The sequence below is a fragment of the Lithobates pipiens genome, unplaced genomic scaffold (genome assembly GCF_037356315.1).
Source record: "Lithobates pipiens isolate NorthernLeopardFrog02 unplaced genomic scaffold, aLitPip1_a1.2 Scaffold_19, whole genome shotgun sequence".
Taxonomy (NCBI): Eukaryota; Metazoa; Chordata; class Amphibia; order Anura; family Ranidae; genus Lithobates; species Lithobates pipiens.
Genome location: NW_027507764.1, coordinates 216,822,448 through 217,110,805, shown reverse-complemented (window position 1 = coordinate 217,110,805; position 288,358 = coordinate 216,822,448). Strand labels below are relative to the sequence as shown.

Genomic DNA, 288,358 nt, shown 5'->3' with positions numbered 1-288,358 from the left:
TCTGGTAAGCCTTCATGTGTGGCAACAGTGATTATCAAAAAACTGGGAATTTATTCACATTGGGTTATGTTCCATTCTGTAAAATTCTTATAGATGAACTCCAGCAAACTATTGCATTTTACTGCCAAATATGTGTAACCCTCCCTTTTACATTCTGAAGGTTCTATGTGTAAAAGCAACAAGGAAAGCAACCAATGAAGTTGCTGGTCATTGATACCAGGTTTAATCTATCATTCTGTGGAATAAAGAAAACAAGTAATCTGATTTCTGATGTCTAAGGATGACCAATTCAGTTTTGCTTCTTATTTTTCCACCAGTTTTAATAAATAGGATCTTGGTCTTCCTGTGCAGAAGATTGCAGTAAGCTCATGTAGCACTGACCCGAAGGAGCTGCTGGTTTTATTGGGCTTACTGTTACCTCCTTGTTTGTTTCTCAGTCTAGGGATTCCCGTGGTAGATGGCCCAAAGAATGTGGATTCTGACACTGAATCTTCTTTTGAGTTATTTATTTGGAACAAAAACTGAGTCTTTCAATAAAGGGTAGAGGGTTAGGAGTAAGTTCAGGTACTTTAGACTGCAAAAATAAAGGAAGTCCTTATAGAAAATCCAGAGAATAAAGACCATTTCACAACTGGATTTTACAACCCCCGGATAGACCTCCTCTCACTAGGCCTAGCAGCCGTTAGGGTGTTTGACAAAGTCTCTGCCACAGACTTGGGATGTACACTTAAACGTTACTGAGGGACGTGGATAAATTTAAAGAGCTCTCGTACGGTACCAGGTTCTCTTAGGCGATCTGGCGATACCGTATGAGTGTGGATCCAGGTTGCGTCCTTCAACTAAGCCTCCAGGCTCCTTCAGAGAAGCCAGCCTTGCGCATGGCCTTCTCCTTAAGAGTCCTCCCCTGGGGTTCTTCAGTTGCTGGGCCTCTCCCTTCAGATGAGACGGCACCGGACCACCCTTGGATCAATAGGCCCCGAAATCCACTCGGACCTGTCCCTGCAGTTGGTAAAGGTAAAATAAAACCTTCAGCTTTTGCAACCACTTTAAATAGCGTTTTCAGCTTGTGGTGCTCAGATACACTTTTGTTCCACTTAAAATGGATAAGACTTCATGAAACAAACAGCTGCCTGGAGTTCAGTTTGAATTGTTTTACATGACATTACCAATTAAGATCAAGCTAAAATATGACTAAAATATTCCCTCTGTATGTTTTACATTCATTTTTTTCTCTCTGGAATCCAATCTATCTACATTTCAATACACCTTTGCAAATACCATTTCTTCTCAGGTATAGCTAGTTTCTACCATATATGTACTAAAGCCAGAATGCCAATCTTCTATATCAAAATAAGGCTTTCCATAAACAATTATACTCATTTGACCCAGAGTAGTAATTGGATAACAGGTTCATCAGGGACAGACTATGATATACTCTAGATGGCTAAACTTGTCTTTTGGGAGGTGGCTGTTGTGTAAGCAAAGATGATTTCTGGTGTGCTATGGCCAAAAAATTGACCACAAAGAACTATGTCACATGACATAAAGCGAAATGGAATTATTTCATGACAGTTCTGTTAGTGTGCGTTGATCACTGGATTACCATATGGAATACCATATGTATTCTGTAAAAACATGGGTTAAGTATTAAAGTGAGATGGCAGCTCTATTTCCCCTGGCACTCCCCAAGGCAGTTCTTAGGAAAACGTAAATATAGAGTAGAGAAAAGAAGTGCCACTCCACTTTAAATTCGGAAATAAGATTTTATGTATTTTCATGAAGAAATGTTCAATGCACTTTGGGGTTACTAAATCCCTTCTTTAGGTCTATAAACAGGTAATAAGGGAGGATAAGCATTCAAGTTATGGTGAGAAAGGACTAAAGGAATCAAAAAGCCCTCAAAACAACTACGTAGCACAGTTAAGCCTACTTGGAACATAAGGTATTCACATATCTCATTTCATAACATCATCCAAAAATAAGAATATTGTTGCTTATTTCTGGACAGTGGGTGGAGCCATGCAAATCATTCCTTTATTGTCACAACAGCCAAATGCACATCTAGAACTGGTGGTATATAGTGCAAATATAGCCTAATATACAGCCAAATATTCCAACCTACACACAGATGTTTCAGGCTTTTCGGACATCAGCACTGGAATAAGGTTTGGGACCTAAAGAGACAATGTGATCATACAGGTGATTGTAAATAGAAACAAAATCAATCAAAAAGCCCTCCAACCAAATCAGTGTAAAGCCATGGTTTCCATACACTGCAATGATAAGGGCCCAAAAGCCTGAAATAGAAGAGAATAAAAAAGAAAAGACTAGAATGGAATAGAAAAGAACACCTTTGTCACTGTACAAAACTATGAGCATTTCAATAAAACTCTTAAAAGATGCCCTAAACTGGTTCTAAAACATTAAGGTTGTGCCACCAGGATATCCACCAGCCCCCCCTAAATACATACCTAAGCCCGATCTCAATCCAGCTTTGTGCATGAGAGCAGCATCTCTCCCCACTCTCTCCTTCCCTCCTCAAAGGGGCAGAAGCTATTGGCTCCCGGTGCTGTCAATCAAACTCTGTGATGAGGGAGCGGGACCTCGTCATGAAGAGGCATCCCCCCTCCCTAAGGTGGGGGGAAGACTTCTGAGGGAAATTCAGGACAGATGGACTTTCTCCACAGTGTCTCTAGGATACAAGCTGGAATTTCGAGAGTTTCCACCGTCTCGTTTTCTGAGATCAAAGTTTAGGAAGCCAGTTTCCAGGGCTATATATTATAAAAGTCAGGAAGGCTTATGTTTCCTGGTGTGAATCCAAGGGTTGGCACCCTTGGAGATATATCATAGGCAGAATTCTTGGCTTTCTACAATTAGGCGTACAGATGAAGTTGGCCCTGAGTAAGGGCCAAGTCTCAGCCTTATAAATTTTATTTCAAAGACCGCTACGCATTCTTTAGTGTGGGGTTTCATGCAAGGAGTGATGCGGATTAATCCGCCAGTTAAATCACCCTTAAGCCCTTGGGACTTGACTTGCCATTTGAACCAATACAGCAGATTCCTTTAGCCCTTTTGACAAGTAATCTGGTATTTTTGGTTGCTATATCCTCATCAAGGTGGGTATCAGAATTGGCTGCTCTTTCTTGTAAAGAGCCATATTTGATTATTCATGAGGACAGAGTGGTGTTACGCCCTCGTCCAGGCTTTTTGCCAAAAGTGGTTTCAGGCTTTCATCCCAATGAAGATATTATCCTGCCATCATTTTTCCCAAAACTATGTTCCAGTGAAGAAAAGTCACTATATTGTCTTGATATAGTGAGAGTAGTGAAAATCTATTTAAAGAAAACTGCTTAGATTCGTAAGACTGATGTCTTATTTATTCTGTCAGAGGGTCCTAAGAAAGGACAGGCAGCATCAAAATTCACTGTCGCTAAGTGGATTCAGAAAGTTATAATTCAAACTTATGATTTAAAGGGAAAGATTCTCCCTTTTCAAGTTAAGGTGCACGCTACCAGAGTGGTCGGTGCTTCTTGGGCAGTGCGTCATCAGGCCTCCATGGCTCAGATCTGCAAGGCCGCGACTTGGTCTTCAGTGCATACATTCACAAAATGTTATCAAGTGGATGTAAGCTGGAATGAGGATATCGCCTTCGAACGCAGTGTGCTGCAGGCAGCAGTATAAGCCCTCAGGTCTGGAGGTTGCCCTAAGGGTTGTGTCTCCCTCCCCTCAAGTAGCATTGCTATGGGACATCCCACTAAGTAAATACTTGAGGCTCTGTGTCCTATGATGTACGATAAAGAAAATAGGATTTTTAAAACAGCTCACCTGTAAAATCCTTTTCTTGGAGTACATCATAGGACACACTTACACTGATTATCCATGTAGTCCTACCAATGCCCACCAATGCTGCCAATAAGTGGCCACCAGTGCTACTAATCAATGCCATCAGTGCCCATCAGTGCCACCTATCAGCGTCACCTACCAGTGCCCATTAATGCCGCCTATCAGTGCCCATCAGTTCCACCCATCAGTGGTGCCCATCAGTGAAGCCTATTAGTGCCCATCAGTGCAGCCTCATCAGCGCACATTAGTGAAGGAGAAAAATTTTGAAAAATTTTACAATAATTTATGAAACAGGTTTTTTTTTCAAATTTGTGGTCTTTTTTTCGTTTTATTATTGAAAAATAAAAATCCCAGTGGTAATTAAATACTACAAAAAAAAGGTCTATTTGTGTGAAAAAAATTGTAAAAATGTCATATGGGTACAGTGTTGCATGACCGTGCAATTGTCATTTAAAATGTGACAGTGCTGAAAGCTGAAAATTGGCCTGGGCAGGAAGGGGGTGAAAGTATCCAGTAGGCAAGTGGTTAAATAAATAAATTTAAAAGCACCCCCTTTCCCATATGGCAAGCAGGCTATTACCAGTACTCAGTTGCCACCAGGTCATGTACACAATGTTGTAGTGCTGGGCTACCACACCGGGGCAGGCACGAACTAGGCACAAGTACTTTCGATTGGCAAACGGGCAGAGCAGTTCAGTGACAGTCTGGGTTCAGAGAAGGCAAAGTTCAAAGAGTAGTCAGAGTCAATGTGTAGTCAAAAAGCAAGCAGAGTTCTGAGCATATTCAAAATCTGATCCGAATTCGTCAACAAAGGAATCCATACAAGCTAGCGGGGCTAAGATTCAGGTTACAAACACTATCACAAGCAAGACACTGCAGGTTTGGCTGGCTTAAAACAGGGTTGGTCTCCACCCAGTGCCTGGCTACATCAATTACCTGGCAGGTAATTGCAGGACCCTGAGGTTTGCCTCTTGAACCTGATGGTGGAGGCCATCGCGACTGCCTGGAGGCCGATGCCTCTGGCACTGGAGAAGAAGCAGGTTTAAAAGAAAAATGCTTAAACTTCTTCTTCACCAGTAAAAGGGAACTTTTCCCATTAGAAATTCTTTGGACATACTTATACAGATTGTCTCCAAACAATCGTTCACCATGAAAAGGGAAACTGACCAAGAGATTTTTGCATGGTGCTTCGGCTGACCAATTTTTCAACCATAGGATGCTGCACACATGTATCAGCCCGAGCATGAGCCGTGAGGCCTGGAGAATAGAATCTTTCATAGCGTCTACTGTAAAACACAAGGCTTCTGATATCCTGGCCAGATCCTGGGCCTGCTGATCAGGAATAACTTTGAGTAACTATAAACTGGTCCTTTAAGGACTGAGATACACCGATTGCTGCCACCGCAGGTTGAACGACTGAACCTACGAGTGAAATATAGCATATGAGCATTGTCTATGGGACAAGTCAGTTTATTTACAGAGGCTATAGCAGCATCAATTGCTGAAACTCCATTTCTTATAAAACTCTTCCTCCATGGGATAAAGTATTGAAAACTTTTTCAGAGATAAAAACTGTTTATCTTGGTGCTCCCACTCAGAATACATTAGCTTCCTTAGTTATGAATGGATAGCAAAATAATGAACAGATTGGGGAGGCTTTAGTGAACCCAAACCAGAAGTGGGCTCATTAACTGACTGCGTTATTGGCAGTAAAAATGTAGAGCTGACCAATTCAGCGAGACACTGTACCAACAATCTTCCCTGTGAACCTGACACTTCCGTATTAGGTTCCTCGGAAGAGGAAAATTTCAGCCTCTTCCTGGTCCTTTGAAAGAAATTTGCCATCTCTCGTTCCTTGTTCCTCAACAAGAGGGTCCTGAGCGATGGGCGGGACCTGCTGTGCTTAGTCCCACTCTGGGATGCAATTAAAGCATCAATTTTTTGCTCCAAGCTTAAAATGGTTGAAGAAAGTAAGTAAAGTAACATACACAGGTGCTGCAGTGTTAAGAGCAGCTGCAGCACTTGCCCCTCCTGATGGCTCACTTTGACTGGCCATATTACTCTCAGGGGAGGATGCCATCTTTTTTTAGATGGTTTTAGGCTTCTGTGTGACTGTAGAAGTCTTTCTATAGCCCTTTTTTTTTAGGTGTTTTTACCCCTCCTTCCCAATGCACAAAGCAGAGGTACTACCAGAAGGAACACATCTGCTGCTTGAGCAATAGTCCAGCCCTGTCGCTGCTATTAATGCTCAGCCTGATGTAGTAGTAAATGTGTCAAAAGGAATGCCTGTGTCACCAAACCTCTTATATGCCACCTTTACTCGTGTCCCTCCAGCAGCACGTAACAGCACAAATGGTGCCTTTTAAAACATACCTTCCCACGCTGGACATTGGAGGACTCCAATGCCACGCTAAGCCCCGCCCCCATCGCCTATAGCCCTTCCCCCTCCTGATGCTACGGGATCCACAGGGAGGAAGGAGGAATAGCGAGAGGAGGTCTGTAAGCTGCCAAGCGGCGTGCCGTCCGCGTCTTTTTTTTTTTTTTATGGAGCTCTTTCCTCGAGAAGAGGGGAAGAAAAAACAGCACAAGGGGGCATCTGGTGGGGAGAGGGTACCCACCCAGACATACCAGAGGTCTGCTGCTTGCCTGGAGAAAGAAGAAATTGCTGCTTTCTAGACACAACATGGACTTTCTAAGAAGCATGAGACGGTAAGTGCTCAATACAGTCCCTAGTGGTGACATATAGGCATGACAACACTTACTAAATTCACAGGAGACAATCGTAAGAAAATGTAAAAAATTTCTTAGAAAAGTCCACTTACCTTTCCCGCTGCAGGGTTTTCTGTGGTAAACCAACAGACCCAGTCTTCACCCTTCACTGTGGGTTCCTTTAAACCTTCAGGAGATGGGGATCCTCGAGGAAACCCACAATCCTGGACCTGTAATAGCACCACCGCCAGTAAACTTTATGACCTTAATATCAAAAAGTACTGGATGCCGGGGTCCAGCTCTCTAAAAAGAGAAGTGTTACAGGTAAGACCTAGTTTTTTCGGATACGAGGCCTGGGTACCATTTAATTGGGCCAAAAAGACACTGAATGGATTCGGCTTGGCATGGCTAGCCCCAGCAAGATTTGCTCCAGTGGAGCTCAGCACAGCACATCTTCACTCGAGACCAACGCCTTAGACACTGGCGAAAAAACTGAGGCACTGCCAGTAGTGGGAGGGGTTATATAGGGAGTGCACTTTTTGTCTTGGGGCCAGTGTCCATCACCTAAAGGTGGCCTAGAACCCACATAGTAACAACTATGGCTCTGTGTCCCGTGATGTGCAATAAGAAACGAAAAGATTTAATTAAGTGCACAAGGGGTTAAAAGAACTTACAAGATCATGGAATGTTAAAAGCATGTAACATGGAGTGGTGCTCTGGTTTTTTGATCCATCCCCTGTCCGCAAATGAGGAGCCAAGAAGAGCCGTCTAGCAGCTATTGGATTTCTTCTATGCATGTGCAGGAGTGAGGAGGCAGTGAGGCGGTCTGTGTTGCGGGTTTCAAGATGGAACGCATGAGGCCGATGGCATCAGTTAGGGTGACTGATTCCATCACGCGACTCCTTCGTCTTAGTCAATAGCTTGAGATCAATGTTTAAAAGCAAAATAGGTCTGTAACTGCCACAGGAGGTTGGATCTTTTCCTTCTTTTGGAATAATGGATATGTGGGCTTTTAAGAAGCCTCGGGGAAGGTTAGTATCAGATCCAAGTGCATTACTCGGTTTCTGACTGGCCGCCGCAGTTATACTGAGGCAGAATGGCTCGCCAGTGGGTGAGCCATCGTATATGTACGTCGGCCCTTTAAGACGCTGCAGGAGTCGCGCGCCTGCAGAGTGTGCCTGTAGCCGATGTGCGATGACTGCTGGGCACCTGCGATCGCTCGTGACAGAGCGAGAACGGGGATGTGTGTGTGTGTGTGTGTGTGTGTGTGAAAACACAAATCCCAGTTCTCTCAAAGAGGAGGAGACAGATTGTGTTGTCATACTAAGTATGAACACCAATCTCTCTCCTTCCCTAGTCAGTCCCACCCCCCCTGCAGTTAGAACATACCTAGGGAACACAGTTAACCCCTTGATCACCCCTAGTGTTAATCCCTTCCCAACCAGTGATAGCACTGATCGCTGTATAGTTGTCAATGATCCCAAAAATGTGTCAAGTGTCCAATTTGTCTGCCGCAATGTCGTAGTCCCACTAAAAATTGGAGATCATCGCCATTACTAGTAAAAAAAATAAAAAATAATAATAAAAATGCCATAAATCTATCCCCCATTTTGTAGATGCTATAACTTTTGCGCAAACCAATCAATATATATACTTTTTACGATTTTTTTTTTACCAAAAATATGTAGAAGAATACATATCGGCCTAAACTGAGGAAAACATTTGTTTTATTTAAAAGAAAATTGGGATATTTATTATAGCAAAAAGTAAAAGATATTGTGTTTTTTTTTTTTTTTTTTTTTCAAAATTGTCGCTCTTTTGTTTATAGCGCAAAAAATTAAAACCACAGAGGTGATCAAATAGCACCAAAAGAAAGCTCTATTTGTGGGAAAAAAAAGGACATAAATTTTATAGCGTCTACAAAATAGGGGATAGATTAATGGCATTTTTATTAATTTTTTTTTTTTTTTACTAGTAATGGCGGCGATCAACGATTTTTATCATGACTGTGACATTATGGCGGAAACAGACAATTTTGACACATTTTTGGGACCATTGTCATTAATACAGTGATCGATGCTATAAAATTACATTGATTACTGTAAAAATGTCACTGGCAGTGAAGGGGTTAACCTCTAGGGGGCGGAGCAGGGATTACGTACTGGGGAGTGATTCTAACTGTCTGGGGGATGGGCTAGCAGTGACAAGACACAGATCGCTGCTCCTGATGATAGGGAGCAGACGATAAGTGTCCTGTCACTAGGCAAAATGGGGAGATGCTGTGTTTACATCGGCATCTCCCCATTCTTCAACTCTGTGACGCGATCGCGGGTATCCCTGTGGACATCGAGTCTGCGGGCACAGTCACGGAGCTTGCAGCAGGCAGGAAATTCAAAGTAACATACTGGTACGTTACTTTGCTCAGCCATGCCATTCTGCCGATGTATATGTGCAGGCCACGGTCGGCAAGTGGATAACTAGATATGAGGAGCTTTAGAAGAATAGTACAATCATGAAATCATAACATAGAACAACAATTATAAGGGAAATTTCCCAAGCCCAGAAGGGGCCTAAAGCCTCAAACACATGATCAGAAATTCTGCCAGCAAAAGTTGGATGTGAGCTTTTGGTCAGAAATTCCGACCGTGTGTATGCGCCATTGGACTTTTGATGGCATAATTCCAGCCAGCAAAATATTGAGAGCAGGTTCTCTATTTTTCGGTCGGAAAAAGTTCAGATCGGAAATTCTGATCGTCTGTACAAATTCCGACACGCAAAATGCCTACGCATGCTTGGAAAATCCGCTCGTGTGTACGGGGCATAAGCTGGAAATGCCAATGTCTGAGGACAACATGCATGGCCAGCATGCAGCCCAAACTAGGCCACATAAACAATAACAGGATCATCCATTGACAAATATGAGAAAATGTCCTATATAACATACGTCTGTATTGCAACCGTCATCAAAGGGCCAAATCCCAGGAGACACTGCCAACAGGGTAACAAGTTACACAGAGTCTCTCATGGCAGGCAGGTCCCCAGAGACACAAAGCAAGAGAAGGGCATCCACAATAGACAAATGACATTCTTAAAGTGGTTGTATGGTCAATTTTTTTACTTTTACCTACAGGAAAGCCGATAATAAGGCTTACCTGTAGGTAAAAAAAATATCTCCTAAATCTGTACGGTTTAGGAGATATTCCCCTCGGTATGCGCCGCTGACTGCAGCGGCGCATGCGCACAAGGGGGTTCTCTCCGTGAAAATCCGGCAGCGCTCGTGCGGCCGAAAAGAAATCTCCCGCGCGCATGCGCGGGAGTGACGATATCGCGGCTCCGGCCACTCACAGCGCCGGAGCCGCGATACCCGGAAGAGACGCAGAGGGAGCATGTCGGCTCCCTCGGCGTGGATCGGGCCAGATGTCGGGGCCTCGTTCTAAGGTAAGTATTTCATAATGAGCTAGTATGCGGTGCATACTAGCTCATTATGCATTTTGCTTTGCAGGTTTAAAAAAAAAAATTGCGGGTTTACTACCGCTTTAAGGGGAAACCCCACATTCTACAATAATATCCATGCACATAAGGAAAGTCATGTCTATGACCAGGAGGCAACAATAGTAAGAAAGAGGTATCTAAGTTACAGTTAACACAATAGTTCCTGTAAATGCATGCTCCAAAAGATAAGGAACAATCAAAGACATTAAGGCACTAAGACCTTCTATTAGTAAACCTGTGAGACCAGACATTGCCAGCAGGAGGGTAATGGAAGCACATAAGCGGTCAGTGAAGGAGTAGAGCAGCAAAGTTAGATAATGTTACATTCAAAAGGTGGCAAGATCATACATCACCTTCCCATCAAGAAACATTAAGGAACCAAACCCTTCCAAATAGTGTATAAGTGCTCCAGCATATCTGAAAACGATATCAGGGAAACTGTCTCAAATCTAAAGGTGAAAAATCATGGAGCATTGTGGCCATAGGTAGACTCTAGAATACTTAGGCAGTTAGGTGGTAAACACATACATTATGTATAGGCAGGACATCGTCTACATTTTACCTAAAATTGGGTATTATATGTGTTTGTGTGCACTAAAATTAGGGATGAGCCGAACACCCCCCGGTTTGGTTTGCGGCAGAACATGCGAACAGACTAAAAATTTGTGCGAACATGAGAACCCCATTAAAGTCTATGGGACTCGAACTTGAAAAATCAAAAGTGCTAATTTTAAAGGCTAATATGCAAGTTATTGTCAAAAAAAGTGTTTGGGTACCTGGGTCCTGCCCCAGGGGACATGAATCAATGCAAAAAAAGTTTTAAAACCGGCAGTTTTTTCGGGAGTAGTGATTTTAATAATGCTTAAAGTGAAACAATAAAAGTGAAATATTCCTTTAAATATGGAGCCAGGGGGGTGTCTACAGTATGCCTGTAAATTGGCACATTTTTCCCGTGTTTAGAACAGTCCCTGCACAAAATGACATTTTTAAAGGGGAAAAAAAAATCATTTAAAACTGCTTGCAGCTGTAATGTAATGTAATGTAGCTCCAGCCAAAAAAAATCTATTTTTATGCTTTTTGGATAACATAGGGAAGCGTTATCACCACTGTAACATTTGTTTCGCTGTCTGTGCCCCTGTTCAGAAGATTTCACCTCACTTTCTGTCCCAATGAGAATTGGATTTTGAAAATTTTGGGTTGTTGTAGAAACAAGGATTGGTGATAAAGCATCAGTGGATGCTTTATTAACTTTTACAGTAGAGAATTTCCCTTCCTAGGGGTAGTGTCATGTATCAGATAAGACCAGAACTGTGTGGACTGCAACAGAGGAAACCCAAACGTGTATAAGTGAAATATGATTTATTAAGGAAAGTGAATAATATAAATACAACCACACAGTGCAATAAATCAACCAATAGAGACCCCCAAACAACAACAGACAGATATGTACAATAAATGGGAAATGATAGGATCGTAAACGATAGGCAGGCCAGGGTCATGCACAGAGGATCAGTAAATAAACAAGGGCAGTCCAGAATCGGAGACACAAGCCAGGCCAAGGTCATACACTGGGAGATCAGCAGATGGGGTAGGGAACATAGGACAGGGAGAGGATGGATGGATAAGACTGCAGGACAGGGATAATGGTAACAGGAGGGACAGGGTAGGGACCAGGACAGGGAAACAGGATCAGAACCACGGGTCACAGGTTCAGGGCACAGGAACAGGTTCAGAATCAGGCTCAGGATCGCAAGCAGCAGGTCAGGGCACAAGGAACAATACAGAGGCAAACATATGAGTGCTTGCCAGCTATTTATAGGCCTGTGATTGGCCTCAAGTGACACCTGATTGCAGGAGGTGCTGCCTGCTCCATACTGCCAGAATCCATCCGCTGGTGGATGCCAGTACTGCAGCCCAAAGATGATATAACATCAGCAGGGAAAAGCTCTCCTGACAGCTCAAAACTGACAGGAGACACCTGCTGGTGGACCACAGTACTGCACGCCAAAAGATGGATATTATCAGCGGATGGAACATTTCCTGACAGGTAGATTTCCTCTCACTTCCTGTTGTCTTCCTTCGTTTGTAAGTAAGAGTCGTTTGTAAGTCGGATGTTTGAAAATAGGGGACCGCATGTATATACTATACGGCCTGCTCTATATACTCAGAGTAAAATTGGGCCTTAGGTGTTGGTGGTATCAGAACACTGTAAGCCCTCAGTTACTCTTGGTGGGCACTGGAACGGGCCCCGCTGTGAAATATTATATCAAGAATTGTAATTATGCGCCTCTGTTAAACAGTGGCATAAAAACTGGGCCTTGGTGGTGGTAGCACAACACTGTAAAACCTTACAGATACTTTTGTTGAGTGCAGGAACAGGCCCTGCTGTGAAATATTAGATCAAAAATTGTAATTATGCGCCCCTGATAAACAGGGGCAGGAATATTGGGTCTTAGGCAGTGGTGGTGGTGCCCTGAACTGAAAATATTCATAGAAGCTATCATCATTAAGATTGAGGAGGAATAGAATAGTCACTCAGCATAATAGGATAGTTACTCAGCATATGCAATCTTCAAGGAATCCCACATCCATAACAAAATCAATCGGTTACATCAGCATCAGGTGCTTGGTAGCTGGTGATCAAAGACTGATTAATTTTTATGATTGTGAGCCGATCAACAGAGTCTGTGGACAGGCGCAATCTAAGATCGTTTACAAAGCCTCTAGCAGCACTGAATGTGCGTTCAGAAAGAACGCTGGATGCAGGACAGGCCAGTAGCTTAATTGCATATTGAGCAAGCTCTGACCAGTGGTCCATCATCAAGACCCAGTAACCCAGTGGATGCTCTGTTGGAAAGGTCTCCAAGTCTGATCTTGCACCTATATATTCCTGCACCATGTAATTCAAACACTGGCAATGGTTGCTGGAACTGATCAGACCTGGGTGCTGAGGACTAAAGAATTGTCTGAAGGCATCGGTCAGCCGTCCACCTTCTGCACCGTTCTTTCTGTGACTGCACGATGCCTCAGCAACACGTTGTCCAGCACCAGGAAATTGTCACCTCCCAGGCTCTGGAAACGCATCGCACAAATCTTTCTGCAAGACCTCCCAAAGATGTTTCTTCTGCTGCTCCCTCTGCGAAGGCTGGATAAGTTCTGCAACCTTACCCTTGTAACGTGGATCAAGAAGGGTTGCCAGCCAGTAATGATCCCTCTCCTTGATACCACGAATCCTAGGGTTCTTTCGCAGGCTTTTCAGTTCATGAAGCATAGGTTTGCAGAGGAATTTGATCCTGAGTCCTCTGGGCCTTGGTGGTGGTAGCACAACACTGTAAAACCTTACAGATACTTTTGTTGAGTGCAGGAACAGGCCCTGCTGTGAAATATTAGATCAAAAATTGGCGTGGCGAAAAAAAACAAACAAGCTCCCCTGGCCCTGTCCCGTGCCATACTCACATAGGTACTCATTGATGGCCCTCTGCTGTGCGTGCAGCCGCTGCAGCATTGCCAATGTTGAGTTCCACCTGGTGGGCATGTCACAAATGAGGCGGTTCTTGGGCAGGTTGCATTCTCTTTGAATGTCAGCCAGCTGAGTACTGGCATTATATGACAGGCGGAAATGACCACAGACTTTCCTGGCCTGCCTCAGGAGATCCTGTAAGCCCAGGTACCTGCTCAAGAACTGTTGCACCTCCAAATTCAGGACGTGAGCCAAACAGGGAACATGGGTCAAGTGTCCCTGTTGGAGGGCGGAGAGGAGGTTGGTGCCATTGTCGCATACAACCATTCCTGGCTAAAGCTGGCATGGAGTCAACCACCTCTGAGCCTGCCCCTGCAGAGCTGACAGAGTCTCTGCCCCAGTGTGGCTCCTGTCCCCTAAGCAGACCAACTCAAGCACCTCACGGCATCTTTTTGTCTGAGTGCTTGCGTAGCCCCTTGAACGCCTATGGAGCACCACTGGTTCAGAGGAGAAATCTGCAGAGGAAGAAGCCATAGAGCAGGGATATGCAATTAACGGACCTCCAGCTGTTGCAGAACTACATTTCCCATGAGGCATAGCGAGACTCTGACAACCACAAGCATGACATCCAGAGGCAGAGGCACGATGGGAGTTTTGCAACAGCTGGAGGTCCGCTAATTGCATATCCCTGCCATAGAGGAAGAAGAAGAGGAGGGGTGGAAGAAAGCTGTGGCAGAATCACCACTACTAGCATTTTGGAGGCGTGGTGGCGGAACAAGCTCCAACAATACTGAACTCTGTCCTGCATCCTTCACAGCTGCCAGCAGAGTTACCCAGTGCGCTGTGGAAGCAAGGTAACGCCCCTGTCCATGCCTGCTGAACCAACAAGGCCAAGACATTGCCTTCCACATGCTGGTAGAGGGCCTTCCAGGAAAAGAAATGGCATTTGGGAACCTGCCACTGAGGTACCGCACATTCCACAAATTCATGATGGGGGCAGAGTCTACCAGCTGAAAATGCAGCAGTTGCAGTTCTAGCAACTTGGCCAAGCTAGCATTCAGACGCTGAGCATTTGGATGGCTGGGACCAAATTTCCTTTGATGGTTTAGCAACTGGGGTAGGAAAATTTGCCTGCTGAAATCCGATGTTGGTGTACCGCTAGCAAGTACTTGGGACACTTATTTCTATACCTTCATTCCTCTCAGTGCAGGTTTCCAAGAGGACTGGAGGTATAGTGGGGTTGGAGATCCCAGCTGATGAGGAGCAAGGAGAGGTCCACCTTGTTCTTTTAGGTGGGTATTTTAAGTGCTGTTGCCAACGGACTGCATGGGAGGTCCTCATATGTCTGGTCAAGCATGTGGTGCCCAACCGGCTGCTGTTTTGGCCACGCTTGCTACGCTTCAGACATATGTTGCAAACCTCAACGGTGCGATCTGCTGCACACATGTCAAAAAAGCCCACTCCAAAGAACTTTTCAAAATATGTGGGAGTCAGCAGCGCTGTCACGATCGTTCCACCATCCCGATCGTACATAGGAGACTTACCCGCAGGTTTCCTGTACAAGAGGATCTTCGGTGCCCTCGGACGCGGGTTGGCGCAAACAAACGCACGCGAGTGCATGTAGTCCCTAACAGGCGCACGCGGGTGCGCGTTGATACGAGCGGGCGCACGCGGGTGCGCGATAAGCCGAACGGGCGTACGCGGGTACGCGGGGTCACGAACGGGAGCACGGTTACCCGCGGGGGTACGCAAACGTACCGTGCGACCGTTCCTGGCGCCCAACAGGCTATTTAAGGGATCAGCTTCTGTTCCACAGTGCTGTCCTGTCTACAGCGTTCCTGTGACTTCTGCTACCAGTTCCTGTGTGTTCCTGATACTGTACCCGGCCAGTTCCTTGACCTTGCCTGTTTGCCGCCTGCCTCCGACCCTTTGCCTGATTGACCACGCTTCTGCCTTCTGCTCTGTACCTCTGCTGCCCGATAGTTGCCGACCCGGCTCGCCTCTGACCACGCCTGCCTGTCCACCTGAATTCCAGCACCAACTACTCCTGTGGTTCCTGCCTGACTACCTGTGCCAGCTGTTTCTGCAGTTCCTGTCCGGCTTCCAGCGCTGGTTGCACCTACCGTTCCAGTCAGCTACCTGTTCCGGCTGTGCCTGCTATCTGCTACCCGGCCTGGCACTTGTGTCCTCCGGACTCTTGAATCCCTGTCTCCCTGCACGTTTGGGCTCTCCAACCAGGTACGTGACAAGCGCCCTGTACCTGCTTAGCTCTGTGGTGTGATGCAATAGGGTGGCTACCCTTAAGCTGCCCCCTGGAGGGCATCTTGCCTCATTGGAGATGTGCCTCCTCCTCCTCCTCTCTTCTATCAGGCACCCAAGTAAAGTCAGTGACCTCATCATCCCCTCCCTCCTCGTCACTGGAGCAAACTTGGCAGTATGCTGCAGCTCAGGGGAACATGACTGCCAGTTTCTTGACCTTCTTGGGCACCCCCTCTCTCTAGGCTCATGTTACTCCCTTGCTCAACCTGGGTACCATCATCGGAGCCTTCAAATCACTGTGCATCCTCCTGCAGCATGTACCTGACACTGGTCTAATAGGTCGGGGGACTCCTCCGTGCATGATGGTGGGGCTACGAAAGAAGTGACTGTTGACATGGAGCCGATGGAATAGGCCACTTTGGCAGCTGCATTTGCAGACAAACTCTGAGCCTGGGTGACAGAGGATGAGGAGGATGAGGAGGGGTTTGTTATCCATTCCACCAACTCTTCTGCATGTTGTGGCTCAATAACACGGCCAGCTGCAGGAAAAAAAAGACAAGTGTGCCCCACTGCCACATGCTGAGGATGCACTGTGTCCACGACCAACACTGTCAACTGTAGACACTGCTGCCTGCTTGCCCTCTTTTAGTGGCCTGTGAGAGTCTGCCTCTCCTTGGTGGCCTTCTGTACATGCTGTAAATTCTGTTTAGCAAAACCACACTACACTGTATTGTGTACTGTGTACACCATCAGAAAAGTAGTAGCAACTGCACTACGGGTGCACGGTACTGTGTACACCAACAGAAGTGTAATAACAACTATGGGTACATTGTATGTATTGTGTACACCACAAAAAAAGTAGTAGCAACTTCACTAGGGGTGCCTGGTACTGTGTACACCAACAGAAGTTTAATAACAACTATGGGTACACTGTATGTATTGTGTACACCACAAGGAAAGTAGTAGTAACTGCACTGTGCTCCCGCAGTGCATTATGGGCTGTTACGTGCCACTCGAATTTAGCGCGAACGGCCCATAATGTTCAGTAAATGTGACTGGCAGTGAAGGGGTTAACCACTAGGTGGCGCTGTAGGGGTTAAGTGTGTCCTAGGGAGTGATTCTAACTGTGTGGGGGAGGGGCTGTTTGTGACATGACACTGATCACCGCTCCCGATCACAGAGAGCTGTGATCAGTGTCATTAGACAGAACGGGGAAATGCTTGTTTACTTTAGAATTTCCCCCATTCTTCCTCTCGGTGAGACGATAGCGGGTATCCCCGCAGACATCGAATCCGCAGGAAACGATGATCATGCTCAGGGAGCTTCCAGCAAATCGCCTCTTAAAGGGCAACATACAGGTACGTTAATCTGCCTGTATGTGCCCTTCTGCCGCAGTATATCTGCGTGAGGCAGTCGGGAAGCGGTTAAGTGTACTTTTCTCTGAAAAATTGTGTTTGATAAATGGCTGTGCAAATATCGTGCAACATTAAAAAATGCAACAGCCACTCTTATTTCTCCAGTATTTTGGCTTTTATAAAATGTATGATCTTCAGCGGTTCTAAGTAATTTACTAGCAAAAAAAATGTCAAAATTACCCCGGATGGCAAGTGGCTAAAACTTTTTATAGATTCATCAGATTTTTTCTCTTACATTCTTTCTTGATGTTTTAATTTTGAATTAGATATTTTATAGATACATACACATATAAAGATATATTCACTATAACAATAAACATTTTTAACTACTTGCTGACAGCCGGCAGTCAAATGACGGCCAGGTGGCACACCTATTGTGGCAGGAGGCCGTCATATGACAGCCTCCCATTTAAACAGGGAATGCGCGCGATTGTGCGCGCGCATCCCTGTTTCTTCGGTGTCGGCGTGTCACGGAGACACCGCTCGCCACCGAAGGGGGTCAACAGCCATTGTGTCACGTACCTTAACCACTTGCTTACTGGGCACTTAAACCCCCCTCAGTCCCAGACCAATTTTCAGTGCTGATGCACTTTGAATGACAATTGCGCGGGCATACAACACTGTACCCAAATGAAATTTTTATCATTTTTTTCCCACAAATAGAGCTTTCTTTTGGTGTTATTTAATTACAGCTGGGAGTTTTATTTTTTGCTAAACAAACAAAAAAAATGCAAAAAAAAAAAATCATGTTTAATAGTTTGTTATAAAATTTTGCAAACAGGTCATTTTTCTCCTTCATTGAAGTGCGCTGATGAGGCGGCACTGGTGGGCACTGATAGGCTGCATTGGTGGGCACTGATAGGCTGCATTGGTGGGCACTGATAGGCTGCATTGGTGGGCATAGTTAAGGCGGCACGGATGGGCACAGATAAGGCAGCACTGATGGGCAAAGATGGGCACAGATAAGATGGCACGGATGGTTGGCACAGATGGGTGGCACGGATGGGTACCACTGATAGATGGGACTGATGGGCACTGATAGGTGGCACTGATAGGTGGCTCTGATAGGTGGCACTGATGGGCACTGGTAGATGACACTGATGGGCACAGATATGTGGCACTGGGGTGCAGCACCTTTGTTGAGGCAGATTGTGGGCACTGCTGGGTGGCACTGTGGGCACTGCTGGGTGGCACTATGGGCACTGCTGGGTGGCACTGACGGGGGACACATTTTTTATTCATGTGGCACTGGCAGGGGGCAGGTGGGCACTGGCAGGGCTGGCCGTGATCGGGACTGATGTCCCGATCACGGCCGCCGGTGATCGGCTCTTTTTTTTGTCTCCTCGCGCTGTCAGCGCGAGGAGGAATAATAGCCGATTACCGGCTCCGTTGTATCACATGATCAGCTGTCATTGGCTGACAGCTGATCACGTGATAAGGGGTCGGGATCGACCCCTTGCTCGGATCGGTGATCAGGTGAGTCTCATAGACTCGCCGATCACAGAGCGCGCCGCGCGCGCCCCTCAGGGGGTGTGCAGGCCGCTCGTGCACGGGACGACGTCAATAGACGTAGTCCCGGCAAAGGAGATCCGCGCTGTAGCCATCATTTGGCTATAGCGCGGGTCTCAAGTGGTTAAGGCAGAGCCCGGAATGCAGGGAGCGGCCTCTTGTAAACCTCTGACTCGGGAGGCCCTGTTAGAGATGACAGGGGCTCGGGAGCACAGAGGAGCACAAGCGCCTGACTGGATGGCCAGTGTAGAAGGCAGAAGACCGTTGGTAATGGGAGGTGTCCTGTAGTCCAGCAGCGGAGTGCAGGTGACAGCAGGATACAGCGGACAGCGGGAAGAGTCCTGTAGTCCAGCAGCAGAATGCAGGTGACAGCAGGATACAGCGGACAGCGGGAGGAGTCCTGTAGTCCAGCAGCGGAATGCAGGTGCCAGCAGGATACAGCGGATAGCGGGAGGAGTCCTGTAGTCCAGCAGCAGGAGGTAAGAGGCAACAGAACACAGCGGAAGGCAACAGCCGGGTACGGTGGAGAATCGGGAGGTGTTCTGTAGTCCAGCAACAGTAAACAGGAGACTGGCAGGTAGCAGAGTAGTACAACAGTTGGGGTCAAGCACAGGCGAGCAGATCAGGTACAGAAACGAAATCCAGAAGAGTAGTCAGGTAGAAAGCCAAAAGTCGGGGGCAGGCAGCAAGCAGAGAAGTCAAAAACAGGCCGGGTTCAATACGGATCAGGTGAGTTCAGATGCAGGGTAGCAGAGCACACAGGAACGCTGTTGATCGGGCAGCAAGACAGCAAGGCAAAGATCCCCTTTAAATAGCGCCATTGGCACCGATTGCGTCAAGACGGCCGCGCGCGCTCCCGCGCGCACCACCGACCTCAATAACGCTCTTCTTGCGCACAGGTGATCTTCTGCATCTTACACCACTCGGATGTCTGTGGGAAGGGTTTTCCTGACACATTGGTTATGGCTGTTTACCACATGATCGGCCGTGATGAAGTCACGGCCGATCACAGATGGTCACACCCCCACTGTGCATGGCGCATGCGTGTGATCTCGCTGCTCATGTACGTCGGTGGCGGCGTGTTCCCCGGGAACACTGCTCGTCACCGACACTGGTTAACAGCCATTGGCCGGCTGTTTACCCACGTGATCGGCTGTGATCCTTTCACAGCCGATCACTAAAATGTAAACAAACCGCGGTAACGAGATGTTACCGGGTTCTTCTCCTCACACACCAATCGTGTGTGAGGAGGAGATTACGGTAACATCTTGTTACTGCCTATAGTGTACACCAATCATACTGATTGCCCCCCCCCAATAAAGAGGACCTGTCACCACCCCTCATAGTACCTGTCAATCACAGTCCATCAGAGTACCCGAGTACCTGTCACGGCCCATCAGGGTACCCGAGTACCTGTCACGGCCCATCAGGGTACCCGAGTACCTGTCACGGCCCATCAGGGTACCCGAGTACCTGTCACGGCCCATCAGGGTACCCGAGTACCTGTCACGGCCCATCAGGGTACCCGAGTAACTGTCACCAGGCCATCAGAGTACCTGAGTACCCGAGTACCTATTTGCAGCCCATGTCTCATAGAATATACGTTGGGGTGTTTGCTTTCCAAAATGGGGTCATTTTGGGTGTAATTTCACTGTCCTGGTGGTCCAGGACCTTCAAAAGTGTGATGGGTAGGAATGAAATGAGATGTGTCATTTATGCTCCTAGAACGCCTGAACGTACTACTTCAATGTTTGGCCTCTCTATGTGACCAGGCTGTGTAAAAGTCCTACACATGTGGTATCGCCATACTCGAGAGGAGTAGCAGAATGTGTTTTGTAATTGTTGCTATATACATGCTATGTGTTAGAAATATCTTATAAATTGACAACTTTGTGTAAAAAAAAAAAATGCGTTTTCATTTTTTTCCACATATTCCAAAAACTTCTGGAAAAAAAATGAACCGTTCAAAAGACTCATTATGCCTCACAGATTATACGTTGGGGTGTTTTCTTTTCAAAATGGGGTCATTTTATGGGAAATTCCATTGTCCTGATACTCCAGGGCCTTCAAAAGTGTAATAGGTGGTTGAGAAATTAGATGCGTCATATTTGCTCGTAGAACGTCTGAAGGTACTACATCAATGTTGGTGCTCTATATGTGGCCAGGCTGTGTAAAAGTCTCACACATGTGATATCGCCGTACTCGGGAAGAGTAGCAGAATGTATTTTGGGGTGTAATTTGTTGTATGCATATGCTGTGTGTGAGAAATAACCTGATAATATGACAATTTTGTAAAAAAATTTATAATAAAAAAAATCTTCATTTCGCAAAGAATTGTGGGAAAAAATGACAACTTAAAAAAACTCACCATGCTACTTACTTAATACATTGGAATGTCTACTTTGTAAAAAGGGGTCATTTGGGGGGTATTTGTACTTTCCTGACTTGTTAGTGTCTCAAGAAATGAGATACACCTGATGTACTGAAGGCCTGATCAGATGTGATCAATTTTCAGTGATTGGCACCATAGTTTGTAGACTCTATAACTTTCACAAAGACCAAATAATATACACTAATGTGGGTTATTTTTACCAAAGATATGTAGGAGTATAAAATTTGGCCAAAATCTATGAAGAAAAATTACTAATTAGCAAAAATCGATGACAGAAACAAAGAGGCATTTTTTTCACAAAATTTATGTTATTTTTTTAATTGATTCTAGATGCATCGACGCTAATCTGTGGCCTGTGTCACTGTGGCAATTGGGAGGAACATACGGACGCCCGAGGACACCTTAGCTCCGATCGGCTAAGTCTTTCCGAGCGAGCTGTCCGATCGCCGGCAGCAATGCCTGCGTATTAGCCTGGTGTCAGGCTAGGTGCAGATAACAAGTAACAGTTCAGGTGTGCTGATTATACAAAGAGTTCAAAGCACATACCATGAGCAGGTCTAAGCAGAGCAGGTCAGCTGAGACTTGTAGTACACCGCTGCAGACGAAGGTAGATGATTGCTGGACCTTGTTGTTCACTGCTGTAGATGAGGATAGATGATTGCTGGACCTTGTGGTTCACTGCTGCAGATGAGGGTACTAGTAGAATCAGGCAAAGCGTAGTCTAGGCAAGCTGGGTCATACACAGGTAGATCAGAATCCAAACGGTACAGAATCAGAAGCAAGTACGGAGGGTCAAACAAGCCGGGTCAAACACGAAAGTCACAGAGCAAATATCAGCTGGATCAAACACGAGTGAACTCTAACACGAGCGCTGACTGAATGCTGATACAGGTGATTTAAACGTGAGCTGGCCAATCACTGTTGTTTCCCAGACACAGGCTGTGTCAGGTGAGTTGTGCTGGGTCCTAAAGGGATTCTAGTACTGACACCTGGGGAGTCTTCCATCAAAGGGTAGTGCAAGCATGATTCGCTTAATGCTACACTCCCCTTGTGTTCGCTGCTCCTTTTCAGCGTAACACTAAATGCCAGTGATCGTACTGCTGCATTTTGGGAAATGTAGTTTCCCGTTCTATCTTCTCCCCTCGCGCATGCGCATTGCTGCCCTAGACGTCCGCATCGAGTCGGTGACGTCAGACGCCGGCTCGATGGATGGCGGCTTTATAGCGGGACACGAGCATACCCGGCTCAGCTGCGGAGGAGCCGTGCTTGGAGGAGGTTACGCTTTTAAACGGTCAGTGGAAATTCCCTTAAGATACACTCCCTGGGATCTTTATCTTTATGCAATAACTAATCTACAATACTTCTCCTTATATTTTAGACACCCTGCGAACAGGCAGTGAAGCCTGTTGGGTGTGCTATCCCCTGTAGCCTAATCTACTTCGAAGGGACTCCTGGATACCCCTAGTGGACCAATGATAAATTGTTGGATTTGAAAAAAGAAATCTTTACTTTTTCATTGATTATGTAAGTGTATGAATTATAATTAATCTTTCCTTCTATTTTATAAGAATTAAAATCATTAAACTAAAATACTGGTTGGATAATATGAATTGTTCTAATATTAAAGTAAATTTTATACTGTTCACTCTATATGCCTATACGGTCAATAAATATAATGGAATTAGGATAGGGTATATGAATACCTTGTAAAATAATTAATAAGTTTGAACCCTTTTTCTTCTTATAAAATAATATCTAGAATTATAAAATATATATTTTTTTTCTGCCCCGATTAGCCGTTGTCTATGCCCTCCTTGCTAGACCATTTGGCCATTGAGCATGCTGCCTTGCATCTTCTATGTCATCTTGACGATTTTCTGGCGGTGAATGGGTTGGTGAAATAAGGGTGAGCATGCCTATCCATCTGGAGCCTTACTCATGCCTTGTGTTAACCATGTATATGTCTTACTATATATACAAAGCTATGTAAAATTGTCTAAAGTATTGGACTTGGCAAAATTAACTTATGTTTTTCTTTTTTATTGTTTGATTTTGTTATTTTGGTAGTTGGCATATCCTCTGATGAAGCAATAAGCGAAACATGTCGGGATAGACCAATCACAACTACCTCAATCATACCTCTTTCTGGATCGCAAGTTGTATAGAAAATATTTTGTATGACTAGAAAGGATGACTTTTGTTTTTATGGGATTGTTATAATAAAATATTTATAAACTTTTTTTTATATATATATTTCTTCTTTGAGTATTGCACCATTAATGTCCCACTTTCCTGGTTTGGTTTTTTCCAAAAAATTCTTTGATAGGTTTTACTTTATTTATAGCACAAAAAATAAAAAAACTCACTAGTGATCAAATACCACTAAAAGAAAGCTCTATTTGTGTGGAAAAAAGGACGCAAGTTTCATAAGGGTACAGTGTTGCATGACTGAGTAATTGTCATTCAAACTGTGAGGGCGCTGAAAGCTGAAAATTGTTCTGGTCAGGAAGGGGGTGTAAGTGCACTGTAATGAGGTGGTTAAACTATTGTTTTAGACAAGATACTGACTATATTTTTAATAAATGCAAATTTACTATATGACATACAGGTGCTTGTTTTCAGATCTAGTTAATTTAGATCTAATCATTTCTAAAGGTGCCTTTGTTGTAATTTTTAGGATAATGGTGAAGTACCTTCTTAACTAGTATGGGTTTTTTTTCCTTATGTTTTTATTTCATTGTGTCTATACAGTATAATCTTTGTCGTGCAAAACATTTAACACATAATGCACTCATTGTACAGGATCCCCAAATAAACAAAACAAAAGCTGTTTGCCTTCAGACTCTCTCTCTCTCTCTCTCTCTCCTATTAATACCTCATATGTCCCTGTTCCAACAAACAGAGAGGTAGAGAGGGTGGTGATATGAATCTCTACTCTGACTTTGTGTGTGGACATTGAAGCTTGAGTTGTGGAGCATCGTAAATAAGCAAGTCTAACATGGCAAACGTGAAAATAAGCCTAATGCTCTACCTACTTACTGGTTTTGAAAATACAACATATTAATATACCTATATTATATAAATACCTGAATAAAAAAATAAAAATGTACATGAAAAATATTAGTCCTTGTCATGATAAAAGAAAGAAAATATATACAAAACCAGGATATAGTTCCTTTTAAATCCAAAGTTAAAGGCTTGTAATATTCTGTACATTCAGATATGCCGCGTACACATGATTGGACTATCCGGCGTACTTAGTCTGGCGGACCAGAGTCCACCGGAAAATTCGACCATGTGTGGGCTCCGGACTCGGCTTTCCAGCGGACAAGCCGCTCGTCTGTGTGCTAGTCCGCCGGACTTTCCAAATGAACAAACTTGCCCACACATGGACTAAAGTCCATTAATTTTGAACGGGACTTCAGGTACGACGGGACTAGAGCAGGAAGTCAATCTCGCCGCCTCCATCGGCGAGATTGACACCTTGCTAGCCCCGTCGCCTGGCATGGCTTTTAAAGGGGAAGCCCCTACACTGAAAAAACAGCGTGGGGGTCCCCCCAAAGTCCATACCAGACCCTTATCCGAGCATGCAGCCCGGCCGGTCAGGAAAGGGGGTGGGGACGAGCAAGCACCCCCCCCTCCTGAGCCGTACCAGGCCACATGTCCTCAACATGGGGGGGGTGGGAGCTTTGGGGAAGGGAGGCTCCCTGTGGGCCCCCACCCCAAAGCACCTTGTCCCCATGTTGATGAGGACAAGGGCCTCTTCCCGACAACCCTGGCCGTTGGTTGTCAGAGTCTGCGGGCGGGGGGCTTATCAGAATCTGGGAGCCCCCTTTAATAAGGGGGCCCCCAGATCCTGGCCCCCCACCCTATGTGAACGAGTATGGGGTACATCATAACCCTACCCATTCACCTGGGGGGAAAAGTGTCAATAAAAATAGGATTTTTAAAACAGCTTACCTGTAAAATCCTTTTCTTGGAGTACATCATAGGACACAGAGTCTCAAGTAATTACTTGGTGAGTTATAGGCCTACCTTCAGGTGTTGACACTGGTATAACCAATACAGGAATTTGACTCCCCTATATAACCCCTCCTCCTTCCAGGTGCACTCAGTTTTTGTAGCCAAGCAATATAAGTAATATACTCTCACCTCATAAAACAGAGGGGCGGGAGCTCTGTGTCCTATGATGTACTCCAAGAAAAGGATTTTACAGGTAAGCTGTTTTAAAAATCCTATTTTCTTTATCGTACATCATAGGACACAGAGTCTCAAGTAATTACTTGGTGGGATGTCCCATAGCAATGCTACTTGAGGGGAGGACTTGTACTACTGCCTGCAGCACACTGCGCCCGAAGGCGATATCCTCATTCCATCTTACATGCACTTGATAACATTTTGCAAATGTATGTACTTAGGGCCAAGTCGCGGCCTTGCAGATTTGAGACCTGGAGGCCTGGTGACGCACTGCCCAAGAAGCACCAAACGCTCTGGTAGAGTGCGCCTTAACTTGAAAAGGGGGAATCTTTCCCTTTAAATAATAAGTTTGAATTATAACTTGCCAAATGCAATTAGCGACAGTGGATTTTGATGCTGCCTGTCCCTTCTTAGGACCCTCTGGCAGAAGAAATAAGACATCAGTCTTACGAATCGGAGCAGTTTTCTTAAATACATTTTCACTGCTCTCGCTACATCAAGACAATGTAGTGACCTTTCTTCCCTGGAACAAGATCTTGGGAAAAACCCTGGCAGGACAATATCTTCATTCAGATGAAAGCCTGAAACCACTTTTGGCAAAAACCTGGACGAGGGCGTAACACCACTCTGCCCTCATGAATAATCAAATATGACTCCTTACAAGAAAGAGCAGCCAATTCTGAAATCCTCCTTGCTGAGGATATAGCAAATGAAAATATCAGCTTCCTAGTCAGAAGGACTAAGGGAACATGCTGCAACGGTTTTAATGGCTGTTTTTGTAACACTGACAAAACTAAATTTAAGTCCCAAGGGCTTAAGAGTGATTTAACTGGCGGATTAATCCGCAGCACTTCCTTGCATGAAACCCTGGACTAAAGAATGCATAGCAAGCAGTCTTTGAACTAAAAATTGATAAGGCTGAGACTTGGCCCTTAATAGTACTCAGGGCCAACTTCATCTCTTCGCTTAATTGTAGAAAGGTAAGAATTCTGCCTATGATATATCTCCGAGGGTACCAACCCTTGGACTCACACCAGGACACATAAGCTTTCCAGGCTCTATAATATATAGCTCTAGAAGCTGGCTTCCTGGCATTAATCAAAGTAGAGATAACTTGGGGGTGTTTTTATTTATTTTTTTCCCCTCCTTTATTTGATACATTTGCTAGCAGGTTTTAAAAGACCTTTTTCTGACACTTTTTAACAGCATTTTTTTTTCTCTTTCTTCCTGCTAATTTAGGGGAGGGGTTAATTGTTCACAGGTGTATAAAGGTAGTTATACAAACTCCTCTAGGAACTTGCTCCATGATGGTGGCTTGCATGTGGATTTTGTGAACACAAGTGGATTTTTGAACTAAAGTGGAGAGTTAATAACCAGGAGTTGAAAACAGGAGTTAAGACAGGAGTCTCTAACCTCTATCCTACCTCCATCCTCCCCTCCATTTTAAAGATCCCACTGCAAGGGGCAACCAGACAGCTCTCCAGAAACGTCAGGCTGACAGCAAGCCAGATTCACCGGAACCAGAGTGTTTAACGGGGACCACCGCAGCCAGGTAAGCTTGCACCTCCACTCCCCCCCCCCAGTGCTTGTTCCAGGGACTCCGTCCGACCGCCTACGGGGGTCAGGAAGGAATTTTTGCCCCACTGGTGCGTTTGGCTGCACTGCCAGGGTTTTTTTTTTTTACCTTCCTCTGGAACAATCAGGAACAACCGTAGGTTAGCATACCCCTACCTCCGGCCTCCATTCCATTTTTCACGCTATCCTAGGACGAATACTCCAGATCACAGCCAGACTTCTTTTCTGAGCGGAGACCTTCACCTCAAGCAAAGGTAGCCGGAACAGCCAGCAACCGAATACAACTCCTTCTGCATCCATATAGGCATCCCCTGATCAACTTGCGCGCTAATAGCCTCAAGCACGGCGGCAAGTCTGATACCTAGCCCCTCCTCAGGATCAATACCCTGATCAGGATCATCATCTTAGGCCCATAGTACCATCAACAGCATCCACAAACCATGTGCTACTTCAAATACTCAGCTGAAGTTCTGCACAGACTAAGGAACATCAACACCACATTGCCATCTTCCATACAAAAAATACTTCAAAGAGAACAACTATTAAAAACCAGATGACAAGCAACTCCCAACCACAGGAAGACATCTACTCGACCACTACAATTAGATTGTGCCTTGATTAACGCCAGGTCTGCAGTCAAACATAGACTGGAAGTACACAACTTCATCATCGAGAACAATGTAGACTGCCTCTTCATCACCGAAAGCTGGTTAACCTCTGACTGCAACACCATCCTCACCGAATTGGTGCCGGAAAACTACAGGATCCTAACCGAACACCGGATAGGGAAAAAAGGAGGAGGCCTAGCAGTGATCTTTAAAGGTCACCTGGATCTCACTAAACCATCATCTCAGAACCCAGTGCCTTTTATGGAAACCCTGATGCTACATCTTCAACCAACACCCCATGACACCACTCATATTCTACTGTGCTACAGACCACCGGGACCAAAGTCCAATCTTCTTTCACCCCTCACGGAATCCTTTGCAATGCACACCCTAAAATTCAAAAATTTCCTGGTACTCGGAGATTTCAACCTTTGGGCAAACGAGCCCAAAGACCCCATCGCGACTGCCTGCATCAATCAACTAGAAGAACTGGGTCTCCAGCAACTGATAAAGACTCCCATGCATGGGTCAGGACACACCCTGGACCTCATTTTCAAACAGAACATTGACGTCAACATACTCAACAACATAACATTGCCATGGATGGATCACCACGCCATCAAATTCAAAATAGCTACCAACATCACCAACGAAAAACGGAATCCTGTAACAACAACGCACTGGACCAGATTGCATAAAAAACTGTACTCCGGATCCTTCAAATCCACTCTGTCCAACAAAAAAATACAATAACCTTAAACCACTCTACGGAGGAAACACTCAACTCCCTGAACAGGGCCTTGCTGCAATCAGCAGACTCTGTAGCACCAAAACGCAGGGCTCTCATCAGGAAGATCAGGATGGTTTAATAGCTCCCTTGCCGTACTAAACCAGGCCAATGCTAGTAAAAGAGCTGGAAGAAGATAGTGGAGGAGCCCGGCAGAAGAACCGGAGAGCGGGAGAAGAGGCTGGAAAGCGCTGAGAAGTTGGAAAACCCCCCGGACGGCGACGAAAGAGAAAGCCGGGCTCCTCTGCTAGCAAAAGAGCAGAAGATATCGGAAGAGCCGGAGAGAAGACCCCCAAATTCGGAAGAAGACCCCGGAGCTGCCTAATAAACTACTTGTGGGGTTTTTTATTCACACTTTTTGCCCCCCAGGTGAATGGGTAGGGGTACAATCTTCACCATACTCATTCAAATAGGGTGGGGGGCTGGGATCTGGGGGCCCCCTTATTAAAGGGAGCTCCCGGATTCTGATTAAGCCCCCCGCCCGCAGACTCCGACAACCAACGGCCAGGGTTGTCAGGAAGAGGCCCTTGTCCCTCATCAACATGGGGACAAGGTGCTTTGGGTTGGGTGGCCCGCAGGGTGCCCCCCTTCCCCAAAGCACCCACCCCCCCATGTTGAGGGCATGCGGCCTGGTGCGGCTCAGGAAGGGGGGGCTCACTCGTCCCCACCCCCTTTCCTGACCGGCTGGGCTGCATGCTCGGATAAGGGTCTGGTATGGACTTCCCCTTAAAATCCATACCAGGCGATGGGGCTAAGGTGTCAATATCGCCGATGGAGGCGGCAAGATTGACTTCCTTCTCTAGTCCCGTCATACCTTAAGTCACGTTCAAAATGAACGGACTTTAGTCCGTGTGTGGGCAAGTCTGTTCATTTGGAAAGTACGGCGGACCTCCGCCAAAAGTCCGATCGTGTGTACGGGGCATTAAAGTAACCTGAATAGACCTTAGGCATCTAATACAGTATATGTGCTATATCACATATGGCAAGCCTGTAAGCCTTTTTTTAATTTAATACATTCAAAATAGCAACATATTGAGGGTCATATAGGATCACATACTATAGTACAAATTTGTTTTTGTTTTTTCAGAATGTTTGATTTATCCACTAGCATAGTTTGACATTTTGATGGCTTGAGGTAAACATCCTATAATCACACATTCCCTTGTGGTCCCTTATTATATACATGTGAAGAAATTAGGGTGTTTGTCAGAGCAAAAAAATTAAAACAAAAAAGTTTCCACATGTTTTATGCCTTTAAAACCCCTGCAAGTGCAGAAAAATAGGCAGAAAACAAATGTCAGATCAAAAAAATGTGACTCACTCCAAATTATCAAATTAAATGCACGTTCTCTTAAATGTAAAATACAAATACAGTAGCTTACTGGTTGGCACCTCTGCCTTGCAGTACTGGGGTTTTCATTTCAAATGCAGACCATGGCGCTATCTTCATTGAATTTGCATGTTCCTCCTGTGCTTGCCTACAATTTCCTCTCACATTCTAAAGGCATGCTGGTAGGATAGTTAGCTTCTGTTTAATATGGCCTTTATACTGTATGTGTGATAAGGATCTTAGATTAACACCTTGGGAGGAATACGTAAAGTGCTGAGTAAATTTTCTTATAATAAATACAATTATAAAAAATACAATTCCAACTGATCAGCTACAAACTATTATGATAAAAATAGTATTTTCATAACAGCTTACCTGTAAATTCCTTTTCTTTTGAGGTACATCACGGGACACAGAGACTCAGTAATTACTGATGGGTTATAGGGTATCACTAGGTGATTGGACACTGACACACCCTAGACAGGAAGTTCAATCCCCCATATAACCCCTCCCCCTACTGGAGGTACCTCAGTTTTGTAGCAAAGCAATATAAGTGTATTAGAAGAGGGGAGGGACCTCTGTGTCCTGTGATGTACCTCAAAAGAAAAGGATTTTACAGGTAAGCTGTTCTAAAAATCCTATTTTATTTCTCGTACATCACAGGACACAGAGACTCAGTAACTACTGATGGGATGTTCCAGAGCAATGCTATCTGAGGAGAGGGGAACCTGATGACCCTGGCACTGGAGAAAGCGCCTGTTTAAAGGAGGGACGTTTACTACTTTTCTTGACTGGTAAAATGGTGCTTTTCCCACTAGAGTTCCGTTACATAGTTACATAGTTACATAGTTAGTATTTAGTTTAGTTATAGTTTAGTATATAGTTATATCCTTTGGATATAATTGTCCAAATCCTCTCCAAACAGGTTTGCACCACGAAAGGAAAATCCCGCCAGGAGTTTCTTACATGGTGATTTGGCTGACCAATTTTTCAGCCATAAGATTTTACGCATGTGTACCAACCCAAGTGGAAGGTGAGAGGTCTGAAGGATAGAATCTCTGATAGCATCAACAGCAAAACATAAAGCCGCTGGTAGGTTAGCTAACTCCCGGGCTTGCTGTTCAGGTAAAACAGTTTTAACATGGTCTCTCAAATATTGACAGACTCCAATTGCTGCCACTGCAGGTTGAGCTACTGAACCTGCCAAGGAGAAAACATTTTTTAATAGGAATTACAATTTTTTATCAGTTGGATCCCTAAGCATCTGAGCATTGTCAACAGGACAAGTCAGGCTTTTGTTTACGGAGGAAATGGCGGCGTCAACTGCCAATATACCCCACATCTTAGTAAATTTTTCCTCTATAGGATAAAGTGTAGAAAACTTTTTAGGAGGAAAAACATGTTTATCTGGGTGATCCCACTCAGAATAGATAAGCTTTTCCAGTAAACCATGAACAGGAAAGGCATTTGCAGTTTGAGGAGGTTTCCGTGAACCCAGAGAAGAAGTGGGTTCTTTAACTGACTCAGGTATGGGTAACTAAAATGTGGAATGGACCAATCCAGCAAGAATTTGCACCAACATCTTCTCATCCTGAGAATAGTGATGGACGAACTTCCGACGGGACGTTTCGCGAACGCGAAACGCGAACGGGCACAAACGTTCGCGAAAACGACCGTTCGCCGCGGGCTCCATTGACTTCAATGGGAGGCGAATTTCGCAAACCTTTAGGTCGAATTTGCGGCCACGGGGTAATTATTAGGGGGTAGCACGTAGTCCCACCACCTGGACAATAGCATAATACATGTATGAGGTGAATTTGGGATCGATAACTACAAGCATTTTTTTTTTATTTGGGAAATTGTTCTGACAATTCAGGACTATGGAGCTAATGAAGGCAATGGAGGAGAGGGAAGGTCAGGGACCAGGGTAGGCAAACAAGAGGGTGCAGGAGATACAGAGCACTGACAGCAGCACCGTAATACAGAGCACTGACATCAGCACCGTGACATACAGCGCTGACAGCAGCTCCGTGACATACAGCGCTGACAGCAGCTCCGTGACATACAGCGCTGACAGCAGCTCCGTGACATACAGCGCTGACAGCAGCTCCGTGACATACAGCGCTGACAGCAGCACCGTGACATACAGCGCTGACAGCAGCTCCGTGACATACAGCGCTGACAGCAGCTCCGTGACATACAGCGCTGACAGCAGCTCCGTGACATACAGCACTGACAGCAGCTCCGTGACATACAGCGCTGACAGCAGCTCCGTGACATACAGCGCTGACAGCAGCACCGTGACATACAGCGCTGACAGCAGCTCCGTGACATACAGCGCTGACAGCAGCTCCGTGACATACAGCGCTGACAGCAGCTCCGTGACATACAGCGCTGACAGCAGCTCCGTGACATACAGCGCTGACAGCAGCTCCGTGACATACAGCGCTGACAGCAGCACCGTGACATACAGCGCTGACAGCAGCTCCGTGACATACAGCGCTGACAGCAGCTCCGTGACATACAGCGCTGACAGCAGCTCCGTGACATACAGCGCTGACAGCAGCTCCGTGACATACAGCGCTGACAGCAGCTCCGTGACATACAGCGCTGACAGCAGCTCCGTGACATACAGCGCTGACAGCAGCTCCGTGACATACAGCGCTGACAGCAGCACCGTAAGCAGCCCCAGGAGGAAGTCAGCACAGCACAGGGATGGTGTGATCCCCTCATAATAAGAACCCCCAGGAGGAAGTCAGCACAGCACAGGGATGGTGGGAGCCCCTCATAATAAGAACCCCCAGGAGGAAGTCAGCACAGCACAGGGATGGTGGGAGCCCCTCATAATAAGAACACCCAGGAGGAAGTCAGCACAGCACAGGGATGGTGGGAACCCCTCATAATAAGCAGCCCCAGTAGAAATATGACACCGCTCAACCTCTTCAAAGAGGAGGGTAGGGGCATATAGTACGGTGTGCTTTTTTGGGTCAGGGAAGTGAGCCAAATGAATTAAGAAGGTCTGTGTGCTTGATTCCAAAAATTGTTTATAGACATATACATGGTCTACTGATCACATGTGTTGAATTCCTCCGAGATCCATGCCTCATTCATTTTTAGAAATGTGAGGTAGTTAACACTGTCGTGAGCTAGGCGAGTACGCTTATCGGTCACAATCCCCCCTGCTGCGCTGAACGTCCTTTCGGACAGGACACTGGATGAGGGGCAAGCCAACAGTTCGATTGCAAATTGGGCAAGCTCTGGCCAGAGGTCAAGCCTGCCCACCCAGTAGTCTAGGGGTTCATCACTCCTCAGAGCGTCCACATCGGCCGTTAACCCAATGTAGTCGGACACCTGACGGTCTAGGCGTTCCCTGATGCTGGATCCGGATGACACCTGTCGATGGGTCGGCTGAAAGAATGACCTCATATCCGAAGTCACCAACACATCTTCAAACCGGCCTCTTCTTGCAGGCGCTGTTGGATTGGTACCCGCAAATCCTTCTCTGGGAGTGGGAATTGCTCCTCTGCCAGCGCACGCAAAAGCAGAATGCAGCATTTCTCGAAGCAAGGCCTGGAAGTGCTGCATTCTGACAGCCCTCTGCGACGGCGGTAACATTTCCGCCATTTTGTGTTTGTACCGGGGATCTAAGTACGTTGCCACCCAGTACTGGTCCTTGACCCTCATGCTTTTTATACGGGGGTCCCTATTAAAACACTGGAGCATGAAGGCCCCCATTTGCACTCAAGCGGAAGGTATGTGGTGGTGGTGGTGTTGTTGGTGGTAGTGTCTTTGGGGGTGCACATAGCAGAGAGTGAAGAAGAGGGTGCAGATCGAGAGGATGAGGAGGGTGCAGAAGAATAAGGCTGAGTGAGCCACTCAACCAAGTCTGGTGCGTCCTTTAAAGTAATTGAACGCACCTTCTGCAACTTCCCACTTTGGCTCAAGGCTGTTGCTCCTGCCCTACCCCTACCACCCCTGCGGAAGGGCCTGCCTCTTCCTCTGCCTGTCATTTTTTAAATCACCCTGTGACAAAACTCTTAGTCCCTATACCGCTGAAGGACTGCTGCAGTATAGGGCAGCGGTCAGCAGTAGTGCACGTCAACCCTATGTATTGTGGACCGATAGCGGTCCTTACAGAACAGCAGACTGTACTGCACTCAGGCCTATGTACCGTAGCACCCTATACCAAGTTACCAGTCCTTATAAAAACTTTTGTGGACCAAGCAGGTTGTGTGTTAGTGATTAGCAGACTGTACGTCAGTCCCTATACCAATGAAGGACTGCTGCAGTATAGGGCAGCGGTCAGCAGTAGTGCACGGCAACCCTATGTATTGTGGACCGATAGCGGTCCTTACAGAACAGCAGACTGTACTGCACTCAGGCCTATGTACCGTAGCACCCTATACCAAGTTACCAGTCCTTATAAGAACTTTTGTGGACCAAGCAGGTTGTGTGTTAGTGATTAGCAGACTGTACGTCAGTCCCTATACCAATGAAGGACTGCTGCAGTATAGGGCAGCGGTCAGCAGTAGTGCACGTCAACCCTATGTATTGTGGACCGATAGCGGTCCTTACAGAACAGCAGACTGTACTGCACTCAGGCCTATGTACCGTAGCACCCTATACCAAGTTACCAGTCCTTATAAAAACTTTTGTGGACCAAGCAGGTTGTGTGTTAGTGATTAGCAGACTGTACGTCAGTCCCTATACCAATGAAGGACTGCTGCAGTATAGGGCAGCGGTCAGCAGTAGTGCACGGCAACCCTATGTATTGTGGACCGATAGCGGTCCTTACAGAACAGCAGACTGTAACGCACTCAGGCCTATGTACCGTAGCACCCTATACCAAGTTACCAGTCCTTATAAGAACTTTTGTGGACCAAGCAGGTTGTGTGTTAGTGTTTAGCAGACTGTGCGTCAGTCCCTATACCGCTGAAGGACTGCTGCAGTATAGGGCAGCGGTCAGCAGTAGTGCACGGCAACCCTATGTATTGTGGACCGATAGCGGTCCTTACAGAACAGCAGACTGTAACGCACTCAGGCCTATGTACCGTAGCACCCTATACCAAGTTACCAGTCCTTATAAGAACTTTTGTGGACCAAGCAGGTTGTGTGTTAGTGATTAGCAGACTGTACGTCAGTCCCTATACCAATGAAGGACTGCTGCAGTATAGGGCAGCGGTCAGCAGTAGTGCACGGCAACCCTATGTATTGTGGACCGATAGCGGTCCTTACAGAACAGCAGACTGTAACGCACTCAGGCCTATGTACCGTAGCACCCTATACCAAGTTACCAGTCCTTATAAGAACTTTTGTGGACCAAGCAGGTTGTGTGTTAGTGATTAGCAGACTGTACGTCAGTCCCTATACCAATGAAGGACTGCTGCAGTATAGGGCAGCGGTCAGCAGTAGTGCACGGCAACCCTATGTATTGTGGACCGATAGCGGTCCTTACAGAACAGCAGACTGTAACGCACTCAGGCCTATGTACCGTAGCACCCTATACCAAGTTACCAGTCCTTATAAGAACTTTTGTGGACCAAGCAGGTTGTGTGTTAGTGATTAGCAGACTGTACGTCAGTCCCTATACCAATGAAGGACTGCTGCAGTATAGGGCAGCGGTCAGCAGTAGTGCACGGCAACCCTATGTATTGTGGACCGATAGCGGTCCTTACAGAACAGCAGACTGTAACGCACTCAGGCCTATGTACCGTAGCACCCTATACCAAGTTACCAGTCCTTATAAGAACTTTTGTGGACCAAGCAGGTTGTGTGTTAGTGTTTAGCAGACTGTGCGTCAGTCCCTATACCGCTGAAGGACTGCTGCAGTATAGGGCAGCGGTCAGCAGTAGTGCACGGCAACCCTATGTATTGTGGACCGATAGCGGTCCTTACAGAACAGCAGACTGTACTGCACTCAGGCCTATGTACCGTAGCACCCTATACCAAGTTACCAGTCCTTATAAGAACTTTTGTGGACCAAGCAGGTTGTGTGTTAGTGATTAGCAGACTGTACGTCAGTCCCTATACCAATGAAGGACTGCTGCAGTATAGGGCAGCGGTCAGCAGTAGTGCACGGCAACCCTATGTATTGTGGACCGATAGCGGTCCTTACAGAACAGCAGACTGTAACGCACTCAGGCCTATGTACCGTAGCACCCTATACCAAGTTACCAGTCCTTATAAGAACTTTTGTGGACCAAGCAGGTTGTGTGTTAGTGATTAGCAGACTGTACGTCAGTCCCTATACCAATGAAGGACTGCTGCAGTATAGGGCAGCGGTCAGCAGTAGTGCACGGCAACCCTATGTATTGTGGACCGATAGCGGTCCTTACAGAACAGCAGACTGTAACGCACTCAGGCCTATGTACCGTAGCACCCTATACCAAGTTACCAGTCCTTATAAGAACTTTTGTGGACCAAGCAGGTTGTGTGTTAGTGATTAGCAGACTGTACGTCAGTCCCTATACCAATGAAGGACTGCTGCAGTATAGGGCAGCGGTCAGCAGTAGTGCACGGCAACCCTATGTATTGTGGACCGATAGCGGTCCTTACAGAACAGCAGACTGTAACGCACTCAGGCCTATGTACCGTAGCACCCTATACCAAGTTACCAGTCCTTATAAGAACTTTTGTGGACCAAGCAGGTTGTGTGTTAGTGTTTAGCAGACTGTGCGTCAGTCCCTATACCGCTGAAGGACTGCTGCAGTATAGGGCAGCGGTCAGCAGTAGTGCACGGCAACCCTATGTATTGTGGACCGATAGCGGTCCTTACAGAACAGCAGACTGTAACGCACTCAGGCCTATGTACCGTAGCACCCTATACCAAGTTACCAGTCCTTATAAGAACTTTTGTGGACCAAGCAGGTTGTGTGTTAGTGATTAGCAGACTGTACGTCAGTCCCTATACCAATGAAGGACTGCTGCAGTATAGGGCAGCGGTCAGCAGTAGTGCACGGCAACCCTATGTATTGTGGACCGATAGCGGTCCTTACAGAACAGCAGACTGTAACGCACTCAGGCCTATGTACCGTAGCACCCTATACCAAGTTACCAGTCCTTATAAGAACTTTTGTGGACCAAGCAGGTTGTGTGTTAGTGATTAGCAGACTGTACGTCAGTCCCTATACCAATGAAGGACTGCTGCAGTATAGGGCAGCGGTCAGCAGTAGTGCACGGCAACCCTATGTATTGTGGACCGATAGCGGTCCTTACAGAACAGCAGACTGTAACGCACTCAGGCCTATGTACCGTAGCACCCTATACCAAGTTACCAGTCCTTATAAGAACTTTTGTGGACCAAGCAGGTTGTGTGTTAGTGATTAGCAGACTGTACGTCAGTCCCTATACCAATGAAGGACTGCTGCAGTATAGGGCAGCGGTCAGCAGTAGTGCACGGCAACCCTATGTATTGTGGACCGATAGCGGTCCTTACAGAACAGCAGACTGTAACGCACTCAGGCCTATGTACCGTAGCACCCTATACCAAGTTACCAGTCCTTATAAGAACTTTTGTGGACCAAGCAGGTTGTGTGTTAGTGTTTAGCAGACTGTGCGTCAGTCCCTATACCGCTGAAGGACTGCTGCAGTATAGGGCAGCGGTCAGCAGTAGTGCACGGCAACCCTATGTATTGTGGACCGATAGCGGTCCTTACAGAACAGCAGACTGTACTGCACTCAGGCCTATGTACCGTAGCACCCTATACCAAGTTACCAGTCCTTATAAGAACTTTTGTGGACCAAGCAGGTTGTGTGTTAGTGATTAGCAGACTGTACGTCAGTCCCTATACCAATGAAGGACTGCTGCAGTATAGGGCAGCGGTCAGCAGTAGTGCACGGCAACCCTATGTATTGTGGACCGATAGCGGTCCTTACAGAACAGCAGACTGTAACGCACTCAGGCCTATGTACCGTAGCACCCTATACCAAGTTACCAGTCCTTATAAGAACTTTTGTGGACCAAGCAGGTTGTGTATTAGTGTTTAGCAGACTGTGCGTCAGTCCCTATACCGCTGAAGGACTGCTGCAGTATAGGGCAGCGGTCAGCAGTAGTGCACGGCAACCCTATGTATTGTGGACCGATAGCAGTCCTTACAGAACAGCAGACTGTACTGCACTCAGGCCTATGTACCGTAGCACCCTATACCAAGTTACCAGTCCTTATAAGAACTTTTGTGGACCAAGCAGGTTGTGTGTTAGTGTTTAGCAGACTGTGCGTCAGTCCCTATACCGCTGAAGGACTGCTGCAGTATAGGGCAGCGGTCAGCAGTAGTGCACGTCAACCCTATGTATTGTGGACCGATAGCGGTCCTTACAGAACAGCAGACTGTAACGCACTCAGGCCTATGTACCGTAGCACCCTATACCAAGTTACCAGTCCTTATAAGAACTTTTGTGGACCAAGCAGGTTGTGTATTAGTGTTTAGCAGACTGTGCGTCAGTCCCTATACCGCTGAAGGACTGCTGCAGTATAGGGCAGCGGTCAGCAGTAGTGCACGGCAACCCTATCTATTGTGGACCGATAGCGGTCCTTACAGAACAGCAGACTGTACCGCACCCAAGCCTATGTACCGTAGCACCCTAGACAGACCAAGTTACCAGTCCTGATAAAGAGCTTTGTGGAACAAGTGAGTTGTGAATGATTAGCAGACTGCAGCAGAAGGGCAGCAGTCAAGTATAATATTCTTTCTATATTTGGAAGAAAGAATATTATACGTGTACAAGCCTATTACCGTACCACTGATACCAGTCCTGAAAAGAACCTTTGTGGAACTAATAGTAACAGCAAGTCTTTAAAATTATCCTCACTGCCTGACACACTGCTTCCTGCCTGTCCCTATACAAATTGGCAAAAAAGAGTAGGCTGGAACGATTAGCTGGAACAGCTCTTTTGTGGACCTGATAGTAACAGCTAATGATGATGATGATGATGATGATGAAGAAAGACTAATCTGGCTGAGCTGTCCCTAAAATAGCAGCATACAGCGCTCTGTCCCTTTATCTAAACTGACAAAAGAAACTCAGGCTGCTGACCTAACACCTATACCAGTCCTGAAAAGAACTTTTGTGTACCAAATAGCTAGCGTTTTCTCTGTCCCTACTCCACACAGGATCCTTTCCCTACAGTGACAGAAGAAAGAATGTAAAATGGCCACCGGATCGGGTGTATTTATAGGTTAGGGGGAATGTCCAAGTGTCCATGAGCTGTCATGTCTCAATTGGTTGTCCTGTAACACATGATAAACGTGTCACGAAAGGTTAAAGTTCTTGTATACATTAAACACGTAAGTCCGCCGGGGCGAACGACGGAAAAAGGCGTTCGAACCCGCGGACGGCGAAAGTCGGAAATTCGCCGCGAAACGACCGCCGGGCGAACCGTTCGGCCATCACTACCTGAGAAGCTGAAGAGGGCCCTTCTCCACTAGATTCCTCAGAAGTGGAATCATCAGTCTCCCCCCGATTCTCTGAGGGGAATTCCTCTCCTTTATCCCAGAGTTCCTCACTCTGAGGGTCCTGGGTGACAGAGGGGGGCCTAGTGCGTTTTCTTCCACTGAGTGAAGACGTGATTAAGGCCACTAATCTTTCCTCTAAACCATTTATGGTTGAGGAAAAAACCTCCTGTGTAATGGATACAGGGGCGGAAGTGCCAGAAGCAGCTGCAGTCCCTGACCCCGACGGCTCTCCCTGGCCAGCCTCCCAGGGTCCTGCATGGGGGGGAAGGTGCTGCAGAGGGGGGTCCTCGGAGCCTGAAGGGGACCCCTTTGAGCCCCTATTCTTCGGGGTACTTGTACCTCTTCTACCCACAGTGCAAAGCAACAAAAGGTAGAGGTACCACAAAAAATGCACTGACTACTGAGCACTGTAGTTCAGCAACTGCCGCTGCTACCAAGACTCAGTCTGGTGTCCTCCACACTCACATGCGCCTGTCAGCTCTGTGTCCCTCCATAGGCTGTGTGCATCTGAAAAAGAGTGCACTTTAAAGCCTGTGTAGCCTAGTGCTCTGCCCTCCCTCCTCCGACCACTTCCGCCTCGCTCGTTTTTTTTTAAAAACAAGCGTTTCCCGCTTGAGCAGAGGCTCTAACCCTGCTAACAAGCATGGAGGGGAGGCTGGGGCAGAGAAGAGGGAAGGGCTGGTGGACGTGAAGCCACTGTAATGGCGGCGGCGAAAGGCGGTGGACGCCGGCGGGTAGTGCGGTATGTTACCACTCTCTGCCCAGGCCTGTCTCAGTCCCCTAATCCGTGGAGGGAGAATCCCAGAAGGAAAAAAAAACCCTTACTTTCATCCTTCCTGGAGCATGGCTGGAGGAGCATAGAGCGTGGACACCAAGCAGGCAGATCAGGCATGAAAGGTATGTGCTCTTGGCAGCCCCCGGTGGCGACTATAGGCGTAGCATACATTTACTTAAAAGGAGAAAAATTCTTGAGTAGTCTCCCTTACCTTATCCAGCTGCAGGGTTTGAATAACCCAATAGACCCAATCTTCACCTCTCACGGTGGGCCCCATTAGGAAAAAAACCTTCAGAGACTGGGGCCCCCTTGAATAGGGGGATCCACAGTTCTGGGCCCGTAAAGCACACTGCGAGGAATATGGCTGAAAATAACAAATACTAGGTCCCAGCTCTCTAAAAAGAGAAGCGTTACAGGTAAAACCTTGTTTCTTCGGACACGAGGCCTGGGTACCATCCAATTCGGTCTGGAAAATACACTTTGAATTGATCCGGTTGCATAGCTGGCCCCAGTAAGGAATATTCCAGCGGAGCTCAGCACAGCACATCTTTACTTGTGACCAACACCTAAGACACTGGCGGAAAAAAAAAAACTGAGGTACCTCCAGTAGGGGAGGGGTTATATGGTGGATTGAACTTCCTGTCTAGGGTGTGCCAGTGTCCAATCACCTAGTGATACCCTATAACCCATCAGTAATTACTGAGTCTCTGTGTCCCGTGATGTACGAGTAAAGCCGCGTACACACGGGCGGACTGTATGGCCTACTTAGTCCGTCGAAACACATTTCAGCGGACAGTCCGCTCGTGTGTGGGCTTCAGAGGACTTTTTCAGCGTGCAGTCTGGCGTACTAAGTATTTCGGATTTTTCGAAATTCTGTCCGTCATACTTTGTTTTCAGCGGACAATCGGCTTGTCAGTAGGCTAGTTCGACGGACTAAGAATGGCGCATGCTCAGAAAGGATTTACACGGCGGAAGGGTGCATTGCTGTGTATTGGACTTCCTATTTCTAGTCCCGTCGTACGTGCTGTACACATCATCGCGCAAGCTTTCGATGGACTGTTTGTGCATCCGTGTGTGGTCAAGTCCGTTCATTCGAAAGTATGACGGACTGTCCGTCGGATTGTATGACGGACTAAGTAGGCCATACAGTCCGCCTGTGTGTACGCGGCTAAAGAAAGTTGGATTTTATCCCAATATAACAAGTTCTCATCAATTGGATTATTGGAAGAACTAAAAGATATCTGTTGACCTTCCAAAAATACACCAGCTCTTGAAGTGGTTATAAACCCTTACAATCTACTTTTTACTACAGGCAAGCCTATAATAAGGCTTACCTGTAGCTACCCTAGATAGCTCCTAAACCTGCACGGTTTAGGAGATATCCCCTGTATCAGTATGTGCCGACGTCATCGGCACATGCGCACTGAAGCAACGACCGTTGCTTCAGCTAGTTTGCAGTTAGTGTGCCGTTGCCGTCATCGCGGCTTCAGCCAATCACGGAGCCCGCGATACCTGGAAGTAACTCTGGGAGCGATGTCGCAGGCCGGAGCTGTATACTGGGACCACTGCGGGGGTTTCAATCTAAGGTGAGTATTTCACAATGAGCTAGTATGCTTTGCATACTAGCTCATTATGCCTTTGTCTTGGAGTTTTTTTTGTGGGTTTACAACCACTTTTAAGTCTGCCCCTGTTTCCATATTGCTAAAACATTCTTGAGCCCGACGATGTTTACCTGTGGCACTAGCAACGTTAAATGACAGATCCCAGCCAGCTATTGTTTGTAAACCTACCAGCCAGGGATTTGGTCAATGATGGCTGGTTTGTTTACATACAACAGCATTGAGAATCTGTCATTTAGTGGGTTTACAACCACTTTAAGTCTGGGCATGTTTCCATATCGCTAAAACATTCTAGAGCCCAACTTTGTTTACCTGTGGCCAGGGGAAGACTGACAACTCATGGGGCCCCCGGGCAATAGGAGATTATTGGGCCCCCGGGCAATAGGAGGTTATGGGGCCCCACAGTATACACAAACACACACACAGTATACAATCACACAGTATACACAGACATGTTTCTATTGGCTGAGAAGGTACTGGAGAGGTGGGGCAGCTATAATCTCTGGATTTTTAGACCAAAAGGATGTCGGTAAGGGACCTTTCAGAGACAGATGTAAAAAACAAAACAAACAAAAAACTGATTTTTACATACTGTCCCTGGTTTTACTAAGGCTGGCAACCCTGATGGGGCCCTCTAGTGGCTCGGGGCCCTCGGGCAGTGCCGAGTTGCCGAATGGTCAGTCCACCCCTGCCTGTGCCACTACCACTGTTAAATGACAGATCCCAGCCAGCTGTTTGTTAACATACCAGCCAGGGATTTGGTCAATGATGGCTGGTTTGTTTACATAGATCATTGGAAATCTGTCATTTAGTGGCAAGGTGCAATGGGTCAGTATCATTGGTTAGTGCAGTGGCAGGACTACCAGGGTCGCAAGGGTGGCACTTGCAACCAGCCCTGATGTTACACCACTGTGGGGGCGCCAAGACAGCAGGAAAGACTTATTTTCCAATGCCTGAGGAAGGAGAGCTCTAGGCACAGCCAGGTCTGATAACTGCCACTCAATAGCCACTGCTTGACCTGCCCCCGCCTCTCCTAGCCCAATGTTACCAGTCTGGCCTTCCAGAGTCTGAGGCACTTGCTCTCAGAGCCTCCTGCACCATTACAGCTCATATTCCTGAGGTCAGTGGTGAGTATATTTGTTCTCCTGACGTGGGTGATCTGTTCGGGGTGCGCTCACTGTGTCCGTCTCATCTTGCATGGAAACCTGATGTAAGCTGGGAGTGCATGTCTTACATGCTGATAAAATTAATAACATTTATGGCAGTAGCACTGTCTGCCCGCCTGCCTATATCTTCTAACAAACTCAAACTATCTGCTAGAAATCCTACTATTTAATAATTAACAGCTTGCATAAAGCTTGATAGTTGGAACTATTAAAGCTACTAAAGCAGAGCGGTGGCTGATGGCAAATATTAAACAGCCAATACTAGCATACATCTCTGGCTATATCTTCTTGACTTGTTTACTGGCAATTTTGTAAATCCAGTGGCGGAACTACCAGGATCGCAAAGGTCCACTTGTGACTGGGCCCTGGCGTTATGTTGCCGTGGGGAGCCCCGCGGCGGCAGGAAGGGAGCAGCTGCGGGACCGTAATAAAGGGTCCTGTGATGGGGATAAAGGGCCCGGGGATCAGTGAGAAGGACTTCGGACCCGGAGGGAAGGTTTTCAGGCAGCTTACTCAAAGTTTATGTGTTGCTTTCTCTGCAGGGTTTTCACTGTATACATAGTTTTCCTTGCTGGAAAAACTGACACCTTAGCCTTGAATCGACTTTAATGCAAAATACAGGCAATCTTAACAAACTCATTATCTGGCTCTGCATTTTCTGTTTCATTATGATAATTACTTTTTTAGAGTGGACCAGCATACGATAAAGGTAAATCAGAGGAAAGCCAAATGTTCATGGTCAATCAACAAAGAGTTATGTCCTATCAGTGCATTTATTTATGAAGATTTTCTTTTTCACTGTCAATGATTTAGGCAACGGGCAGGAGTGTTATTTTCTTTTTTTTTGTTTATTGATAATGATATCATTAAGCAATGTACTATTATCTCAAAAAGTCAGCATGTAAATTTTCTATTGAAATACATTCCAAGTTATTTGATCAGTTTCCAAGCAGGGTACAAATGCTGTCTTTTTTATACCAGCTTTTACATCATATACCTGTCACATACCTTACAGCGGAGTCAGACTGCTGGGGGTGGCCTCTTGCACGGTTCTGGTCTCAACAACCCTGGAAGTGAGGACAGGGAGTGTTGAGGCAGCGAAAGGGTGCAGGTGCCTGCAGATTTGAAGATGAAGGCTTGACCACACTGGATCCTCATGGAGGAAGACGCGGAGACCGGTCACCGGAGGTATTCAGCCAAGCAGGTATAAGGAAAACACTGCACGTCAGGAACAAGCAAGGTTGGCAACTCGCTGGCAACGAGGTACAGGAACGAAAGGCAAGTACGTAGTCAAGGATGAGCAGGGGTCTGGTAACGTGCTGGCAGTGAGGTACAAAATCAGGAAGCCCAAGCCGAGGTCAGTAATAATCCAGGAAATAGTAAGCAGGGATGATCCAAAAGAATAGTCGAGCAATCCAGGTAATCAGGAACAAGGTCACAGGTACAAACAATGATCAGGTATCTCAGAAACAAGCTGAAGACGATCCAGCACTGGTATCAGGTCAGGATCCTGTTTATATAGGGTGAGATGTGCCAGGATTGGTGGACGTGGTCATGCGTGCGTGAGTTCGGTTGGCGCGAGTACGTCCACGTGTTCCTATTGGCGTGTGTCCGTTCGTTCCGGACCTCTTACGCCTCTGACGGGGACACGCATGGCCCTTGGAACGAAAGTAAACCGCTGCTACACGGGGATGGACATTCACATGGTGAGTTCCCTGACAGTGCCCCCCCCCCCCCTTAAGAGCAGCCTCCGGATGCCTCTTCGAACCAAACCTTGAGAGCGATGAAAGGCCCGTATGAGCCTCTGGGCATGGAGGTTCGCTTTGGGTTCTCAGGAATTCTCTTCAGGACCAAAGCCTTTCCATTTGATTAAATATTGGTTTTGTCCTTGTCGTTTCCTGTAATCCAAAATGGCTTTGATTTCGAACTCCTCCTCCCCATCTACCATCACAGCTTCGAGAGGGCCTATCTCACGATCTGGAAAGGAATTGGGTACATCAGGCTTAAGTAAAGAAGCATGGAACACAGGATGGATCCTGAATGAGTCGGGAAGTTCAAGTTCATAGGCCACTGGATTGATTTTCTTCTTAATTGGGAAAGGTCCCAAATAACTGGGTCCCAATTTTTTAGAGGGACATGCCAGTTTCAGGTTCTCGGTTGAAAGCCATGCACGATCACCGACCTTTAAGTCCAATTCCCCCCTTCTCTTCTTGTCGAAGAATCTTTTATTGTCCTCCTGTGCCTTGGAAATGGTTTCCTTAAGTACCTGATTGTTGGTAACTAAGAAATTTAGCCTATCCTGGACAGCTGGTACAGGAGAATCTAGTATAAATGTTGGCAGAAAAGAAGGATGAAAACCATAATTAGAAAAGAATGGAGACTGGTTTGTGGCAGAGTGAGTAGAATTATTGAATGCAAATTCTGCCAAGGGTAGTAATGAGGCCCAATCCTCCTGGGAAAAGGAAGTGAAACGATGTAAATGCTGCTCCAACATTTGAATAGTACGTTCTGTCTGCCCGTTAATTTTGGGATGATAGGCTGAGGAAAAATTTAGTTTAATACCTAGTGCTTCACACAACGACTTGCAGAATTTTGACGTGAATTGAACTCCACGGACAATATCACTGGGAATTCCATGGAGCCTAACAACTTCTTTAATGAAAATTCTGGCTGTCTCAATTGCAGATGGAGTTCCTTTCATGGGAATGAAGTGTGCCATTTTAGAAAAACGATCCACCACCACAAAGATAGAAGAGAACCCTTCAGATGGAGGAGTTCAACAATAAAATCCATTGCGATTTTATCCCATGGTCTTTCAGGAATAGGTAGTGGTCTCAACAGTCCCCATGCTTTATTTTTGTTATTTTTATTTCTGAGGCAGGTTGGACAAGAGTTGACATAGTCCCTACAGTCCTTTGCAAGATTTGGTCACCAGAAGTGTCTTTGAACTAGATTCATAGTCTTGTGACCCCCAAATTTATCTGCCAGAGGATAGTCATGACTGACCTGTAGAACAGAAGTGCGGAGATTTTGAGGGATGAAAAGTTTGTCTCTCTGCCAGAAGAGACCATCCTTCTCTTGGAGGTTTGTATCTGGAGAGACTGATGTTCCTCGGGAGGACTGATGAACCTGTTATAAGAAACTAGGTTGTGTTAGTAAGAAATTCCCAGCTTGCAGGATAGTGTCCGGAGGAGATGAAACTTCAGTCTCTGTGAACATGCGGGATAACGCATCAGGTTTACTATTTTTGGATCCTGATCTGCAAGTTATATGGAAATTAAAACGAGAAAAGAAAAGAGCCCATCTCGCTTGCTGGGGCCTGAGGCGTTTGGGCGTTCTGAGGTACTCCAAATTTTTATGATCTGTGAAGATCAATATTGGGTGTGTTGCCCCTTCCAAGAGGTACCGCCATTTTTCTAAGGCTGATTTTATTGCCAGAAGTTCCCGATCCCCCACATCATAGTTCCTTTCCGATGCACCTAGTTTTTTTGGAAAAGAAATCTACAGGGTGCATTAAGGACTTAGGCCTTGGCGTTGGGACAGAATGGCTCCTACAGCATTTTCTGATGCATCCACTTCCAGGGTATAAGGCAGAGCAGAGTCAGGATGTTTTAGTATTGGGGCAGATGTGAACAATCCTTTTAGTTTATCAAACACAGCTTGAGCTGCAGCAGTCCATTGAAACCAACTTTGTTTTCTTGTGAGTTGTGTGATAGGCACTATAATACTGGAGAAATTCTTGATAAATTTTCTATAGAAATTAGAAAAACCAACAAAACGTTGTACCCCTTTCTTGTAGGTTGGAGGTGACCAGGACAAGATGGCTGAAACCTTCTGAGGATCCATTGCCACACCCTCAATCGATATCACCAGGCCGAGAAAGTGAATGGTCTGACGTTCGAACTCACATTTCTAGGCTTTAGCATAGAGTCCATTTTGCCTTAGTCTGAGAAGAACCTGTTTTACATGGTCACGATGTGCTTCTAGAGAGTTTGAAAATATCAAAATATCATCCAAATAGACGATCACAAACAAATCCAAAAAGTCCCTGAAAATATCATTAACGAAATGCTGGAAGGTAGCTGGTGCTTTGCAGAGTCCAAATGGCATGACCAGGTACTCAAAGTGGCCAAAGCATGTACGGGAAGCCGTTTTCCACTCATCCCCCTCACGGATTCTGATCAAATTATAGGCCCCTTGTAAATCCAGCTTTGTAAATATTCTTGCCGACCGAAGTCTCTGGAATATTTCCAGGATCAATGGAAGGGGATAGCGATTTTTAATCGTTACCTTGTTCAAATCCCTGTAGCCCACACATGGGCGGAGGGAATGATCCTTCTTCTCGACAAAGAATATTCCGGCACCAGCTGGAGAAGAGGAATGTTGGATGAATCCCTTCTTGAGATTCTCGTTGATATATTCTTTGAGGACCAGAAGTTCAGGTTCCGATAAGGGAAATATCCTTCCAAAAGGGATTTCAAGTCCTGGCAATAATTCAATTGGGCAATCATAAACCCGATGAGGAGGAAGAGCCTTTAGATTGTCAAAAACGTCTAGGTAACTATGATATGTAGCTGGGACCAGTCTTTGGGTCTCAGATGTAGGCCCTGAGCAGGCAATGACTTGGACCAAATGGTGGGAGATCTTGAGGCAGTTCTGAAGGCAGTAAGCGGACTGAAAAACCACCTCACCAGTCACCCAGTTTATTTGGGGATTATGGGCTTGTAGCCAGGGCATTCCCAGAATGATTGGGAATAGTGGTGAGGAAATAACGTCCAGGCGGGATAGTTCCTGATGATCGGGTAATATGTTGGCGGATAATGGTTGAGTCTCATGGGTAATGGGGCCAGATCTGATGTTTGACCCATCCGCTAACCGTATGGAAAGTTGACGTTGCTTGGGTATCAATGGTATTTTGTGTTGAAGAACGAGAGCATGATCGATGAAGCAGCTACAGGCGCCAGAATCAACTATAGCTTGGACCTGGAGTGTTCCTTCTGAAAGCTGTAAGGAAATGGGAACAGCGATGTGAATAGATTTTGTCAAAGGCAATGCATTGGGTTCATAAGGGGAAGGATTGAACTTACGGGTCTTGTTTGGGCACATATTTGCATAATGACCAGCTTCTTCACAATAGAAACAGAGATTGTTCTGGCATCGGCGTTGCTTTTCTTCTGTAGATAACGGTGAACGAAGCAAGCCTATTTGCATTGGTTCTGGAGCTTCAGAAGTGGTAGCAGGTGCATGAGACATAGGAATGGGAGGATGATTCGGGACCTTAGGCAACATCCATGTGGGACGAATTTGGCTGATTCTCTCAGATCTCTGTTCCCTTAGACGACGATCAATTTGAATTGATACTTGGGTTAGGTCCTCCAAAGAACTGGGGACTCCGACACGGGCCAACTCATCTTTTAGAGCCTCGGAAAGTCCAATGCGGAACTGGTAACGGAGGGCGGCGTCGTTCCACTGAGTATCAGAACTCCACCGCCTGAAGTCCGTTACGTAGTCCTCTACGGGTCTGCGACCCTGCTGGAGAGCATGGAGACTGGCCTCTGCAGTTGTGGCACGCTGGGGGTCATCATACAACTTAGCCATTTCATTCAAAAAAGAGTCCATAGTATCTAACAGAGGGCTGGCCTGTTCCAATAAGCGGTGAGCCCAGGTTTTGGGTTCCCCCTGAAGTAAGGAAACAATGAATCCCACCTTTGTGCTTTCCAGGGAGAAGGTATGAGGCTGTAGCAAAAAATATAACTGGCAAGCATTCCTGAAGGCACTGAATTTACTGCGATCTCCGGAAAACCTCTCTGGAGTAGGAACTCAAGGTTCTGGGGGTGGCACCACCACTGCAGGTGCAGATGCTGAAGTTGCCAGACCGGAGGACCGGGATGCTGTGGCCCCTTGGGAAGCAGCGGTGCTTGGTGTCAATGACTCCACTCTCTGCTCAAGTTGGTGATACCGAAGCAGTCCAGGGCCTGCAAGATGGTTAAGTGTGGAGATCTGTTGGCACAAGGCTTACAAAGGTGAGGCCCCCGCACACCTGATGAGGGGGAGGAGACTCGGGAGGGTGCGTGTCCACACCTAGACGCACGGGTGAGGTTTGGTTCCCCCATGCGCCTGTGATGCAGCCGCAACGCCTGGCCTGACAGTGGCCTAGGCGTCCTCGCTGTAGCCTCTCCCCACTCTCCCAACGCTGCCTATCCTGCAGAGCCCTCTTACTGTGCCCCTCACTGCTGCTGTTGTTGTCTCCCGGAGCTCCGTGTGGGTGCTGGAGACGCCGCAGTGGAGACGGCCTGACGGAGCGGAGACGAGCAGAGCCGAGTCTCATGCTCTGTCTCGGCTGAGGGGATCCCGAGCGGTGTCTCGAGTGAGTCCGCCAGCCCTTGGATTCCCGGAGGAGAGGAGTAGTGGCTCCGGGCGCCCTCTGGTGGCGAAAGACTGGAACTACGGAGTTTCGCTTTGATAACAGTGTGCTCAGACGGAGACACTAAATCCTCATGAGAAGGTATGAAGCCTATAACTGCAAACAGTTGAAAGATCTTAACAGAGCGAAATTCCAGAGAGAGGATGAGAGAGCGTGAAGATGCGGTATGTGGACTATATTATAAATTATTGAAACACTGGAGAATCTTTTTGGACAGACGTATAAATGGTTGCTAGTAGTCTTAGTTCTTGCAAGGAGAATAAATGCAGAAGCTAATACCGCTAATAATTTGTTCTCATAATCTCGTTGCGATTGAACGGAAAATAATAAAAGCGATATTTGCTTTATGCTAATACAGGAAATAAGAGAGACTCTAAGTGTGAAAAGTGACTATAAATTGGTGTTTTTCAATAGACATTTTTGTTCCGATTCCATCGGACTCTCTCTGCAAGTGTATGAAACAATTTGGTCAACACAAGAACGCTCGCAAACGAAACTAAAGTAATGTAAAGGAGGAGATGATTCGTAAGCTTGGAAAAGTCTAACGAATGCCGGTGCTAAGGGTTGGGTACTTGTCAGCCTAGTCCTTTTATAAGGACCTTGTGTATAGACTTTTATAGTAAAGGGACGTATAGAAACATATGTTATCAACCTATAGTAAGGTCAAACAACAGGAAGTTGGAATACACCCGTATTTTCTATTGTTAGGTAAAAGTGCCCCCTCATGACAAACTGGGAAAGAGTTTGGGTCCGAAATTATATGCAATAAATACAAACTGAAATCCTAATTATAAAAAAAAAAAATAACAGAGACTACACGGTGACAAAATAGTGGTAAAACAGTGATATTCTATTTCTTGGGACTGAGTAAAGATACTGAGACAATGAAAGGAAAGACATCTAAAGCCCCATACACACGATCGGACTTTGTACAAACTTTTCCGTGGACTTTTGTACAAAGGGCGTGGTCCACAAGTTTGTATTGCATACACACGGTCGGACTTTTTGACAACAAACACGAACGTAATGACATCACAACGTACTGACGCCGCTTCAAAAGAGGACGTTCAATGACTCCAGCGCCACCTTTGGTCAACTTCTGTATTGTAGTTCGATCGTTTGCATTGGTGCTGAGCATGCGTGTTTGTACCTTGTACAAAAGTCCGATGCTTTTGCATACACGCGGTCGGACTTTGCTCCATCGGACTTTTGTTGCCAGAAAGTTTGTCCGTTCGCACAGCCAACAAAAGTCCGATGAAAACGGAAAAAGTTTGTCCGATGGAGCGTACACACAGTCGGATGTTGCTCCAAAACAGCTAATTTGCATGTTTGTTGTCAAAAAGTCCGACCGTGTGTACGGGCCTTAAAACAGGAGCAATCCCTAAATCACCCCGGCGGAGCCTGGTCGCAAGTCCCGGCTCCATGAATAAATTTGTTACTCAAACGGGGGGTACAGAGAAACAACAACTAGAGAAGCAATTACAAACAAGAAGTTCCCAAGCAGAAAACAAAGACAAAAAGGAAAAGTAAAAGAGGGAAAAAGAAAAAAAAAAGGCAACAAGTTCAAAACAATTCCCTACAGCACCAAGAGTGTTTGCCGGAGGCCGAGACTGATCAATCGGTTGAATTAGACCATGAAATAGAACATACATTGTCTCATTCGACGCAGCTTGAAAATCCCTCATCATTGCCTACAAAAAAAGAAATAAATAATTTCTATGTTTGCAGCTTTGGAAATTCCATGAAAAAGGAAATGGATAGAGTACATAAGAATCTTGCTCACGTATTGGAACGGGTAGAAGAAATGGAAAAAAAAGCGGAAAAAGAGGCAAACATAATAAAGAAATTAGAAGCTGAAGTAATTTCCTTAAAAAAAGTCCAACAAGAGCAAGAATATAAAGTAGAGGTGTCCCGGATACTATGCAGCAAAAAGACTTAACAGAAATAATAAAAAAGATATGTAACCCATTGATGAATAAAGAAATAATAAATCCAATAAATATTGAAAGGGTTCATCGCTTAAGGAAACCCAAAGAATTGTCGCAGGGCATCCCTCGGGACATAATAGTGGGTCTCCAACAGGAAGAAGATAAAAATCAAATATGGAAAAACATAAGAGTAAAAGCACCAATTGTATATGAAGGAAAAGATATACAGATATTCCAGGACCTTGAGGAGAAGAAGAGCTCTAAAACCGCTATTAGCAGTGCTGATTGAGAATGGGGTGCAGTATAACTGGGGGTTCCCTGCATGCCTAATAGGCAGAAAGAATGGACGGACTGGGAGACTGAGACGTATTGAAGATATAACAGAATTTTGTAAAAAACTTGACATTCCAGTCCCAAGGATTGGGGCGTAGGGTGGGGTTGGGGGGGGGGGGGTACGGGGGGGAGACGGCCGGGGGAAAAGTGTCCCCCCCTCTCCTATATCATGCCCCTGTTGAAGACATTCTTTGTCGAAACGCGTCGGGCTCACATCTAGCACCCCACATTGCTTTTATTATTTCTTTCGTTTTTGTGATCACCTGTCATAATTCATGTCCTTTTTTATGACTTTTTTATTAATTTTTTTTTGACCTGCACCATTTGGAGCTTTCTTTTTTCTTCATTACCATCCTTGTCAAACCCCCTCTACATTCGGGGTCCAAAATTTAAATGGGCCACACCTGATCCGGACACCTTGAGGGACCTCCTGAAAGATGCCCGCCACGGCTGTTCCACCATTTGGAGTCTTCTGGGAATCCGGTTTGACTACTTCCAATCCACCATCTAGTCTCATGTGTAGACCCCAAGCGTTCCTGACTCTACTGTCGTAAGACTGGGGAGTCCACCTCATCTGGTAAGAGTATTCCATCTACTTTCTAGATTACTTCAGACAAGTTGATACACCTTACTACACCTGATCAGTGAAACGTCTATTTCATCTGAAGAATGTCTCTTACCTCACTTCACGTGTATTAGTCACACTATAGAGGACTTTATTCTATGTTTTTTATTCATGATTGTTCCCACCCGGATATCTTATTTCACATGTTTCTTATTTCATGTGTATCAATCACATTATAGAGGATTTCATTTCCTGTTTTTTTTGTATTTATGATTGTTTACACTCGGATATTTTCCCTTGTGAAGATATCATTATTTAAATTAGCGCTACACTATTTTGTTGTTTATATTTTTGTAAAAAGGGAAAACACTGCGCTATAGTTTGTGAAAAAATGGCCACAACGGCCACAACAGCAGCCAACACCAAAAACAAACAAAGTTCAACAGATAAAATAAAAAAATAGTGTAGCGCTTCAATGATAAGTGTAATCAACACAAATTCTGTAAAGATAATAATAGCAAAACAGAGATCGCACAGAACCAAATGCCTAGAAATCAAAGTCCAACATAAAACAATCATTCAACTGTGTTGATGGCGTAGAAGTGACCAAACCGTCACATAGAAGGACAATGGTGTACTGGACGAATGTGTTCATGCGGGTAAACTTGATTGTAAGCATCAAAATGAAAAGTGAATAAATACTTCTTACCGGAACGGTTGGACTCACACAGTCATATGACGGTTGAGTCTAGAAGGCTTGGGGTCACACTCTGGGACCAAAGACTGTAAGGAGAGAGGTCAGTTGGGCTGGTGGAGGAGCTCCAGACGGTTGTAGGCTCAAAGGTGGATCCTTTCAGATGAAACATCAAAGGTCAAGATGATCAAGCCCAGACGCAGCTCGTTGTACCAATAATCCTGCCTCCCCCGAATGGGGAGGGGGGTGTTTGTAAAATTTTACACCAAAGCAATGGAGAGGAGAAAAAAGAAAAAAAGGCTCCACATGGTGCGGGTCAAACAATGTAAAAAAGTTGGTTTATTAAAGTCAAAAAGGTAATAAATGACTTAGTGATCACATAAAAAGCAAAATGAACTAAAAGCAATGTGGGGTGCCAACAGCTCGCCCGACGCGTTTCGACATATGTGTCTTCAACTGGGGCATGAAGACAGTTGAAGACACATATGTCGAAACGCGTCGGGCGAGCTGTTGGCACCCCACATTGCTTTTAGTTCATTTTGCTTTTTATGTGATCACTAAGTCATTTATTACCTTTTTGACTTTAATAAACCAACTTTTTTACATTGTTTGACCCGCACCATGTGGAGCCTTTTTTTCTTTTTTCTCCTCTCCATTGCTTTGGTGTAAAATTTTACAAACACCCCCCTCCCCATTCGGGGGAGGCAGGATTATTGGTACAACGAGCTGCGTCTGGGCTTGATCATCTTGACCTTTGATGTTTCATCTGAAAGGATCCACCTTTGAGCCTACAACCGTCTGGAGCTCCTCCACCAGCCCAACTGACCTCTCTCCTTACAGTCTTTGGTCCCAGAGTGTGACCCCAAGCCTTCTAGACTCAACCGTCATATGACTGTGTGAGTCCAACCGTTCCGGTAAGAAGTATTTATTCACTTTTCATTTTGATGCTTACAATCAAGTTTACCCGCATGAACACATTCGTCCAGTACACCATTGTCCTTCTATGTGACGGTTTGGTCACTTCTACGCCATCAACACAGTTGAATGATTGTTTTATGTTGGACTTTGATTTCTAGGCATTTGGTTCTGTGCGATCTCTGTTTTGCTATTATTATCTTTACAGAATTTGTGTTGATTACACTTATCATTGAAGCGCTACACTATTTTTTTATTTTAGTTTATATTTTTGGGCTTTGTTTGCTTGAAGTGTTAGCAGCTGTTTTTCCCCCTTACTCTAACATAGCGCGGTGTCTTCCCCCCCTATCCATATATCAGGAGAGGGGGGATAAGTAATACCAGCCGATAGGCTGGACTATATATTTATTTTTTAAATCCCCTAGGTTGTCTCCCCTCCCGTGCCCCTCTCTCTCTCTCCCCTCTCCCTCTAAAGGGAGGATGGGAAGGGGATGGGGAGGTAGTGGGGGGGATTGAGATCCTCCGGGCGAGATGGATGGCAGAGCTTAAGATAGTAACATACAATATGAGAGGAATGAATTCTCCAAGGAAAAGGTTTAATATTTTTAAAGAACTGGAGGGTTATCTTGCGGATATTGTTTTTTTTACAGGAGACACATCTAGCCCTGGATTCCAATATTTGGATAGACACAGGAAAATATCCAACTTGGTATTATGCTGATTCCCCGGTCAAGGGATCTAGGGGGGTAGCTATTGGGATCGCAAACGCAGTTGGGTGGAAGTTAGAAGAGATGAAGGTGGATCCGGAGGGGAGGTTTTTACTCAATATTTTACTTAATATATTAGGGCAAAAATACACACTAATTAACATCTACTACCCCAATAAGGCCCCAAAAAAATATCTAAATGGGATATTGAAAACCATAGAGAAATATAAACAAGGCCACGTGATTATAGCAGGGGATTTGAATTTCACCATGAAGCCCGAAATAGACAGTACATCAATGATTCCCCTCAAGAAATTAAACAACATAGAATATTATTGTGGATGCATGGAAAGCATGTAACCCGTTGAAAAGGACTATACATATTATTCTTTGGTTCATGATACTTATGCAAGACTGGACTATATAATCTTAGATCACAAAACACTAGAAAAGCTAGTAAACGTCCAGATAGGTAACATTACGGTATTGGACCATGCCCCAGTGATAGCTAGTATTAGGCAGTGTTAAAAAGAGCCCAGAAAGGGGACTTGGAGACTTAACGAGGCGCTGATCGAGAATGAGGCAGTTGAGAGTAGTATAAAAACAGAGATAGAACAATATTTTCAAATAAATGACAACATAGAAGTCTCTAAAGCTACCTTATGGGAAGCGCATAAAGCCCTAATTCGTGGGAAATTAACCTCCCTGGCGGTGATCCCGAGTCTGGCTCGGGTTAGGAATTTACTAGTAGGAGCGGTAACCCCAAGCCAGACTCGGGATCGCTTCGCTCGATGCAGGGGAGGACACAGTAAGATTTACTTACCTTGTCCCCTGGATCCAGCGATGTCCGCCGCGCTGTGTGATCGAGCTGTCCTCCGCTCGATTCACAGTGCCGAATGCCGCCGACCTCAGTTCCCTGCGACGTTACGGTGCACGGGAGCGGCAAATTCAAAAAAGTAAAAACACACAAAACACACACAGCACTGTAATCTTAAAAAATACACACCCCCTTTGTCCCTAGTGGTCTGTGCAATGCCCTGCATGCACTTTTATATTCTAAATACAGTTTTTTCTGCCTGGAATTTGGAGATTGTCCATAGCAACCAAAATGTGTCCCTTTTTCAGTGTTTTAGGATTGAATTACATTATTGAATAATTTTTATTATTCTTTATTATCCCTTTCATGACTAAGCCTATTTTTGGAATTTGGTGTTTACAAGTTAAAATCCATATTTTCTACTAGAAAATTACTTGGAACCCCCAAACATTATATATATTTTTTTAACAGAGACTCTAGAGAATAAAACGGCGATTGTTGCAATATTTTATGTCACACGGTATTTGCGCAGCGGTGTTTTAAATGCAACTTTTTGGGAAAAGGGACACTTTCATGAATTTAAAAAAAACAAAACAGTAAAATTATCCCATTTTTTTTCAATAATGTGAAAGATAATGTTACGCCGAGTAAATAGATACCAAACATGTCACACTTTATAATTGCGCGCACTTGTGGATTGACGACAAAGTACGGTACCTAAAAATCTCAATAGGCGACGCTTTAAACATTTTTTACGGTTACCAGGTTAGCGTTACAGAGGAGGTCTAGTGCTAGAATTATTGCTCTCGCTCTGACGATCGCGGCGATACCTCACATGTGTGATTTGAACACCGTTTACATACGCGGGCGCGACTTCGGTATGCGTTTTCTTTGCTTTGCGAGCTCGCGGGGACGGCGGGCGCTTTAAAAAATTTTTTTTTATTTTTTTATTTATTTTATTTATTTTAAAATGACTAAATTAAAAAAAAAAAAAAAAAAAAATTTTGATCACTTTTATTGCTGTCACAAGGAATGTAAACATCCCTTGTGACAGTAATAGGCGGTGACAGGTACTCTTTATGGAGGGATCGGGGGTCTAAAAGACCCCCCACCCCTCCTTTACACTTCAGTGTATTCAGATCGCCGAAAACGGCGATTCTGAATACCGGATATTTTTTTAAAACCGGCGCCATTGGCAGCCGAGTAAACGGGAAGTGACGTCATGACGTCGCTTCCGTGTTTACTATGAGGAGACTGGAACGAAGCCGATTACGGCTTCGTTCCAGTTCCTCCCCAGCGGCCGGAGGCAGTGCAAGTTGAATCGGTGCTCCCGATCGAACGGGAGCACCGGTAACAGCGGCGGGAGGCGGCGGGAGGGGGGGACGTCCCCTCCCGCTCCTCCGGCATAACAGCCGAGCGGCTTTTAGCCGCATCGGTTGTTATGGCTGGAAAGCCAATCGCCTGCTGAAGAAAACGGTACCGGGATGATGCCTGCAGGTGCGGGCATCATCCCAGTATACCCCCCGGAAGCCGAGTACGCAGATCTGCGTACGCTCGGCGGGAAGGGGTTATATTATAAACTTTATCATACCCGGGATGTTTGCTAGACTCTGGTTTGAACAGATTTAAGAGCGTTATTCCTAAGAATTACAGGACTACAAAATAAAAGCCAGATTTCCATGCAAAATAATTGTACCGCTTTCAGCACCTTATTCCAGACTGAATCATACCACCAGGGAGGTTAATCTGTATAGCTTCTGGTAAAAAAAAAGAAAGCGAAGTAAGATATGACAATTTAAAAAAAGCACTTTACGTGTTAGAACAAAAACATAAGAGACATCCAGATAAAAAGATATATATAAGGAGACCATCCAAAAACGTACACAATTAAATGATTTGATAGAACAAAAATGTAGAAGTGTGTATAAAAACGTAGCTAAAGAAACATATCTGTGGGCGAATAAGACGGGGAAATATCTGACAAGAATAGCATGGAAAAAAAAGCCTTAAACTATATTGAGAAGATCAAAGATGAACACGGGGAAGTGAAATTTAGAACATCAGAGATAGCAGAGGCCTTTAAAACATACTACAAAACCTTATACTCAATAAGAAGCAATGAGTCAGGGGCACAAAAGGAGAATAGTAACATTTAAATTCAGGAATATTTAAGTGAAACAGAATTACCTAAAATAACAGCAGAAATGACTAAAAGTCTAGAGGAGCCAATTAGGCCAGAAGAAATCTATAAAGCAATAAAAAACACCAAATGGGAAAAGTCCAGGCCCGGATGGCTTCACAATTGGGTATTACAAGAAATTTAAACATCAATTGGTCCCTGAATTATGCAAATATTGGAATAGTCTGGGCGAAGATGAGAGTATGAGGAAAGAGGCTTTACTGGCAAATATAACAGTAATACCAAAACCAGGTAAGGATGAATCTATCTGCTCCAATTACCGGCCTATAGCTTTGTTGAATACTGACACAAAGCTATATGCGAAGGTATTAGCAACAAGAATAAAAAATCTGATGCCGGAATTAATTAACAGGGACCAGGTAGGATTCATCCCAGGAAGGGAGGGACGAGACAACAGCCTGAGGACTCTGCTTCTTATAGGGAAAGAGAGGGAAAATAGACCCCCAATGGTATTGATTTCTATCGATGCCAAAAAGGCAGTAGTTTGGGTTTTATAACAGAAACTCTCCGGAATATAGGCTTAGGCCCAAAGATGCTGAAGTGGATAAATAATCTATATACACAACCAACAGCTAGAGTTGGGATGAATGGGAGTATGTCATCCGCGTTTGAAATGCTAAATGGGACAAGGCAGGGTGGCCCACTTTCGCCCCTGTTATAAGTGATTGCCCTTGAACCTTTTTTGGCAAAGATTCGAAATAACGTAAATATAAGTGGGGTTAAGATGGGAGGAGAAGATCATAAAGTGGCTGCTTACGCGGATGACATACTCCTATATATAACCAAACCGAGACTGTCCTTACCTAGCTTAATAAAAGAAATAAAAGAATACGGCGCTTTTTCACATTTTAAAATAAACCCTATAAAAACAGTTATATTGAACATAGGCTTAGATAAGGAGGAAGAGATGTTATTACAACAAGAATACCCCTTTACATGGGGAAAAAAAAAGAAATAACATACTTAGGCATAAAAATAACAAAGACGGTCCAGGACCTATATCAAGCGAATTATATCCCATTAGTAAACTAAATCAAAACAGTGTTAAGGAACATAAGAAAGGGATCAATCTCATGGTCGGGCAGAATTAATATCTTGAAAATGGTGGTTTTACCAAAAATCACCTATAAACTCCAAATGCTTCCAAATAGCTTCTTTAAAATAATAAAAACACTTTTCTTAAAATGTATATGGCAAAATAAAAAATCGAGGATAAAATATATAAATTAGGAAAAAAAAACGGCGGGATGGCATTGCCAGATATTTATAGATACTATAGCGCAATCACGTTGGCGAGAATGGTGGAATGGGCAAATGTGGACACCGAAAAGAAGTGGGTAAAAATTGAAGAATCACTAATAGGTACACAAATAAAAAAAATTATCTGGATCCCGCCAAAATTTAGAATAGGTAGTAATAAGGCACATGAAATCACGTTAATAACATTAAAAATATGGGAGCCACTACACCGGAGAAATAAATGGGCATATAACTCTCCACTAATTCCACTAGAGGGCACAATTTTTTTTATTCCAGGAAAGGGCACTCAATTAGGAAAACAAATGGAAAATATACAATTAAAAGATATCACTTTAGGCGGTGACTTGATGTTAAAACAAGATATAATCAAGAAGCATTGTTGGCAAAATTTAAAGGAATGGGAGTATTTACAGATTCAACATTTCGTTAATTCAATTCCAAAACCCATAAGAGATGAGAACACTTTAACACCCATAGAAAAGCTATGTAACTCTAAAGTAAAAGTAAAGCACTGTATGTCAAGAGTATATGAATTCTGGTTGGATACTGAGGCACAAGATGGTATACCAGCTATAGTAAAATGGGAATTGGATATGGGTATCAAATTAGATGAGAGGCAGATGATGGAGACAGTATATAGGCAGGTGTCAGACATAACGTCTAGGGAGGATAATTACAAGTGTATGATGAGATGGCACTTGACTCCGGATAGACTGCATAGAATAGATTCCTCTAGATCTAAGTTCTGTTGGAGGGAGTGTAATTCACCTGGAACAGCATTCCACATATGGTGGGAATGCCCAGAAATAAAGCCATATTGGCAGAAGATCTTAGCCTATATAGAAATAATAATAATAGTATTATAGTAATAGTAATAATAATAACAGGGGAAAAAATACCATGCTGCCTGTGGAAATGTTTGTTCTATGGTGTAGAGGAAAAAAGTAGTAATCCACAAATGAAAATCAGGAAAAAAATTAACACGTCGGTACCTTGTTTGCTTAATGCGGCAAAAGCTCTGATACCGGCAAATTGGTTACAAGTTAAAAAAAACCCTATCAGAGAATGGGTACAGAGAATTGAACACACCAACAATATGGAATATTTTAATTAAAATGGAGAACAACCAAATTAACAAATATTGGGCAACATGGAAAAAATGGAGATCATTCAAAAGGACTGAATCCTACATCCAGGCTTTAGTAGAATAATTATGGGAGGAAGGGCCAACAAACATAGGGGAGGTTGGGTGGGGGGTTAGGGCATGTATTGGGATAGTGGAGGGCAGGGAAGATAGGAAGTATGAGGAAAGTAAGCAAGCAAGATAAAGGGCCATGAATTGTATTGTACAGAACACTTGTTTTGTTCTCTTTTTCATCTTTTTTTATTGGTGGTCTTGATATTTTCTTTTTTCTTTGTCCTTTACCTGCCTGTTTTAAAATGTAAAAATGAATAACATTTAAATTATAAAAAACAAAACAAAGGTGAGGCCCCCCTGTCGGACTCCATTATGGCTGGATCGTACTGTCACGTACCTTACAGCGGAGTCAGACTGCTGGGGGTGGCCTCTTGCACGGTTCCGGTCTCAACACCCCTGGAAGTGGGGACAGGGAGTGTTGAGTCAGCGAAAGGGTGCAGGTGCCTGGATTTGAAGATGAAGGCTTGAAGACACTGGATCCTCACGGAGGAAGAGGCGTAGACCGGTCACCGGAGGTATTCAGCGGAAACCAAGCAGGTATGAGGAAAACACTGCACGTCAGGAACAAGCAAGGTTGGCAACTGGCTGGTAACGAGGTTCAGGAACAAAAGGCAGGTACGTAGTCAAGGACGAGCAGGGGTCTGGTAACAAAGTCAGGAAGCAAGCCAAAGTAGGAAGTCCAAGCCGAGGTCAGTAATAATCCAGGAAATAGTAAGCAGGGATGATCCAAAAGAATAGTCGAGCAAGCCGGGTAATCAGGAACAAGGTCACAGGTACAAACAACGATCAGATATCTCAGGGACAAGCTAAAGACGATCCAGCACTGGTATCAGGTCAGGATCCTGTTTATATAGGGTGAGATGTGCCAGGAGTGGTGGACGTGGTTGTGCGTGCATGAGTACACACATACGTTCGGTTGGCGCGAGTGCGTCCACGTGTTCGTATTGGCGTGCGTGCGTTCGTTCCGGAACTCGTAAGCCTCTGATGGGGACACTGCGCATGGCCCTTGGAACGAAAGTAAACCACTGCTACACGGGGATGGACATTCACATGGTGAGTTCCCTGACAATACCATAAATTAGCTGTTATATGATATATATACATTATCTCACAAAAGTGAGTACACCCCTCACATTTTTGTAAATATTTTATTATATCTTTTCATGTGACAACACTGAAGAAATGATACTTTGCTACAAAGTAGTGAGTGTACAGCTTGTATAACCATGTACATTTGCTGTCCCCTCAAAATAAATCAACACACAGCCATTAATGTCTAAACCACTGGCAACAAAAGTCAGTACACCCCATATGTGAAAAATGTCCAAATTGGGCCCAATTAACCATTTTCCCTCCCCGATGTCATGTTACTCGTTAGTGTTACAAGGTCTCCGGTATGGACGGGGAGCAGGTGTGTTAAATTTGATTTTATCGCTCTCACACTTTCATACTGGAAGTTCAACATGGCACCTAATGGCAAATAACTCTCTGAGGATCTGAAAAAAAAGATTTTTTGTTCCACATAAAAATCGCTTGGGCTATAAGAAGATTGCCAAGACCCTGAAACTGAGCTGCAGTATGGTGGACAAGACCATACAGTGGTTTAACAGGACAGGTTCCACTCAGAACAGTCCTCGCCATGGTCAACCAAAGAAGTTGAGTGCACGTGCTCAGCGTCATATCCAGAGGTTGTCTTTCGGAAATAGACATATGAGTGCTGCCAGCATTTCTGCAGAGGTTGAAGGGATGGGAGGTCAGCCTGTCAGTGCTCAGACCATACACCACACACTGCATTAAATTGGTCTTCATGGCTGTTGTGCCAAAAAGAAGCCTCTTCTAAAGATGATGCACAAGAAAGCCTGCAAACATATTGCTGAAGACAAGCAGACTAAGGACATGGATTACTGGAACAATGTCCTGTAGTCTGAGGAGACCAAGATAAACTTATTTGGTTCAGATGGTGTCAAGTGTGTGTGGCAGCAAGCAGGTGAGGAGTACAGAGACAAGTGTCTTGCCTACAGTCAAGCATGGTGGTGGGAGTGTCATGGTTTGGAGCTGCATGAGTGCTGCCGGCACTGTGGAGTTACAGTTCACTGAGGGAACCATGAATGCCAACATGTACTGTGACATAATGAAGCACAGCATGATCCCCTCCTTTCGAAGACTGGGCCGTAGGGCAGTATTTCAACATAATAACCCCAAACAGACCTCCAAGACGACCACTGCCTTGCTAAATAAGCTGAGGATAAAGGTGATGGACTGGTCAAGCATGTCTCTAGACCAAAACTCTATTGAATGTTACACATGTCACCAAAAGGCATTGGTGACATGTGTAACATTGAGCGGTCTAATGTTGGTTTGAATATGTCTGTCAATGATGAACCAAGTAATGTGTTAATGGTACATGATAATGTGGTGTCCAAAGGTACAGGTAAACCTGGTAAACAATTAGTGACTGCTGAGTCAGGTACCAGAAATAAGAGGCGGGTTCCCGTTATAAACACTATAGAAATAGGCCCCCTACAGTCTCAGAACAGTAATGCTGAGAGCTTTTTGGGGAAACCAGGAAACTTGAAGCATGGAGGCAGAAGGGTTGGTAGAAAGACCAGGGGTACCCTGTTTAAATTTCAGGAGAAGAAGTCCTTATGGAAATGCACCCGGAAGAAGAGTCGGAAAGATCTCAAAACCAATTACAGAGTGACAGGAGGGCAAAGAGAGAGGCACCAATGGAACTGGTGGGTTGAGTTCCCCTTTAGGAGAAGTGAGGTTGGACAGGGTTTGACTTCTGTAAGGTGTAGTTGGCACATAGGTGCCAAAAGGAAACAATGTGTTTCGCCCTCTGGTTCGAAACAAGGGGGAGGGATATGTGACAGTACAGTTCTCTGTCCTAGTAATTGTCGCCCAGGTTTCTCAAATAGGCAGGTTGAGGGGCTCCAGGGGTATTTAATGTAGAGGAATCTGTTTTATCAGTTTCCTCCAAAGTTTATAAAATCCACTTGGGGACCTGGAGCCCGGAGATTCCATAGCGTTATGGGTGGGATGGAATCTCCAATCCTGGGACCGGGTTTTTGGAACAGCCAGGAGTCTTGCTGGTTGATTGAGCAGGTGAGTCCTGGGCTAATAGCAAAGTTAGGATTAGGGTTCTGGGCTCCACCCGGAGAGACAGGAGGTCTCCAGGAGTCCAGAGAGTGCAGGTGTGCACTAGAGAAAGCCAGAGACCCAAGTCTGAGGATCAGAGCAGTGAGGGGCTGCTTTCTAGATAGACACTGGGTGTGTTAAAGCTGTGCGCATCTGAGACAAATGAGAGCCTGAAGTGGAAGGCCTGAGCAGCAAGGAAGCTGAAAAGAGGTACAGTAGTTGTGCGGGAACCCTGTTATATGGCCAAGAGGGCTAAATTGTAAAGCCTAGGTGGCAGTGCTGCTGAAGAGAGCCAGGTGGCTTGGCATTTTTCATGTATTGTATATTTTGGCAGAAGAACCCCTGTGTGGGTAACCAAGTGCATGTATGAACTTTGTTCCTTTTTTAATAAAAGTGGGCTACCATGCCCTTAAACGAAAGTTCGCTGTGAACTTACTGAAAAGGCATCTGCTACGAGAGCTAATGGTCCCCCATCTTACAATATATATATATATATATATATATATATATATATATATATATACGGTAAAGATGTCTTTTCTCCCAAAACTTCTGTATCCGTTTAGAGTGCTGCCCATGTCTGTCCCCTGCTATGTGCTCTGCTCGTAACAGCGTCTCCTGCTCAAATTCATTTGGGGCTCCACCAGACCCCAAATGAATAAACAACTGCTCTACTAAAATTAGTGGAGATCAGAAATTTCCAAAGATAGGTCATTACTACCAGTTGCCACTAACCAAATTGATCCACTAGTCCAACTCTGTGCGGTGCAAGACTGCATCTTAGTGGACTTACAGTATATTGATATGATGGATACAGACTCTATACTGCTTTCTTCCATGTTCTGGATCCCCTCTCTACCCCGTCCAAAGGTGCTCAGCCGATTTTGTTAAATGTAGCACTATCCCCCCCACAAGGGCTGTTGGTGACTGGTTCCCCTATTCATGCACAGACAACAAGCATTTTCAACTTTCATCTGTACACAAGAAAACAGTCTCTGAGCTTGGTTTTGTTTTTTTATTAGGTATAATAACTTGGATAAAGTAAAGGGGTTATGGGATGCCCAGCTTGATTGAAACAATGCATGGGGACAACTTACTTTCTTCCTATGTACAAAATCCTGAACTGTCCTCCTTCCTGGACATCGTCATTCTTTAATGATCAAAAGCAAAAGTTCCCTTCAGAAAATAGCACCGTATGTTATAAGCTGCATACAGGAGTATCTCCTATCCGCTAGCAGTGGAAAATGTACAGAAAAAAAAAAGGTGAGCCGGAACGCAAGTTCCTGCTATGCTCAGCTGCAAACCCAGCCTTAATGATTGTAGCCTAACTAACTGGTGACATAATACAGTAGTGGTCAAAAACATAAACATTGTTTGTGTTTTCTAGGGCTTGGTGCCCCCCCTCCAATTTTTATATTGCCTGGAGTTAGGCTTAAAACTGGCTCACCACAGAAGTTCCAACATTTCCACGGGGCATACTAGGAATATCAAAAATAACAAGTTGTACCGGCGCTCAACCTCCCCCTTGCTGTGCTTGAGGGTCCGCTGCAATCCCAGTCTTAGCCCCCCCCCCAGAAAAACCAGGGTAAGTGGATGATGTATATGTATATCTTTAGGGGATTGCGCCTCCCACTCACTATTTATACTACCCCCTTCTCAATAGAATATGCTTAATAATACTTATATTCACTAAATAATCATTGTGCCCCCATATTATCCAAAATATATAATTGCAAAAAATATAGCGTCCTTATTGTGCGATATTTTAATTCGATTGCTCCAATTGTGCCGTCTTAATCACCGATCATCTTCTAATCAAAAGTCCCCTTGTGTCAACTAAAATAACCAAAACTGTGCCACCGTCACCAAGCAAAATGGCCACTCACCAGATGTCCCCAATCAGTAAGCCTTCAGTTCATTCAACGGATAACCAATCCACAACGCATTCCTCCCGTTAGCAATTCCTCAACGTCCATATATTCATACAAAATTAAATGGAACCAATATAGTGTAAAATCGTTTTAACTTTAATGGAAAAAATCAATAAAAAACGTATTGCACTCACATTTCAATGTGTCTATTGACCGACACCAAGCCTTTCCAGCAATGAGAAAACCGCTCTAAAATCGGGCAAGCCACTGATGTTCCGCAGGTGGTGTTAATCTCCCTCCACTGGACCGACCTGTTCCTGGCTTGTATTCAAAGACCGTATGTCTCCCACAACTCCTACGCATTTCGCATTTGAGCGTCGTCAGGAAGCTTAGAGCGGTTTTCTCATTGCTGGAAAGGCTTGGTGTCGGCCAATAGACACATTGAAATGTGAGTGCAATACGTTTTTTATTGATTTTTCCATTAAAGTTAAAACGATTTTACACTATATTGGTTCCATTTAATTTTGTATGAATATATGGACGTTGAGGAATTGCTAATGGGAGGAATGCGCTGTGGATTGGTTATCCGTTGAATGAACTGAAGGCTTACTGATTGGGGACATCTGGTGAGTGGCCATTCTGCTTGGTGACGGTGGCACAGTTTTGGTTATTTTAGTTGACACAAGTGGACTTTTGATTAGAAGATGATCGGTGATTAAGACGGCACAATTGGAGCAATCGAATTAAAATATCGCACAATAAGGACGCTATATTTTTTGCAATTATATATTTTGGATAATATGGGGGCACAATGATTATTTAGTGAATATAAGTATTATTAAGCATATTCTATTGAGAAGGGGGTAGTATAAATAGTGAGTGGGAGGCGCAATCCCCTAAAGATATACATACTAGGAATATGAATATATACAGTATCTCACAAAAGTGAGTACACCCCTCACATTTTAGTAAATATTCAGTGACAACACTGGTGAAATGACACTTTTCTACAATGAGTGAGTGTTCAGATTGTATAACAGTGTAAATTTGCTGTCCCCTCAAAATAACTCAACACACAGCTATTATTTCTAAACCGCTGGCAACAAAAGTGAGTACACCTCTAAGTGAAAATGTCCATATTGGGCCTAAAGTGTCATTTTGTGTGGCTATCATTATTTTCTAGCACTGCCTTAACCTTCTTGGGCATGGAGTTCACCAGAGCTTCAAAGGTTGCCACTGGAGTCCTCTTCCACTCCTCCATGACGACATCACAGAGCTGGTGGAGTTTAGAGACCTTGCACTCCTCCACCTTCCGTATGAGGATGCTCCACAGATGCTCAATAGAGTTTAGGTCTAGAGACATGCTTGACCAGTCCATCACCTTTATCCTCAGCTTATTTAGCAAGGCAGTGGTTGTCTTGGAGTCTGTTTGGGGTTATTATGTTGAAATACTGCCCTACGGCCCAGTCTTCGAAAGGAGGGGATCATGCTGTGCTTCATTATGTCACAGTACATGTTGGCATTCATGGTTCCCTCAGTGAACTGTAACTCCACAGTGCCGGCAGCACTCATGCAGCTCCAAACCATGACACTCCCACCACCATGCTTGACTGTAGGCAAGACACACTTGTCTCTGTACTCCTCACCTGGTTGCTGCCACACACACTTGACACCATCTGAACCAAATAAGTTTATCTTGGTCTCATCAGACTACAGGACATTGTTCCAGTAATCCATGTCCTTAGTCTGCTTGTCTTCAGCAATATGTTTGCAGGCTTTCTTGTGCATCATCTTTAGAAAGGCTTCTTTTTGGCACAACAGCCATGAAGACCAATTTAATGCAGTGTGTGGTGTATGGTCTGAGCACTGACAGGCTGACCTCCCACCCCTTCAACCTCTGCAGAAATGCTGGCAGCACTCATATGTCTATTTCCAAAAGAAAACCTCTGGATATGACGCTGAGCACGTGCACTCAACTTCTTTGGTCGACCATGGCGAGCCCTGTTCTGAGTGGAACCTGTCCTGTTAAACCACTGTATGGTCTTGTCCACCATGCTGCAGCTCAGTTTCAGGGTCTTGGCAATCTTCTTATAGCCTAAGTGATTTTTATGTGGAGCAAAAAATCTTTTTTTTCAGATCCTCAGAGAGTTATTTGCCATTAGGTGCCATGTTGAACTTCCAGTATGAAAGCGTGAGAGCGATAAAATCAAATTTAACACACCTGTTCCGCATCCATACCTGAGACCTTGTAACACTAACGAGTCACATGACATCGGGGAGGGAAAATGGTTAATTGGGCCCAATTTGGACATTTTTCACATATGGGGTGTACTGACTTTTGTTGCCAGTGGTTTAGACATTAATGGCTGTGTGTTGATTTATTTTGAGGGGACAGCAAATGTACATGGTTATACAAGCTGTACACTCACTACTTTGTAGCAAAGTATCATTTCTTCAGTGTTGTCACATGAAAAGATATAATAAAATATTTACAAAAATGTGAGGGGTGTACTCACTTTTGTGAGATAATGTATATATATCATATAACAGCTAATTTATGGTATTGTCAGGGAACTCGCCATGTGAATGTCCATCCCCGTGTAGCAGTGGTTTACTTTTGTTCCAAGGGCCATGCGCGGTGTCCCCGTCAGAGGCATACGAGTTCCGGAAGGAACGGACGCACGCCAATACGAACACGTGGACGCACTCACACCAACCGAACATATGTGCGTACTCACGCACGCACAACCACGTCCACCACTCCTGGCACATCTCGCCCTATATAAACAGGATCCTGACCTGATACCAGTGCTGGATTGTCTTCAGCTTGTCCCTGAGATACCTGATCGTTGTTTGTACCTGTGACCTTGTTCCTGATTACCCGGCTTGCACGACTATTCTTTTGGATCATCCCTGCTTACTATTTCCTGGATTATTACTGACCTCGGCTTGGACTTCCTACTTCGGCTTGCTTCCTGACTTTGTACCTCACTGCCAGCATGTTACCAGACCCCTGCTCGTCCTTGACTACGTACCTGCCTTTTCGTTCCTGTACCTCGTTGCCAGCCAGTTGCCAACCTTGCTTGTTCCTGACGTGCAGTGTTTTCCTCATACCTGCTTGGCTTCCGCTGAATACCTCCGGTGACCGATCTACGCCTCTTCCTCCGTGAGGATCCAGTGTCTTCAAGCCTTCATCTTCAAATCCACAGGCACCTGCACCCTTTCGCTGCCTTAACACTCTCTGTCCCCACTTCCAGGGGTGTTGAGACCGGAACCGTGCAAGAGGCCACCCCCAGCAGTCTGACTCCACTGTAAGGTACATGACTGTACGATCCAGCCATAATGGAGTCCGACAGGGGGGCCTCACCTTTGTAAGCCTTGTGCCAACAGATCTCCACACTTACCCAAGCAATCCAGGGCCTGTAAGATGGTTATCACCAGCTTGAGCAGAGAGTGGATTCATTGACACCAAGCACCGCTGCTTCCCAAGGAGCCACAGCATCCCGGTCCTCCGGTCTGGCAACTTCAGCATCTGCACCTGCAGTGGTGGTGCCACCCCCAGAACCTTGAGTTCCTACTCCAGAGAGGTTTTCCGGAGATTGCAGTAAATTCCGTGCCTTCAGGAATGCTTGCCAGTTATATTTTTTGCTACAACCTCGTACCTTCTCCCTGGAAAGCACAAAGGTGGGATTCATTGTTTCCTTACTTCAGGGGGAACCCCAAACCTGGGCTCACCGCTTATTGGAACAGGCCAGCCCTCTGTTAGATACTATGGACTCTTTTTTGAATGAAATGGCTAAGTTGTATGATGACCCTCAGCGTGCCACAACTGCAGAGGCCAGTCTCCATGCTCTCCAGCAGGGTCGCAGACCCGTAGAGGACTACGTAACAGACTTCAGGCGGTGGAGTTCTGATACTCAGTGGAACGACGCCGCCCTCCGTTACCAGCTCCGCATTGGACTTTCCGAGGCTCTAAAAGATGAGTTGGCCCGTGTCGGAGTCCCCAGTTCTTTGGAGAACCTAATCCAAGTATCAATTCAAATTGATCGTCGTCTAAGGGAACGGAGATCTGAGAGAATCGGCCAAATTCGTCCCACATGGATGTTGCCTAAGGTCCCGAATCATCCTCCCATTCCTACGTCTCATGCACCTGCTACCACTTCTGAAGCTCCAGAGCCAATGCAAATAGGCTTGCTTCGTTCACCATTATCTACGGAAGAAAAGCAGCGCCGATGCCAGAACAATCTCTGTCTCTATTGTGAAGAAGCGGGTCATTATGCAACTATGTGCCCAAACAAGACCCGTAAGTTCAATCCTTCACCTCATGAACCCAATGCATTGCCTTTGACAAAATCTATTCACATTGCTGTTCCCATTTCCTTACAGCTTCCAGAAGGAACACTCCAGGTCCAAGCTATAGTTGATTCTGGCGCTTGTAGCTGCTTCATCGATCATGCTCTCGTTCTTCAACACAATATACCATTGATACCCAAGCAACGTCAACTTTCCATACGGTTAGCGGATGGGTCAAACATCAGATCTGGCCCCATTACCCATGAGACTCAACCATTATCCGCCAACATATTACCCAATCATCAGGAACTACCCCGCCTGGACGTTATTTCCTCATCACTATTCCCAATCATTCTGGGAATGCCCTGGCTACAAGCCCATAATCCCCAAATAAACTGGGTGACTGGTGAGGTGGTTTTTCAGTCCGCTTACTGCCTTCAGAACTGCCTCAAGATCTCCCACCATTTGGTCCAAGTCATTGCCTGCTCAGGGCCTACATCTGAGACCCAAAGACTGGTCCCAGCTACATATCATAGTTTCTTAGATGTTTTTGACAAACAAAAGGCTCTTCCTCCTCATCGGGTTTATGATTGCCCAATTGAATTATTGCCAGGAGTTGAAATCTCTTTCGGAAGGATATTTCCCTTATTGGAACCTGAACTTCTGGTCCTCAAAGAATAAAAGAATATATCAACGAGAATCTCAAGAAGGGATTCATCCGACATTCCTCTTCTCCAGCTGGTGCCGGAATATTCTTTGTCGAGAAGAAGGATCATTCCCTCCGCCCATGTGTGGACTACAGGGATTTGAACAAGGTAACGATTAAAAATCGCTATCCCCTTCCATTGATCCTGGAATTATTCCAGAGACTTCGGTCGGCAAGAATATTTACAAAGCTGGATTTATGAGGGGCCTATAATATGATCAGAATCCGTGAGGAATGATGAGTGGAAAACGGCTTCCCGGACACGCTTTGGCCACTTTGAGTACCTGGTCATGCCATTCGGACTCTGCAATGCACCAGCTACCTTCCAGCATTTTGTTAATGATATTTTCAGGGACTTTTTGGATTTGTTTGTGATCATCGTCTACAGTGGTGTGAAAAAGTGTTTGCCCCCTTCCTCATTTCCTGTTCCTTTGCATGTTTGTCACACTTAAGTGTTTCGGAACATCAAACCAATTTAAACAATAGTCAAGGACAACACAAGTAAACCCAAAATGCAATTTGTAAATGAAGGTGTTTATTATTAAAGGTGAAAAAAAATCCAAACCATCATGGCCCTGTGTGAAAAAGTGATTGCCCCCTAAACCTAATAACTAGTTGGGCCACCCTTAGCAGCAACAACTGCAACCAAGTGTTTGCGATAATGTGCAATGAGGCTTTTACAGCGTCCTGGAGGAATTTTGGCCCACTCATCTTTGCAGAATTGTCCTAATTCAGTTACATTAGAGGGTTTTCGAGCATGAACGGCCTTTTTAAGGTCATACCACAACATCTCAATAGGATTCAGGTCAGGACTTTGGCTAGGCCACTCCAAAGTCTTCATTTTGTTTTTCTTCAGCCATTCGGTGGTGGACTTGCTGGTGTGTTTAGGATCATTGTCCTGCTGCAGAACCCAAGTTCGTTTCAGCTTGAGTACACAAACAGATGGTCGGACATTCTCCTTCAGGATCTCTTGGTAGACAGCAGAATTCATAGTTCCTTTTATCACGGCAAGTCTTCCAGGTCCTGAAGCAGCAAAACAGCCCCAGACCATCACACTACCACCACCATATTTTACTGTTGGTATAATGTTCTTTTTATGAAATGCAGTGTTCCTTCTACGCCAGATATACTTGGACACACACCTTCCAAAGAGTTCCACTTTTGTCTCATCGGTCCACAGAATGTTGTCCCAAAAGTCTTGGGGATCATCAAGATGTGTTGTGGAGAAATTGAGATGAGCTTTGATGTTCTTTTTGCTCAGCAGTGGTTTTCTCCTTGGAACTCTGCCATGCAGGCCATTTTTGCCCAGTCTTTTCCTGATGGTGGAGGCATGAACGCTGACCTTAACTGAGGCAAGTGAGGCCTGCAGTTCCTTGGACGTTGTTGTGGGGTCTTTTGTGACCTCTTGGATGAGTCGTCGCTGCGCTCTTGGGGTAATTTTGGGTGGCCGGCCACTCCTGGGAAGGTTCACCACTGTTCCATGTCTTCGCCATTTGTGGATAATGGCTCTCACTGTGGTTCGCTGGATTCCCAAAGCTTTGGAAATGGCTTTATAACCCTTTCCAGACTGATAGATCTCAATTACTTTCTTTCTCAATTGTTCCTGAATTTCTTTGGGTCTCGGCATGATGTGTAGCTTTTAAGGATCTTCTGGTGGACCTTACTGTGTCAAGCAGCTCTTATTTAAGTGATGCCTTGATTGTGAACAGGTGTGGCAATAATCAGGCCTGGGTGTGGCTAGAGAAATTGAACTCAGGTGTGGACAACCACAGTTATAGTATGTTTTAACAAGGGGGGGCAATCACTTTTTCACACAGGGCCATGATGGTTTGGATTTTTTTTCACCTTTAATAATAAACACCTTCATTTACAAATTGCATTTTGTGTTTACTTGTGTTGTCCTTGACTATTGTTTAAATTGGTTTGATGTTCCGAAACACTTAAGTGTGACAAACATGCAAAGGAACAGGAAATGAGGAAGGGGGCAAACAGTTTTTCACACAACTGTATTTTGATGATATTTTGATATTTTCAAACTCTCTAGAAGCACATCGTGACCATGTAAAACAGGTTCTTCTCAGACTAAGGCAAAATGGACTCTATGCTAAAGCCGAGAAATGTGAGTTCGAACGTCAGACCATTCACTTTCTCGGCCTTGTGATATCGATTGAGGGTGTGGCAATGGATCCTCAGAAGGTTTCAGCCATCTTGTCCTGGTCACCTCCAACCGACAAGAAAGGGGTACAACGTTTTGTTGGTTTTTCTAATTTCTATAGAAAATTTATCAAGAATTTCTCCAGTATTATAGCGCCTATCACACAACTCACAAGAAAACAAAGTCGGTTTCAATGGACTGCTGCAGCTCAAGCTGCGTTTGATAAACTAAAAGGATTGTTCACATCTGCCCCAATACTAAAACATCCTGACCCTGCTCTGCCTTATACCCTGGAAGTGGATGCATCAGAAAATGCTGTAGGAGCCATTCTGTCCCAACGCCAAGGGCCTAAGTCCTTAATGCACCCTGTAGCTTTCTTTTCCAAAAAAACTAGGTGCATCGGAAAGGAACTATGATGTGGGGGATTGGGAACTTCTGGCAATAAAATCAGCCTTATAAAAATGGCGGTACCTCCTGGAAGGGGCAACACACCCAATATTGATCTTCACAGATCATAAAAATTTGGAGTACCTCAGAACGCCCAAACGCCTCAGGCCCCGGCAAGCGAGATGGGCTCTTTTCTTTTCTCGTTTTAATTTCCATATAGCTTGCAGATCAGGATCCAAAAACAGTAAACCTGATGCGTTATCCCGCATGTTCACAGAGACTGAAGTTTCATCTCCTCCGGACACTATCCTGCAAGCTGGGAATTTCTTACTAACACAACCTAGTTTCTTATAACAGGTTCATCAGTCCTCCCGAGGAACATCAGTCTCTCCAGATACAAACCTCCAAGAGAAGGATGGTCTCTTCTGGCAGAGAGACAAACTTTTCATCCCTCAAAATCTCCGCACTTCTGTTCTACAGGTCAGTCATGACTATCCGCTGGCAGGTCAATTTGGGGGTCACAAGACTATGAATCTAGTTCAAAGACACTTCTGGTGGCCAAATCTTGCAAAGGACTGTAGGGACTATGTCATCTCTTGTACAACCTGCCTCAGAAATAAAAATAACAAAAATAAAGCATGGGGACTGTTGAGACCACTACCTATTCCTGAAAGACCATGGGATAAAATCACAATGGATTTTATTGTTGAACTCCCTCCATCTGAAGGGTTCTCTTCTATCTTTGTGGTGGTGGATCGTTTTTCTAAAATGGCACACTTCATTCCCATGAAAGGAACTCCATCTGCAATTGAGACAGACAGAATTTTCATTAAAGAAGTTGTTGGGCTCCATGGAATTCCCAGTGATATTGTCTCTGACCGTGGAGTTCAATTCACGTCAAAATTCTGGAAGTCGTTGTGTGAAGCACTAGGTATTAAACTAAATTTTTCCTCAGCCTATCATCCCCAAACTAACGGGCAGACAGAATGTACGAATCAAACGTTGGCGCAGTATTTACGTTGTTTCACTTCCTTTTCCCAGGAGGATTGGGCCTCATTACTACCCTTGGCAGAATTTGCATTCAATAATTCTACTCACTCTGCCACAAACCAGTCTCCATTCTTTTCTAATTATGGTTTTCATCCTTTTTTTCTGCCAACATTTATACTGGATTCTCCTGTACCAGCTGTCCAGGATAGGCTAAATTTCTTTGTTACCAACAATCAGGTACTTAAGGAAACCATTTCCAAGGCACAGGAGGACAATAAAAGATTCTTCGACAAGAAGAGAAGGGGGGAATTGGACTTAAAGGTCGGTGATCGTGCATGGCTTTCAACCGAGAACCTGAAACTGGCATGTCCCTCTAAAAAATTGGGACCCAGTTATTTGGGACCTTTCCCAATTAAGAAGAAAATCAATCCAGTGGCCTATGAACTTGAACTTCCCGACTCATTCAGGATCCATCCTGTGTTCCATGCTTCTTTACTTAAGCCTGATGTACCCAATTCCTTTCCAGATCGTGAGATAGGCCCTCCAGAAGCTGTGATGGTAGATGGGGAGGAGGAGTTCGAAATCAAAGCCATTTTGGATTGCAGGAAACGACAAGGACAAAACCAATATTTAATCAAATGGAAATGCTTTGGTCCTGAAGAGAATTCCTGGGAACCCAAAGCGAACCTCCATGCCCAGAGGCTCATACGGGCCTTTCATCGCTCTCAAGGTTTGGTTCGAAGAGGCATTCGGAGGCTGCTCTTAAGGGGGGGGGGGCACTGTCAGGGAACTCACCTTGTGAATGTCCGTCCCCGTGTAGCAGCGGTTTACTTTCGTTCCAAGGGCCATGCGCGGTGTCCCCATCAGCTTAGGGTAAAGGATTGGCCTAGCATGTCTCCAGACCTAAACCCTATTGAGCATCTGTGGGGCATCCTCAAACTGAAGGTGAAGGAGTGCAAGGTCTCTAACATCCACCAGCTCCGTGATGTCCTCATGGAGGAGTGGAAGAGAACTCCAGTGGCAACCTGTGAAGCTCTAGTGACCTCCATGCCCAAGAGGGTTAAGGCAGTGCTGGAAAATAATGTGAAATGTGCAACGATGCAGGAATCGGATTGCATAGGTTTGAAAACGCATGCGATCCCATTCCAGTGCGGGCCACAAAAAAGGTCCTGCGCCATTTTGATGCGATTGTAGCCATACAGTTTTTATGGCTGATATCGCATCAAATGTGATCTGAACAGCAATGTGGTGCGAATACCGGGCCTTAATCGTATAGTAGCTTTAACATGTTAACCACTTCAATACTGAGCACTATCACCCCTTTCCTGCCCAGGCCAATTTTCAGATGAGCAGTCATGCAACACTGCACCCAAATAAAAAATAAAATAAAATTGTTATTTTTTTGAGGCAAATAGACCTTTATTTTGGTGGTATTTAATCACTGCTGGGTTTTTTATTTTTTGCTAAACAAATGAAAAAAAGACCAAAATGTTTGAAAAAAAAAATGTTTCTCCTTCACTAATGGGCGCTGATGAGGCTGCACTGATGAGGCACTAATATGCAACACTGATGTGTTGTTTGGCAAGAAACGTAATGTAATGCCCTGTACACACGATAGGATTTTCCGACAACAAAATCCAGGTTTTTTTTTCCCGACTGATGTTGCCACAAACTTGTCTTGCATACACATGGTCGCACAAATGTCAGAAATTCCGAACGTCAAGAACGCGGTGACGTACAACACGTATGACAAGCCGAGAAAAAGTTCAATAGCCAGTGTGGCTCTTCTGCTTGATTCCAAGCATGCATGGAACTTTGTGCATCAGAATTGTGTACACACGATCTGAATTTACGGCAATGGATTTTGTTGTCGGGAAAATTTGACATCCAGATTTCAAATTTTGTTTGGCGGAAATTCAGACGGAAAATGTCCGATGGAGCCTACACACGGTCGGAATTTCCGACAACAAGCCCCCATCGAACATTTTCCGCCGGAAAATCCTATCATGTGTAGAGCATAATAGTTCTACTATAGTGATCTCCACCAGGTCCTTTTCTGAGTGGGTGCTGCTTACTGGACACAGGAGGTCACTCGCTTGGCAAAGGCACCATTCAGAGAATACTTCGCATTTTCTCACTGAAAGCAAAGAGTTCTAAAAAGCAGAATACCATCCAATCAGAAAATGCCTTCTATTCATTAACAAAATGCTAATTGTTCTCCGAAGGGTGCTCATGCTAAGTGAAAAACTCCCCAGAAGGGCCAGGACCTGCAAGCTATCAGCGATAACTGGAGTAGCATTGACTACTACAGTGATTTCCAGCTTCCATAGGGACAGTCATTCATACTTGCATACATGGATCAATGTAACTATGCAAGAAAAGGTATCCCTAATATTCAGCTTTAACCATGACTATTATTTTTAAAAATGCACTGCCACTGTACTAATGACACTGACAGGGAAAGGGTTAACATCAGGGGGCAATCAAAGAGTTAAATGTGTCCCTAGGGCAGTGGTGGTGAACCTGGGCACCCCAGATATTTTGGAACTATATTTCCCATGATGCTCAGCTACACTCAAGCATGCATGAGCATCATGGGAAATGTAGTTCCAAAACATCTGGGGTGCCAAGGTTCACCCCCACTGCCCTATGGGTTGCTTGTGTTGCTTAGCAGAAACAGAAGATCTCCATTTTCCCCTCTGGCAGAATGGTGATCTGCCTTGTTTACATAGGCAGACCGCCGTTCTGCCTCTCTCTGAACGATCACCAGGTTCCCGGACTCACTGATTGGCTCCCGCTGTGTCCAATCACATCGAGAGTGGGTCTCCAGCAGCGTGTGCGCACACCCCAGACCAGGAAGAAGAAATCATGCACAGGTACGTGATTTTGTCCTTAGGGGCTGCCCTGCCGCAGTATATGTACGCAGGGGCGGACTGAGAACTCATGGGCCCCCTGAGAAATAGAAGTTTATGGGGCCCCCAGACTTACAGGTGGCTGCCATGCCAGGAGCAAGTAACATACAAAACAACATATAGAGTACAGTCAGGATGAGTGCCACGCTCACATCAGCCCTACCTTACACCAAAGTCCTAATATTCTCCCTATACATCACATTTCACAGAGCCCTACCTTATGGCAGAGCCCCCCCCAGTGTGTCACCTTCTATCAGTGACCCCTTACACACACCTTTGCACCTTAATTTAAAGGCCTTTAAATTAGAAAAAAAAATCCACTGTTGCAGGCTCTGAACTGCGCAAGTGAGTCTTAGCCCTTGTACACACGGTCGGATATTCCGATGGACAATGTCCGATAGGACCGTGTTGTCGGATAATCCGACCGTGTGTGGGCTCCATCGGACTGTTTCTGTCGGAGTATCCTACGGACCAAGTTTTCCAGCTGGGCTATAAAATTTTCCGACAACATGATCCGATCGGTGTAGGCAATTGTGTGTAGATAATTCCGATCGGACAAAGTGGCACGCATGCTCAGATCAAATGCCTAGACAAAAGCTATTGGCTACTAGCCTGAACGTAGTCCCATCGTAACGAAATTACGTCATCACGTTCTGAACGATTGGATTTTCCGTCAACTTTGTCGGACCGTGTGTATGCAACAGTTTCAGACAAAATCTGTCGGACAAAATCCGTCAGACAAAATCCAACGGATTTGGTTGTCAGAATGTCCGACCGTGTGTACAAGGGCTTAGAGCCAGCAAAATAATGAACTTCTGTGGTTGGCCTCAGATCTGGCAGTGGGGCGTGTGAATAAAAGCCATACTTGATGTGTGGCAAATCACGGCACAGGCACACACCCAGACCTGCCCTGCTGCCTGATCCGAGGCCGGGCTCAGCAGTTCACCATTCAGCTGCCTCCGAATGGCTGTGGATTTTTCAGGGGCATAGGATTGTTAGATCGACTTCTGTTTAGCAGCAGTAGGCACAAATGAAACATACAGTATACACACACACATTAAACATATATACACATAGACAGCAGTGGCGGCTGGTGCGCAACATTTTTTTGGGGAGGGGGGTGCAAACAAACTGAAAAAAACAAATACACATCAATTGGCAGCCACTGTGCCCATCAAGCGCAGCCACTGTACCCTATAAATTGCCGCCACTGTACCCATCAAGTGCAGCCAATGCGGCCATCAAACGCAGTCACTGCACCCATCACATCCTCCCCTTCCTCCTTCTCACCAGATTAAGCCACTGACACTCAGTTCATCTCAGCAAGCTTACCTTCCAGCAGGTTGCAGCCCTTCCCACACTACACGCTGTGTCCCCTCCGCTGTGTCCCCTCCTCCAGTTGTTGGCAATCTCTGCTCTGAAATCAAATGAGCCGTGGAGAGGAAGGGGGTGTGTACACTGTTTTCAGCTGAGGAGGCAGTAGCTGTGGCTGAGGAGGCAGTACAGAGGCAGTGAATCTATAGCTTCGTTTTTTTTTTTTTTACAGCAAAATTATGTCGGCGTGGGACATTTCAGGGACAGATGTAAAAAAAACAGATTTTTACATACTGTCCCTGGTTTTACTGAGGCTGGCCAGTCTGATGGGGCCCCCTAGTGGCATGAGGCACCTCGGTCCGTGACCGAGTGGCAGAATGGTCAGTCCGCCCCTGTATGTACGTAGTCTCTAACCACTTACGGACCGCCGCACGCCGATATACGTCCTAACTTTGAAGAGTAATATAGTTATTATAAAAGTGGTCAGCCTTCGCGCCGCTAAGTGGTAATAAGTGACTAAAGTGGAACAAAATCCAAAATCAGATATAATGAAACACAGATGCTGTGAAAAAGAGCCTGAGTGATATAAAGTGCAAATGCTAACTAAAAAATGCAGCAGGACAAAATAGTGAGCACAAACTATCAAATAATGAATATAAAGGGGTGGGTCCTGCGCAAATCGTGCCACTCAAATAAAATACACAAATTCAAAATAATATAAATATGTGCATACATACAATGCCGTGAAAAAAAATATAGTCCAAAAAAACAGCACGCATAAAAATATATAAAAAATGGAAAAAAGGTTTAATGATAGAACAATAATAAAATGTCCGCTACTCAAGGCTCCCAGAACTCTCACCTTTAAACGAAGTGAATAAGCAAATCAAACAAACTCCAGGATTCTCTTATTTCATTCATAAATAATAAATAATAGCCATCAGGAAATCCAAAGGAGGGATGCAATGATACAATTCCGCCACTAGAGGGCCAGTCCCAGCTTCCAGAATAGGTGAAATGGATCTTCACTTCTATTTCACAGTGTATGGCTCAAAATAAGAGAGAGGAGGGGGAGAGAGAGAAACAGGAGACTTCCATAGTGTAGTAGTTTAAAAAACGGCAGGTAGATTTATTAAAAAGCAGTAAAGACTCTCACATTTTAATTGCAAAAACAAGCACAATCAGGAAGAGGGTATAATGACAACTTCCTCCCGCCTTACTCTACTTCCGGTTCGTCCTCTGGCCAATCCCTACGCGTTACGTCATGTGACTTCTTCATGGGGATGCTGATAGGACCTTGCTGGCCTCCATAAGTGTAATGAGAACAGGAACCGGAAATGCCAGTTCGGCCATTTTGGAAAAGGGCAAGGATAGAGGTAAACAAGCGAAAACAGGAAGTGCTGTCTCCGCCATCTTGCTACTCCAACATTGCTAGACGGAAGTGTAGAAAACCACCATCTTGGAGTAGAAGAAAAACACAGAATCACCAATATAGACAAAAACAGCGCTAATAAAATATTCAAAAAAATATAAATTACTTTAATGATAAAATTAACATACATATCATATCCCAAATGCATCTAAAAAGCAAAACGCTAAATCTGAGATTAAGAAAAGCATGACATCATTTTGACTGAATGATCAAGCTTGCTAAAGAGGGATAATAGGGAGATAGGATAAAAATATAAATATAGATTGCAAAATGGCAAACCCGCTGCAAAAACTGGGACTACTATATAAAAAATCAGTATATCAATGTATAATAATAATCATACTAATACAAGAAAAAAAAAATTTTGTTTAAAAATTAAAATTAAATTATTAATAATTAATAATTTAATAAATATGAATACGTGAGATAAATAAAGTCACATACCGGAAATAGAGTAGGACTTTACAAAAATTATTATATAATAATCTATCCACAATTTCATCAATAAATAATCACAGAAAAAAAAAAACATAAAAATTAAAAAGATAAAAATATTAATAATTAATACCATCAATATTAAAAATTACTTAAAAAACAATTCAGATCAAAATCTACATTAAGACCATCAGGATAAAAAGACCTCATAGTAAAAATCCATCTAGATTCCTTTTGACTAATAGTTCGGATTTTGTGGCTACCCCTCCAGGTGGGGTTATATCTTTCGATGCCCCAAAACTGCAAGTGGGAGGGGTCTCGATTATGTACCTGATCAAAATGTTTAGACACACTATGATTGGGAAACCCCTTAAGGATGTTCTGTATATGCTCTTTTAGCCTAACTTTCAACGCTCTTTTTGTTCTCCCAATGTATTGCAACTTGCAACTACATTGGAGGCAATATACTACACCCTCCGTATGGCATCCTATAAAGTCACGTATATCATGTGTTTGTCCAGTTATAGTACTAACAAAATTAATTTTTTTATTTTGAAATTTTTTGGCATGTCTACATGCAAAGCAGTTTTTACATGGATAAAAACCTTTCCCTGTAAAAAAAGAAAAATCCCTTTTGGGGGGTGGTTCGACAACAGATTTGGCAATAATATCTCTCAGGGTGGGAGCCCTTTTATAAATAACATTCGGTCTTTCTGGTAGGACTAATTAATCTGGTAGACTAATAAGGTATTTAAATGGCAAGGGAAATTAGAACCAGCCATTCCTGAGTCTGCACAATCCACTCTGGAAAGGGAGGTTAGGATACAGGATCCCACATCCTCCCATGTCATACATATGGGGGGAATCACACACAACAAACCCCCAAAAAAGGTTGGAAAAAGCCCTTCAAGAAGTTTAAGAAATCGCACAACAACAACTGGCAACAAAGAGATAATAGAAGACCTAGTTATCAGTATGATAACCAAGGAAGGAGAGACAGAAGTCCCATACCTACATCTAACAGATATGAACCTATCAGAAATTACTCCGAACAGAACTATTATGAGCATCCCTACCATCATTATTCACGGGACACACAAGATCATTTTTTAGACCGGGACAGGAGAGATCATTCTCCGAGAAGACCTCAAGAGACTTATTGGAGGAGAGAATCCCCCCCAAGAAGACCACTACAGGAACCATATCACTCTCCTACAAGAAGGATCGAGAACGACAGAACTCGAAACAGCCCCGAAAGAAGAGAGGCTGCAGAGCGGGAACGAGAGTCCAAGCGCAAAAGAGAGTGATTGGGGAAGGTGTTGTGAATTTAAGTAACACCCCCTTGTCCCCAGAAGAGTTAGCTGTCTTGGATAAGGGTCTCAAGTATGCCCCTGTTAAAAATCTGAATAAGTTTGATACTTATATAGGCATCCAAAAATATATTAGGAAGATAAATATTAAGAAGTATATCATGAACAACCCCATCAAATCCACTACTAGAACATTGAATGAACAAAATCCTGCACAATTTAGTACATTACGTAACAACTCAGTATTTAACCCTCAGATGGCCAACAATCAACATGTCGAGGTTTTTAAAAAAATTGGTGCTTAATGATCTGGAAGCTTTGCAAATCAAGAAAGTGTGCGATCCTGGTCATATTAGAAAGGGCATCAAATCCTTAACGCAAAGAAAAGACATTGTTATCCGGCCGGCGGACAAGGGAGGGGCTGTCGTTGTACTAGCTAAAGAAGCATATTTGAGTGAACTTGATCGACAACTTCAAGATGGCAATACTTATGTTAAACTTTTAAGTAATCCTACTACAAAATATAAGAAGGAATTGGAGCAATTAATACATCTAGGGAATAAGAAAGCAATTCTAAATAAGAAAGAAAGCAGATATCTTATCCCAGAATTATGTAGGACACCAATCATTTATATTATTCCGAAGATCCATAAGAATAAAAATAACCCACCTGGTAGGCCGATCGTCAACAGCATTAAATCACTTACATCGGGACTGGGAGAATACCTAGATTTCTTCATCCAACCGGCAGTACAAAAAACCAGTGCTTATTTAAAAGATACGAAGCATACTCTACAGCTATTGGAAACAGTGACAGTGGTGGAAGGAAGAACACTTCTTGCCACTGCGGATGTATCATCTTTATACACGATTGTGGCACACCATGAAGCATGTTCTGCTATTAAATGGCTTCTAAGATCCTTTACCACACTGAGGTGTCAACATAGGAAATTCCTGATGAAATGTCTTGAGTTTTGCTTGAAACACAACTTTTTTTGGCATAACCAAACCTATTACAGACAAGCAGTTGGGATAGCCATGGGCGCTAAATTTGCGCCCAGTGTGGCCAATGCCTTTATGGCCCACTGGGAAGAGAAGGCTGTATATCAAGACATCCCAGCAGAGTTGACGCTCTATAAAAGATTTATTGACGATATTGTTATTGTCTGGAACGGTAGCCGTGAAGCATTGGAAAAATTCCTTACCAAATTGAATAATAATGATAAAAATATCCATTTGGAATGGATAATAGATGAAAAAAGTATTAATTTTTTAGATTTAAACATCTCCCTGGATAAGAACACAGTAATTACAAAAACGCATTTTAAAAGTGTCGATGCGAATAGCGATATCTCCATTAACAGCTGTCATTTTAAGCCATGGTTGTACAACATACCTAAAGGACAGTTGGTCCGAATAAGAAGGAATTGTACTAAAACCGATGACTTTTTAGAACAGGCTAACTTAATTGCCACCAGATTCAAAGAAAAGGGCTATGAAGATTTACAACTAAAAAGGGAAATTGAACATGTTAAATGCATGGATAGATGTACCATGCTCCAAGATAACGTTAACAAGAGACTCAAATACAATTATGAGGTTCCTTCTATTATTCTTGATTATAACGTACAGTACAAAGAGATTTCCAGAGTATTAAGTCGGCATTGGCATGTCCTTAAAAATGATTGGGACTTGGGCAAAATCCTACCAGAAAGACCGAATGTTATTTATAAAAGGGCTCCCACCCTGAGAGATATTATTGCCAAATCTGTTGTCGAACCACCCCCCAAAAGGGATTTTTCTTTTTTTACAGGGAAAGGTTTTTATCCATGTAAAAACTGCTTTGCATGTAGACATGCCAAAAAATTTCAAAATAAAAAAATTTATTTTGTTAGTACTATCACTGGACAAACACACGATATACGTGACTTTATAGGATGCCATACGGAGGGTGTAGTATATTGCCTCCAATGTAGTTGCAAGTTGCAATACATTGGGAGAACAAAAAGAGCGTTGAAAGTTAGGCTAAAAGAGCATATACAGAACATCCTTAAGGGGTTTCCCAATCATAGTGTGTCTAAACATTTTGATCAGGTACATAATCGAGACCCCTCCCACTTGCAGTTTTGGGGCATCGAAAGATATAACCCCACCTGGAGGGGTAGCCACGAAATCCGAACTATTAGTCAAAAGGAATCTAGATGGATTTTTACTATGAGGTCTTTTTATCCTGATGGTCTTAATGTAGATTTTGATCTGAATTGTTTTTTAAGTAATTTTTAATATTGATGGTATTAATTATTAATATTTTTATCTTTTTAATTTTTATGTTTTTTTTTTTTTTCTGTGATTATTTATTGATGAAATTGTGGATAGATTATTATATAATAATTTTTGTAAAGTCCTACTCTATTTCCGGTATGTGACTTTATTTATCTCACGTATTCATATTTATTAAATTATTAATTATTAATAATTTAATTTTAATTTTTAAACAAAAAATTATTTTTCTTGTATTAGTATGATTATTATTATACATTGATATACTGATTTTTTATATAGTAGTCCCAGTTTTTGCAGCGGGTTTGCCATTTTGCAATCTATATTTATATTTTTATCCTATCTCCCTATTATCCCTCTTTAGCAAGCTTGATCATTCAGTCAAAATGATGTCATGCTTTTCTTAATCTCAGATTTAGCGTTTTGCTTTTTAGATGCATTTGGGATATAATATGTATGTTAATTTTATCATTAAAGTAATTTATATTTTTTTGAATATTTTATTAGCGCTGTTTTTGTCTATATTGGCGATTCTGTGTTTTTCTTCTACTCCAAGATGGTGGTTTTCTACACTTCCGTCTAGCAATGTTGGAGTAGCAAGATGGTGGAGACAGCACTTCCTGTTTTCGCTTGTTTACCTCTATCCTTGCCCTTTTCCAAAATGGCCGAACTGGCATTTCCGGTTCCTGTTCTCATTACACTTATGGAGGCCAGCAAGGTCCTATCAGCATCCCCATGAAGAAGTCACATGACATAACGCGTAGGGATTGGCCAGAGGACGAACCGGAAGTAGAGTAAGGCGGGAGGAAGTTGTCATTATACCCTCTTCCTGATTGTGCTTGTTTTTGCAATTAAAATGTGAGAGTCTTTACTGCTTTTTAATAAATCTACCTGCCGTTTTTTAAACTACTACACTATGGAAGTCTCCTGTTTCTCTCTCTCCCCCTCCTCTCTCTTATTTTGAGCCATACACTGTGAAATAGAAGTGAAGATCCATTTCACCTATTCTGGAAGCTGGGACTGGCCCTCTAGTGGCGGAATTGTATCATTGCATCCCTCCTTTGGATTTCCTGATGGCTATTATTTATTATTTATGAATGAAATAAGAGAATCCTGGAGTTTGTTTGATTTGCTTATTCACTTCGTTTAAAGGTGAGAGTTCTGGGAGCCTTGAGTAGCGGACATTTTATTATTCTATCATTAAACCTTTTTTCCATTTTTTATATATTTTTATGCGTGCTGTTTTTTGGACTATATTTTTTTCACGGCATTGTATGTATGCACATATTTATATTATTTTGAATTTGTGTATTTTATTTGAGTGGCACGATTTGCGCAGGACCCACCCCTTTATATTCAATATAGTTATTATGGCAGCAGCTCTCTGCCATAATACCGGTATCCTCTTCTTTGGCCAGCGGTCTGTCTTTCCGATAAGAGTAGTCTCTGCGGTGCATTCGCCGCAAGATCACTTTTATTGGCGGCAGAAGAGGGCCCCACTCCGGTGCCCTCTGCCGCTTACCGGATCCATCGGCAGCGGCGGAGGTGATCGAATGTTGTCCCTTGCTGGGTATGGAGACGAGTGAGGGGAAGATGGCCCCACTATCTCCATATCATTGCAGGGAGGAAGCTACGTCAAAACGTCACTTCTACCCATAGCACTTAAAGGGCCATTTTTTTTTTAATGACAACATTTTATTTATTTTTTTATTGCATTTTAGCGTACATATGACATCTGAGGTCTTTTTGACCCCAGATGTCATATTAAGAGGTCCTGTCATGCTTTTTTTCTATTACAAAGGATGTTTACATTCCTTGTAATAGGAATAAAAGTGACACAATTTTTTTTAATCACTTGACCACTGGGCACTTAAACCCCCTTGATAACCAGACCAATTTTCAGCTTTCGGTGCTCTCACATTTTGAATGACAATTACTCAGTCATGAATTACAAAAAAGAACCGCGCTGTCCTAAGTGTGAACTTAGGTCGTGTATAGTCCCAATAAAAGAATAAATCAGATATTTTATTACCTCAATTCGTGAAATTGTATCCGTAACTAATACCACAGAAAATAAAATCTAATGATAAAAGGATTAATAAGTATATATAGAGTACCGTCTGTAACCACAACCTAATAGGTGTAAATGAATACCCCATAAGTTTTAGCTGACAGATAATAGTGAACAAAATAGTACATATAAAAGAAACATATTAAGTATTGTTAACAAATTAATAATAATCACATAAATTGTCCAATTGGTTAAATCAGTCCATGAAAAGAACACCACCACGTGTCGAAAGTATAATTATAACTTATTCGGAAATTCCAGTAGTTCAACAACTGTGAGCGTGCACCACCACCATAGATAAAGATGGCTCCTTACCAGATGTTCTAAGATTATATGCTCTAAAAGTCAGACCAGGCTGTATATATTCCTCAGACATCCATAGGCTCCACCCATAGGTCAAATGGTTAAACAGTCAGGTTCCAATGTTTGACAATAACCGGTCGGCCATAAAGAGGAGGAAAAAGCTCCAAATAGTGTAAAAACGTTTTATTAAAATATTAAAAACAAGAAATGCACTTACAAAAAGTCAAGCACAATGGGGCATGTCACAGTAGGTAGCGCCGGCCGGACGCGAATCCTCCACTCCAATACCCTTTCACCAGTTCGTTCGTTCAGAGGCAATGAATAGCGTGTCACACACAATTACTCAGTCATGCAACACTGTACCCATATGAAATTTTTGTCCTTTTTTTCACACAAATGAAGCTTTCTTTTGGTGGTATTTAATCACCGCTGGGTTTTTTATTTTTTGTGCTATAAAAGAAAAAAGACCGAAAATTCTGTAAAAAAATGATTTTTGCTTTGTTTTTTGTTAAAAAATTTAGCAAATTCATAATTTTTCTTCATAAATTTTGGCCAAAATTTATACTACTACATATCTTTGGTAAAAATAAGTACAAATTGGTGGATATTATTTGGTCTGTGTGAAAGTTAGAGTCCACAAGCTATGGTGCCAATATCTGACAATTGATCACACCTGAAGTACTGACGGCCTATCTCATTTCTTGAGACCCTAACATGTCAGAAAAGTACAAATACCCCCCAAATGACCTTTTTTTGGAAAGAAGACATTCCAAGGTATTTAGTAAGAGGCATAGAGTTTTTTGAAGTTGTAATTTTTCCCCACAATTCTTTGCAAAATCAAATTTTGTTTTTTTTCTCACAAAATTGTCATATTATCAGGTTATTTCTCACACACAGCATATGCATTCCACAAATTACACCCCAAAACACATTCTGCTATTACTCCTGAGTATGGAGATAAAACATGTGTGAGACTTTTACACAGCGTGGCCACATACAGAGACCCAACATGCAGGGAGCACCATCAGGCGTTCTGGAGCACCCAGGCCAATTCTGACATTTCTCTCCTACATAAAAAAAATCATAATTTATTTGCTAGAAAATTACATAGAACCCCAGAACATTATATATATGTTTTTTTTAGCAAAGACCCTAGAGAATACAATGACAGTCATTGCAAATTTTTATCTCACGCGGTATTTGCGCAGAAATTTTTCGAATGTGTTTTTTTTAGAAAAAAAAACAGTTTTGTATCACCGAGTATGGCTGGGTATTGCAGGGTATCACCGAGTATGTCTGAGCATGGCCAAGTATGGCTGGGTATTACAGGGTATCGCCGAGTATGGCTGTTTATGGCTGGGTATTGCAGAGTGTGGCTGGGTATTGCAGGGTATGGCTGGGTATTGCAGGGTATCACAGAGTATGGCTGGGTATTGCAGAGTATGGCTGGCTATTGCTGGGTATGGCCGTTTATGGGAGAGTATTGGCAGGGTATTGCTGGCTATTGCAGAGTATTGGCAGTGCATTGCTGGGTATTGCAGAGTATTTCTGGGTATTGCAGAGTATTGGCAGGGCATTGCTGGTTATTAGCAGGGCATCGCAGAGTATTGGCAGAGTATTGCTGGGTACTGCAGAGCATTTTCAGGGCATTGCTGAGTATTGGTAGGGCATTGCTGGGTATTGCAGGGTGTTGGCAGGGAATTGCAGGGTTAATTGTCGGTGAGCAGCGTTGTGGGCACTACAGATCCCGCCAACAGCGCTGCTGACACCGATCTCTCCCCTCCACTGTACCGATCGGTACAGAGAGGGGAGAGAGGAACCGGTGTCATGACATGACGCCGGTTTGTTTACAAGTGATCACTCCGTCATCTGACGGAGCGATCACGTGGTAAACGGGCACGATGAGCGGCCGTTTACCACGATCCGCCAGGTCCTGTGGGGGGGGAGGGGGGGCGCGCAAAAGCAGAATTCTGGGAGGACGTCAGTGTATGTCCTCCCAGAGTTAAGCAACCGCCCGTAGCCATCATTTGGCTATGGGCCAGTTGTTAAGAACGGTATAAAAATAAAAATAAAAAATAAAATAAATAAGGAAAAAATTAATAATTTTTTAAACGCGCTCTGTCCCTCCGAGCTCACGTGTAGAAGCGAACGCATACGTGAGTAGTGCCCGCGCATGAAAACTTGAAAAAACTGTGTTCAAACCACACATGTGGGGTATCACCGCACTCGGTAGAGTGAGAGCAATAATTCTAGCCCTAGACCTCCTCTGTATCTCAAAACATGCAACCTGTAGAATTTTTTAAACATGGCCTATGGAGATTTTTAAGGGTAAAAGTTTGTCGTCATTCCACGAGCAGGCGCAATTTTGAAGAGTGACATGTTGGGTATCAATTTACTTGGCGTAACGTTGTTTTTCACACCATAAAAAAAAAATTGGGATAATTTCACTGTTTTTTAATTCAAAGAAAAGTGTATTTTTTCCATAAAAAAAGTGTGCTTGTAAGACTACTGTGCAAATACGATTTAACAGAAAGTATTGCAACAACCGCCATTTTATTCTCTAGGGTGTTAGAAAAAAAATGTATAATGTTTGGGGTGTTCTAAATAATTTTCTAGCAAAAAAATAATAATTTTTTAACTTGTAAACAACAAATCTCAAAAAGAGGCCCGGTCCTTACGTGGTTAAGCAGTTAAAGTGTAAGTTCACTTTCACCACTAATAAATCAAATCATTCCTAACAGAGGACAATCTTCATGTACTGAATTATTTCTCTCTTTTCTAAACATTTCTCACCCAATGTTCTGGATCTCTTCTGAGTTCTACAAAATACACTAAGAGCTTCTCTTCTACTTCCTGTTTCCTCCTGGTAATATCATCTGGGAGTTGTAGTTCCCTGAGATAAGAAGACACTTACCATGAATCATTGCATTCTCTGTGTGCTGATTGGAGGGGCTGGTCAGACATGAGGAGATTTTTCCTCCTCCCCCTCCTGTCATCTCCACATTGCTGTGACTGGAGGTGGGGAGGGGAGAGCTGGAGGAGACGCAGACATTCTGTCTCACTAATCTGTCATAATAATAATAATAATAATAAGAAGAAGAACGGGGAGTTTTAAGAGAAAGAGATAAAACATTGCAAAGTCCCAGTATATACATTGGTCTATATACACTATATTGTCAAAAGTATTGTGACGCCTTTACACACACACTTTAGTCAACCGCTGGTGGTTAAAAAAAAAAAAAAAAATCCTGCAACGCAATGTCATAATGTGTTTGTATGCATTGCATACTAGCACATTATGAGAAACTTACCTTAGAACGAAGCCCTCCCACGCCGCAATGTCACTGCTGAGACAGCTGGGGCCGGGGACGCGATGACATCACTCCGGGGGATGCGAGTGGCAGCTGCCTGTTTCAGAAACTTGCTCGGAAGTTCCGGCTCTGTAAGCCGAACCTTCAGAGTGCACGCTGGAAATTGTAGGTACTGCGATACTTGCAGTACCTACAGGTAAGCCTTATTATAGGCTTACCTGTAGGTACAAGTAGTACAGAGTTTACTACCACTTTAATGGCATCCCAGTCTTAGTCCGTAGGGTTCAATATTGAGTTGGTCCACCCTTCGCAGCTATAACAGCTTCAACTCTTCTGGGAAGGCTGTCCACAAGGTTTAGGAGTGTGTCTACGGGAATGTTTGACCTTTCTTCCAGAAGCGCATTTGTGAGGTCAGGCACTGATGTTGGACGGGAAGGCCTGGCTTGCACTCTCCTCTCTAATTCATCCCAAAGGTGTTCTATTGGGTTGAGGGCGGTGACCTGACTGGGCCAGGTCCTGGTAAAGAACTTGAAATGTGAAAGAGGCAGCAAGCTGAAGCCCAAGTGGGAATGCACCCCAATTCTGTGGACAAACAGCCTTCTCCACCAACCCCTGTGTACAATGTGGTCTCAGAAGGCCGAGAACTAAGTGCTACCGTATGTCCACTTGGATGGTAGGGCTTGGGGCAGAAGGTACTAGCAAGTCCACAGGTGCCGTTCTTCTTCGGAGACTTTGGGAGTCTCCTTGTCCTCCATACTGCGCAAACGCTGCCCCTGCGCAGTGCGGGCAGACACTATCTGATGGGGGGACAGTTTTTGGCAGAACACCATATCAAATCTACATAGTATGCATATGAAGGTCCTCCACCCCTCCTCAGCATGGTAGTCACAAAAGGCAGGTGTGAAGAAATGCTCTAAAGTAAGAATGTGTTCAAAAATATATATTTTAATTGTTTATTTTTATAATAAGTAAAATAATTTTCTCTGTAATTCACCGACCAACACAGCTCCTCTCATAACCATTGGGTTGTTTTGTCCTATTACTAGGAGATACTAGGCATTAGTTGTAATACAACACTCAGAACTCTTAGTTCCGCCCAGAGGGTGGTCCCTTGGTCAACAACCCTCCAGCCTGCCATGCAGCCATCAGTACGTCAACAAGCAGCATAACATGAAGATAAAATAGGAGGGGCGGGTGCTGTGTCGGTCGGTGAATTACAGAGAAAAGGATTTTACGGTGAGTACAAAAAATCCTATTTTCACTTATATTCACCGACCGACACAGCTCTTCTCATAACCATTGGGACATCCCCAAGCAGTGCCAAACAAGGGGTGGGAAAAACAGCATAAAAACTTCATCCACCGTGGCAAGTGGGATCTAGTGAAACTTTACCCACAAAAAACAACAGTCCACCACAAAACCAGGGTACCCTCAACAGGAGTGACTACCCACAACCGCACAAAAAACTGCGCAATGTAATGCAACAGTGCATTAACTTAACGGTACTGTGTTTTTATCGAAAAACCAGGATTTTTTTTTTTTTAATATTGCATATTCAATTGCAACTATACAGCCGCCTGCAAAACTTTGTGGCCAAAACAGGCATCAGCCGATGTACTGACATCTACCTTGTAGAACTTGGTAAACGCGTGGACAGAAGACCATGTCACCGCCTTACACACCTGAGCGACAGACGCTTGGTGTCGGAAGGCCCAAGACATTCCGATTGCCCTTGTGGAGTGGGCCGTGAACAGAAAGGGGGGCACCTGCCCCTTTAAGCTTTTAGGCTTGTACTACAATCCATCTGATCCACCTGGAAATGGTGGCTGACAAGACCGCCATGCCTTTCTTGGGACCAGCTACCGAAACAAACAGCGAGTTTGACTTCCGAAAGGGAGCAGTGGTAGACAAATACACTTTCAGAGCCCGAACCACGTCCAGAGTGTGAAGGGCCACCTCCTTAGGGTGTTTCGGCCTAGGACAGAGAAAGATGGTAATGCAATGTCCTCATTAATGTGAAAAGCCGAGACGACCTTCGGTAGAAAAGACGGTTGCGGACGCAACACCACCTTATCCTTGTGGCTAACCAGATAGGGTGACTTGCAAGACAAGGCCGCCAGTTCCAAAACCCTCCTGGCCGATGTGATGGCCACTAGAAAGACAACTTTCTGGGAGAGAGTCAACAGGGGAATCTCCCTGATATTTTCAAATGGCGATTTTTGAAGCGCCGATAACACCAGGTTCAAATCCCATGGGTGTAACGGTGGGGCTACATGACGTACCCCCTGAACAAAAGTACTCACAAATGAGTGAGACACCAGGGGTCCCAGAAAAAAGACAGCCAAAGCTGAAATTTGCCCCTAAATGGTGCTTAACGCCAATTTCATGTCTACTTCTTGCTGAAGAAACAGCAGGATCCTGGATATAGAAGAGGAGCGCGGATGCCATCCTTTCTCCTCACACATGGAGATGTAGGCCTTCCAGGTACGATGGTATATCTTCAGAGAAGAAGATTTTCGTGCTGTCAACGTAGTTTGGATCACCGAGTCTGACAGACCCCGGTTCCTCAACACCTGGCTCTCAATAGCCATGCTGTTAAAGCCAGCGATGGTAAAGCAGGATGGAGAATCGGACCTTGAGACAGAAGGTCCTCTCGCAATGGTAGTCGCCAGGGAGCGTCTGCCACCAGACACACCAGGTCTGGGTACCAAGGACACTGAGGCCAATCTGAGGCAACCAGCATTACTGGGATCCCCTCGGCTTCCTCTCTGCACAGCAGGCGTGGCAACAGTTTCAGTGTAGGAAAGGCGTAGATCAGCTGGTACTGATCCCACGGAGCCACCAGCGCATCTGACGCTTCTGCCCATGGATCTCTTGACCTGGACACGAATCTTGGCACCTTCTACTTGAGACAGGAGGCCAGAAGATCCACGTCTGGTGTGCCCCACCTCAGGCACAGTGACCTGAATATCTCCGGATGCAACGCCCATTCTCCTGGGTCCAGCATCTGGCGACTGAGATAGTCCACCTGCCATTTCTCCACTCCCATGATGTAAATGGCCCACAGGGCCGGTACGTGTCGCTCTGCCCACCGAAGTATGTGAGCGACCTTCCGTGCAGTGGCTGAGCTTCTTGTTCCCCCTTGGTGATTGACGTATGCCACCGCAGTGGCGTTGTCTGACTGGATCTTGATTGGATGCCCTTGCAGTCTCATCGACCATGTGGAGAGGCACAGCCTGATCGCTCTCAATTCGAGTAGATTGATCGGCAACTTGGATTCTTCCATCGCCCAGAGGCCCTGAGCCGACTGAACCCCCATCACTCCACCCCAGCCGGATAGGCTGACGTCCGTTGTGATCACTGTCCACTTCAGAGGTAGGAACGATTTCCCGTACTGAATCACCGGGGACCTCAGCCACCAAATCAGTGAGTCTCTGACTGACTGGCTCACCTAGATCTGTCGATCCAGGGAAAACTGAGATTTGTCCCATTTTGTCAAAATCTCCTTCTGCAGGACTCTGGTGTGGAACTGGGCATAAGGTACTGCCTCGAAGGAGGCTACCATGAGTCCCAGGACTCGCATGCAAAAGCGGAGCGACGACCACTTGCGGTTCATAAGCAGTTTTACTGCGGCCCTGAGAGTCTGCAGCTTGTCTGATGAGAGAAACACTCTCGCTTCCATGGCGTCCAAGAGCAAGCCTAGGTACTCCAGATGCTGGGTCGGTACAATCACCGACTTCTTTAGGTTGAACAGCCACCCAAATTTTTGCAGGGTCTGCATGGTGATTGCCACATCCTCCTCTAAATCTGAGGCGGAAGATGCCCTCAGGAAGAGATCATGTTGCCGCAGCAACGCCAAAACTGGAGCCAATACCTTGGTAAAGACTCGGGGGGCTGATGCAAGACCAAAAGGAAGAGCCACAAACTGGTAGTGGGCTTCCCTGACTGCAAACCACAGAAATGTTTGATGCCGAAGGCATATGGATGTCCAAAGATGCCAGGGAGTCTCCTTGATGGAGTGCAGCGACTACTGAGCGAACTGATTCCATTCTGAACCTCTGCAATTTTACAAAGTGAATGAGTGCTTTTAAGTCCAAGATTGGACGTACCCCTTCCTTCTTGGGAACTACAAACAGATTTGAGTAGAATCCCTGGAAACGTTCCGATTCTGGAACCGGTACAACCACCCCGCGACTCAGCAGGTCCCTTACTGCCCCCAAGAGGGCCGGCCGGTGAGCCGGGGATACGGGTATGCTGGAGGGGAAAAATGTGTTTGGCGGCCAAGAGAGAAACTCTATCTTGCAGCCTGAGGAAATCAGATCGCAGACCCATTGGTTGTATAACTGAGAGGACCACCGGGCTGCAAACTCCCGAAGGTGACCCCCCCACCCAAGACATGGGTGGGGCAAACCTTCATGCAGTAGCACTTTTATTCATAGGCTTGTGGTTCCAGGGATGTTTTTGTCCGTCCGTGGTTGTCCTGTTGGGCTGGGGATGTTTTGTCAAAGCTCCGGGCGTACGAAAAAGAGGACCCTTGCCTACGGCGTGGCTCCTTAGCCTTCCTGGCCTGTGGGAGTAGTGTTCTCTTACAACCGGTGGCAATTTTTAATAATGTCATCCAAAGAGGCTCCAAATAGCCGGTGGCCAAGGAAGGGAAGATCCGTCAGGGCTTTTTTGGATGCCTGGCTAGACCAGCATTTTAGCCAAATGCTGGTCTAGCCAATTTTAGCCAAAGGCGTCTAAGCACACAACTGACACTGAAGCCCTAGATAACAGAGGGAGGGTATCCAGGGCCACGTCACAGATGTACTTAAGGACTTGCACTAGTTTGTCTGCTAGTTCCACGCAGACAGGAGAGGCCTGTTGCTCTCCCAATTCGTGGTGCAAAAGTTTTGCCCACTCAGTTAGTGTCTGCGACACAAGTGCGGATGCCAGTACTGGTCGCACGGCTGACCCCACAACCGTAAACAAGGAACGAGCCACCGCCTCGGCCTTCCTGTCCGTGAGATCCTTGAATGCAGGAGTCCCCTCTACCGGGATCGTTGTTACTTTGTTTAACCTGGATCCTGGGGGGTCCATGACTGGAGGAGCCGACCACTTCTTGAGAAAGCTTTCCTCAAAGGGGTAATACACTGCCATGGATTTGGGGATCGAAAAGGTCCGTTGCGTGTGACCCCATTCCTTGTAAACAAACTTGTCAAAATAAGTCAGATACGGGAACACCTTCGGTGAACGTGCTGGCTTGCGGGACCCAAAGGGGACCAGTACATCAGCAGAAGGATCTGCTGGTTCCTGAATCTTCAGGATATCACGCACAGCTGTGATAAGCTGTGATAAGTGCTCCAACAAGCGATTTGTCGCGCACGGACCTGGACGGGGACTCATCCTCCCTGTCCGAACGGTCCTGGTCAGTGTCATCTGACAAGACAGAGCAGGGGTCACCAGCCTCAGCAGGACCTGAGTCAGAGCTCTCCCCAGAGGACGGGGGTGGGGGGCAGGGGCTGCTTTATTGCACCTTTCTTCCTGCCTCCATCTTGGCAACGAACGAATTGAGGACCGCCATCAGGGTGTCCATGGGCACTGAGCAGTCTGCAGGTCACCCGGTTGCAATTGCCTGGTTTTCGGGGGAAGAAACACCAGTTTCTGAAGCCATGCTGACCCTACCCTCTCTGCCACCCTAAGGGGACTTAGGACAGTGACAGTCCCACCCTCCTTACTGCCGCTCGCTGAGGGCCTCTTTCCCTCCGGACTCACCACCCTGAGGAGTTCTGCGCTATCCAGCAAGCAGTGCCTGTAGTCCCTGTGGGCTCCCAGGTGCACAGGAAACAAAAGCTGTGTCGGTGGCAGTAGCTGCAAATAGCGGCAAACCGCTCTGAAGTATGCTCAGGCTTCAATAAAATGGCCGCCCAGTGTCCAGTACAAAGACATAAAACACAGGGAAAATAGCTGTGAGAGCACATGAGCACATGCTGCCGCTAAAGAACACTGAAAAACGTGTTTAGGCTTCAAGAATATGGCCACCAGTGTCCTGTATAGGAGATCACTAGGAAAATGGCCGCGAAAGTCCAGGAAAGCATGCTGTCCTTGCCCACACCTAAAATGGCAGCTCCGTGAGGTACAGGGAGAAAACTATGGCAGTGAACACAGCGCTGTACAAGACATCAGCAAAACCTCACAGACACCTTCCGGGGGCATGAAGACCCAGGACACCGCTAGCCAGTGCAGCCCCCCCCCCCCAGGTGAGAGCCCCCTGGAGAGCCTCCACATAGGCACACACACACCGCTCAGCAGCAACATGCAGCCTTCCCCCCCAGGGAGGGAGGGAAGATAGGGACAGGGAGAGAAGAGAGGGAGGTAAGGGACCCCCGAATCGACCTCCTAGGGAATGCCCAGCTGCTCAACCCCACCGAGGCCGGGAGAGCTGTACTTACCAGTCCTGAAGAGCTGGGAGACATTCCATTACAGACCCACTCTGAGCAGTACAGGGTGGCTTCTGGCATACTGTGACGCAGACATCAGTAGCCTGGTCATATGTATGCATAAAAGCTCACCGACCACTGGAGCTGAGGTTTCATCGTGGCCTGCCGAGGGCGTAGCTGCGGCCTGCATACGCTCGATGGCCGGACTGGGGAGACTACAAGGATAAAGATATCCAGCCAGCTGGCTGTTGATAGTAGATCACAGGATCAATCACCTTGCGCAAAAAGTCACGCTTCTGCAGAAAAAAGCACGGACCGATGGGCCTGCAGGGTTCCTACGTCCTTCTCCTTCACTAGGCACACTAAAACTGTTGGCTGCATGGCAGGCTGGAGGGTTGTTGCCAAAGGGACCGCCCCCTGGGCGGAACTAAGAGTTCTGAGTGTTGTATTACAACTAATGCCTAGTATCTCCTAGTAATAGGGCAGAACAACCCAATGGTTATGAGAGGAGCTGTGTCGGTCAGTGAATATAAGAGAAATAAACAATGAGAGACGCGTGGAGGCTCTCATTGTTGAGCTCCTGAAATATCTGGTTACGGTTTGCGTTCAGTACCTTGGTAGTGTCAGGTCCCATCGACCTGGAATAAAAAGCAGCTTTTATCTGCCTACTGATTCTAGGCCAGTGACTTAAAGCAGTTGTTCTCAACCCTTTTCTCAAGCACTCTCAACAGGCCAAGTTTTGGGAATTTCTCTTATGCCGTGTACACACGATCAGACTATCCGGCGGACTTAGTCTGGTGGACAAACCACCGGAAAGTCCACCGGACTTTCTGAACGAGCGGACCTGCCCACACACAACCGGACTTTTCCGGCGGACTAGGTCCACCAGACTATGGCGGGAGCCCTCCGTACTTTTGAAATGAATGGACTGGAGGAAAGTCTGTTCATTTTGAACGCGGCTCCAGGTAGCCAGGACTAGCGAAGGAAGTCAATGTCGCCGCCTTCGGTGGCGAGATTGACAAGTCACTGGCCCCGTCACCTGGTATGGACATAAAGGGGAAGCCCTACGCCAAAAAAACGGCATGGGGGTCCCCCCCAAGGTCCATATAAGACCCTTATTAGAGCATGCAACCCAGCTGGTCAGGAAAGGGGGTGGGGACAAGCGCCCCCCTCCTGAGCCTTACCAGGCTGCGTGCTCTCAACATGGGGGGGTGCATTGGGGAAGGGAGGGCCCTGCGGCGTTGGTTGTCAGGGTCTGCGGGTGGGGGGCTTATTGGAATCCGGGAGCCCCCTTTAATAAGGGGCCCCCAGTTACCAGCCCCCCACCCTATGTCAATTAGTATGGGGTACAATGTGAAAAAAATCATTACCCGGTGACCCCGCCCATTGTCCCTATAGAAGTCACCGCGCAACAAGTCCCTGTCAATGCGGCCAGAGACAGCGTCGAGCCAACATCTCAAGGAAGAAGAAGAGAAGGCGGCAGCGACAGAAGACCGAGCCACCGCTAGTAAAAGAGCTGGAAGAAGAAAGCGGAGGCCCGGCAGGAAGAACCGAAGAAGGGGACAAGACCCCCGAAGTCAGAAGAAGAGGTGGCGGCACCAGAAGTCCTCCCTCTTCTATTTCTCATAGAGCGCAGAAGCCCATAGATAAATATATACCAGAAGACCGGGCCACCGCTAGTAAAAGAGCTATAGGAAGAAAGCGGAGGCCCGGCAAGAAGAACCAAAGAGGGGGACAAGACCCATGAAGAGGGGGACAAGACCGCCGAAGTTGGAAGAAGACCCCCAGGCGGAGACAAAGAAGAAAGCCGGGCTCCTCCGCTAGTAAAAGAGCTAGCAAAAGATGCAGAAGATAGCGGAGGAGTCCGGCGAGAAGACCCCCCCAAGACGGAAGACCCCCGGAGCTGTGCAATAAATTATTTTAAACCCTTGTGTTATGTTTTATTTACATTTTTTCACCCGGTGAATGGGTAGGTGTACATTGTACCCCATACTCATTCACATAGGGTGGGGGGCCAGTATCTGGGGCCCCCTTATCAAAGGCGGCCCCCTGGATTCCGATAAGCCCCCTGCCCGCAGACCCCGACAACCAATGGCCAGGGTTGTCGGGAAGAGGCCCTTGTTCTCAACAAGGTGCTTAGGAGGTCCCCCTCAGAAACCAGTCCATCAAATTAAGCCGATCCATCTCCGGATGGTTCAGTGCCCCCTGCATGAACAGGTCCTTCCTGGGGGGCTTACTGACTAGATTCAGAAGTGTCACAAACCATGACCTTTTCAGCCAAAAAGGGGTGATCAAGATCAAATCTGTGGCCTCTTCCCTAAACTTCCTGAGAACCAGAGGGATTAGATGGAAGGGGGGAAAGCATAGCACAAAGGGTAGTCCGATGGATGGGCAAAGGTGTCTAGCCCCCTGGCCTGATCTTTCCTGTGGAGTGAAATTAATATTGTAACTTTCGCATTTTGTTGAATTGCAAATAAGTCGATTTGAGGATAACCCCAGACCTCAGTGACCATCAGGAAGAAATCTGGGTTTAGGCTCTATTCCATCTCCCCTACCTTCCTTCTGCTTAGGAGATCCACCAGGAGATTTTGAGACCCTTTCAGGTGGATTGCTGTAAGAGAAGCCACATTGCGCTCTGCCCAGGTGACTGCATGGCGAAAACCAAGAGGCCCTTGCTCCTGCTCCACCTTGCTTTGGCATGTAGGCAACCGCCGTCCTATTGTCTGACAGGACTTATACATGCTGCCCCTTGATTGCTTGCTTGAAGTAAAGGAGACCTAGAAAAATGTCCCTAAGCTTCTGCCAGTTGAACGATTTCCAAGCCTCTGCTTTGGACCATGACCCCTGTGCAGTCTGGCCATCTAGGTGGGCTCCCCAGCCCCAAGCGCTTGCATCTTGTTGTCAAACATTTGTTTAGAGGAAAAGCCCAGTAGAGGCCATCTGTTAGATTGCCCAGGTTTTGCCACCACCCAAGGGCCCTCTTCACACTCGTGGCAATTTTGATTTGCTTTTGTAAAGGGTAAGAGCATTTCTGCAGAATGTCAATCTGGAGAGGGCAAAAATGTAGTCTGGCCCACTGGATGGTCGGTATGGATGCAGCGAGTAGCCCCAACACTGTTGAAGCCTTCCGAGCTGTCACCAAGAGGTTGGTCTGCATCTGACGTATGGTGGACTGGACCTCCTCTACTTTTTCCTGTGGGAGAGAAATCTTCTGAATTACTAAACTTATTGTGTACCCAAGAAAATGTACTTCCTGTGCTGGAAACAAATTGGATTTCTCCAGATTTAGCAGCCACCCTAAGCTTTTGAGGTGAGCCTGGGTCTCCTGAAGGTTTGATAGCACCTGATCCCTGGAGTCTGCAAAGAGTAACATGTCATCCAGGTAAGGCACAATAGATATCCTCCTCAGCCTCAGCAGTTCCAGTGCTTCTGGTTAATACTCTGGGGGAGGACAGCCCAAAGGGTAGAGCCCTGAATTGAAGATGCTACACTGATTTTCCCAAGATGACAGCGAGCCGGAAAAATTTCTAAGAAGACTAGGCTATTAGGACATGTAGATAAGCATCCCTCAAATCCAAAAAGACGCCATGAAGCACACCCTGGGGACAGAAGTTTTGTTACCGAATGAATTGTGTCCATCCAAAAGTGCTTGTACTGTATTGATTTTCTTCAAAATCTTTAGTTTCAGACGATATTTTCTAGAGGGCTTCCTCACTAAAAAGACGGGCGAATAGAACTCCCGGTCTTCCTGATCCCTGGGGACTATGACTTCCTGCTGTATCAGATCCTGTAAGAGGGTCGTCATTGCGGAAGCTTTTTCTTTGTAACTTGGAAGACTGGTGACGTAAAATCTGCTTGGAGGGGTTTCTGAGAACCCCAGGCTGTAACCATGGGTGACAATGTTTTTGTTGAACAGGTTCGAGGTTGTTTTCTCCCATTGTGGGAGGAAAGACGATACCTCTCCTCCCACTGGGAGGAGGCTGTCATTTGCTTTTGGCAGACTGGTCCGGGGGGTATGAAAAATTCCCCACCTCTATGCCTGCCCCTCTGGGAGGGCCACATGTTCTTCTGGTCCTGCTCCCTAACTCTTTGGGACTGTGGAACAGCACGAACATTTTTCTTTGAGGGGAAGGCTTTCTTTCTATCGGCAGTTCTATCCAACACAGACTCCAGATCTGGGCCAAAAAGTAAGGCACCCGAAAACGGTATCCCGCACAACTTTATCTGAAAAGCCGAAGCGCCCAACCACGTCTTAAGCCAGATGGCACGTCTGGTCAAATTAACCAACGCAGAGGATCTTGCAGACATTCTGAAGAAGCATCCTCAATATACTTTACTGCCTTCAACAGGAGTGGGAAAGACTTTAGTAAGTCTTTCCTAGATGTTCCGGACTCCACATGCTTTTAGCTGCTTCAACCAGCATTTTAAATTTCTGGCAACCTCCGTTGATGCCATAGTGGGCTTGAGGCTAGAATCCCACACTTTTTTAAGAAGGGAATCTGCCCTCTTGTCCATTGAATCTTTTAATATGCCCATATCCTTGAACACCAGATCTGTGCGACGAGAAACTTGAGAAAGCCATGTCCACCCTGGGCTTTTTTTCCACACCTGAGTCTCATTCTCTTCGAAAGGGAACCTTCTAAGGGTTTTAAAGAAAGGAACCCTCTCCGGGTCTCTCCATTCTTTAACCGCTTCAGAAAGACCCCTGTGGACTGGGAATACCTTGCGTTTGGAATAATCCAGGCCTTAATACATTGTCATGTATGAAGAGTTGAACCTTCTCCTCTTGTATGTCGAGGGTCATATAGATTGCTTTAAGCAGATCATCTACTTCCCTCACTGTTCTACTGACATCCTCTTCTTCCTCATCTGAATCCTTGAGGGAAAGTAGGGTACTTGCCCCCTCTTGCTCTCAGTCATTAACCTCCCCCGACTTTGAGGTGGATGCCAGGGAACTGGACAGTGTGTTTTGCTGAGAGTCTGTCTGGGTTGTTGGACTTTTGACTAACAGGGAGTGGACAGAACTTAAGGTTTCCATTAGCACTTTTACCAAAGAAAACAGAACTTTACATTGTTATGAAGAAACCTCTTTAACAAGGTCTGCAGTGCAGGTTCTGTACAGGGGCTTTGGCCATGAGTCTCCGAGGGGATTTTTGCAGGAAGGGCATTTCCTTCGGACTGAAGGAGGACCTTTAGATTTAACTGAGGCTTTGACCTAATAGTAAACACAAAAAACAAGACCAAACTAGTCACCTAACTGAAGGGAGACTATATACCCCTATGTGAGATACACGATCACCACCCTGGAGGAACAAGGGAAACCCCCAAGAGTGCAATGAACCAACAACCCCCTAGACAGAGCCCCTGCCCAGACTGTAAGGCCTGAGAGCAGTTACCTTATCCCTTACAGTAGCAGGCTCCCCCCCGGGAAGGGCAACATAAACCAAATAAGAAAAGCTCAAATGGAGGCGATAGGGGCACCACTGCAACCCTCTTACCTTGGGCCTGGCCAATGTTTGAATCCCGCCTACACTGGTGACAGTGTAGGCAGCCATAATCACTGCCACCATCACCTTGCCGGAAGTCCCACCTACTGGAACTAGGGGTGCAATGGATCGTCAGCGATCCGTGATCCAAACGGGTCACCCCGTTTGGATCAGCACACACTGCGATCCGCGGTCTCGGACTTTGGAACTAGGCCGAAGCCGCGGCCTTTCCTAAGTGGCAGCCATCTTGGTGCACCCGTCGGCGTTTACAATGTGATCACTCCGTCAAATGATGGAGCATTTACTTGTAAACAAACCAACGTCATGATGACTCAGGTTCCTCTCTCCCCTTGGTGTACTGATCTGTACAGTGGAGGGGAGAGATCGGATGGCAGCAGCTATGTCGGCTGCATCTGTAGAGCCCACAGTGCTACTCTGTGACAAGTGCAATCACAGCCATCCCTCTATACTCTTCCAATACTCTGCAATAAACTGCAATACTCTGCGATACCCTGCTATACTCTGCGATACCCTGCCAATACTCTGCCATACCCTGCTAATACTCTGCAATATCTTGCCAATACTCTGGCTATACCCTGCCAATACTCTGGCCATACCCTTCAATACTCGGTAATACCCAGCCATACTCGGCAATACCCAGACGTACCCAGCCATACTCGGCAATATCCAGCCGTACCCAGCCATGCCCAGCCAATATTACAATGAGGGAGATGTATATTACAGTGGGGACTATATGGTGGTGGAATTTTCACAGGTTTTTGCAAATTCAATTATTATTTGCTGATCCGAAAAATGATCCGATCCATGACTCTGATCCGAGGAACGATCCAATCCGTGAGTTTTTTGATCCGTTGCACCCCTAACTGGAGCCGGCTCTCGCCAGCTGGGTCCCAGGGCCAACATGCGAAGGCTGGGAGAGCTGAAATAGTCAGAAGGTAGGGAACACCCCCCACCATACTAAAGGGTAGGGGGTGCTGGGATGGTCACACACAGAAAACAGTAACCATAGAGGTAAGCTCTCCACCTGGACAGCGCAGCCCCCCTAACTGGTTCTCTGCAGAGCTTCCAATATGGCAGGGGAAACACAATAACTGAAGGCACAGTGGAAGAGGAGGGATCTTAAAGGCTGCAAGTGTTTCCTGGGAAAGTAGACGGAGCTGTGCTCTCTCCAGGTGCACTCCTGAAAGGCGATTTGGGAAAAATTTGTGTTAGTGGGAAAAATGATCCCCAATCATTGGTGTCAGTAAGAGGAATCGTGCCCGATCTTTGGTGTTAGTGGGAGGGATAGTGCCCCATAATTAGTGTCAATGAGAGAATTAGTTCCCAAACTTTTTTTATTATTGGGAGTAATAATGCACCATAATTGGTGTCAGTGGGAGTATTAGTTCCCCATCTCTGGTGTCACCGAGAGCAATAGTGCCCTGTCTTTGGGGTCAGTGAAAGGAATAGTGCTAAAAGAGCTGCATGAAGGCAAGCAAATGGCAACATTTGACCCCCGGGCCTCAGTTTGGAGACCCCTGTTTTAATCTGAGACTCTTTTATTGAAGCCATCATGGATACATGACAGCCAGGGAACCAGCATGTTAAGTGAAACAAGCCTCCATATTCTCCATATTCTCCAAACACTGGCTTGCATGGAGCTGAATCCAGCTGCTGTGGTTACCAGTGATTTTTATAATAAGACCCCAGGTTAACGCTCACAAAATGAGAATGTTAGTGTAGGTTTTTTTTCCTTTCTTATAACAAGATTCATGAGATGAATACTGAGGCCGGGTGCTGTGATGTTTTCCAGGAGCCATGTACAGCACCCTGCCGGCCCCTCCCACTAGGCGTGATCTAGCTGCCTTGCACAGAGAAGCATAGGGACCCAGCACTAACATCAATGGGTCCAAACTACAGTATGTAATGAAAATGAAAGATTTTATTTATTTAAAAATGTCATTAGCAAGTTCATGGGGGGGGGGGGACCAAAAATGAAGCAAATTAAATGTCGGCTTTAAAGGAGGAAAAAGAAACACCCTTGTGGTAATTCAATCAATCAGCTGCCCTCAGAATGAAAGGATTTGTGCTGCAGAACACTGTGAAAGACAATCGCTCAATTCCCTTTTTAACCAATAATTTAACTGTACCTCCACTGGAACAAGAGTGGGAACCTGATAACCGCCCACCTTCTATCCCCCCCACCAAAGAGAAGAGGCCAGCAGCTCGTTCATTTATAGTCAGCAGTCCATGCACAAGGGAAATAATAATAATGATACATAAAAAACATAGTCCTCCGATGTCAGTTTGCTCTCAATGTTCCATATCTATTCTTTTGTCTCCCTCCCTTCCACCCAGTGCTGGTACACAGACAATGGAGATGCCAATGTACCTTGACAGCAACGGGCAGTTTCTCCTATTGGCACACAGGCAATACACTCCTCTATTTTTATTTTTATTATTATTGGGATTTTAGAGGCAGATTTGGCAATGAACATTATTAATACCTGGTAAGACTGAGTGCTAAAAAAATGTGTTATGTGCTTTCAATGCTGGTTAAAAATGGATGAGATTGCTTGTGGGTTTCATTTTTTGTTTTCAGAAATCAGTAGGCACCAATAAGAGATCTACAGATACTCCTCAAAAAGCAAGTTCCTCCCCTGAATAGATAATGCTGGGGGGGTTAGTTCACCTTTTCAGAGAAATCAAAAAGGTGAACAAACATTGTACACCCTCTTCACTCCCATCTCCGGTTCCCACTGTACTTACCTTACGCTCTATGGGTGCTGAGCTGGCAGCTAATGTGTGAGGATCTGCTCTTCTCTCTGCAGGGCTTCCGGGATAGATCAGGGTGATGCTCTGTGCTGGTGCTGTCCAATCGGGATCACCCTGATCTGTCCTGGAAGCCCTGCAGAGAGAAGAGCAGGGGATTTCAAATCACTGGACTGCTGCCCAGGCTGTGTGAGCACTGACAGTTCACCACCTATGGAGGTAAGGCAAGAATAGTGGGGACTAGGGTTGCAAGTGTTGGTTTACCACCCATGGAGGAAAGTACAGCAGGACTGTGGGCTGGAAGGGAGGGCTGTTAATCCATGTTTCCATTTTTTTTATCTGGAAAGGTGAACCAACTTATTAACTTCCATGTCCCAGTGTTGGTACCCTCTTGACATTAGTGTGTGGTTTCCCCCTCTTTTTATGTATTAGGCCTCTGTTGTGTATCCTCATAGTGAACTTTCCCTCTCCCCATGCACTGTTGCTGGCTATAAATCAATGAGCTCTTAATCAGGTTTTCACTTTGCAATGACCAGCAAGTACCAATATAGTCTACAGCTGCATTTAGCGAGTAAGCTCCTCCCCTCAGGAACTAGTGCTGGGTCTGTCTTGCTTTCCATTTTGTTTGTTTGATGTTCCATGGTTTGTTTGGTATGTGGCTTTATGGCCCCATTCACACCTGAGCATATTAGAATCACGGGCAGAATTGTGTTTCTTCCTGCGATTCTTGAATTGCAACATAACGTGCAATGCGCTTGCGGTGCTATTATTTCTTAATGGCATCCCCAAACACAGTACCATCTTTTATCACATGTGACAGAGGGGTCCTGAGCAGCTCTGAAACGTTACACTTGTACCTTTGTGATATGATCGCTCTACAATAAAAGTTTTGGACAACAATTGATGATCCAAGGTGTGCTAGCAAACATGAGTACTGATTGTGCTGCGACTGTCGCGTGACAAAAAAAAAAACGCACAAAAACAAGCAAGGTTAAAAAGTCCAGGCTCAGTGCCAAGATTTGGTACATGAGTTTCTACTGGAGAGGATTCTGGTCCATTCAAAATGAATGGCATCACGCCAAAAACACACCACAAAATGTGCAAATATACACGATGAGGCAGCATCGCTCAGGTGTAAAACGGGGCCTAAAGCAGAGCTAGAGGCAAAGCTTTTTTTTTTCTTTCCTTTAATGGAGGTTTATAACCCATTTTTGTTTTGTCATCTGTGTGCCATTGGTGAGCTCCCCCTTCACTTCCTGTCCCATAACCAAAACAGGAAATGGGAGGAAATCCCTGGAAAGTGGAGGAATCCTTGACTGTCTCCAAATCTAGTGTCCCCATTGGAAGATATACCCTCTATTAGTGTTCTGATGTCGAGCCAAAATTTGGGATTTCTCTTTATTTTTACTTTTAAATGATATAGGTAAAAAAGGAAGTAGAGAGGGTGAATCTCCCCAATGGCAATAAAAACCTGACAGGGGGTCTAATCTCTCCATCCAAAATGACAAGCTCTACCTTTAGTTCTACTTTACACTATTGTTTGTGAATGAGGCCTTTGCCGTTTTTTTAAGTGGAGAATCAAGTGCTGACATGCCGGTATACCATTATATGCAATAACTTACCTATGGCTTGCAGTCTATCACATATATAAAAAAAAAAAACACACACAAAATATTTGGGGGGCACACCCTAAAAAAATGCATTAAAGATGGTTCTGCAATAAGACCATACAACAGAACAAAAATATTACAGCACACACATGCAAAATAGACATTTACCTCCAGCAAGGCTGGATAATGTTTTTTGAAAATGTCTAGGTGTTTTAAAAAAGTAAATGTCTGTTTTGCATGTGTGCGCTGTAATATTTTTGTTCTATCACATATATAAAAAAACACATCGAAAAACAAACTCTGTCCCATTTCACATCTCCTTGTTGCCATTTGCTGCAGTGTTTGCATGGCCTTCAAGGACCTGCGCCCTCCAGTGACGTTTTTATATTACAAGGAATTACTGTGCAAAAATGCCGGTCTTTTAAGAATAAAAAAAAAAAAGATGAATTATAAAATCTGAATAACATATCCCATTTGTATTGTATTGCCTAAAGAAAAAATAAGTCAAAATAAATATTTTGAAAAAACTAATTTCTGGAAGGTGAAGATGGTAAAAAGTCACAAAGATGGAGGCTTGGCCACCTTTCAAGTCATGTACAATTTCACATTCTTCCGACTATATATATATATACATACATACATACATACACGCACACATAGTGATACCTCGGGTTTGCGAGTAACACGGTATACGAGCGATTCGCAAGATGAGCTATCTTAAAAAAAATTTGAAAAAAAATCTTAATTTGCAAGCATTGTTTCGCAAGACGCTGGTGTATGTATTACCGTATGTGGCCAGAAGTCCGGGGGCACTGAAGAACTCCGAGATGCTCACAGCTGGGTAGGGCAGGCGTAACGTGCGTCGGAGCACCCGGAAACGTCAACAGTTCCCGAGTATCACCAGTACCCCGCACCTCTGGCCACATACAGTACTGCATACACCAGCAGTGGTTGTGGAATGAGTTTCCATTACTTCTTATTGGAAAACTCGCTTTGAGATACGAGTGCTTTGGATTACAAGCATGCTTCTGCAACAAATCATGCTTGTAATCCACTGTATTACTGTGTGTGTGTGTATATACACGATTTATATAGCGCCAACAGTTTATGCAGCGCTTTACAATGTATAGGGCCCCATTGACAACGTCAGGTATGACGAAATGCGTCTGGGAAGGCACGCAGTGACGCCACCACGTTGTAGGAGAGGAGGACGGGCTCCTGTTTGCCGGCCGGCTTTTTACTCTGTTCTTATATGCTGTAATTTATCTACATACCTGTAAGTGCATTACTTTTTATTTTATTAAACTGTTCCTACGTTATTACGCTATGTCAGTCCCTCTCTTTTCTGTGGGTCTTTGAGTGCCTTATATCGAGACCACTGAACAGATCATTATCCTGAAAGATCGCTAAGGGATGGAGTATTGACCCAGCTGAGGAAGGCTGACCTGGATGTTGTCCACTGATCATTTATATATGCTTCATTTCATATATTTTCTGGTAAGCGCATTCAACATTTGGTGACGGGCACTTCACGCGCTTTGGAAAGTGTTGAACCACTGGGGTGTTGTCATCTGAGGACATCTACGTCCGTTATTTGGATTCACCTATGAACTTTTCTTAGATTGGACTCTTTTTCTTTTTGTCACTTTACACAGCTTTTGAGGTTTTATTGCTCAATTGTATTATTGTTTATATATTTAATTTTATTTAGTATTTCATCTTATGCTAGAGGGATTGGCGCAGCCTTACATAAATTTTGTTGCTGTTGGGTGCTATATCGCATTTATTGCTGCTGCCTATTTTGTTAGTTTGTTAATTTCACATTGTTTCTCCTAGCGCGGTCTATATTTTTTCTATAATGTAAAGGGGGGACAACACAATTACAGTACAGTTCAATACAAAAAGGTTCAGGGGGGCCCTGTTCATAGAGCTTACATTCTAAAGGGAGGGGGTGGTACAAAAAGGTAATAACTGAAGAAAATGATTTGATGAAGGTGGCTTGGGGACAGTTAGGTGGGTGCGGGATAGGCTTCCCTGAATAAATGAGTTTTCAGGGATCTTCTAATGATGGACAGGGAGTTACAGAGGATGGGAGAGGCTCGGGAAAAGTCTTGAAGGTGAGCATGGGAGGAAGTAAAAAGGGAACTAGAAAGCAGGAGGTCCTGGGATGAGTGGAGGGGACGATTTGGGTGATATCTGCAGATGAGGTTGGTGATGTAGATGGGGGTGAGGTTGTGAATGGCCTTGTATGTTATGGTTAGCATTTTGAATTTTACACGGTGGGGTAGGGGGAGTCAGCGAAGGGATTGGCAGAGAGGAGCAGCAGTCATGGATTGGTTAGTGAGGTGTATTAGACTAGCAGCAGAATTCATAATAGACTGCCATATCCGCCTCCAGGACTTCTCCCGAGCCTCGCTCATCCTCTGGAATTCGCTACCCCAATCTGTCAGACTGTCTCCAAATTTATCCACTTTTAGGTGACACTTTTAGGTGATCCCTGAAAACTTTCCTCTTCAGAGAAGCCTATCCTGCCTCATTCTAACAACTGCACTATTTTCTCCATTAGCTCATCCCCCACAGCTATTACCCATTTGTGTAACTTGACGCTCCCTCCTAGATTGTAAGCTCTAAAGGAGCAGGGCCCTCTGATTTCCCCCTGTATTGAATTGTATTGTAATTGTACTGTCTGCCCTAATGTTGTAAAGCGCTGTGTAAACTGTTGACGCTATATAAATCCTGAATAATAATAATAAAAAAAAAAAATGTATATATATATATATATATATATATATATATATATATATACATACACATACATACACACACACACACACATATGCACACACACACATACACATACACACACTGCAGAGGTGATCAAATACCGCCATAATGTCGCAGTCACAATAAAAGTTGCTCGCCGCCATTACTAGTACAAAGCTATCCCCTATTTTGTAGAAAAACCAATAAACGCTTATTGCTATTTTTTTTTTACCAAAAATATGTAGAAAAATACGTATCGGCCTAAACTGAGGAAAAAATTTTTTTTTTATATATTTTTGGGGATATTTATTATAGCAAAAAGTAAAAAAAATTTGCGTTTTTTTGTTTATAGCGCAAAAAATAAAAACCGCAGAGGTGATCAAATACCACCAAAAGAAAGCTCTATATTAGGGGGAAAAAAAGGACGTCAACTTTGTTTGGGTACAGCATCGCACAACCGCACAATTGTCAGTTAAAGCGACGCAGTGCCGTATCACAAAAAATGCTCTGGTCATTAAGGGGCTGAAGTGGTTAAAGTCCCCTAAGTCATGCCCCAGCACCCTGCTCTACCTCTCCCTACCGTGCACTCTTCCTGGTTTACATTTGAGATTAGAAAGGTGTCAAATCAGTGCTTGGAAGAGGGGTTGGGGGGGCATGGAAAGCTGAGCTGCTGAGTCACAATTGAGGGGGCAGCTGTGGAGTTACTCCTGGTGCAGGGCGAGCTAGGCTACTGTTTCACTGCTATAAGGGGCAAGCTGAGCTGCTAAAATTAAAGTGAAAGTGCTTCTGCCGTAAATTTTGAGGATGAATAGCTTCACAGTATCTACAGCTACAGAAGTAAATGAGGTCTTGTTTCAAAGCCCATTTACTCCTTGTTATAAATATGTAGACCTTTCATTGTCCATAGCTTGGTCAGAGTGTTACTTTAAAGTGGAAGTCCAGGCTAAAACCTAAATCCCTGCATCTATAGGCACCCATGATCTAACATTAACCTATCTAGCCCTGTAAAGAATAAAAAAAAAAAAAAAAAACACAGTATACATAACTTTTTTTAAGCTGATTGAACCCGATCTCCAGCGGCAGAAGCTCTAATCCCACACCGAGCTGTCAGTCGTGGCTTTGCAGAGGACACCTCCGACAAAGAAGGCCCATAGTGACTCTACGGGTGATGTCACTTACCATTAATTTCACAGTCGTTGTCGGACGTGTCCTCTGCAAAGCTTCCGCCGCTGGAGAACGGGTCGGATCGCTTTCAAAAAAGGTATATATACGGATTTCTTCTTTACAGGGCTAGATTAGTTAGTCTTAGGTCATTAATGTCTACAGATGTAGGAATTTTAGTTTTAGCATGGACTTCCACTTTAAAGCAAAAAATAAACATTGCATTGAGAACAACGGTTAAAGTCATGTGACCATCACTCACCAGTAAGATATCAGCGACAATGGCCCAGTTCAGTGACAGAAGAGTTTCTCCAATGAATATAAATAAAGCTGCGGGAGGGAGAGGAACAGTCAGAGAAACAGCTAGAAATAAAGCAAGGATAGTATGTGTCAGAGCAGAAGAGTCAGCAGCATTAGAAGGAGAACCCTTTGCCGTTATAAATATACTATGATGCAATCTCCTATAAGAATCCGAAGGCCAACTAGTTCCTGGCCAAAAAGCTTCCAATAATTTTTGCACATTGTAGAGTTACTTACATAGGTGACCACAAGGCTGGAGTCTGCAAACACCAGGGAAAGATACAGGAAAGGGGCGGAGCCAAGAAGACCCCAGGCACAGACTATAGGATCACCGCAAGGGTTTATTTTACGGTAACGTTTACCAATTTCCACTCCGGATGCGACACCCAACAGCCCGGTCACCACTGTGATGCCCCCGAAGAGAAAGCTGTGAAGACCGTGAAAAGGTGACTGTTAGTAAAAAAAAGGAAATACGTTGGTTCTACAAATCTTCTGTACATGATTTAGAAGGAGGATGTCTTTATAGTTACATACAGGTTGGTCACACTGCTGATACATACAGTACAGCTCGAGCCCACACCAGGTAGGTGGGGCCCCAGGGAGCCAGGGCACCAGTGACAAACGCCACAGTGGTGAATCCAAACGTGGACAGCACAAAGCTCCGCCTGAACGGGATATGAGTGAAGGATGAAACGAGATTGGCAGGGGGGAAACATATTCAGTTACATAGATCAAATCTCTGTCCTCTAAACCATTGTTTTCCCTTTGTACCATTTACGTTTTACCCTTTCTACCTCCCACCTGTTGGGTCGTAAAGCCAGTTTCCCCTCCAGCAGTGTGCCCTCCATGTTGTCAGGCAGAGCAGTGGGCACCTTGTGCTGGAAAGGGGAGTGTTACATCAAATCAATGCCTCCCTCATCGAAGACAACTAGTGCCCCCCCAAATCTCCCACAGTGGCCTATAAGGCTTCCTAACCTCCCACAGGGCTTCCTAGCCCTGTTTAGTGTCCCCCAACCTGCCACAGTGCTCCCTCAGCCTGATGCAGAGCCTCCAGCTCCCATAGTGCAAGTGCCCTCAGCAGTGGCGGCCCGTCCATTAGGGGCGCCGCCATTCCCATACCATCCATACGTCCAGCACCCTGATCTACATACAGGGCGCCCAACTATGGATTCTAGGGGTGCAACGCATCAAAAAAACTCAGGTATCGGATCGTTCCTCGGATCAAAGTCACAGATCGGATAATTTTTCGGATCAGCAAATAATAATTGAATTTGCAAAAGCCTGTGAAAATTCCACCACCATATAGTCCCCGCTGTAATATCCACAATCTCCCCACAGTAATATACATCTCCCCCGCTGTAATATCCACGTCATCTCCCCCACTGTAATATTGGCTGAGCATGGCTGGGTATCGCTGAGTATGGCTGGGTATTACCGGGTATTGCAGGGTATGGCTGGGTATGGCAGGGTATTGCAGAGTATTGACAGGGTATGGCAGAGTATTGGCGGAGTATTGGCAGGGAATTGGCAGAGCATTGGTAGGGTATTGGCAGAGCATTGGCAGGGTATTGGCAGAGCATTTGCAGGGTATGGCAGAGTATTGGCAGGGTATGGCAGAGTATTGGCAGGGTATGGAGGGATGGCTGTGACTGCAATTGTCATAGAGCAGCGCTGTGGGCACTACAGATCCAGCCCACAGCGCTGCTGCCATCCGATCTCTCCCCTCCACTGTACAGATCTGTACACAGAGGGGAAAGAGGAAGTTTACAAGTCTTGTTTACAAGTGATTGCTCCATCATTTGACGGATCGATCACATTGTAAATGGGTGCACCAAGATGGCCGCCGCTCCGAAGCTAGGCCGAAGCCGCGACCTTTCCTAAGGCCGCGGAGCACTCTGTGGAGCGTGGCATGTGCCGACCCGAACGGGGTGACCCGTTCTGATCATGGATCGGTGACGATCCATTACACCCCTAATGGATTCCAACTGGGGAGGGGGGGGTGTTTTTTTTTTTGAAGCATGTGATTAGAGCCAGGGGCTCTAATAGGCTTCAAAAAAGGGTGGGCTTGGGGCACAGGAGCACTGCGCCCCGAGCCCAACTAACTGTGTGAAAGCAGCAAATGAATATTCTCTATCCTCCCGGCAAATCAGAAAGTGCGGGGGGGGCGCAAAGAGTGTTTTTTGGAAGCACGCGATTAGAGCAAGGGGCCCATCGCCCAACTGACTGAAAGGACAGGCAATCCTATTGGATGCCAAGGAGGAAGAAACACCGTGATGGAGAGAAGACACCGGAGACGCTGCCCACCACCTAGATGGGGTAAGTGCCGGACCAACCGGCAGACAGCGGGGGTGGGGGTGGTGTGAAGTGCCGCAGGCCTCCCGTGAGGGGGTGGTTGTTTGGCCACAAAAAAAAAAAACACCGGCGGCCATTGGCCCTCAGTCTCCAACGGTGACCCCACCATGCCCCCCAACCAACTTACATATACTATCCACCCAGAACCACTTGAAAGCCAAATGCCATCCAATGCTTTTTTATACGTCTGGGTTAGCTAACCTCCGAGCTCCTTTGCTCAGGGGTTAGCTTTAATAATAGTGGGAGTTTTTTCAACTGCACCGCAGGGGTTATCAAACATAATAATAGGATTTTTCGTACTCACCGTGAAATCCTTTTCTCTGTAGTTCACCAACTGACACAGCTCCTTTCTTAGACCATCGGGTTGTTACGCCACCTTCAGGAAAGGACTAGGCAGAACATGTTAAAATGTTATAATAAAACAAGAACTTTCTAGTTCCGTCCAAGGCTACCAACCCCTCAGCCTACTGCAGCCTCAGTACATCAACAAGCAGTATAACGTTAAAAAAAATTAGGAGGGGAGGGTGCTGTGTCAGTCGGTGAACTACAGAGAAAAGGATTTTACGGTGAGTAAAAAAAATCCTATTTTGTCTTACGTTCACCGACTGACACAGCTCCTTTCTTAGACCATTGGGACGTCCCCAAGCAGTGCCAAAACAAGGGGTGGGAAAACAGCATAAAAACTTCACCCACAATGGCATGTGGGAACTAGTATAAAAACTTTACTCACAAAAACAACAGTGTGTGGGAATAACCAAGAACCTTTTTACCCACAAAAAAAAAAAGAGTGCTCCTCATCTGGGAGTCACTACCTCCAAACCGCCTCAGAACTTGCGGTAACAAATGTAACAGTGCATTTATTTAAAGGTACTGTGTTTTTACCAAAAACCAGGAAAAAAAAAATGTAAGTAAAATTGCAATTACACGGCCACCTGCAAAACTCTGCGGCCAAAACAGGCATCAGCCGATGCACCGACATCTACCTTGTAGAATTTTGTAAAGGTGTGAACAGACGGCCAAGTCGGCACTTTACACACTTGAGCGACAGACGCTTGATGTCGGAAAGGCCCAAGACGTTCCAATTGTCCTGGTGGAGTGGGCCGTAACCGGAAAGGGGGCACCTGCCCCTTCAAGGCGTAGGCTTGTACTACAATCTGTCTGATCCACCTGGAAATGGTGGCCGACGAGACCACCATGCCTTTTTTCAGACCAGCCACCAAAACAAACGAAGGAGTCTGACTTCCGAAAAGGGAGCCGACAAAAACACCCTCAGAGCCCGAACCACGTCCAGGGAATGGAGGGGCACCTCTTTGGGATGTGACGTTTTAGGACACAGAGATGGTAACACAATGCCTTCATCAATGTGGAACGCTGAAACCACCTTTCGGCAGAAAAGAAGGTTGCGGATGCAACACCATCTTATCCTTGTGGATAACCAGATAGGGTGACTTGCAAGACAAAGCCGCCAGTACCGAAACCCTCCTGGCCAAAGTAATGGCTACTAGAAAGACCACTTTCTGGGAAAGGGTCAACAGAGGGATCTCTCTGATATTTTCAAATGGCGGTGTCTGAAGCGATAACACCAGGTTCAGATCCCACAGGGGTAACGGTGGACGCACTGGAGGAACTACATGTCGGACCCCTTGAACAAAAGTGCTCACTAGAGAGCGAGCCGCCAGGGGTCGCTGAAAAAAGACAGCCAAAGCTGAAATTTGTCCTTTAATGGTGCTTGACACCAATTTCTGGTCTACTCCTTGCTGTAGAAACAGCAGGATCCTGGATATAGAAAAGAAGCGCGGACGCCACCCTTTCTCCTCACACATGGAGATGTAGCCTTCCAGGTACGATGATATATCTTCCGAGAAGATTTCCGTGCTCTCAGCATAGTTGGAATCACTGAGTCCTAAAGACCCCGGTTCCTCAACACCTGGCTCTCAATAGCCATGGCGTTAAAACCAGCGATGGTGGGAGATCGCGTCAGGGACGGGATGACGTGAACGCTAGCCAGGGGGGAGGAGCCAGCATGTGTCTGCCAGTATGTAAGCGTAGCTGCGGGAGACAGGCAACGCCGGAGAGTGAGAGGCTCCGGGTCGCTGCTGAAGGCTCCCAAGCCAGGCCCGGGCTGTGAGCCCCCTGCGTGCTTGGAGGTGACCGCCAACCGAAGGAAAGTTTAGCAGCGCGGGGACCCGCGGTAAGGGGAGTGGAAGCCGGCACCCCCCCGCCGGCCGCTATTTCTCGCCCCCTGTCTCCCTTCCTGTATCTCCGCCTAGATGGTTGATCAGTTTATACAGTTCCTGGGGGGAGCATTCTATGTTTAAGATGGACAGGAGGACCCGAAGAGGGCGCTAGGACCGTGTTGAAGGGCAGAATCAAGAGGTACTATTTACTCTGGTGGTCAAGAGAGTTACCCGACATGAGAAGTGGGGGAGACATTTGGAATAGGTATACCTGAAGAACTGGTAAGAATTCCTGCGTATGAACATCTTTAAAGTGGACTATGCTAAGCTGGGAGTACTCCTACCTTTAAAAGAGAATAGCCGTGGACATAGGCCCTCTCTTTGTGTTTTCATATGCACCCAGGGGTTGTGAATACAACTAATTTCATATGAAAAGGGAGAAGAAAACCCCGGGCATTGGTAACCCTATTATAGCCACTGGGCCGGTATTTTCAGCAGTATTAATTCATCCCCAAGATTAACGGCAATATATATACAATACACCACAGGGCTGTTTGCTCGTGGAGGGGTAGTACGTGGATGGGAGTACAGGGGATTGTGGCCTATGAGTATCTTTAAAAGTGGATCATGCTAAGTTGGGTGTATTCCTATCCTTAAAGGAGAAGACCTGCGGACATTAGTGTTTTTTCTTAATTTATTTTTTTATCGTTTTTGCATGTATTCAGCGACCATAAATATAAATAATTCTGCATGATAAGGAAGGAACGACCCAGGGAGTCTATGACCATACTATAGATACCGGGCTGGAATCTCAGTAGCATTGATATACCTCTAAGCCCTTGTACACACGGTCGGACCGTTTTGTCGGATATTCCGACTGTCTGTGGTATGCATCGGACTGTTTCCGTCAGAATATCCGTCGGACCAAATTTTCCAACTTGCTGGAAATATTTTCCGACAAACTGCTCCGATCGGACATACTCCGATCATGTGTAGAGAATTCCGATCGGACAAAGTGCCACGCATGCTCAGATCAAATTCCTACATCAAAGCTATTGGCTACCAGCCTGAACGTAGTCCCATCGTAACGAAATTACGTCATCACATTCTGAAAGATCGGATTTTTCAACAACTTTGTCCGACCGTGTGTATGCAACAGTTTCGGACAAGATCCGTCTGACAAACTCCGACGGATTTGGTTGTCGGAATCTCCGACCGTGTGTACAAGGGCTCAGAGGAACGGCAATACTTATATAGTACAGCATAAGGCCTTTCTCCTAGGTGGGGGTAGTACGTGTTCGGGGCTAAAAAGGCCTGCGGATATACTATCCCAAATCAGGGTTGAAACTAGTGGGAAAGGTACCCACTGAAGGCTGTGGAGGGAAGGCGGGTCTTGGGGAGGAAAGGACTTTGAGAAAGACTCAGAGACGGAACCCCACAAATTGTTGGTACGCATATTTGAGATTCTTACAGGACATTGGGAGGACCGGGTACTTTAATTCTGGGAGGCGGGAAAGGCGTAAAGCAGCCCCTATCTTTGGGGTAAAGATACTCCCCAGCAGTGTGCCCGAGAACCAAAAGATCAAAGTCCATAGCAAAAGGAAAAGGGGACGGAGCCCACCTACTAAGAAGTGATATAAAAAGGAAAACTGGGGAAATGAGTAAGAAGGGCAAAGGAAGTCACCATGAGTAAATCTACCAGTAAAGCAACAAAGGGGGGCCCCCCAAAAACCCCGAAGGATAAAACTAACGATAGTTCAATAAAGCAGTATATGACCCAAGGTCCAAGCCCAAAAAATCAGGAAGGAGCTAGACAACAACACCCCAAAATAGATAGGAAAAAAGGGACGGAGAAAAAAATCTGGGGAGACCCCTGATCAGTCCAGAGAGGAATCAATAAATGATAGCGAATCAGAAACAAGTAAAACGGACGAACAAAGAGTAGAGGACCAATTACCAACAAAAGGCGACTTGATGGAAATGCTACTGGAACTGGAAAACGCTATCAAAGCAGATATCAACTTGCTGCGTGTTGACTTGGGGCATCTGCTAACAAGAGTAGAGGCGACGGAGGAAAGAATAGATAAACAGGCCTAGGAGGTTGCTAAACTGAAGGAAATGTTTAAACTATCCCAGCAAAATCACAGGAGATTATTTTACAGGTTAGAAGATCAAGAAAATCGCAGCAGAAGACAAAATATGAGAATTCGATTTGTACCAGAAGTAAGAGGAGAAGATTTAAAAAAATTATTAAAATAATATTTAACCCACTCCTTATCAAAGGCGATGACGAGTTCCCCAGGATTGAACGAGTACATCGGGTGGGTAAACCCAGAAACCTAGGATCAGACAGACCCCAGGATATAATCGTAAGATTCAGGTTTTACGAAGATAGGGCAGATATCTGGGCGAAGCTAAGAAGAAGGGCTGTAGCCCGGTATGAGGGCACAGAGCTGCAAATATATACGGACTTTGCCCCAGAGACATTGGCAAGAAGACGTCTCTTAAAACCTTTATTGGAGATGATGAAGAAACAAAATATCAGATATAACTGGGGGTTTCCAACATGCTTGATAGGTTCTAAGGAAGGGATATCGGCAAGGCTGAGATTCCCAGAAGAATTAGTAGACTTCTGCAAAAAGCTGGATTTGAAGGTGCCTGAGCTACCGGGCTGGATGGATGAAGAGTCAGCGATTTTTTAGGAAGCGGGGGGATGGTGGGGGGGGAGCACGGGGGGGAGCAGGGAGCGGGTGACACATGTATGAGCCTACCCTGGAGAGGCGATTCATAGATGGTTAAGTTATATAGAACCATCGGCGCGTCGAAGGCCGAGTATGGCCCGGGGGGGAAGGGGGGGAGGAGAGGGGAAGGGGAGGTTGGGGGGAGGGAGGGGAAATTATTAAGAGGGTAGAAAATAAACCTCAGTTTAGACGCGAGAATGTGAATCTGCATAGCAAAATAAGAGACCCACGATGACAGCTATAAATTTTATGACGTATAACGTCAAAGGATTAAACACGCCAAGTAAGAGGCACAAGATCTTAAAGGAGCTTAAATATTATGAAGCGGAGGTGATCTTCTTACAAGAAACCCACTTTTCACATGACTCAAATATTAAGTTATACTCTAAAGATTTTCCAATATGGTCCTATGGTGATGCCATAACAAACAGAGGAAAAGGGGTGGCAATAGGGTTCGCCAAGAAGACACGGTTCAATTTGGAAGATAGGTTAACAGACCCTGAGGGAAGATATCTTTTTTAAAGGGTAAACTGGGGGAAATGGAGTGCACCTTGGCTAATATATATATGCTCCCAATCATAACTCTATAAAATACCTAATTGACATACTGGGTAAACTGATGGACTTCAAGAGAAGATCAGTGATTTTGATGGGGGATTTGAACTTTTGTATAGAACCAGGAATAGATAGTACGTCCAGTGTGCAGGGGATAAGTAAGGTGCAATTAAAAAGGGCTAAACAAAAATTGCACGCAGTCCAATTGGTGGACGCGTGGAGAACCCAGCACCCGAAGGAGAAAGATTTTACTTTTTATTCCCCTGTACACTGGACGTACTTTAGGATTGACTATATTTTCGTAGACCACAGAGCTTTGGAAAGAGTAGTTGAAACTAGTATTGAAACAATTACACTCTCTGACCATTCCCTGACCAGGAAACCTTTTATGTGGAATATAAATGAGGAATTAATTTGAGAAGCAGAAGGGGAAGAAAGGATAGGCAAAGAACTAGAACAATACTTTGCGATAAATGACACAGGGGATATCTCAGGACAAACCCTATGGGAGGCCCATAAGGTCTACATTAGGGGGATTTTGATAGCAATGGGAGCCAGAAAAAAAAACTGAGATCTGAAAAAATTTAAATATTACTGGAGGAAATATATAGAGTAGAAGAACAGCATAAAAAACAATTGAAGCAAGATAGAACGCTCCTTCAAAAATTAATAACAAAACGGGATGAACTAAAAGCTCTAATGGAACAGGAAACCCAAAAAACATTTAATCAAATAGCCAAGGACAGGTACTATGGGGGGAACAAACCTACCAAATATTTAGCAAGAAGACTCCAAAAGAAAAAATCTATACATTTTATAATGGAAATCCAGACTGGTAAGGGGGATACGGTCTATACAACAACAGAGATAGCGAAAATATTTAAAAACTATGAGAAACTATATTCAGTCGATCAGTCCGAGGGGCTGAATGTGGAGGAAAAGGAAATGAGAACTAAAGATTTCTTGAATAAGGCCCAACTAACAAAAATCACTGAGATTGAAAAGGAACTCTTAGAAAGATCCATATCTGAAGAGGAAATAAATAAGGCCCTTACGGAATCAGCCCCGGGGAAAAGTCCAGGCCCAGACGGGTTTACATTATATTATTTTAAGAAATATAAAAAAATATTAATCCCGAAGTTATGTGGATACATGAATGGGCTTGGTATAGAGTATGAAATGAGTAAGGAGGCCGTGTCCGCCTCAATAACGGTAATTCGGAAGGAGGGGAAAGACGGGACGATGTGTTCTAACTAGGGATGAGCCGAACACCCCCCGGTTCGGTTCGCACCAGAACTTTCGAACGGACCCCAAATTCGAACGAACTTTAGAACCCCATTGAGGTCTATGGGACTCGAACGTTCAAAATTAAAGGTGCTAATTTTAACGGCTAATATGCAAGATACTGTCCTAAAAAGGGTTTGGGGACCTGGCTCCTGCCCCAGGGGACATGGGTCAATGCCTAAAATGTTTTTAAAAATGGCCGTTTTGGCGGGAGCACTGATTTTAATGACGATTAAAGTGAAAAAAAAAGTTAAATATTCCTTTAAATATGGTGCCTGGGGGGTGTCTGCAGTATGCCTGTGAAGTGCCACGTGTTTCCCGTGTTTAGAACAGTCCCTGCACAAAATGACATTAAACGGAAATAACACCATTTAAAACTGCTTGCGGTTTTAATGTTATATCTGGTTCCTGCAATATGGTTGAAAATCATTGAGAAAAGTGGCATGGGTAGCCCTCCCTGCCCATTACCAGCCTATTTGGGTCTTGTACGCATATTAAGGGGAACCCTGTACCCATATTAAAAAAAGGAAATGCGTGTGGCCCCCAGGCCCTATATACTCAGAACAGCAGTATACAGGCGGTGCAAACAAGACAGGGACTGTATAGGTTTGTTGTGTTAAGTTGAATCTGTTTGTAATTTTCAACTGGTACATTTTTAAAGTGTAGCTCCAGTCAAAAAAACTATTTTTAAGCTTTTTGGAAAACATAGGGAAGGGTTATCACCCCTCTATAATTTGTTTTGTCGTCCATCTTTTTTCATCTCACTTGCTGTTGTCTCCTTCTGTTTGCAAGTAGGAGATGTTTGTAAATTGGATGTTTGAAAGTAGGGGCCTGCCCTATATGCTTTGCAGAAATGGCAGAACAAGGTGTTGGTTTTGCCACAACATTGTAAGCCCTCAAAGTGACTCTTGGTGGGCGCTGGAGCGCCCTGCTGTGAACGATTATATCAAGAATTGTAATTACATGCCATTGTTGAACAGTGGTAGAAAAATTGACCTTTGGTGGTTGTGGTGCTGGTGCCACAACACTATAAGTCCTCACCGTTACTCTGGGTGGGCACAGGAAGGGGCCCTCCTGTGAAATATTATATCAATAATTGTAATTACATGTCCCTGTTAAACAGGGGCAGAAAAATTTGGCCTTAGGCACTGCTGCTGGTGCCACCACACTGCAACCTCTGCCATATACTCTAGTTTTATTGCAGGAATTAGCCCTGCTGCAAAGCATTGCATCAAAAATTGTAATTAAACGCCCCTGTTAAACAGGGGCAGAAAAATTGGGCCTTAGGCACTGGTGCTGGTGCCACAACACTGCAACCTCTCCCATATACTCTTGTTTGATTGCAGGAATTAGCCCTGCTGCAAAGCATTGCATCAAAAATTGTACTTAAACGCCCCTGTTAAACAGGGGCAGAAAAATTGGGCTGATGGCATCAACCAGAACCAGAAATGTTCTTCCAACATATCAGCGGAGGAGGAAGAGGATAGACAATCAACATAACAGGACAGTCACTCAGCATCAGCATAGGCAGTCTTGAAGGGATGTGATATTTCAAAAAAAATTATTCTGTTACATCAGCTTCAGGTGCTTGGTAGCTGTGGGTGATGCAAGACTGATTCATCTTGATGAAGGTCAGTCGATCAACTGATTCGGTGGACAGGCGCACCCTGTGATCGGTAACAAAGCCACCAGCAGCACTGAAGGTGCGTTCCGAAAGAACGCTGGATGCAGGACAGGCCAGTAGCTCAATTGCATACTGTGCAAGCTCTGGCCAGTGATCCATCCTCAAGACCCAGTAAGCCAGAGGATTTTCGGTGGGAAAGGTGTCCAAGTCTGACCTTGCCCCTAGGTATTCCTGCACCATGTAAATCAGACGCTGGCGATGGGTGCTGGAACCGATCATACCTTGGGGCTGCGGACTAAAAAATTGTCTGAAAGCATCAGTCAGACGGCCACCTTCTCCACCGCTCCTTCTGACCGATGCCTCAGCAACACGTTGTGCAGGACCAGGAGTTTGTAACCTCCCAGTCTCTGGGAACGCGTTGCACAGACCTTTCTGCAAGGCCTCCCGGAGATGTCTCATCCTCTGCTCCCTCTGAGATGGCAAGATAAGGTCGGCAACCTTACCCTTGTACCGTGGATCAAGGAGAGTGGCCAGCCAGTAATGGTCCCTCTCCTCGATCCGAAGAATACGAGGATCCTTCCGCAGGCTTTGCAGGATCAGGGAGGCCATGCAGCGTAGGTTAGCTGAGGCATTCGGTCCGGAGTCCTCTGGGTCACTAAGGACAACATGATCCGCAGCTACCTCCTCCCAGCCACGTACAAGTCCACGTGTTTCTTGGGACTGTAAATCATCCCTACAAGACTGCTGCTGCTGCTGCTGCTGCTGCTGCTGATGCTGAGTGCCAGCCTCTACCTCCATGCTGACACAATCATCCTCTTCCTCCTCTTCCTCCTCTTGGCCTGCCCCTGCAGAGCTGACAAAACATCCGCCCCAGTGTGGCTCCTGTCCCCCAAACAAACCAGCGTAAGCACGGCATGGCATCGTTTTGCCTGCGTACTTGCGTAGCCCCTGGAACGCCTACGAAGCACCGCTGGTTCTGAGGACAGAGCACTGGAAGAGGCCATGGAGGAAGAAGAAGAGGAGGGGGTGGAGGAGAGAGGTGTGTCACAACCAATAGTAGCATTTTGGAGGCGTGGTGGCGGAACAACCTCCAACACTACTGCACCTTGTCCTGCATCCTTCCCAGCTGCCAGAAGAGTGACCCAATGGGCCGTGAAAGACAGGTAACGTCCCTGTCCATGCCTGCTGGACCATGAGTCAGCGGTAATATGCACCTTACCGCTGACCGCCCTGTCCAGCGAGGCAAGGACACTGCCTTCCACATGCTGGTAGAGAGCCAGAATCGCCTTCCGTGAGAAAAAGTGGCGTTTGGGGACCTGCCACGGAGGAACCGCACATTGTACAAACTCACGGAAGGGGGCCGAGTCTACCAACTGAAAAGGCAGCAGTTGAAGTGCTAGCAATTTAGCCAAGCTAGCATTCAACCGCTGGGCATGTGGATGGCTGGGAGTGAACTTCTTTCGCTGGTCCAGCAGCTGGGGCAGGGACATTTGCCTGCTATAATCGGACGTGGGTGTACCGCTAGCAGAGTTCCCGGAAGCACTTGGCTGTGACACACCTAATTCTACACCTTCATTCCTCTCAGAGCAGGTTTCAGAGAGGACTGAAGGTCTAGTGGGGTTGGAGATGCCAGCAGGTGAGGAGCAAGGAGAGGTCCGCTTTGTTCTTTGGTGTCGGTCTTTGAGGTACGCTTGCCAACGAGCTGCATGGCAGGTCAACATATGTCTGGTCAAGCATGTGGTGCCCAAGCGGCTGATGTTTTGGCCACGCAAGATACGCTTGAGACATATGTTGCAAATAGCAGCGATGCGATCTGATGCACTCGTCTCAAAAAAGGCCCACACCAAAGAACTTTTAGAATAACGCGCAGAGGCAGCGCCCTGCACAGGCGGAGCTCTGCGGTGTGATTCAGTCGGTGTGCTGCCCCTAAGCTGGCCCCCGGAGGGCATCCTGCCTCGTTGGACATGTGCCTCCTCCTCCTCCTCCTCTCTCCTTCCAGGCACCCACGTGGAGTCAGTGCCCTCATCATCCCCTCCCTCTTCATCGCTGTAGCAAACCTGGCAGTATGCTGCAGCTTGTGGAACATGACTGCCAGATTGCTGTCCTTCTTGAGCATCCCCCTCTCTCTGCGCTCACGCTACTGCCTTCCTCTAGCTGAGTGTCATCATCAGAGCCCACAAAACACTGGGCATCCTCCTGGAGCATGTACCCAACACTGTGCTCAAAGAGTTCAGGAAACTCCTCAGGAGGACGTGGTGGGTCTAGGGAAGGAGTCACTGATGATGACATTGAGAGGAGGGAAGACGATGCGTTGGCAGCTGCTTTGCTAGTACACTGAGACTGGGTGAGAGAGGATGAGGAGGATGAAGAGGGCTTGGTCATCCACTCTACCAAGTCGTTGGCATGTTGCGGCATGTCCAGCTGCCGAAAAGAAGGACAAGCGTGTTCCATGGCCACGTGCTGATGACAATGCACCGCGTCCACGACCAGCACTGTTGTCTCTAGACACAGAGCCTGCTTGCCCTCTTTTATCGGCTCGTGCCTGTCTGCCTCTCCTTGCTGGCCTTCCAGACATGGTAATGGCCTGAAGGGGGTTGGGTAAAAAAGCAGTTGGGTAGTGTATATTGTGCTAGAGGCACACAACACCCACTAACTCCTGCAGATGCCTTTATTATAGAACACCAGAGATAAAGGGGTATATACAGATGTATACTGTGCTGTGCTGGAGGCACACACAACTTCCAATAACTCCTGCAGTTGGAAAGGGGGCTCAAATAGAGAACAGCTATGTAGGTGGATATAGCGGTATGTACTGGGTACAGAGCACGCAGACAGCACGCACAAGCTCCTAACACTACTGACTGCAAGCTCTATTATAAAAGATAGATCACTAGCTATATAGGTGAGGTGAATATAGCGGTGTATACTGCGGTCAGGGCACGCAGACAACAACCACTACACAACAGCAAGATCGAAAATCATCTGAAAATGATCGGTGTGTACTGTGTTGAAGGTACACAGAACACCCACTAACTCCTGCAGATGCCTTTATTATAGAACACCAGAGATAAAGGGGTATATACAGATGTATACTGTGCTGTGCTGGAGGCACACACAACTTCCAATAACTCCTGCAGTTGGAAAGGGGGCTCAAATAGAGAACAGCTATGTAGGTGGATATAGCGGTATGTACTGGGTACAGAGCACGCAGACAGCACGCACAAGCTCCTAACACTACTGACTGCAAGCTCTATTATAAAAGATAGATCACTAGCTATATAGGTGAGGTGAATATAGCGGTGTATACTGCGGTCAGGGCACGCAGACAACAACCACTACACAACAGCAAGATCGAAAATCGGCCGAAAACGATCGGTGTGTACTGTGTTGAAGGTACACAGAACACCCACTAACTCCTGCAGATGCCTTTATTATAGAACACCAGAGATAAAGGGGTATATACAGATGTATACTGTGCTGTGCTGGAGGCACACACAACTTCCAATAACTCCTGCAGATGGCAAGTGGTCTCAAATAGAGAAGAGCTATGTAGGTGGATATGGCGGTATGTACTGGGTACAGAGCACACAGACAGCACGCACAAGCTCCTAACACTACTGACTGCAAGCTCTATTATAAAAGATAGATCACTAGCTATATAGGTGAGGTGAATATAGCGGTGTATACTGCGGTCAGGGCACGCAGACAACAACCACTACACAACAGCAAGATCGAAAATCGGCCGAAAACGATCGGTGTGTACTGTGTTGAAGGTACACAGAACACCCACTAACTCCTGCAGATGCCTTTATTATAGAACACCAGAGATAAAGGGGTATATACAGATGTATACTGTGCTGTGCTGGAGGCACACACAACTTCCAATAACTCCTGCAGTTGGCAAGTGGGCTCAAATAGAGAACAGCTATGTAGGTGGATATAGCGGTATGTACTGGGTACAGAGCACGCAGACAGCACGCACAAGCTCCTAACACTACTGACTGCAAGCTCTATTATAAAAGATAGATCACTAGCTATATAGGTGAGGTGAATATAGCGGTGTATACTGCGGTCAGGGCACGCAGACAACAACCACTACACAACAGCAAGATCGAAAATCGGCCGAAAACGATCGGTGTGTACTGTGTTGAAGGTACACAGAACACCCACTGCTTCAAACGCCAACACACTACACAAGGCCGCCGCGCTGGCGGCCTTATATAGTGTGGGGCGTGCACTACACAGCCTGAGCTATGATTGGCCACAGGCATCCTGCCTGTGGCCAATCATGGCTCTCCTCGCTGCTGGCGCTGCGATTGGCCAAGCATGCGGGGTCACAGTGCATGCTTGGCCATCGCAGTGCATTGTGGGCCGTGAGCGCCACACGAATTTGGCGCGAACGGACCAAAATGTTCGGACTTCGCCGAACGGACGAACAGCCGATGTTCGAGTCGAACGTATGTTCAACTCGAACATGAAGCTCATCCCTAGTTCTAACTATAGGCCAATATCACTGCTTAACGCTGACACAAAACTGGTTGCCAAAATACTGGCAGGCAGGATGAAGGACCTGATGAGCTCACTGGTACATCTGGACCAGGTGGACTTTATACCAGGAAGGGAGGGAAGGGACAATGGGGTGAGAACATTGCTCCTTCTGCCCCAGACAAAAGAGAGAGGGAACCCGAATCTACTTCTGTCGACGGACGCACAGAAGGCCTTCAACAGGGTAGACTGGGGCTTCATGTTCCGGACATTAGAGGCAATGGGAGTTGGACCAAAAATGGTCCAGCGGATCAAGACACTATACCATCACCCGACTGCAACGGTTAAGATCAATGTATTCCGTCCCCTCCTTTCAAGATGAAAAATGGTACGAGACAAGGGTGCCCACTGTCACCCCTCTTGTTTGTGCTATCCTTAGAGCCATTGCTTTCTACGATTCGCAATGATATACAGATAAAGGGAATTGAAATAGGAAATGAAGAACATAAATTGGCTGCATTTGCCGATGATGTACTGTTCTACATCAGTAATCCAAGTAACACAATGCCTAAATTTTTGAAGGTGATAGCACAGTACGGTCAACTTTCTAACTTTAAAATTAACCAAGCAAAATCCGAGGTTTTAAATATAAACACAGGTAAACTTGAAAAGTTTAAGCTTCAAAAAGAGTTTGAATTCCCTTGGCAAAGAGAATTAAAATATCTAGGAATAAAATTGGTGACCTCTGTGGAAAAAATGTATAAACTAAACTACATCCCATTATTAGATGAAGTCAAGAACAAAAGTAAAAGATTGGCAAATAGATCACTGACCTGGATGGGACGCATAAGCTCACTCAAGACGTTCATTCTGCCAAAAATTTTATATACTGTATTTTCTGGCGTATAAGACTACCTTTTACACTTAAAAAAAATGCCCAAAAATAGGGGGTCGTCTTATACGCTGGGTATACAGGTATACAATGCTGCCTGATGGATGTCAGCACCCAAATGTCTGCTAATACTGTATGTGGCTTCAGCTACAAACAGTATACGCCGTTGAGCCAATCCCGGCGAGCGATGTATTCTATTAATGAATATGTGACGGACTGGGGTTTATATGGTCACAAAACAGACACCCCAAAGCAAAGTACATATTCATTTTTTTTTATATTTCTAAACATGGCCCTTCTATTCTATTAATAACCAGTAGATGGCAGAGAAGGTACACAAACAGAGTCTATATAAGGCCACACACCATGTGACTGGAAATAAAACTACTTCCAGCCATAAAGTCAGTGGTCATATCTCATGCTGTTTGTGTGATTCTTTGCAGTCCACGCCAAGCTGATCACCTTATCTCATCACGTCTACAATCATCGGCTCTCTTAATTCACATTTTGAGGCCGGTAACATTTTGGGGGCTCGTGTGCCGGGATTCGTTGGGTTACCAGTGAGAGGGAAGCGCGAGACAAGCGTGAGCCTGCTACAGAGCTACAAGGAGAGTCCTGAGTGTCGTCTGCCTCCTGAGTGCAAGTCTTCAGATTGCAACAGAGATGGCGTCTCCTCGTCGTGCGCTGATGTGGGATATCCAGAAACAAATTCATCTGCTTAATGAAGAACAGCTGCATAGCCTCGCTATTACGCTGGGAGATGGAAGAGACGTGGACGTTCCATCAGTGACTGGTACCAACGAAATGGAACTTGTTGAATTTATTGAAGACTACTTGAGAAGTGATCAGCTGGAAAAGTTGGAAGATCAAGGTATGTCTTACCTACTCATCATCCAAGACAAGATCAATGAACTAAAACTTAACAAGGAAAGTACACCAACTGTGGACATTGCAACCGCTGCAAAAAAAATAAGTAGTGGGACTGCAAGGACTGAACAGGTATCGGAGGTGGTGAGATTAACTGATGTTGTTGCTTTATTGCCACGTAGAGAATTTAAAATGCATGGTGGTGTAATTTCAGATCATGGTTCGGACATGAGTTACAGTAGCGTGTGCAGACAAATTGACCAGGGTCTAACAGAAAAATTCCCTGAATCTGAAATTATACGCACAGTGTTGAGAATAATCAAACCTGGTAATTTTAAAGATATGTTGACTGACAAAGATGATCTTACTGTTGCTGAATTGAAAAGGTTTTTGAAGTCACATATGAGAGAACGAAGTGGTAATGAGTTATTTCAGGACCTTAGCAATGCTGCCCAGCAAGAAAGAGAAACAGCACAACAATTTGTTTACAGGCTAGTGGGGTTAAAACAAAAAGTTCTGTCTACATCACAACATGATAGGCAAGAGTTTAACTATGACAAAAAACTGGTGCAAGGCATATTCCTTCATACACTGTATCAGGGACTAAATGAGAAAAATTCTAATGTTAGACGAGATATCAAGCCTTACGTGTCTGATTTGACAGTAACGGATGACTTTATCATAGAGCAAGTCACCAGATCAGTTGATGAGGAAACAGAAAGGCAGAGACGCTTAAACAGTGCACCTAAACATAAACCTCTTACTGTTCATTCATCACAGACACCAGGGAATAGTGAAAAAGACACCTTGCAACAGAGAGTTGAGGGAGATGTTAGAGTAAATCACACGGCATTAATGGAACTAACAACACAGGTCTCTGCTCTCACAAAGAACCTGGAAAAGATGATGAAGCTAACTCCTATTGTTGGAAACCAAATGACTAAGCCACTAACCAATGTTCAAGTTCCAGATACAACTCACTGCGAGCCCAGGTGTGATGATTGCATTAAACGAGAGAGTCAGAACTGCTACCATTGTTTCTACTGTGGTTGGACAAGACACACACACAGGCGGTTGATTGCTTGAAGAAAAGAAGGCAGTCGGGAAACGACAGACGGTCACTGGGAAAGGGACAACCAGTGACCACCTCAAATGATCTGTCCCATGCTAAGGTAAACAGGGTATTCACCCACCGGTCAACTAGAACACTCCCAAAAGAGAATGGATTCTCCAAACAACTCGTAGCACAATTAATTGGAGGAAAATGCCTACTGTCATGTCGGATGAATGGTGTTCCGGTTGACATGTTGATGGATACAGGAGCTCAGGTCAGCATTGTCGGGAAGGCATGGTTAGAAAAGTTTCTACCCAGTGTCTCCATTAGGCACATACAAGATTTACTTTGTGATGACAACTTATCCATTACAGCTGCAAATGGTTCTCTCATTCCATTCATCGGATGGATTGAAGTCTTCCTGGAATTCAAAAGTAGTGGACATGGAAACTCAGCCATTTATGTGCCAATGCTGGTGAGTGACTGCTGTAATGACAATCCAATTCTTGGGTTTAATGTTATCGAAGAATTGATCAGAGAAAACCGTGACCGACCAAACAGCACCCAAAACCTGACTATCTTGCTGAGTGAAGCTATGAAAGTAAGACAGAGTGTAGCGAATAACATTGTCAATGCTGTCAGTCAAGCAACTGACCCAGGAGAAATATTCGATAGTCGTATGGTCAAAGTGGGGAAGAAGGGACTCCAGATTAAAGGAGGCGAGCTCTGTGAAGTCAAATGTAGAATTAGAGCGTGGCCGAAAGGAGGAATCATGTCATTTGAACCACTTCCCGAATATCCAGTTGAGGAAGGACTTGAACTATTTCCTTCAGTGGTAGATGTGCCAAATGGGTTCTCTAAACTGGTGAAGATACCTATATTGAACCGTGCTCAACATGACATCTACCTTCCACCCAGAACAGTATTGGGTACCATTTCTCCAGCAGCTGAGATTCTACCATTGTCTCCAAACAAAGACGATGGAAAGGGAATTGACCAGAAGAAAAGGGTGTTTCATGTAAACCAGTTGAATCAAGTGGACACTGGAAATCAGCTACCCACTAACAAATCTGTTAAGTGGCACCCACCTGTCAATTTGGAAGATCTCTCAGAAGAAGAACAGGAGATAGCGAGACAAATGTTATATGATGAATCAGATGTCTTTGCTCGAGATGAGGGAGACATAGGATGCATCCCTAACCTGAAACTGAGGATAAATCTGAAAGATGAAACTCCTGTCCAGAAACGCTACAATTCGATACCGAAACCCCTATACAAAGAAGTGAAAGAATATATCCAAAACCTTCTTGACCGAGGTTGGGTAACAAAATCTTCTTCCGCATACTCATCACCAGTTGTTTGTGTTCGAAAGAAGGACAGTAGCCTACGACTATGTGTTGACTTTAGGGAGTTAAACCGAAAGACTATCCCAGATAGACATCCACTACCCAGAATACAAGATCTGCTGGATAGCTTAGGAGGATTTACATGGTTCTCAATCCTGGACCAGGGTAGTGCGTATCATCAAGGCTTTGTGCATGAAGACTCCAGACATCTGACGGCTTTCAGCACCCCCTGGGGACTCCTGGAGTGGAACCGTATTCCATTTGGATTAACGAATGCCCCAGCAGCTTTTCAGAGATGCATGGAGAATGTATTAGAGGGCATCAGAGACAAATGTTGTTCTCCATACTTGGATGACGTACTTTGCTACTCCAAAACTTTTCAGGAGCATGTCAATGATATTAGGCAAGTGCTTAGTCGAATGCGTGAGCATGGTATCAAACTTAGACCGAAGAAGTGTGAACTCTTTAAACGACAGATTCGATACCTTGGACGAATGGTGTCAGAAGAAGGCATAAAAATTGACCCAAAAGATCTTGAAGCGGTATTACATTTGAAAAGGAAAGAACCAAAAACAGTGGGAGGAGTCAGATCTTTGTTAGGATTCCTGAGCTACTACAGGTCCTTCATTCAAGATTTCTCTCGACTTGCTAAACCACTGTATGAACTTTTGCAGAACACTGAGAAAGAATCTGCTACATCCATCCCCAAAAACAATCGGATGGAATCTATGAAGAAAAACGGGAACAAAGCACAAGTGCCATCTAAAACACTGATTCAATGGACACCCAAACATCAAGCTGTAGTATCCAGACTGGTGGACATGCTAACCAATCCACCAATTCTAGCATACCCTGATTTTGACTTACCCTTCGTCTTACACACTGATGCTTCCAATGAAGGCCTAGGTGCTGTACTATACCAACGACAAGGAGAAAAACTTCGTGTTATTGGGTTTGGCTCCAGAACATTGACTCCAGCAGAGCGCAATTACCATCTTCACTCTGGTAAACTTGAGTTTTTAGCTCTCAAGTGGGCAGTCTGTGACAAATTCAGAGATTACTTGTACTACGCTCCAACATTCACCGTTTACACAGACAACAACCCATTGACATATGTATTGAGCACTGCCAGACTGAATGCCGTGGGTCATCGCTGGGTTGGCGAGTTGGCCGATTTCCACTTCGATATCAAGTACAAGCCAGGTAAACAGAATGCAGACGCAGATACACTGTCACGATTTCCGGTGGAACTCACGAAGAATCTGAGTGAGTACACAGAGCTTGTACCATCTGAGGTTGTGTCAGCTATGTGGCAAGGGAGCAAAGCTGTTGACGAAGAAGAGGCATTATGGGTGGCTTCATTGACTCTTCACTCAGAAAGTGATGTGGCCGAAGAATTGCTGAAAGGACAGACAATCTGCCCAATGACTCAGGAGAATATCAGAGCATTACAACAAGACGATACCAACATTAGAGAAGTGGTCTGGCTTAAGGAGAACGACTGGATTCCAAACCACAAAGAAAAGGAGAGTATGACCAACAAAACGAGACATTTGATACATGAATGGAATAAACTCAGAGTCGATGAAGGAATCCTCTACCGACACTCTGGAACCCGAAAACAGCTAGTTCTACCAGAAAAGTTAAAACCATTGGTCTTAAGAAATCTTCATGATGACATGGGTCACATTGGTACTGACAAGGTAACCCACCTAGCACGTGAACGATTTTACTGGCCATTTATGCAAAAAGACATTGATGAATATGTGCTGAAGAAGTGCAGCTGCATCAAACGAAAGCGTCCAAATATCACCGAAAGAGCACCTATGGGTTCGATTACTACCAGTTCACCTTTGGAGTTAGTATCCATTGATTATCTTCACTTGGAGAAAAGCAAAGGAGGATATGAGTATATACTTGTAATAGTTGACCATTTCACACGCTTTGCACAAGCGTATCCAACTAAGAACAAATCTGGAAAAACGGCGGCAGAAAAGATCTTTCAAGATTTCATACCACGTTTTGGCTATCCAGAGAAACTCCACCATGACCAAGGAAGAGAATTTGAAAACAACTTATTTCAGACATTGCAACGATTGGCAGGGATTTCTCATTCAAGAACTACTCCATACCATCCACAGGGTAACCCAGTGGAGAGACTGAACCGTACTTTGTTACAGATGCTTCGCACCTTAGAGGAAGAGAAAAAGTCAGATTGGAAAGAACATCTTCCACATATGGTTCATGCATACAATTGCACCAGGCATGAAGCCACAGGATACTCGCCATTCTTTCTATTGTATGGAAGATCTCCTCGTTTGCCAATTGACCTAATGCTCAACCTAAATTTGAAAAAGGAATCAGAAAGTCAACCAACATTTACTCAGAAATGGGCATCTAGAATGCAAGAAGCTTACAAAATCGCATCCAAGAATAGCAAAAAATCATCTGCTAAAGGGAAGAAGTACTATGACAAACAGATAAAAGGAGCACCTCTTCAACCGGGTGATCGGGTCTTAGTACGAAATCTCTTTGAAAGAGGAGGACCTGGTAAACTTCGTTCATACTGGGAAGAATCAGTACACAAAGTGGTAGAAAGAATCAAAGATGGGGCTGTGTACAAAATTCAGCCTGAAAGTGGTAAAAAGACTATTCGAGTACTGCACAGAAATCTTTTACTACCAGTAAATGACCTACCAATTGAAGGACACATTCCAAGAGTACCGATGAAACAAAGACAATCAAGTAACAGAAAGGATACCAGAATGGATGTGGACCAGGAGGAGGAATGTTCAGATGAAGAAAGATGGTATTATCCTTATATACCAGAGACTACAGAAAGTTATGATTGTGTTGTGTCTCAACCAAACTCTCAAAACGTACAGAAAATCCCATTAAGAGTTTCTGCTGAAGAGTTCTATCCTACAACTACCACACCCAATCTTGAACAAGAACAAAATGATGGAACAGTAGTTGGCGACCAAATCTGGGCTACAGACATGGTGGGACTAGACACTGCAGAATTACCCTCATTAAGTCAAGACTTACCTGTGAACCAAGATATGCAAATGGAAAATGATGTTGATGGAGAAGACTCAACTCCTGTCAGAAGATCTACCAGACAAGTTAAGCCTAAAGAGATCTTTACATATGACACACTAGGCCAGCCAAGATACAGACCAAGTCAGGTTCACACCATACAAACTCCTACAATGCTAGCTACTCCCATGACATGCCAGGTAGTTAACGTAGCTCCTTGGTGGCAACAAGTACCTATTTGGGTTACTTAAATCACTAAATAGTGTTCAGATACCAATTGAGTTTAATGTCGGGAGCCATTAACTGAAGGAGGGGAGAGTGTGACGGACTGGGGTTTATATGGTCACAAAACAGACACCCCAAAGCAAAGTACATATTCATTTTTTTTTATATTTCTAAACATGGCCCTTCTATTCTATTAATAACCAGTAGATGGCAGAGAAGGTACACAAACAGAGTCTATATAAGGCCACACACCATGTGACTGGAAATAAAACTACTTCCAGCCATAAAGTCAGTGGTCATATCTCATGCTGTTTGTGTGATTCTTTGCAGTCCACGCCAAGCTGATCACCTTATCTCATCACGTCTACAATCATCGGCTCTCTTAATTCACATTTTGAGGCCGGTAACAAATACAGAGCCTGCTTGGATTGGAGTAACAACCTCTGCCAATCCGAGCAGGCTACATAGAGTAGCCTGCTCGGATTGGCTTTGAGAGAGAGAGAGAGAGGCAAGGGCTGATGATGTTACAGCCTCTGCCAATCCAAGCAGGCGTTGTATTCATTAAAATAATACACCGCTCACCATACTTCCCTGGGTAAATCCATTCACTGACCCCCTACTACTTCACATCCTGCTATTTGCCTTTGAGGTCCCAGGCACACAAGAGGGACAGGTAAATCTGGGACATATGACAGGGGGGTTATTAAATGCATTTTGGTGGACAATTCCCATAGACTGTAACCCAAAAGTGGTATAGGTTTGGTTAGTGAAAAATTCTACTTTCCAGAGTTGTGGCATTCAATAGATCTCTGTTTGTGTTATTATTGTTTGATTTACTTTATGACATATCACAGGATGGCGGATGAGTAGTTGGCATTCTTGCTTTGAGTTTTTTAATGGTTCTAATGTTTTTTTTAAATGGTGTTGCCTCAGAAGGGGGGTAGTCTTATACCGCGAGTATTGCCCAAAACCTATGTTTTCACTTGAAAAATATGGAGTCGTCTTATACGCCCAGTCGCCTTATACGCCGGCAAATACGGTAGGTTCCAGATGATACCCATAGCCTTACCGAATTCTTATTTTTCAAAATTAAAATCATTGTTAATGGGCTTTGTCTGGAACAATAAAAAACCGAGAGTCCCCTTTTCAACATTGAAACGGGAGAAAAAATGTGGGGGGCTAGCTGTCCCCGATATACAAAAATATTACTAATCGATTGTACTGTCGAGAATAGTCGAGTGGGTAAGAGAAAATAAAAAGGGGAAAAGATGGGTAAACTTAGAAGACACATTTAGTAAGGCACAGTTGAATAAGATTGTTTGGAAGCTGCCAAAATACAGGACACTTGACCCGAACATAAATGTTTTGACACGCAATGCACTTAGGGTGTGGGATGGGGTGTATAAGCAATTAAATGGTCAGTATAGTTCCCCACTAATAGCTTTAAAAGAGAATGAATATTTTTTCCCAGGGTTAAAGATAAATGGCGGGAATTGGTTGAAAAAAGAGAGAGCACAAGTGAGAGACATTATAAAAGATGGGAAGATTTTGTCATTGCACGAATTAAAACCTAGAGGGGAATTAGGAAGGATAGATGGATGGCGGTAGCTCCAGCTGGCGCACTTCGTTAAAAGCTTACCGCAACCATTAAGGCTCGGTTCACACAGGGGCGACACGACTTCAGGACGACTTTGTGAGGCAACTTGGAGACGACTTGAACACGACTTTTAGACACAGGCCAGGCGACTTTTGCCGTGGCCAAATGAGCTCTGAAGGGGGTACTCCACGCCAAATTTCTGAAAAAAAATTGGCGTGGGTTCCCCCTCCGAGAGCATACCAGGCCCTTAGGTCTGGTATGGATTCCAAGGGTAACCCCCTACGCCAAAAAAACGGCGTGGGGGTCCCCCCCAGACCCTTATCCGAGCACGTTACCCCGTGCGGCCCCCCCACCCCAAAGCACCTTGTCCCCATGTTGATGAGGACAAGGGCCTCTTCCCGACAACCCTGGCCATTGGTTGTCGGAGTCTGCGGGTGGGGGGCTTATCGGAATCCAGGAGCCCCCTTTAATAAGGGGGCCCCCGGATACCGGCCCCCCACCCTATGTGAATGAGTATGGGGTACAATGTACCCCTACCCATTCACCTGTAAAATAAAGTAAAGTACAAAGTTCTTCTGTCGCCGCCACCGCCGCCTTCCGTTCTTCTTCTTCTTCTCCTAGAGATCTTGACTCGACGTTCTCTCCGGCTGCAATGCCAGGGACGCGTTGCGCTGCCACTTATATAGGGACAAGGGGCAGTGTCACATGGGTTGATGTCACATGGGTTGATGTCACCTGGTGACCCCGCCCCCTTACGATGTCACAGTCCCGGAGGATGCTGGGACTGTCGCCATGTGACATCAACCCATGTGACATCAACCCATGTGACACTGCCCCTTGTCCCTATATAAGTGGCAGCGCAGCGCGTCCCTGGCATTGCGGCCGGAGAGAACGTCGAGTCAAGATCTCCAGGAGAAGAAGAAGAAGAACGGAAGGCGGCGGCGGCGGCGACAGAAGACCGGGCCACCGCCTGTAAAAGAGCTATAAGAAGGCGCGGTGGCCCGGCAGAAGAACCGAAGAGGGGGACAAGACCCCCGAAGTCGGAAGAAGAGGCCGCGGCGACGAAGAAGAATGCCGGGCTCCTCCGCTAGTAAAAGAGCTACAAGAAGATAGCGGAGGAGTCCGGCGAGAAGACCCTCGAAGACGGAAGACCCCCGGAGCTGTGCAATAAATTATTTTATCTTGTGTGTTGTGTTTTTTTTTGTACTTTATTTTACAGGTGAATGGGTAGGGGTACATTGTACCCCATACTCATTCACATAGGGTGGGGGGCCGGGATCTGGGGGCCCCCTTATTAAAGGGGGCTCCCGGATTCCGATAAGCCCCCCGCCCGCAGACCCCGACAACCAACGGCCAGGGTTGTCGGGAAGAGGCCCTTGTCCTCATCAACATGGGGACAAGGTGCTTTGGGGTGGGGGGGCCGCACGCCCCCCCTCCCCCAAGGCACCCCCCCATGTTGAGGGCACGCGGCCTGGTACGGCTCAGGAGGGGGGGCGCCCGCTCGTCCCCACCTCCTTTCCTGGCCGGCCGGGTAGCGTGCTCGGATGAGGGTCTGGTGTGGATCTGGGGGGGACCCCCACGCCGTTTTTTCGGCATAGGGGGTTCCCCTTGGAATCCATACCAGACCTAAGGGCCTGGTATGCTCTCGGAGGGGGAACCCACGCCAATTTTTTTTTCAGAAATCTGTCGTGAAGTTCCCCCTTCAGAGCTAATAATTCTGTCAAAGTCTCTTCCGTATAGACAGAGATCCGACTTGGAGGTGACCTCCATTGAAATCAATGGGTACAAGTCGCCTACAAGTCGGATTGAAGTAGTACAGGAACTTCTTTTGAAGTCGGAGGTGACTTCAGTAGCGTGCATTAAGACTGCTCTAATTCACTTACATTGATTTTTAAATGTTGTCCGACCTGAGGCGACTAGGGGCGACCTGAAGTCGGATCGCAGTCGCCCCTGTGTGAACCGAGCCTAAGAACTGAAGAGGAGTTGTCGCAGTTGGAGCGATTATGTCTGACAGATAACCCGAAAGGAATTATCTCCAGGTTGTATAAGCTCCTGTCTGGGGGAAGTGGGCTGGAGGGCCCGCCATTCATACAGAGATGGGAAAGGGAATTAGGGGCACAATGTGATAAAACCACCCAGGGAATTTTTTTAAAACTAATATATAGATAGGCGTCCGACAGCAACACTGCCGAAATGAACTACAAATGTATATCTAGATGGTACGCCACGCCAGACAAAGTTTGCAAATACCAACTAAGCAAGTCAGGGGACTGTTGGCGAGGATGTAAGGTTGCGGGAACAATGACTCATCTGTGGTGGAGTTGTCCTAAAATTAACAAATATTGGAAAAAGATTTTATATTACATAAAAGAAATAACTAATATAACAATCCCAGAAGACCCATGGATAGTTTTATTCCATGGCACCAAAGGGGAGGTAAAAAAATATCAAGAGTCACTGATCCCGCATCTCTTAAATGCCGCAAAAAGATTGATACCTAAGAATTGGCAAGACGAAGAAAGTCCACCAATCTGGGAGTGGATAGATGCAGTAGAAGAAACTTATCGCATGGACAGGCGAAGCGATTGCAATGATGATAAGAGATTGGTAACAACAGACAAATGGCAAAAGTGGAAAAATTACAAAAAAACATGGAGCTATGCAGAGCATATAAGAATATAACCGGAAAACAGGAAAGATAGAAATGGAATTCATTTCTCACGTAAAGACGGAACAGATGAGGACGGGGGAGGTTGGGGGGCTGGGGGGGAAAGTAGCAGAGGATGGAGAGAGATGGGTTAACATGAACATTTTTGAGATTGTCCTTTTTGTTCTTTGTTTTTTTTGTTTTTTTGTATTAAAATAAAGGATTAAAAAAAAAGAAGAAAAAAAAGAAAGAAGGGAAAAAGGAAAAAAACAAAAAAACAAAACAGGGATTGGATACGAGTAAGGCTACAATGATGTGAAGGCGAGGAGGGCAGAAATGAATGAAAAGTTGATTGGGGCCTCTCAAAAAAATTTGCTGAAGTAGCATAAAAACAAAACAAAAAAAACAATGGTAAAGCAGGATGGAGAATAGGACCTTGAGACAGAATGTCCTCTCGTAACCGACGACGCCATGGGGCGTCCCCCACCAGGCGAACTAGGTCTGCGTACCAGGGACACTGGGGCCAATCTGGGCAATCAGTATTACTAGAATCCCCTCGGCCTCCACTCTGCGGAGCAGACGTGGTAACAGTTTCAGCGGAGGAAAGGCATAGCTCAGCTGGTACTGATTCCACGTAGCCACCAACGCGTCTGACGCTTCTGCCCATAAATCTCTTGTCCTGGACACGAATCTCGGCACCTTCCAATTGAGACGGGAGGCCAGAAGATCCACATCTGGTGTGTCCCATCGCAAGCACAGTAGCCAGAACACCTCCCTAAGCCAGACTTAGGTAATCCACCTGCCAGTTCTCCACTCCCAGGATTTAAATGGCCGTCAGGGCCGGTACATGACGCTCTGCCCACTGAAGAATGTGAGTGACCTCCCGTGCGGCGGCCGAGCTTCTTGTTCCTCCTTGGTGATTGACGTATGCCACCGCTGTGGCGTTGTCTTACTGGATCCTGATCGGACGCCCTCCAAGTATTATCGACCATGTGGAGAGGCATAGCCTGATCACTCTCAGCTCAAGCACATTGATCAGCAGCTTGGATTCCTCTTCCGACCAGAGGCCCTGGGTTGACTGAACTCCCATTACTCCACCCCAGCCGGTTAGGCTGGCGTCTGTTGTGATCACTGTCCACTGTAGCAGTAGGAACGACTTCCCAGACCGAAGTGCCGGGGACCTCAGCCACCAGAGCAGGGAGTCCCTGACTGACTGACTCACCTGAATCTGCCGATCCAGGGATAATGGAGATTTGTCCCAATTCGTCAAGATCTCCTTCTGCAAAACTCTCGTGTGAAACTGGGCATATGGTACTGCCTCGAAGGAGGCCACCATGAGCCCCAGGACTCACATGCAGAAGCGTAGCGACGCCCACCTGCGGTTCATCAGCAGTTTTACCGGGGCTCTGAGAGTTTGCAGCTTGTCTGAAGGGAGATAGACCCTCGCTTCCATGGAGTCCAGCAGTATGCCTAGGTACTCCAAATGCTGAGTCGGTTCAATCACCAAATTTTTTAGGTTTAACAGCCACCCAAATTCATGCAGGGTCTGCATGGTGATCGCCACATCCTCCTCTAACTCTGAGGCAGAAGATGCTCTCAGGAGGAGATTGTCTAGGTAACCCACGATTGCGATTCCACGTTGTCGCAGCAACGCCAAAACAGGAGCCAATACCTTGGTAAAGACTCGGGGGGGCTGATGCCAAGCCAAAGGGGAGAGCCACAAACTGGTAGTGGGCTTCCCCAACTGCAAACCACAGAAACCTCTGATGCCAAAGGCATATGGGTATGTGCAGGTACGCATCCTGGATTTCCAAAGACGACAGGGAGTCCCCTTGATGGAGTGCGACTACTGAGCAAACTGATTCCATTCTGAACCTCTGTACTTTTACAAAGTAATTTAGGGCTTTTAGGTTAAAAATTGGACGTACCCCTTTCTTTTTGGGGACTACAAACCGATTTTACCTCTGGAAACGTTACGACTCCAGAACAGGTACTAATCACCTCTATCTTGTAGCCTGAGGAAATCAGATCGCAGACCCATTGGTCGGACAGCAGAGAGGCCCACCGTGTTGCGGGCGGGGCAAACCTTCATGCGGTAGCACTTTTGCTCGCAGCCTTGTTAGGCTTGCGGTTCCGGGGACTCTTTTGTCTTTCAGAGGTTGTCCTGTCAGGCTGGGAATGCTTAGCCGAAGCCCCGGGCGGATGAAAAAGCCGATTGTGAGCAGAAAAAGAGGGTCCTGGCCTACGGCATGGCTCCTTAGCCTTCCTGGCCTGTGGGAGTAGTGTACTCTTACCATCTGTGGCATTTTTAATAATGTGATCTAATGAGGCTCCAAAGAGCCATTTGCCAAGGAAGGGAAGATCCGTCAAGGCTTTTTTGGATGCCTGGTCAGCTGACCAGCATTTTAGCCAAATCAGGCGCATCAGCACCACTGCTGACACTGAAGCCCTGGATAACAGAGGATCCAGGGCTGTGTCACAAACATACTTAAGGCCTTGCACTAACTGGTCTGCTAGTGCCATGCAGAGAGTAGAAGCCTGTTGCTCCCCCAATTTGCGGTGCAAAATTTTACCCACTCAGTAAGTGTTTGTGACACCAGTGCGGATGCCAGTACTGGTTGCATTGCTGAACCCATTGCCTTGGCCTTCCTGTCTGTGGGGTCCTTAAAGGTAGGAATCCCCTCTACCAGGATCGTGGTTACTTTGTTTAACCTGGATACTGGGGTGTCCACGACTGGAGGAGCCGACCACTTTTTGAGAAAGCTCTCCTCAAAGGGGTAACGCATCGCCATGTATTTGGGGACTGAAAGGTCCGCTGCGGACGACCCCATTCCTTGTATATGAACTTATCGAAATAAGTCAGATACGGGAACACCTTAGGGGTATGGGCTGGCTTATGGGACCCAAAAGGGACCGCTACATCAGCAGAGGGATCTGCTGGCTCCTGAGTTTTCAGGGTATCATGCAGAGGTGTGATAAGTGCTACAAAAAGTGCTTTATCGTGCATGAACCCGGAAGGGGAATCATCCTCACTGTCCTGGTCAGCGTCGTCTGAAACGACAGAACAGGGGTCACCAGCCTCAGCGGGTCCAAAGTCTGCATCAGAGCTCTCCCCGGAGGATGGGGGGAGGGGCCATTTTTTACCACCTTTACGCCCACGCACTGCCTCCATCTTGGCAATGAACGAATTAAGGACCGCCGACAAAGCGTCCAGAGGCATTGCACTGTCTGCAGGCAAGCCAATTGTAATTGCCTGGATTTCGGGGGAAGAAACACCAGTTTTTTAAGTCATGCTGATCCTACCCTGTCTACCACCTGTTGGGGACTTAGGACAGTGATGGTCCCACCCTCCTAACTGCTGCTGGCTGAGGGGCTCCTCTCACAGGAGTCACCACCCTGACCAAGTTCTGCGCAATCCAGCTAGGTGTGTCTGTGTCCTGTGTCAGCTCCCAGATGCATAAGAGACCAAATCACTATGTGCTGAACTCTACTGAATAGCACTGAAGCTGAAAAACGTGTTCAGGCTTCAACAAAATGGCCACCGAGTGTCCAGTATAAAGGACATAATCACAGGGAAAATGGCCGCCGGACTACGGGAAAAAGGAGACAGAGCATGCTGCTCCCTGGTCACACCAAAAATGGCCACCGAGCACTGTATGCAATGAAGAACAGTGAAAAAACAGGCAGAGAAATGGTGGTAAAACAGCGCTACAGCGATCAGCAGACACAACCTCCAGACACCTCAGGGGAGAGACCTACACACATCCAGGGCACAACTATCCAGTGCAGCCCCCCCCAGGTGAGAGCCCCCCAGGGAGCCCCTGTCTATGGCACACACCGCTCAGCAGCCCATGCAGCATCCCCCACAGGGAAGGGGGGGTGGAGGGAAGACGGGGACAGGGAGAGAAGAGAGGGAGGTGAGGGACCCCCGAATCGACCTCCCATGGAATGCCCAGCTGCTCATCCCCACCCAGCCGGCTGTTGATAGCAGATCACAGGATCTTTAATCTTGCGCAAAAAGCAAAACTTTTGCAGAAAAACCCACGAACCGATGGGCCCACAGGGTTCCTAGGTCCTTCTCCTTCACTAGGCAGAAAAAAAAACTGAGGCTGCAGTAGCAGGCTGAGGGGTTGTTACCTAAGGGACCGCCCCTTGGGCAGAACTATAAAGCTCTAGTTTTATTATTACATGTTAACATGTTATGCCTAGTCCTCTCGTGCAGGTGGTGTAACAACCCAATGGTCTAAGAAAGGAGCTGTATCAGTCGGTGAACGTAAGAGAAATATAATTTATATACTCTAGCAGACCACTTTTCAATGTCTGAACATGGACTTTGAAGAGCTGCTTGGAACTCTAAAACCCCATAATGCTCTGCTAGGGAGGGGAGAAGCCCCTTGGTTGCTGGCCCTAGCCAACTCCCTCCTATCCCTCTATAGTAGTCATCTACTGTGCTAACAGCTTCAAGATCCAATGGCGGGGCAAGGAAGGTTGGGGGGGGGGGGGGGGGGGTTGGTTGGAGGGGAGGATCATTGAAGCTTGTGTCTAAGTTGGCTGCTATTGGCAAATAAAGTTACTTTGTTGTGCGCCGACATCTGGGCACCTGTATATTATCATTTTTTAAGCCCCTAAGTTTGCTTTAATACAATAAAGACACAAAATACTGGCCTTCTAATGCAAGCTTCTGTCTTGAAAGGAGAGAGACTTCCTTAATGCAATAAGACAATATTCACATTTTCAGCAGCTCCTTGACGTCGGATCACCAGGACGTGTGGGAGAGGGATCTTTCAGATTTCCTCTCCACAGCGCCCCTAGGAGGCTCCTTAACAAAAAAGATCAGCAGCAGAACAGCTATAAGGCCCAGTCCTGGGGTGACCTGAAAATACCAAGAAACAGCAAACACTGGCAATAAGAAATGGAGACAAATGACAAAGGCACTGCACAAAATTTATAAGCCACTTGTTGACCAGTATAAATTTCAAATCTGTTAAAGAGGAACTGCAGTCTGCTCACATAATTTGTAATAAAAATGTCTTTGCCATTCTGAAGCTTCCCTCCAACCACTTTGCATATTATTTTATATATACTGTGACTCTGTACTTGCCAAATATGCTGCAGAAATCTCCCTCCAGAGTCTGGCTGCATCCATTTTGACTGTGGCCGCTGCCTGTTCACTTACTGGATTTACACAGACACACCCCTTCAGCTCTGCAGCTCTCATTGGCTCTCTTATGACTCACCCCCCCCCCCCCCCCCCTTCCTGGCAAACTCTCACGAGAGTGAGACAGAGTGATGTGCATGATGTTATAAGCCTAGGCTAATGACCAAAAAGGAAGTGGGCTGTATAAGGTATTTACTAACAGAAAAAAATGTTTTACTATCCAAAGTTAAAACAACAAGGGCAGAAGATTTAATAGATGGAAAAATGAAAAACGACTGAAGGTCCGCTTTAATGTGGATCTATTGCCAATTCAATGCTGCCCGTCGCAGTAATTCATTTCCACCAGTAGATGTCGTCATCATTCTACCCACTTTTCTAAGCCCAGACTATCATGGACATATAGCTGAGATTTGGATAGTGTGGAAGGATTAGAACCCCTGCCAGAATGTACCACTATCCGCCAACTTGGAGGAAGGGCCAAGCAATGGGATGAGGACTGACTGAGCATTGCTACTCCAATACATCATAACAGTTATCATACCACAGCCAGCATCAATATGCTGTCTCCCATGACTCTTATTATGGCCATTTAATTATTCTATTATTGATTAATAATACAGTTGGGATAGGCTTTGTCTTCATTAACCACTTTTACCCCCAGAAGGATTTACCTCCTTCCAGACCAGAGCGTTTTTTGCGATTCGGCACTGCGCCGCTTTAAATGACAATTGCGCGGTCGTGCGAGGTGGCTCCCAAACAAAATTGACGCCCTTTTTTTCCCACAGAGCTTTCTTCTGGTGGTATTTGATCACCTCTGCAGTTTTTATTTTTTGCACTATAAACAAAAAAATAGCGAAATTTTGAAAAAAAAAACGCATTATTTTTTACTTTTTGCTATAATAAATATCCCCCAAAAATATATAAAAAACATTTTTTTCCCTCAGTTTAGGCCGACACGTATTCTTCTACATATTTTTGGTAAAAAGAAGAAAATAATCGCAATAAGCGTTTATTGATTGGTTTGCGCAAAAGTTATAGCGTCTACAAAATAGAGGATAGTTTTATGGCATTTTTATTAATTTTTTATTTTTTTTACTAGTAATGGTGGCGATCAGTGATTTTTATCGTGACTGCGAAATTTTGGCGGACACAAGGGACAAATTTTGACACATTTTTGGGACCATTGGCATTAATACAGTGATCGATGCTATAAAATTGCATTGATTACTGTAAAAATGTCACTGGCAGTGAAGGGGTTAACCACTAGGTGGCAGTGTAGGGGTTAAGTGTTCCTAAGGGTGTGTTTCTAACTGTATGGGGGCGTGGCTGTGTGTGACACCAAACTGATCGCTGCTCCTGATAACAGGGAGTGGATAATCAATGTGCTGTTACTAGGTAGAACGGGAAGATGCTGTTTACATCGGCATCTCCCCGTTCTTTGAGCTCCGTGACACGATCGTGGGTATCCCTGCGGCAATCGAGTTAGCGGGACCTGAGACCACGGTCACTGAGCTCTCGGCAGGCGTGTGCGGTGGGAAATTTAAAGTAACGTACACGTACGTTACTTTGCCCAGCCTGCCATTCTGCCGACATATATGTGCAGGAGTCGGTTGGGAACCGGTGAACAGTTCCTCCATTCTTGGTAGCGGTTTAATTTGTTTGTCCTTTTTGTGTCCCAAGGGTGACGCCCTCGATTCAATGCTTGTCTATAGGTCCAAAGCAAATACACTAAATTTTTAAAGTAGAGGTCCGCCCATTGTTTCAAAAATGAAAAGTCAGCAGCTGCTGACTTTTAATAAATTGGACACTTACCTGTCCTGGAGTCCAGCGATGTCGGCACCCGCAGCTGATGTTTCCATTGCAGGTAAGGGGACCGCGTGAGGCTCCGCTTTTCTCTCCTATTGGCCCAACGGTGGGGGAAGGAGGAGGGAACCGAGCGGTGACGTCAAGGACAACGGTGCAGGCTCCCGGAAGTGGGGACAGGATCCTTGTGAAAGATGGGTATCCCCCCCCGAAAGGTGGCAAATGTGGCACTGGAGGGGGGGGGGTGTGTGAAATCAGGTGAGTGGAAGTTCCACTTTTTGGTGGAACTCTGCTTCAAGGAAGCCTTGGTCTATGACTATGTTCACTGCGATACCCTTTTTTGTTAGCATCTAGGGATGAGCCGAACACCCCCCGATTCGGTTCAGACCAGAACTTTCGAACGGACCAAAAATTCATGCGAACTTTAGAACCCCATTGAAGTCTATGGGACTCGAACGTTCAAAATAAAAAGTGCTAATTTTAATGGCTAATATGCAAGATATTGTCCTAAAAAGGGTTTTGGGATCTGGCTCCTGCTCCAGGGGACATGGATCAATGCCAAAATTGTATTTAAAAATGGCAGTTTTTTCGGTCGCACTGATTTTAATGACGATTAAAGTGAAAAAAAAGTGAAATATTCCTTTAAATATCATGCCTGGGGGTGTCTATAGTATGCCTGTGAAGTGGCACGTGTTTCCCATGTTTAGAACAGTCCCTGCACAAAATGACATTTAACCACTTTCAGACCGGACCATTTTGCTGGTCAAAGACCAGACCACTTTTTGCGATTCGGCACTGCGTCGCTTTAACTGACAATTGCGTGGTCATGCGACATGGCTCCCAAACAAAATTGATGTCCCTTTTTTCCCACAAATAGAGCTTTCTTTTGGTGGTATTTGATCACCCCTGCGTTTTTTATTTTTTGCGCTATAAACAAAAATAGAGCGACAATTTTGAAAAAAACGCATTATTTTTTACTTTTTGTCATTTTTTTCCCTGAGTTTAGGCCGATACGTATTCTTCTACATATTTTTGGTAAAAAAAAATCGCAATAAGCGATTATTGATTGGTTTGCGCAAAAGTTATAGCGTTTACAAAATAGGGATAGTTTTATAGCATTTTTATTAATAATTTTTTTTTTTTTTTTTACTAGTAATGGCAGCGATCAGCGATTTTTATTGTGACTGCGACATTGTGGGGGACCCATCGGACATTTTTGACACATTTTTGGGACCATTGTCATTTATACAGTAATCACTGCTATATACAGTGCCTTGCGAAAGTATTCGGCCCCCTTGAACTTTTCAACCTTTTGCCACATTTCAGGCTTCAAACATAAAGATATAACATTTTAATTTTTTTGTGAAGAATCACCAACAAGTGGGACACAATTGGGAAGTGGAACGAAATCTATTGGATAATTTCAACTTTTTTAGCAAATAAAAAACTGAAAAGTGGTGCGTGCAAAATTATTCGACCCCTTTACTTTCAGTGCAGCAAACTCACTCCAGAAGTTCAGTGAGGATCTCTGAATGATCCAATGTTGTCCTAAATGACTGATGGTGATAAATAGAATCCACCTGTGTGTAATCAAGTCTCTGTATAAATGCACCTGCTCTGTGATAGTCTCAGGGTTCTGTTGAAAGCGCAGAGAGCATCATGAAGACCAAGGAACACACCAGGCAGGTCCGTAATACTGTTGTGGAGAAGTTTAAAGCCGGATTTGGATACAAAAAGATTTCCCAAGCTTTAAACATCCCAAGGAGCACTGTGCAAGCGATCATTTTGAAATGGAAGGAGTATCAGACCACTGCAAATCTACCAAGACCTGGCCGTCCCTCTAAACTTTCAGCTCAGACAAGGAGAAGACTGATCAGAGATGCAGCCAAGAGGCCCATGATCACTCTGGATGAACTGCAGAGAACTACAGCTGAGGTGGGAGAGTCTGTCCATAGGACAACAATCAGTCGTACACTGCACAAATCTGGCCTTTATGGAAGAGTGGCAAGAAGAAAGACATTTCTCAAAGATATCCATAAAAAGTCTCGTCTAAAGTTTGCCACAAGCCATCTGGGAGACACACCAAACATGTGGAAGAAGGTGCTCTGGTCAGATGAAACCAAAATCAAACTTTTTGCCCACAATGCAAAACGATATGTTTGGCGTAAAAGCAACACAGCTCATCACCCTCAACACACCATCCCCACTGTCAAACATGGTGGTGGCAGCATCATGGTTTGGGCCTGCTTTTCCTCAACAGGGACAGGGGAGATGGTTAAAATTGAGGGGAAGATGGATTCAGTCAAATACAGGACCATTCTGGATGAAAACCTGTTGGAGTCTGCAAAAGACCTGAAACTGGGACGGAGATTTATCTTCCAACAAGACAATGATCCCAAACATACAGCAAAATCTACAAAGGAATGGTTCACAAATAAACGTATCCAGGTGTTAGAATGGCCAAGTCAAAGTCCAGACCTGAATCCAATCGAGAATCTGTGGAAAGAGCTGAAAACTGCTGTTCACAAACGCTCTCCATCCAACCTCACTGAGTTTGAGCTGTTTTGCAAGGAAGAATGGGCAAGAATTTCAGTCTCTCGATGTGCAAAACTGATAGAGACATACCCCAAGCGACTTGCAGCTGTAATCGCAGCAAAAGGTGGCTCTACAAAGTATTAACGCAAGGGGGCCGAATAATTTTGCTCGCCCCACTTTTCATTTTTTTTTTAGTTAAAAAAGTTTCAAAAATCCAATAGATTTCGTTCCACTTCACAATTGTGTGCCACTTGTTGGTGATTCTTCACAAAAAATAAAAATTTTATATCTTTATGTTTGAAGCCTGAAATGTGGCAAAAGGTTAAAAAGTTCAAGGGGGCCGAATACTTTCGCAAGGCACTGTAAATGCAGTGATTCCTGTGTAAATGACACTGGCAGTGAAAGGGTTAATCAGTGGGTGGCAGTGTAGGGGTTAAGTGTTCCTAGGGGTGTGTTACTAACTGTGGGGGGGTTGGGCTTTCCTTTAGTGAACACTGATCTCTGCTCTAATCACATGGAGCAGAGATCAGTGTCACTAGTGGCTAGGAATAATGCTGTTTACACGGCATTTCCTCCATTCAGCTGTCCCGTGAGACGATCCTGGGTATGCCTGCGGCGATCGAGTCCGCGGGTCCCGCGACCGGACTCACGGGGGTCCCGACCAGCGCGGGAGCGCGCCGCCGCCAGCGCGCTCCCGATGGCAGGGCGGCATTGAAGATTGGACGTACATGTACGCCAATATGCCTGCCCGTGCCATTCTGTCGACGTACATCGTCGTGCGCTGGTCGGGAAGTGGTTAATGGAAAAAAAGTCATTTCAAACTGCTTGCGGTTTTAACCACTTCAGCCCCGGACCAATTGTCAGCCTAAGGACCCAAGGTCTTTTTACAATTTCGCACTGCACTGCTTTAACTGGTAATTGCGCGGTCATGCAATGTTGTGCCCAAACGAAATTTGCGTCCTTTTCTTCCCACAAATAGAGCTTTCTTTTGATGGTATTTGATTGCCTCTGCGATTTTTATTTTTTGCGATATAAATGGAAAAAGACCGAAAATTTTGAGAAAAAAAATATATTTTCTACTTTTTGTTATAAGAAAAATCGAATAAACTCAATTTTAGTCATACATTTAGGGCAAAATTTATTCAGCCACATGTCTTTAGTAAAAAAAAATTTCAATAAAGTTATAGCGTTTACAAACTAGAGTACATTTTCTGGAATTTACACAGCTTTTAATTTATGACTGCCTATCTAATTTCTTGAGGTGCTAAAATGGCAGGGCAGTACAAACCCCCCCAAATGACCCCATTTTGTAAAGTAGACACCCCAAGGAAATTGCTGAGATGCATGTTGAGCCCATTGAATATTTTTTTTTTGTCCCAAGAGATTGAATAATGACACAAAAAAAAAAGTTTACAAAAAGTTGTCACTAAATGATATATTGCTCACACATGCCATAGTTATATGTGGAATTGCACCCCAAAATATATTCTGCTGCTTCTCCTGAGTACGAGGATACCACATATGTGGGACTTTTTGGGAGTCTAGCTGCGTACGGCACCCCGAAAACCAATCACTGCCTTCAGGGTTTCTAAGGGTGCAAATTTTTGATTTCACTCCTCACTACCTATCACAGTTTCGAAGGCCATAAAATGCCAAAATAGCCCAAAACCCCCCCAAATGACCCAATTTTGGAAAGTAGACACCCCAAGTTATTTAATGAGAGGCATGTTGAGTCCATGAAATATTTTATATTTTGCCACAAGTTGCAGGAATATTACAATTTTTTTTTTTTTTCACAAAGTTGTCACTAAATGATATATTGCTCACACATGCTATGGGCATAAGTGAAATTACACCCCAAAATAAATTCTGCTGCTTCTCCCGAGTACAGGGATACCACATGTGGGGGACTTTTTGGGAGCCTAGCCACGTACGGGACCCTGAAAACCAAGCACTGCCTTCCGGATTTAAATATAAAACGCTACCAAAAAAAAACTGTTAGCGATCGCAGGGATCAGGCATGACTCTGCAAACGCTGCAGTTATGTGTTTAGTGTTTTGTAAGTGACAGTGATCGATCGATACTGCACTTGGGTGGGCTGGGCGGAGGGGCAAAACGCAGGTGCTAGCAGGTATCTGGGCTGATCCCGCTAACAATGCGTTTTTTTGGAACCCTAAACTGCTGGGGACGCTAGTATAGATCTGATCAGATCAGAAATTGATCTGTTCAGATTCTATACCACTACGGGAGGTTTATGCTTTGCGCGTGGGTGTTAGCGGTACTGGCACTAACCTAGCGCTGCCTGGGGCGACGCAGACCCTGACCCTAAAACCTAATTGATATCACCCGCCAGGTGATCAGGGGTTAAACCTTTATTGGGTAATAAATGGTGGGTGCCCTGATGCTATAAAAAGCAAACTAACTAACCAGAGTCACCTGTAACACTTATACGGTGATCACTGGTGAAAGGGTTAACTAGGGGCAATCAGGGGGTTCAAATTTTTATTAGGTAGTATATGGGGGTCCCTGGGGCTATATAAAAACCTGACGGGGAACCTAAACAACTAACTGGCTAACCAGCGTCACCAGTGACAATTATACGGTGATCGCTGGTGAAAGGGTTAACTAGGGGCAATCAGGGGGTTAAAAACATTATTGGGTAGTATATCGGGGTACCTAGTGCTATAAAAACCTGACGGTGAACCTAAAAAAATAACTAGCTACCTAATGGCACCAGTGACACTAATGCAGCGATCAGAAAATCGATCGCTTAGTGATACTGGCAAAAGGGGGTGAAAGGGTTAACTAGGGGCAATCAGGGGTTTAAAATGGTTATTGGGTAGTATATCGGGGTACCTAGCGCTATAAAAACCTGGCGGTAAACCTAAAAAAATAACTAACTACTTAGCGGCACCAGTAACACTAATGCAGCGATCAGAAAAACGATCGCTTTTTACAGCGATTCGCGACGTTTTTTACTGCGTTTTTTTACCGCGATTTGCCGCAAATTTGTGCAGGGCAAAAGGTCACCAATGTTAAAAGAAGAAAAACGCCCAAATCAGCCCGGTTCGCGCGACAAAAAAGGGTCTGGAACTTGTTTGAGCTTCAGGCGTAGGGCTTCAGGCGACTTGGAGTGGAGATGTGAACCATCTCCATTGACAATAATGAATTTTTTCCCCTCCAGCGTTTTGTAGCTTCAGGCGTCAAGCTACAAAACGCTCAGGTGTGAATGGGGTCTCAGAGTTACTCTCGGTGGGCACAGGAATGGGCCTGAAAAATTGGGCCTTAGGCACTGGTGCCACAACACTGCAAACTCTCCCAGATGTGAAAAAAAAAGTTGAACTTCAACTGCGCAAATTCCACGCCATGTGAAAAAACAAAATACAAACAAAAAAAGCTGCTCCCTGAGAAAGTGAAAAAAACACCTTAATGGATAATAACAGTAATTAAGGGGCGCTCTGAAAAAAACTAAAAAATGAAAAATTTAGACCCCCATTATCAATAACAGTGGCATTAATAAAAAATACTTAGAACAATGATCTAATCACCAAGTACAAATGTACAGATATAATATCAATAAATAAAATGAAATAGACTGAACATTTGGTGAACCACCAAAAAAATCAAGTCCCAATAACGTGTCTCTACATAGATAAATTCTGCAGATCCAAGTGTAGACACAAATATTGATTGTGATATAGCAGCAAATCAGAAAAAGGCTTGCGACTCCCTCCACCAAACACACAGCAATACACCAGTTGTGAAGATGTAAATCCAAACTGCTTACCAGATTCGTTTGACCACTTTACTTATAAAGTAAGTCAAACCACGCCTATACAGGATAATGCCTGCTCATATGGATACTGATGGAAATGATAGTAGATGATATGTCCCCCTTCACAGGCTCAGGCGGCAAATATGAAAAAATAATACAAAAGGATCTACAGCGTAATACTGACTTTAATAAAAAATTAATATAAAAACAGACAGCCAAATGGCTCCTTACGTGGTTATGTGCCTGACCTGGCACTGGGGCAGCTCGCTTTGACCGAAAGACTCACTCTCCGACCAAACGAAAAAGTCCTTCTGCATTCGCTATTGGCGTGTGTTCCAGGCCTTCAGACCGGCAAACCAGAGGGCCGGAAGTGGCATCGAAAAGCGTGACCAAGTACCGCTCCTAGCGGCTTTTTGTCACCACTTCCGTCCCTCTGGTCAAACGAATCTGGTAAGAAGTTTGGATTTATATCTTCACAACTGGTGTATTGCTGTGTGTTTGGTGGAGGGAGTCGCAAGCCTTTTTCCGATTTGCTGCTATATCACGATCAATATTTGTGTCCACACTTGGATCTGCAGAATTTATCTATGTAGAGACACGTTATTGGGACTTGATTTTTTTGGTGGTTCACCAAATGTTCAGTCATTTCATTTTATTTATTGATATTATATCTGTACATTTGTACTTGGTGATTAGATCATTGTTCTAAGTATTTTTTATTAATGCCACTGTTATTGATAATGGGGGTCTAAATTTTTAATTTTTTCGTTTTTTTCAGAGCGCCCCTTAATTACTGTTATTAACCTCTCCCAGATACTCTAGTTGGAGTGCAGGAATGAGCCCTGCTGCAAAGCATCAAACATTGTATTATATGCCCCTGTTAAACCGGGGCTGAAAAATTGGGCCTATACACTGCAACCTCTACCATTTACTCTAGTTGGGGTGCGGGAATGAGCCCTGCTGCAAAGCATTGCATCAAAAATTTTAATTACACGCACCTGTTAAACAGGGGCTGAAAAATTGGGCCTTAGGCACTAGTGCTGGTGCCACGACACTGCAACCTCTCCCATATACTCTATTTGGAGTGCAGGAATGAGCCCTGCTGCAAAGCATTGCATCAAAAATTGTAATTACACGCCCCTGTTAAACAGGGGCTGAAAAATTGGGCCTTAGGCACTGGTGCTGGTGCCACGACACTGCAACCTCTCCCATATACTCTATTTGGAGTGCAGGAATGAGCCCTGGTGCAAAGCATTGCATCAAAAATTGTAATTACACGCCCCTGTTAAACAGGGGCTGAAAAATTGGGCTGGTGGCATCACTCAGAACCAAAAATGTTCTTCCAAGATATCAGCGGGATCATTGAGGAGGAAGAGGATAGTCAGTCAACATAACAGGACAGTCACTCAGAATCAGCATAGGCAGTCTTGAAGGGATGTGACATTTCCAAAAAAATTATTCGGTTACATCAGCTTCAGGTGCTTGGTAGCTGGTGGTGATCCAAGACTGATTCATCTTGATGAAGGTCAGTCGATCAACTGAGTCGGTGGACAGGCACATCCTGTGATCGGTTACAAATCCAACGCCGAAAGAACGCTGGATGCAGGACAGGCCAGTAGCTCAATTGCATACTGTGCAGGCTCTGGCCAGTGATCCATCCTCAAGACCCAGTAAGCCAGAGGATTTTCAGTGGGAAAGGTGACCAAGTCTGACCTTGCCCCTAGGTATTCCTGCACCATGTAAACCAGACACTGGCGATGGTTGCTGGAATCGATCATACCTTGGGGCTGCGGACTAAAAAATTGTCTGAACGCATCAGTCAGACGGCCACCTTCTCCACTGCTCCTTCTGACCGAAGCCTCAGCAACACGTTGTTCAGGACCAGGAGTTTGCAACCTCCCAGTCTCTAGGAACGCGTTGCACAGACCTTTCTGCAAGGCCTCCCGGAGATGTCTCATCCTCTGCTCCCTCTGCGACAGCAAGATAAGGTCCGCAACCTTACCCTTGTACCGTGGATCAAGGAGAGTGGCCAGCCAGTAATGGTCCCTCTCCTTGATCCGAAGAATACAAGGATCCTTCCCACAGGCTTTACAGGATCAGGGAGGCCATGCAGCGTAGGTTAGCTGAGGCATTCGGTCCAGAGTCCTCTGGGTCACTAAGGACAACATGACCCGCAGCCACCTCCTCCCAGACACGTAGAAGTCCACGGGTTTCTTGGGACTGTAAATCATCTCTACAAGACTCCTGCTGCTGAGCGCCAGGCTCCACCTCCATGCTGACACAATCCTCCTCGTCCTCTTCCTGTGTAATGGGTGGGAAAGCAGGAACACTGTCTGGATAAAGGGGGCCTAGAGAGGCAAGGAAGTCCTCCTCTTCCTGCCTCTGTTATGCCTCAAGTGCCCTGTCCATTATTCCACGCAGTGCATGCTCCAACAGGTGGACAAGAGATACAGTGTCACTGATGCATGCACTGTCACTGCTCACCATCCTCCTCAAATGGTGACAGGACAGTGCATGCATCCCTATTCATGCCCCACTGGCGTGGTTTAAATTACTTTAAATCCTACCATGTAGCCTATAAAAGCATTTCTAAGGTCTCCCATAAAGTGCCATTTCCTAAAATCCCACCTTTACTCCAAGGTCATGTGACGGCAAAGGTTCTCTTTCTACACACTCACAGAAACTTAACATCTGATACAAAAAATATATAAAAAATGTAATAAAAATAAAATAAAAAGCATACACATGGTCCTCCTCCAAAGAGAAAGGATCCTTCCTCCGATCCTCCAGGGCGCTGGGCTCCTGACAGGGACTGGGTACTCACTGGTCTACCTGGCCAAAACCAGGCAGACCCCTTTCTGCGAGAGGCCTGCTGAAACAGACTAACCCCAAGTACTACGTGGGGCTTCCCCAAAAGGGTACCCCATGGGTGAAATAGAACCTAACCAAAAGGACACAGTTCCCCTCCCCAAGACTTTCCCCGAGGACCTACACCCTACTAATCGGGAGGTGAAAAAAAAGTGCATACAGTGCTGTGCAAATAATTGCAGTGACAAACACACATAAATAAAGGGCAAGTGGATAAGTGCTTGTGCCATAGTGAAATACCATGGAAGGCCCCCTGACCAGAATTAAAAAACTCCTCTGGTCCTAGCCAAAAGGTCAGGCCCTAGAGCAGCCTTTCTCAACCTTTTCCCTTTTCAACATGAAGGAACCCTTGAAACAACTTTCCAGTCTCAGGGAACCCCTGCTAAAAATGACTATCTACAACTCATGATACCCTATATGTAATGGGAAGAATGCTCCTTACACGTGTGGTCACTGGGAAGAACACCCCCTTACACATAGCTAAAATGTTCAATGGTGTGAGTGGGAACTTCTGACAGGCAGAAATTGCTCATTGAACAAGGAACCCCTAGCAACCTCTAGAGCAGGGATATGCAATTAGCGGACCTCCAGCTGTTGCAAAACTACAAGTCCCATCATGCCTCTGCTTCTGGGTGTCATGCTTGTGTCTGTCAGAGTCTTGCTATGCCTTATGGGACTTGTAGTTTTGCAACAGCTGGAGGTCCGCTAATTGCATATCCCTGCTCTAGAGGAACCCTAGGGTACCATGGAACCCTGGCTTCTTCCTTAGCCAGCCCTTGCCCAGACCAGTGCAGCCCCATCCCCATCAGAGAGGCATCAGAACTCAGAAAACTTAGGGAGATCCTTGCCTACAACCGAGGACAAGCCTGGTGCACCAGGCCAGATTCAACATATAAGGAAAAAGGCACTCCCACCGTCCTCACCATTAATTTACCTAATTACATCAGAAGGGATACTCACCAGTGCCTCCACTCAACAAGAGCAGTAACATACTCCCTGCCAAAAACTTATAAGAACAGGCGCTACAATTGATCTTAGCCGAGGACCTACACCCTACTAATAAGTGCAGTGACAAACACACATAAATAAAAGGGGAAAAGGGGAAGTGGCTAAGGCCAAGAAACAATTCCTTCTAGTATATTTTCTTTTGTGGGAGGCATGGCAGCATTACCTGAGGGCAAGCAGCGGCATGATGTACGGGTTTGGCAGAGCACACAGTTGCATAGGATTCTACCGTGCGACCCATGCTACAACAAGCTGCCAGTTCTAACAGTGAGGTGCTAAGGAAAATGGGTGGATGGTCTGGTATCAACCAGGCTGACTATGGGGCTACAGGAACGTCGGCATCCTGTAGCATCGATTACGAGACGCAGGATGCATGCTGATCACACAGATCTGCTTCTATGCTTGGTGTGGTCAGAATTGTCTGGGAAAATGTAAGCTTCTCCCTATAAGCATATAATTTCTCTGCTCTTAAAAGAACAAAAAGCTCTTTCATATAATGCCAGGAAAGCACGCTCGTTTATCTCTCCAAGTAACACAGATGCTGGTATCACCTCGAGCTCAGCATTAATCCTGAACCAGGTAGCCAAGTGGCTTTTATTTATACTAAACACATTGATAACAAAAGAGGATGCTGATTTCAGAATCAGCCAATCGGACACTTGTATTCATTCAAAAGAACCAATGACACTCATGCATATATTCAAATAAAAATACAGTAGTGACGTGTGCAGACGGTGGTGTGCAAAACCATGCAGCAAGCACGTGGTTTAGAACACAACCGCGTGCACATTCCCACTGCTGCCAGTGATGCGAGCCATACAAAACTATGGCCCAGTGGGCCACCATTTTGTATGGTTCCCAAGTACACAGATCTGCTTATTTAGGAGTTTAAATGCGATCGCCATGGAGTGGCTAGTTCCTCGGTGAAGCATAAACAAACATCCTTAAAAGAGCAAAACAGATCCGTCGTGTCCATGGGAAGGTTTCCTCATCCAATGGTCTTCCACCAGTGTCAGCATGTGCAAATACCCTCACATGAGCGTATTACAGCAAAACTGACACTGGGGGGCATCTGACAACATACATTAATAAAAAATGGCCACAACAGAATGCTGGAGGAACATAGAGGAAGGTCAGGAATCCTCAGATATTGTGCTGACTTTATTTGCTGATTCTCATCCTTCACTGTTCTTAAAACTGCTGTGTGTCGGGGCCACTCATGTTCTTTCTCTGCCTGATTTAAGAAACAGAAGGCCTGCCTTTATTACAAATCAAATGCAGTGCTGTAATCAGAAAAGCTGCAGTCTGCAACCTTAAACCACCATTCACAATAAATGCGGCTTTGAAAATCGTGCAACTTCATCTGAAATTGCATGATGATCTGAATGGGGATGGTAGCAGAGCTTACCTCTTTGGGTATGAAGGAGCTGTAGAGGGTGACTGGACCAAAAGGAAATCCCAAAACGCATTATGTATTTCCTGTTGTAGCTGTCACCAAGATAACCAAATACAGGCGCCAGCACCATATAACTGACAATAAATACTAGAGAGGGAACAAGAGAAAGTTTATTATACAACTGGAGATACATTTGGAAGAAAAAAAAAACATAAATAATTTTACGTTATTTGAAAGGAAAAGCTTTGTAGAACAACCATTTGTGACTGTGTGTATGTATAGCCAAAAACTTTGTTTTACATAGAGTAGGGAAGGAAATAAACTCCTAGAAGATTATTTTTTGGCTGTATGTGCCTTGTTGAGGAGATTTCTCATCATTTCCTTTATTGGAGGAAAACAAGAAGTTAAAGAAAATCCCCCTCTCTCCCCCCCCCCCCCCCCCAAAGTGAGCGGAAGCGTCTTTTTTCTTGTTCTGGTGAGAACTCTAAAATTTTGACTTCTCCATCACTTTCTCTCCCAGTAACAATGGCCAGCAGGACAAAAAGGTGTAATCTCCCCAGCGGGGACAGTAACGGCAATAAAAACCTGACAGAGGATCAAGCTGTACAAAGGGTATTGGGTAGCCTACTCCAGATGAATCCAATGGAAGCCCTTCTATTTAAGAAGCCTGTCCATTGCCAAAGAGCCATTTCTGCCTAGTGACCAAAATCTTTACAGTGGTAAAGAGAACTATTACCAATGCATGGTAGACACCAACAGGGGCGGACTGACAACTCATGGGGCCCCCGGGCAATAGAAGATCATGGGGCCCCCTTGATCCCAACATTGAAGCTACACCTGCACAGGGGTACACTGGAGGGAGAACGCACACACACAGGGGGACACTGGGGGGAGAATGCACACACAGGTGGACACTGGCGGGGAGAACGCACACACAGGGGGACACTGGCGGGGAGAACGCACACACAGGGGGACACTGGGGGGGAGAACGCACACACAGGGGGACACTGGGGGGAGAACGGACACACAGGGGGACACTGGGGGGAGAACGGACACACAGGGGGACACTGGGGGGAGAACGGACACACAGGGGGACACTGGGGGGAGAACGGACACACAGGGGGACACTGGGGGGAGAACAGACACACAGGGGGACACTGGAAGGAGAACGCGCACACAAGGGGGACACTGGAGGGAGAACGCACACACAGGGGGACACTGGAGGGAGAACGCACACACACGGGGACACTGGAAGGAGAATGCACACACACACACACAGGGGGACCCTGGAGGGAGCACGCACACACAGGGGGACACTGGGGGGAGAAAACGCACACACATGGGGACACTGGAGGGAGAACGCGCAACACACAGGGGGACACTGGAGGGAGAATGCGCAACACACAGGGGGACACTGGAGGGAGAACGCACACACGCAGGGGTACACTGGAGGGAGAACGCACACACAGGGGGACACTGGGGGGAGAACCCACACACAGGGGGACACTGGAGGGAGAACGCACACACAGGGGGACACTGGAGGGAGAACGCACACAGGGGGACACTGGAGAAGGGACGCACACAGGGGGACACTGGAGGGAGAATGCACACACACGGGGACACTGGAGGGAGAATGCACACACACACACACAGGTGGACACTGGAGGGAGAATGCACACACACACAGGGGGACACTGGAGGGAGAATGCACACACACACAGGGGGACACTGGAGGGAGAACGCACACACAGGGGGACACTGGGGGGAGAACGCACACACAGGGGGACACTGGGGGGAGAACGCACACACAGGGGGACACTGGAGGGAGAACGCACACACAGGGGGACACTGGAGGGAGAACGCGCACACAAGGGGGACACTGGAGGGAGAACGCACACACACAGGAACACTGGAGGGAGAACGCACACACACAGGAACACTGGAGGGAGAACGCACACACACAGGAACACTGGAGGGAGAATGCACACACACAGGAACACTGGATGGAGAATGCACACACACAGGGGGACACTGGAGGGAGAACGCACACACAGGGGGACACTGGAGGGAGAACGCACACACAGGGGGACACTGGAGGGAGAACGCACACACAGGGGGACACTGGAGGGAGAACGCACACACAGGGGGACACTGGAGGGAGAACGCACACACAGGGGGACACTGGAGGGAGAACGCACACACAGGGGGACACTGGAGGGAGAACGCACACAGGGGGACACTGGAGGGAGAACGCACACAGGGGGACACTGGAGGGGGAACGCACACACAGGGGGACACTGGAGGGAGAATGCACACACACACACAGGTGGACACTGGAGGGAGAATGCACACACACGGGGACACTGGAGGGAGAATGCACACACACACACAGGTGGACACTGGAGGGAGAATGCACACACACGGGGACACTGGAGGGAGAATGCACACACACACAGGGGGACACTGGAGGGAGAACGCACACACAGGGGGACAAAGCACACACAGGGGGACACTGGAGGGAGAACGCACACACAGGGGGACACTGGAGGGAGAACGCACACACAGGGGGACACTGGGGGGAGAACGGACACACAGGGGAACACTGGAGGGAGAACGCACACACAGTGGGACACTGGAGGGAGAACGCACACACAGGGGGACACTGGAGGGAGAACGCGCACAAACAGGGGGACACTGGGGGGAGAACGCACACACAGGTGGACACTGGAGGGAGAATGCACACACACACAGGGGGACACTAGGAGGGAGAACGCACACACAGGGGGACACTGGAGGGAGAATGCGCAACACACAGGGGGACACTGGAGGGAGAATGCACACACGCAGGGGTACACTGGAGGGAGAACGCACACACAGGGGGACACTGGGGGGAGAACCCACACACAGGGGGACACTGGAGGGAGAACGCACACACAGGGGGACACTGGAGGGAGAACGCACACAGGGGGACACTGGAGGGGGAACGCACACAGGGGGACACTGGAGGGAGAATGCACACACACGGGGACACTGGAGGGAGAATGCACACACACACACAGGTGGACACTGGAGGGAGAATGCACACACACACAGGGGGACACTGGAGGGAGAACGCACACACACACAGGGGGACACTGGAGGGAGAACGCACACACAGGGGGACACTGGGGGGAGAACGCACACACAGGGGGACACTGGGGGGAGAACGCACACACAGGGGGACACTGGAGGGAGAACGCACACACAGGGGGACACTGGAGGGAGAACGCGCACACAAGGGGGACACTGGAGGGAGAACGCACACACACAGGAACACTGGAGGGAGAACGCACACACACAGGAACACTGGAGGGAGAACGCACACACACAGGAACACTGGAGGGAGAATGCACACACACAGGAACACTGGAGGGAGAATGCACACACACAGGGGGACACTGGAGGGAGAACGCACACACAGGGGGACACTGGAGGGAGAACGCACACACAGGGGGACACTGGAGGGAGAACGCACACACAGGGGGACACTGGAGGGAGAACGCACACACAGGGGGACACTGGAGGGAGAACGCACACAGGGGGACACTGGAGGGGGAACGCACACACAGGGGGACACTGGAGGGAGAATGCAAACACACACACACAGGTGGACACTGGAGGGAGAATGCACACACACGGGGACACTGGAGGGAGAATGCACACACACACACACACACAGGTGGACACTGGAGGGAGAATGCACACACACACAGGGGGACACTGGAGGGAGAACGCACACACTGGGGGACAAAGCACACACAGGGGGACACTGGAGGGAGAACGCACACACAGGGGGACACTGGAGGGAGAACGCACACACAGGGGGACACTGGGGGGAGAACGGACACACAGGGGAACACTGGAGGGAGAACGCACACACAGTGGGACACTGGAGGGAGAACGCACACACAGGGGGACACTGGAGGGAGAACGCGCACAAACAGGGGGACACTGGGGGGAGAACGCACACACAGGTGGACACTGGAGGGAGAATGCACACACACACAGGTGGACACTAGGAGGGAGAACGCACACACAGGGGGACACTGGGGGGGAGAGCGCACACACAGGGGGACACTGGGAGGAAGAACGCACACACAGGGGGACACTGGGGGGAGAACGCACACACAGGGGGACACTGGGGGGGGGGGAGAAAGCACACACAGGGGGACACTGGGGGGAGAACGCACACACAGGGGGACACTGGGGGGGGAGAAAGCACACACAGGGGGACACTGGGGGGAGAACGCAAACACAGGGGGACACTGGAGGGAGAACGCACACACACAGGGGGACACTGGAGGGAGAACGCACACACACAGTGGGACACTGGAGGGAGAATGCACACACACAGGAACACTGGAGGGAGAATGCACACACACAGGAACACTGGAGGGAGAACACACACACAGGGGGACACTGGGGGGAGAACGCACACACAGGGGGACGCTGGAGGGAGAACGCACACACAGGGGGGCACTGGAGGGAGAATGCGCACACACAGGGGACACTGGAGGGAGAACGCACACACAGGGGGACACTGGAGGGAGAACGCACACACACACACACACACACACACACACACACACACACACACACAGGGGGACACTGGAGGGAAAACGCACACACAGGGGGACACTGGAGGGAAAACGCACACACAGGGGGACACTGGAGGGAGAACGCACACACAGGGGGACACTGGAGGGAGAACGCACACACAGGGGGACACTGGAGGGAGAACGCACACACAGGGGGACACTGGAGGGAGAACGCACACACAGGGGGACACTGGAGGGAGAACGCACACACAGGGGGGCACTAGAGGGAGAACGCACACACAGGGGGACACTGGAGGCAGAACGCACACACAGGGGGACACTGGAGAGAGAACGCACACAGGGGGACACTGGAGGGAGAACGCACACAGGGGGACACTGGAGGGAGAACGCACACACAGGGGGACACTGGAGGGAGAACGCACATAGGGGGACACTGGAGGGAGAGCGCACACACACACACACTTACACACAGGGGGACACTGGAGGGAGAACGCACACAGGGGGACACTGGAGAGAGAACGCACACAGGGGGACACTGGAGGGCGAACGCACACACAGGGGGACACTGGAGGGAGAACGCACATAGGGGGACACTGGAGGGAGAGCGCACACACACACACACACACACACACACAGGGGGACACTGGAGGAATAACGCACACACAGGGGGACACTGGAGGGAAAACGCACACACAGGGGGACACTGGAGGGAAAACGCACACAGAGGGGGACACTGGAGCGAAAACGCACACACAGGGGGACACTGGAGGGAAAACGCATACACACAGGGAGACACTGGAGGGAAAACGCATACACACAGGGAGACACTGGAGGGAAAACGCATACACACAGGGGGACACTGGAGGGAGAACGCACACACAGGGGGACACGCACACAGGAGGACACGCACACAGGGGGACACGCACACAATAGGACATGCACACAGGGGGACACGCACACAGGGGGACACTCACACAGCACAGGAGGACATGCAAATAGGGGGACACACACACACAGCCAGGAGGAGAATGCACACACAGGGGGACACTGGAGGGAGAACGCACACACAGGGGGACACTGGGGGGAGAACGGACACACAGGGGAACACTGGAGGGAGAACGCACACACAGTGGGACACTGGAGGGAGAACGCACACACAGGGGGACACTGGAGGGAGAACGCACACACAGGGGGACACTGGAGGGAGAACGCACACACAGGGGGACACTGGAGGGAGAACGCGCACAAACAGGGGGACACTGGGGGGAGAACGCACACACAGGTGGACACTGGAGGGAGAATGCACACACACACAGGGGGACACTAGGAGGGAGAACGCACACACAGGGGGACACTGGGGGGAGAGCGCACACACAGGGGGACACTGGGAGGAAGAACGCACACACAGGGGGACACTGGGGGGAGAACGCACACACAGGGGGACACTGGGGGGAGAACGCACACACAGGGGGACACTGGGGGGGGGGAGAAAGCACACACAGGGGGACACTGGGGGGAGAACGCACACACAGGGGGACACTGGGGGGGGGGAGAAAGCACACACAGGGGGACACTGGAGGGAGAACGCACACACAGGGGGACGATGGGGGGAGAACGGACACACAGGGGAACACTGGAGGGAGAACGCACACACAGTGGGACACTGGAGGGAGAACGCACACACAGGGGGACACTGGAGGGAGAACGCGCACACAGGGGGACACTGGAGGGAGAACGCACACACAGGGGGACACTGGAGGGAGAACGCGCACAAACAGGGGGACACTGGGGGGAGAACGCACACACAGGTGGACACTGGAGGGAGAATGCACACACACACAGGGGGACACTAGGAGGGAGAACGCACACACAGGGGGACACTGGGGGGGAGAGCGCACACACAGGGGGACACTGGGAGGAAGAACGCACACACAGGGGGACACTGGGGGGAGAACGCACACACAGGGGGACACTGGGGGGAGAACGCACACACAGGGGGACACTGGGGGGGGGGAGAAAGCACACACAGGGGGACACTGGGGGGAGAACGCACACACAGGGGGACACTGGGGGGGGGAGAAAGCACACACAGGGGGACACTGGAGGGAGAACGCAAACACAGGGGGACACTGGAGGGAGAACGCACACACACAGGGGGACACTGGAGGGAGAACGCACACACACAGTGGGACACTGGAGGGAGAATGCACACACACAGGAACACTGGAGGGAGAATGCACACACACAGGAACACTGGAGGGAGAACGCACACACAGGGGGACACTGGGGGGAGAACGCACACACAGGGGGACACTGGAGGGAGAACGCGCACACACGGGGGACACTGGAGGGAGAACGCACACACACGGGGGACACTGGAGGGAGAACGCACACACAGGGGGACACTGGAGGGAGAACGCACACAGGGGGACACTGGAGGGGGAACGCACACAGGGGGACACTGGAGGGAGAATGCACACACACGGGGACACTGGAGGGAGAATGCACACACACACACAGGTGGACACTGGAGGGAGAATGCACACACACACAGGGGGACACTGGAGGGAGAACGCACACACACACAGGGGGACACTGGAGGGAGAACGCACACACAGGGGGACACTGGGGGGAGAACGCACACACAGGGGGGACACTGGGGGGAGAACGCACACACAGGGGGACACTGGAGGGAGAACGCACACACAGGGGGACACTGGAGGGAGAACGCGCACACAAGGGGGACACTGGAGGGAGAACGCACACACACAGGAACACTGGAGGGAGAACGCACACACACAGGAACACTGGAGGGAGAACGCACACACACAGGAACACTGGAGGGAGAATGCACACACACAGGAACACTGGAGGGAGAATGCACACACACAGGGGGACACTGGAGGGAGAACGCACACACAGGGGGACACTGGAGGGAGAACGCACACACAGGGGGACACTGGAGGGAGAACGCACACACAGGGGGACACTGGAGGGAGAACGCACACACAGGGGGACACTGGAGGGAGAACGCACACAGGGGGACACTGGAGGGGGAACGCACACACAGGGGGACACTGGAGGGAGAATGCAAACACACACACACAGGTGGACACTGGAGGGAGAATGCACACACACGGGGACACTGGAGGGAGAATGCACACACACACACACACAGGTGGACACTGGAGGGAGAATGCACACACACACAGGGGGACACTGGAGGGAGAACGCACACACTGCGGGACAAAGCACACACAGGGGGACACTGGAGGGAGAACGCACACACAGGGGGACACTGGAGGGAGAACGCACACACAGGGGGACACTGGGGGGAGAACGGACACACAGGGGAACACTGGAGGGAGAACGCACACACAGTGGGACACTGGAGGGAGAACGCACACACAGGGGGACACTGGAGGGAGAACGCGCACAAACAGGGGGACACTGGGGGGAGAACGCACACACAGGTGGACACTGGAGGGAGAATGCACACACACACAGGTGGACACTAGGAGGGAGAACGCACACACAGGGGGACACTGGGGGGGAGAGCGCACACACAGGGGGACACTGGGAGGAAGAACGCACACACAGGGGGACACTGGGGGGAGAACGCACACACAGGGGGACACTGGGGGGGGGGGAGAAAGCACACACAGGGGGACACTGGGGGGAGAACGCACACACAGGGGGACACTGGGGGGGGAGAAAGCACACACAGGGGGACACTGGGGGGAGAACGCAAACACAGGGGGACACTGGAGGGAGAACGCACACACACAGGGGGACACTGGAGGGAGAACGCACACACACAGTGGGACACTGGAGGGAGAATGCACACACACAGGAACACTGGAGGGAGAATGCACACACACAGGAACACTGGAGGGAGAACACACACACGGGGGGACACTGGGGGGAGAACGCACACACAGGGGGACGCTGGAGGGAGAACGCACACACAGGGGGGCACTGGAGGGAGAATGCGCACACACAGGGGACACTGGAGGGAGAACGCACACACAGGGGGACACTGGAGGGAGAACGCACACACACACACACACACACACACACACACACACACACACAGGGGGACACTGGAGGGAAAACGCACACACAGGGGGACACTGGAGGGAAAACGCACACACAGGGGGACACTGGAAGGAAAACGCACACACAGGGGGACACTGGAAGGAAAACGCACACACAGGGGGACACTGGAGGGAGAACACACACACAGGGGGACACTGGAGGGAGAACGCACACACAGGGGGACACTGGAGGGAGAACGCACACACAGGGGGACACTGGAGGGAGAACGCACACACAGGGGGACACTGGAGGGAGAACGCACACACAGGGGGACACTGGAGGGAGAACGCACACACAGGGGGACACTGGAGGGAGAACGCACACACAGGGGGACACTAGAGGGAGAACGCACACACAGGGGGACACTGGAGGCAGAACGCACACACAGGGGGACACTGGAGAGAGAACGCACACAGGGGGACACTGGAGGGAGAACGCACACAGGGGGACACTGGAGGGAGAACGCACACACAGGGGGACACTGGAGGGAGAACGCACATAGGGGGACACTGGAGGGAGAGCGCACACACACACACACTTACACACAGGGGGACACTGGAGGGAGAACGCACACAGGGGGACACTGGAGAGAGAACGCACACAGGGGGACACTGGAGGGCGAACGCACACACAGGGGGACACTGGAGGGAGAACGCACATAGGGGGACACTGGAGGGAGAGCGCACACACACACACACACACACACACACACAGGGGGACACTGGAGGAATAACGCACACACAGGGGGACACTGGAGGGAAAACGCACACACAGGGGGACACTGGAGGGAAAACGCACACAGAGGGGGACACTGGAGCGAAAACGCACACACAGGGGGACACTGGAGGGAAAACGCATACACACAGGGAGACACTGGAGGGAAAACGCATACACACAGGGAGACACTGGAGGGAAAACGCATACACACAGGGGGACACTGGAGGGAGAACGCACACACAGGGGGACACGCACACAGGAGGACACGCACACAGGGGGACACGCACACAATAGGACATGCACACAGGGGGACACGCACACAGGGGGACACTCACACAGCACAGGAGGACATGCAAATAGGGGGACACACACACACAGCCAGGAGGAGAATGCACACACAGGGGGACACTGGAGGGAGAACGCACACACAGGGGGACACTGGGGGGAGAACGGACACACAGGGGAACACTGGAGGGAGAACGCACACACAGTGGGACACTGGAGGGAGAACGCACACACAGGGGGACACTGGAGGGAGAACGCACACACAGGGGGACACTGGAGGGAGAACGCACACACAGGGGGACACTGGAGGGAGAACGCGCACAAACAGGGGGACACTGGGGGGAGAACGCACACACAGGTGGACACTGGAGGGAGAATGCACACACACACAGGGGGACACTAGGAGGGAGAACGCACACACAGGGGGACACTGGGGGGGAGAGCGCACACACAGGGGGACACTGGGAGGAAGAACGCACACACAGGGGGACACTGGGGGGAGAACGCACACACAGGGGGACACTGGGGGGAGAACGCACACACAGGGGGACACTGGGGGGGGGAGAAAGCACACACAGGGGGACACTGGGGGGAGAACGCACACACAGGGGGACACTGGGGGGGGGGAGAAAGCACACACAGGGGGACACTGGAGGGAGAACGCACACACAGGGGGACGATGGGGGGAGAACGGACACACAGGGGAACACTGGAGGGAGAACGCACACACAGTGGGACACTGGAGGGAGAACGCACACACAGGGGGACACTGGAGGGAGAACGCACACACAGGGGGACACTGGAGGGAGAACGCGCACAAACAGGGGGACACTGGGGGGAGAACGCACACACAGGTGGACACTGGAGGGAGAATGCACACACACACAGGGGGACACTAGGAGGGAGAACGCACACACAGGGGGACACTGGGGGGGAGAGCGCACACACAGGGGGACACTGGGAGGAAGAACGCACACACAGGGGGACACTGGGGGGAGAACGCACACACAGGGGGACACTGGGGGGAGAACGCACACACAGGGGGACACTGGGGGGGGGGAGAAAGCACACACAGGGGGACACTGGGGGGAGAACGCACACACAGGGGGACACTGGGGGGGGAGAAAGCACACACAGGGGGACACTGGAGGGAGAACGCAAACACAGGGGGACACTGGAGGGAGAACGCACACACACAGGGGGACACTGGAGGGAGAACGCACACACACAGTGGGACACTGGAGGGAGAATGCACACACACAGGAACACTGGAGGGAGAATGCACACACACAGGAACACTGGAGGGAGAACGCACACACAGGGGGACACTGGGGGGAGAACGCACACACAGGGGGACACTGGAGGGAGAACGCGCACACACGGGGGACACTGGAGGGAGAACGCACACACACGGGGGACACTGGAGGGAGAACGCACACACAGGGGGACACTGGAGGGAGAACGCACATAGGGGGACACTGGAGGGAGAGCGCACACACACACACACACACACACACACAGGGGGACACTGGAGGGAAAACGCACACACAGGGGGACACTGGAGGGAAAACGCACACACAGGGGGACACTGGAAGGAAAACGCACACACAGGGGGACACTGGAAGGAAAACGCACACACAGGGGGACACTGGAGGGAGAACACACACACAGGGGGACACTGGAGGGAGAACGCACACACAGGGGGACACTGGAGGGAGAACGCACACAGGGGGACACTGGAGGGAGAACGCACACACAGGGGGACACTGGAGGGAGAACGCACACACAGGGGGACACTGGAGGGAGAACGCACACACAGGGGGACACTGGAGAGAGAACGCACACACAGGGGGACACTAGAGGGAGAACGCACATAGGGGGACACTGGAGGGAGAGCGCACACACACACACACACACACAGGGGGACACTGGAGGGAGAACGCACACACAGGGGGACACTGGAGGGAGAACGCACATAGGGGGACACTGGAGGGAGAGCGCACACACACACACACACACTCACACACACACACAGGGGGACACTGGAGGAATAACGCACACAGGGGGACACTGGAGGGAAAACGCACACACAGGGGGACACTGGAGGGAAAACGCACACAGAGGGGGACACTGGAGCGAAAATGCACACACAGGGGGACACTGGAGGGAAAACGCATACACACAGGGAGACACTGGAGGGAAAACGCATACACACAGGGGGACACTGGAGGGAAAACGCACACACAGGGGGACACTGGAGGGAGAACGCACACACAGGGGGACACGCACACAGGAGGACACGCACACAGGGGGACACGCACACAGGGGGACACGCACACAATAGGACATGCACACAGGGGGACACGCACACAGGGGGACACTCACACAGCACAGGAGGACATGCAAATAGGGGGACACACACACACAGCCAGGAGGAGAATGCACACACACACAGGGGGACACTGGAGGGAGAACGCACACACAGGGGGACAAAGCACACACAGGGGGACACTGGAGGAAGAACGCACACACAGGGGGACACTGGAGGGAGAACGCACACACAGGGGGACACTGGGGGGAGAACGGACACACAGGGGGACACTGGAGGGAGAACGCACACACAGTGGGACACTGGAGGGAGAACGCACACACAGGGGGACACTGGAGGGAGAACGCGCACAAACAGGGGGACACTGGGGGGAGAACGCACACACAGGGGGACACTGGGGGGAGAACGCACACACAGGGGGACACTGGGGGGGAGAGCGCACACACAGGGGGACACTGGGGGGGAGAGCGCACACACAGGGGGACACTGGGGGGGAGAACGCACACACAGGGGGACACTGGAGGGAGAACGCACACACAGGGGGACACTGGAGGGAGAACGCACACAGGGGGACACTGGAGAGAGAACGCACACAGGGGGACACTGGAGGGAGAACGCACACACAGGGGGACACTGGAGGGAGAACGCACATAGGGGGACACTGGAGGGAGAGCGCACACACACACACAGGGGGACACTGGAGGGAGAACGCACACAGGGGGACACTGGAGAGAGAATGCACACAGGGGGACACTGGAGGGAGAACGCACACACAGGGGGACACTGGAGGGAGAACGCACACACACACACACACACACACACACACACAGGGGGACACTGGAGGAATAACGCACACACAGGGGGACACTGGAGGGAAAACGCACACACAGGGGGACACTGGAGGGAAAACGCACACAGAGGGGGACACTGGAGCGAAAACGCACACACAGGGGGACACTGGAGGGAAAACGCACACACAGGGGGACACTGGAGGGAAAACGCATACACACAGGGGGACACTGGAGGGAAAACGCATGCACACAGGGGGACACTGGAGGGAAAACGCACACACAGGGGGACACTGGAGGGAGAACGCACACACAGGGGGACACGCACACAGGGGGACACGCACACAGGGGGACACGCACACAATAGGACATGCACAAAGGGGGACACGCACACAGGGGGACACTCACACAGCACAGGAGGACATGCAAATAGGGGGACACACACACACAGCCAGGAGGAGAATGCACACACACAGGGGGACACTGGAGGGAGAACGCGCACACAAGGGGGACACTGGAGGGAGAACGCACACACACAGGAACACTGGAGGGAGAACGCACACACAGAGGAACACTGGAGGGAGAACGCACACACACAGGGGGACACTGGAGGGAGAACGCACACACAGGAGGACACTGGAGGGAGAACGCACACACAGGGGGACACTGGAGGGAGAACGCACACACAGGGGGACACTGGAGGGAGAACGCACACACAGGGGGACACTGGAGGGAGAACGCACACACAGGGGGACACTGGAGGGAGAACGCACACACAGGGGGACACTGGAGGGAGAACGCACACACAGGGGGACACTGGAGGGAGAACGCACACAGGGGGACACTGGAGGGAGAACGCACACAGGGGGACACTGGAGGGAGAACGCACACACAGGGGGACACTGGAGGGAGAATGCACACACACACACAGGTGGACACTGGAGGGAGAATGCACACACACGGGGACACTGGAGGGAGAATGCACACACACACACACAGGTGGACACTGGAGGGAGAATGCACACACACACACAGGGGGACACTGGAGGGAGAACGCACACACAGGGGGACAAAGCACACACAGGGGGACACTGGAGGGAGAAAGCACACACAGGGGGACACTGGAGGGAGAACGCACACACAGGGGGACACTGGGGGGAGAACGGACACACAGGGGGACACTGGAGGGAGAACGCACACACAGTGGGACACTGGAGGGAGAACGCACACACAGGGGGACACTGGAGGGAGAACGCACACACAGGGGGACACTGGAGGGAGAACGCGCACAAACAAGGGGACACTTGGGGGAGAACGCACACACAGGGGGACACTGGGGGGGAGAGCGCACACACAGGGGGACACTGGGGGGGAGAGCGCACACACAGGGGGACACTGGGGGGGAGAGCGCACACACAGGGGGACACTGGGAGGAAGAACGCACACACAGGGGGACACTGGGGGGAGAACGCACACACAGGGGGACACTGGGGGGGGAGAAAGCACACACAGGGGGACACTGGGGGGAGAACGCACACACAGGGGGACACTGGGGGGGGGGAGAAAGCACACACAGGGGGACACTGGAGGGAGAACGCAAACACAGGGGGACACTGGAGGGAGAACGCACACACACAGGGGGACACTGGAGGGAGAACGCACACACACAGTGGGACACTGGAGGGAGAATGCACACACACAGGAACACTGGAGGGAGAATGCACACACACAGGAACACTGGAGGGAGAACGCACACACAGGGGGACACTAGGGGGAGAACGCACACACAGGGGGACACTGGAGGGAGAACGCACACACAGGGGGGCACTGGAGGGAGAATGCGCACACGGGGGACACTGGAGGGAGAACGCACACACAGGGGGACACTGGAGGGAGAACGCACATAGGGGGACACTGGAGGGAGAGCGCACACACACACACACACACACACAGGGGGACACTGGAGGGAAAACTCACACACAGGGGGACACTGGAGGGAAAACGCACACACAGGGGGACACTGGAAGGAAAACGCACACACAGGGGGACACTGGAAGGAAAACGCACACACAGGGGGACACTGGAGGGAGAACACACACACAGGGGGACACTGGAGGGAGAACGTACACACAGGGGGACACTGGAGGGAGAACGCAAACACAGGGGGACACTGGAGGGAGAACGCACACACACAGGGGGACACTGGAGGGAGAACGCACACACACAGTGGGACACTGGAGGGAGAATGCACACACACAGGAACACTGGAGGGAGAATGCACACACACAGGAACACTGGAGGGAGAACGCACACACAGGGGGACACTGGGGGGAGAACGCACACACAGCGGGACACTGGAGGGAGAACGCACACACAGGGGGGCACTGGAGGGAGAATGCGCACACACGGGGGACACTGGAGGGAGAACGCACACACAGGGGGACACTGGAGGGAGAGCGCACACACACACACACACACAGGGGGACACTGGAGGGAAAACTCACACACAGGGGGACACTGGAGGGAAAACGCACACACAGGGGGACACTGGAAGGAAAACGCACACACAGGGGGACACTGGAAGGAAAACGCACACACAGGGGGACACTGGAGGGAGAACACACACACAGGGGGACACTGGAGGGAGAACGTACACACAGGGGGACACTGGAGGGAGAACGCACACACAGGGGGACACTGGAGGGAGAACGCACACACAGGGGGACACTGGAGGGAGAACGCACACACAGGGGGACACTGGAGGGAGAACGCACACACAGGGGGACACTGGAGGGAGAACGCACACACAGGGGGACACTGGAGGGAGAACGCACACACAGGGGGACACTGGAGGGAGAACGCACACACAGGGGGACACTGGAGGGAGAACGCACACACAGGGGGACACTGGAGGGAGAACGCACACACAGGGTGACACTGGAGGGAGAACGCACACACAGGGGGACACTGGAGGGAGAACGCACACAGGGGGACACTGGAGAGAGAACGCACACAGGGGGACACTGGAGGGAGAACGCACACACAGGGGGACACTGGAGGGAGATCGCACATAGGGGGACACTGGAGGGAGAGCGCACACACACACACACACACACACAGGGGGACACTGGAGGGAGAACGCACACAGGGGGACACTGGAGAGAGAACGCACACAGGGGGACACTGGAGGGAGAACGCACACAGAGGGGGACACTGGAGGGAGAATGCGCAACACACAGGGGGACACTGGAGGGAGAACGCACACACGCAGGGGTACACTGGAGGGAGAACGCACACACAGGGGGACACTGGGGGGAGAACCCACACACAGGGGGACACTGGAGGGAGAACGCACACACAGGGGGACACTGGAGGGAGAACGCACACAGGGGGACACTGGAGAAGGGACGCACACAGGGGGACACTGGAGGGAGAATGCACACACACACACACAGGTGGACACTGGAGGGAGAATGCACACACACACAGGGGGACACTGGAGGGAGAACGCACACACAGGGGGACACTGGAGGGAGAACGCACACACAGGGGGACACTGGGGGGAGAACGCACACACAGGGGGACACTGGGGGGAGAACGCACACACAGGGGGACACTGGAGGGAGAACGCACACACAGGGGGACACTGGAGGGAGAACGCGCACACAAGGGGGACACTGGAGGGAGAACGCACACACACAGGAACACTGGAGGGAGAACGCACACACACAGGAACACTGGAGGGAGAACGCACACACACAGGAACACTGGAGGGAGAATGCACACACACAGGAACACTGGATGGAGAATGCACACACACAGGGGGACACTGGAGGGAGAACGCACACACAGGGGGACACTGGAGGGAGAACGCACACACAGGGGGACACTGGAGGGAGAACGCACACACAGGGGGACACTGGAGGGAGAACGCACACACAGGGGGACACTGGAGGGAGAACGCACACACAGGGGGACACTGGAGGGAGAACGCACACACAGGGGGACACTGGAGGGAGAACGCACACAGGGGGACACTGGAGGGAGAACGCACACAGGGGGACACTGGAGGGGGAACGCACACACAGGGGGACACTGGAGGGAGAATGCACACACACACACAGGTGGACACTGGAGGGAGAATGCACACACACGGGGACACTGGAGGGAGAATGCACACACACACACACACAGGTGGACACTGGAGGGAGAATGCACACACACACAGGGGGACACTGGAGGGAGAACGCACACACAGGGGGACAAAGCACACACAGGGGGACACTGGAGGGAGAACGCACACACAGGGGGACACTGGAGGGAGAACGCACACACAGGGGGACACTGGGGGGAGAACGGACACACAGGGGAACACTGGAGGGAGAACGCACACACAGTGGGACACTGGAGGGAGAACGCACACACAGGGGGACACTGGAGGGAGAACGCGCACAAACAGGGGGACACTGGGGGGAGAACGCACACACAGGTGGACACTGGAGGGAGAATGCACACACACACAGGGGGACACTAGGAGGGAGAACGCACACACAGGGGGACACTGGAGGGAGAATGCGCAACACACAGGGGGACACTGGAGGGAGAATGCACACACGCAGGGGTACACTGGAGGGAGAACGCACACACAGGGGGACACTGGGGGGAGAACCCACACACAGGGGGACACTGGAGGGAGAACGCACACACAGGGGGACACTGGAGGGAGAACGCACACAGGGGGACACTGGAGGGGGAACGCACACAGGGGGACACTGGAGGGAGAATGCACACACACGGGGACACTGGAGGGAGAATGCACACACACACACAGGTGGACACTGGAGGGAGAATGCACACACACACAGGGGGACACTGGAGGGAGAACGCACACACACACAGGGGGACACTGGAGGGAGAACGCACACACAGGGGGACACTGGGGGGAGAACGCACACACAGGGGGACACTGGGGGGAGAACGCACACACAGGGGGACACTGGAGGGAGAACGCACACACAGGGGGACACTGGAGGGAGAACGCGCACACAAGGGGGACACTGGAGGGAGAACGCACACACACAGGAACACTGGAGGGAGAACGCACACACACAGGAACACTGGAGGGAGAACGCACACACACAGGAACACTGGAGGGAGAATGCACACACACAGGAACACTGGAGGGAGAATGCACACACACAGGGGGACACTGGAGGGAGAACGCACACACAGGGGGACACTGGAGGGAGAACGCACACACAGGGGGACACTGGAGGGAGAACGCACACACAGGGGGACACTGGAGGGAGAACGCACACACAGGGGGACACTGGAGGGAGAACGCACACAGGTGGACACTGGAGGGGGAACGCACACACAGGGGGACACTGGAGGGAGAATGCAAACACACACACACAGGTGGACACTGGAGGGAGAATGCACACACACGGGGACACTGGAGGGAGAATGCACACACACACACACACACAGGTGGACACTGGAGGGAGAATGCACACACACACAGGGGGACACTGGAGGGAGAACGCACACACTGGGGGACAAAGCACACACAGGGGGACACTGGAGGGAGAACGCACACACAGGGGGACACTGGAGGGAGAACGCACACACAGGGGGACACTGGGGGGAGAACGGACACACAGGGGAACACTGGAGGGAGAACGCACACACAGTGGGACACTGGAGGGAGAACGCACACACAGGGGGACACTGGAGGGAGAACGCGCACAAACAGGGGGACACTGGGGGGAGAACGCACACACAGGTGGACACTGGAGGGAGAATGCACACACACACAGGTGGACACTAGGAGGGAGAACGCACACACAGGGGGACACTGGGGGGGAGAGCGCACACACAGGGGGACACTGGGAGGAAGAACGCACACACAGGGGGACACTGGGGGGAGAACGCACACACAGGGGGACACTGGGGGGGGGGAGAAAGCACACACAGGGGGACACTGGGGGGAGAACGCACACACAGGGGGACACTGGGGGGGGGAGAAAGCACACACAGGGGGACACTGGGGGGAGAACGCAAACACAGGGGGACACTGGAGGGAGAACGCACACACACAGGGGGACACTGGAGGGAGAACGCACACACACAGTGGGACACTGGAGGGAGAATGCACACACATAGGAACACTGGAGGGAGAATGCACACACACAGGAACACTGGAGGGAGAACACACACACAGGGGGACACTGGGGGGAGAACGCACACACAGGGGGACGCTGGAGGGAGAACGCACACACAGGGGGGCACTGGAGGGAGAATGCGCACACACAGGGGACACTGGAGGGAGAACGCACACACAGGGGGACACTGGAGGGAGAACGCACACACACACACACACACACACACACACACACACACACACAGGGGGACACTGGAGGGAAAACGCACACACAGGGGGACACTGGAGGGAAAACGCACACACAGGGGGACACTGGAAGGAAAACGCACACACAGGGGGACACTGGAAGGAAAACGCACACACAGGGGGACACTGGAGGGAGAACACACACACAGGGGGACACTGGAGGGAGAACGCACACACAGGGGGACACTGGAGGGAGAACGCACACACAGGGGGACACTGGAGGCAGAACGCACACACAGGGGGACACTGGAGAGAGAACGCACACAGGGGGACACTGGAGGGAGAACGCACACAGGGGGACACTGGAGGGAGAACGCACACACAGGGGGACACTGGAGGGAGAACGCACATAGGGGGACACTGGAGGGAGAGCGCACACACACACACACTTACACACAGGGGGACACTGGAGGGAGAACGCACACAGGGGGACACTGGAGAGAGAACGCACACAGGGGGACACTGGAGGGCGAACGCACACACAGGGGGACACTGGAGGGAGAACGCACATAGGGGGACACTGGAGGGAGAGCGCACACACACACACACACACACACACACACACACACAGGGGGACACTGGAGGAATAACGCACACACAGGGGGACACTGGAGGGAAAACGCACACACAGGGGGACACTGGAGGGAAAACGCACACAGAGGGGGACACTGGAGCGAAAACGCACACACAGGGGGACACTGGAGGGAAAACGCATACACACAGGGAGACACTGGAGGGAAAACGCATACACACAGGGAGACACTGGAGGGAAAACGCATACACACAGGGGGACACTGGAGGGAGAACGCACACACAGGGGGACACGCACACAGGAGGACACGCACACAGGGGGACACGCACACAATAGGACATGCACACAGGGGGACACGCACACAGGGGGACACTCACACAGCACAGGAGGACATGCAAATAGGGGGACACACACACACAGCCAGGAGGAGAATGCACACACAGGGGGACACTGGAGGGAGAACGCACACACAGGGGGACACTGGGGGGAGAACGGACACACAGGGGAACACTGGAGGGAGAACGCACACACAGTGGGACACTGGAGGGAGAACGCACACACAGGGGGACACTGGAGGGAGAACGCACACACAGGGGGACACTGGAGGGAGAACGCACACACAGGGGGACACTGGAGGGAGAACGCGCACAAACAGGGGGACACTGGGGGGAGAACGCACACAAAGGTGGACACTGGAGGGAGAATGCACACACACACAGGGGGACACTAGGAGGGAGAACGCACACACAGGGGGACACTGGGGGGGAGAGCGCACACACAGGGGGACACTGGGAGGAAGAACGCACACACAGGGGGACACTGGGGGGAGAACGCACACACAGGGGGACACTGGGGGGAGAACGCACACACAGGGGGACACTGGGGGGGGGAGAAAGCACACACAGGGGGACACTGGGGGGAGAACGCACACACAGGGGGACACTGGGGGGGGGGAGAAAGCACACACAGGGGGACACTGGAGGGAGAACGCACACACAGGGGGACGATGGGGGGAGAACGGACACACAGGGGAACACTGGAGGGAGAACGCACACACAGTGGGACACTGGAGGGAGAACGCACACACAAGGGGACACTGGAGGGAGAACGCGCACACAGGGGGACACTGGAGGGAGAACGCACACACAGGGGGACACTGGAGGGAGAACGCGCACAAACAGGGGGACACTGGGGGGAGAACGCACACACAGGTGGACACTGGAGGGAGAATGCACACACACACAGGGGGACACTAGGAGGGAGAACGCACACACAGGGGGACACTGGGGGGGAGAGCGCACACACAGGGGGACACTGGGAGGAAGAACGCACACACAGGGGGACACTGGGGGGAGAACGCACACACAGGGGGACACTGGGGGGAGAACGCACACACAGGGGGACACTGGGGGGGGGAGAAAGCACACACAGGGGGACACTGGGGGGAGAACGCACACACAGGGGGACACTGGGGGGGGGAGAAAGCACACACAGGTGGACACTGGAGGGAGAACGCAAACACAGGGGGACACTGGAGGGAGAACGCACACACACAGGGGGACACTGGAGGGAGAACGCACACACACAGTGGGACACTGGAGGGAGAATGCACACACACAGGAACACTGGAGGGAGAATGCACACACACAGGAACACTGGAGGGAGAACGCACACACAGGGGGACACTGGGGGGAGAACGCACACACAGGGGGACACTGGGGGGAGAACGCGCACACACGGGGGACACTGGAGGGAGAACGCACACACACGGGGGACACTGGAGGGAGAACGCACACACAGGGGGACACTGGAGGGAGAACGCACATAGGGGGACACTGGAGGGAGAGCGCACACACACACACACACACACACACACAGGGGGACACTGGAGGGAAAACGCACACACAGGGGGACACTGGAGGGAAAACGCACACACAGGGGGACACTGGAAGGAAAACGCACACACAGGGGGACACTGGAAGGAAAACGCACACACAGGGGGACACTGGAGGGAGAACACACACACAGGGGGACACTGGAGGGAGAACGCACACACAGGGGGACACTGGAGGGAGAACGCACACAGGGGGACACTGGAGGGAGAACGCACACACAGGGGGACACTGGAGGGAGAACGCACACACAGGGGGACACTGGAGGGAGAACGCACACACAGGGGGACACTGGAGAGAGAACGCACACACAGGGGGACACTAGAGGGAGAACGCACACACAGGGGGACACTGGAGGCAGAACGCACACACAGGGGGACACTGGAGAGAGAACGCACACAGGGGGACACTGGAAGGAGAACGCACACAGGGGGACACTGGAGGGAGAACGCACACACAGGGGGACACTGGAGGGAGAACGCACATAGGGGGACACTGGAGGGAGAGCGCCCACACACACACACACACACAGGGGGACACTGGAGGGAGAACGCACACACAGGGGGACACTGGAGGGAGAACGCACATAGGGGGACACTGGAGGGAGAGCGCACACACACACACACACACTCACACACACACACAGGGGGACACTGGAGGAATAACGCACACAGGGGGACACTGGAGGGAAAACGCACACACAGGGGGACACTGGAGGGAAAACGCACACAGAGGGGGACACTGGAGCGAAAACGCACACACAGGGGGACACTGGAGGGAAAACGCATACACACAGGGAGACACTGGAGGGAAAACGCATACACACAGGGGGACACTGGAGGGAAAACGCACACACAGGGGGACACTGGAGGGAGAACGCACACACAGGGGGACACGCACACAGGAGGACACGCACACAGGGGGACACGCACACAGGGGGACACGCACACAATAGGACATGCACACAGGGGGACACGCACACAGGGGGACACGCACACAGCACAGGAGGACATGCAAATAGGGGGACACACACACACAGCCAGGAGGAGAATGCACACACACACAGGGGGACACTGGAGGGAGAACGCACACACAGGGGGACAAAGCACACACAGGGGGACACTGGAGGAAGAACGCACACACAGGGGGACACTGGAGGGAGAACGCACACACAGGGGGACACTGGGGGGAGAACGGACACACAGGGGGACACTGGAGGGAGAACGCACACACAGTGGGACACTGGAGGGAGAACGCACACACAGGGGGACACTGGAGGGAGAACGCGCACAAACAGGGGGACACTGGGGGGAGAACGCACACACAGGGGGACACTGGGGGGAGAACGCACACACAGGGGGACACTGGGGGGGAGAGCGCACACACATGGGGACACTGGGGGGGAGAGCGCACACACAGGGGGACACTGGGGGGGAGAACGCACACACAGGGGGACACTGGAGGGAGAACGCACACACAGGGGGACACTGGAGGGAGAACGCACACAGGGGGACACTGGAGAGAGAACGCACACAGGGGGACACTGGAGGGAGAACGCACACACAGGGGGACACTGGAGGGAGAACGCACATAGGGGGACACTGGAGGGAGAGCGCACACACACACACAGGGGGACACTGGAGGGAGAACGCACACAGGGGGACACTGGAGAGAGAACGCACACAGGGGGACACTGGAGGGAGAACGCACACACAGGGGGACACTGGAGGGAGAACGCACACACACACACACACACACACACACACACACACACACAGGGGGACACTGGAGGAATAACGCACACACAGGGGGACACTGGAGGGAAAACGCACACACAGGGGGACACTGGAGGGAAAACGCACACAGAGGGGGACACTGGAGCGAAAACGCACACACAGGGGGACACTGGAGGGAAAACGCACACACAGGGGGACACTGGAGGGAAAACGCGTACACACAGGGGGACACTGGAGGGAAAACGCATGCACACAGGGGGACACTGGAGGGAAAACGCATGCACACAGGGGGACACTGGAGGGAAAACGCACACACAGGGGGACACTGGAGGGAGAACGCACACACAGGGGGACACGCACACAGGGGGACACGCACACAGGGGGACACGCACACAATAGGACATGCACAAAGGGGGACACGCACACAGGGGGACACTCACACAGCACAGGAGGACATGCAAATAGGGGGACACACACACACAGCCAGGAGGAGAATGCACACACACAGGGGGACACTGGAGGGAGAACGCGCACACAAGGGGGACACTGGAGGGAGAACGCACACACACAGGAACACTGGAGGGAGAACGCACACACAGAGGAACACTGGAGGGAGAACGCACACACACAGGGGGACACTGGAGGGAGAACGCACACACAGGAGGACACTGGAGGGAGAACGCACACACAGGGGGACACTGGAGGGAGAACGCACACACAGGGGGACACTGGAGGGAGAACGCACACACAGGGGGACACTGGAGGGAGAACGCACACACAGGGGGACACTGGAGGGAGAACGCACACACAGGGGGACACTGGAGGGAGAACGCACACACAGGGGGACACTGGAGGGAGAACGCACACAGGGGGACACTGGAGGGAGAACGCACACAGGGGGACACTGGAGGGAGAACGCACACACAGGGGGACACTGGAGGGAGAATGCACACACACACACAGGTGGACACTGGAGGGAGAATGCACACACACGGGGACACTGGAGGGAGAATGCACACACACACACACAGGTGGACACTGGAGGGAGAATGCACACACACACACAGGGGGACACTGGAGGGAGAACGCACACACAGGGGGACAAAGCACACACAGGGGGACACTGGAGGGAGAAAGCACACACAGGGGGACACTGGAGGGAGAACGCACACACAGGGGGACACTGGGGGGAGAACGGACACACAGGGGGACACTGGAGGGAGAACGCACACACAGGGGGACACTGGAGGGAGAACGCACACACAGGGGGACACTGGAGGGAGAACGCACACAGGGGGACACTGGAGGGAGAACGCACACAGGGGGACACTGGAGGGAGAACGCACACACAGGGGGACACTGGAGGGAGAATGCACACACACACACAGGTGGACACTGGAGGGAGAATGCACACACACGGGGACACTGGAGGGAGAATGCACACACACACACACAGGTGGACACTGGAGGGAGAATGCACACACACACACAGGGGGACACTGGAGGGAGAACGCACACACAGGGGGACAAAGCACACACAGGGGGACACTGGAGGGAGAAAGCACACACAGGGGGACACTGGAGGGAGAACGCACACACAGGGGGACACTGGGGGGAGAACGGACACACAGGGGGACACTGGAGGGAGAACGCACACACAGGGGGACACTGGAGGGAGAACGCGCACAAACAAGGGGACACTTGGGGGAGAACGCACACACAGGGGGACACTGGGGGGGAGAGCGCACACACAGGGGGACACTGGGGGGGAGAGCGCACACACAGGGGGACACTGGGGGGGAGAGCGCACACACAGGGGGACACTGGGAGGAAGAACGCACACACAGGGGGACACTGGGGGGAGAACGCACACACAGGGGGACACTGGGGGGGGAGAAAGCACACACAGGGGGACACTGGGGGGAGAACGCACACACAGGGGGACACTGGGGGGGGAGAAAGCACACACAGGGGGACACTGGAGGGAGAACGCAAACACAGGGGGACACTGGAGGGAGAACGCACACACACAGGGGGACACTGGAGGGAGAACGCACACACACAGTGGGACACTGGAGGGAGAATGCACACACACAGGAACACTGGAGGGAGAATGCACACACACAGGAACACTGGAGGGAGAACGCACACACAGGGGGACACTGGGGGGAGAACGCACACACAGGGGGACACTGGAGGGAGAACGCACACACAGGGGGGCACTGGAGGGAGAATGCGCACACACGGGGGACACTGGAGGGAGAACGCACACACAGGGGGACACTGGAGGGAGAACGCACATAGGGGGACACTGGAGGGAGAGCGCACACACACACACACACACAGGGGGACACTGGAGGGAAAACTCACACACAGGGGGACACTGGAGGGAAAACGCACACACAGGGGGACACTGGAAGGAAAACGCACACACAGGGGGACACTGGAAGGAAAACGCACACACAGGGGGACACTGGAGGGAGAACACACACACAGGGGGACACTGGAGGGAGAACGTACACACAGGGGGACACTGGAGGGAGAACGCAAACACAGGGGGACACTGGAGGGAGAACGCACACACACAGGGGGACACTGGAGGGAGAACGCACACACACAGTGGGACACTGGAGGGAGAATGCACACACACAGGAACACTGGAGGGAGAATGCACACACACAGGAACACTGGAGGGAGAACGCACACACAGGGGGACACTGGGGGGAGAACGCACACACAGCGGGACACTGGAGGGAGAACGCACACACAGGGGGGCACTGGAGGGAGAATGCGCACACACGGGGGACACTGGAGGGAGAACGCACACACAGGGGGACACTGGAGGGAGAACGCACATAGGGGGACACTGGAGGGAGAGCGCACACACACACACACACACAGGGGGACACTGGAGGGAAAACTCACACACAGGGGGACACTGGAGGGAAAACGCACACACAGGGGGACACTGGAAGGAAAACGCACACACAGGGGGACACTGGAAGGAAAACGCACACACAGGGGGACACTGGAGGGAGAACACACACACAGGGGGACACTGGAGGGAGAACGTACACACAGGGGGACACTGGAGGGAGAACGCACACACAGGGGGACACTGGAGGGAGAACGCACACACAGGGGGACACTGGAGGGAGAACGCACACACAGGGGGACACTGGAGGGAGAACGCACACACAGGGGGACACTGGAGGGAGAACGCACACACAGGGGGACACTGGAGGGAGAACGCACACACAGGGGGACACTGGAGGGAGAACGCACACACAGGGGGACACTGGAGGGAGAACGCACACACAGGGTGACACTGGAGGGAGAACGCACACACAGGGGGACACTGGAGGGAGAACGCACACAGGGGGACACTGGAGAGAGAACGCACACAGGGGGACACTGGAGGGAGAACGCACACACAGGGGGACACTGGAGGGAGAACGCACATAGGGGGACACTGGAGGGAGAGCGCACACACACACACACACACACACAGGGGGACACTGGAGGGAGAACGCACACAGGGGGACACTGGAGAGAGAACGCACACAGTTGGACACTGGAGGGAGAACGCACACACAGGGGGACACTGGAGGGAGAACGCACATAGGGGGACACTGGAGGGAGAGCGCACACACACACACAGGGGGACACTGGAGGAATAACGCACACACAGGGGGACACTGGAGGGAAAACGCACACACAGAGGGACACTGGAGGGAAAACGCACACACAGGGGGACACTGGAGGGAAAACGCACACACAGGGGGACACTGGAGGGAAAACGCATACACACAGGGGGACACTGGAGGGAAAACGCATACACACAGGGGGACACTGGAGGGAAAACGCACACACAGGGGGACACTGGAGGGAGAACGCACACACAGGGGGACACGCACACAGGAGGACACGCACACAGGGGGACACGCACACAGGGGGACACGCACACAATAGAACATGCACACAGGGGGACACGCACACAATAGGACATGCACACAGGGGGACACTCACACAGCACAGGAGGACATGCAAATAGGGGGACACACACACACAGCCAGGAGGACACTGTGGGGTGGGGGGAGAACGCACACACAGGGGGACACTGGAGGGAGAACGCACACACAGGGGGACACTGGAGGGAGAACGCACACACAGGGGGACACTGGAGGGAGAACGCACACACAGGGGGACACTGGAGGGAGAACGCACACACAGGGGGACACTGGAGGGAGAACGCACACACAGGGGGACACTGGAGGGAGAACGCACACACAGGGTGACACTGGAGGGAGAACGCACACACAGGGGGACACTGGAGGGAGAACGCACACAGGGGGACACTGGAGAGAGAACGCACACAGGGGGACACTGGAGGGAGAACGCACACACAGGGGGACACTGGAGGGAGAACGCACACACAGGGGGACACTGGAGGGAGAACGCACATAGGGGGACACTGGAGGGAGAGCGCACACACACACACACACACACAGGGGGACACTGGAGGGAGAACGCACACAGGGGGACACTGGAGAGAGAACGCACACAGGGGGACACTGGAGGGAGAACGCACACACAGGGGGACACTGGAGGGAGAACGCACATAGGGGGACACTGGAGGGAGAGCGCACACACACACACACACACACAGGGGGACACTGGAGGAATAACGCACACACAGGGGGACACTGGAGGGAAAACGCACACACAGGGGGACACTGGAGGGAAAACGCACACACAGGGGGACACTGGAGGGAAAACGCACACACAGGGGGACACTGGAGGGAGAACGCACACACAGGGGGACACTGGAGGGAAAACGCATACACACAGGGGGACACTGGAGGGAAAACGCACACACAGGGGGACACTGGAGGGAGAACGCACACACAGGGGGACACGCACACAGGAGGACACGCACACAGGGGGACACGCACACAGGGGGACACGCACACAATAGGACATGCACACAGGGGGACACGCACACAGGGGGACACTCACACAGCACAGGAGGACATGCAAATAGGGGGACACACACACACAGCCAGGAGGACACTGTGGGGTGGGGGGACCCGGGGCCCTTACATCTGTACACTCCCCGAGTCCCCCTCATCACGTGTAGCGGCCCTGGTGTCATCTGCTTCACTTACCGAGTCACCGGATGCCGATAATAGTACTTCTAACAGCGTGCTGCTCCTCATCAGCCGCTCCACTCTTCTCGTCCGTCCCAGGTGATGTCACGACGCATATAGTACAAGCACCTGGGACGGACGGGAGGGCGGAGGGGCCGGCGGGGAGCAGCGCACAGTTAGCTGTGTTATTTTCGGCATCGCGGCATGTAATTCAGCCGCTGCAAGTGGCCTCTCATGTGGCCAAGTCCGGGCCCCTAATGTCCTCGGGCCCTCGGGCGGCGCCCGAGTGACCGACTGGTCAGTCCGCCCCTGGACACCAACACTGTCCAATCCTTGTTCTCTGAAAAGCTTACTAATTGGAAAAATTCTGGACACCGTAAATAGATAATTTCCTACCTTCTTTCAAATCACAATTCACTTGCTATTTAGGAGTGTAGTATTCTATCTTATGAATACCCCCTTTACGGATAAACCCTCTAGTCTGGGCTTCCACCCTCCTCTCCTCTTAATTTTGCCCTTGTCTCCTTTTCATTTGACCCTTGTATTGTCCCCTCCCTTTTTCTTTTTACCCTCCTTTTCTTTTTACCCTGGCCTTCTTTTCTTTTCTCCCACTGCCCCCTTACCTTCTCCCCCCCCACTGCCTCATTACCTTCTCCCCCCCCCACCTGCCTCATTACCTCCTCCCCCCCCCACCTGCCTCATTACCTTCTTTTTCCCTCACTGCCACTTTCCTTCTTTTCTTCCCACTGCCCCTTTCCTTCTTTTCTTTTCCTATGCCTCTTTCCTGCAGATTATGTCCCCCCTCGCTCTTTCCTACTTTTTTTTTGTCCCCCTCCCCTATGTCTCCGGTGATTAGTGGGGGTGAAGTAGGAGAGTACATAGGTACATGCGTGTTCCCATGTATGATTGTCCAAGCATTCTATACTCTTGAAATCCATTATTTTACATTTGCACCCCAAGGAGCACACTTCAATGTCTGTTCCTTGGTTTAGTTGTTTTCATATTTTCTGCAATGATTTTACAAAAAAGTAAAAAATAAATCCGGGATACCAGGATATTTTCTGGTAGGCCGTCAGCCCTGGGGCTGCTTTTAGTTGTGGCTGCACTGTTCCGTTCTCTCCTGTGGATCACAGAGCTGGCTGGGTCTGTGTTTGCTGGCCGCACTGTAACATAGTCCCGCCACCCCCAGACCAGCTGCATGGAGGAATATAGAATGCTCTTTTCCTCTATATGCTGGCCCCCCCTGTCGATTCTCCTATCCAACTTATTTTACTGCCCCCCCGTGCTCTCTACTGCCCCCGTCCTTTCTCCCCCTGGTGCTCTCCAGCTCTCCTCATCACTCTCCAGCCCCCACCCCAGTGCTCTCCAGCCCCCCATTCTCCCCACCCCTGTTCTTTATGACCCCCTGGTGCTCTCAAACTCCACCCATCGCTCTCCAGATCCCCCAGTGCTCTCCATCCCTGTTCTTTTTGGCTCCACCCCAGCCCTCTCCACCCCTGTACTCTCCACTGCCCCTGCATTTTGCCCACACCCATCCCTGTGATCTCCACTCCCCCCTGCTCTTTGCCCCCACGCATGTGTTCTCCAACCCCACCAGTACTCTCTGCTCCCCCTTCTCTAGGAGGACAGGATGACTGGGGCCTAAAAATGAGGACGGCTGAAGGTGCAGGTGGCCAGGGACCACTCCATCTCACAGCAAACAGATCCTCTGGAAGGAGCACTGTCCCCATCCAAAATGAGAACAGACCCTGCCTGCTGCTGGCCATCATGCATATCCTGCTGGCATGCAAGGTACTGTACCGAGCATCAACAGCACACCTTCCCACAGACAGGGACTGCAGACTGGGACATGGGGTACAGGAGGGGCTGCAATGATGGGCACAGTGAGGCTGCCTTCATGGGCACAGTGAGACTGCATTCACTCACAGAAAAGCTGCATATGATGGGCACAGTAAAGCTGCATTTGGTTGGCACAGTGAGGCTGCATTTATGGGGACAGTGTGGCTGCATTGAGCTCTTGCATCAATTCTGCAGTCTCTCACTATCTCCTGTATCATGTCTGCAGTCTCTGAGGGAGTCTGGAGAGGAGTCAAGAGTGGGAGCACCGCCGGGATGGGGGTTATTGGAGAAGTCAGACTTGTGTGGACTGTGGAGAGGAGACTATAGGATAAAACCAGAGCCACCAAGTTGGAGCTGACTGACTGAGCCCTGCACAGTGCCCCTGAGAGGAGGTCAGTGAAAGTGCCGCCAGGCCAGTCGAGGGGTCACTAATGTAAGGGGGGAGTGAATACAATAATGTAAGGGGGCACTGATATAAAAGGGTTTCCCCCTTATATTAGTAACCCACTCCCCCTTACCTTAGTGTATTCTTTCTGCGGAAGGTGCCCCCCCTCATGTTCTGAGTTCCTGGGGTCCTCCTTGATTTGATGATTGACCACTTACTACTTTTAACTGGAATTTGCACACATACATATACACACACCTATATATATATATATATATATATATATATATATATATATACACACACACACACACAGATATAATATATATAGGTCTATATATATGTGTGATTTCATATATATATATATATATATATATATATATATATATATATATATATATATATATATATATATATATATATTGTGAGGGGTTAGCTCGGCAGCGGGTGTGTGTGACCCCCTGGATGGGTACACAACACAAAATCAGGCACAGCAGACAGCGTTGTAGGTGCAAAAAAACAAAAGGTGCGGTTTATTTATGCTACATGCAGTGATACATATAACAGCCAAACAAAAATAAAACATGATAATAAATCCTGGTCAGCTTGACCTCTAACTACACACCTAGATTCCCTGTCTAACACCTGGGTGCAGCCTTGTGCTGCCCCAGTCCCTGTCTATGTTGTAGGGGTTTGCCACACAGGCATTAACTCACCACACAGAACAGATCTCACACTCCCCAGTCTATACAACACAAAACTGGTTCCAGGATGGAGCATCTCCCTGAGCATGCTGGGGTTTTTTGTAGAGGTCTTAATGAGCCCACTTACTTCAGCTGGGCTCATTAACTCTTCCCCTCTAATTGTAAAAGTCTGCATAAAGCCTGAATCTAGGGCACACATATTTCCCATCCTGGATACAACCAGGTGACTTTACCTGCATGCTGCCACATACCCCCCCCTCTTGTTTCAACCTTGGGGTTGTAACACAAGCAGTCAGACACGCATGTATCCGAGACAAAGCATCCACATTCCCCATTTTAACACCAGGGCGATGCTTAACTGTAAAGTTAAATTCTTGTAGGGCCAGGAACCACCTATTTACCCTTCTATTGGTCTCCTTGTTCTGAGCCATCCACTTTAAAGGAGCGTGATCAGTCACCAGGTCAAAGTGCCTACCTAGCAGATAGTACCGAAGGGAATCTAGAGCCCACTTCACTGCTAAACATTCCTTCTCAATCGTGGCGTAATTTACCTCATGGGACTTCAACTTCCTGCTGAGGTAAATGACTGGGTGCTCTTCCCCGTTCCAGACCTGGGATAACACTGCTCCTAACCCAACGTCTGATGCATCAGTTTGTACAACAAAGTCCTTAGAGAAGTCTGGTGAGTACAACACTGGCTGGCTACATAAGGCTGTTTTTAAGGACCGAAATGCTTCTTCAGCCTCTGGGGACCATTTAACCATGACAGACTCTTTCCCTTTTGTCAGGTTGGTGAGAGGCACCGCCTGAGAAGCAAAATGGGGAATGAATCGTCGATAATAGCCAGCGATCCCCAGAAAGGCTCGTACCTGTTTCTTGCTGTTGTGACGTGGCCAACTCTGTATGGCCTCGACTTTATTTACTTGGGGTTTTATCACCCCCCTCCCAATAGTGTACCCAAGATATTTGGCCTCCTCCTGTCCAACGGTACACTTCTTTGGATTGGCCGTAAACCCAGCTTCCCGGATAGAGTCTAGGACTGCTTGTACTTTTGGCAAATGTGAGACCCAGTCTGTGCTATGGATAATCACATCATCCAGGTAAGCTGCAGCATATTTCTGATGGGGCCTCAGAATCTTATCCATTTTCCGCTGGAATGTTGCCGGTGCATTCTGTAACCCAAACGGCATTCTCTTATATTGGAATGCCCCATCTGGGGTTACAAACGCAGTTTTCTTCTTGGCCGACTCGGCCAGGGGAATTTGCCAATACCCTTTGGTGAGATCAAGAGTTGTCATATATCGGGCTGTTCCCAGCCGGTCAATCAACTCATCTATACGCGGCATGGGGTAGGTGTCAAATTTTGTAACTTTATTTAATTGTCGAAAATCGTTACAAAACCGCCAGCTCCCATCAGGTTTGGGCACTAGTACGATAGGACTGGACCAGTCACTCTGGGACTCCTCTATCACACCCAATTCCAGCATCCTCTGAACCTCCCCACGTATTGCCTCCCGTCGGGCCTCTGGTATTCTATAAGGTTTTAGTTTTACCCTTTCTCCTGGCGGGGTGATAATGTCATGCTCTACGGCAGATGTTTGTCCCGGAAGCTCAGAGAAAATCTCTTTGTTACGAAGTACAAACTCTTTAACCTCCTGTTGTTGGGGTTTCGATAAGGTGTCTGCTATTCCAACCTCAGGAACTAAGCAATCAGGCTGTACTTGTGACAAAGTCTCTGCGACTAGGGATTCCCTATCCCTCCAGGCTTTCAGCAGATTGACGTGATAGATCTGCTCCGGCTTTCGCCTTCCTGGCTGTCTAACCCTGTAGTTCACCTCACTAATTTTCTCAATTACTTCATATGGACCTTGCCATTTGGCCAGAAATTTGCTTTCAACCGTAGGGACTAGCACCAAGACCCTATCCCCCGGGGAAAAAGTACGGGTCTTGGCCCCACGGTTGTACACTCTCTGCTGTGCTAACTGCGCTTGGGTTAGATGTTCCTTTACAATTGGCATTACCTGTGCAATTCTATCTTGCATCAGGGCGACATGCTCAATCACACTCCTGTGAGGAGAACTCCCACTTTCCCAAGTTTCCTTGGTGATATCCAGCAGCCCTCTTGGGTGTCTCCCATAGAGCAACTCGAAGGGTGAGAAACCTGTAGAGGATTGGGGTACCTCCCTAATGGCAAACATCAGATAGGGTATTAGACAGTCCCAATTATTTCCATCTCTATCCACCACCTTCTTTAACATTTGTTTTAGGGTTTTGTTGAATCTTTCAACCAACCCATCTGTTTGGGGGTGATACACAGATGTACGCAATTGTGTCACTTTGTACAACTTGCATAATTCTTTCATAACCCGGGACATAAAGGGTGTACCTTGGTCCGTAAGCAGTTCCTTACAAATACCCACGCGGCTAAAAACAAGAGATAGCTCTTTGGCTATGGTTTTGGCCGAGGTATTTCGAAGAGGAATTGCTTCCGGATAACGGGTGGCATAGTCCAATATAACCAAAATGTACTGATGCCCCCTGGCGGACTTCATTATCGGACCTACCAAATCCATTGCGATCCTTTCAAAGGGGACCTCAATGATAGGAAGAGGTACCAGCGGGTTACGGAAATGTGGCATAGGTGCCGACTTCTGACACACCGGGCAGGAGGAACAATAATTTTCTATTTCCTTCATAACCCCAGGCCAATAGAATCTCTGCAATATCCTCTCTCTGGTTTTCTCTGTCCCCAGATGACCTCCCAGAATGTGCCCATGGGCCAATTCTAACACCAACTTCCTGTAAGGTTTGGGCACTACAAGTTGCTCAATGGTTTCTTCTGCCCTTTGAGCCACTCGATACAGCAGGTCCCTTTCCATAGTGAAGTAAGGATAAGTGCAAGTCATATACGGGTTCACTAACTCGCCATCTATTTTCACCACATTTTCCCGTGCCTTTATTAGGGCGGGGTCTTTTAACTGTTCTGTGGCAAAATTTTCCCGGTGAACCTCAAGATCCGAAAACTCCACAGACGGCATGTTTTCATCTGAGGATGTTGGCTCCTCCCCAGTTTCTCGAGTTTCCCCTGCCAATACCGACAAGGGAAATTCAGGAGAGTCCTCACCACTCCCAGAGGAATTCTGGTCATCTTCCTGGTTTATAGGGGCACCAGTGGGGGGCTCAGGACAATCCCAGAGTTCCCAGAATTTTGGAAAATCCCTTCCCACAATAGCATCATGTGGTAAGTGAGACACTAACCCCACCTGATGAGAGAGGTTACCTTTGGGGGTCTCAAAAAACACTGAAGTTACAGGATACTCTCGGGTGTCCCCATGCACACAAATAACAGCCACCCTGTTCTTCCCAGAGACCTCTGTAGTAACTAATTCAGCTTTTATCAATGTTACCAGGCTACCTGAATCCAGCAACACATCAACATTTCTACCATTAATACACATTTTACATAAATGTTTCTCAGGTCCCCGAGTGGCAGTGCATGCAACTGTCGCAAACAGCGACTGACGTCTCTCCCTTACAAAGTCACATTGCATAGGCTCATCCACAACGGGGCAATTGGCTGCAATATGTCCCTCTTGCCGGCAGCGGTAGCAAATAATCTTTTTCGCTGCCTCTTGCAGCATGGGCTTCCTGGGCTGCTCCCGCCAGACCTTAGGTAGAACTCCCACCCTCTCACTCTCTCCACCCTCACCCCTTGGAGTCATCTTACCCGCCACTGGAAATGATCTGGTCTTAGGGTGGAAAGTCCGTGAGTCCCTGGAAGAGGTGGTCAGGTTCTCTGTAGCCAAGTACCTCTCAACCAGATCCACAAGTTTATTTGCATTTTCTGGGTCTCCATGGCTTACCCATTTTTGGATGGCAGTAGGAAGAGCTCTCAGGAAACGATCCATAACAACACGTTCCACAATGTTTGGTGCGGTCAAAGTCTCTGGCTGCAGCCACTTCCTGCTCAGGTGAATGAGATCATACATTTGAGACCTGGGGGGTTTTCCAACCTGAAAAGTCCAATTATGCACACGCTGAGCCCGGACGGCCAGGGTGACACCCAGCCGTGCCAATATTTCTGTTTTTAGCACCACATAGTCTTTTGCTTGGTCAGGCTCTAGGTCATAATAAGCTTTCTGCGATTCCCCAGTTAACAGAGGGGCCACCAGTCCAGCCCATTGCTCCTTAGGCCACTTTTCCCTTTCAGCAGTCCTTTCAAATGTGGTCAAAAACACCTCCGGATCATCCTCTCCAGTCATTTTTGTCAATAAACGGCTCACACCAAAGGATGCGGTATTATTGTAACCACTTGCTTCATTGGTTTGCGGAAGTTGCTGTATTAATGTCTCTATTTTCTGTTGAAAATTCTGCTCTTGTTTCTGCAATAGGTCTATAAAGCGGGCTTCAGATTGCTGCTGTGCTTGTTGCTGAGCTTCCAGGCTCTGCTGGTGAGCTTTCTGCTGGGCTGCAAGGCTCTGTTGTTGAGCTGCAAGGCTCTTTTGTAAAGCTGCATTTGTTTGCTGCTGATTTGCATTTGCTTGCTGCTGGTTTGCATTTGCTAGAGCCAGCTGTCTCAGTATCTCCTCCATGCTGGCCTTTTAAAAAAAATTGAAAAAAAAAACTGCCAAAATTCTCCACCAACTGTGAGGGGTTAGCTCGGCAGCGGGTGTGTGTGACCCCCTGGATGGGTACACAACACAAAATCAGGCACAGCAGACAGCGTTGTAGGTGCAAAAAAACAAAAGGTGCGGTTTATTTATGCTACATGCAGTGATACATATAACAGCCAAACAAAAATAAAACATGAAAATAAATCCTGGTCAGCTTGACCTCTAACTACACACTTAGATTCCCTGTCTAACACCTGGGTGCAGCCTTGTGCTGCCCCAGTCCCTGTCTATGTTGTAGGGGTTTGCCACACAGGCATTAACTCACCACACAGAACAGATCTCACACTCCCCAGTCTATACAACACAAAACTGGTTCCAGGATGGAGCATCTCCCTGAGCATGCTGGGGTTTTTTGTAGAGGTCTTAATGAGCCCACTTACTTCAGCTGGGCTCATTAACTCTTCCCCTCTAATTGTAAAAGTCTGCATAAAGCCTGAATCTAGGGCACACATATTTCCCATCCTGGATACAACCAGGTGACTTTACCTGCATGCTGCCACAATATATATATATATATATTTATGGTGAAGAGCCCTCTGACCGATACGGACAAGGATGATAGACAAGGACAACATAAACTCGCTACCTGAAATGGACCTGAAAGTGTGCCCTGGTCTAACGTACGGTATACCAAAATAAGGGGGCATACCTTAAAATGAAATAAATATGAAATGGGTGAAATGAGTACTCATATGAGGAGTATGCTAGAGTGAAGGCCTGATAAAAGGGGACGGGTGGGCGGGTATCGCGCACCGGAACCGACGAGGAAGATGGGCGAACGGCAGGTTATATACACCACCGGGCTCCTCCCATAATTTCAGGCCACCATACTGGCCTTTCTATTTATGGTGAAGAGCCCTCTGACCGATACGGACAAGGATGATAGACAAGGACAACATAAACTCGCTACCTGAAATGGACCTGAAAGTGTGCCCTGGTCTAACGTACGGTATACCAAAATAAGGGGGCAAAACACTCAGGTAGGGGATGTATTTTATTGAACCAAGACTGTTACTGGGTAAGTTTGACAAAGGCCTGGGCCATCTCAACTTGCGGATTGGGTACGTAACGGGCAAAACAGGAGGACTTCCATCTACCCAACTTTTTGATAACGTGGACCGGGACCCCTTGGCGGGAGGCCGTTGAAGCTGCCCCGATGCGAAACGAATGTCCCGAGTAGTGTGCGGGATTGAGGTGAAGGATGCCCAGGAGTATCCTGACATGCTCCATGAACTGGGCTGCGTTGAGAGGTTTGGAGTGAAAGGGGAGAAGTGGGCCAGTTCCTGGTTGATCGGCCAAAAGGGTCAGCAAGCGGGTGAGGACAGCAACCGGACACCAGCGGTTGTGGGTTTTATAGAGATGTATGTCCGTACCTGGGCCAAGCTGCTGTGTCTTTGAGACCGCTAAATGTAGGATGAAATGGTCCTCAAACCTAACTAGATGGTGCTTGCACAGCATACGTGCCGAGGGGCCACTGCAGGTAAACTCGCCTGGCCGCAAGAAGCCGTAGAAGGCCAGGTGTATGGCTGCTTGCAGGACGACACTGTCATGGAGACCGAAAGGTGAGGAGGCCAGAACGTCTGACATGTCCCTGAACACTTCGCCCGTGATAGGCAGCCGTTTGATGCTGGAAACCGGCCGACGTTTCTGAATGCCGCGCATGAGTGCCCGGACGGCGTGAAAGGTGAATAAGGAGGGCTTGGAAGGGTCCTGGAGGGACGTGAAGTGTTGTACCCCGGCCAAGTACAATCGGATTGTGTTGAAAGACAATGCCAAGTCCGAATGGCAGTAGGAAAGGAAGGCAAGGACTTGCTTGACCCGGGAGGTCTCTGTATTGTGGGATGATATGAAGCGAGTAAAGGCCCTCCAGGCCGACTGATAGGCCTTGCGGGTATTGTCTGAGAGGGAGTGATCAATAAGTTGAGTCGCTGCTGACAAGTGCGGGGCTAATCCAATGTCAGTTGAGACCAGTCCGGGATAGCTGCAGAAGTTGGTCCGGCTCCGGGCACCTGATCAAAAAACGAAACAAAGTTAAAGCGGGAGAGGGCATCCGCCGCCTGATTGAATTTGCCGGGGACAAAAGAACAATGAAGGTTAAACTGAAACAATAATGAGAGCTGGGTCAGTCGCCGCAGGAAGGACATAATCTGTAGAGATCTGGACCTGCCTTTATTGACAATCTCCGCAGTGGCCAGGTTATCTGTAGAAAAGACCACCGTCTGGCCTGACCAGCTGCGGCCCCAGGTGTGTGCAGCGGCTACAATGGGATATAGCTCGAACAGGGAGGACGTCTCAGTGAAGCCAGGAATAGCCAGTATCTGTGGAGGCCAGGGGGCTGCGAGCCAGAGGTTGCCAAAAATAGCCGCAAAGCCCGTGGAGGCCGCCGCGTCGGTCACCACCCGAGGTGAAAGGGCGGACACGGAGGGGACGAACAGGGACACTCCGTTCCAGGAGGACAGGAATTCCTCCCACATGGCTAGGTCTGCAATAGCCGCGGAATCCAGGTTGAGTACTTGCTCCGGATCCTGAGAGTGGGATAATAAGGCCAGCAGGCGTGACACGAACGAGCGCCCCTGGGGGATGATGCGCATAGCAAAATTGAGCATACCAAGAAGGGACTGGAGCTGTCTCTTGGTACAAGTCCTGGCATGAGTAAAGTCCCTCAGGACCGTCCTGATGCGGGTCAGTTTATCCGGGGGAAGGCTGGCCTGCATAGTGTTAGTGTCTAGGCTGACCCCGAGAAAGGTGATAGCCTGCGACGGACCCTCCACCTTGTGCTCGGCAATGGGGACATTAAGGTTATTGAAGACTCCCCTCAACTTAGCCAGATCTTGTGGGGGAGAGCCGGGCGGCTCTATCAGCAGGAAGTCATCCAGATAATGAATGACTTCCCGACACTGGGCTACGTGTAACAAGATCCAAGCAAGAGCCTGTGCGAAGGTGTCGAAGAGCCAAGGACTACTCTTGGACCCGAACGTGAGCTTAGTGGCAAAGTAGTACTGCTGCCTCCACTTGATTCCATGCCAGCACCAGAGGGAAGGATGGATAGGAAGAAGTTTAAAAGCATTTGAGATGTCGGCCTTGGAGAGCCAGGTACCTGTGCCTGTCTTAAGAATGGCCTGGATGGCCATGTCTACTGATGCATATTTAAGGGAGAACTCCTCAGAGGGAATAAGGGAATTGAGGCTGGGAACCGTGGAGGAATGAGGCGCTGACAAATCATAAACCAATCTGAGTTTATTAGAGAACTTGCCCTTGACAAGCCCAATAGGGCTGACTCGCCAGGTGACGAATGGGGGCTGTACGAAAGGGCCGATGACAAAGTCCTGATCTAGTTCAGATTGTAGCAGTTGGTCGATGGCTAGCTCATCCGTGGCTGCTGAGCGGAGGTTCTGGCATTCGTGTGTGACGTGAGGGAGAGATATAAGTCCAGTGTGAAAGCCTTCCGTGAAGCCCTGGACGAGGAAGGTGGACAGTGAGGGGGTAGGGTGGCTGGATAGGTAGACGCTAAGCCATGACACATTGAGCCGGCTTAGTCAGGACCTTTTGAGCTGCTTGATCTCGCACATGAGCCGGGGGTGAGCTCTATGACATTGAGTGCACACATGGAGCAGCCTACACTGGCTGAAATTACACGACCCACTGTTATAATTATTGCAGATTGAAGCACCGCCCATGGTCTTAACTGGGCGCCCTAGCTTATCGGTCTGTGGCGGGCGAGCTGGCGCTTGCGGGCCCTGAGCGGTCCCCGAGGTAGATGGGCCGACGAAGGGCGGGGCTGCCACTGAGGTAGCGCACCAGGCCGCAGTATGTGTTGCTGACTGGCAGATTGCACACAGAGGGGACCGAAGCCCCGCGAAGTGGCGGCAGAACAGTTCTGTGTCCATGGTGCTCCAATCCGTAGGGGTCTGGAACTGGGAGAGCCTGGCGGCTGCTTTAGCGGAGAAGGATCGGTGGTAGTCATAAAATGAAAATCCGCCGTACTTGTAGCCCAGGTCAACTACCACATGGAGGTACCGATCCAGCTCCTCCCTCCTGGCAGGGGAGGCTGAGCAAATGATGTCCCTCATCATGCCAAAGGCTAAGGTAAACTCAGTGACAGAGAGTTTTCTATCTAATCTGGGGTCCTTAGCTTTGAGGACCACTGATACGTCCCCCCAAGTATAGGCCTTATTCTCTGCCAGCTCATGAATTGAGATCAGCAGGGAAGCCAAATTGACGTCCTTTCCCTCTAAGATGTCCTTCCTGATGTTTGCTGACACCAAATGAGATGGGTACACTATTGGTGCAGCTCCGGGGATACCTGCAGGAGGGCTCACAACTGGCAGGGATGCTGGTACAGGCGGAGAAACAGAGGGTTGGGTCTCGAGGAGGGCCACTCGGCCCTGCAGATCTGTCATTGAGGTCGTGATGGATGACACCAGGGTGTGGAGCTGGGAGATAGAAGAGGCGATGGAGCCTAAGGAGGCCTGCTGAGTAGAAGCCTCCACCGCCGCGGGAGGAGGAAACAGGAGCCGGAAAAGCTCTGCCTTTCTGGCTGTCGCTGAAAAGGGCACACCCCTGCGTCTCAGCTCGAGTGTTAGCCTGGGAATGGTCCAAGCTCTGAAGGCCCTTTGGCTGCCATTCTCTGAACCGGATGGAGACAATGGAGCCGTGAGGTCCTCGCTGCCGGCCTGGGACATGGTGGCGGAATTTGGGTCTGACGAGGCCACAAGCCCTCTGATGCGGGTCTTTCTCCTAATACGGACCTATAAGGGGTGACATGGATTACAACTGGTTGGAGACTCCTAAAGAAATACCTGTTTCAAAGAAGGCAGCTTTGCTGAAGGGCATTTTCCCCGCTAGATGATTATGCTTACCTAAGGAGGCCCCGTCTGACCAGGTGCAGGCTGGACCTACTGAACTCGACTGACCTGAGGAGATGAAGGTGAAGTTTGTTTGAGACTCCCACCTGACGAAGGCTAGCTAACAGTGGAGGTGAGACGTCACACATGAGATAAAATGACACCAAAGAAGGAAAAAAAAAAAAAAATTTCTCTTTCCCCCCCCCCTGAATCGCCCCCCCCTTTTTTTTTTTTTTTTTTTTTACCCCCCCCCCTTTTTTTTTTTTTTCTCTTCTTCCCCTTTCTTTTTTTTTTTTTTTTTTTTAGTGAAATGAGGCTGACGAGCAAGGGCCCCCGATAAGAATCCAACGTTGAAGAATCAACTGGACTAGAAGCGGGAAGTGATACGTGACCGTGAAATGAATGAATCTGCCATGACAGAGATCCGAATCGCCATGCCACAAACTTGCGACCGAGCACGAAACGGAACCTGGAGCATGTACTGAAATGAGGCCATTCCTGGGGCACGCCGGGACGAATTGGTCCATGAACATGACTATTCGTACCGGGACGTGATAGGTGAAATGAAATGAAACCCATGACAAAGACTGGAATCAGAAGACGAGCCCATGCACCTAACAAACGAATCCCGTCTTTGGAGCATGTACTGAAATGAGGCGTAGCAGCTGGGCACACCGGAACGAATCGGTGCATCAAATAAATGCAACAAGATTCGAATCGGAGTGTAATAAGTGACAGAAATGATATCCCATGACAGAGACAAGATTCAACGACTGGACTGATGGTAGCAAATAATGAATCCGTCTCTGGCGCATGTACTGAAATGAGGCGTAGCAGCTGGGCACACCGGAACGAATCGGTGCATAAAATAAATGCAACAAGATTCGAATCGGAGTGTAATAAGTGACAGAAATGATATCCCATGACAGAGACAAGATTCAACGACTGGACTGATGGTAGCAAATAATGAATCCGTCTCTGGCGCATGTACTGAAATGAGGCGTAGCAGCTGGGCACACCAGAACGAATCGGTGCATAATAACATGCGACAGGATCCGAATTGGAGTGTAATAAGTGACAGAAATGATGTCCCATGACAGAGACAGGATTCAACGACTGGACTGTAGGTAACCAAAGAATCCGTCTCTGGAGCATGTACTGAAATGAGGCGTAGCAGCTGGGCGCACCAGGACGAATCGGTGCATAGAGGAATGCGACAGGATTCGAATTGGAGCGTAATAAGTGACAGAAATGGTATGCCATGACAAAGACAAGAATCAGGGACCGAGCGTGAACCTGCAAGTGATTCAGTCTCTGGAGCATGTACAGAAATGAGGCCGAACCCTGGGGCACTTCAAAGCGAATCGGTGCACCAGCGGTGCGACAGGATTCGCGACGGAGCGCGACTAGTGACAGAAATGATATTGGAGCAGCAGAAATGACTGGGACTGAAATGTTTGAACGAGGTGAAATGAGACACATAACATAATTGCAAGAAATGAAGAGACATATTCGAACTGGAGCAGAGCAAGCGAAACGTGCGGACTGATTGCCTTGTCGTAACAAGCAGTCGGCTGTGGGTCGAACGATTCGACCGCTACAATAGAAATGCACGGGCAGTCGAACGGTTTCGAATGCCGTAGCTGCGAATGAATCGCCTGACGTGGCGTAATCGAATGTGTCGAATGATGACAACGCCTACATCGAAAGTAGCATACAGTGACAAGCGTACGAGGCCACCGAAACATTCGATATGACAGAACCGAGCGGCTCGTGCGTACAAGCATAATGACGGTACATCGAGAACATAATGAAAAGAGGGTGCCGAAGCCCTACCTGCGACAGCCGGCCCGAGCGACAAATTCGATGGGTACGACGTCGACGAACCTACGGACGCTGATGGACGAGACGGGATTGTCGAATTGAAGACGAAAAATGCGGGAACCGCCGAACAGGCTCGCTGCGTCTGCTCTGGATAGTCGGCCCTTGATATCTGACGTATCAGGTATCGCGCACCGGAACCGACGAGGAAGATGGGCGAACGGCAGGTTATATACACCACCGGGCTCCTCCCATAATTTCAGGCCACCATACTGGCCTTTCTATATATATATATATATATATATATATAATACACTCTTCATCAAATGCGCTTTAAAATGTATGGTTTTCCCTTTCATGAACAAGAAAATAATGACGTTATGCTGTTGGGCTGGTATAATAATGCTGTGGGGCTGGTATGAAATTTTTTCCAGGGCTGGTTTTTATTCCCAGTCTGGCCCTGGCCATTGGAGTACAGTGACCTCATTGTCCAGTAGTGAGATGATTTGAGCTTTGTGACATGGTGCATTATCCTGCTGGAAGGAGCCATCAGAAGATGGGAACACAGTAGTCATAAAGAGATGGACATGTTCAGCAACAATACTCAGGTAGGCCGTGGTTGTTAAACCATGCTCATTTGGTACTAAGGGGCCCAAAATGTGCCAAGAAAATATTCCCAACACCATTACACCATCACCACCAGCCTGGACCGGTGATGCAAGGCAGGATGCCGCATACACACGAGCGGAATTTCCGACAGAAAAAGTCAGACAGGAGCTTTTCATCATATATTCCAATCGTGTGTATTCCCGGAATCTGATTTTTTACATCAAAAATTTTGACTGACCTAGAAAGAGAATATGTTCTATATTTTTCCAACAGAACCAATTCCTATCGGGAAAACCACTCGTCTTTATGCTCTTCCAGCATACCAAAAACGGCTACTGGCTATTGAACTTCCCTTTTCTAGTCCCGTCGTACATCACTGTGTTCTGGGCGGCCAGAATTTGGTGTGATCGTGTGTATGCAAAACAGCTTCAGCAGAATTCTGTCGGGAAAAAATCCTCAGGAGTTTATTCCGATGGGAAAACCGGTCGTGTGTACAGGGCATGAGTTTGCTGTTCCTAGCTAACAGGAGTGACACCCGGTGTGGTCTTCTGATGCTGTAGTTCATCTGCTTCAAGGTTCGATATGTTGTGTGTTCAGAGATGGTATTCTGCATACCTTGGGTGTAACGAGTGCTTATTTGAGTTTGTTGCCTTTCTATCATCCGGAACCCGGCTGCCCATTCTCCTCTGACATCAACAAGGCATTTTCCTTCACACAACTGCTGCTCACTGGATATTTTCTCTTTTTCAGACCATTCTCTGTAAACTCCAGAGATGGTTGTGTATGAAAATTCCAATAGATCCGCAGTTTTAGAAATACTCAGACCAGCCCGTCTGGCACTGACAACCATGACACGTTCAAAGTCCCTTAAATCCCCTTTCTTCCCCATTCTGATGGTCAGTTTGAACTTCAGCAAGTCATCTTCAACACGTCTAGATGTCTAAATGCATTGAGTAGCTGCCATGTGATTGACCAATCAGCAATTTGTGTTACCAATCAATTGAACAGATGTACCTAATAAAGTGGTCAGTGAGTGTATATTATCCTGTCATTTGTATACTAGCAAAGTAAAATGCCCACGTGACAAAAGCTTATTTACAATGCACCAAATAATTTTCTTAAAAATGTAGTGAATACATCTTTTTTTTTTAACATGAGTTCTTTTTATTGAAAAAAGGAGGTACGGTACATACAGAAAAAAAAAATGTTGTCTTCATCAAATCTTATGATAATCACAGGTGCACTCATCATACACAATGTATATACATGTCTCGCATAAATATTTAAGTCAGTACACGGTATGGAATTGTTACCGGATCCAGATCATCCCCTCCAGAAATCCACCCACCCCTCCCCTCCCCATCCCTACCCGCCCATACCCAACTCTTCTGCTAAGTCCTATCAAACAGTACCAAACAATACTCATCAAGGGACTGATTAAGCTATGCATGTTGCAGAGTTTTTAAGCCACCTGTCCCAGATCCTCTCATATTTGGAAGGGCATCCCCTATGGATGTATATAAGTTTCTTAAAAGGCAAGACACCATTGATGTCCCCAAGCCATTGGGAGACCGTTGGAGGGTCAGATCTCATCCAGACTCTGGCAATCATTTTCCGTGTAGAAAATAGGGTTTTGTGTAAAAATATTTTAGTGTATTTGTTCAAAGCCGTGTCCGGGAAAATACCCAGAAGACACAGCTTCGGCTGAAGTGTAACGGGGGAATCCATCGTATCATGGAGAAACCTCACCACCTGGGACCAATACGCTTGAATTTTAGGACATTCCCAGAGAAGATGAAAAAAGGTGCCAGATGCACGCGCACACATGGGGCAAGTGCCAGGGCACGCGCGCCTGTACCTGGAGACCGTGAGCGGCGTGAGATACGCTTTGTGTGTTATGAAAATTTGAGTTAGCCGGTCAGAAAGTTTGGGCGAAACTAGTTTACAGGTTTCCAACGCATCACTCCATTCATCATCAGTGATAGGCCCCAACTCCCCCACCCACCTATTTTTAAGTGTGAAGGCAGCTACAGTCATGGAAGGAAGTGATAGCATAGCGTAAAATTGTGAAATTAATTTTTTGGGATCTGGGTTTTTAATTGCCGCCATCAATGGATTGGGGGGTACAGATGGGTCATCCAGGGGGAATTGGGCACGGTAGGCATGTCGAATCTGCAGGTATCTGTAATAAAAGTGATTCGGGAGCCCGTATTCCGCCTGTAGGGCAGGAAAGGATTTCAGTGTGCCATCAGTAAGCATGTGAGACATGTAAAATATGCCCTTCCCGCACCATGATCCGCTATCCACAATCCGTCTGAATTCTGGGAGACACCAATTATGCCATATGGGGGTGTATTCATGCAGGGACGGAAGGCACAGCTTCAAAGAGGCAATTCGCCACACCCTCCTATAATGGTAAAGAAGAGATGTGGCAGACTCCCTCCCCCCTCCCCCCTCCGGCCCCCCAACAATCGCCACCATTGGGTCTGAGGTAGGCCTGATCCATGACGGGCACAAAAAGTGTAAGAACCTGTCTTTGTCTGTTTTATCTATATGGAACATTTGCGACAATTGAGAAGCTATATAATAGACATTAAAGTCCGGCATTGCCAGTCCCGCTAGGTCAGTGGGTTGTTGTAATTTTTGCCATGCAAGTTTGTGCCTACTATTACCCCACACAAAGGGTTTCAACAGGGCCTCCATCACCTTAAAATGTTTAAGGACCAGGTAGACGGGGGAGTGCCAAAGCATGTACAAAATTTTGGGAAGGAGAACCATCTTAATCAGATTTGTACGCCCCATAACCCCCAAGGGAAGGCGTGCCCAAAGCTGCGTCTTCTGTTTAATCAGGTCAAGCAAAGGAGTTATGTTAAGTTTAATATAATCTGACGGGGATCTGGAAGTCATGATGCCAAGATACTTAAGCGTGTCCACCCTCTGCAAAGGAAGCAGAGCTCTGTCTCTAGGGGGCGGGAAACTGTCCAGGGGTAAAATCTGTGACTTGTCCCAGTTAATTTTAAGACCAGAAAACTTGCCAAAGTCTTCTATCAGTGTCAAAGCAAGGGGGAGTGATTGATCCGAATCGTTTAGGTACAGTAGAGTATCATCAGCATAGGTGCTGATCTTCTCCATTATCCCACCCCTACACAAACCCACTATGCCCACGTGCTCACGTATTGCCATAGCCAATGGCTCTGCCGCCAAAGCATACAGCAAGGGCGACAAGGGGCACCCCTGTCTAGTACCTCTAGACAGGGGAAACTGCTCAGAGGGCCAGCCATTCGCCAAGACCTGATAAAGCAGTTGGATCCACCTAATAAATTTAGGCCCTATACAAAACCGAGCCAGGCAGGTCCATAGGTATCTCCACTCAACAGAATCAAAAGCCTTGGCGGTGTCCAAGGCGACTATTATCCTAGAGCCGGGATCGTCATGGGGACTCTGGAGATTAATAAATAGTCTGCGGAGGTTAAACGACGTGTTCCTACCGGGCATGAATCCTGCTTGATCCACAAGGATCAGCGAGAGGATTACTTTATTAAGTTGGATGGCAAGAATCTTAGCAAGTATCTTAACATCTACCTGCAGCAGGGAAATAGGGCGATAAGATTCCGGGAGATGTGGGTCCTTTCCAGGTTTAGGGATTAACACAATAGTCGCCTCCGTCATAGACATTGGAAGTTCGGCGTGCTGAAATATGGACTCATAGATTGCTAGCAGCTTAGGGGCCAGTAATTCTATGTAAGCAGAGTAAAATTCTATCGGTAAGCCATCTGAGCCCGGGGCCTTGGATGACGGGAATGTAGCAATAGCTGAAACTATTTCGTCCTGAGTCAGAGGTGCCTCCAGCCCAGAGACCTGTTCCTCAGTCAATTGGGGGAACTACAGTCCATTCAAGAAAGATTCCATCAGGGAGGGGTTGGCCGAGGCAGTAGAGGTGTATAGAGAGGTAAAGAAGTCACAAAACATCTGGGTGACCCGTATAGGATCAGTCTCAAGTACACCCTGTGACGAGCGGAGGGAGATCACCAGAGGGGGTCTCTCCTCACCATGAACTAAATAAGCCAATAGTTTCCCCGCTCGCTCACCATGCTCAAACGACCTCTGCCTGAGAAAGAACAGCTTCTGTTTGGATTTTTCATAAAGCAATAGGTCAAGTGTTCTGGAGCAAAGCCTAAGACTATCTGCCTTTTCTGCCGAAGAGTCACGTATAAAATCCTGTTCCATTGTCTGAAGAGTATGTGTTGCCTCAGCTACATTAGCAGCAGAAGATCGCTTTACCCGGTTAATTTGGGTCTGCAAGGTCATTCTAGCATGAAGTTTGAAAGCCTCCCAAACTACGTATGGTCGGGCCGATCCCTCGTTAGTCTCAAAAAAAGCCTGCCATCCCGATTCAAGATCCCCATCGTCAGGAAGGAGAGTTAACCAGAAGGGATTAAGGCGCCAAGTCGTCAGGGGGTGAGTATGCCGTAGGGAGAGCGTCGCCCAGTAGGGACAGTGGTTAGAGAGCGATCTGGGGTACAGGCCCACATCTGCAAGTCTAGGCAGGAGGGATGTGGAGAAGAATATAAGGTCTATGCAGGACATAGAGTGATGAGTAGCAGAGAAACATGTGAAAACGCGTTGAGTTGGATGCCTAGTTCTCCACGAGTCCATCAGGTGGAAATCGCGGAGAAGTCTGGCAAACCTGGTCAGAGAGGGGCACGGGGTGCCTCGAGAGGGGCCCGCCATCCTATCTAGAGACCTGTCTAACACATTATTAAAGTCCCCCATCCACACCACTGAGGCGGCGGGATGAAGAGCCATATAATTGAATCCCTCTGACAGTACACCAAACTGGAATGGTGGGGGCACATAAAAAGCCATTATAAGAAACATATCTCCATGCAGTTTTGCCTTTAGAAATACAAATCTACCCAATGGGTCGATGACCGAATCCTCGAGCTCAAAGTGCGTGTGTTTGGCTATCAGGAGGTAGACACCCCTGGAATGGGTAGTATGAACAGAATGATACCCCCAGCCTATCCAAGGACGCCGGAGCGCCCTGAGCATAGGACCCTCGGCATGTGTTTCAACTAAGGCCACTAGATCTGCCTTCATTTTTTTGAGCTGCCCGAAAACGGCTGACCGCTTAATAGGGTCCCCTAGTCCCCTCACGTTCCATGTGAGAAATTTCAGTGTGGCCATGGGTGCGTATTAGTCAGTAGTGAGACTCCAGGAGACAGATCAACCCACAAGGTCAGAGCAGCCAAGACCCGCCCCTCCCAAATAAAGGAGGGCCCCGCCCCCCCTGCCAGACATACATTGTACCATAGAAAACAATCATAGTAAAACTCAGAAAAAACTTGTTTACCCCATGAAAACCATACATCCCCCCTCCCCGCCCTGCACTGGCCCCAATTAGTGCGGGCATTGACCCCAAACTGCCAACAGGGCATAAACAGTGTCCAACTCGGAAAGGAACAACGCCGCAACTGGGAGTCACCTATAGAGTCAGCAGGAGAAAAAAACAAGGCGTTATGGCGGTTGTCCCAGTCCGAGAGGTGCATAGTAAAACGTTGGGCGAAACTTCGCTGTATTATGTGACACTATAGGACTGTGCTCACAGAGCGAGGTGAACTTGCTGGTTAGTTGGTTCCCTCCGCCGGCCAGGAGGGCGCAGGAAAATACATTCCTATAATAAGTAGTAAGGAAAAAAAAAAAAAGGTTAAGGTTTCAACACAGACATTGGTAAGGGCAGCCGCATTACGCAATGAGATAACACAGGGCCCCACATGAAGCAGGGGACTTCTTCCATCCAAAATGGCAGTCAAGGTAACTAAAACAGCCCCAATTCCATCCTGCATAGGATGCCAGACCAGAGTCAGGAGTTCCAGCACACATGGGGTGGGGGACCCAGCCCCCATTCTCTCAGACGGCAGTATTATCCAGTGAAGGGTGTGCTTAGGCGGACAGGTGCCCCGTCACAACATGGCCAGTCCAGCCATGTGGGCATGCCAATGAGAATGTTAAATCACACGAAGCAAAACGGAGACAGTCAGCATCACAGCATTGTGGGTCTGGAAGTAATGTGTCTAGTGAGGAGAACTGACAGGCCATTGCGCAGTCAGTAAGGAGGTGCAGAAATACGGCCCCAATCCAGGGAAACAAACATAATCAGGAGTGCGGAGGTGAAAAAAGAAAGGGCATTTTCATCTTTGCACATATACTCATCTGCCAGCATCCCGATGCTCCAGCACTGTCTCAGGATCCTCAAAAAAGTGGGCCCGGTCCTTGCCTTCTACACGTAGGCGAGCAGGAAATAACATGGCATACTTTATATTCTTGATACGCAGGCGTCTTTTCACTTCCATAAAACTTTTGTGTTTTTTCTGAACTTCAGAGGAGAAATCAGGGAAGACTGCTACGGTTTTGTTTTCAAAAGGGATATTCCCCTTTTCCCTGCTGAGCCGAAGGATGGTGTCTCTATCCCTGAAATTTAGGAATTAGGCAATAAAAGTGTGGGGAGGCGCCCCCGGAGGGGGAGGCTTACCCTGACAGCCTATGTGCGCGTTCCACCGCAAACATGGGGGAGAATGAGTCCCTTCCATATGTGTCCACAAGTAACTTTTCCAAATAAGTTGGGGGGTCTCTGCCCTCCACCCCCTCAGGCAGGCCTATGAAACGCAGGTTACATCTGCGAATCCTAATTCTCAATGTCATCCTGTTTCTGAAGGATTTGATGTACTTGGTGCTGCATGGCCTCCGAGGAGATCTGCAGGGGGGGGAGGGAGTCTTCTACATTACTCAGGCGGGTTTCAACATCAGTGACCCTCTCCCTTAGTTTCTGAAAGTCTTGCCTAACCAGCGATATATCTACCTTTACCTCCTCAATCCTGGCTGTGAGGTTAGTCTGGCAGTTCGTTACCGCTTCCTGGCAGGCTGTAATAGCATTGAGGAGCCTGTGCGTGTCTGTGCTCCGCGTGTCCTCCTCCCCCTGCATGGCGGCGCCATCTTGGTCTGTGGGGCCTGTTCCTTCATGCCTGAATTGTGACAGTCTGGCGGCCTCTGCATTGTTCCGTTTCGTCTGCGACATGTGCTCTGTGGTTGCCCGGTCAGCGGAGCGATCAGAACGGAGAAAAAAAGGCAGTCTGCGTCTCAGGATAGGTGTTCAGGATATGCGGCCAGCGGAGCTCAGCTTACATGCGTCCTATCTCATGCCGCTCCAGGCCACGCCCCGAATACATCTTACTTATAAAATAAACTCAAGCCATCAGGGGGAATGGGGGTGCCAGTACTAAAGGACTACCACACAGTGGGTGTTCTGGACCAACTTAGGCATTGGTTTGAAGAATACAGGAATAGACCGTGGTGCCAATTGGAAATCACACGAATGTGGGGTGGATCCCCATTGTCTCTGCTCATGGCTAGCGATTTGCCAAAGGATAGAGACCTGGCAGACCACCCTACAATCCAAGCGGTTCATCGAGCCTGGTCGGACTTAAATCCACAGTGTAGTACAGACTCTCTGACAGAATACCAATTCCCTTAGACACTTTATTGTGGGCGATTCCTAATTTAAAACTTCATAACTGGACTGCAAATAGAGTTCTAAATTTAATGGATGTGACAAATGGAGACAAGCTGAAGCCCTTTACAGATATACAGCGTGAGTTTGGGATCCCAAACACAGAAATTTTTACATATAACCAAATCTCCTCCTACTTTCAAAAACTGAAGGTTACGCATAGACAGATTCCCAAAACAAATATGGAAATTTATACACTATAAAAAATCCCAAACTAAAAAGGTATAGCACTAATTTACAAAGTAATGAACACCAAAGCCATATTTACTTAAACTAGTTCAATACTGAAATGGGAAAAAGAACTGGATAAGGAATTTTCAGATCTGCAATGGTTGAGAACAATAAAAGTCCACCATCAGTACTCTAGGTGCACAAATTATGAGGAACTCAATCAAAAATTTCTGGTAAGATGGTACTACACTCCCTACATAGTCTCCAAATTCTCGACAGACAACTCGAATATGTGTTGGAGACAGTGTGGACAAATGGTTACCCTACTGCATATGGTTTGGTCCTGTAATATTCTTTGTAAATTTTGGTCAGATATATCCCAACTAATATCAAGGGTAGTTGGAACTCAAGTAGAATTGAATCCCGAGCAAGAAATCCTGAGCATAGACCTTTTACTAGCAGCAATAATATACAGATGGAAAAACATAGAAGCCCCTGATGTAATCCCCCCTGATGTAATAGAAGCCCCTGATGTAAGAGGTAATCGCTAGAATAAATATAATAGCTGAATATGAGAGAATAATGGCATATAAAGACAACAGAGCTCACAAATACGAACTCAACTGGGCACCTTGGAGACACCAATTTCTAAGCTCATCTTCTTCCCTTAAGCTTTAAATTCCTAAAGGCCTTCCCTTTGTTTTCCTTTTATGTTATATAGAGTTTTGGATATGTTACTTTCCTCAACAAATCTCCTTTGAACTTTGTTGATTGTAAAGGGTTTCATTTTGAATAGATAAGTAAAGATTGATGATATATTAAGGATATGGGAGGGGGGCAATGCCCAGCGATGCAGAGTGATCCCATAGGGGCACGCGGGGAGAGTCCCTCCTGCCATTACCATTATGGGTCATTCAGTTGAGAATGCTTTTGTGGTGTAAGAATACTACCCTAATGTTGAAACTACTGTAACCAATAATGCCATACACATTGTTAAACTAAATCTGTGAGTTTAAATTAACAATGTTAAATTGATGTGTACCTTGATGTTTCTATAATTAATAAAAATGATTGAAACTAAAAAAATGTAGTGAATATTCCACTACACTCTTGCGTGAATGAGCGCCATTCCACCACAATGGTATAATGCAGCCTTTTGATCCATGTGTCCCCTGATTCCCCAGTAAACAGACATTACCACATTCTTACGTTCTCAGCTCCATCAGCACGACTGCCTTTTTGAGCAGTACCCCTTGCTTTTATTTCCAACATCACAAAAGCTACAACAAACAGGAAGGGATGTCTACAACAGCCAATCACTTCCTCAATACAAAACGACATCACAGGAAATGACCATATAAAGACATAACTTTCAAACACAGGAAATACAACCACCAATGAACAATGATTACAGGAGTCTTATGGGCGTGTCTGAGCAGAGACAGGGTGCATGAATGTTTTTAGAAGCCACGTGGCTTTCAAAACATGGACTCCATCTCCGACCATAATAACCCAAAAGACTCCTGTATTTCCTGCCGATAGGAATCCTTATTTTACGTTGTTCCAGAGAACAACGCATACCTGGACTATTCTACTGTCCTTGTGGACAAGAGATTATCGGCAGGTGTACACTCATGTATGTTGATCAGGAACACAGGGGCGACACGAGCACACACTCCTTAAACCGATATTGTCTTTGGAGAGCGAACACCCCCACCAGACAAACGTTCTGTGCATCGCACAGGGGCCCTTAGCTGGCGGACATGTCTCCACTCCGCAAACACTTCTCTACACCCCCAAGGAACTTTTCACTACCAAACGGATCTCAACCAGCGTCAGTCTGCCCCAGTCAGCTCTTTAGAGCGGGTTGTGGGAGTGCCAACACTGGGAGACTTATGACAATGCATTAACCTCCCTGGCGGTAATCCCGAGTCTGGCTCGGGTTGGGATTTTAATTACAGGAGCGGTAACCCCGAGCCAGACTCGGGATCGGATCGCTCGATGCAGGGGAGGACGCAGTGAGACTTACTTACCTTGTCCCCTGGATCCAGCGATGTCCGCCGCGCTGTGTGATCGAGCCGTCCTACGCTCGATTCACAGTGCCGAAAGCCGCCGAGCTCCATTCCCTGCGACGTTACGGCGCACGGGAGCGGAGAACGGCGGCAAATTCCAAAAAGTAAAAGCACACAAAACACACACAGCACTGTAATCTGTAATCTGTGTATTACAAAATTACACACCCCCTTTGTCCCTAGTGGTCTGTGCAATGCCCTGCATGCACTTTTATGTTATAAATACTGTTTTTTCTGCCTGGAATTTGGAGATTGTCCATAGCAACCAAAAAGTGTCCCTTTTTCAGTGTTTTAGGATTTGGTTACATTATTGAATAATTTTTATTATATTATAAACTTTATCATACCCGGGATGTCTGCTAGACTCTGGTTTGAAGAGATTTAAGAGCGTTATTCCTAAGAATTACAGGACTACAAAATAAAAGCCAGATTTTCATGCAAAATAATTGTACCGCTTTCAGCACCTTATTCCAGACTGAATCATACCGCCAGGGAGGTTAAAATACATCTTCATAAAATTTTCCACAACAAAAAAATAAAACGAACTTGTAACTTTTTTGGATCTGTTTCAAGAAACAGTTTACTAATAATGCATATAAAAGATCCAATCTTTAGTAAGTTTGTCTTTGAAAGTCATGTAAGCCTTCACAAAGAACTTCTATTATTTGGTCTCTCTTGATCTGTAAAACTTGTGTTTTGTTAGATTTGTTTGGCAATTAGCGCTGACCAATGCACTTTGCAGTGTTATCTCAAACAATGTTATCAAGAAGTCTATTAGGCATTAGGAGTACTCTTGCTGATGATATACACAATAACAATAAGTGCGGGGGGGACCGTTCTGTAGTCCCAACACACTTTCTGTGCTAGGGTGACAACGCTGCTCCTCCAGAGATACAGCACAATAAAAGTTGTCATTCTAGGAGAGAAAGTCAGGCTGGTTTTCAATAAAGTAGTTGAAATTCTTCACAAAATAAAATAAATAGTGTGAAGATTCGCTTCAATGATCCAGTCATGTGAAAAGCAAATTCCTGTTTTATTTATTTCATCTGCACATGACTGGATCATTAAACTGAGGATCATATAATTTAAGCCAAGAATGTTAGGCCTTACTTGAAAAAGCAGTCCCCCGTAAGGATCTGGCGGGCACCCAAAGTCAATAGGAAACATCCAAATTTCTGATACACACATTTAACCACTTGCTTACTGGAACACCCCTCCTATCCAGACCAATTTTCAGCTTTTCAATGACAATTGCGCGGTCATACAACACTGTACCCAAATTAAATTTTTATAATTTTTTTCCCCCAAATTGAGCTTTCTTTTGGTGGTATTTGATCACCTGTGCGATTTTTTTGTTGTTGAAAAAAATTTAAAAAGACTTAATATTTTAAAAAAAACATTTTTTTTTATTTTGTTACATTACATTCCATAACATTTTAAAACGGGTAATTTTTGTCCGTCATTGATGTACGCTGATGAGGCGGCACTGATGGGGGGCAGTGATGGGTACTGATCGTTTACACTGATAGGAAGCACAGATTGGCACCACTGGTGGGCATTGATAGGTGGCACTTGTGGGCATTGTTAGATGGCATAAATGAGGCATAATTGCCTCTTCCTTTTCAGGACCGATGTCCCTTTAAGATGAGCCGGTGATTGGCTTTTTTTTTCCTCCTCCTCTGTCAGCGTAAGGAGAAAAAAAAAAAGGATCACCAAGCTTTTGTTTTGATCATGTGATCAGCTGTCATTGGCTGACAGCTGATCACATGGTAAGGGGCTGGGACAAGCCCCTTACTCGGATTGGTGATCACCTGAGTCTGATTGACTCTGTGATCACAGCGCGCGCAGGGGGCGCGCACAGGGGAGGACATCATATGACGGCCTCCCGGGAATTCAGATCCACGCTGTGGCCGCCATTCAGGCCATAGCGCGGATGTCAAGTGGTTAAAGGGGAGACATGCAGGTACGAACACAGCCAGTGGATTTGATTTGAATAGAAAAAAAAAAGTGGATTTGATTTAAATCATAATTTTAACCGCTTCAGCCCTGGAAGATTTTACCCCCCTTCCTGACCAGAGCACTTCTTGCGATTCGGCACTGCGTTGCTTTAACTGACAATTGCGCGGTCGAGCAACATGGCTCCCAAACAAAATTTACGTCTTTTTTTATCCCACAAATAGAGCTTTCTTTTGTTGGTATTTGATCACCTCAACGTTTTTTATTTTTTGCGCTATAAACAAAAAAATGTGACAGTAAAAAAAAAAAAAAAAAAAAAACGCAATAGTCTTTACTATAATAAATATCTCCCAAAAATAAATAAAAAAACAAAACAATTGTTTACCCCTCAGTTTAGGCTGATATGTATTCTTCTATATATTTTTGGGAGAAAAAAAAAAAATCGCAATAAACATATATTGATTGGTTTGCACAAAAGTTAAAGTGTCTACAAAATAAGGGATAGATTTTTGGCATTTTTATTCCTTTTTTTTTTATTACTGGTAATGGCGGCGATCTTTTTCGGGACTGTGACATTATGGAGGACACAGCGGACAATTTCGACACATTTTTGGGACCATTGGCATCGATCAGTGCTATAAAAATGCACCGATTTCTGTAAAAATGTCACTGGCAGGGAAGTGGTTAACACTAGGGGGCGATCAAGGTGTTAATGTGCTCCCTGGTGTGTGTTCTAACTGGAGGGGGGGGGACTGTGTAGGGGAGGTAACAGATCACTGGTTATACTCTTTATGAACACATGATCTGTCTGTTCTCCCCTCAGCGACACTGAGGGGCCCCCTCCTTCTCCATACTGACACTGAGGGGCCCCCTTGTCCTCCATACTGACACTGAGGGACCCCCTCCACCTCCATACTGACACTGAGGGGCCCCCTCCTCCTCAGACTTGCATGGTGATGGGGCCCCCCTCCAATGTTACACTATGAGGGGTTGCTCCTGTTTAGGAATAGAAGGTGATGGACTCCCCTCAGGGTAAGGACCCCTACCGAGGCCGGCGATAGTGGTAGTATATCATGACCTCATGTCACAGCTCATCGATGGGATACAGAGAAACGTTCCCGGAGAGGCGCAGCCACGATCACTTCTTCCTACCAGGCAGAGAGCGAAGGGAGGAGGAGCTGGGGAAGCAAAGCACGCCCATCAATCTTATGTTTAAAGAGCAACGTGCCCTGTAACCACCGGGAGGGAGGAGACTGGGCGGAGACGAGGGTGGCGATGGGAGGAGCCGGGGAAGCAAAGCACGCCCACCAATCTAATGTGTATCGTGCAACTGCACTGTAATCACCGGGAGGGAGGAGACGGGGGAGGAGATGAGGGCGGAGACGGTCTACAAGAGGCTTCCCAGCGAAAAGGCGGACATGTCTGAAGCCATGTCGGCCGCTGTGCATAACATGATGTATTGCTACCTTATGTATTAGTAAGTACCCTTGAAATTACCTATTTATTTTTGAATATTGTCCCATATTCTTTCCATAAGTTAGCTTTAGTCTGGTATCTATGATTTGATTGGCATCCATTAGGGTCCAAATCTTCTATTTAGCTTTTAATTATGGAGGCTTTTTTGCCCCTTTTTCATACTTCACAATCACCATGCTAATCCTTAGAATGATTTGTTCTATTAGATCTTAAATTTTTTTTTAGTATTCTTTTGATCTATTTTATGCCTTCTTATTACTGTCCAGACTGGCCTTCGTCTATGTCCTTTCTTTGCTGCATGTCCAGCTGTCAGATACGGGGCTCTTGCACGTTTTCCTTTGACACCAAGACGGTTGTTTCTGCTGGGATAATGGTTGTGGAGCAAGGGTAAGCACCCCTTCAAAACTCTGGGCGTGTTGGTTATATTGAGATGTACTGTTATTCAATATTGTTTTCATGTAAATTAATGTTTTGTATTACTGATGTCATTTCATTGTTAGCTTGTATATCCCCTGAGGAAGCTATTGCGAAACATGTCGGGATAATCGATTACAAGCACCTTAACCCAACTGTTAACCGGACCGGTTATTATATGTAACACCCCTGTATATTTAGCAATGTTGCTCTTTTTTATTGATTGTAAATAAAATAAATTGTTTTTACTTTCTTGGATTTTTTGGTTGGATGTTTGGTTTTTCCCAAAAAATCTTTGAATACTCTTTACTGGGATGAGGTGCCATATTCTTTAGGTGTTGATGGAAGTTGGAATCAAATTTAAAAAAAATATTATACATTATGTTTAGGGCTGCAACGATTAAACGATATTATCGATGAAAATCGTTGTCAACGATTTTCATTATCGATTAGTTGGTCCGCACCTTCCGCCTGTCTGTTCGTTGAAAAAAACCGAAATAAATCCTCTCCTCCTATGTCATCCGTCCTGTGTCCTCGGCGGCGCTCTCTGTGACCAGGCACGCACTCGCCGCTGCACATCCGCGGCGCACCTCTCCTCCTCGCTGATGTCACAGATCTCAGCCCCGCCCGCTGCTGCCTCGAGGGAACAAACAGAGAGGTGAGTGCGAGCTGCACACAGAGTGTGAAAAAAGGTAGCAGCTATCGGCTAAAAGTTACACACACACACACACACCATTCAGTGTCCCATCATCATTTGCCTTCCTGGGAGGGAGAGGGGGGAAATAGAGCCACATTGGTGCTTCTGCAGGGGGGGGGAATAATAGTGCCCCATTGGTGTTTCTGGGGGAGGTAGTGCTCCATCATTGGTGTCCCTGGGAGGAGTAGCACCTCCCGGGGACACCAATGATGGGGCACTATCCCCCCCCGGCTGAAACACCAATGTGGCACTATTATTCCCCCCCGGCTGAAACGCCAATGTGGCTCTATTATCCCCCCCCTCGAAACACCAATGTGGGAGGAATAACGCCCCATCATTGGTGTCAGTGGGGGGAATAGTGCCCCATCATTGGTGTCAGTGGGGGGGAATAGTGCCCCATCATTGGTGTCAGTGGGGGGGAAATAGTGCCCCATCATTGGTGTCAGTGGGGGGGAATAGTGCCCCATCATTGGTGTCAGTGGGGGGAATAGTGCCCCATCATTGGTGTCAGTGGGGGGGAATAGTGCCCCGTCATTGGTGTCAGTGGGGGGGAATAGCGCCCCGTCATTGGTGTCAGTGGGGGGGAATAGCGCCCCATCATTGGTGTCAGTGGGGGGGAATAGAGCCCCATCATTGGTGTCAGTGGGGGGGAATAGCGCCCTGTCATTGGAGTCAGTGGGGAGGAATAGCGCCCCGTCATTGGTGTCTGTAGGAGGAATAGCGCCCCATCATTGGTGTCAGTGGGAAGAATAGCGCCCCGTCATTGGTGTCAGTGGGGGGGATAGCCCCCCGTCATTGGTGTCAGTGGGGGGGAATAGCGCCCCGTCATTGGTGTCAGTGGGAGGAATAGCGTCCCGTCATTGGTGTCAGTGGGAGGAATAGTGCCCCATCATTGGTGTCAGTGGGAGGAATAGCGCCCCGTCATTGGTGTCAGTGGGAGGAATAGCGCCCAGTCATTGGTGTCAGTGGGAGGAATAGCGCCCTGTCATTAGTGTCAGTGGGAGGAATAGCGCCCCGTCATTGGTGGCAGTGGGAGGAATAGCGCCCCGTCATTGGTGTCAGTGGGAGGAATAGCGCCCAGTCATTGGTGTCAGTGGGAGGAATAGCGCCCTGTCATTAGTGTCAGTGGGAGGAATAGCGCCCCGTCATTGGTGTCAGTGGGAGGAATAGCGCCCCGTCATTGGTGTCCGTGGTAGTAATATATAGCGCCACATCCATGGTGTCAGTGGGAGGAATAGTGCCCCGTCATTGGTGTCCCTGGGAGGAATAGCGCCCCATCATTGGTGTCCCAGTTTTTTCATTATTACTTTTAAATAAACGAAAAAATTGAACATTACGTGTTTTTTGTGATTTTATCCGATTAATCGAAAAAATAATCGGCCGATTAATCGATTATGAAAATAATCGTTAGTTGCAGCCCTAATTATGTTTAAATATTCTATAGACAAAGGTGGAGAAAAGGACTGGTGGTGTAACGACATATTCGGTTTGCTACGGAAGTGACGTTCGAGCTGGAAGATGGTAACCAAGTGACATCACGCGGGGGGGTGGGGCCTCGAGCTGGAAGGTGCTAACCAAGTGACGACAAAGAGGGGCAGAGCCGTTTTAATGTATAATAAGCTCAGAGGGCGGTCAGTCAGCAGAGAGATGCCCACAGAGGCGGTTCAATGTGTCTGCGCTCCGTGGAATGGAAGAGTGTGAGCGCGGATTCATGTGTACAACAATGCAATAAGTGACTGGAGGAATTCGGGGGAGGGAGCAGAACATCACGTACTTCAATTTTCCACAACAAAAGGGTAGGAGATGTGACTACAAGGGAGGAGTCGGTTCCAGCTAGAGGAGTGCCTTGCTCCGCCTACCTTATAGATATTAAAACAAGATTGGTGTGTTCAGGGCCAATGGGCGGATCTGAGAGATCGCACCCTGCTAAAGCTAACAAACACACATGGGATGGAAGGGGTGGTCCTTCAGCTGGAGTGAGGTGGGCAGTGCACACAGAAAATTAAGAGGCGGGGTCTATGCTTGTGACCGCTTGGCTCCCACCTGATTGACTGAGGGAGAAGTAATGAAGAGTGTTGCGCTGGGGAAGCTTCAGTCTGCAGATAGGCAGTGGGAGGAGCGCCACAGATTTGATTGCAGTGTCCCCTAGTGGAGAGAAACCATAGCACACTGAAAATATTCATTTAGACTAGGAGATGATCGGGAAAGTAAAGACATTGATATTATTATATGTTTATCTATAGAGACATTGATATTATTATATGTTTATATAAAGGAGACAATGATATTATATGTTTATATATATAGGAGACAATGATATTATTATATGTTTATTTATAGGAGACATTGATATTATTATATGTTTATATATAGGAGACAATGATATTATTATATGTTTATTTATAGGAGACATTGATATTATTATATGTTTATATATAGGAGACATTGGTATTATTAAATGTTTTTATATATAGGAGACAATGATATTATTATATGTTTATTTATAGGAGACATTGATATTATTATATGTTTATATATAGGAGACATTGATATTATTATATGTTTATATATAGGAGACATTGGTATTATTATATGTTTATATATATAGGAGACAATGATATTATTATATGTTTATTTATAGGAGACATTGATATTATTATATGTTTATATATAGGAGACATTGATATTATTATATGTTTATATAGGAGACATTGGTATTATTATATGTTTATATATATAGGAGACATTGATATTATTATATGTTTATATATAGGAAACATTGATATTATTATGTTTATATAGGAGACATTGATATTATTATATGTTTATATATAGGAGACATTGGTATTATTATATGTTTATATAGGAGACATTGATATTATTATATGTTTATTTATAGGAGACATTGATATTTAAGTGTTTATATGTATAGGAGACAATGCTATTCTTATATGTTTATATATATATATATATATATATATATATATATATATATATATATATATATATGACACAATTATATTATTATATGTTTATTTATAGGAGACATTGATATTATTATATGTTTATTTATAGGAGACATTGATATTTAAGTGTTCTTGCATAACAAGACCACTTACTCTTATCTCACATATATATTATTATTATTATAGACAAATTTACAACCCTAACTCCTCCCACAGCCTTTACACTACATAGACAATAATGTAACGAAACATGCGGATTGTTCCCGATTGGTGTGCTATTACTTTGTGGAACGTCTCGCTGAATGGTTCACAAAATATCGTAGTTTTTGTGGCGAAATTTGTCCCATAGGAATGAATGGAGAAATGTTCAAAACTAGAGTGGGAGGTGACAAAAGCTGACAACCCCATGATCAGCAAAAACATTATGACCAGCCAAAACATTTTGACCACCATATGATAAGCCAGAACATTATGACCACCCCATAATCAGCCAAAACAGTATGTCCACAACATGACAAAAAAAAATAATAGTTTTTCAAAACAAAATAATTTTTGAAAACAAAATAATTTTTTCAAAAAATATTGTTTAACAAAAAATAATCATTTTTGAAACCTACCTTATAGATATTAAAACAAGATTGGTGTGTTCAGGGCGAATGGGCGGGTCGGAGAGATCGCACCCTGCTAAAAGCTAACAAACACACATGGGATGGAAGGGGTGGTCCTTCAGCTGGAGTGAGGTGGGCAGCGCACACAGACAAGTAACCACTTGCCGCCCGCCCTATAGGCAATTGACGGTGGCAAAGTGGTTGCATAATCCTGATCGGACGTCATATGACGTGATCAGGATTATGAGCCGCTGCGCGCCCTCGGGGGCGCGCATCGCGGCGATCATTGTTGCGGGGTATCAGTCTGACACCCGGCAACTACGATCTCGGTAAAGAGTCTCCGACGGAGACTCTTTACCACGTGACCAGCTGTGTCCAATCACGGCTGATCACAGTGTAAATAGGAAGAGCCGGTGATCGGCTTTTCCTCACTCGCGTCTGTCAGACGCGAGTAGAGGAGAGCCGATCGGCTGCTCCTCTGACAGGGGGGGGTCTGTGCTGATCGATTATCAGCACAGCCCACCCGAGGATGCCCACATTGGACCACCAGGGACGCCACCAGACCACCAGGGATGCCCAGCTAATGGTAATCCTCCCTAGACCACCAGGGATGCCAGTCAGTGCCACAATGGATGCCAATCAGTGCCCACAATGGGCATCACTGATTGGCATGCATTATTGTTTGGCACTGATTGGCATCCATTAGTACAGTATAACACCAATTCCACCTATGAGTGCCCACCTGTGCCGCCTATGAGTGCCCACCTGTGCTGCCTATGAGTGCTCACCTGTGCCGCCTATTAGTGCCCATCCGTGCCACCTATCAGTGCCCACCCATGCCCATCTGTGCTGCCTATCCATGCCCATCTGTGCCGCCCATCCATGCCAATCCGTGCCAGCTATCAGTGCCAATTTGTGCCACCTATCAGTGCCCATCCGTGTCGCCCATCAGTGCCACCCATCAGTGCCACATATCAGTGTCCATCAATGCCACCTCATCAGTGCCACTTCATTGGTGCCACATCATTGGTGCCCATCAGTGCCGCCTTATCAGTGCCCATCAGTGTAGCCCCATCAGTGCCCATCAGTGAAGGAGAAAACGTACTTATTTACAAAGTTTTGAAACTGAAACAAAAAAAACATATTTTTTTTCAAAATTTTCGGTATTTTTTTATTTGTAGCGCAAAAAATAAAAACTGTAGAGGTGATCAAATACCACCAAAAGAAAGCTCTATTTGTGGGAAAAAAATGATAAAAATTTCATTTGGGTACAGTGTAGCATGACCGCGCAATTGTCATTCAAAGTACGACAGCGCTGAAAGCTCAAAATTGGTCTGGGCAGGAAGGTGTTTAAGTGCCTGGTATTGAAGTGGTTAAGAGGTGGGGTCTATGCTGGTGACCGCTGGGCTCCCACCTGATTGACTGAGGGAGAAGTAATGAAGAGTGTTGCGCTGGGGAAGCTTCAGTCTGCAGATAGGCAGTGGGAGGAGCGCCACGGATTTGATTGCAGTGTCCCCTAGTGGAGAGAAACCATAGCACACTGAAAATATTCATTTAGACTAGGAGATGATCGGGAAAGTAAAGACATTGATATTATTATATGTTTATCTATAGGAGACATTGATATTATTATATGTTTATTTAAAGGAGACATTGATATTATTATATGTTTATATATAGGAGACATTGATATTATTATATGTTTATATATATATAGGAGACAATGATATTATTATATGTTTATTTATAGGAGTCATTGATATTATTATATGTTTATTTATAGGAGTCATTGATATTATTATATGTTTATATATAGGAGACATTGATATTATTATATGTTTATATAGGAGACATTGATATTATTATATGTTTATATATATAGTAGACATGTGCGATTAGTTTCGTACGAATCTCAAATTCGTACGAATTTCTCAAAATTCGTACGTTCGGGAGGATCCGAAATACGAATTGCCATGTGTCCGAATTCTGTACGGAATACGAGACCCTAGGGAATAAAATAGCGGTTGTTGCAATATTTTATGTGACGCGGTATTTGCGCAGAGGTCTTTCAAACTCAAGTTAGCCCTTTTTTTTTCGGTCGACCTCTAGGGAGCACTGACATTAGCAGCGTGACATACAGCAATGACACCTGCACCATGATAGAGTGATCTGACACCAGCACCATGATAGAGAGCACTGACATCAGCAGCGTGACATACAGCAATGACACCTGCACCGTGATATACAGCACTGACACCAGCACCGTGATAGAGAGCACTGACATCAGCAGCGTGACATACAGCAATGACACCTGCACCGTGATATACAGCACTGACACCTGCACCGTGATAGAGTGATCTGACACCAGCACCGTGATAGAGAGCACTGACACCAGCACCGTGATATACAGCACTGACACCAGCACCGTAAGCAGCCCCAGGAGGAAGTCAGCATAGCACAGGGATGGTGGGAGCCCCTCATAATAAGCAGCCCCAGGAGGAAGTCAGCACAGCACAGGGATGGTGAACTTTACAAACCTACAGGTCATATTTGCAGCCACAAAATAATTACTAGCTGTGCACACATAGTCCCACCACATAGCAAATGACATAACACATGTATGAGGTGAATCTGGGATCGACAACTACAAGCATTCTTTTTTTATATGTGAAATTCTGAAAATTCAGGAATCTTGAGATAATGGAGGTGAGGGAAGGTCAGGGTAGGCAAAGAAGAGGGTGCAGGAGATGATCACCAGCACCAGCACCGTGATATAGAGCACTGACACCTGCACCGTGATAGAGAGCACTGACATCAGCACCGTGACATAACACATGTATGAGGTGAATCTGGGATCGACAACTACAAGCATTCTATTTGTATATGTGAAATTCTGAAAATGCAGGAATCTTGAGATAATGGAGGCGAGGGAAGGTCAGGGTAGGCAAAGAAGAGGTGCTGGTGATCATCTCCTGCACCCTTTTCTTTGCCTACCCTGACCTTCCCTCGCCTCCATTATCTCAAGATTCCTGCATTTTCAGAATTTCACATAAAAAAAGAATGCATGTAGTTGTCGATCCCAGATTCACCTCATACATGTGTTATGTCACGGTGCTGGTGTCAGATCACTCTATCACGGTGCAGGTGTCATTGCTGTATGTCACGCTGCTAATGTCAGTGCTCTCTAGAGGTCGACCGGAAAAAAAAGGGATAACTTGCGTTTAAAAGACCTCTGCGCAAATACAGCGTCACATAAAATATTGCAACAACTGCTATTTTATTCCCTAGGGTCTCTGCTAAAATATATATATATAATTTTTGGGGCTTCTGAGTGATTTTCTAGCAGAAAATACTGGATTTTTACTTGTAAGCAACAAGTGTCAGAAAAGATTTAGTCTTTAAATGGTTAAACTGAGAACTTCTACACATGGAGTTCAGCCCACTGAAGAAGACACATTGTATCATGTTGTTCTTTTCTTGGCAGCCTGCCCAGAGAGGATGAAAGTCCTTCACTGATGTCTTCAGGCAACTTACATTGACTTCTATCACAGAAGTCTTCTGCAAGTCATAATAAGCATAATGAGCAATGTTTTTGCCTTTAAATTCATTATTAAGAACGTTCGTACGAAAAAACAGAACGGAATTTAGGACACGAAATACGAAGTACGAATTAATTTTATTACAAATCAAAATGGAACAGAACTAAACAAATTTTTTGATGGCGCCCATGTCTAATATATAGGAGACATTGATATTATTATATGTTTATATATAGGAAACATTGATATTATTATATCAATGTTTATATATAGGAGACATCAGGGCTGGACTGAGACAAAAATTTGGCCCTGGACTTCATCCAGACCGGCCCACTCCAATTTTGCACGCACACGCACAAAAACAGTATGCTGCGCACTTGCACGAGAGTGACGTCATCACGGCCCGGCTAGACACATAGCAGGAGTATGCAAACTCAGAAGCCGACAGCACACTGCTGGTGATCTTTTATTTTCCAGCCCCCCCCCCTCTACCCCCTGGTGTCCCCCTGTCACCTGCCCGAAGTCTGGCTCTGCATTATATATTTTAAAATAAAGAACTAATGCGCACACCTATTTTTGATCAACCGCAGTAATGAGAAGCTGCCAACATCAAACAGGTTTAGGCCCCTTTCACACGGGACGGATCAGTAATGATCCGCCCCGTGATGATCCGCTCGCTCAGCGGGGATCGATCCGTTGTCCCCGCTGAGCCGGCTGCGGACAGGGCGGTCTCCGCACACTGTGCGGGGACCGCCCTGTCAGCTCTCCGCTCTCCTCTATGGGGATCGGATGCGTACGGACCGTCTGTCCGTGTTCATCCGATCCGCTCTGCAGACGCATAGAAAAATAGGATTTTCCTCCGTCTGCAGAATCGGACTGTTGCGGAGGAAATTGGGTGTCTGCGGATGTTCATCCGCAGACACCCGCTATCCCATAGGGATGAATGTATGCCCGTATTTCATCCGCAAACGGATGGATGAAATACGGACATATCATCCGCATGTGTGAAAGGGGCCTAACACAAACCCACAGATAAATTGAATATATAGCAAAGGATGTGATACTAACCAAAATAACATAAAAAAAATCCATTTGGTGCAAATAATGATTCAAATAATACAAAAAATCCAACATAGCTAAAAGTACATCAAACGTGTCAATTAATATTGAAATGTGCATAAAAAAAAATTTCAGCAAACATTTCATATATAAACCATGCTTATAATTAAAACCATTTTATCCAAACTATGTCCTTGGTATTAAAGTGCAAAAAGAGTGCAAAAAAAAGGGGGGTTTTTAATTATAAGCATTTTTTATATATGATTTTTTTGCTGAAAATATTTTTATGCACATTTTAATATTAATTGACAGTTTTGGTGAACTTTTAGCTATGTTGGATTTTGCATATTATTTTAACCATTATTTTCACCAAATGGATTTTTTATGTTATTTTATTTAGCACCACATCCTTTGCTATATATATATATATATATATATATATATATATATATATATATACACAGCCATATTCTATATACAGCTATATATATACAGCTATATATATATATATATATATATATATATATATAGCCATGTGCTATATACAGTATTCAATGGGCCGGCCGGTTACCTGGATGGGTTCCAGCAGCACCGCCATCCTCCAGGCTCCCTCCTTCTCTGCCTGTCGGCTGCTCTCACGGCGGCCCCCGGCTCATTTAAACTCACAGCGTCCGTTACCGCGGGGGCCGCCGGAGATAGCCGAGTTTTGTTCGCTGAAGCGCTGTCGGAGAGGAGCAGGGCGGGGGAAGCCGAGCGGTGGCGGAAAAGGACAACTGTGGGCCGGAGGTTGCCGAATATGTGTGCAATACTAGTGTTATGACAGCGCTGAGTGGGGGCGGAAAGAGCCGAAGTGCGTCGCGCTGCGCTCGGAAGTACAGCGGTGCTCAAATGAATGGCTGTGCGAGTAGCGCAGCCATTCATTTGGCTAGGCTGTCACTGAAACCGGCCCACTGAGCCATCGGCCCACCGGGAATCTCCCGGTAGTCCCAATGGCCAGTACATGCCTGGGAGACATATATGTTTATATAGGAGACATTGATATTATTATATGTTTATTTATAGGAGACATTGATATTATTATATGTTTATTTATAGGAGACATTGATATTTAAGTGTTTATATATATATATATAGGAGACAATGCTATTCTTATATATATATATATATATATATATATATATATATATATATATATATATATATATTTATATATATAGGACACAATGACATTATTATATGTTTATTTATAGGAGATATTGATATTATTGTATGTTTATTTATAGGAGACATTGATATTTAAGTGTTCTTGCATAACAAGACCACTGAGGCCGCGTACACACGGGCGGACTGTTCGCCCAACCTTGTCCGCTGAACAGTGTTTGGGCGGACAGTCCGCTCGTGTGTGGGCTTTCAGCGGACAGTTTCAGCGGACAGTTGGACGGACAAAGTCTTTCGGAAATTCCGAAAAACTGTCCGCTGAAACTGTGTTTGAGCGAACAGTCCGCCCGTGTGTGGGCTTGTCCGCTGTACTTTCGAAATGAGCGGACTGTTCCCGCTCGGAAAGTCCGCCCATTTCGAGCGCGTGTACAGGTAGGCGGGGCCCGCGAAGGAGACGTCGCGGGCTCCGCCGCCTGGAATGGGCTTAAAGGGGAACCCCAACGCCGAAAAAAATCGGCGTGGGGGTTCCCCCCAAGTCCACACCAGACCCTTGTCCGAGCACGCTACCCGGCCGGCCAGGAAAGGGGGGCGAGCGAGCGCGCCCCCCCTCCTGAGCCGTACCAGGCCGCGTGCCCTCAACATGGGGGGTGCCTTGGGGAAGGGGGGGCCGCGCGGCCCCCCCACCCCAAAGCACCTTGTCCCCATGTTGATGAGGACAAGGGCCTCTTCCCGACAACCCTGGCCGTTGGTTGTCGGGGTCTGCGGGCGGGGGGCTTATCGGAATCCGGGAGCCCCCTTTAAGAAGGGGGCCCCCGGATACCGGCCCCCCACCCTATGTGAATGAGTATGGGGTACAATGTACCCCTACCCATTCACCTGTGAAATAAAGTACAAATAAAAACACAACACAGGGGGAAAAAATATTTTATTGCACAGCCGGGGGTCTTCCGTCTTCGGGGGTCTTCTCGCCGGACTCCTCCGCTATGTGTGTGTAGCTCTTTTGCCAGCGGAGGAGTCCGGCTTTCTTCCTCCCCGCCGCCGGCCTCTTCTCCCGACTTCGGGGGTCTTGTCCCCCTCTTCGGTTCTTCTGCCGGGCCACCGCGCCTGGTCCGGTGGCCCGGTCTTCTGTCGCCGTCTTCCGTTCTTCTGTCGCCGCCTTCGGTTCTTCTGCCGGGCCACCGCGCCTTCTTGTAGCTCTTTTACAGGCGGTGGCCCGGTCTTCTGTCGCCGTCGCCGCCTTCCGTTCGTGTTCTTCTTCTTGTTCTTCTTGTTCTTCTCCAGGCGATGTTGACACGTCGCTCCCTCCGGCCGGAATGCCAGAGCCGCCCTGCGCTGTGACTTATATAGTGACAATGGGGCGGGGTCACATGGTATATGTCACATGGGTTGGTCACATGGGTTGATGTCACATGGGGACTATGACATCGTAAGGGGGCGGGGTCACCATGTGACATCAACCCATGTGACATATACCATGTGACCCCGCCCCATTGTCACTATATAAGTCACAGCGCAGGGCGGCTCTGGCATTCCGGCCGGAGGGAGCGACGTGTCAACATCGCCTGGAGAAGAACAAGAAGAACAAGAAGAAGAACACGAACGGAAGGCGGCGACGGCGACAGAAGACCGGGCCACCGCCTGTAAAAGAGCTACAAGAAGGCGCGGTGGCCCGGCAGAAGAACCAAAGGCGGCGACAGAAGAACGGAAGACGGCGACAGAAGACCGGGCCACCGGACCAGGCGCGGTGGCCCGGCAGAAGAACCGAAGAGGGGGACAAGACCCCCGAAGTCGGGAGAAGAGGCCGGCGGCGGGGAGGAAGAAAGCCGGACTCCTCCGCTGGCAAAAGAGCTACACACACATAGCGGAGGAGTCCGGCGAGAAGACCCCCGAAGACGGAAGACCCCCGGCTGTGCAATAAAATATTTTTTCCCCCTGTGTTGTGTTTTTATTTGTACTTTATTTCACAGGTGAATGGGTAGGGGTACATTGTACCCCATACTCATTCACATAGGGTGGGGGGCCGGTATCCGGGGGCCCCCTTCTTAAAGGGGGCTCCCGGATTCCGATAAGCCCCCCGCCCGCAGACCCCGACAACCAACGGCCAGGGTTGTCGGGAAGAGGCCCTTGTCCTCATCAACATGGGGACAAGGTGCTTTGGGGTGGGGGGGCCGCGCGGCCCCCCCTTCCCCAAGGCACCCCCCCATGTTGAGGGCACGCGGCCTGGTACGGCTCAGGAGGGGGGGGCGCGCTCGCTCGCCCCCCTTTCCTGGCCGGCCGGGTAGCGTGCTCGGACAAGGGTCTGGTGTGGACTTGGGGGGAACCCCCACGCCGATTTTTTTCGGCGTTGGGGTTCCCCTTTAAGCCCATTCCAGGCGGCGGAGCCCGCGACGTCTCCTTCGCGGGCCCCGCCTACCTGTACACGCGCTCGAAATGGGCGGATTTGCCTCCTCCTTACGTGGGCGAGTCCGTTCATTTCAAAAGTTGAGCGAACTGTTTGCCCAACCTTGTTCGTCAAACAGTCCGCTCGTGTGTGGGCAAGTCCGCTCATGCAAATTTTGAGCGGACTGTTTGACAAACTGTTTGCCGAACAAGGTTGGGCGAACAGTCCGCGCGTGTGTACGCGGCCTTACTCTTATCTCACATATATATTATTATTATAGACAAATTTACAACCCTAACTCCTCCCACAGCCTTTACACTACATAGACAATAATGTAACGAAACGTGCTGATTGCTCCCGATTGGTGTGCTATTACTTTGTGGAACGTTTCGCTGAATGGTTCAAGAAATATCGTAGTTTTTGTGGCGAAATTTGTCCCATAGGAATGAATGGTGAAATGTTCAAAACTAGAGTGGGAGGTGACAAAAGCTGACAACCCCATGATCAGCAAAAACATTATGACCAGCAAAAACATTTTGACCACCATATGATCAGCCAGAACATTATGACCACCCCATGATCAGCCAAAACAGTATGTCCACAACATGAAAAAAAAAATTTTAAAAAAATAATAGTTTTTCAAAACAAAATAATTTTTGAAAACAAAATAATTTTTAAAAAAAATATTGTTTAACAAAAAATAATCATTTTTGAAAAAAAAAATATTTGGCTCTTCCAGCTAATGATAGGACTTCTTCAACTTCTTTACTACTATACTTTTTAAAATATTAAGCTTTTTAACACTTTTCACAGTTACTTCAGCCATTCCAACCACACAACAGTTACTCAAGCCACTCCACCCAGTTACTCTGCCCACTCCAGTAGGTGGAGGCAAGAACACTTCACACAATTTCCCCCGAAATTGTAGACTTTTCTAGTATTATATGTTTATTTATAGGAGACATTGATATTATTATATGTTTATTTATAGGAGACAATGATATTATTATATGTTTATATAGGAGACATTGATATTATTATATGTTTATATATAGGAGACATTGATATTATTATATGTGTCAGGGTTGGCTTAGCCCTTCCTCCTCTGGGCTGGCCGCTCAGCTGTCAGCTAATTTCCAGCTTTCTTCTCTCTCCACAGTTACCAGCTGTTCCTGATGATGCTTGTCTGACCTGCCTATTTAAAGTCTTCCAGCTCCTTTCTCCATTGTCTTCACGTTTGGTCACATCATAAGGAACCATCTCCTGCTGTTTGTTTCAAGACTGGCTTGCTGATATCCCTCCTGGTTTCTTATCCGGCTTGCAGTTGCTCTCCTTGGATCCCTGACTTCTGGACTGGCTGATTACCCGATCTGGTTTATGAACTTTGGACTGGATGACTACCCGATCTGGCTACTGGGCTCTGGCTATGCTTGTCTACGCTTTTTTATATTTACCTTTTTATTATTAATAAACAAGTGTGATTTGATTGTACTTATGTCTCTGTCTTTTTCATGGTTCCTGTCAGTACGTGAAGGCCATGAATTCAGAAGATACAGTCAATCCACTTGTTGGTAATATTTTTTCCAGATTGGATGAGCAAGATCACCGTATGGATCAGTTTGCCTTGACGTTACAAACGCTCCTGAATCGCACGGCTCACCTGGAATCCCCCGCGGTGGCTGCTCCGGTACAACCTGAGTCGCAGGCCATCCCTGCTGCTGCGACAGTCTCTGTGCAGGCACCCGCCTTTGAGTATTACCTCTATAAGAGGTATGTCTGGTTCTGCTCCGCTTCCCCAGCGATTTGGGGGCAATCCAGTTCAATGCAGAGGGTTTCCCAATCTGGTTGAGATATTCTTCGAAATGCTGCCCCAGGCGTTTCCCACGGACAGAAGCAAAGTAGGTTTCATGATATCTTTGCTTTCTGAGAGAGCCTTGGCCTGGGCTAACCCTCTATGGGAGACGCAAAAACCTGTTGTTTTGAGTTACCCTCAGTTTGTGGCCTCCTTTAAAATGTTTTTTGACGTCCCGCACACTCCGCTTCTGCTGCCAAGTGCCTCAGGTCCATCAAACAGAGTACGAGAACTGTTGTCGACTACGCCATTGAATTCCGTAATTCCGATGAGATAGCAGCCCGAGATATACCCACTGAGCTGGAGAGCTTGATCTCGTTTGCCATCCTCATTGACTCCAGACTCAGAGAAAGACTTTCTTTTTAAGGAGTGCTTGCGGAAGCCTCCTGTACGTTTGCCTCCGAGCTTTGTAGTCCCACCCATGCCTCCTGGTACTGAGTTGGTCAGTGAAGATGAACCCATGCACCTGGGCTTCACGCGTCTCTCTGCGGATGAGAGCGCCTTTAGGAGGAGGGAGAGATTTTGCCTTTATTGTGGCCAGACAGGTCACTTTTTGAAGTCTTGTTTTACCCTTCCAGGGAATGCCCGAACCTTGAGGTCCTGTCATGGACAGACCTTAGGTGGTGTTGTTTCGTCCCCCGTTATCCAGAAGGATAAGCCCCTGGTTTTGGTCACCCTTTCTTGGGCTGAGTCGTCCATCGAGATACAGGCTCTAATCGACTCTGGGGCTGCAGGCCTGTTCATTGATGCTGTATTTGTTTTGCAGCACTCGATTCCGCTACAGCTGCGTGACACTCCACTTGCCATTGAGGCTCTTGATGGGAGACCTTTACAGCCTGCCCATGTGACTCATGAGACGGTTCCGTTGTCCATGGCTGTAGGGGCTCTTTACCATGAGATAATCCAATTCCAAGTTATTTCCTCACCCAGATTTCCACTGGTTATTGGTTATCTTGGGTTACAGAGGCACAACCCCTCTTTTGATTGGCTCCTTGTTGAGGTTCTCTCCTGGTCACCACAATGCAGTGAGACATGCTGTCTGAAGGTATCCAAGGCCCTGTGCACCACTTCACTCCCCTCCCTGCCGGAGGAGTACCGTGATTTTGGCGATGTCTTTGATAAAGGTCAAGCTGGTAGTTTGCCTCCACACCGGCTTTATGATTGTGTAATTGACCTTCAACCTGGTGCCATACCTCCTCGTGGCCGGTTTTACCCTTTGTCGGTCCTGGAGGATAAGGCCATGGAGGAAAATGTTGCTTTCTCGAGGTTTCATCTGCAAGTCCTCATCTCCTGCTGGTGCTGGTTTCTTCTTTGTGAAAAAGAAGAGCGGTGAACTGAGACCTTGTATAGATTATAGGGGTCTCAATCGTGTCACGATTAAGGATGCTTACCCGATTCCATTGATTACAGAGTTATTTGACCGCCTCAAGGGAGCAACGGTTTTCACAAAGCTTGACCTGAGAGGGGCATACAATCTCGTGCGCATTAAGGAGGGCGACGAGAGGAAAACTGTGTTTAATACCAGAACAGGCCATTATGAATACCTGGTAGTGCCTTTTGGCCTTTGTAACGCCCTGGCAGTTTTCCAGGAATTTATTAACGATGTCCTTCGAGATTTGTTGCAATTGTGTGTGGTGGTTTATCTCGATGATATCCTCATATTTTCCAAGTCCCAGGAGAGCCACCACACAGATGTCTGTCGTGTACTTCAGAAACTAAGAGAGAACAATCTCTATTGTAAACTGGAGAAGTGCGAGTTCCATCGTGAACAGGTTACATTCCTGGGCTATGTCATTTCCACTGCTGGTTTTTCGATGAACCCAGAGAAACTGTCGGCAGTCCTACAGTGGCCTCGACCCGTAGGTTTACGTCCTCTGCAGCGTTTCCTGGGCTTTGGCAACTACTATCGAAAGTTTATTCGTAACTTCTCGTCTCTGGTCAAGCCTCTGACTGATATGACCAGAAAGGACGGTAATCCACAGAGTTGGTCTCCGGAGTCCATTATGGCCTTTGAGACTCTCAAGGCTTCCTTTGTTTCTGCTCCTGTGTTGGCACATCCTGATCCTACGTTGCCTTTTATCCTAGAAGTTGATGCTTCTGAGACTGGAGTTGGCACCCTTCTGTCTCAACGTCCCAACTCTGAGAGCGTTATGCATCCGTGTGGCTACTTTTCCAAGAAATTGTCACCTGCTGAATGCAATTATGAGATTGGTGACAGAGAGCTGTTGGCGATCATTTTTAGCTCTGAAAGAATGGAGACATCTCCTTGAAGGTACCACTGTGCACGTTCTTATTCTTACTGACCATAAGAATCTTACATTCTTGTCTGAGGCTAAGCGACTCTCTCCCAGAAGGGCGCAATGGGCTCTTTTCTTGTCGAGCTTTAATTACATTGTCTCATTCTTACCCGGTACTAAGAATATAAGGGCTGATGCCTTGTCATGTCAATTTTCCTCCACTTCCAAGTCGGAGTCGGTTCCGGTTCCTATGATTCCTCCTGATCATATCTTGGCTACGGTTCGCACCAGTCTTACTTCTCCTTTGGTTGACAAAATTCCTGCTGCTCAGGTCCATGCTCCTCCTGATAAACCTTGTGACCGCTGCTTTGTTCCAGAGAGTCTCCGTACTGCAGTGCTCCAGACTTACCATTCTCCCAAGGCAGCTGGCCATACTGGGAAGAATCAACTCATTTGGGCCATCTCCCAACAATTCTGGTGGCCTAGTCTATGGGCTGATGTTACTGCCTTCGTAGCTGCCTGTCCCGTGTGTGCTCAGAGTAAGACTCCACGACACCTTCCAGTGGGCCTCCTACAACCCATACCCAATGGAGAGAGGCCCTGGACTCACCTGTCTATGGATTTCATTGTGGAATTGCCCAACTCCCAAGGCAACACTGTTATCCTTATGGTGGTTGACCAGTTCTCAAACATGTGTCATTGTATTCCACTTAAGAAGTTGCCCACCTCTAAGGAACTGGCTTCCATTTTTGCTCGGGAGGTCTTTCGCTTACATGGGCTACCCAAGGTGATTGTCTCGGATAGGGACAGTCAGTTTGTCTCCCGGTTCTGGCGAGCCTTTTGTGCACAGTTGGGAATCCAGCTTGCGTTCTCTTCTGCGTATCACCCGCAGTCTAATGGGGCCGCAGAACGAGCCAATCAGTCCTTGGAGCAATTTCTACATTGCTATATTTCTGACCATCATAACAACTGGTCTGACCTATTACCTGGGGCAGAGTTTGCTCACAACAGTGCCTTGAATTCTGCCTCCAGATTGTCTCCATTTATGGCGAATTATGGTTTCCAACCTTCCATGTTGCCTGACTCGTTTGTTCCGCAGAGTGTTCCTGCTTTAGAGGAGCATCTCCATGGCCTTCGTTCCACTTGGGTACAAGACCAGGAGGCTTTGCGTCATGCTAAAGATAGGTACAGACTCCATGCTGACTGCAGACGCCTGCCTGCGCCTTCCTACCAGGTTGGGGACAGGGTCTGGCTGTCATTTCGCAACCTCCGGCTTCGTGTTCTCTCACTGAAGTTTGCACCTCGGTTTATTGGGCCTTTCCGTATCCTTCACATTTATTTATAGGAGACATTGATATTATTCTATGTTTATTTATAGGAGACAATGATATTATATGTTTATTTATAGGAGACATTGATATTATTATATGTTTATTTATAGGAGACAATGATATTATTATGTTTATCCACTTAAGGACCGCCACATTGCCATTGTACGTCATCGCAATGGCACAGGCAGGCACAAGCACGTACATGTACGTGCCTGCCTTCCAGCGGGTGGGGGGTCCGATCGGACCCCCTCCCGCTGGATACGGCGGTCCGGTTCGTTTCAGGAGCGATCCGTGATGAGGGGATGGCCGTTGGTTTCTGGCCACCCCCTCTGGATCGCTCCTGGCCAATGAGAAGCTTCCTCCCACTGTGTATTGTATACACAGGAAGGAGGAAGTGATGTCATTCTCCTCGGGGCGGTCTTTTTGACCGGACTACGAGGAGAAGACTAAAAGTAAGTGTGCACCAACACTACACTGACATGTAGGTACACACAGGCACACAAACCCCCCCCCGATCGCCCCCCGCCCCCCCAGTCACAGTGTCACTGATTGCATTGATCATTTCTTTACTGATCACTGCATTCAGTGTCAGTTGTAACAGTAAAAACTGTCAGGGCAGTTAGTGTTAGGTCCAGGGTAGCCCCCTATCACCCCCCAATAAAGATTTAACCCCCTGATTGCCCCTAGAGTTAACCCTTTCACCCCCTTTTGCCAGTGTCACTAAGCGATCATTTTTCTGATCGCTGCATTAGTGTCGCTACTGTCGCTAGGTAGCTAGTTATTTTTTTAGGTTCACCGCCTGGTTTTTATAGCGCTAGGTACCCCGATATACTACCCAATAATGGTTTTAACCCCCTGATTGCCCCTAGTTAACCCTTTCACCCCCTTTTGCCACTGTCACTAAGCGATCATTTTTCTGATCGCTGCATTAGTGTCGCTACTGTCGCTAGGTAGCTAGTTATTTTTTTAGGTTCACCGCCTGGTTTTTATAGCGCTAGGTACCCCGATATACTACCCAATAATGGTTTTAACCCCCTGATTGCCCCTAGTTAACCCTTTCCCCCCCTTTTGCCACTGTCACTAAGCGATCATTTTTCTGATCGCTGCATTAGTGTCGCTACTGACGCTAGGTAGCTAGTTATTTTTTTAGGTTCACCGCCAGGTTTTTATAGCGCTAGGTACCCCGATATACTACCCAATAATGGTTTTAACCCCCTGATTGCCCCTAGTTAACCCTTTCACCCCCTTTTGCCAGTGTCACTAAGCGATAATTTTTCTGATCGCTGCATTAGTGTCGCTAGTGTCGCTAGGTAGCTAGTTATTTTTTTAGGTTCACCGCCAGGTTTTTATAGCGCTAGGTACCCCGATATACTACCCAATAATGGTTTTAACCCCCTGATTGCCCCTAGTTAACCCTTTCACCCCCCTTTTGCCAGTGTCACTAAGCGATCGTTTTTCTGATCGCTGCATTAGTGTCACTAGTGTCGTTAGGTAGCTAGTTATTTTTTTAGGTTCACCGCCAGGTTTTTATAGCATTAGGTACCCCCATATACTACCCAATAATGGTTTTAACCCCCTGATTGCCCCTAGTTAACCCTTTCACCAGCGATCACAGTATAAGTGTCACTGGTGACGCTGGTTAGCCAGTTAGTTATTTAGGTTCCCCGTCAGGTTTTTATATAGCGCCAGGGACCCCCATATACTACCTAATAAAAATTTGAACCCCCTGATTGCCCCTAGTTAACCCTTTCACCACTGATCACCGTATAAGTGTTACGGGTGACTCTGGTTAGTTTGCTTTTTATAGCATCAGGGAACCCACCATTTATTACCCAATAAAGGTTTAACCCCCTGATCACCCGGCGGGTGATATCAATTAGATTTTAGGGTCAGGGTCTGCGTCGCCCCAGGCAGCGCTAGGTTAGTGCCAGTACCGCTAACACCCACACGCAAAGCATAAACCTACCATAGTGGTATAGAATCTGAACAGATCAATATCTGATCTGATCAGATCTATATTAGCATCCCCAGCAGTTTAGGGTTCCAAAAAAACGCATTGTTAGCGGGATCAGCCCAGATACCTGCTAGCACCTGCGTTTTGCCCATCTGCCCAGCCCACCCAAGTGCAGTATCGATCGATCGCTGTCACTTACAAAACACTAAACACATAACTGCAGCGATCGCAGAGTCAGGCCTGATCCCTGCGATCGCTAACAGTTTTTTTGGTAGCATTTTATATTTAAATCCGGAAGGCAGTGCTTGGTTTTCGGGGTCCCGTACGTGGCTAAGCTCCCAAAAAGTCCCCCACATATGGTATCCCCGTACTCGGGAGAAGCAGCAGAATTTATTTTGGGGTGTAATTTGTCTTATGCCCATAGCATGTGTGAGCAATATATCATTTAGTGACAACTTTGTGCAAAAAAAAAAAAGTTTGTAATATTCCCGAAGTAGCGGAATATATTTTGGGGTGCAATTCCACGTATAACCATGGCATGTGTGAGCAATATATCATTTAGTGACAACTTTTTGTAAAAAAAAAATGTTTTTTTTATTTTTTGTCATTATTCAATCCCTTGGGACAAAAAAAAAAAATTCAATGGTCTCAACATGGCCCTCAGAAAATAGCTTGGGGTGTCTACTTTCCAAAATGGGGTCATTTGGGGGGGTTTTGTGCCATCTTGGCATTTTATGGCCTTCAAAACTGTGATAGGTAGTGAGGAGTAAAATAAAAAATGTATGCCCTTAGAAATCCTGAAGGCGGTGCTTGGATTTTGGGGTCCCGTACGCGGCTAGGCTCCCAAAAAGTCCCACACATGTGGTATCCCTGTACTCAGGAGAAGCAGCAGAATGTATTTTGGGGTGTCATTTCACATATGCCCATAGCATGTGTGAGCAATATATCATTTAGTGACAACTTTGTGCAAAAAAAAAAAGTTTGTAATATTCCCGCAACTTTTGGCAAAATATAAAATATTCCATGGACTCAACATGCCTCTCAGTAAATAGCTTGGGGTGTCTACTTTCCAAAATGGGGTCATTTTGGGGGGTTTTGTGCTATTTTGGCATTTTATGGCCTTCGAAACTGTGATAGGTAGTGAGGAGTGAAATCAAAAATTTGCACCCTTAGAAATCCTGAAGGCGGTGATTGGTTTTCGGGGTGCCGTGCGCGACTAGACTCCCAAAAAGTCCCACACATGTGGTATCCCCATACTCAGGAGAAGTAGCGGAATATATTTTGGGGTGCAATTCCACATATAACCATGGCATGTGTGAGCAATATATCATTTAGTGACAACTTTTAGTAAAAAATTTTTTTTTGTCATTATTCAATCCCTTAGGACAAAAAAAAAAAAATATTCAATGGGCTCAACATACCCATCAGCAATTTCCTTGGGGTGTCTACTTTCCAAAATGGGGTCATTTGGGGGGGGTTGTACTGCCCTGCCATTTTAGCACCTCAAGAAATGAGATAGGCAGTCATAAATTAAAAGCTGTGTAAATTCCAGAAAATGTACTCTAGTTTGTAGACGCTATAACTTTTGCGCAAACCAAAAAATATACGCTTATTGACATTTTTTTTAATAAAAGACATGTGGCTGAATAAATTTTGCCCTCAATGTATGACTAAAATGTAGTTTATTCGATTTATCTTATAACAAAAAGAAGAAAATATCTTTTTTTTTCAAAATTTTCGCTCTTTTTCCATTTATATCGCAAAAAATAAAAATCGCAGAGGCAATCAAATACCATCAAAAGAAAGCTCTATTTGTGGGAAGAAAAGGACGCAAATTTCGTTTGGGTGCAATATTGCATGACCGCGCAATTACCAGTTAAAGCAGCACAGTGCGAAATTGGAAAAAGACCTCTGGTCCTTAAGGTGTTTATTGGTCCGGGGCTGAAGTGGTTAAATAGGAGACATTGATATTATTATATGTTTATCATCTCAGTGAACTAGTGTCTCACATGTACGGAGGATAATGCGCTAATGTTAGAGGATCCAACAGATAAAAAGTTGGAGCTTCTTTATAAAAGCAATATGTCTTTAGCAAGTTCTGTAGCGCAGCCAGTTCTTGAGGCAATTGGTGTATCTCAGTCCCTTATGGAACACGGCTTATGCCAGGACTAGTGCATTCTTGCAGACTTCTGTGGCTGAAATATTGGTCAGTGGAAGCACCATGTAAGAAACTCTTGGCCAGTTCCCCCTTTCATGGTGAACGGCTATTTGGGGACGATCTGGATAAATACATCCAAAAGGATCTCTAATGAGAAAAGCTCTCTTTTACCAGTAAAGAAAAAATTTAACCATTTCTCCTTTAAGCGTGCTTGCTCACCTGTGCCAGCGGCATCAGCCTCTAGGAAGTCTTGACGGCCTCCACTGTCAGGTCTAGGGGAAGACCCCAAGGGCAGCACCAGGGTCAAAGAGGTCTTGGGGCAGAAAGCCCACAAAGCAGAATGCTAAAGTCTCCTTATGAAGGGACGCCCCCACTCGCTCGGGTGGGGGGAAGGCTCCTGCAATTTTCAAAGATCTGGCAGGAATAATGTAAAGACAGATGCGTGGCTTCCTCAGTTTCTGTAGGTTACAAACTAGAGTTCTGAGAGTTTCCGTCTCCTCGTTTTCTAAATGTTCCCAGGGATCCAGAGAAAAAGAAGTCTCTTTCTAGCTCTGGATCATCTCTTATCTCAGCTGGTGATATCAGAGGTTCCCTTAGAGGAACAGGGCAGAGGTTTTTATTCAAACCTTTTTTCACGGTTCCAAAACCAAATGGAGAGGTAAGACCCATTCTAGATCTCAAAGATTTGAATCGACACTTAAATATCCGGTCCTTTCGCATGGAATCAATCCGATCAATTGTTTCCATCTTGCAAGGAGGGGAGTTTTTGGCATCAATCGATATCAAGGATGCATATCTCCACATGCCAATATTCCTGCTCACAAGAAATTTCTACGATTCGAGATAGAAAGTCATCATTTCAGTTTGTGGCCCTGCCTTTCGGTCTAGCCACAGCACCGTGGGTGTTCTCAAAGATTCTGGCACCTCCTTTAGCCAGATTAAGGGCTCAGGGCCTAGCCTATTTAGACAATCTATTTTTAATAAATCATTCAGTCTCTGGTCTATACCAAAGTCTGGTCACAGCTTTAAACTACCTGGAATCTCTGGGTTAGATACTCCAACCTAGAAAAATCCTCCTTAAAATCATCAAGGAGATTACAGTACTTGGGGCTGGTCATAGATACCGTACAGAAGAAGGTATTCTTGCCCCAGGCAAGAATCAGTTCCATTATAGGACTAATTCAACTTGTCAAAGCAAAGAAAAATCCTTCCATTCGGCTGTGCCTGAGATTGTTAAAATGGAAAATGGTGGCCTCCTTTGAGGCCGTCCCTTATGCATAGTTTCACTCGAGACTGCTACAACCATCCTGTCGGTCTGGAACAAGAAGGTTCAGTCTTTGGATTTTCCTATACGCCTATTCCCTGATGTACGTCAGAGCCTAAAACTGATGGTTGGTATTCAGCAACCTCTCAAAGGGGAAATCTTTTCTGCCAGTATCCTGGGAAGTGGTGACAACAGATCCCAGCCTTCTAGGCTGTGGAGCAGTCCTGCAAGAAGATTCTGTCTGGGAGAGATGGTCCAAGTCAGAAGGACTTTGCCTATCAACATTTTGGAGATTCAGGCAGTACATCTGGCCCTAGAATCTTGGATGCTCAGGCTATGGGATTGTTCTGTCAGGATTCAATCCGACAATGCCACGCCTGTGGCTTACATCGATCACCAGGGCGAGCAAGTCGTGCAGCCCGAAAAGAGGTGAATCATGTTCTAGCTTGGGCAGAAAACAACATTCCTTGCCTATCGGCGATTTTCAATCCAGGAATAAAAAATTGTCAGGCAGACTATTTGAGTCGCCAACAATTATTTCCGGGGGAATGGTCTCTTCACCCTGATATTTTCCTAGCGATATGTCAGAGATGGAGTATTCCTGGACATGGACCTGTTCGTGTCCAGATTCAACAAAGTCGACAACTTTGTGTCAACAACGAGGGATCCGCTAGCATGTGGAACAGAAGCATTAGTCTTCCCATGGGATCAGTTTGCACTGATCTATGCGTTTCCTCCAGTTCTGCTACTTCGGTGCCTTCTCCGCAGGATAAAGCAGGAGTGAAAGGAGGTGATTCTGGTGGCCCCAGCATGGCCCAGGAGATCTTGGTTTACCGAGACCCTAAAGATTGCGGGAGGAGTCCCTTGGACTCTGCCATTATGGCCAGACCTTCTCGCACAATGTCCGGTATTCCATCCTACCTTACGGACGCTAAATTTAACGGTTTGGCTATTGAAACCCACATTCAAAAACACGTGGGTTATCTCCCTCGGTAATATCTACTTTGGTTATTGCCAGGAAGCCGGATTCCAGAATAAATTATTATAGAGTCTGGAAGGCATATGTTTCTTCGTGTGGATCCAGGGTGTCAGACTTTATGTACCTGACAGGTGAGCCCGAGATAGCAGGGGAAGGTCTCCCTTACGTGTCTGGTTTGCGGCCCCTGGTAATATGGACAGGAAGCACGGGAGCACAGACTGGTATGAGAGCCTGGCGGGTTGGATGCAGGAGAAGAGGCTCAGCGGCCAGATGCAGATGGGTAGGAGGTCTCCCGACAGCTAGATGTAGGCAGCAGATGCAGAGCAGGAGCTGGTGAGGCAAGTCCAGTCACAGGCACGGTTGGTAGCAGGCGGGTGGTGCAGTGCAAAGGGTAAAGCAAGTTCAAAGTCCGGGTCACAAGCAGGGTTGGCAACAGGCAGGCAGCGCGGTACAGAGGAGCAGGCAGTTTCAGGGTCACAGACAGGCTGAGGTCAAGGGCAGGCCTGCTGCTACAGGACGATCCAAGGGGCAAGCCGGGTAATCAGGAGGTCAGGAATTCCAAGCGAGATCACGGGTACTAAGGCTCGATTCACATCTATGCATGTTGCTTTTGAGCATTTTTGCAGTGCTTTTGCGGTGCTTGCCGCATTTTTGGACACGCGATTTTGCCATGATTTTGCCGCGTTTTTTTTAACACTGTGGTTGCTTAGCAACCAGATATATACAGTGAAAAAAAATTGAAAAAAAAAACGCAATATGCAAATCGCGGCAAAAACGCGGTACTTTTTGATGCAGGTCCATTGACTTCTATTACATGCAAAACGCTGCATTTTGCATGAAAAAAAGTCCTCGACCCTTTCCAAAAACACAGAGGCACAAAAAATGCATTGATGTGAACATGTTAAAAAAAAAATTGGAATTTCTGCAAAATGCATCAAAAAACGCGCTAGTGTGAATCGAGCCTAAGATACTGGGAGCTGCAGATCGGACAGCACCGAGCACACTGCGGGGGACGCCTAAATAGGCCGTTTGGCGCCAAGCACCATGCCCGCACAGGCGCGTGCCCGCACACACCGGCACGCGCCCTGCAAGCACCAGCGCACCGCAGAGTGCCCAGTCGCATGTCCATTACGGGCACTTCTCTGACAGTGCCCTCTCCTCTCCCGGATGCCCATCTGAGCCAATCTATCCGCGTGGGTACTCTTAAAGGTACTGAGAAGTTCTTCCGCATGTAAATTGCTTTCTGGCTCCCAGGAGTTATCTTCCGGTCCGTAACCCCTCCACTTGATTAAATACTGGATTTGGTTACCCCTCTTTCTACAGTCCAGTATCGCTTCCACCTCAAATTCCTCTTCATTGTTGATGATTATGGGTTTAGGTGGGCCCGTATTCTGGCCGGTGAAAGGATTAGGGGTAACGGGTTTCAACAGGGACTGGATGAATCTTCAGCGAACTGGGTAAGTCCAGCTTGTAAGTTACATCATTAATTTTCCTCCTGACCGAAAAGGGGCCCAAAAACTTAGGACCCAGATTTCTTGAGGGGCAAGCCATCTTTAGATTAGCCATAGAGAGCCAAACTTGGTTGCCTGGAACTAAGATGAGTTCTCCCCGCTTCTTCCTATCAAACATCCTCTTGTTGTATTCCTGAATCTTGGCCATAGTCTCTTGCAGCAATTTGTTTTTGGTCAGGAAAAAGTCCATTGTTTCGGACACTGCAGGAATGGTACACTCAGATACAGAACCAGGCAGGAAGGATGGATGGTAACTGTAGTTTGCGAAGAATGGTGTCTGTTTGATAGCAGAATGTAGCGTTGATAGCAGAATGCAGAGTTGTCTAAGGAAAACTCGGCAATATGCAGGAGAGAGACCCAGTCATTTTGTGAGAAGCCAGAGAAACAGCGGAGGTATTGTTCCAAAGTTTGATTAGTTCTCTCCGTCTGCCCATTCGTCTGGGGGTGATAGGCAGACGAGAATGCCAACTCAATTTCGAGGGAACCACAAAGAGCCTTCCAAAATCTGGAGGTGAATTGAACACCACGGTCGGATACAATGCTCGATGGGATCCCATGCAACCTCACTACTTCCTTGATGAACACCTTTGTAGTTTCCAAGGCCGAAGGTGTACCCTTCATAGGCAGGAAGTGGGCCATTTTGGACAGCCTGTCGACCACCACAAAAATAGTAGAGACGCCTTCTGCCTGGGGCAACTCCATGATGAAATCCATTGATATCATGTTCCAAGTCTTTCTGGAACAGGTAAGGGTCTTAGTAAACCCCAGGTTCTTGCCCGGCTAGTCTTGCTCTGGGCACAGGTGGTGCAAGACTCCACATACTTCTTGCAGTCATTAGTCAGCTGCGGCCACCAGAATGCACGCTGCACCAACTCCGCCGTTTTCAGAGTGCCAAAGTGACCGGCTAGCTTATGGTCATGGTAGAGTTCCAGAAATGCCACCCTCACATCCTCCGGGACCAGAATTTTGTCCTTGTACCAGAACATGCCATCCTGCGACCTTACATCATTTTTAACCGATGGGGTCCAACCCACAGAGGCTTGCTTAATTCGGACAGGAGGTCCCCCTGGAGTAACAAGAAATTTCCAGCAGGAAGGATGGTATCTGGGAGCCAAGTATCTTCAGAAGCATGAAACATGCGGGAAAAAGCATTCGGTTTGATGTTTTTGGAGCCAGGTCTGTACGTGATGTGGAAGTGAAATCTGGAGAAAAACAGGGCCCATCTCGCCTGCCGTGGTTTCAATCTTTTCGCTGTTCTCAGATACTCCAGATTTTTGTGGTCAGTATAAACCAGGATTGGATGTGCAGCGCCCTCTAGCAAGTAACACCACTCCTCCAAAGCTGCCTTTATAGCCAGTAGCTCCCGGTCTCCCACGTCGTAATTCTTCTCCGCTGCGGAGAGCTTGCGTGAGTAGAAGGCCACTGGGTAGAGGAGGGCCTTGGCACCTTGCCGCTGGGAAAGCACAGCTCCCATCGCAATTTCCGAAGTGTCCCCCTCAAGAACAAGAATGGAAGCGGAGGTAAATAGCTCTTTCAACTTTTCAAAAGCGGCTTGGGCCTTAGGGGACCAACAGAAACGGTTCCCCTGCTTGGTGAGTTCAGTGATGGGGGCAATCATTGCAGAGAAGCCCCTAATGAATTTTCGGTAAAAATTGGCAAAGCCAATAAAGCGATGGACTCCTTTTTTATCAGTAGGAGCGGGCCAGTCCAGGATAGCGGACACCTTTCGGGGATCCATTTTGATACCGTCAACAGAAATGACCAGGCCAATAAACTGTATACACTGGAGCTCAAATTCACACTTTTCCAATTTGGCGTAGAGTCTATGCTGCCTAAGACGCGTCAACACATTTCGGACGTGCCTGCGATGGTCTGTGACTGAAGAGGAAAAGATTAGGATGTCATCCAGGTATACTATGACGTACAAGTCCAGAAGATCACGGAAGATATCATTTATGAAGTGTTGGAAGGTTGCGGTTGCATTGCATAGACCGAAGGGCATGACGAGATATCCAAAGTGCCCGAATCACGTGCAGAAGGCAGTTTTCCATTCGCCCCCCTTTCGAATGCGGATCAAGTTGTAGGCACCACGGAGGTCTAACTTGGTGAAGACGACAGCATATCCCAATCTTTGGAAGAGTTCGGGTACAAGGGGCAAGGGGTAGCGATTCTTGATGGTTATTTTATTTAGCTCCCGATAGTCGATACAGGGCCGAAGAGAGTGGTCCTTCTTTTTGACAAAAAAGATGCCAGCCCCAGCCGGAGAAGTCGAAGGGCGAATAAAGCCTTTCTTGAGATTTTTATCAATATAACGCTTTAGGGTTTCCAGTTCTTGCTCAGTTAATGGTAAGATTCTCCCGAAGGGTTCCTGGTAGAAGCTCTATCGGGCAGTCGTAGGACCTATGCGGGGGTAACGTTTCTGCCCCTTTCTTGATGAATACGTCCCTGAAATCCCGATAAGGTGCAGGAATCGCTTGTAGTAACTCAGGGTCAGTGTCCAGGCAAAGGAGCTGAGTAGATGTTGAAGGGACTTCATGCAAGCAGTGCTGCTGACAATATCCAGAAAGGAACTTAATTTTCCCTGTGGCCCAGTCGATCTTAGGATTGTGGACCTGTAATCAAGACATCCCCAGGATAATGGGAAAAAGAGGTGATGAAATGGCATCCAGGCTTAAGAGTTCTTGGTGATTAGGACCAATGGTGGCCAGTAAGGGGATGGTTTCCTGAGTGACAGGACCAGAACTGAGGATGGAGCCATCAGCAAGGTGCACCGCAAGGCTTTGAGGTTTCAGTCGGAGGGAAATGCGATGATTGGCAGCAAAAGTCAGATCAATAAAACAGCTACAGGCACCGGAGTCAATTATGACTGGAACTGGGATATCCTTGTCGGGAAGCTGTAGAATGACAGAGAAGGCAAGGTGAGAAGTAGACTTAGGCAAGGTAGATGCGGAGTGAGGGATGGACGGATGAGACCCAGCTGCACAGGTTCAGGGGAGTCAAGTCCCGGAGCCGGAGGGGCAAGAGAGGTCGGCCGAAAAGAGCCGGTAGCACTTGGGACCTTGGGGAGGACCCAAGTGGGCCGAAACTGGCTGGAGGACTTCCCAGAACAACGTTCCCTAAGGCGTCGATCAATTTGAATGGAGAAATTTATGAGCTCTTCCATGGACTGAGGAATACCGACCCGTGCCAGCTCGTCCTTGAGCGAATTGGATAATCCCATGCGGAACTGGTAAAGCAGGGCAGCGTCATTCCATTCGGTGTCAGAACTCCAACGCCTGAACTCCACCACATAATTTTCTACTGCCCTGCGCCCCTGCTGCAAGGCGTGCAAGGCGGCCTCTGCAGTTGCTCTTAACTGAGGATCCTCATATAGCTGGGACATGGCAGTAAAGAAGGTGTCCAAATTATCAAGGGGGGCCAACTTCTGCTCCACGAGGCAGTGGGCCCAGGTCTGAGGTTCTCCGGACAAAAGCGAAATTACAAGGCCCACTTTTGTCGCTTCCAAAGAGAAGGTGCGGGGTTGTAAAGCAAAGTAAAGTTTGCAAGCGTTGCGGAAGGACCGGAATTTACTGCGATCTCCAGAAAATCTCTCGGGGGTAGGTACCCTGGGCTCAGAAGGTAGCATTACTACCGAAGATGCGGATGCTGGTCCGGCAGCGGAAACACACAGGTGAGCGCAAAGGCACACGCGCACAAGCGTGCGCCCGCAAAACGCACAGTACTATCAAGGTTCAGATCTCGGCCTGGTCAGTCTTTTTTTCAACGGCCTCTTGTTTCTCTCTCTCTGGTGCGTAGTTTTATTCAGGGGGTAACACGGATTAATCCCCCTATTGAGGCACCTCTAAATCCTTGGGATTTAAATTTCTTATTATCGGCTTTACAGGATCAGCCTTTTGAGCCTTTACGGGAAATTCCCTTGGTTCCTTTGACAAGAAAAATAATCTTTTTGGTTGCCTTTTCTTCTGCCAGAAGAGTATTGGAACTAGCGGCTCTGTCTTGTAAAGAGCCATATTTCATCATGCATAAGGATAAGGTGGTTTTGCGTCCTCATCCTAAATTCCTACCAAAAGTGGTGAGATGGTTTCATTTAAACCAGGATATTATTCTTCCTTCTTTCTTCCCAGAGCCTCAATCTAGGGAAGAGAAGGCACTACATTCCCTTGATGTAGTAAGAGAGATCAGAGTCTATTTAAAAGTGATCACTCAGGTTCGCAAAACAGATGTTTTGTTTGTACTGCCAAAAGGTCCAAAAAGGGGACAGGCAGCATCAAAATCTACTATTTCCAAATGGATTCGTCAAGTGATTGTTCAAGCTTACGGCGTAAAGAAGATTCCTCCTTTTCATGTTTAAGCACACTCAACCAGGGCGATCAGTGCCTCTTGGGCAGTGCATCATCAGGCCTCTATGGCTCAGATCTGTAAGGCCGCAACTTGGTCTTCAGTTCATACATTTACCAGTTTTTATCAAATCAATATTAAAGGTCATGAGGATATTACCTTTGGGCGCAGTGTACTGCAGGCTGCAGTATGAGTCCTCTAGCCTCCTTTTTTGCCCTACTTTTTTGCTGTGTCTCCCTCCCTTCAGGTGCCATTGCTATGGGACATCCCACATAGTAACTACTATGGCTCTGTGTCCCCTGATGTATGAAAAGAAAACAGGATTTTTAAAATGGCTTACCTGTAAAAACCTTTTCTTTGATGTACATCAGGGGACACAGATGTCCCTCTCTTCTTGTTATACACTTGTATTGCTTGGCTACAATACGGAGGCACTCCCGGTAATGGGAGGGGTTATATAGGAAGTGCACTTCTGGTCTTAGGGCGTGCCAGTGTCTATCACCTATTGGTGGCCTATTAACCACATAGTAACTACTATGGCTCTGTGTCCACGGATCTACATCAAAGAAAAGGATTTTACAGGAAAGCTTTTTTAAAAATCCTGTTATTTATTCAGGTGTCTGTTGGACCGGCAAAAAGGGAAGGGTGGAGGCGGGTATGTTACTCAGGTGTGTGTTGAACTGGCAACTCCACCATGGCTGGTCCCAAGTCCGTGCTGAGAAAGGAGGAAAGTCCTTTTGGAGGGAAAGATGAGAAAGAAACATGCTCTAAAAAAAAAAAAAATGGAGCTTTAGGCACTTCTCTTCTGTGTAAAGGGCTAAAAAGAGATTGTAGACAGTTCACTTTGGGACTGCATTATCTTTTCTCTGCTGTCCCATCGGTGTGCGTAGTCTCGACTGTAAAGTGTGGGAAGAGGGTATACCCCTTTACTTTGCGAAGCCTTGACTACTCTGTTTCTCCTACAATGGGACCTTCATCTTGATTTGTTGCCACTATATTTCAAGTCGTTACGGTGACTAATTTGGGAAAAGTGTTGAATTTTTTTAACTCTGCCATGGCCGGTCCCAAGCCCGGCTGCAAAAGAGAGGAGGGTTGGGTACTGGGACAAGCAAACCAGTCCTGTAAAAACGATTTGCTACTGTGGCCAGGCACGTCAGTGAAAAAGCCACTGGGGTCAAGGACTGATGTAAGGTCAAGGACTGATGTGGGCGAGAAGGCCTGGCTCGCAGTTTCCGCTATAATCCATCCCAAAGATGTTCAATCGGGTTGGGGTCAGAACTCTGGCAATGGCAGTTAAGTTCCTCCACAGCAAACTCGCCCATTCATGTCTTTATGGAACTTGCTTTCTTCACTGGTGTGCAGTCATGTTGGAACAGGAATGGGTCATCCTTAAACTGTTCCCACAAAGATGGAAACATGAAATTGTCCAAAATTCAAGCTTTGTCATAGACTTCTGTGAAGGCTTTGAAGACACTTTGAAGCACCACTTAAGCGACAGGGGACATAATTTTTTAAGCAAAGCAAACATAAGGTGTAAACAGGACTGTAAGCTAACTATTTTATTTAGTGACAGGGGCTTTGACTGGTGTTCAGAGAGCTTTAACCACTTCAATACCAGGCATTTACACCCCCTTTCTGGCCCAGGGCAAGCTTTCAGCCCTGTTGACAATTGTGTGGTCATGCTACATTATACCCAAACAATTTTTTTATCATTTTGCACCAAATAGAGCGTTCTTGTGGTGGTATTTGATCACTGCAGGGGTTTTAATTTTTTGCGCAACAAATAAAGTAAAATTTTCTACTTCACTGATGGGCACTGATGAGGCTGTACTGACAGGCACTGAAAAGGCGGCACTGATGCGCACTGATGAGGTGGTACCAATGAGGTGGCACTGATGAGGGACACTGATGGGCGGCACTGATGGGCAAAGATAGGTGGTACTGTTATGCAGCACTGATGGGCATTGATAGGCGGCACTGATGGGCATCTCAAAGGCGGCACTGATAGGTGGCATGGATGGGTTCTGACAGATGGCACTGATGGGTGGCACTGCTGGGCATCACTGAGGAGACATGCGGGCACTTACTGGCATCTTTTGGACACTTACTGGCATCCCTGATGGACATTGGTGGCATCCCTGGTCATCCATCTGTTGTGGTTATACCTTGTGGCATCCCTGGTGGTCCAGTGTGGGCATCCGTGGGGGGGGGTGGCTGCACTGATAAATAATCAGCTCAGACCCCCCCCCCCCCCGTCAGGAGAGCCGCCGATTAGCTCCCCTCTACTCGCATCTGTCCGACGCAAGTGAGAAAAAGCAGAAAAATGGCTCTTCCTGTTTACACCGTGATCAGCCGTGATTGGTGAGACTGACACACCGCACTACCGATCACTGCGCTGTACACCCCCACAGGCACGCAATTGCGGCTTATCCTGCTGGACACCAAATGACGCCCAGTTAGGATAACTGAACCACCGCCGGCCCATCATTTTGCTATAGGCCGGGTGAGAAGTGGTTAAAAAAGCGTGTTTTTTTACCTTCATGCATTCTCTGCTTGACGGTAAAATACCTTCAGTGTCAGCAGCCTCCCTCAGCCCCCTAATACTTACCTAAGCCTGATCTTGATCCAGCAATGTGCATGAGACCCAAGGCTATACCCGGTCTCTCCCTAGTGATTGGCTGAGATGCAGCAGGAGCCATTGGCTGTCAATCACAGCCAGTGAGGTGGGATCAGGGGCGGAGCTGAGCCATGCTCTCTGTGTCTTATGGACACAGAGAGCAACCATCAGTGCCCCCACAGCAAGCTATGGAAGCCCCCGAGAAGGGGGAGTGGCCCACAGAGCACCAGCGGGAGGATCAGGGATGCTCTGTGCAAAACCACTGCACAGAGCAGTTAAAGCGGACGGCCGTTTAAAAAAAAAAAAAAAAGTCAGCAGCTACAAACACTGCAGCTGCTGACTTAATAAGCCCACTTACCTGTCCAGGGCACCCGCGATGTCGGCCGCCCCGTCCCTCGGCGCCGCCATTCCTTCTAAGGGAAACAGGCAGTGGAGCCTTACGGCTTCACTGCCCGTTTCCTACTGCGCATGCGCGAGTCACCCAGCGCTTTGTGAATGGGACGCGCTGTGTTCTGGAACACACAGGGCGCGACCCATTACCCAGAAGATAACGCGACGAGGAGAGAAGACAGAAGATCTCCGCGGATGAGGAAGAGGAAGATTAGGATTATGTGCCTAGCAACAGGCATTTCTGGTAAGTAAAAAAAAATCATTTTTTTCATTTAGATTTTTTTTTTATTTTTAATATTTTTTTTTTCAGGGTGGCCCTCCACTTTAAAGGGGTTCTGCACTCATAATACAACATTTGCCCATTCTGTTGCCTCTAGTTAATATATCTCATAATGCCACCTGTTTTTTTTTTTTGATTCACCTACCTTTTGTAATCTTCAGTAGTTTATTTTAAACCCCTGCGGCGATGGGCGGTCTCTTGCGGGGATCAGCGTAATTTCCTGTTGAAGCCCGCACTGTCTCCTGGGATCTCGTTCGTGTAATCCCAGGAGACATGGCGGCTAATGCACCCGACATCTCGCGAGATTTCGGGTGCTACAGCCGACATCTCGCGAGATTTCGGGTGCTACAACCGACATCTCGCGTGATTTCGGTAATTACAGCCGAGATCTCGCGAGATCTCGGCTGTAATTACCAAAATCACGCGAGATGTCGGCTGTAGCACCCGAAATCTCGCGAGATGTCGGGTGCATTAGCCGCAATGTCTCCTGGGATTACACGAACGAGATCCCAGGAGACAGTGCGGGCTTCAACAGGAAATTACGCTGATCCCCGCAAGAGACCGCCCATCGCCGCAGGGGTTTAAAATAAACTACTGAAGATTACAAAAGGTAGGTGAATCAAAAAAAAAAAACAGGTGGCATTATGAGATATATTAACTAGAGGCAACAGAATGGGCAAATGTTGTATTATGAGTGCAGAACCCCTTTAAGTATAACATGTTTATTTGTACTCGGAATCAATCTGTGGATAGTAAAGGAAAGGAACAAAAGAGCAACAGAGAACATAGACGTGAAGTGTGCCGGGGTCACATGGTCAGTATGCCTAAAAGGGGGCATACCCAAGTATGAAATATAATGAATGAAATGAAAAGAAAAGGGAATGGGTGGGTTTAACACGAGATCCAATGACCACGAGGGGAGGAGGCAAAGGAGGGCAGGCTTTCAGCAGCCTGACTCCTCCTATAAACACAGGCTGACCTGCGGTCAGCCTTACACTTATTTATTTTTAATAACATTTTTCCCTACAATCACTTTAAAATGGTAATAAACCCAAAACCCAAAATGTAATATATTGCAGCTTACCAATCATTAGATGTGGTGGCTGCATTTGTTTCCTTTTTTATGTTTTTTTTCCCCCTCTGTTTTTACATAATGGCCAGTAACACACTTCATGTATAACAGAGACACCACTCTGGATAAAAGGGCAGGAGAGGAGTGTTAAGTGTTACACACAGTAAGTTTTTTTGTCCATCCCAGGGGGCTAAATGAAAAAAAAAAACTGAGGAGCTAACCAGGAGGCCGCTGTACTAACGATGACAGGGGGATCGCTCCCCCACCAGAACACGCCGGTCAGCCCTCAGTCATTGGCTGAGAGCGCTGACCGGATTTCAATCGGCTGCTGGTTTTCCAGCAAGCTCGTTTGACAGAAGCCAGCCAAGCCACCAGCTTCTATCAAACAAGAAGCCGTACACACGGGCCGAATGTCATCCAGTATCTACTGTAACGGCTGATTTCAGCCAATATTTGGCCCATGTGTACCAGGATTTAGTCATACCAGTAGATTTAGATACACTAACAAATTAAAGCCAAAATCTAGCTCACACTGCATTTATACAATCAGTTACAACTGTTTTTTTTTTTTTTTTTCATTTTGGGATAAAAGTTTTACATTAATAAATAAAACCTAATCATTGTAAGCACCCTGTCAGTATTAAATGGTTAGTCTCAACCCTCCCAACTGCTACATTTGCAGGACAACTTGTTCTTTTGAAAAAAAAAACAGACTTACTGGTCAGATCACCAGATGAAAATAAAGGAAAGAAAGCCAACGAAAAAAAAAAAAAATTAAGAAAACGAATGCAGCCATCACATCTCAGAATTGGTAAGCTGCACTCTAATAAATGTTTGCTTTTGGATTTATCACAGAGTTAAATTGGAGTTCCACCCAGAATTGGAACTTCCGCTTATCGAATTCCTCCCCTCCTCCGGTGTCACATTTGGCACCTTTCAGGGGGGGGGGGGCAGATACCTGTCAAATCAAGGTATTTGCTTCCACCTCTGGGCACATTCTGCGGCAAACTACGCCATGTCCGCCTCCCGCCATGCTGTCTTCTGGGCGATACACAGGTCCCAGAAGACAGCAGGGACCATTCATAATGCGCAGAGCGACTAGTGCATGCGCAGTAGGGAACCAAGAGTGAAGCCGAAAGTCTTCACTTCCTGATTCGCTTACCAGGAATGGCGGCGATAGCACCCGTGAGTCGATCTGAAGATCGGATGAGGACATTGCGGGCTCCCTGGACTGGTAAGTGTCCATATATTAAAAGGCAGCAGCTACAGTATTTGTAGCTGCTGACTTGAATGTTTTATCCCTAGGCGGAACTCCGCTTTAAGCCTCTCTTAAGTATAATTGAATCACTTTAGTCAAAAACATTAAAGTGGTTCTAAAGCTTCAAGGTTTTCTACCTTAAAGCGGAGGTTCACACAAAAATTGAACCTCAGGCGCATGCAGTAAGGTCTCAAGGTTTTTCACTTTAATGCATTCTATGCATTAAGGTGAAAAACCTAAGCTGCAGCTTCCGCCCAGAGCCCCCCTTTTACTTAACTGAACCCGATTGTTTCAGCATCGAGGACGAGCTCAGCAGCTCCAAACACTGTCTCAGATCCTGAATTGGATAGATTGATATCCCGCTGCTATCAATCACATGCAGTGACACGGGAGCAGGGGGGTGGGACTGAGCCCTGCTATGGGTGTCAATGGACACAGCATCAGGACTCTGGAGCGCATCAGGCATCAGGACTGGAATGCGTCTCTCAGTGGGAGCACTCGATGAGGAGGTGCCAGGAGCACCACCCGGGCACCCCAGAAGAGGAGGATTGGGACCACTCTGTGCAAAACCCTTGGGCAGAGGAGGCAAGTATGACATGTTTCTCATTTTTTATGAACCTTTACAAATCACTTTAACTGTCCCCAGTCCATCTCCTGATAGAACAGAGCCTTGGGGACACTCTGCACATGCTCAGTTTGGTGTGTATTTCTAAAAAGGATAAGCTTGGGCGTGCTCGTAGCTCCACGTGCCCCAGCCCGCCAAGAAGCTGACAGCGCGTAGTGCTAATCACAGGTACTGAGACATTTTCCCAGTCCACAGCTGCAGAGATCGGGAAATGTCTCAGAACCTATGATTGGCGCTGTCAGCTTCCTGGTGGGATCTGACACGTGGAGCTGAGAACACGCCCGAGCTCATCCTTCATTTCTAATTTTTGGGGGGTTTTTTCTTGAGAGGGTGCATGTGACCAGCACAGGGCCAATCAGCACCGTCCAGAGGGTCAGGGGTCCTGCAGTCTCATATCAGCCTCATATTCACAATCAGGGGGGAAAGAAAACTCCTGCTAAGAGGGCTTGCACACTGTGCCGTCCATAGCGTTGGCGATAAAACACCACTATTTTTAGCAGTGTTTTACTGTCGGATTTGGGGCGTATCGTGGCCCAGAAAGGGTTAAAACCGCCCACAATACGATGCAATAGCAGCGTTTTGCCAGTGATATTGCAGCGCTGCCCCATTGATTTCAATGGGGAGCAGCGGCGGAAGAGTGGTAAACACACCGCTCCAAAGAAGCTACTGGCAGGACTTTTCCTGATGTCCTGCCAGCGCACCGCTCCGGTGTGAAAGCCCACAGGCTTTCCCACTGGAGGCTTTCCCACTGGAGACAATGTTGGAGACTGCTAAATACTGCTGATAAGGAAAGGTATTATTTATCCTGTGATAGGCAGCAAAATGTGACACTACACCAGAACAATAAATAATCTTTGTTGCCATCACAACGGGGCGGGACTTCCGACGACGCCGCCCGTTGTGATGACAACCTGTGCAATTAATGGCGGTGAGACTGCGCATGCGCGAGATCGGCGCTCTAACGGGCGGTGCATGCTGGTCCATCAGCATGCCCGTATCCCGGAAGAGGATGCCTGTGGGCTTCACATGCCCACAGGCAAAATGGAAACGCTCGGGAGGAAAGTTTATAAGTTATCCATATCGGAAAAAAGTGACAGGAAATCGAGTGGAAAACAAAAGAAGTGAGTGCTTAATTTAGTGCTGTTATTGCTTGTCATACTGCTAACAAAAAAAAAACTTCCAGACAGTGGAATCCCGCTTTAAAATGTATTTAAAATAATTTCATTTCCATGTTCTGTGTAGTGTGGGAGACCCGATATAATGAATGCAGAGTCCTGGGTTTAGTAACAGTCCGGTACATAGGATGAGAATATCAGACAAATGATTGATTGTTTGTTTTATTGTTTTGTGAATGCTAGTCTCATATCGAAAACAAATAGGTTACTAATGTTGTGAAAATTCTCGTAACACAGGGTACAACTTCCCGCAATGATGTCATGTATTCTCTCATTTCCAAGCATGTACGGTGTTCTGGCAGATAGTGTCCTGCCATCATATAGTGTCCGCTGCGTACTGCGCAGTAAGGGGCAGAAGAAGCTTCAGAAAATCTCCGAAGATGAACGGCGCCTGTGCCGTGAGTGGAGGTGGTAGCCCCACCATCCAAGCAGACATAGGGTTGTGAAAATTAGAGGGCCCCTCACGGATGAGCTTTGCTCGCCACGCTTCGGGCTCTGCCTCGCTGCGCTCCGCTCTTTTATATTCCTACTCTATGTCCACTTGGATGGTGGGGATAGAACCTGGAATCACAGCGCAGGCGCCGTTCATCCTCTGCTATTTTCCGAATCTGTGTGTGTTGTGTACTGCGCATGCGCAGTACACAGCGGACACTATCCAATGGGGGACCATAAATGATAGGACACCGGTCTTGGTCACTCGATTCTTTACACAGAAATACTATACTGATTAAATGAAAGTCGTTTGTTCTGGTATTGTACGAGAAAAATGCTTGTGTTATTTTATATAATTTTGTATGAACGGTCGTGATCGGCTCTCGAAAGCCGCGTGCCAATAATCAGAAGAGACGATCAGATTATTCTACGATCGCTCCCGATTTTCGCATTGTGTGTACCAGGCTTTAGGATTGCTTGGTGATGAAGGGGTTAAAGCATATGTACTAAACGTTTTGACCTGACTTCAGAGATGATACAGTAAGCAGTAGAAGCACTACAAGTGACAGCAGAGCATGTCTATAGGGTAGAGCCCACCACACAGACAGCACAGGGGGAGATCACACCTGATCTATGCTCGCTCACAATCTCTTTCCTCCAGATAATGTTACAAATCCCATCCAACTACCGGACTAGTCCATGCTTGTAATCCCAGACAACTGCAGAGACCCCGGACTACACTCTGTCAGAGGGGAACTCCATTATTACCACCAGATCAGAAGCTGCTTGGTAATGAGAAGCCCTAGCCTATAGCAGAGCGGCTTCGTTACCACGTGACCCGTTGGTTTGAGGGGCGGAGCCTGCTGCGGCGACCGTTAGAGAGAGAGCCAATCAAGTGCGAGGGCGGAGTGAGGGCGCTTTATTTTTCAGCGTCACTCGGAGGGAGGATCAGTCTGCGATTGAACACCAGAGGAGGAGCACGATTGGTCTGTTCTCCGTCACTCCCACCTTCATGCCTTCCCCCAGCATCACAGCTGGACGCTAAGAGGGCGGATACTGGCTGATTTAGAGAGAGGGGGGCGGGCATTTACTGAAGCCGAGTCGGACATATTTACTATAGGATCGGAGGAAACCATGGGCGAGTCTAAGCCGGCTACGCCACCCACCGATGTCATCAGCGTAAGAAAAACAAACCCCATGTGCCGCTGACAGTGAAGAGAGGTAATTCTCCAATCTGATCATTTACATATTCATTATGAAAGAGACCCTGTCATTGTCTGTATTCTCTATTAATAATGATAGATATAAGACTAGCTCATAACAAATTATAATAATAGAAGCTATTGATAGATAATAATGGAAGAGAATAATAATAGACTAGAAAAGCTACAATTTCTGGGGAAATTGTGTGAAGTGTTCTTGCCTCCACCTACTGGAGTGGGCGGAGTAACTTAGTGGAGTGGGCGGAGTAACTGCTGTATGGTTAGATTGGCCAGAGTAATTGTGAAAAGTGTTAAAAAGCTTAATATTTTAGAAAGTATAAATATTAGTAAAAAAGTTGAAGAAGCCTTGAGGCGATTCAGTTCGCGTTGTGCGCTATACAAATTTTACCAGCCAAAACATAATGACCACAACATGATCAGCCAAAATATTATATTATGACCACCTCTTGATCTGCCAAATAACTTATGACCATCTCATGAAAAAAAAAAATCATTTTTGAAAAAAAATAAACATTTTTTGAAAACAAATAATTTAAAAAATAAATAATTGGCGGAGTAACTGGGTGGAGTGGTTTGAGTTAGGGCCGGTTCACACTGCAGGCGAGGCGACACCGACTTGCCTCGCCGCGACCTGCCGCGACCTCAGCGGCAACTTGCAGATGACTTCTGTATAGAAGTCAATGCAAGTCGCCCCGAGGTCGCCCAGAAGTAGTACAGGAACCTTTTTTCTGAGTCGGAGCGACTCGAGTCGCTCCTCTCAGAACGGTTCCATTGTACAGAACGGGGGCGACTTGCCAGATTGCGGCCAGGCGAGTCGTGTCGCCTCGCCCGCAGTGTGAACCGGCCCTTACTGTTGTGTGGTTAGAGTTGTTGGAGTAACTGTGAAAAGTGTTTAAAAAGCTTAATAATTTAGAAAGTATAACTATTAGTAAAAAAATTGTAGAAGCCTTGAGGCGATTCAGTTCACGTTGTGCGCTATACAAATTATTCATTCATTAGCTGAAAGAGCGGAACATTTTTTTCATTTTTTTTTATCAGCCAAAACATTATGACCACAACATGATCAGCCAAAATATTATGACCACCCCATGATCAGCCAAATAACTTATGACCACCTCATGAAAAAAAAATATATATATTTTTTTTAAATCATTTTTAACCACTTGCCACCCGCCCTATAACAGAAACACGGCAGGAAAGTGGTTTTAAAATCCAGACCGGACGTCATATGACGTGATCAGGACTTTGAGCTGCTGCGCATCGCGGCGATCGTTGTTGCAGGGTGTCAGTCTGACACCCGGCAACTACGTTCTTGGTAAAGAGTCTCCGACGGAGACTCTTTACCACGTGATTAGCCGTTTCCAATCACGGCTGATCACAGTGTAAATAGGAAGAGCCAGTGATCGGCTTTTCCTCACTCGCGTTTGTCAGACGCGAGTAGAGGAGAGCCGATCGGCTGCTCCTCTGACAGGGAGGGTCTGTGCCGATTGATTATCAGCGCAGCCCCCCCCCCCCCCCCGAGGATGCCCACACTGGACCACCAGGGATGCCACCAGACCACCAGGGATGCCCAGCACAAGGTATGCCACCCTAGACCACCAGGGATTCCAGTCAGTGCATACAGTGGATGCCAATCAGTGCCCATAATGGATGCCAATCAGTGCCCACAATGGGCATCAATGATTGGCATGCATTGTTTGGCACTGATTGGCATCCATCAGTACAGTTAATACAATACAATGCCGCCTATCCATGCCCATCTGTGCCGCCTATCCATGCCCATCTGTGCCGCCTATCCATGCCCATCTGTACCACCTATCCATGCCCATCTGTACCACCTATCCATGCCAATCCGTGCCAGCTATCAGTGCCAATTTGTGCCACCTATCAGTGCCCATCCGTGTCGCCCATCAGTGCCACCTATCAGTGCCCATTAGTGGGCACTATCACCTATCAGTGCCACATAACAGTGTCCATCAATGCCACCTCGTCAGTGCCACTTCATTGGTGCCACCTCATCGGTGTCCATCAGTGCCGCCTTATCAGCGCCCGTCAGTGTAGCCCCATCAGTTCCCATTAGTGAAGGAGAAAACTTACTTATTTACAAAGTTTTGAAACTGAAACAAAAAAAAACTTTTTTTTTTCAAAATTTTCGCTCTTTTTTTATTTGTTTAGCAAAAAATAAAAACTGTAGAGGTGATCAAATACCATCAAAAGAAAGCTCTATTTGTGGGAAAAAACATTATGACCACAACATGATCAGCCAAAATATAATGACCACCCCACGATCAGCCAAATAATTTATGACCACCTCATGAAAAAAAAAACATTTTTGAAATAAAAAAATAAATAGTTTGTGAAAAATAAAATAATTTTTGAAAAAAAATAATTTTTGAAAAAAAAATCATTAAAAAAAAATGGCAACAAAAGTGAGTACACCCCTAAGTGAAAATGTCCAAATTGGGCCCAATTAGCCATTTTCCCTCTGCGGTGTCATGTGACTCGTTACAAGGTCTCAGGTGTGAATGGGGAGTAGGTGTGTTAAATTTGGTGGTATGGCTCTCACTCTCTCATACTGGTCACTGGAAGTTCAACATGGCAACTTATGGCAATGAACTCTTTGAGGATCTGAAAAAAAAGAATTGTTGCTCTACATAAATATGGCTTAGGCTATAAGAAGATTGCCAAGACCCTGAAATTGAGCTGCAGCACGGTGACCAAGACCATACAGCAGTTTAAAGTGGTTGTAAACCCTTACAACCAACTTTGACCTACAGGTAAGCCTAGATTAAGGCTTACCTGTAGGTCCAAGAAACATGTCCTAAACCTACACGGTTTAGGAGATATTTACCTAAAGACAGGCACCGCTGTCTATGTGCACTGAGCGCGCGCGGCCAACGGCGATATGCCGCGAGTGGCGGCTCCCTGCGCATGCACGGGAGTGACGTTATTGCGGCTTCGCCAAATGACAGCGTCGGAGCAGGGAGACCCACCGAGAAGATGGATGCACCGGACTACAGGGGACAGCGGTGACTTTGCTGGCTCCTGTGTGAGGTAAGTGACACATAATGGACTACTATGCGATGCATAGTAGTCCATTATGCTTTACCTTTGCAAGGAATGAAAGAGGAAGTAAACTCCTCAGGGTTTACTTCCTCTTTAACAGGACAGGTTTCACTCAGAACAGGCCTCACCATGGTTGACCAAAGAAGTTGAGTGCAAGTGCTCAGCGTCATCTCCAGAGGTTGTCTTTGGAAATAGATGTATGAGTGCTGCCAGCATTGCTGCATTGAAGGGGTGGGGGGTCAGCCTGTCAGTGCTCAGACCATATGTCGCACACTGCATCAAATTGGTCTGCATGGCTGTTGTCCCAGAAGAAAGCCCCTTCTAAAGATGATGCACAGGAAAGCCCGCAAACAGTTTGCTGAAGACAAGTAGACTAATGCCGCGTACACACGACCAGACTTATGTCCGACAGACTTCCTAAGGAGTTCTGCCGGACTTTCCGAATGAGCGGACTTGGCCACACACAATCACACCAAACTCCGACGGATTCGAACGCGATGACGTACGACTGGACTCGAATAAGGAAGTTCATAGCCAGTAGCCAATAGCTGCCCTAGCGTCGGTTTTAGTCCGTCGGAATAGCATACACACGAGCAAATTTTTCGGTAGGAACTGGGTCCGGCGGAGTTCCGTCGGAAAAATTTGAAGCATGTTCCATTTTCTAAAGTCTGTCAGACTTTTGCGAATCAAAAGTCCGTTGCAGCCCACACACGATCGAATAGTCTGCCGGGATCATTCTGTCAGACTTTGGATGTTGAAAAGTCCGCTCGTGTGTACGGGGCTTTAGGGTATGGATTACTGGAAACACGTCCTGTGATCTGATGAGAGCGGTGGGAGTGTCATGGTCTGGGGCTGCATGAGTGCTGTCAGCACTGGGGAGCTACAGGTCATTGAGGGAACCATGAATGCCAGCATGTATTGTGACATACTGAAGCAGAACATGAGTCCCTCCCTTTGCAGACTGGGCCTCAGGGCAGTATTCCAACATGATAACGACCCCAAACACACTTCCAAGATGACCACTGCCTTGCTAAAGAAGCTGAGGGTAAAGGTGTGGACTGGTCAAGCATGTCTCTAGACCTAAACCCTACTGAGCATCTGTGGGGCATCCTGAAATGGAAGGTGGAGGATTGCAAGGTCTCTAACATCCACCAGCTCTTTCGATGTCATCATGGAGGAGTGGAAGAGGTTGCCAGCGGTTTAGACATTAATGACTGTGTATTGAGTTATTTTGAGGGGACAGTAAATTTACACTGTTAAACAAGCTGTGCACTCACTACTTTACATTGTAGCAAAGTGTCATTCATTTCATATATATATATAATGTATATGTGTGTGTATGTATATGTATATATACATACATACACACACACACACACACACACACACACACACACACACACACACACTATTTTGTCAAAAGAATTAGGACGCCTGCTTTTACACGCACATGAACTTTAATGGTATCCTAGTCAGTCCGTAGGGTTCAATATTGAGTTGGCCCACCATATGGACTTTGCTTCGTGCACTGGTGTGCAGTCATGTTGGAACAGGAATGGGTCATCCTTAAACTGTTCCCACAAAGATGGAAACATGAAATTGTCCAAAATTCTAAAATGTTCAAAGCGAGCTTTGTCATAGACTTCTGTGGAGGCTTTGAAGACACTTTGAAGCACCACTAAAGCGACAGGGGACATCATTTTTTAAGCAAAGCAAACGCAAAGTATAAACAGGACTGTAAGCTAACTATTTTATTTAGTGACAGGCGCTTTGACTGGTGTTCAGAGAGCTTTAACCACTTTAATACCGGGCAGTTACCCCCTCTTCCGGCCCAGGCCAAGCTTTCAGCCCTGTCGCGCTTTGAATGACAATTGTGCGGTCATGCTATACTGTACCCAAACTAATTTTTTATCATGCACCAAATAGACCGTTCTTTTGGTGGTATTTGATCACTGCAGGGGGTTTTATTTTTTGCGCAATAAATAAAGTAAAATTTTCTTCTTCACTGATGGGCACTGATGAGGCTGTACTGACAGGCACTGAAAAGGCGGCACTGATGGGCACTGATGAGGTGGTACCAATGAGGTGCCACGATGAGGGTCACTGATGGGCAAAGATAGATGGCACTGGTGTGCTGCACTGACTGGCACTGAAAAGGCGGCACTGATGAGGTGGTACCAATGAGGTGGCATTGATGAGGGACACTGATGGGCGGCACCGATGGGCAAAGATAGGTGGCACTGGTATGCAGCACTGATGGGCACTCAAAGGCGGCACTGATAGGTGGCATGGATGGGCACTGACAGATGGCACTGATGGGTGGCACTGCTGGGCATCACTGATGAGGAGACATCTGGCAGCCAATAATAGTTGGACCTAACTTGCAAGCTGTGCGGGCACTTACTGGCATCCCTGGTGAACATTGGTGGCATCCCTGGTCATCCATCCGTTGTGGTTATACCTTGTGGTATCCCTGTGGGGGGCATCCGCGGAGGGGGTGGCTGCACTGATAAACAATCAGCTCAGACCCCCCCCTTGTCAGGAGAGCTGCCGATCAGCTCCCCTCTACTCGCATCTGTCCGACGCAAGTGAGGAAAAGCAGAAAAATGGCTCTTCCTGTTTACACCTTCATCAGCAGTGATTGGTCAGACTGACACACCGCACTACCGATCACTGCGCTGTACACCCCCCACAGGCACGCAATTGCGGCTTATCCTGCTGGACATCATATGACACCCAGTGGGGTTGTGGTACAGTCGCACCTGTTTGCTTTTTTGATCTAGATCTAGATGAGACTCTCCACATGGATTTCACCACCAGAGGAGATGTTCACATTCCTCCTCCAGACACCGCTCCCACCGCCATAATGGTAGCTCTGATCGCAGAGCCTGCTGGGGATGTGGGACTCGAGTCCCGCAGGGCAAGTCTCTATGTGATCGATGATATACCCAGGCGGTTGGGGAAAAGGAATCAGAAAGCCAGCGTATGGAATCCCTGGTGAAACGTGTGGTGCAGCAGTCTCTGAGAGACATGGACACTTCTCACACGCTGAGTCAATCCACCTCTTTGTCTGGCCCTCAGGCTGATGAGGCCCGTGATGATCTGGGTACTTCCCAGCCCTACGCAGCATCTAATGCGTCCTCTGAGGATGAGCTCCTAGGTGAAGAGGATATTGGGGGCTTTGACTTTGCTATGGTCTCTCCACTGATTAAAGCAGTTAAGGAGGCCCTTAAGTGGGAAGACTCATCTACCCCTCCAGCCAAACAGAAAAAATTCTTCAAATAGCTGGGGAAAGAACGTCCACGTTTTCCTTTTCTTACCGAGCTGAAGGATATTTTTGAGGAAGAATGGAGTAGTGTATAGAAAGTCCTCTATGACCAATAAAACATCCAGGTTGTATCCATTTAAATCGGAAAACGTAAAACACTTAGAAAACACCCCGCTGGTGGATGCGGCTTTGATGCGTTTGGCCAAACACGTTACCCTCCCATTGGAGGATTCAGTGTCCTTTAAGGATGGTCTGGAGAGGAAGATTGACTAGGATCTTAGGAGGATTTACGTTTTGGCTGGGATGGCCTGTAAACCAGCTCTAGCGGCTATGTATAAGGCCATGGAAGCCTGGACTGAAAACATGGACTCATTCCTTAAGGGCGTTTCTGAGGAGCGTTATGCTGTCATCAGTTACGGCGAGCCTTGTGGTTATGTCCCTGGCTGGCTGACCCGGTCTCTAAGCAGGCGTGGTGCAAAATTCCCTTTGAGGGCTCTACACTATTTGGCAACAAGCTTGATGACGCCATTACGCGTGCTACGGGTGGTAAGTCAGGTTTGCTTCAGGAATGAATCAGGACGGTCTCGTCGGTTCACAGATGGACCTTCACCAGCACCACTCCTCCCAGATTCGTGTCCATCCTGCACCCTCACTCGGAAGAACAAAATCAAGTATTGCTCTCCTACATGGTTCTGTTAAATGCTCAAGGTGCAGTAGTTCGGTACCAAAGGAAGAATGGTTTCAGGGAGTCTCTTCCCCTCTTTTCTTGGTCCAAAAGAAGAGCGGTTATTGGAGCCTGGTGATAGATCTCACTTATCTAAACAAGTTCATAGAGTATGGGACGTTCAAGATGGAAACTCTCTCGACTATTCAGCGAGCCATACAGTCAGGGGACTGGATGATTTTGATCGACCTGAGGGACGCTTATTTCCACGTCCCAATAGAAAAAGATTTCCAAAAGTTCCTAAGATTCCACATTGGTCAAGACCATCTCCAATTTATTTGCCTCCCTTTCGGGTTGACGACCTCAGCCCGAGTTTTTTTCAAAGGTTCTCCTGGCCATAATGGCTCTTATCAGGTTAAAGGGTATTCGAATATACCATTACCTAGACGACCTGCTGGTTCTGTCCCAAAGCAGAGAACAGTTGCTGGAACACCGGGAGCAGGTGATTTCTACTCTGTCTGGTTTCGGGTGGCTTCTGAACTTGGCAAAAAGTAATCTACAGCCAGTCCAGCGGTCCAGTCCAGAGCCCAATTCGAGATGGTGAAGTGGGCTTTGTGGAGGCTACGCCCCTTCCAGGGAGGTTTTCTCAAGCAGTGGGAGTCAGGAGACAAAAATCTAAATATTCGTATAACCACAACCATGAGGGAGAGCCTCTTTTGGTGGCTACAGCGCAAGAACCTGCTGAACTGTCATTCCCATCTCCTGGGTCACAGTCACGACCGATGCCAGTGGGACCGGTTGAGGGGCTCTCTGCGGATCGAATCTTGCGCAGGGCAAGTGGAATGCTCATCTCCCTCTGCCAGGATCGAATGTCCTAGAACTCTGAGCTGCCTGGTGTGCTCTCCAGAACTTCTCTTATCTTCTGAAGGGGGAAATCGGTGTTATTAAGGATGAACACCACCACGGCAGTCTCCTATGTGAAAAGGCAATGGGGTACTCGGAGCTCTACTCTTCTCCGGGAGGTCAAACCCATCCTATCATGGGCACAGAAAAACCTGGTGAACATCTCAGCGGTTTTTGTACCAGGGGTTCAGAACTCTAAAAGTGGATTTTCTGTCCAGGACTCAGCTGGACAACAACGAATGGTCCCTTCGTGCTCAAACCTTCAAGTGGATTCTGTCATTGGAGGTCAATCCAGAGGTAGATCTGTTTGCCTCTCCCTGCAACTTCAAGATGGAGAAATTCTACACACAAAGTCGTTGCAGTCAGGCCTGCGGGACGGATGCCCTGACGGACCAGTGGAGGTTCAGAAGGGCGTATGCCTTCCCTCCACTTCCCGTGATCCTCAAATTCCTTCAGAGGCTCCGAGTGGAGGTCGTGACAGTAGTGTATGGCAGAATCTGGACCAAATTCGTTGATTTCTGCTCGTCCTCAAATAGATCTTTTGAACATCCAGGAGTCCAGGACATTCTCGGCTTCTTGCAGACTGGCCTTGATCTTCCTTTGTCAATAAGCTCTCTGAGTACAAGTATCGGCTCTGTCGGCCTTCTCAGGTACATCTTGGGCAGTGCATCCATTGATTCATCAGTTCTTCCGGGGAGCCTCAAGACTCAAACCCCAAAGAAAGCCTAGCTTTCCAAAGTGGGATCTTCCCCTGGTCCTGGATTCAATCTCGGGTTTAAGTACGTCGGGGCCATCCCCGCTCTCTATTAAAGACTTTTCAGCAAAAGTTGTTTTCTTAGTTGCGGTCACTTCAGCCAAAAGGATATCGGAGATTGGATCCTTGGGCTTTGAAGAACCCTTTTTGACATTTTTTCCGGACCGGGTAGTCCTCATTCCCATGTTGGGGTCTAATCCAAAGGTTACTTCGGTGTTTCATCAAAATCAAGAAATTGTCTTGCCTACCTTCAGGTCACCAGGTTCTAGTGATGTTCATCCTCTGGATGTTGGAGAGGCCCTAAAGGAATATCTTCTTATCACTTCCCCCACAGACGCTCAGATCATCTCTTTATCTTACATTCTGTTAGCAACAAGGGGAAGAAAGCTTCAACCAGGACACTGGCCACCTGGATTGTAATAACTATACAACAAGCATATAGGGCGAAGGACTTGGCTCCTCCAGAGGCGGTGGCGGCTTACTCTACCAGGGGAATGGCAGCCTCATGGGCAGCAGCTTGGCATGTGGCTCCTGACACTCTGCAAGGCAGCTTCCTGGTCCTCTATTAATACGTTCATGTCGCACTACTGTATTGAACCTGCTTCTTTATCCTCTGTAAATTTTGGTTTAAAGATCTTATCGGCTGATAAATCAAATTAAATGTTTTCTGTTTAAGCATACCCACCCGTGTGGTCGGCTAGTTATTTCCCACACGTAGGCTACCATGGAGTCTGCCAGGGAAAAAGGAAAATTTACTGTCAAATACTTACCGTAATTTTCCTTTCCTGATGGACTCCATGGCAGACTGATTTCCCACCCATAAGACATATGAGTAGGCTAGTTACGGAACACTGTGTGGAGTGGTGAGTGTTCATTTAGGTGAATGGGGTCCTATAGCATTGGAGAGGAGGCGGGGTCAACCCACATGTAGGCTGCCATGGAGTCCATCAGGAAAGGAAAATTACGGTAAGTGTTTGACAATAAATTTTCCTTTATTTGTACTCAGAGTCAATCTGTGGATAGTAAAGGAAAGGAACAAAAGAGCAACAGAGAACATAGACGTGAAGTGTGCCAGGGTCACGTGGTCAGTATGCCTAAAAGGGGGCATACCCAAGTATGAAATATAATGAATGAAATGAAAAGAAAAGGGAATGGGTGGGTTTGACACGAGATCCAATGACCACAAGGGGAGGAGGCAAAGGCTTTCAGCAGCCTGACTCCTCCTATAAACACAAGCTGACCTGCGGTCAGCCTTACACTTATTTATTTTTAATAAAATGTTTCCCTACAATCACTTTAAAATGGTAATAAACCCAAAACCAAAAATGTAATATATTGCAGCTTACCAATCATTAGATGTGGTGGCTGAATTTGTTTTCTTTTTTATGTTTTTTTCCCCTCTGTTTTTACCTAATGGCCAGTAACACACATCATGTATAACAGAGACACCACTCTGGATAAAAGAGCACAGAGCAGGAGGGGAGTGTTAAGTGTTACACATGGTAAGTTTTTTTTTTTTTTTTTGTCCATCCCAGTGGGCTAAATAAAAAAATAAAAAAACTCAGGAGCTAACCAGGAGGCCACTGTACTAACGGGGACAGGGGGATCGCTCCCCCACCAGAACACACCGGTCAGCCCTCACACTTCATTGGCTGAGGGCGTTGACCGGATGCCAATCAGCTGCTGCAAGCTGCTGCAAGCTTGTTTGACAGAAGCCAGCCAAGCCACCAGCTTCTATCAAACAAGAAGCCGTACACACGGGCTGAATGTCATCCAGTATCTACTGTACCGGCTGATTTCAGCCAATATTTGGCCCATGTGTACCAGGATTTAGTCATACTAGCAGATTTTAGATACACTAACAAATTAAAGCCAAACTCTAGCTCACACTGCATTTATACAATCAGTTACAACTGTTTTTTTTTTTTTTTCATTTTGGGATAAAAGTGGTTGTAAACCCTTACAACACACTTTGACCTACAGATAAGCCTAGATTAAGGCTTACCTGTGGGTCCAAGAAACATCTCCTAAACCTACACGGTTTAGTAGATATGCCTGTCTTCGGGTAAATATCTCATGTCGGATTATCCTAACTGTAAATATCTCCTTACTGTCGGATTAGCGGCGCATCATGGCCCAGAAAGGGTTAAAACCACCCGCAATACGCTGCAATAGTGGCGTTTTGCCGGCGGTATTGCAGGGCTGCCACATTGATTTCAGTGGGGAGCAGCAGTGGAGGAGCGGTAAACACACCGCTCCAAAGAAGCTACTGGGAGGACTTTAACTGACATCCTGCCAGCGCACCACTCCGGTGTGAAAGCCCTCGGGCTTTCCCACTGGAGACAATGTTGCAGCAGTTTGAGGGCGGATTGCAGGCAATATTTCTAACGCTATAGCGCCTGCAAAAAAACCCCTCGGTGTGAAAGGGGTCTTAAGGCTTTAACCAGGCACTGATAGAAGTCACAAGACTGCTAAATACTGCTGATAAGAAAAGGTATTATTTAAAATACTTTATTTAAAGTGGAGGGCCACCCAGAAAAATCATTTCACTTTATCCTCTCCCTTTTACTGTTCTAAAAATCATTCTGACAAAAAAAATTTTTTCACTTACCTGGAACACCCTGTTGCTATGCTGAATCTGCTAATCTGCTTTCTTCCTCCTCCGCGGTGGTGTTTTTCTCTTCCTTAGCTGCAGTGCTTCATGGGAAATGAGTGTCATCGTTTCCCATGAGTCTGTGGGCTGGACTGTGCTTAAAACACACGATATTTGCAGGCAGGAAATGACGCAATTAGAGGCGGACCGCAGCGCCATTTTTAAGAAGGGAACAAAGCCCTTTATTGCTAGTGTAGTGTCACATTTTGCTGCCTATCACAGGATGCTGCGGAAGTGACATTGCCGCCAGAAATTGCGTACTGCGCATGCGCGATGCGTTCCAAACACTCACGCCATGCGTTCCAACATAGTTTCGGCAATACAGTTCAGCGAAACCATCACATAATGTTACGGAAGTGATGTTACACACAACACAAACACTGGGCTGTTCGTTACAACACTAATACTTCCCTTGTTACCTAGTAGGTTTTGCATTGCTGGGACTTGTAGTGCCTATCCTGAGCTACATGCTTCAATGTTCAGTGTCCTCATCCCTATCCCCGAGCTTCAATGTTCAGTGTCTTCATCCCTATCCCCCTGCTTCAATGTTCAGTGTCCATCCTTATCCCCGTGCTTCAATGTTCAGTGTCCTCATCCCTATCCCCATGCTTCAATGTTCAGTGTCCTCATCCTTATCCCCGAGCTTCAATGTTCAGTGTCCTCATCCCTATCCCCGAGCTTCAATGTTCAGTGTCCTCATCCCTATCCCCGAGCTTCAATGTTCAGTGTCCTCATCCCTATCCCCCTGCTTCAATGTTCAGTTTCCTCATCCTTATCCCCGTGCTTCAATGTTCAGTGTCCTCATCCTTATCCCCGAGCTTCAATGTTCAGTGTCCTCATCCCTATCCCCATGCTTCAATGTTCAGTGTCCTCATCCTTATCCCCGAGCTTCAATGTTCAGTGTCCTCATCCCTATCCCCGAGCTTCAATGTTCAGTGTCCTCATCCCTATCCCCGAGCTTCAATGTTCAGTGTCCTCATCCCTATCCCCCTGCTTCAATGTTCAGTGTCCTCATCCTTATCCCCATGCTTCAATGTTCAGTGTCCTCATCGAAGCAGGGGGATAAGGATGAGGACACTGAACATTGAAGCTCGGGGATAAGGATGAGGACACTGAACATTGAAGCAGGGGGATAGGGATGAGGACACTGAACATTGAAGCTCGGGGATAGGGATGAGGACACTGAACATTGAAGCTCGGGGATAAGGATAGGGATGAGGACACTGAACATTGAAGCACAGGGATAAGGATGGACACTGAACATTGAAGCATGGGGATAGGGATGAGGACACTGAACATTGAAGCATGGGGATAAGGATGGACACTGAACATTGAAGCATGGGGATAGGGATGAGGACACTGAACATTAAAGCATGTAGCTCAGGATAGGCACTACAAGTCCCAGCAATGCAAAACCTACTAGGTAACAAGGGAAGTATTAGTGTTGTAACGAACGGCCAAGTGTTTGTGTTGTGTGTAACATCACTTCCGTAACATTATGTGATGGTTTCGCTGAACTGTATTGCTGAAACTATGTTGGAACGCACGGCGCGAGTGTTATGGAAAGCATCGCGCATGCGCAGTACGCAATTTCTGGCAGCAACGTCACTTCCGCAGCATCCTGTGATAGGCAGCAAAATGTGACACTACACCAGAACAATAAATAATCTTTGTTGCCATCACAACGGGGCGGGACTTCCGACGACGCCGCCCGTTGTGATGACAACCTGTGCAATTAATGGCGGTGAGACTGCGCATGCGCGAGATCGGCGCTCTAACGGGCGGTGCATGCTGGTCCATCAGCATGCCCGTATCCCGGAAGAGGATGCCTGTGGGCTTCACATGCCCACAGGCAAAATGGAAACGCTCGGGAGGAAAGTTTATAAGTTATCCATATCGGAAAAAAGTGACAGGAAATCGAGTGGAAAACAAAAGAAGTGAGTGCTTAATTTAGTGCTGTTATTGCTTGTCATACTGCTAACAAAAAAAAAACTTCCAGACAGTGGAATCCCGCTTTAAAATGTATTTAAAATAATTTCATTTCCATGTTCTGTGTAGTGTGGGAGACCCGATATAATGAATGCAGAGTCCTGGGTTTAGTAACAGTCCGGTACATAGGATGAGAATATCAGACAAATGATTGATTGTTTGTTTTATTGTTTTGTGAATGCTAGTCTCATATCGAAAACAAATAGGTTACTAATGTTGTGAAAATTCTCGTAACACAGGGTACAACTTCCCGCAATGATGTCATGTATTCTCTCATTTCCAAGCATGTACGGTGTTCTGGCAGATAGTGTCCTGCCATCATATAGTGTCCGCTGCGTACTGCGCAGTAAGGGGCAGAAGAAGCTTCAGAAAATCTCCAAAGATGAACGGCGCCTGTGCCGTGAGTGGAGGTGGTAGCCCCACCATCCAAGCAGACATAGGGTTGTGAAAATTAGAGGGCCCCTCACGGATGAGCTTTGCTCGCCACGCTTCGGGCTCTGCCTCGCTGCGCTCCGCTCTTTTATATTCCTACTCTATGTCCACTTGGATGGTGGGGATAGAACCTGGAATCACAGCGCAGGCGCCGTTCATCCTCTGCTATTTTCCGAATCTGTGTGTGCTGTGTACTGCGCATGCGCAGTACACAGCGGACACTATCCAATGGGGGACCATAAATGATAGGACACCGGTCTTGGTCACTCGATTCTTTACACAGAAATACTATACTGATTAAATGAAAGTCGTTTGTTCTGGTATTGTACGAGAAAAATGCTTGTGTTATTTTATATAATTTTGTATGAACGGTCGTGATCGGCTCTCGAAAGCCGCGTGCCAATAATCAGAAGAGACGATCAGATTATTCTACGATCGCTCCCGATTTTCGCATTGTGTGTACCAGGCTTTAGGATTGCTTGGTGATGAAGGGGTTAAAGCATATGTACTAAACGTTTTGACCTGACTTCAGAGATGATACAGTAAGCAGTAGAAGCACTACAAGTGACAGCAGAGCATGTCTATAGGGTAGAGCCCACCACACAGACAGCACAGGGGGAGATCACACCTGATCTATGCTCGCTCACAATCTCTTTCCTCCAGATAATGTTACAAATCCCATCCAACTACCGGACTAGTCCATGCTTGTAATCCCAGACAACTGCAGAGACCCCGGACTACAATCTGTCAGAGGGGAACTCCATTATTACCACCAGATCAGAAGCTGCTTGGTAATGAGAAGCCCTAGCCTATAGCAGAGCGGCTTCGTTACCACGTGACCCGTTGGTTTGAGGGGCGGAGCCTGCTGCGGCGACCGTTAGAGAGAGAGCCAATCAAGTGCGAGGGCGGAGTGAGGGCGCTTTATTTTTCAGCGTCACTCGGAGGGAGGATCAGTCTGCGATTGAACACCAGAGGAGGAGCACGATTGGTCTGTTCTCCGTCACTCCCACCTTCATGCCTTCCCCCAGCATCACAGCTGGACGCTAAGAGGGCGGATACTGGCTGATTTAGAGAGAGGGGGGCGGGCATTTACTGAAGCCGAGTCGGACATATTTACTATAGGATCGGAGGAAACCATGGGCGAGTCTAAGCCGGCTACGCCACCCACCGATGTCATCAGCGTAAGAAAAACAAACCCCATGTGCCGCTGACAGTGAAGAGAGGTAATTCTCCAATCTGATCATTTACATATTCATTATGAAAGAGACCCTGTCATTGTCTGTATTCTCTATTAATAATGATAGATATAAGACTAGCTCATAACAAATTATAATAATAGAAGCTATTGATAGATAATAATGGAAGAGAATAATAATAGACTAGAAAAGCTACAATTTCTGGGGAAATTGTGTGAAGTGTTCTTGCCTCCACCTACTGGAGTGGGCGGAGTAACGTAGTGGAGTGGGCGGAGTAACTGCTGTATGGTTAGATTGGCCAGAGTAACTGTGAAAAGTGTTAAAAAGCTTAATATTTTAGAAAGTATAAATATTAGTAAAAAAGTTGAAGAAGCCTTGAGGCGATTCAGTTCGCGTTGTGCGCTATACAAATTTTAACAGCCAAAACATAATGACCACAACATGATCAGCCAAAATATTATATTATGACCACCTCTTGATCTGCCAAATAACTTATGACCATCTCATGAAAAAAAAAAAACATTTTTGAAAAAAAATAAACATTTTTTGAAAACAAATAATTTAAAAAATAAATAATTGGCGGAGTAACTGGGTGGAGTGGTTTGAGTTAGGGCCGGTTCACACTGCAGGCGAGGCGAGGCGACACCGACTTGCCTCGCCGCGACCTGCCGCGACCTCAGCGGCAACTTGCAGATGACTTCTGTATAGAAGTCAATGCAAGTCGCCCCGAGGTCGCCCAGAAGTAGTACAGGAACCTTTTTTCTGAGTCGGAGCGACTCGAGTCGCTCCTCTCAGAACGGTTCCATTGTACAGAACGGGGGCGACTTGCCAGATTGCGGCGAGGCGAGTCGTGTCGCCTCGCCCGCAGTGTGAACCGGCCCTTACTGTTGTGTGGTTAGAGTTGTTGGAGTAACTGTGAAAAGTGTTTAAAAAGCTTAATAATTTAGAAAGTATAACTATTAGTAAAAAAATTGTAGAAGCCTTGAGGCGATTCAGTTCACGTTGTGCGCTATACAAATTATTCATTCATTAGCTGAAAGAGCGGAACATTTTTTTCATTTTTTTTTATCAGCCAAAACATTATGACCACAACATGATCAGCCAAAATATTATGACCACCCCATGATCAGCCAAATAACTTATGACCACCTCATGAAAAAAATATATATATATTTTTTTTAAATCATTTTTAACCACTTGCCACCCGCCCTATAACAGAAACACGGCAGGAAAGTGGTTTTAAAATCCAGACCGGACGTCATATGACGTGATCAGGACTTTGAGCTGCTGCGCATCGCGGCGATCGTTGTTGCAGGGTGTCAGTCTGACACCCGGCAACTACGTTCTTGGTAAAGAGTCTCCGACGGAGACTCTTTACCACGTGATTAGCCGTTTCCAATCACGGCTGATCACAGTGTAAATAGGAAGAGCCAGTGATCGGCTTTTCCTCACTCGCGTTTGTCAGACGCGAGTAGAGGAGAGCCGATCGGCTGCTCCTCTGACAGGGAGGGTCTGTGCCGATTGATTATCAGCGCAGCCCCCCCCCCCCCCCCCCGAGGATGCCCACACTGGACCACCAGGGATGCCACCAGACCACCAGGGATGCCCAGCACAAGGTATGCCACCCTAGACCACCAGGGATTCCAGTCAGTGCATACAGTGGATGCCAATCAGTGCCCATAATGGATGCCAATCAGTGCCCACAATGGGCATCAATGATTGGCATGCATTGTTTGGCACTGATTGGCATCCATCAGTACAGTTAATACAATACAATGCCGCCTATCCATGCCCATCTGTGCCGCCTATCCATGCCCATCTGTGCCGCCTATCCATGCCCATCTGTGCCGCCTATCCATGCCCATCTGTACCACCTATCCATGCCCATCTGTACCACCTATCCATGCCAATCCGTGCCAGCTATCAGTGCCAATTTGTGCCACCTATCAGTGCCCATCCGTGTCGCCCATCAGTGCCACCTATCAGTGCCCATTAGTGGGCACTATCACCTATCAGTGCCACATAACAGTGTCCATCAATGCCACCTCGTCAGTGCCACTTCATTGGTGCCACCTCATCGGTGTCCATCAGTGCCGCCTTATCAGCGCCCGTCAGTGTAGCCCCATCAGTTCCCATTAGTGAAGGAGAAAACTTACTTATTTACAAAGTTTTGAAACTGAAACAAAAAAAAAACTTTTTTTTTTCAAAATTTTCGCTCTTTTTTTATTTGTTTAGCAAAAAATAAAAACTGTAGAGGTGATCAAATACCATCAAAAGAAAGCTCTATTTGTGGGAAAAAACATTATGACCACAACATGATCAGCCAAAATATAATGACCACCCCACGATCAGCCAAATAATTTATGACCACCTCATGAAAAAAAAAACATTTTTGAAATAAAAAAATAAATAGTTTGTGAAAAATAAAATAATTTTTGAAAAAAAATAATTTTTGAAAAAAAAATCATTAAAAAAAAAATGGCAACAAAAGTGAGTACACCCCTAAGTGAAAATGTCCAAATTGGGCCCAATTAGCCATTTTCCCTCTGCGGTGTCATGTGACTCGTTACAAGGTCTCAGGTGTGAATGGGGAGTAGGTGTGTTAAATTTGGTGGTATGGCTCTCACTCTCTCATACTGGTCACTGGAAGTTCAACATGGCAACTTATGGCAATGAACTCTTTGAGGATCTGAAAAAAAAGAATTGTTGCTCTACATAAATATGGCCTAGGCTATAAGAAGATTGCCAAGACCCTGAAATTGAGCTGCAGCACGGTGACCAAGACCATACAGCAGTTTAAAGTGGTTGTAAACCCTTACAACCAACTTTGACCTACAGGTAAGCCTAGATTAAGGCTTACCTGTAGGTCCAAGAAACATGTCCTAAACCTACACGGTTTAGGAGATATTTACCTAAAGACAGGCACCGCTGTCTATGTGCACTGAGCGCGCGCGGCCAACGGCGATATGCCGCGAGTGGCGGCTCCCTGCGCATGCACGGGAGTGACGTTATTGCGGCTTCGCCGAATGACAGCGTCGGAGCAGGGAGACCCACCGAGAAGATGGATGCACCGGACTACAGGGGACAGCGGTGACTTTGCTGGCTCCTGTGTGAGGTAAGTGACACATAATGGACTACTATGCGATGCATAGTAGTCCATTATGCTTTACCTTTGCAAGGAATGAAAGAGGAAGTAAACTCCTCAGGGTTTACTTCCTCTTTAACAGGACAGGTTTCACTCAGAACAGGCCTCACCATGGTTGACCAAAGAAGTTGAGTGCAAGTGCTCAGCGTCATCTCCAGAGGTTGTCTTTGGAAATAGATGTATGAGTGCTGCCAGCATTGCTGCATTGAAGGGGTGGGGGGTCAGCCTGTCAGTGCTCAGACCATATGTCGCACACTGCATCAAATTGGTCTGCATGGCTGTTGTCCCAGAAGAAAGCCCCTTCTAAAGATGATGCACAGGAAAGCCCGCAAACAGTTTGCTGAAGACAAGTAGACTAATGCCGCGTACACACGACCAGACTTATGTCCGACAGACTTCCTAAGGAGTTCTGCCGGACTTTCCGAATGAGCGGACTTGGCCACACACAATCACACCAAACTCCGACGGATTCGAACGCGATGACGTACGACTGGACTCGAATAAGGAAGTTCATAGCCAGTAGCCAATAGCTGCCCTAGCGTCGGTTTTAGTCCGTCGGAATAGCATACACACGAGCAAATTTTTCGGTAGGAACTGGGTCCGGCGGAGTTCCGTCGGAAAAATTTGAAGCATGTTCCATTTTCTAAAGTCTGTCAGACTTTTGCGAATCAAAAGTCCGTTGCAGCCCACACACGATCGAATAGTCTGCCGGGATCATTCTGTCAGACTTTGGATGTTGAAAAGTCCGCTCGTTTGTACGGGGCTTTAGGGTATGGATTACTGGAAACACATCCTGTGATCTGATGAGAGCGGTGGGAGTGTCATGGTCTGGGGCTGCATGAGTGCTGTCAGCACTGGGGAGCTACAGGTCATTGAGGGAACCATGAATGCCAGCATGTATTGTGACATACTGAAGCAGAACATGAGTCCCTCCCTTTGCAGACTGGGCCTCAGGGCAGTATTCCAACATGATAACGACCCCAAACACACTTCCAAGATGACCACTGCCTTGCTAAAGAAGCTGAGGGTAAAGGTGTGGACTGGTCAAGCATGTCTCTAGACCTAAACCCTACTGAGCATCTGTGGGGCATCCTGAAATGGAAGGTGGAGGATTGCAAGGTCTCTAACATCCACCAGCTCTTTCGATGTCATCATGGAGGAGTGGAAGAGGTTGCCAGCGGTTTAGACATTAATGACTGTGTATTGAGTTATTTTGAGGGGACAGAAAATTTACACTGTTAAACAAGCTGTGCACTCACTACTTTACATTGTAGCAAAGTGTCATTCATTTCATATATATATATAATGTATATGTGTGTGTGTATGTATATGTATATATACATACACACACACACACACACACACACACACACACACTATTTTGTCAAAAGAATTAGGACGCCTGCTTTTACACGCACATGAACTTTAATGGTATCCTAGTCAGTCCGTAGGGTTCAATATTGAGTTGGCCCACCATATGGACTTTGCTTCGTGCACTGGTGTGCAGTCATGTTGGAACAGGAATGGGTCATCCTTAAACTGTTCCCACAAAGATGGAAACATGAAATTGTCCAAAATTCTAAAATGTTCAAAGCGAGCTTTGTCATAGACTTCTGTGGAGGCTTTGAAGACACTTTGAAGCACCACTAAAGCGACAGGGGACATCATTTTTTAAGCAAAGCAAACGCAAAGTATAAACAGGACTGTAAGCTAACTATTTTATTTAGTGACAGGCGCTTTGACTGATGTTCAGAGAGCTTTAACCACTTTAATACCGGGCAGTTACCCCCTCTTCCGGCCCAGGCCAAGCTTTCAGCCCTGTCGCGCTTTGAATGACAATTGTGCGGTCATGCTATACTGTACCCAAACTAATTTTTTATCATGCACCAAATAGACCGTTCTTTTGGTGGTATTTGATCACTGCAGGGGGTTTTATTTTTTGCGCAATAAATAAAGTAAAATTTTCTTCTTCACTGATGGGCACTGATGAGGCTGTACTGACAGGCACTGAAAAGGCGGCACTGATGGGCACTGATGAGGTGGTACCAATGAGGTGCCACGATGAGGGTCACTGATGGGCAAAGATAGATGGCACTGGTGTGCTGCACTGACTGGCACTGAAAAGGCGGCACTGATGAGGTGGTACCAATGAGGTGGCATTGATGAGGGACACTGATGGGCGGCACCGATGGGCAAAGATAGGTGGCACTGGTATGCAGCACTGATGGGCATTGATAGGCAGCACTGATGGGCACTCAAAGGCGGCACTGATAGGTGGCATGGATGGGCACTGACAGATGGCACTGATGGGTGGCACTGCTGGGCATCACTGATGAGGAGACATCTGGCAGCCAATAATAGTTGGACCTAACTTGCAAGCTGTGCGGGCACTTACTGGCATCCCTGGTGAACATTGGTGGCATCCCTGGTCATCCATCCGTTGTGGTTATACCTTGTGGTATCCCTGTGGGGGGCATCCGCGGAGGGGGTGGCTGCACTGATAAACAATCAGCTCAGACCCCCCCCTTGTCAGGAGAGCTGCCGATCAGCTCCCCTCTACTCGCATCTGTCCGACGCAAGTGAGGAAAAGCAGAAAAATGGCTCTTCCTGTTTACACCTTCATCAGCAGTGATTGGTCAGACTGACACACCGCACTACCGATCACTGCGCTGTACACCCCCCACAGGCACGCAATTGCGGCTTATCCTGCTGGACATCATATGACACCCAGTGGGGTTGTGGTACAGTCGCACCTGTTTGCTTTTTTGATCTAGATCTAGATGAGACTCTCCACATGGATTTCACCACCAGAGGAGATGTTCACATTCCTCCTCCAGACACCGCTCCCACCGCCATAATGGTAGCTCTGATCGCAGAGCCTGCTGGGGATGTGGGACTCGAGTCCCGCAGGGCAAGTCTCTATGTGATCGATGATATACCCAGGCGGTTGGGGAAAAGGAATCAGAAAGCCAGCGTATGGAATCCCTGGTGAAACGTGTGGTGCAGCAGTCTCTGAGAGACATGGACACTTCTCACACGCTGAGTCAATCCACCTCTTTGTCTGGCCCTCAGGCTGATGAGGCCCGTGATGATCTGGGTACTTCCCAGCCCTACGCAGCATCTAATGCGTCCTCTGAGGATGAGCTCCTAGGTGAAGAGGATATTGGGGGCTTTGACTTTGCTATGGTCTCTCCACTGATTAAAGCAGTTAAGGAGGCCCTTAAGTGGGAAGACTCATCTACCCCTCCAGCCAAACAGAAAAAATTCTTCAAATAGCTGGGGAAAGAACGTCCAAGTTTTCCTTTTCTTACCGAGCTGAAGGATATTTTTGAGGAAGAATGGAGTAGTGTATAGAAAGTCCTCTATGACCAATAAAACATCCAGGTTGTATCCATTTAAATCGGAAAACGTAAAACACTTAGAAAACACCCCGCTGGTGGATGCGGCTTTGATGCGTTTGGCCAAACACGTTACCCTCCCATTGGAGGATTCAGTGTCCTTTAAGGATGGTCTGGAGAGGAAGATTGACTAGGATCTTAGGAGGATTTACGTTTTGGCTGGGATGGCCTGTAAACCAGCTCTAGCGGCTATGTATAAGGCCATGGAAGCCTGGACTGAAAACATGGACTCATTCCTTAAGGGCGTTTCTGAGGAGCGTTATGCTGTCATCAGTTACAGCGAGCCTTGTGGTTATGTCCCTGGCTGGCTGACCCGGTCTCTAAGCAGGCGTGGTGCAAAATTCCCTTTGAGGGCTCTACACTATTTGGCAACAAGCTTGATGACGCCATTACGCGTGCTACGGGTGGTAAGTCAGGTTTGCTTCAGGAATGAATCAGGACGGTCTCGTCGGTTCACAGATGGACCTTCACCAGCACCACTCCTCCCAGATTCGTGTCCATCCTGCACCCTCACTCGGAAGAACAAAATCAAGTATTGTTCTCCTACATGGTTCTGTTAAATGCTCAAGGTGCAGTAGTTCGGTACCAAAGGAAGAATGGTTTCAGGGACTCTCTTCCCCTCTTTTCTTGGTCCAAAAGAAGAGCGGTTATTGGAGCCTGGTGATAGATCTCACTTATCTAAACAAGTTCATAGAGTATGGGACGTTCAAGATGGAAACTCTCTCGACTATTCAGCGAGCCATACAGTCAGGGGACTGGATGATTTTGATCGACCTGAGGGACGCTTATTTCCACGTCCCAATAGAAAAAGATTTCCAAAAGTTCCTAAGATTCCACATTGGTCAAGACCATCTCCAATTTATTTGCCTCCCTTTCGGGTTGACGACCTCAGCCCGAGTTTTTTTCAAAGGTTCTCCTGGCCATAATGGCTCTTATCAGGTTAAAGGGTATTCGAATATACCATTACCTAGACGACCTGCTGGTTCTGTCCCAAAGCAGAGAACAGTTGCTGGAACACCGGGAGCAGGTGATTTCTACTCTGTCTGGTTTCGGGTGGCTTCTGAACTTGGCAAAAAGTAATCTACAGCCAGTCCAGCGGTCCAGTCCAGAGCCCAATTCGAGATGGTGAAGTGGGCTTTGTGGAGGCTACGCCCCTTCCAGGGAGGTTTTCTCAAGCAGTGGGAGTCAGGAGACAAAAATCTAAATATTCGTATAACCACAACCATGAGGGAGAGCCTCTTTTGGTGGCTACAGCGCAAGAACCTGCTGAACTGTCATTCCCATCTCCTGGGTCACAGTCACGACCGATGCCAGTGGGACCGGTTGAGGGGCTCTCTGCGGATCGAATCTTGCGCAGGGCAAGTGGAATGCTCATCTCCCTCTGCCAGGATCGAATGTCCTAGAACTCTGAGCTGCCTGGTGTGCTCTCCAGAACTTCTCTTATCTTCTGAAGGGGGAAATCGGTGTTATTAAGGATGAACACCACCACGGCAGTCTCCTATGTGAAAAGGCAATGGGGTACTCGGAGCTCTACTCTTCTCCGGGAGGTCAAACCCATCCTATCATGGGCACAGAAAAACCTGGTGAACATCTCAGCGGTTTTTGTACCAGGGGTTCAGAACTCTAAAAGTGGATTTTCTGTCCAGGACTCAGCTGGACAACAACGAATGGTCCCTTCGTGCTCAAACCTTCAAGTGGATTCTGTCATTGGAGGTCAATCCAGAGGTAGATCTGTTTGCCTCTCCCTGCAACTTCAAGATGGAGAAATTCTACACACAAAGTCGTTGCAGTCAGGCCTGCGGGACGGATGCCCTGACGGACCAGTGGAGGTTCAGAAGGGCGTATGCCTTCCCTCCACTTCCCGTGATCCTCAAATTCCTTCAGAGGCTCCGAGTGGAGGTCGTGACAGTAGTGTATGGCAGAATCTGGACCAAATTCGTTGATTTCTGCTCGTCCTCAAATAGATCTTTTGAACATCCAGGAGTCCAGGACATTCTCGGCTTCTTGCAGACTGGCCTTGATCTTCCTTTGTCAATAAGCTCTCTGAGTACAAGTATCGGCTCTGTCGGCCTTCTCAGGTACATCTTGGGCAGTGCATCCATTGATTCATCAGTTCTTCCGGGGAGCCTCAAGACTCAAACACCAAAGAAACATTCTGTTAGCAACAAGGGGAAGAAAGCTTCAACCAGGACACTGGCCACCTGGATTGTAATAACTATACAACAAGCATATAGGGCGAAGGACTTGGCTCCTCCAGAGGCGGTGGCGGCTTACTCTACCAGGGGAATGGCAGCCTCATGGGCAGCAGCTTGGCATGTGGCTCCTGACACTCTGCAAGGCAGCTTCCTGGTCCTCTATTAATACGTTCATGTCGCACTACTGTATTGAACCTGCTTCTTTATCCTCTGTAAATTTTGGTTTAAAGATCTTATCGGCTGATAAATCAAATTAAATGTTTTCTGTTTAAGCATACCCACCCGTGTGGTCGGCTAGTTATTTCCCACACGTAGGCTACCATGGAGTCTGCCAGGGAAAAAGGAAAATTTACTGTCAAATACTTACCGTAATTTTCCTTTCCTGATGGACTCCATGGCAGACTGATTTCCCACCCATAAGACATATGAGTAGGCTAGTTACGGAACACTGTGTGGAGTGGTGAGTGTTCATTTAGGTGAATGGGGTCCTATAGCATTGGAGAGGAGGCGGGGTCAACCCACATGTAGGCTGCCATGGAGTCCATCAGGAAAGGAAAATTACGGTAAGTGTTTGACAATAAATTTTCCTTTATTTGTACTCAGAGTCAATCTGTGGATAGTAAAGGAAAGGAACAAAAGAGCAACAGAGAACATAGACGTGAAGTGTGCCAGGGTCACGTGGTCAGTATGCCTAAAAGGGGGCATACCCAAGTATGAAATATAATGAATGAAATGAAAAGAAAAAGGAATGGGTGGGTTTGACACGAGATCCAATGACCACAAGGGGAGGAGGCAAAGGCTTTCAGCAGCCTGACTCCTCCTATAAACACAAGCTGACCTGCGGTCAGCCTTACACTTATTTATTTTTAATAAAATGTTTCCCTACAATCACTTTAAAATGGTAATAAACCCAAAACCAAAAATGTAATATATTGCAGCTTACCAATCATTAGATGTGGTGGCTGAATTTGTTTTCTTTTTTATGTTTTTTTCCCCTCTGTTTTTACCTAATGGCCAGTAACACACATCATGTATAACAGAGACACCACTCTGGATAAAAGAGCACAGAGCAGGAGGGGAGTGTTAAGTGTTACACATGGTAAGTTTTTTTTTTTTTTTTTTTTTGTCCATCCCAGTGGGCTAAATAAAAAAATAAAAAAACTCAGGAGCTAACCAGGAGGCCACTGTACTAACGGGGACAGGGGGATCGCTCCCCCACCAGAACACACCGGTCAGCCCTCACACTTCATTGGCTGAGGGCGTTGACCGGATGCCAATCAGCTGCTGCAAGCTGCTGCAAGCTTGTTTGACAGAAGCCAGCCAAGCCACCAGCTTCTATCAAACAAGAAGCCGTACACACGGGCTGAATGTCATCCAGTATCTACTGTACCGGCTGATTTCAGCCAATATTTGGCCCATGTGTACCAGGATTTAGTCATACTAGCAGATTTTAGATACACTAACAAATTAAAGCCAAACTCTAGCTCACACTGCATTTATACAATCAGTTACAACTGTTTTTTTTTTTTTTCATTTTGGGATAAAAGTGGTTGTAAACCCTTACAACACACTTTGACCTACAGATAAGCCTAGATTAAGGCTTACCTGTGGGTCCAAGAAACATCTCCTAAACCTACACGGTTTAGTAGATATGCCTGTCTTCGGGTAAATATCTCATGTCGGATTATCCTAACTGTAAATATCTCCTTACTGTCGGATTAGCGGCGCATCATGGCCCAGAAAGGGTTAAAACCACCCGCAATACGCTGCAATAGTGGCGTTTTGCCGGCGGTATTGCAGGGCTGCCGCATTGATTTCAGTGGGGAGCAGCAGTGGAGGAGCGGTAAACACACCGCTCCAAAGAAGCTACTGGGAGGACTTTAACTGACATCCTGCCAGCGCACCACTCCGGTGTGAAAGCCCTCGGGCTTTCCCACTGGAGACAATGTTGCAGCAGTTTGAGGGCGGATTGCAGGCAATATTTCTAACGCTATAGCGCCTGCAAAAAAAACCCTCGGTGTGAAAGGGGTCTTAAGGCTTTAACCAGGCACTGATAGAAGTCACAAGACTGCTAAATACTGCTGATAAGAAAAGGTATTATTTAAAATACTTTATTTAAAGTGGAGGGCCACCCAGAAAAATCATTTCACTTTATCCTCTCCCTTTTACTGTTCTAAAAATCATTCTGACAAAAAATTTTTTTTCACTTACCTGGAACACCCTGTTGCTATGCTGAATCTGCTAATCTGCTTTCTTCCTCCTCCGCGGTGGTGTTTTTCTCTTCCTTAGCTGCAGTGCTTCATGGGAAATGAGTGTCATCGTTTCCCATGAGTCTGTGGGCTGGACTGTGCTTAAAACACACGATATTTGCAGGCAGGAAATGACGCAATTAGAGGCGGACCGCAGCGCCATTTTTAAGAAGGGAACAAAGCCCTTTATTGCTAGTGTAGTGTCACATTTTGCTGCCTATCACAGGATGCTGCGGAAGTGACATTGCCGCCAGAAATTGCGTACTGCGCATGCGCGATGCGTTCCAAACACTCACGCCATGCGTTCCAACATAGTTTCGGCAATACAGTTCAGCGAAACCATCACATAATGTTACGGAAGTGATGTTACACACAACACAAACACTGGGCTGTTCGTTACAACACTAATACTTCCCTTGTTACCTAGTAGGTTTTGCATTGCTGGGACTTGTAGTGCCTATCCTGAGCTACATGCTTCAATGTTCAGTGTCCTCATCCCTATCCCCGAGCTTCAATGTTCAGTGTCTTCATCCCTATCCCCCTGCTTCAATGTTCAGTGTCCATCCTTATCCCCGTGCTTCAATGTTCAGTGTCCTCATCCCTATCCCCATGCTTCAATGTTCAGTGTCCTCATCCTTATCCCCGAGCTTCAATGTTCAGTGTCCTCATCCCTATCCCCGAGCTTCAATGTTCAGTGTCCTCATCCCTATCCCCGAGCTTCAATGTTCAGTGTCCTCATCCCTATCCCCCTGCTTCAATGTTCAGTTTCCTCATCCTTATCCCCGTGCTTCAATGTTCAGTGTCCTCATCCTTATCCCCGAGCTTCAATGTTCAGTGTCCTCATCCCTATCCCCATGCTTCAATGTTCAGTGTCCTCATCCTTATCCCCGAGCTTCAATGTTCAGTGTCCTCATCCCTATCCCCGAGCTTCAATGTTCAGTGTCCTCATCCCTATCCCCGAGCTTCAATGTTCAGTGTCCTCATCCCTATCCCCCTGCTTCAATGTTCAGTGTCCTCATCCTTATCCCTGAGCTTCAATGTTCAGTGTCCTCATCCCTATCCCCGAGCTTCAATGTTCAGTGTCTTCATCCCTATCCCCCTGCTTCAATGTTCAGTGTCCATCCTTATCCCCGTGCTTCAATGTTCAGTGTCCTCATCCCTATCCCCATGCTTCAATGTTCAGTGTCCTCATCCTTATCCCCGAGCTTCAATGTTCAGTGTCCTCATCCCTATCCCCGAGCTTCAATGTTCAGTGTCCTCATCCCTATCCCAGAGCTTCAATGTTCAGTGTCCTCATCCCTATCCCCCTGCTTCAATGTTCAGTTTCCTCATCCTTATCCCCGTGCTTCAATGTTCAGTGTCCTCATCCTTATCCCCGAGCTTCAATGTTCAGTGTCCTCATCCCTATCCCCATGCTTCAATGTTCAGTGTCCTCATCCTTATCCCCGAGCTTCAATGTTCAGTGTCCTCATCCCTATCCCCGAGCTTCAATGTTCAGTGTCCTCATCCCTATCCCCGAGCTTCAATGTTCAGTGTCCTCATCCCTATCCCCCTGCTTCAATGTTCAGTGTCCTCATCCTTATCCCCATGCTTCAATGTTCAGTGTCCTCATCGAAGCAGGGGGATAAGGATGAGGACACTGAACATTGAAGCTCGGGGATAAGGATGAGGACACTGAACATTGAAGCAGGGGGATAGGGATGAGGACACTGAACATTGAAGCTCGGGGATAGGGATGAGGACACTGAACATTGAAGCTCGGGGATAAGGATAGGGATGAGGACACTGAACATTGAAGCACAGGGATAAGGATGGACACTGAACATTGAAGCATGGGGATAGGGATGAGGACACTGAACATTGAAGCATGGGGATAAGGATGGACACTGAACATTGAAGCATGGGGATAGGGATGAGGACACTGAACATTAAAGCATGTAGCTCAGGATAGGCACTACAAGTCCCAGCAATGCAAAACCTACTAGGTAACAAGGGAAGTATTAGTGTTGTAACGAACGGCCAAGTGTTTGTGTTGTGTGTAACATCACTTCCGTAACATTATGTGATGGTTTCGCTGAACTGTATTGCTGAAACTATGTTGGAACGCACGGCGCGAGTGTTATGGAACGCATCGCGCATGCGCAGTACGCAATTTCTGGCAGCAACGTCACTTCCGCAGCATCCTGTGATAGGCAGCAAAATGTGACACTACACCAGAACAATAAATAATCTTTGTTGCCATCACAACGGGGCGGGACTTCCGACGATGACCGTTGTGATGACAACCTGTGCAATTAATGGCGGTGAGACTGCGCATGCGCGAGATCGGCGCTCTAACGGGCGGTGCATGCTGGTCCATCAGCATGCCCGTATCCCGGAAGAGGATGCCTGTGGGCTTCACATGCCCACAGGCAAAATGGAAACGCTCGGGAGGAAAGTTTATAAGTTATCCATATCGGAAAAAAGTGACAGGAAATCGAGTGGAAAACAAAAGAAGTGAGTGCTTAATTTAGTGCTGTTATTGCTTGTCATACTGCTAACAAAAAAAAAACTTCCAGACAGTGGAATCCCGCTTTAAAATGTATTTAAAATAATTTCATTTCCATGTTCTGTGTAGTGTGGGAGACCCGATATAATGAATGCAGAGTCCTGGGTTTAGTAACAGTCCGGTACATAGGATGAGAATATCAGACAAATGATTGATTGTTTGTTTTATTGTTTTGTGAATGCTAGTCTCATATCGAAAACAAATAGGTTACTAATGTTGTGAAAATTCTCGTAACACAGGGTACAACTTCCCGCAATGATGTCATGTATTCTCTCATTTCCAAGCATGTACGGTGTTCTGGCAGATAGTGTCCTGCCATCATATAGTGTCCGCTGCGTACTGCGCAGTAAGGGGCAGAAGAAGCTTCAGAAAATCTCCGAAGATGAACGGCGCCTGTGCCGTGAGTGGAGGTGGTAGCCCCACCATCCAAGCAGACATAGGGTTGTGAAAATTAGAGGGCCCCTCACGGATGAGCTTTGCTCGCCACGCTTCGGGCTCTGCCTCGCTGCGCTCCGCTCTTTTATATTCCTACTCTATGTCCACTTGGATGGTGGGGATAGAACCTGGAATCACAGCGCAGGCGCCGTTCATCCTCTGCTATTTTCCGAATCTGTGTGTGCTGTGTACTGCGCATGCGCAGTACACAGCGGACACTATCCAATGGGGGACCATAAATGATAGGACACCGGTCTTGGTCACTCGATTCTTTACACAGAAATACTATACTGATTAAATGAAAGTCGTTTGTTCTGGTATTGTACGAGAAAAATGCTTGTGTTATTTTATATAATTTTGTATGAACGGTCGTGATCGGCTCTCGAAAGCCGCGTGCCAATAATCAGAAGAGACGATCAGATTATTCTACGATCGTTCCCGATTTTCGCATTGTGTGTACCAGGCTTTAGGATTGCTTGGTGATGAAGGGGTTAAAGCATATGTACTAAACGTTTTGACCTGACTTCAGAGATGATACAGTAAGCAGTAGAAGCACTACAAGTGACAGCAGAGCATGTCTATAGGGTAGAGCCCACCACACAGACAGCACAGGGGGAGATCACACCTGATCTATGCTCGCTCACAATCTCTTTCCTCCAGATAATGTTACAAATCCCATCCAACTACCGGACTAGTCCATGCTTGTAATCCCAGACAACTGCAGAGACCCCGGACTACAATCTGTCAGAGGGGAACTCCATTATTACCACCAGATCAGAAGCTGCTTGGTAATGAGAAGCCCTAGCCTATAGCAGGGCGGCTTCGTTACCACGTGACCCGTTGGTTTGAGGGGCGGAGCCTGCTGCGGCGACCGTTAGAGAGAGAGCCAATCAAGTGCGAGGGCGGAGTGAGGGCGCTTTATTTTTCAGCGTCACTCGGAGGGAGGATCAGTCTGCGATTGAACACCAGAGGAGGAGCACGATTGGTCTGTTCTCCGTCACTCCCACCTTCATGCCTTCCCCCAGCATCACAGCTGGACGCTAAGAGGGCGGATACTGGCTGATTTAGAGAGAGGGGGGCGGGCATTTACTGAAGCCGAGTCGGACATATTTACTATAGGATCGGAGGAAACCATGGGCGAGTCTAAGCCGGCTACGCCACCCACCGATGTCATCAGCGTAAGAAAAACAAACCCCATGTGCCGCTGACAGTGAAGAGAGGTAATTCTCCAATCTGATCATTTACATATTCATTATGAAAGAGACCCTGTCATTGTCTGTATTCTCTATTAATAATGATAGATATAAGACTAGCTCATAACAAATTATAATAATAGAAGCTATTGATAGATAATAATGGAAGAGAATAATAATAGACTAGAAAAGCTACAATTTCTGGGGAAATTGTGTGAAGTGTTCTTGCCTCCACCTACTGGAGTGGGCGGAGTAACTTAGTGGAGTGGGCGGAGTAACTGCTGTATGGTTAGATTGGCCAGAGTAATTGTGAAAAGTGTTAAAAAGCTTAATATTTTAGAAAGTATAAATATTAGTAAAAAAGTTGAAGAAGCCTTGAGGCGATTCAGTTCGGGTTGTGCGCTATACAAATTTTAACAGCCAAACCATAATGACCACAACATGATCAGCCAAAATATTATATTATGACCACCTCTTGATCTGCCAAATAACTTATGACCATCTCATGAAAAAAAAAAATCATTTTTGAAAAAAAATAAACATTTTTTGAAAACAAATAATTTAAAAAATAAATAATTGGCAGAGTAACTGGGTGGAGTGGTTTGAGTTAGGGCCGGTTCACACTGCAGGCGAGGCGAGGCGACACCGACTTGCCTCGCCGCGACCTGCCGCGACCTCAGCGGCAACTTGCAGATGACTTCTGTATAGAAGTCAATGCAAGTCGCCCCGAGGTCGCCCAGAAGTAGTACAGGAACCTTTTTTCTGAGTCGGAGCGACTCGAGTCGCTCCTCTCAGAACGGTTCCATTGTACAGAACGGGGGCGACTTGCCAGATTGCGGCGAGGCGAGTCGTGTCGCCTCGCCCGCAGTGTGAACCGGCCCTTACTGTTGTGTGGTTAGAGTTGTTGGAGTAACTGTGAAAAGTGTTTAAAAAGCTTAATAATTTAGAAAGTATAACTATTAGTAAAAAAATTGTAGAAGCCTTGAGGCGATTCAGTTCACGTTGTGCGCTATACAAATTATTCATTCATTAGCTGAAAGAGCGGAACATTTTTTTCATTTTTTTTTATCAGCCAAAACATTATGACCACAACATGATCAGCCAAAATATTATGACCACCCCATGATCAGCCAAATAACTTATGACCACCTCATGAAAAAAAAATATATATATTTTTTTTAAATCATTTTTAACCACTTGCCACCCGCCCTATAACAGAAACACGGCAGGAAAGTGGTTTTAAAATCCAGACCGGACGTCATATGACGTGATCAGGACTTTGAGCTGCTGCGCATCGCGGCGATCGTTGTTGCAGGGTGTCAGTCTGACACCCGGCAACTACGTTCTTGGTAAAGAGTCTCCGACGGAGACTCTTTACCACGTGATTAGCCGTTTCCAATCACGGCTGATCACAGTGTAAATAGGAAGAGCCAGTGATCGGCTTTTCCTCACTCGCGTTTGTCAGACGCGAGTAGAGGAGAGCCGATCGGCTGCTCCTCTGACAGGGAGGGTCTGTGCCGATTGATTATCAGCGCAGCCCCCCCCCCCCCCCCGAGGATGCCCACACTGGACCACCAGGGATGCCACCAGACCACCAGGGATGCCCAGCACAAGGTATGCCACCCTAGACCACCAGGGATTCCAGTCAGTGCATACAGTGGATGCCAATCAGTGCCCATAATGGATGCCAATCAGTGCCCACAATGGGCATCAATGATTGGCATGCATTGTTTGGCACTGATTGGCATCCATCAGTACAGTTAATACAATACAATGCCGCCTATCCATGCCCATCTGTGCCGCCTATCCATGCCCATCTGTGCCGCCTATCCATGCCCATCTGTGCCGCCTATCCATGCCCATCTGTACCACCTATCCATGCCCATCTGTACCACCTATCCATGCCAATCCGTGCCAGCTATCAGTGCCAATTTGTGCCACCTATCAGTGCCCATCCGTGTCGCCCATCAGTGCCACCTATCAGTGCCCATTAGTGGGCACTATCACCTATCAGTGCCACATAACAGTGTCCATCAATGCCACCTCGTCAGTGCCACTTCATTGGTGCCACCTCATCGGTGTCCATCAGTGCCGCCTTATCAGCGCCCGTCAGTGTAGCCCCATCAGTTCCCATTAGTGAAGGAGAAAACTTACTTATTTACAAAGTTTTGAAACTGAAACAAAAAAAAACTTTTTTTTTTCAAAATTTTCGCTCTTTTTATATTTGTTTAGCAAAAAATAAAAACTGTAGAGGTGATCAAATACCATCAAAAGAAAGCTCTATTTGTGGGAAAAAACATTATGACCACAACATGATCAGCCAAAATATAATGACCACCCCACGATCAGCCAAATAATTTATGACCACCTCATGAAAAAAAAAACATTTTTGAAATAAAAAAATAAATAGTTTGTGAAAAATAAAATAATTTTTGAAAAAAAATAATTTTTGAAAAAAAAATCATTAAAAAAAAATGGCAACAAAAGTGAGTACACCCCTAAGTGAAAATGTCCAAATTGGGCCCAATTAGCCATTTTCCCTCTGCGGTGTCATGTGACTCGTTACAAGGTCTCAGGTGTGAATGGGGAGTAGGTGTGTTAAATTTGGTGGTATGGCTCTCACTCTCTCATACTGGTCACTGGAAGTTCAACATGGCAACTTATGGCAATGAACTCTTTGAGGATCTGAAAAAAAAGAATTGTTGCTCTACATAAATATGGCCTAGGCTATAAGAAGATTGCCAAGACCCTGAAATTGAGCTGCAGCACGGTGACCAAGACCATACAGCAGTTTAAAGTGGTTGTAAACCCTTACAACCAACTTTGACCTACAGGTAAGCCTAGATTAAGGCTTACCTGTAGGTCCAAGAAACATGTCCTAAACCTACACGGTTTAGGAGATATTTACCTAAAGACAGGCACCGCTGTCTATGTGCACTGAGCGCGCGCGGCCAACGGCGATATGCCGCGAGTGGTGGCTCCCTGCGCATGCACGGGAGTGACGTTATTGCGGCTTCGCCGAATGACAGCGTCGGAGCAGGGAGACCCACCGAGAAGATGGATGCACCGGACTACAGGGGACAGCGGTGACTTTGCTGGCTCCTGTGTGAGGTAAGTGACACATAATGGACTACTATGCGATGCATAGTAGTCCATTATGCTTTACCTTTGCAAGGAATGAAAGAGGAAGTAAACTCCTCAGGGTTTACTTCCTCTTTAACAGGACAGGTTTCACTCAGAACAGGCCTCACCATGGTTGACCAAAGAAGTTGAGTGCAAGTGCTCAGCGTCATCTCCAGAGGTTGTCTTTGGAAATAGATGTATGAGTGCTGCCAGCATTGCTGCATTGAAGGGGTGGGGGTTCAGCCTGTCAGTGCTCAGACCATATGTCGCACACTGCATCAAATTGGTCTGCATGGCTGTTGTCCCAGAAGAAAGCCCCTTCTAAAGATGATGCACAGGAAAGCCCGCAAACAGTTTGCTGAAGACAAGTAGACTAATGCCGCGTACACACGACCAGACTTATGTCCGACAGACTTCCTAAGGAGTTCTGCCGGACTTTCCGAATGAGCGGACTTGGCCACACACAATCACACCAAACTCCGACGGATTCGAACGCGATGACGTACGACTGGACTCGAATAAGGAAGTTCATAGCCAGTAGCCAATAGCTGCCCTAGCGTCGGTTTTAGTCCGTCGGAATAGCATACACACGAGCAAATTTTTCGGTAGGAACTGGGTCCGGCGGAGTTCCGTCGGAAAAATTTGAAGCATGTTCCATTTTCTAAAGTCTGTCAGACTTTTGCGAATCAAAAGTCCGTTGCAGCCCACACACGATCGAATAGTCTGCCGGGATCATTCTGTCAGACTTTGGATGTTGAAAAGTCCGCTAGTGTGTACGGGGCTTTAGGGTATGGATTACTGGAAACACGTCCTGTGATCTGATGAGAGCGGTGGGAGTGTCATGGTCTGGGGCTGCATGAGTGCTGTCAGCACTGGGGAGCTACAGGTCATTGAGGGAACCATGAATGCCAGCATGTATTGTGACATACTGAAGCAGAACATGAGTCCCTCCCTTTGCAGACTGGGCCTCAGGGCAGTATTCCAACATGATAACGACCCCAAACACACTTCCAAGATGACCACTGCCTTGCTAAAGAAGCTGAGGGTAAAGGTGTGGACTGGTCAAGCATGTCTCTAGACCTAAACCCTACTGAGCATCTGTGGGGCATCCTGAAATGGAAGGTGGAGGATTGCAAGGTCTCTAACATCCACCAGCTCTTTCGATGTCATCATGGAGGAGTGGAAGAGGTTGCCAGCGGTTTAGACATTAATGACTGTGTATTGAGTTATTTTGAGGGGACAGTAAATTTACACTGTTAAACAAGCTGTGCACTCACTACTTTACATTGTAGCAAAGTGTCATTCATTTCATATATATATATAATGTATATGTGTGTGTATGTATATGTATACATACACACACACACACACACACACACACACACACACACACACACACACACACACACACTATTTTGTCAAAAGAATTAGGACGCCTGCTTTTACACGCACATGAACTTTAATGGTATCCTAGTCAGTCCGTAGGGTTCAATATTGAGTTGGCCCACCATATGGACTTTGCTTTGTGCACTGGTGTGCAGTCATGTTGGAACAGGAATGGGTCATCCTTAAACTGTTCCCACAAAGATGGAAACATGAAATTGTCCAAAATTCTAAAATGTTCAAAGCGAGCTTTGTCATAGACTTCTGTGGAGGCTTTGAAGACACTTTGAAGCACCACTAAAGCGACAGGGGACATCATTTTTTAAGCAAAGCAAACGCAAAGTATAAACAGGACTGTAAGCTAACTATTTTATTTAGTGACAGGCGCTTTGACTGGTGTTCAGAGAGCTTTAACCACTTTAATACCGGGCAGTTACCCCCTCTTCCGGCCCAGGCCAAGCTTTCAGCCCTGTCGCGCTTTGAATGACAATTGTGCGGTCATGCTATACTGTACCCAAACTAATTTTTTATCATGCACCAAATAGACCGTTCTTTTGGTGGTATTTGATCACTGCAGGGGGTTTTATTTTTTGCGCAATAAATAAAGTAAAATTTTCTTCTTCACTGATGGGCACTGATGAGGCTGTACTGACAGGCACTGAAAAGGCGGCACTGATGGGCACTGATGAGGTGGTACCAATGAGGTGCCACGATGAGGGTCACTGATGGGCAAAGATAGATGGCACTGGTGTGCTGCACTGACTGGCACTGAAAAGGCGGCACTGATGAGGTGGTACCAATGAGGTGGCATTGATGAGGGACACTGATGGGCGGCACCGATGGGCAAAGATAGGTGGCACTGGTAGGCAGCACTGATGGGCATTGATAGGCAGCACTGATGGGCACTCAAAGGCGGCACTGATAGGTGGCATGGATGGGCACTGACAGATGGCACTGATGGGTGGCACTTGGGCATCACTGATGAGGAGACATCTGGCAGCCAATAATAGTTGGACCTAACTTGCAAGCTGTGCGGGCACTTACTGGCATCCCTGGTGAACATTGGTGGCATCCCTGGTCATCCATCCGTTGTGGTTATACCTTGTGGTATCCCTGTGGGGGGCATCCGCGGAGGGGGTGGCTGCACTGATAAACAATCAGCTCAGACCCCCCCCCTTGTCAGGAGAGCTGCCGATCAGCTCCCCTCTACTCGCATCTGTCCGACGCAAGTGAGGAAAAGCAGAAAAATGGCTCTTCCTGTTTACACCTTCATCAGCAGTGATTGGTCAGACTGACACACCGCACTACCGATCACTGCGCTGTACACCCCCCACAGGCACGCAATTGCGGCTTATCCTGCTGGACATCATATGACACCCAGTGGGGTTGTGGTACAGTCGCACCTGTTTGCTTTTTTGATCTAGATCTAGATGAGACTCTCCACATGGATTTCACCACCAGAGGAGATGTTCACATTCCTCCTCCAGACACCGCTCCCACCGCCATAATGGTAGCTCTGATCGCAGAGCCTGCTGGGGATGTGGGACTCGAGTCCCGCAGGGCAAGTCTCTATGTGATCGATGATATACCCAGGCGGTTGGGGAAAAGGAATCAGAGAGCCAGCGTATGGAATCCCTGGTGAAACGTGTGGTGCAGCAGTCTCTGAGAGACATGGACACTTCTCACACGCTGAGTCAATCCACCTCTTTGTCTGGCCCTCAGGCTGATGAGGCCCGTGATGATCTGGGTACTTCCCAGCCCTACGCAGCATCTAATGCGTCCTCTGAGGATGAGCTCCTAGGTGAAGAGGATATTGGGGGCTTTGACTTTTCTATGGTCTCTCCACTGATTAAAGCAGTTAAGGAGGCCCTTAAGTGGGAAGACTCATCTACCCCTCCAGCCAAACAGAAAAAATTCTTCAAATAGCTGGGGAAAGAACGTCCAAGTTTTCCTTTTCTTACCGAGCTGAAGGATATTTTTGAGGAAGAATGGAGTAGTGTATAGAAAGTCCTCTATGACCAATAAAACATCCAGGTTGTATCCATTTAAATCGGAAAACGTAAAACACTTAGAAAACACCCCGCTGGTGGATGCGGCTTTGATGCGTTTGGCCAAACACGTTACCCTCCCATTGGAGGATTCAGTGTCCTTTAAGGATGGTCTGGAGAGGAAGATTGACTAGGATCTTAGGAGGATTTACGTTTTGGCTGGGATGGCCTATAAACCAGCTCTAGCGGCTATGTATAAGGCCATGGAAGCCTGGACTGAAAACATGGACTCATTCCTTAAGGGCGTTTCTGAGGAGCGTTATGCTGTCATCAGTTACGGCGAGCCTTGTGGTTATGTCCCTGGCTGGCTGACCCGGTCTCTAAGCAGGCGTGGTGCAAAATTCCCTTTGAGGGCTCTACACTATTTGGCAACAAGCTTGATGACGCCATTACGCGTGCTACGGGTGGTAAGTCAGGTTTGCTTCCCCAGGACAGAAGATTGTTGGGCCGGAAGAGATCCCAGTATAAGAAACGCAGTCCAGAGCGTTCGAGGGATGCACGCTCCTACAAACCTGGTCGGGACTTCAGGAGGAATTGGTACAGAGGGCAAGCTTCCTTTCGTAAAAGCCCAGTAAAAAACAGTCATCCAGTGGTCGTGACCAGACCAAGTCATTCTGAGATCGCGCCTGCCCAGGTGAATCGAGTGGGGGCTCGTCTATCCCTTTTTCGGCACGTCTGGTTGGCCTCGATCTCGGATTACTGGGTAATCAGGACGGTCTCGTCGGTTCACAGATGGACCTTCACCAGCACCACTCCTCCCAGATTCGTGTCCATCCTGCACCCTCACTCGGAAGAACAAAATCAAGTATTGTTCTCCTACATGGTTCTGTTAAATGCTCAAGGTGCAGTAGTTCGGTACCAAAGGAAGAATGGTTTCAGGGAGTCTCTTCCCCTCTTTTCTTGGTCCAAAAGAAGAGCGGTTATTGGAGCCTGGTGATAGATCTCACTTATCTAAACAAGTTCATAGAGTATGGGACGTTCAAGATGGAAACTCTCTCGACTATTCAGCGAGCCATACAGTCAGGGGACTGGATGATTTTGATCGACCTGAGGGACGCTTATTTCCACGTCCCAA

General features: G+C 47.4%; 1 pseudogene; it reads right to left on the bottom strand.

The window, feature by feature from the left end:
• Positions 1 to 100,030: 100,030 nt before the first annotated feature.
• Positions 100,031 to 201,551, bottom strand: LOC143998044 (protein spinster homolog 1-like; annotated as a pseudogene).
• Between the last annotated feature and the right edge of the window lie 86,807 nt (positions 201,552 to 288,358).